Source organism: Durio zibethinus, chromosome 4 (assembly GCF_047325235.1).
Source record: "Durio zibethinus cultivar Kanyao isolate XHJ-2024 chromosome 4, ASM4732523v1, whole genome shotgun sequence".
Classification (NCBI taxonomy): domain Eukaryota; kingdom Viridiplantae; phylum Streptophyta; class Magnoliopsida; order Malvales; family Malvaceae; genus Durio; species Durio zibethinus.
The window spans coordinates 36,683,734-36,966,768 of record NC_143165.1 but is presented as its reverse complement, the minus strand read 5'-3'; the positions used below and the strand labels follow the sequence as shown (position 1 = coordinate 36,966,768).

Here is a 283,035-nt window from a genome sequence, read left to right as displayed (position 1 = left end):
ATGCAGAGAAGCTACAATATAGATGAGTAGATTGAAAAAAATACATATCAGAGATATTAGTTTAGAACCGTCCGTGGCACCTATTGATATTGGTGATGGAGTAAATCCTTTGGAGGAAAATGAACATACTATCGGATCTAACTCAATCACTTCTAACCCTTCAACTGATATTAGATCTGACAATACGGGAGGTCTAGGTTTAGACAGTATCCCGTCAATTGATTATGCTTTAAATTTGAATACATATATCATATACCTCATATTTACAAATCGATTATAATGATAAAAGTATTACCATTTTATAAATTTATTTTTTAATTTTTGCAGTTGATAACAATGGTCAACGGAAGAGCAGAGGTCAAACAACTTTGAAGGAATTATTTCACTACCTCTGAACGAACATATTGTAGTGTCTGTAAACTCTGATAGGCAACTAATTGGTGAAGTGGATCAACTGTTGGTTGAATTTTTAGGCATGCTTACCCGTAATGGAATGAAATTGCCTATTCATTATGAAACATGGCATAAAGTTTCAGCAAAAGTAAAGGTTGATGCTTTAAACTTTATTGAGGTATTAGTATAATTAATTATGAATAAAAAAATTCATTATTTTAAATTTGGTTTACTAATTAAACCTTTTCTTTTTTTGTATTATTATAATCAAGATTTGTACTTGAAATACTAACTTCATTTGTGCTTAAGTCATTAGGAAAGAAATGGAAAGATTATAAGTATAATTTAAAGAATAAGTATTTCGTTAAAAATACAACTGTAGAGGCGACGATGGAAAATCTACCTTATAATGTGATTAGGTGGCAATATGAACAATTAGTTAGATTTTGATTCTCAAGAAAAAGAGAAGTAATAATTTATAACTTTGTATAGTATAATGAAATAATGAAAGTGTTATATGTTTTAAGTTGGTAATATTTGTATTTCTACGATATACCCAATTATTTTTTATGGCAGGAATAAGAACATATTGGGATTGGTAGTACAAAGCAATAGAAATATAACCACATAAGTGGATCAAAAAGTTTTGCAAGAAAGCAAAAAAAAATAGTAAGTTTATGATTTTAAACTTATTCCAATGAATGAACTTTTTGTGTCGTTAAAAGGTAAATATGCAAATTAACAGTTATTGTATTATTTTAATAGTTTTGATAGTTTTAATACATGATATTAAACTTATCGAAAGTTTTAAACTTAGTTGAGACGGATAATATGTATGAAAAAGTTATTGTTTACGTCTATTTAGGTAAAATTACAAATTTTTTGTTATTGTTCTATTTAAAGAGTTTGGATGGCTTCAATACTTGATATTAAACTTGTCCAATTGATTAAACTTGGTTTCTACGGTTGATATGGGTGAAAAAGTTATCATTTATGTCTATTTGGAACTATTTTTTCCTTTCAAAGGCAAAAATACAAATTAAACTTTTGGATGGCTTTCAACAATTTAAATGACTTCAATCCATGATATTAAACTTGTCCAAATAATTGAATTTAGTTGCCATGATCAATATGTGTAAAAGGCCAAAATATTTTTATTGTTTGTGTCTGTTTAAGACTATTGTATTGTAAATGAGCTAAAATATAAATACATGATACTAAAATTATTCAAAAATTTTAAACTTGATTGACAAGCATGAATAAGTTACAGTTGATATGAATCCTATCAAATAACATACGTTTTTGTATAGGAGATTGAGATGGGTGATCAAATTGGACGTGTGAAACTTTTTCGCTTAACACACACAAAAAATACGGATCTTACATGAATGTTGAAACACAAGAAATTATGATAATTTGTAATATCTATTTTAACAAAAAGTAAATATTTACTATTTTTAACATATTATCAATTAATCATTAAACTTGATAATTATATATGACTAATTTACAGGAAAAAGCAAAAGAGAAAATGACTGCTAATATTGAAGTAGCATCTGATGGTTCTCTTAATATACAAGAATTAAAAATCGAATATTTATAGAAGTTGCTGAAAAAAAAAAAGAATGGACGAGTTTGAGGCCTTGGATTGGGTGTTTGGACCATCTACTTACTACGGATGTAGCTCTCAGTAATTTATATTCTCAGCAAGTCAATCTTCGTGAGATATTTCGATATTGAGAAAAGAGTTGCAAACTATACAACAATGGTTCTAGCAAATGAAAGTAGAAAGAGAAGAGGAGCGTGCCAAAATTGAGGAAGAACGTGCTAGAATGGAGCAAGAGCATGCAAAATTTTAACAGTTGCATGATCGATTCGATCATCTTATAAATTTTATACAACAACAATTTTCAAGAACTGATCTCGTAGTCTTCCAACTCAGGTATTATATTTAGTAAATATTTATATTTTTTAATATCAAAAAAGCTTACAATGAAGTGTTAAAAATTGTATGCTATTATTCAGTAGGTTCTTGAGTACGTTAGTGACTAAGGTGAAAAAATTCTTTCATCAATTGGTAGCCTTTAAAATGTATGCAGTCATCAATTTCATACATTTTAATTTTTATTTTGTTAATTTATTAAAAAAATTTGAATGTTATTATACTAATTATTAAACTTTATGTTAATTAGATGCATATTTGAACATGAATTAAGTTTATATTAATTTTTGTATCTGAATTTAAGCTCGTTTATGAAAATAATAATTATTAACATAAATTTTTTATTTTAAAAAAATACATTTCTTAATTTCGTGGTGTTTGTGTTGAATAATATCGCTAAATGAATAATTTAGTGACGTTTGTACTATAAAACGTCACTCAAAGTAGCAGTGCTTTTGCTAGTAAATGCGTTAAATTAGCGGCATTTTTCTTATACAAATGCCACTAAAGTAACAACGTTTTTTTAATAAAAATGTCAATTAATTAGTGGTATGTCAAAGATACAAATGTCGCTAATATAGCGGCATTTTTCTCATACAAACGCCACTAATGTAACAACATTTTATAAAAAAATGTCGTTATTTTTCGTAACACATGTATAGCCGATACTTTGATTGATATTTTTCGCAAACGTCACAAATTTTTTAGTGGCGTTTATAAACACCGCTAAACGTAAAAAAAAAAAATTTACTAAAAACTAAAATCCTTGTAGTGCTTCGATATTAATGAATATAAAAAATTTGCTTAATTAATTTGGAAATTTCTTTTACAAAGTTTGTAATAAATAACCCTTATGTTAAGGCTTTTTCATAGAGATGCCACACAATGGTTATTGGCACCCACAAGATAAGACTACATAAATTATTCAACGGGACATGCATTTTCAACTCCAAATTATTGTGTTTTCTGAATTTATTGAATTTATAATTGACATGATAGAAAGAACTTAATTAGAGGATATATAATTTTTCTTGTATTAGCAAGGCTAATGGACAAAATTGCCAAGGGCGGTTTTAGAAGAGGTTAGAACAAAGGCAAAACAGATGGGAACAGGTTTCTAACCCATTTGAAAACAGAATAAAGGGATGTGTTTAGAGGCTGAAAAGAAAGGGCATTTCAGTTCAACTGATCACATGAACAGCAAGATCGTTGGTCATCCCCACTATTAGCAACAGCCAAAATTGAGGTCCTCAATTTCGTGCTAAAGTTGCTTTCTAATAATTTGGCTAAGCCACACTACTATTCTATATTTGAAAGTTATTACGAAGAAAGTGGGATATATACATATATATATATAAATATAAATATAAATATAAATAAATATATATATATATATAAAGAGAGAAGAGAACGTATAAAAAAAGCTAGATTGACGTATGGAAATGTGGGCAAATTGCAACCTTAATTTTTCGTTTTTTAACATATCAAAATTCGTTGGGGTTTAAATTATATAATATATTAAGCTAATCATTTTCAAGATAAGAATTCAAGATTTTTTTGGATTAAGTAATAAAATAATTATTTAAAGAAAAAAACCTCATATTAATGTAAAATAATAGGTTTGGATATTGTTTTTTTTCTATGCCCTTGTTTTTTTGTCTGACATAATTTGAAATTATAACGTCAAGCCAAAGTACTAATTTCCAAGGACTGAATAACCTTTTTCTCACAAATTTTCTGAGATTTGAATATTTTCAAACATCACATGATAGGCCCAGTTGCTTCACCACCTTGTCTTCTACAGAGTAGAGAAAACTGATTGCATTTTGGTTCAAGGAGACCTAGTCAATACCCGTTTTGTTTTCATTTATTTTCTTTTCTTTTCTCTGTTGATTTTTTATTTTTTTTAATGATACTGTCAGTTACACTTGATTGATTCTATACTCTTTGTTTCTTGACAGCTTATTAAGGTTTTGCCACTAAAAAGAAAAAGGGAGAAAATTTTCTTCCATTTATCATATGTTACAAGTCTAGAAGATGAAGTTTTTAACACTATCAAGGATATATACCAAATTTGTTTGAGAATTAATGGATAACATGTGAATATGAAATAAATAAATCTGTACAATTTGTCTGAAATTTTTTTGGCTAAGATAAAACCCAATTTAAAAATCAACAATATATGTAAAAAAAAAAATCAAAATTAATATCTATAGAAAAAAATTCTAAATCCAATCAATAGATGATGAATAATGAAATTTTCTATCATAATTTTTAATTTTTTATATTAAATGGTTTAATCAATTACTCTATCAATTTTGATTGTTAATTTGATCATTTTCAATTAAAAAATTCACAAATTTCACTAGTCTTCTCGCTAACAAAAGAAGAAAAAAAAAGGTATACTGGGACTGATTCTGTTCTTATCGTACAATCAGATTAAGAGAGGTCAACCAGATAGAAAACCAGAGAGAGATTTGCCTTTACAAAGAACTAACAACAGGGTAATTGACTAAACCATTTTTGCAAGCTCCATTTCTTCTCCATTCAAGTCACCATGTTCTTGATCTCTTTTCTGGCAATGAAGAGGCTTGAAATTATAAAATTTAGCACATACCAAATAGTATATGAAATTCAGGACTTGCAAACCAGTGATCAACCAGTAAAAGTACTGCAATTTCCCCTTATTCAAATTCTTATTAGGTAGCCAGTGGGTATACTTGTGCACCAGCGTAACCAAAAGTGTGCTTGTATAGTTCCCAGTAGCTACTGCTGTCCAATACAAAGCAGTAGCTGTGCTCCTCATGCTCTCAGGTGCTTGGTCATAGAAAAATTCGAGGTGACCAATTGCCTTGAAAGCCTCAGCAATGCCATGAAGGCTATATTGTGGCACAAGCCAAAAAACTGAAATGGGAATTATAGATTTGGTGGTATCAATTAGCCCATTAGCTGATGCTACATCTTTTCGCTTCACCTCAATGAACCCAGCAACTAGAGTTGAGAGTATTGAAATGAATAGACCAATCCCCATCCGGTGCAAATAGGATATGCCCCGGTCAAGACCCGTGAATTTGCGTGCGATAGGAACGAGTAGCCGGTCGTAAAAAGCTATTGTAATGAGCATAGAGGATGTGGCAAAGATGGACATGGAAGCTGAGGGTATTTGGAAATTACCCTTTCCTAGGTGCTTGTCCATGGTATTGGCTTGCTGAATTGAGAACGTGTTTTGTTGGGCATCAGCCGTGGCAAATAGAATTCCAGCTGCTCCTATGGGTAACAATCTGATCACAGATTTTAACTCTTCAACTCTGTGAACAGTGTTAAGTCTCCATAAATTTGGTTTTTCGCATGATTTGAGCTTGTCGTCTTCAGTCACAATAGCTGCCTTGTCTAAAAATCTGCATTTTCATACAAATTAGTGAAAATATTGTAATTTAGCAAAAAAAGAAGTTGAAAAACTTCGTTTTTGTGAGAAAACTCACTTAAATTGTTCAGAATGAAGAAGCATTCCATCTTTGGAAAGTGAGGCATCAAGTTCTTGATTCGAATACAACAAGTTTGAATCAGAAATCGTAGTCTTTCTCTTCCTGAAAGCAGCTATGCTGACTTGCAAGACACGAGTGTACGGACTTCCAGCAGGAACAAGATGTCGGTAAAGTGAGTAACCAATTAAAAACACGATTATAGACAAAGCCATGGCAATGGTAGGAATTCCAAGGCCCCAGCCCCATCCAACGTTGTCTTGAATATAGACAAGCACTGTTGATGCAGATAAAATTGCTACTCCTAAAGCAAAGTAATACCAGTTAAAGTAGACCCATGTCTTTTTAGGTTGCTTAGGATCCTCCTCAATAAATTGATCCGCCCCAAATGCCACCACACATGGCCGGATTCCTCCGGATCCCAAAGCTGCCAATAGAAGAGATAGGTAGAGAACTGCCAATTGAATACCATTGGCTTCTACGCAGACTTGGTTCCCTTCACACTTGGGTGGCCTCAAATGTGGCAACGTGGCTGATAGCGTTAGGCTTATCATTCCCTGGTTATATAAACGTTTGAACAAAATTTAATTTTCAATTTGTAAATATGTTTGATGCAAAAGTGATAAAAAAGATGGAAAAGGAAAAGATTTCTTAACTAGAAGGTATATGGTTGATGCAAAAGTGATAGTCCAAAATCTTCCAACATATGAATCAGCGACAAAGGCTCCCAGCAATGGCGTCAAGCTAGAAGTTCCACTGAAGTTGGTGACTGTATTGGCAGCCTTTGTTAATGGCATATGAAGCTGAATTGTCAAGTAGTTAACCATGTTTTTGCTGAAACCCAGCATTGCAAACCTCTCGCACATATCATTTGCTACACCAACAAAATACAATTATATTACCAATTAATTAAGCATAAATTAAAATGCCACATTATCAACTATTCAGAAGCTTACCTAAGATGAAGGGCATTGTCTTAATCCCACCTTTTTTCTCATTGACATTATTAGCTCTGTTACTTTGCTCAAGATCAGCATTTTCGGTCTTTCCATGGCTGCTGCAATCTTGGTCTGCCTCTGCCTTATCACCACTCTTTGCATGGACTTCTGTCACCTGAAGCTCATCCATGTCAAGATTATTGATGAAACCGATAATTTTTCCATAGGTTAAATAGAAAGATAAGGAGGGAGATGCAATGTGACAGGTCAGGACAACAGAAAAATCTTGTCTCTTCCCATATTACTTTAACTACAATTGGGTTTTCTTTAAAGGTTACTTATTATACTGAGAGTTCCTTTCGGTGTGGGTGTTATATGGGATCTTCTTTATCCTTGGTTGGTAATCGGACTGAAATATAATTTCCATGTTTGACGTTTCTTCAATAATACAAAAGAAGTCAGGAAAAAAAGACATGAAAACATCGTATTTAACAATTTGGTAATAAAGAAGGCATTTACAAAGGGGAATCTGATCATAAAATTTATGAACAGACAAGAGTGCCAACATCAAATATGGGTTTTCTATTGTTACTTGTCACGTGTGTGAAAATTAGATCTATGCATCAATGCATAGTTTTTGTCAACAAGTAAAAAATATTAATGTTTGAAATAAAAATCAGGTATCGTATACACACGGATTTTGCTTATCAATCATAAAATATAAATACAAGACAAATTTTATATGTAGTTAAATACAAATGATTGGAGATGTATAAAAGTAGATTTGTCTACGAACTGAACCTTAGATAGGAAATTTTGAGTCCAAACCTAACCTATTTCGAGATATTAATAACTTTTTTATTTAATTTTAATTTAAAAATGATGCTATTTAATAGTTTTTAAAATTTGAGATCCTTGAATTCATGTATATGCAAACAAGGTTAGTTGTAGGGACAAGTCATATTTAATTAATATGGTTTAGGTCTGATGTACCAAATATGCAAATACTCAAATATGGTTTGGTAGCTAAAATAAGGGATTGAAATTAGTCATGGCAGATGAAAAGCTGCATTCAATTGATTGAATGAAAATTTAACCATCACTTGTTCAATAATGATGGAAACCAATTAATCATGCATGCAATTAAACGTTGGAAAAATGTACCAAACAAAAGTTTTTTATTAGACTCACTTTTGGTTCATTAAATTAAAATCGACTTGTTAGTTATTTATTACCTTGCAAATAAAAAAAAGTTAGTTATTTATTACTTTTATTTTTCTTTCTAAAACCTTTGTAAGTAATGAGTTTAAACTTTATTGCATTATTATGATCATTTTAATTTCTTTTTACTCAAGATTCCAAAGATCCATGTATGATATTAACTTTTCAAAAGAAACCAAACAAGTTGAAGTCCAAGATTTTTTTATTTTTTTTTTAAATGAAGAGCGAGAAACTAAAAAAAAATTTAGACCCAATTTACAAACCAAAGCAGACTCACATCAAAGTCACTTGTAACAGGTCATTTTGATAATGTTGAAACTCAGATAGCAAAATCCTACAAGTCTTAGGACTTAAAAGGAAATTATATAACGCTTTTCCTAGGTCAAATTCCTAATCTTATTTATACAAACCTGTTTAAATAGATTTGTCAGTGTAACAAAATTCAAACAAATAAAGCATTGTAAAACTATTGAACTCGATGGAGTTTGACTTTGTGTATGAGCAATTGAGCTTAATGTTAGATAACAGATCCAATTAGTTTTATATCGGATTTAAGTTTTAGTGCATTTTACATGTTAGAGTAAAGTCCCAAGTTTAAATTACCACAAACACTTTATTTTTGCACAATTAAACATTAGAATTTTCGGGCTTGATTTGAGTGTTAAACCACATGTCAGTTGGTACTGGTTCACTAGTGCAACCAGAAATGTGCTTGTATATTCCCCAGACGGAATCGATGTCAACAACAAAGCAGTAGTTGTGCTACATGAAAGCCTCGGCTATACCGTGGAGACTAAGCTGTGGCACAAGCCAAAAAACTGAGACGGGGATTTTAGATTTGGGGCTGTCTCAATTAGGCCATTAGCTAGGGCTGTTTCTTTTCGCTTCACTTCGATGAATCCAGCTACAAGATTTGCTAGTATTAAGATGAAAAAGCCTAAGGCCATCTAGTGCAAAAAGTTTATGCGCCCTGGTCAAGCCCTGTGACCTTGCGGCTTGCTGTAGTGAAAATGTTTTTTTGTTGCGCAGAGGATGTGGCAGAGAGAGTACCAGCTACCCAAATTGGTAACATTTTTAATATAGATTTTAATTCTTCAATTCTATATGAACGTTGTTCAGTCTCCGCAAATTCGTTTTCTAAGAAGATTTGACAGCATCTTCTTCAGCCACAATGGCAGGCTTGACCAGAAATCTGCATTTCGTACATAGATGAGTTAGAAACAGCTAAACTTCTAATCATATGAAATTAGGCCTGGTTAATTAACAACTTGGGCAAGTGGCATTATTTTATTGTTTTGGATGATGAAATAAGTAGTCTGTCAGAGGAAATCGAGGAATCCAGCTCCTCGTTCCCATACAAAAATTTAGGATCAGAAACCAAGGGAACCGTTCTCTTCCAAGGACCTGTAGCACACGAGTGTAACCAATAAAAAATTTAAAAAAAAAAGCAATTATGGACAAAGGCACGGCAATGGTAGGAATTTCGAGCCCCAACTCCATCCAACGTTGTCTTGAATATAGGCAAGTACAGTTGATGCTAATAAAATTAAGGCTCCCAATGCAAAGAAATACCAATTAAACTAGAACCAACTTTTTTAGGAAGCTGAGGATTTCGTCAACGAATTGATCCTCCCCAAACGCCGCCATGCGTGGCCCGATCCCGCCTGATCCTAAGGCTGCCAGTATAAGAGACAGGTAGAGAACAGCCAATTGATTGCCATTGGCTTCTTGGCCAACTTGGTTACCTTCACATGGTGGTGGCCTTAGCTGCGGCGGTGATCCTGACTCCTGCGAGTGTTAGGATTATCACTCCCTGCTCAGATTACAGAGAATATAATATTACTTAAAGCTTCCAAGTTACCTCAGTAAGATGAAACACTTGGTTAATTTTGACTATATGTTTTTATACAATTTTGCCAATTCTTATAATGCTACACTAAGTTTTAAATTTGATGCTTCTACTTCTGCAACTACACACAGAATTGAAAGCTATCAGCCTCTTCACAAATGAAAGAAACAAACAAGCACTCGAGGAAAGTCTGTTATATATACGGAAAATGCATAAAAAAAATATGTTATCAAGATCAATCCATCAAGTCTTTGAGATATTTGTGCCTCAATTCTCGTTTTTACTCGTTCTTATCAACCATTTTATGTAAAAAAATAGGTTATTAGACATTTGTGAGGAAATTATGTTGTATAAAAAGCCTATAAAATACTCGGTAGATTTGCTCAAGGGATAATAACTAACTCTTGCATTAACCGTAGAGGAGATCGGTTTCTTGGAATAAATCGAACCTCTATGAACATCTACATGAACCCCTTTTTCTATCGCTTCATTTTACTTTTTATTACTACTAATTTATGCTTACGTTCTTCTAATTTCGAATTTAGTTTTGCTTTAGATTTTTAACATTCCACTTCACCCTTTCTTTGGTTGTTCCCGACAATGACCATCAAAACTTGGTCTCCAGTTTTGTAGGTTTAACAAAACCTTGGACAAGTACCATGACTCGAGTTGGAATTGCGCTTGAAGAAACTGCGCACGCCTCTACCCTTGAATGAAGAGAACTACTCTCATTGACAAGATAAACAAACCGTATGAAACTTGGAAGCCAAATGATTGCATACAAATCTCTTCTATAGTATACACAAACTTAGGAACGAAGACTCTTCGTATACAACGTTATAAATTATAATGGTTCCTAAAAAGGAAAGAATCCCTTGTGTCTGCTGCACCAAACACTTCACATTACTTCATTAAGAAATAATAAAGTACGTAGAGTTGAAGACGGGAGGAAGATGAATAACAAAAGACTAAAAAAAAAAATTTTTTGAACTTTCCCTAGCCATTTTCTATACCAAATCAATCCTCAAAGTCATGCATATGATCTAAAAGGTAGTTGGCTGCCAGTTCCTCATTCTTGTTGCAGGCAAAGAACACTTGGAGCACAGTTGCTCGATCAAAGCCCATTGCTTCCAGCTGTTAAATATTGATAGTCAGCAATATAAAATATATCATTGTAGGCACAACACATCAAAGCAACAAACTTGACACAAAATAATCAACCCTGAAAACCTATCATCCAAAACGATTACCTGAAACAAAGATGTGATGCAGTTCAACAAAAACAAACAACAAGCATGTGTTCAAATATTTGGACTATGTTATTACAAAGAAAAAGGCCATAGAAGTGAACTATGATATTTCCACTGCAATGAAGAAGATGCACAATAAAACTAATAAATACAGGGAATAATGCACACATCCAAGTCAGCAGATGACTTACCCTTTCTATGGCTTCATGTTCCGCGGGTGTGACTTGTACAGCTTGTGGCATCGCCTCAGCTAATTCCCCCAATATGTTCCTATGACACAGAAGAAGGCGGATAGGCATTGATATACATGCATTGCACAATTAGGATGAAGAAATGAGCAACTGAAAATGACAAGACTCACCCCTCTCCACCTTCAGAAGGTTCATTGATCAGGCGAAGAAAGTCAGCCTGATGCTCTTGAATAAGCCTCATTAGATTAGGATTTTGTTTCCCCAACTCTTGAAGCATAGGCTGCAAAAATAAATAAACATAAACCGTTCAGAAAAGGTGGAAAGAAATGGAAAACAAAAAACACAATCAAACAGCAGAAAGATGGAATCAGAGACCAACCTGCAATATTTGTGGGTTGGCCTGCACCATCGCTCGCAAAGCTTGGAACTGAAACAGAGAAAAGGCAAAATGATTGTAGTTCTAGGTAGGAATTTACATGAAAGTCATACTCACGAGCCCATATACATCCATATGAAGAGAGAGAGACCTGTGGACTGTTGCGCAAGAAATCAAGATTGCCTGCCCTAGCACCAGCTGCACCCATGTTGGGAAGGCCCTGTATCAATAAAAGACTGATAAAGTCAATGGTTAAGTTTTCCATCATCTAATATATCAAATATTTACTGCAAAGCAGCTACCTGGGGAAAGAGGTCTAAAGGATTTGCATTGGGTCCACTTGAAGGAACAGGTGCTGTTTGTGCAGGCTGTTGTGGCTGTGCTAGAGGGTTAGTGGTCTGCCCAACGACAGGGGCACGGGCCACAGGTGGAGCTTCATCTTGCTCAGGGATACCCTAATATTTGTAATAAAATTTTACCAAAATGACAAGCAGCAGCTCAATAGTAGGAAACAAAATGAACGCTTGTTCAAATAAAAGAAAATTACGGTTTTTAAGTCATGTAAAGACTCAGGTAAATGAACTCAACAAATACACTGAAGATAATGTAATGCAGTAAGACAGGGACAAGAAATGCCTAATGGTGCAGTATAAGATGTCATTAAGAAACACTACATTAGACAAATCCATTCGTTTTCTTGATGTAAGGCATATGATTCAAGATTTTAAAAAAAAAAAATCATCAAAGTAAACTTCACAATTTCTACATTTAGCATCTTTTTGCTCCATAAACTGCACACTAAGCCACCAAGTTAGAAGGGACAAGCAAAATGGAAGGAAAGGAAGTATCTTTTGAGTGTATGGAAATTTAATCATCATCCACAGCAGGGAAAAAACCAGGTAGAAAGTTGAATTACATCTAATCATTAATGACAAGGAAGACAGGAAACCACTTACAGAATACAAATATTCAACAGCTCTCTCTGGGTTATTATAAGCAGCACGAAGAGCGCGGACAACGGTATCCCTATCCCAGGTCCCTCCACCCATATCAAGAATTTGCTGGATTGCACCCTCTAAGTTACTTCCTGCAACCAGATTAGATGCTGCTTGGCCATAAACATCAGTTTCTGACCTGCTTCCAAAGACATTGTTAAAAATATTACAAAAAGCAAAAAAAGGAAAAGCAGGACACTCCAATTGAAAGCAATTGAAGACAGATTAAATCAAAAGCATCCCTTCTATCCTTTAAATAAGAAGCCCAAATATCATTTAAATAAGAAGCCCAAAGTTACTATCTGAGAATTAAGTTACTCACGCAGTAGTAATTGAAGCAACAGGAGCAGATTCAGTGACAGGTGCAGTCCTGAAAAACAGTTAAAAAGCAATTAATCCATTGAGGCCATTATCTTCAGAAAAGTGTGGAATGGCTGGACTTACGTAGCTGAAGTTGCAACAGGCGCAGTAGAAGCTGGTGTTGAAGCTGGTGGTGGTGAACTTGCCTGAGGAGCCTACAAAGAAGACATTTTATCCACAATGAGGAAAGAATAAGAAAATATTTACATCCAAAAACACTAGCCAATCAATAACCTTTTTAGCATATGCACAGTTTTTCTGCAGTAACATGCACTAAATCACTGCATAGTATATAGTACAAAAAAAACAAAAAAAAAACATTTATAGTCATACTCAAAAAGAAGTTTGAAGATAAAAAATCACAATATGATTTGTGAGAGTTAATAGATGCGTTTCTGCACATTCACACATTTTTTGTAAAATTAATAACTCAAAAAGAAAATTGCTAGTTAAAGTTAAAACTCTTCTAGATGGTCAATGAAGAGAGAAAGGGGTAGTAGCCTTTAGCTTTCTTGTTCATATGTTATTGGAAGGGAAAAAGAGAAAACAACTGGGAAATTGAGTAACACAGATAAGAGGTTAACTAACTTGTAAACATTTAAAAGAGAGACCATGTTGGTAATAGACCAACTCAGACTCCAGCATTATGCATTATGATTATTGCTCAATAGTTTGAGAGTTAGATAGTAATTAGTAAGCATTTGGAGGCAGAATAACTCAGCTCAAACCTGTGCAATATCTGAAAAGCTAAAGTTTTAAAGCATTTTAATCACTACCTTTAACTTATTTATAGATATTTTTAGGCCACAAGTGACTTATTTACTGATTAAACATATATAAATTGCATTTGTTCAAGTTGCTTGCTCATCAGTCATCATAGCATTGAAGAAAAGAATGTTCACTGGGAGAAAACAGAATCCTAATGATTTTTCAAGTCATATAAATTGCATTTGTTCAAGTTGCTTGCTTATCAGTTGTCAAAGCATTGAAGAAAAGAACATCATCTTCTAGTAGAAAACAAAATCCGATGCTTTTTCATGTCATATGAAATGTAAATGTCTTTTCAGCAATGTAGCTTAAAAAGCACAGTGGTAGTAACTGCTCAAAAGCAATTATGCAGGTATATAAGTAACATTTAGAAAAAGGGTGACAAACCCAGTAAGAAAATTGACAAAACTATGTCCTTACTTTAGTTGTAGGAGCTGTTGAAGCAGTGGAACCCTCACCAGATGAACTCTTATTCTAGAATAAATTCAAGCAAAAAAGTGCATGATTAGTACCAAAAACTATGGTACAACAATAGTGAAAAGTAAAACGAGGATACAAATAGGTTAAAGGCCAACACATGACACCATGAAGTCATTTCTAGTTTAGTAACAAATAGAACATTTTGGAAGATGCTACTAAAGCAATGCAACAATCAGATTTCAAAAAATATGATGATACCACACTCTATCATAAGCCTCCTTAATTAAGATAACATTTGAGGGCAACAGACACATGAAAAAATATGTCCAATTAGGCATTAGCAATAACATGGATAAAGTCAGCATACTTTGGTCAGGAAGGTTAGGAGTTAGATGAATATTTACAAGCATTAGAGAGAAAGAGTAGGTAAGGGAGAGGGCGTTGAAAACTTAAGGATCTGGATATTGCAATTAATCTCACCTTGGTTAACATGATGACAATAAAGCTATTTTCAGTGACACTGTTCTCAGCCAGTGTCGTACCATCTTTAAGAACCTTCCCTTTATGGATAAGCATTTGTTGCGCAGCAGGATAAACATCTGCTCCTTGGACAGTTTCTATGTTCTTTTTTACATCAGCAACCTGGAAGAAAATTCACAGAATTAAGAGCAGAATTGCATGACACCAAAGTTAGGAAGCAAAAGGCAGCTAAACCAGGCATTTTATCCCAAAGACATTCATGCTCATGAATATCCTCACAAAAAACTAAAAAGCATAAAAACAAAAAAAAAAAGCAAGAATAAAGAAAATAATAATACTTGATTAAAAAATCAGAATACCAGCATCCTTCAAAACAACACAATTCATGATTATAGCTATCCTCAGAATGCAGAACTTTATTTTCATTCTGTCTCACATGGTAACCTATGCATAGATATTTTATTAAAAACAACCTCCATGCCTTCAATCTAGTGTTTATACTCACCAATGAAAGAACACTTCAAAAAATATGATATTAGCCCATATCAATTGTTCAAAGCTTGTGCATTATCCTCTTGAACCTTAAATATTGTATACTGCAACTACCGTTAACATAGCAATCTATACATTTGTATTTAAGTACACAAGTTAATCAAATACTCATGCAAAAATAAAGCTCGGAACAAAGAATCATCCACTGATTCCAGTAAATTACTATCACATTCCTTTCTTCCATCACTAAACATATTATTACGAACTACGTTTCATGTCGCTCCCGACAAGGAAGTGGATAAGTTACACGCAATTGTTAATTACCCCCCAGAAATTTCGATATAGGCATTCAATCTATTCAAGTATCATTCTTAAACTTAATTAAAGTAGCGAAATCAACATATTCAATCAATTAAAGACTGAAATTGAACAAATCATTCGTGATCTCCAATTTAAACTTCACGTATAGGCAGTCCTAGGTTAACCCTAATTAATTTTCAAAATTGGGGAAAACAAAAAAAGGCAAAGCAAAAAACCCTAGCAAAGAACACACAATCGACGAACGATAATATTCATATGATAAATCTGAAAAAAAAAACTAAAATAAATAAAATAAATGCAGAAAAAATAATTGAAAATTAAAAAAAAAGAGAGAGAAGCGAACCGCATCTTCGGGTTTGACTTCGATATCGAAGTGAGTGCCTTTGAGAGTTTTGACGAAAATCTTCATCTTCTGCCAATTCGATCTCTCACTCCTCTTTTTTTTTTTTTTTTCTTATTAAAATCCGCCGATCATATTTATATCTGAAGAGAGAGAAACGTTGGCAAGTAAGGAATATCTAGTAGAGTACTTCAACTTTGTAACCGATACGGACGCTGCTTTTTTGCTTTCGATTGGAGAAATGGATGGTATGATGTATGCCACGTGGATTAAATGAATCGAACGGTGTGAATATTTTCTTATCACTATCAGATAAGCACACAGAATCCTGTTCTTTTTGGCGATCAAGCTGTCGAGCTTGTCCGTGTAAAAATTTCGTCAATGCTTAAAGGAAAAGAAATAACAAAAAATCTTATAAAAATAATTGAAAATTATAAAATAGAGATGCATATGCATACTCTGTAAGGGAATACCCTACCAATAAAAATTAAGATTTTTTTTCAATTATTCTGCTCTTTTTTTTTTTTCTTTTGCAGAATAAAGTGTCAGGTGTTTAAGAATTAAGATAATTATTTAACACTAAAAAAAAAAAAGATAATTATGCAACAATCTGTAGGCCCAATAGACTATCAAAAAGTGAAGTGCAACCTAAGAGAAAATATGCAGGAAGTTGAGCTTACCACCTGTCTAGGCCCAATAGGTGATATTGGACCAAGTATGGCTAGAGCGATCCATGGCCATGAAACAACTTGAAACACGGCAATTGATGAAAACAATCACTTGTATTGCCAGAAATTAGTATATACAAAGAGTTATTATTATACTTAAAGAATGTTTGTAAGAGATAAAAATTACAAAGAAGGATGGCAGCAGAAGGGAATGGTTTCTAGCCTAAAAAAAGGGTGAAAATCAATTATAAAGCATTGCTATGTTGAAAATGGGATTGATTAGGCTAAAGACTGTCCCGATCTATATGGTTATTCTTATCAACATGGCCATATACACCACTAAGAGTAGATGGGCAACTAAGATATATTGGTCAAACCTTTTAAACCAACCAAACCACAATTCCAAACATGTCCCTCGACGATTTTTGTTAATAAGAGAGAATTAGAGCCATTTACTATTGCAAATTGATGTGGATTGTGGAGATTTAATATTGCAAGGATTAAGGCTTAATAAAGGTTGTAAGTGAGTTGCCTTGCATTTTCAGAGAGATGGTTGCACCATCTTGGTGATAATTTGAACAAAATACAGATTGTGGCTAAAAGCTCCATGTTTGATTTTAGCTGGTGGTCTGCTGACTCCCTTTACTTTCATGGATTTGTCTGTCTTGCAAAGAGTGTGGTAGAGAGCTTTAGTTAGGTATTTGGTTCTAGTTGTTTGTGCCTGAGATTTCGGCTTTCAGGAAGTTTGTGCCTGTATTATACGATAACTATTATCGCAACGCTCTTCCACCGGTTGGTATGTTAATGAAAGAAATGAAATTGCCAAGTAGTTGGGACTACATTGTTGTAGGTTGTAGCCCAAATTTGAGTAACAAACCAAGTAACGGGAGCAACTCCGACTATAGCTGCAAATGGATCGCTTGAATAATATTGAGGGCTATTGGAAGGTAATATAACAAATTATGAATTGGATCAAATGCCCCGAGTCTTTCACACCAGATCAACTAATCCTGAATGGATCAAGACTAGTTTAAGTCATACTAGAGCCCAACACTCGAAGAGTTTACCTATGTTATTTTTCTTTAATATTTATTTTCTCCACAAAATTAATATAATATATTTATGGCAAATTATAAACTGAGATTAATTATTATTACTATTATACAGTTTTTATTGAGAAATCTTATCGTGTAATATTAGCAATTTAATAAAATAATAATTGCTGCCAGATTTGGGCTCAATATCCTGAAGCTCGGAAGCCCCGCCCAATCTATTTCAGCCCATGAAAAACTCTCGATCACACCTCAAAGACGATAGGATCTGGTGTAACATAATCCTGATGGTACCTAACCAAACAAGTTGGGTCCTCCAAGCCTAAACTAGTTGCCTTACTGACATCCTTAGTTTGTTAACGATTCGCATCTTGGCAACTTACAGGGTCGCCACTCACCCAGTGTGGGTTAATGTCAGGCCTAAACTAAGGAAACCAAAGAGCAGTACTTAAAATATTCCCATTCTTATGTTTACAGAGTCAATTGTCTGCTTCTGTTCTTAAACTAAACAACATATACATTCGCAAGTAAAGAAAGAACAGATTCGTGCAAAAGAGTCACGGACATCTAATCCCATCCGCAAGGAAACCATTAACCAAATCGAATGTTATTTTGTTTAGGCTCATAAGGATCAGTCATTCCATCCAGGGATTCTCTGATTTTAAATTTCTACTACCTACTTCGTATCTTTTAACTTTTTTAATAAAAAAATAGAACTACAACAAACCAAAAAAGCAAAAGAATTTACAGATAGGCTATGCCTTGTGTTCCATTTGGAACAGAATTATATTTTCTTTCGATGGCTGTAATTTTTTTTAATTTTACGTTTGCAATTTTTACTCCGCCGAAAGAGTTTCCGGCCGCCATAACAAACCAGAAAACTCGGAGGAATCGTAATAAACATCGGGATACTCGAACAGCCCATCATACACAACGTTATCACCACTGTAATTATCTTCAATTCCAAACTCGAATGAGTCATAGTTAGGGATCTGATCCTCAAACCCCCACAACTCACCGATACCGGACGAGTCAGAGAAGACTCGCGGTAACTCAGCCACCTCGCTCCTTACCTCCTCACCACCAGTTGTAGTAACCGTAGGAGGAGGCAAACCAAGCTCATCGTCGGAGGCCTCCAAAAGGTAACCAAGATCCGGTTGAGACTCGCCGGAATCCGTAGCCAGTGCGACGACTGGCTCCGATGCCGACGCCGATATCTCATCTTCGAAACTCTTCATTACCGATGCGAGGTCTTGATTAATAGGCAAAGAATCAGAGTCATCCAGAAAATCTAATAAATCATCTCTGAGTCTCTTCACCTCGAACAAGTCCAGGTCCAACTCGGCCGATTCATCTCTAACTCGCTTCTTGCTGTTTAACTCTTCCATGAAAATGAAAATAATTTCACAAAAAAGAGCCAATCAATCGGTTTAGGATGTGCTTTTAGGGTTTGGATTTTTTTATCTCTCTCCCAAAAGGCTAGTTCATAGTGAGGAGAGAAGGCAGAGGACACGAGTTTATATAGTGAGACCAAAGTAGAGAGAGAAAGGTGCGTAATGATTAGACGCAGGCGCGTGGGGGAGCGAATCCTTAGGTCGCCACGGAGATCCTGTTCGTTTTTTTTTCCTTTATGGAGGGGCGGGGGGTTTACTTGTGAAAGGGAAACGTCTGTGGACCACTTTCCAATTTGGATTTTATAAATGGAATTTGAATTCCATGTTGAGGTCCGGTCAGATGGGACCCAGTAGCCTAGTCAATCACGGCCTTTGGCTTTTTCTGTTTGTGGTTGGCTTTTGTTGGTTGGCGTGGCTCGGCTGAATTCTCTCATCGCCGCTTGGGGACAAAACAGGATTTGTGCAATTGTTTAGCTTGGTGCGAAAAGTGGTGAAGAGCTTGGGAAGAGGGTATTTTGGTCAAGTTGGTTGGATGCTTTAAAATTGGATTATAACAGGTTTTTTTTCTTCTTTTTTAAGGGGGTGAGGGAGGGTGTCAAAGAGTAAAAAACTTACTTTTGGTGGGGATATGAGATTGACAATTAAAAGGTATATGTTGGATTTTGTCGAAGAAAAAGTTTATAGTTAATAGGTTTGGCCGTAATTGATTAAGTTTTAGGATATGCATATATAAAATTTAAGTTTGAATTTTTATGATATTTTTAGAAGTGATTGTAAGTTTTAAATTTTTTTAAAAATTCATAAATTTTATTTATGAATTGATGATTTATTTTATCTTCGAAAATAAAGTAATTTTTTACTTTTTAATTAAATTTATAAAAAAATTTCAAGGTTTTTTTAAAACTTTTTAAGTAGCATGTTTTTTTTTTTGGTTAATAGTGAATTATTTACAACTTAATCCAAGTTAACACAATCTCACATGAAAGCAAACAATAATTTTATGTATATATCTTCCGTTGTTAAAAAGTCCAACTTATTTTTTTTCAAAGAACTCGTCTAATTAAAGATTATCACTCTTTACTTTAGAAAAAAATATAAAAGAAAATATTTAATTTTACATCTTCATATAATTAAGAGTGAAATTAGTTTGAGTGAAATTAAAATTAATAATAACAATGAAAAAGTTACTATAACAATAAGATTGAGTACTGTAATTGTAGAATTAAAATCGATAATAAAATATATATTTGGATGTAAAAACAATAATGATAGTAAAATGAAGTATAGTAAAAAGAAAAATTATTATTATGGACATTATATTAAAATTGGTATATAATGAATTTTAGATTATTTTTTATTTATTAATAATTTATTTAATTATGTAATGCTTTTTTTATTTATGTATATATTTAATTTCTAGTTATTTATAAATTAATTTATTAATTATACAAATAATAAACTTTTGTATATTAAATATAATTAAAATTTATTAAATTTATTTCATATTAAATAATAATTTTAATAAACAAAATTTTATTAAAATTATTTTATAATAATACTTTTTATTTATTAACTATTTTATTTGTTTATTTATATTATTATTTTTATATTAAAAGTAATTATTACGTAATTATATGATTATTAATTGATTGATTATTATGTAATTATATAATTATATTTATTTATATAATACTATTTGAATATTTTTAAATAAAAATAAAAAAATAAAAACAAAACTAAGGTCAGTGATAAGGATATTTTTGTGACAACACTGTAGTGAGAAGGGTAAAAGGGAAAAAAAGTTTTGAAACATGGGCTAAAATGAAAAAAGTGGACGGCGATTGGAGAAGAGACTTCCACCGGACCCCTTGAGGTCTAGTGGCTCCCTGGAGCTTCAGTGTGATGGCCATGCTTAAGTCTCCCAGCATCTTATTATCCAGACGAGTTTTCGACGTAATTGAATACTCTAATCGTGCCTCACTGGAAGGAATCGCCGATCTAAATGGACTCCATAATCATTAAATTAAATGCATTGGTTTTACCTATCTCATTTTTCTCTTTATTTTTCATGGGTGATAGTTCTTTATACATATTTCCATCAATTATTTAATGCACATTTGATATTGTTGAAAATATTATGTTTGATCCCAACAAAAGTTGGTGAAGTTAGGATAATAATTGAATATTTCATTTTTCTGGTATAAATTCGATTCTAGCAATCGATTTTTTTTTTTTATAAAATTCAATTTAAATTTTTACTAAAATTTATGATATGTTTTGATATGTCATAGGATAACTTTTCTTATTTAAACTTTTAATTACTCGAAAAATACATCAATTTGAACATAATCATTGAATTTAATCATAATTGTAATATCATAAATTTGCAAAAGTAGGTAAGATCATCCAATTGCCACTATTTTTTTTTTATTGAACAAAGAATATAAATACGCTCTTGTTTTTTTTTTTTTTTCTATTAACAAACAGTGATGAACCTATTTATAAAATGAAGTTCTTAATCGTATTTGGCATTTTATCTCTACAAACAATACTAATCATAATTTCTCCATAATAAATTTTCACAATAATTTTTAAACCACAATTTTCCAAATCCTTGATTTTAATTGCAATGGCAAACTATACTTTATTAGCATAAGAGTTTTCTCATTCCTTTTTGTAGGTGAAGTGTAATTGTCTTTGTACCTTTTCGCAACTTTTTGTTGATTTTATCTTTTGTATTTTTATGACTAAAACAAAATATATTTGTCTCATATTGTAAATAAAATTAGAATGCTTCCAGATTATTCGACAGTTATGAAATTAATGTCAATGGACTAAATTTGTCATCATATATAGTATATAAGAAAAGTTTCTCTTGTGAAGAAAAATGAATTCGATCCCGTCACTTTCTCTATCTACTTAACAAGGAAACAAATATTAAACCCCACAACTAACTATCTTTGCTGCATACGTTTCATGTTTCCATAAACAACAATCAGTGAAAGATCGGTGAAACGAAGCCGTCCCCATAAGAAATTTCCCACCCCTTCCACGATGTAGGAGAAAAAGATACTTTTAAAAAAATTATAAAAAACTTATTATTTTCCAAATCATGTGAACCCTACCCTTCGGCACGGTCCACGCTCTACACGATTAAGCCACGTTAGCCAGCTTTAATTTTCCGCAAGCCGACACGCCTCCAGAAGCGACTAAGCAAAGCCCACAAACATAGATGCCCGTACAGAAATGTCCAGAGCCAGACTGCAACGTCAGCGTTTGCCGCTGATTTCACGGTCAAGTTGGCTGCCGTGTCAGCTGTTACTTGTTTTGAAGCCATCCTCGAAAAATCAAACCTTTCTTCCAACTTGCCCTTCCTTGCACGTTATTTCCACGTGTCATTTTTGAAATTTCCCCGTTATTTCATTTTCAGATTTATTAATTGAATTTAGATTAATTATTAAAAAATTAAAAATAAATACGGGGTATCTAGAAATATTGAAACGTTTGCCAAAGTGGGGGCCACGTGTTTTGCAGGTGGTGGGGATTCTCAAAAAGCAATCACACGATGATATCACGAAGGCAAAATATAAAAAAATTTAAAATAAAAATTCAATAATCGTCTCAATATTTTATTATAACTAGTCAAATTTTAAATTTTTATGTTAAATTAAAACTTTAAACATATAAAGCATTCTCCAAAGTGGGGTATACCCACTTAGTAATCGGCGCTGATTAAATCCACAAAACAACAAATGATGCAAATCCTACGGCCAAGTTTTTCACATAGGATAAAGAATTGTGATAGATAAATCAAGAATGAAAAGAAAAGCGATCGCACATTGGAAGAAGGATCCAACCAGTGGTTGCTATTAGGAAATTAAATGAGAATAAAGACGAATGTACGGTAGATATTTAGGTGGGTGTGTTGGCGGGAAGAATGAACGGTGGAGATGATGCTAAATAGGAAAAGATTTGTTTGATAGAACCGAGATCTTTTGGGCACTTTAACGTATAGATTGTCAGTACTTTTTTTTCTTTTTTTTTTATTTATTGTGCTGTTGGATTTGGTGTGTGTCAGGTCTGTCTCGTTTTTTTAATTTCTTTTTAATTTAATAATTTAATTTTGTTGTTTTCTTTGGTATGATCTGATCAGATCACATAATTTCTGCCCATTTAAACACAAAATCTATACCATCTCCTTAACCACAGAGTTTTTTTAATTAATCTAACTTAAGAGAACCTAATTTTTTTAATTAATCTAACTAAAGAGAACCTAATTAATTAAATTAATGATTTGCATGAAAATGTATTAATTTTATCATATTCATTTATAAGAACGAGTGTTTAATTTCATTGAAAATAATATCGGAAAGTTTGATGAAGTTTTAAATGCATAGGCCGTGCGCAAATTGAATTTTCAACCTAACTGAGCAGTCTTCTTTATTAAACCGTCAGTTGTTTAATGAGAATCCAGATTCCAAGTTCAGCTTTTTTCTTTCTTTTGTGTTTTGTTTTGACTGACTGCCATTTCTGTATAAAAATTCAACGAGACAGAGAAATTGCTCTGTCGTGTCCAGCAAGTTTTGGTTGTGGGCAGATCTGTGCATGGGGTTTCCATTAAATCAAACAAACTTTGGGTTAAACCTTTCGTCAAATCATAATAAAGAAAAAAACAATTAAATCCTCCTAACGTCCACATTTAAGGTTGTTGGATCATGATACTCAATTCTCAATCAACAAGATTAACTTACATAATCGATAAGTGAATACTGCCACATTATTATAAGCGAGAATTATCGTTCAAACTTCTCGTCATACAACAGTTTCACCTCCGTCGACAAAATATTCATCTAATTACCTCCCTTAATATTTTATCAAGACATCAGCATTTGATTTAAGAAATTTTGAATTTGAAAAAATATATTATCTTTAAAAAAATATGATATTTTAATTTTTTTTTTTATTTTTAAGATATCTCGTATTCAAACTTACTTATTTAATTAAAAAAAATTTATATATTAATTTTTAAATAATTATCATAAATTTTTTAATATATATGATAATAATTTTTTATTAATATTTATTAATAATAAATACTCAAATGATAAATAATACCTTTAATAATAAAACAAAATAAATATTTTATTTGATTACTATTTTTATTTATAAAATTTCAGCAATAAAAAAATATTTGAGATTATTTAAAGTGATTTTGATCGAAAAATACTTTAAATAATTTTTTTATTTTTTTAAATAAGATTATTTAATATATTTTTTATTCAAAAGTACATTAAATAAATATCATTTAAAAAATACAAAAAATTATTTAAGACATTTTTTATTTAATAACGTCTTAAATAATTTTTAATTTTTTTTATTGATGATACTTTAAGATTTTTGTTGTAAAAAACGTTTTAAATAATACTCTTTAATTTTTTGAAGGATATTATTTAAAGTATTTTTTTATAAAAAATACATGCCAAAAAAGTTTTAAATAATCTCTAATATATTTTTAAAGGGTATTATTTAATGTATTTTTTATAAAAAAAATCTTTAATATTTTTTAATATTTTTTTAAATGGATAAAAAATGATTTAAATAACCTATTTCATTACTTATAAGATTTAAAAAATAAAATATAAAAAAATAAGAGTAACTTAATTGGTTAGAGTATATGATTATTAATCATAAAATTGTAGGTTTAATATTTCCTTCTAGAGCTTTAATGTTTTTTTAAGATAAGTATTGAAGGTATTTTTTACTACCTTCATTGCTTATAAGATTTAATAAATAAAATATAAAAAAATTGAAGTAGCTTAGATAGTTAAAGTATATAGGTATTAATTATAAGATTATAGGTTTGACTATTCTTTTTAATATTTATTTTTTGAGATTACTTTTCTTTTTAGATTATTTAAGAAGTTTAATCATTTAAAAAAAATTAAAATGAGATTATTTAAATAATCTTTTAAAAAAATTGAACAGACTTATTTAAAGTATTTTTCATGTCAAACGTTATTAATTGTAATATAAAAAAAAATTTAGTAATAGAAATTCACAATTGATTTGTGATTACTTATAGATATACTTTTCAAAATAGTAACGACTATTTTATAATTTTTTAATTATATCAAATTTAAAAATAACACAATTTTTTATCTCAAAATTTTAGAATATTGTAAGAAGATGTGAGTTTTTTATTTCGAAACTTTAAAAAATATTGAGAATTTGTGACATTCCCTTGAAATCAAATTACTTTTAACCAAACATCATAATCAAATACTCAACCATAAAATTTCGAGAAAAAATGCATGAATTTTTTTAAATCAAACATTCTCTTAAAGTAAAATTAATTAACTTATAATTTATTTAAAATTATTAAATATAATTTATATTTATTTAAGAATATTAAATATAGTTCAAAATCATTCAGATGATCTTTCATCGAGTGTTACGCAAACTCACCATTAACTATTAATCGTTTTAATTATTTTACCTTTTTTCCTCTCATATGTAAAGTAAAAGGTATTTAAATACTATATGAATTAAGTATCCTTCATCTTGATTATTAACTTCTTCTTCACTAAATCTCTAAATACTTTTATCGACTTACGTCAAAATTTCGAAAAATTAATTCAAGAATTTCTTTCATCATGCTTTTTTACTGCAGATTTCCGCTTCCCTTCGCACAGCTTTCAGATTGTTTATTTCCAGCTAACACCAAAAAACACTATCAAGAAAGATTTTTCTTTTTTATACCTAAAATTTCTAAGGTTTTATTAAATAACAAGAGTTCATTGTAGTGTTAAATTAGAAGTTTAGTTTTTAACAAGAATTTATAAATAAAATAAAATCAAATAAACTATATTATAAGTTAAAAAATGTTAAATATTAATATTCTCAATTTGTAAGACAAATAAAAATAAAATAAAATCCACTTACATCATTATATCATCAATAGGAAAAACAAAAAGAAAAATAAATCAAAACAGTTTGACTTTGTTGTAGTCCCCGTGAAGATGCCTCTTAATAATAAAAGGATTAACAACAACAATAATATTTTCAATAAATTCGTTTTGCAATTGCTAAGTTTTACCAAATCCTAAGTATTATTTTTTTTTACTATTCCCGAAATCCAGGATTAATCAATTGATATAAAAAGGTTTACAACAACCAATTCTAGATGGTCTTGGTGGGTAGAGAAATCAAATTTCATTTTTTTTTTATAAATAATATTTAGAAATAAAATAAGAAATAATTTAATCAAAATTTATAAACCTGTTGTCCATCTCACACAAAACTTTTAGCACGGAATCTTAAACTCTAAGGGCAAGAGTACGTCTTGAAACAATTTCAACAAAATATATTGTAATATTTTTTGTCTTTAATTAACATTTCTTTATTTAATAGATGGATCTAGTCTGCTCCTCGTGTGGTTGACACGGCGTTTCCAGCTAAGTAAACAAATTTAGTTTTGGTATCGTTTTAATTTTTTATATAAGGAAAAAAAAACTAAAATTTATCTAATGTCACATGAAGGATAAAAACAAATCAACTCATAATTCATATATATCCCATGATTTTATATATTTTATTATGCATTTGTTTCAAAGCGAGATAACAAAATCACATGTTCGATCCACCCTCCTCATTTGCTTTTTATATCCAAAAAAAAGTTATAAAAAAAAAAAGTCAAAAATTCTAAACAAAAGGGTTAGCTTTGTAGGTACGATTCTCTTTAATTTTTTTTAGCTATTGATTTGTTAATTGCAAAAAAAAAAAAAAAGTAGTCATTACTAAAACACACTAATGATTCTCTCTAATTTTTTTGGGTGTGTTCCAGTTGGATTATCTCAACTGTTATTTGAGTTTAACTTGTTTCTTTGAACCATTTTAAAAGCACATATCTTAATTTAATTAAATCAATTTAATATTTTATTTTTTACAAAAAAAAAATCCCAATTGATTAAAAAAATTTCTATCAATTAACCTAATCCATGCTTATGATACTTTTTAGTCTTTCTTCATTATTGACGTGAGAGGCCGGGGATAGCTAAGCAGAATCTAACCTACAGTAGACAGCAGATTCGCCTAACTGATGGCAAACACATAAAAATTTGTAGGACAAAACTAGATTAGTTATTCGATTATACCACATAAAAAGATTTAGTAGTTGGTTAATCATAATAGCCTTTTGCACAATTTGATGATTTCAATGTATGTATAAAAACTTTATTAATATTATATTCAAAGCGAGTCTCCACCTTATAAATATTACTTAAATAAAAACTTTTACCTACCTAAATATATTTCTCTAAAATAGCAAGTTAGTAAATATTCAAACCTAAAATCTACGACTCATAAAAAACTAAAATTGAGATGCTTGGGTCTTTTTATTTTATTTAAACGCAATCGAGAATTGGAGATCAAATTCAAAGGTTTGAATAATTATAACAAAAATTTTCTTTTTTCTAAAAAATTTTTAACCCATTGAATAAGTAACTTGGACTAGGCATTGTTTTGTTTTTGACTACATAATCGGTTCGTTGATTGCATGAAACTCCAAATTTCTTTTTATTTTTATTTTTTAATATTAATCATTTCACATCAGCGGTACTGCACTGCCAAACACATCTTTTTTAAAAAAAAAAGGTGATCTCGTTCACATTGATTTATTCTACAAGGCTTCTTAGTTAAGCACTCGGAAAGTTAATGGCACTTTTTTTTTTTTTTTTTAATTTATGCAGCGTGTCTCGTTGCATCGTGATTTAATTACAAATTAAAGTAATTAACTCATTTTTGTATAATTAAAGTAATTAATTAAATTTATCAGCCAACACTAATTCAAATTTGGCTTAACCGTTAGTATCTTTTAGATGATGGAAATGTAGAGTTCAAACGTAATTTCTCAAATCAAACTTCTCAGAGAGAGAAAAAAAAAAAAAGATTAGACACCAAATCCAAAATTTGAACGCAAAAAATCCTTTGAAAATGCATGTTCAATTTTCTTTGTTCACAAACTTCGTATGTTGAATGCATAGGAAAATCTAAATTCCTTAATCTCAATAGCCCACTTGGAAAACAACTACTGCCAAAAGAAGCAACAAGAGAAAAACATATAGAACAAGTGATTTATTCTTTTGCATTAGAAAAGAAAAAGAAAGTAGTATTCCCCAAGGCACATTCATTAGCGGCATAGTCGTTAAGATGATAAGAGATTAATATTTAATTACAACTTCTCATGTAAATTTAAATCTTATTCATATAAAAAAAATATTTATATGAAATGTTTAATATAATTATTGAATTTAAAATTTTTTTAATATAATACATGTTATAATATAATACATGTTATAAATCTCATCTATGTTAATATCATCAGTTTCAAATAGTGACACATAATATAAAAATAATTTTTTAATTATTATATTAATTAATAAATTTATAATTCAAATACTACATTAAAATTTTTAAAATTCAATAAATATATTTAATATTTCATAATAAATTAAAAATTATTTATAATATTAATCCATTGCAATTCAAAGCTTTTGATTTTATCGTGTTTAACGTTCACTACAAGTTTCACAAAGGCATTAGGTGATATCACTTCATTGCTTGTAAAGTATTTATCCTTTCGTGTAAAATATTCCAATCCAAATTTGAGGGGAACAAATCTTCGTGGACTATTCTTTTCCGACATGATAACTTAAAACATTGACATTTACACAAAAAAGACATGTTCATTCAAGTGGGAAGACTAGTAAAGGGTCCATACATCATATTTTCTGCATGATATGCTTAGCTTTCAAGGAAACAGGCATCACTTCTAACTTGAAATAAAATAAAATAAAATAAAGAAAAATAAATACCAAATATAAGGTATTGAAATGGACCCATAAACTATGTTTCCCTTTCACTATTTTTTGAATCAATAAAATTCCTAACTCAAAAAGCAATTTCTACCGAATCTTCCTATACTTTTCTCTTTCACTAATTTTCCATTTAAGATGGCTAATGGCTTGACCCAAAGCTTTTCCAAGTCCAGAGGAAAATAGCTGCCCAACTGTATTTCAGATCATCGCGAAAATTCGTTTTAGACTTTTAATACAGCTACTTTTCTTGCCCTCCTAGGCTTGGGTTTTAGGTTCGTTTGCGAGAGAGACATGACGGGGCAGCACGGTGGCCTTCGGGGGTGCAGCTAATTAAGGCCGAAATCCCGCTTGCCTCAACGGCCGATGTTTCATTTTCGAGTTAATTACATTTTTTTTTCATATAAACTTTAAAAAGATTAATATTCAATTTACTATAAAAAATTATATATTAAACTTTTAAATAATATAGTATGTTAATCTAAAATCTTACTTTTAAACTACCTCCTTTATATAACATATAACCATTAGATTTTTATCATATGAATATTATTTGTTAAATAAAAAGTATCAAACATTTTATAAAATTTTGCATAAATTTTATATGAATATCACAAAATAATCAATAGTTAGTTTATTTTAGCTAAATGTTTAAATAAATAAAATACTTTTTTTAATTAACGTTCAAAAGGATGTTAATAATTTTGTGTGACAAATACTTAATTGAATAATTTTGATAAAATATCACTCACAGAAACTAATTAAATTAATGATATTAAAATTTGAATTAATATTTAATGTAATTGAAAAGTTTATGATGTAAATTATATAAAATTTTAAAATATCAATTTATATAACAAATCAATAATTAACTTTTTTATTTAATTATAATTTCCCTGTATTAGACGTTTTGTCAGGTTCCTATACATCATCGGGATATGAACTTTGAAGTGTGAATCATTGACTTAAAAAACTTTAGATCTTATCGATGGCAAAAATGGTTGAAGTCTGGCCTTTTCCCTCTTATGATTTTTCGTAAAAAACGTGTGAAATAGACTGATGTCTTATCAGAATTCAAAGAAGTTGACAAAGAATATAAATGTGAAACTAGAAGGTATAGGAAAAGAGGCATATGGCCTAACCCCAATCAAACTTCATACGATGGCCACCACCCACTAGCTGTAGAATAGACAAAAAAAAAAAGAGCAAAACCAAAAACTCATATTTATTGTATTATTATTAGAAGGATAAGCATGCCTGCCACGATCAAAGCACCAATTCTTTTGCTCCAACACTTTGAATCAGACAAAAGTTAGACAGCTTACGGCTTTGTCCTAACCAAAGCTAGCTCTAACTTTAATTCAACTTTGTCGGTAATGTTAATTAATTAATTAATTTAATTTGCCATTGTATGCTTGGTTTTGTCTTAACCTAAATATGATTGTTATGGGAAAACATTGCTTGGCTTTCCCAATTTTAATTTAGTTTATAAATATCCTTAGGTTTCTTCTTGTTTTCATGGGTTGCCTGCTGTCTTACGTATTTACATTATCATTTATCAAATTGTTTTTTGACAATAAGGCAAAATGGGCTTATGTCAAATGTGCTTAGTCAAAAGTTAGTGACTGATTTTCAAATTTGTTTAGCAGTTGGAAATTTCTGAGTAGATGTTTTGCTGGGCTGCTAAGGGGGCAAAATCATTTGAAGAAACAATTCTTGAAATTTTGGAATGAATCAGTAGTGCTGACAAGATTGCTTGTCCTTTTATCTTATAGGGACAAACTGGATCATTTGATTAACATGCTTCATGCTTCATGCTTTTTCAACGGTACAAATTAGGGTATTAGACGGCTGATTCGTCTCATAGTTTAGGGTTTTTATTTTTGTCAAAGAATTAAACTTCTAATAACTTTTTATTCAAAATATATGGAAATTGCAAAGTAATATTTCATGATTTTTATTCTTTTTTTTTTATTATTGATAACATCATACGATAAAATCCATAACATAATCTCAGTACCAGGTTTTGCTGCTCGATTATGATCGCAAATGCTCCACTTTGTAATAAATATAGAGCATATATAAGATTTTCGACGTATACAATTATATGTAATTTTTTTCATTTCATGAATTTTCATCTACATATCTTAACTGAATTTATATTTAAGATGATCGTAAACAAAATTTCTCACTATATATTCATAAAAAGGAAAGAGGAAATCAACTAACATGATGAGGGAAGACTGAAGATCAGAGCGGGGATCTGCCGGAGACAAGGCCAATTGGTGTGATTTGCCTTGCGTTACGTATACAAAGTTATCTCCAAACCAGATTATATAAAGTTATCTACACTATTGAATTTGAATTAGTTTGAAAATCAAATAATAAGTAGACTTTAGTTTGCTGAAGCTTGATTGTCTGCTGATTATGCTGATGAGATTATGTAGCTTGAGAACCTGGCATGAGTTGTTGACTTCTTTGAATGTTTCGTATCCTTTACGACAAACATATCCTACTCTCTAAATATAAATGGGGCGGCCCCAAAATACAAAACAAGAAAACCTTTAAGAAAATTTGGGCCAAAGCAAGAAAAAGTGTTTGATTTTAGGGCCTGAAGGACAACATCAATTTTTAGGCTTTTGTTTAATTATATGCCCATTTGACATGTTAAAACACAAAAGAAGAAAGCCTTTACAACAAAAGAAAATTTGGGCCGAAGCAAGAAATAAATGGGTTTGTTTTTAGGGCCTCAAGGACGACACAAATTTTTAGGCTTTTGTTTAATTGCATGCCCATTTGACATGTTCTTTCTGTTAAACAAGTAGCAAGGCTAAAACTAAAGGGCCAAACATGGGCTAGTTTAATTTCATTGCAAGTTATTTGGTGCTGGAAATTGGATTTCCAACCCACACTTGCATCATGATGAAACACAAGATTCCATCCATTTTTGTTTTTGTTTTTGTGGTGATAAATGAAGACTGGATGAATCAGTGGAATCTCTTTCAGCTTGTGCCGTTTTTTTTTTTTTTTTACTTTTATAGCCCGGTGAGTCTCTTACGTAAGTTGTTAACTTACCATGGATATCTCAAGAAGCATTTAGGTTTTGGAAGATGTTAAAGTATCTGACAGTCGGATTGTTTCTAAGCAAGAAACAAAGCGTACGTTCAAGAGCATTTGGTAAGATGTTTGGGATTGGGAGTGAGTAAAAAGCCAGCAAAACGTTCAACTGAATAATTGTAGAACTCCTCCTTATGTTCCTGCCAACCTAACTTACATAGATAACAATAAAAACAATGTTTCATTCATGCATCGTGGGTTTTCCCAATTTTAATGCTTCACTTAGTTCGACTATTATTTCTAATTACTATGATTTTCATTTTATATACTTTTTAACAATTTTATTGAAAATTTATTTCCTTACTTTGCACCTCATCCTCTTCTCCGATTCCATGGCAAAAAAACAGCTTTCGCATATATTTATAGAATATTCTTTTTCATTAGTATTGTTTTTTCATTTTTTGGGAAGGTGGCGGATGCGGTGTTGTAATGAGTTTGCGTCATGGAAATAACTTTAGAAACGCGGCGCAGCCACTACTGGAATTGGGAATCCCATTCCTTCTATTTCTTATTAGTAATAATTTTTTGCCCAAGTTAATTAGCAACCAACCAAGAGAATCTATCCAAATTTGATGTAAACCCGGAATAAAATAATCGTTCCACTCCAGTCCAGTAAACCAAACAATTGTTCGATGTTGAAGAGACTTGAAGCCAGCCCGCTGCAGGTGTACATTCCCTACTTAAATTAATTTCTTTGCTGCAAACATCGCAGTGTCATACTATCCGGCTTGATTACCTTTCTCCTAGCTAGACATTGCAAAGGAATTGGTGAAAATCTTTTGCTTCCAAAGCATGCAGGAAGCTTTTAATCATGCAACAACAGTAGGCAATAGTCTATTAATTTAGTGTTTCACTGTGGGGAGGCAGATAGTCCCTGAATTCTAATGATACAGAGCTGAGCAATCATGAAATTAGATTGCAAAAGTGAAGATGTTGGGAGAGAAATAGTAGCAATCAAAATGTATTAATGACTTTTAAAAAGTTCAATAAATAGCAAGAAAGGCAATACCATGATTTCTTCATAAATTAATTATAAATAGCATTAAAATTAGAAGACTGAAGAGGCCAAAATCATCCAACTTTTCAAAAAGAAAAATAATAATATAGCTAATATCTATGATATATCAGCAAGACTAAATGAATAATTAAAACGGGTCTGAACCCGTACCCGGATCAGCATTCAAGTCCAAACCCATATTCTCCTCCTCGTTCTTCTTCTTCTTCTTACAGCCGTTTACTTCAACGTTCGATCCCAAATTTAGCCACTCCGCCCTTTCCAGCTCAGTTAAGTTGGGCACGTCGCCCTTAACGTTACCCTTCCTGAAATAATTTATCGCCACGTGTATACGCCTGAGGATCGCGTAGAATTCCTCCACCTCCTCCTCAGTCACGGTCGTCTCCTTTCCGCTATCGTCCTCTCTCGACCTCTTCTGGGACCCTCCCAAAACGGCATCGTTCACCTCCGACTTTCGCTTCTCCCCCTCCATCTTTTTTCCGTTTCACACTCTCACCGTCCAGCTAAGAAGTCCTCACCCCCTTTCTCGGTTTTTCAGTTTGCCAAAACAGAAGGCAATATTAATTATATAGGGAAAGGGTGGATGTTGACCGCAACATGCTTGGAGAAGATTTTTATGACGTGGCGAGATCTGAATGGGGGTGATAGATTTTTTTTCAAGGGAGAGGCCGTGGGGGGACGTCATGGTAATAGGCCGGTGACATCAGGTGTGTGGCGACATGTGAGTACAGTTAAGCTTTGGAGACGTAAAAGGCCGGTGAAATTGATGAATTTTTTTATTAAAAATAAATAATTAAAAATTAAAGTTAAAATTAATAAATTTCATGATATAAATTAAACATGTAAAATTAAAATTTTTTAAATATATTTATTAAATAAATATTTTTAATAAAAATAATGATAAAATTTTTATTATTAAATAGATATCAATTAAATTTAAATTATAAATAATATTTTTATATATTATTAATTTTATTAAAATTTTTATTTACTCATTTTTTTAAAAACTTAATGATGTTATTTATGAAATTTTATATAAATTTTATTCTTTGGAAAGAGCGAGCCTAAAGGCGGTCCAAACAATGGCTTGGTGAGTCGTGCAATTAAGGACGGCAAAGCAAGGTTGGGAGTAAATTTGCATGAGAATATAGTTATATATATACTTAGAGAAGTTGAAAAGAAGATAAATTATATAAGGGTAAATTATTCTTTTAAGATAAAAGGAATTATACGATGTCCAATAAAGGCCAAAATCGGCGGTGCCTAAATTTGATGTTTGTTTTTGAATTTGAGAATACAAATTTAGAAACGACAAATGCGTGCCAAGGTGTAAAGGAGGAAGTTGAATGTTCTGCTTTTGCTAGATATTGTAAAAGCTTTTCCCATGCGTAACAATAATATATTCTTGTTGAAAAAAAAAAGAGCAAAAAGGAGGAACAACATTAATTATAGGGAAACTAAGAAGACGACCTTTACTAGGAATGTTAACCTTCCTCGGACTTCAAAATTTCAATCTTAAGAATATTTAAGTTCCTTCAAGATAGCGTCTATTTCACAAAGTATCATTAATGTGATCTTTTCCTAGGAATATGCTTTTGGCATTGTGTTCTGCGGGGCAAAATTCTATTGGTAATCTTGCATTAATCAAGTTTATTACGCTCTGTTGTACTTAACCCAATCAATGGGTTCGTGATCATTACTAGCTTGCACTGAAAATCACATGTACAAAAGGGCTTTACTAGTAAAAAATATGAGTTCAAGCATAGTTCAACTTAAAGCCCAAGAGGTGCACTTCAGGCTTAAGATACAACTCCTTCAATTGATATATGCAGCCCATATTAACTAGTGGGCAAGTCTGAAGATCCTAGTGCTCCATGTTTCCTTCTATAAATAGATGTAATAAGTGTTCAAAGTAGTATACAGTTCTAATATATATAACTAAAGTATTATAGTTGGTGTTTAATATTAAGGATCCTCACATGACGTCAAGCTGGTAATCTGATTTTTATAGAAACATGTCTTTATTGATCACGTGCAATAGTGAGTAATCTAAATGGGACCAAAAACTGAAAGTCCTGTTGGGAAACGAAGATGCTGAGGTTGCAATGGAACCAATTCGTAGCACACGGTTGCTCACAGCTGTGCCCTCCTCAACTGGGAGGATCCTTTCTGACGTAGATAAATGATCAAGTGTTGACCTAACCTGATGAATCATGACAATACTTTACGGATTCATTTTGAAGAACCGGGTGAGTTCTTGTCAGCTAGCCCAGTTTAACACTTTATTTCATCTATATTGGTACTGCCCACATTTCGAGGCCGCTGACGATTAAGATTCGAAAGGAAACCATGAAAAATCTATGAATTGTTTAGCGATATATGGTTCGTTTTTTACTTTCCTTCTTGTGGTGACAAGTGAATTGCAGTCACGTATTTGAGTCTTCAATAATCAGTGAATTCGAATCCCCTTGGATAAAATTATAGGAAAAATACATGAGATCAGTATTAGGTTTAGATGGCTTAATAAAAATACATGATCATTAAGGGAAATAATAAAAATAGTTTGCTCTGGCATGATAGTTGGCAGCGTCTTGGGTTTTTTTATGACTAAATATGATTCAAAGAAGTCAAATAATGAATTAAGCATTTCCTGGTAGTTAAATGCAAAACAATAATGGCATGCCATCAATTAGCATATTCCCTCAGGAGTCAGGACCGAGTCAAGAAACGCTGGAAGTTAAATGCAAAACAGTGGCATGCCAATCCATAGCTTGGAGCATTAGCATTAGGAAGGAGATGAAATAATCTGGCTACCATAAAATTACAAAGTAATCAGATATCAGGTTGAGATTGGCTCCATGGATATGGTTAAAAGCCATTGGCAATTATATTTGATTATATGGTTTTTATAAGTTTTACGTACCAAACCATTATTTCATTGCATGCCAAGTTGGTCAGTGGCCATACCTTCTACCTCTCTTGCGAATTTGGTAGCATTAATTTGGGAGCTCTTACATCTGTTTACAAAATACTTAGGACATTTTTCCTCATGGAAATGCAGGAGGAATTAGTGTGCATAATACGAAGAAGATTTTTGTCATCGACTAGTCCACCTTATCAGTACTGGAAATTCTTAACTAAGTAGTTTGCAACTCATGCAAAGTACGGATCGTTTTTTTATTTTATTTAAATATTAATAAAAATATAAATTAATATTATTTAATCATTTACATGTTTAAAATATATATATAATATAAATAATATAATTAAGATATCAAGTTATAATAAAAAATAGATTTTAGATAAAAAAATTAATAAAATTTAAAATGTACAATAAATAATATTGGAGAAAAAAAAATCTAAAAAAATAAAAGAGATATAAATCAAATTGAATTTCAATTTATCTCAATTTTTTATAAATAAAATGAGTGTTATAACTTTGATGAGGAGAAAATATAAAAAATTATGAACAATAAAAAGTAATAATTAACAGGCCATTTATATTATATAATATGATACCTTGTTATTTGGTTGCTATTAATTATCAAATTACTGCTCAATTTGTAGAAAAATGACATTGATATAAAGGTAAATATTTATAAAAAAAAAGTCTTTAATCCTTAGCTCTTATCTTAAATAATTGAATTTTTAGTTCTTCTTGCGAATCATCCAACAAAACACAAATCAATTGATTATTTTACAAACATATAAATGATATTGTTACAAATTATAATTTTTCTGAAACAAAAAAAATGATGGATGATTGTGACTACGAGTCAAACAATAAAATTTTTTTTTGACGCCTTTTATTGTTATTTTAGATAAGAGATGAAAACAATACAATGATAAAGAAATAAAAAAAATAAAACTTGTCTTTTAAATTCAAATTAATAAAAGATAAATCTAATTAATTTTAGTGGAGATATGTATTTAAAATTTATAATGCATATATATCTTAAACTTTGGCTAAATTTTAAAAAAAATCTAAATTTGATATTTTTGAATTCAAAATTTTCAAATTTTCATAGATTTTCGTTTTGAATTTAAATAATTTATTAAATGTAATATTTTATAAATCAATTTTAAAGGATAATATATCTATGAAAAATTTAAATTTAAAAAGATATATGTTTAGATTATTAAAAAATCTTAAAAAATAATATATCTAAATTAGATTTTATTACTAACAATTTAAAAATTATCTATTAAGATATATATTTTGGATAACTAAATAATATATAAGAAGTGATCATTCATTTAAATTTAAAAAGTTTTGGATAATTAAATAAAATTTTAAATCTATATTTTTTATAAATAGCCTAAAATTAAGAAATATTTTATGTGTTAGATAAATTTTAAAAATTTTCTTATGTGTTGAAAAAAATTTCTCCCATTTAAACATCAGATAAGCAATTTTTAACTCATGATTTTCTTGTTCGTAAGTTAGATCATCATCTAACCTTAATATAGTTTCCATACTATGAAGGTAGGATTTAAAGTTGTGTCACAATTAAGGATGTAATTCATTGACTTCGAATAGAAATGATATTAAATTTAAGTTCAAGCTCTATTTAAAATTTTAGATTTGAAACTTAGTTTGAATTCAATCGAATTTGATTTTTTAAATTTAAGTTCGACTCAAGATAAAAATTAAACTATTCAAACTCGTTCGATTAAACTCGATTAATATATAAAAATAAATTTGATTATTATGTTTGACAAAAACTTAATTATTTGTATTTGAATTTGAATTCGAGCTCGAGTTTGAGATATTTTATTAAATAAAAATAATTAAAATATATTAAAATATAAAAATTTAATTAAACTTACAAATTATTCCAATTATATATAAAAATATTTAAATTTTATGTTTGACAAAATTTTAATTATTTGTATTTAAATTCGAACTCGAATTCGAGTTTGAGATATTTTATTAAATAAAAATAATTAAAACATATTAAAATATAAAAATTTAATTAAGCTTATAGGTTACTCCAATTATGTATAAAAATATTTAAATTTAACTTAATTAATAAATTAAATTATTCAAATTTAACTAAATAATAACATAATCAAATTCAAATTTTATTCAAATGTAATTCGAATAACTCGAGAGTTTTAAATATCTTTTACAACCTAATCACAACTCACAATTGGTTATGGAATAACTGTTCATTCTCTTTTTTACTTGGCATTCTTAAAAGGGCTTCTTCCCCTTTCTTTTTCCATGACAAAGGTAGTAAAAGTTAAACTTTCGGGGTACTTGTTGGGACTTGGGAGTTTAAGCACTTAAGGTGCGGCTGAAGCCCCCAAGAATCAAAATAATTTAAGTCTGAGATCTTCCTGTTAAAATATTTGGTCACTCAGGATTTCTGAAAACTGAATCTGGAGCTGAACAAACTAGGATTCATGAATTGCATTGGATTCTAGCTGATCCAACTTCTGTTATCAATTATCTACTAGTACCTGATAAGAGATGATGATACAAATTTTCCGTACCAGAAAAAGAATGAGATAATACCCGAGGACGTGTCGAAGATACTAAAATCATCCCACTCATGCATATCCAATGGCTTCGCTTTCTTCGTTCAGTCTTTAAATAGTCCTTTTACTCTCTTTGCTTTACTCACTCATTCACTCTGCTTCTTTTAAGGAATGTTGTCCCTAAATTCATTCCTTTCATTGAGTTCCCTCTACTTCTTTCTTGTTTTAGTATCATGTTTCACCGGAGGGTATTCATCTTCCTCCTCTGTCCGCACTAAGATTGGCAAAGGCTACCGTTTGATCTCCATTGAAAAGATCCCTGATGGTGGCTTTCTGGGTCACCTTCAGGTTAAGCAAAAGAACAAAATTTATGGTCCTGATATTCCTCTCCTGCAACTCTATATCAAGTGAGTAAAAATCAGTAAAGTCCATTGTTAATGTTTGCTTGTTTTGCAAGTACATTCCTCTTAATGTTTGCTCTCTGTTAAACCAACTGTTTCTTAATCAAAATTTGTTCCTTTTCTTTTACAGGCATGAGACTCAAGACCGTTTGAGAGTACACATAACAGATGCCAAGAAGCAGAGATGGGAAGTTCCATACAATCTTTTACCAAGAGAGCAACCAGCTGCATCAAAACAAACTACTAGGAGAACAAGAAAGCACTCTATAACAGTCTCAGAGCTTGCTGGGTCTGAGCTCATATTCAGCTACACAACTGACCCTTTTAGCTTTGCAGTGAAAAGGAAATCAAATGGACAGACCCTTTTCAATTCCAGCTCGGGTGGCTCAGATTCATTTGGAGAAATGATGTTTAAAGACCAGTACTTGGAGATTTCCACTCAGTTGCCTAAAGATGCTTCACTGTATGGACTTGGGGAGAACACTCAACCGCATGGAATCAAGCTGTATCCAAATGACCCTTACACATTGTACACAACCGATAAGTCGCCTGCTAATCTAAACACTGGATTGTACGGGTCCCACCCTGTTTATATGGACTTAAGGAATGTGGGCGGTGAGCCTTTTGCACATGCTGTTCTCTTGTTGAACAGCAATGGCATGGATGTGTTTTACACAGGGAATTCATTAACGTATAAGATTATTGGTGGTGTTTTTGATTTTTATTTCTTTGCTGGACCCACCCCCCTTGCCGTTGTTGATCAATACACCTCTCTTATCGGCAGGCCTGCTCCCATGCCTTACTGGTCTCTAGGTATGCCTTCCATTCTCCCAGTTTTATTTTTCTTTCTTCTGTTTTTCTGGCATTGAGTTTATGCTTTGTTCTTCGCCCTGGGTATTGTCTTGGGTTTAATTTGTTACTAAATGGGATCCTTTAAGGAAATTGGCGGAATTAGATGCCTCTGCAGTCCTAGCTACAATGTGACAGAGGACTGAAGCTAAATCCAATTGAATTGACTAATAAAATATTTGTGATATGACTATATTCTTCATTTTTTTATTAAAAGGTTAGATTTTGGTGATAGATGTTGCATTAATAAACCATATGCTGCGTAATTTGGAATCATAATAGGCAATCTTACATTGTATGATTATATAGTAAATGATGTAATGAGGAGGGACAGGCAAGATCTAGGGAAATTAGTGCCATCTGATTGTGTCTTTTAGGGCAATGTAGGTTGCTGATACGATCTCTTAATCAGCTGGAGGCATGATTATATCTGCTATTTGTCTAATATATGGAGATATCAAAATGCTGTGATAATTACTTTTGTCTAATATATGGAAATATCAAAATGCTGTGATAATTACTTAGTAGCCCCTAACTTGATGCTAACCATAGATAGGTGCACCCTCTAGCATTTGTTACATATGGTTCAAAGCTTTGGTTAGACTCCTTAGCCTGTGAGGTATCTAAAATAAACTAGTGTGTGCTGCCCTTCATGTTAAATCACCTTTTGTGTCGGTAGATATATGATCAAAATTAAAAACTAGTACTTCTGCTCCTATTCCCTCAGCAAAGGCATCATGTATAACAGATCTAATTGCACAATAAATAGTTGCTTGGGCATGTCCTATGACACAGCTTACAAGTGATAAATATCTCATCATCCAATTGACTAATGTGTTCGCAAGTGATAAATATCTCATCATCGATTTGACTAATGTGATCGTACTTTTGCACTAGCATGTGCAGTTGCTGTCATGGATTGTAGGTAGCACGGTAACATATTTACTTGAGTTATGGGAAAATCCGTGCAGTTGTGTAATTTAGATGTCGCTAGAAATTTCCTGGATTTTTATACCATTACAATCTTTTTGCTGCAAAATTTCATCCCAATACTGATATGGGCCTGTTTCCTCATTTTTTGTGAAAAAATGGAACCATGTTAAAAAGAGGAGAGCAACAAAAACAATTGGTCATTAGATTTTCTTTTTCTTCTATTAAGTGAAGGTTGCACTATCAGTGGCTTTAGAGCTAGTCTGACTAACTCAAGTATTTTCTTCTGCTGTACTGATGCTAAATCTGTTCATTTAACAGGAGAGTGCTTGAATGTCTTCTTTTTTTTCTTTTCACATTTCTTTTTCAGTATCTTACCGTGAGCAGTTGAGATGAATATAATAAATTCATATTTTTGGTTTGTATAAATTTGGTGTACAGGGTTTCACCAATGTAAATGGGGTTACCATAATCTCTCTGTAGTTGAAGATGTCGTTGAGAACTACAAGAAAGCTAAGATCCCACTTGACGTGATCTGGAATGATGCTGATCATATGGACTACCATAAGGACTTCACCCTCAACCCCATCAACTTCCCTCGTCCAAAGCTTCTTGCATTCCTGGACAAAATACATAGCATAGGCATGAAATACATTGTCATTAATGATCCTGGAATTGGTGTTAATTCCAGTTATGGTGTATACCAAAGAGCCATTGCCAATGACGTATTTATCAAGCATGAAGGTGAGCCCTACTTGGCCCAAGTGTGGCCTGGAGCTGTTAATTTCCCAGACTTCCTCAACCCTAAAACTGTTGCATGGTGGGGTGATGAAATTCGACGCTTTCATGAACTTGTCCCTATTGATGGGCTTTGGATTGATATGAATGAAGCTGCAAATTTCTGCAGTGGGAAGTGCACGATTCCAAAAGGAAAGCAGTGTCCAAATGTGACTGGACCTGGTTGGATCTGTTGCTTGGACTGCAAGAACATAACAAAGACAAGATGGGATGATCCACCATACAACATAAATGCTTCAGGGTTGCAGGTACCACTAGGGTTCAAAACTATTGCAAGTAGCGCAGTTCACTACAATGGTGTTTTAGAGTATGATGCTCATAGTCTTTATGGCTTTTCTCAATCCATAGCAACTTACAAGGCTCTTTTAGGGCTTGAGGGCAAACGACCATTTATATTGTCACGCTCGACTTATGTTGGTTCAGGAAAATATGTTGCTCATTGGACAGGTGATACTAAGGCTATTTGGGAAGATTTGAAGTATTCAATAACTACTGTGCTGAATTTTGGTTTATTTGGGGTTCCAATGGTTGGTGCCGATATATGTGGCTTCTTTTCTGCTCCAACAGATCCAACGGAAGAGTTGTGTAACCGTTGGATTGAAGTAGGTGCGTTTTACCCTTTTGCTAGGAATCATGCAGATTACTTCTCGCCAAGACAGGAGCTGTATCAGTGGAAGTCTGTAATCAAATCTGCTCAAAATGCCCTAGGTATGAGGTATAAACTTCTTCCTTACCTCTATACCCTGAACTATTTGGCTCATAAGAGTGGAGCACCAATAGCCAGGCCACTTTTCTTCGCATTTCCTGCTTACAAGGAGTGCTATGGGCTGAGCACCCAATTCTTGGTTGGAAACAGTCTTATGGTGTCTCCAGTGCTTGAGCAGGGGAAAACAAAAGTTAAAGCACTCTTCCCCCCAGGTTCTTGGTATAATGTCTTTGATATGAAACAAACCATTGTTTCAAAGGGACAGTATTTTACGCTAGATGCACCTTTGCATGTGGTTAATGTATATTTGTATCAGAATACCATATTACCAATGCAGCAGGGTGGAATGATCTCCAAGGAAGCTAGAATGACACCATTCACTCTTATAGTGACTTTCCCTGCTGGGGCTAGCGAAGCACAAGCCAAAGGAAACCTTTATCTTGACAATGACGAACTTCCAGAAATGAAACTTGGAAACGGGTTTTCAACGTATGTAGAATTATATGCAACCGTGAACAAGGGATCTGTGAAGATTTGGTCTAAAGTTGAGGAGGGCAAGTTTGCTTTAGACAAAGGTTGGATAATTGAGAAGGTAACTGTGCTGGGATTGAGTGGAAGCGGAGACACGCCTGCTCTCGAAATTAATGGAAGTCCTGTAGGCCCTGCTGCTTTGAACATAGAATTGAGCTCCCTGGAACAGAAGCATCTGCAAGATCTTGAAGATGGACAAAGCAAGAAGAAGTTTTTGATGGTTGAGGTTACAGGTTTGGATTTACCTGTAGGAAAGAACTTCGCCATGTCTTGGAAAATGGGGTACAAGGATGACGCCTGATTAAATCTCCATTGCATGCTTAGAGGTTGTTCATTGACATTGTTGTTCAAAATTGAGGTTTCCTATATTATTTAGTGTGTTAATTTAAATTGCAGTTTCTTCCTTTCTCCGCTTTGAAGAGATCAACTCACTCTCCCCTTTGACTCCGACCACCCTCAATCCCAAAATTTTTTTGAAAAAATTCAATATTAATCAACTTAATATTTTACTTTTTTACTTCTTTTTATATGATCTTATACTTTCAAGTTAAACTCCTGGCAAAGAAAATAGCCCGTTAAGCCAAACCAAAATTCATGTATGAGTCCATTTAGTATAAAGATATCCACAACCTTTTTCAACCGATTAATTGGAACTGATTCTTGTTAAGAGATAATTAATCGGCCCCGTAATAATCCTTATCATCATCATTTCCACAGCCATCCTAATTATCTCTTATTATTATTAATTTATTATTATGCAGAAGTTTTTTTAAAAAATAAAACATTTTATAAGAATTAAAAATTTAAATTTTTATCTTTTAAAATATTAGTCTGCTAAATACTACCAAAATTAAAATATATAGTAGTAGAATTACTATTTTAATATGCTACAGATAAAACACAAGACAGCACTGAGATCTTTGTCCTACGTCGCCACCAACCGCAACTCCATACTTGCCCCAAAAAAAAAAAGTTTCTGTCCATTGGATATTTGTCATCACGTGACCTCACCCTTCCACTAGTGTGACAGTCTTAAATTAAATTCATGTTGATGATGGTGATGGTAACTCGCATGCATCATGCATGCATGTATGTTGACTGAAAACTTAAAAAAGGCGGGGGGAGGAGTGGTTCGGGGTTAGTTTATGGAGCAGGCCAAGTGAGAGATGAGTGGGCCGAGAGAGGGTAGCTTAGGTTTCCCGCCAAAGGAGCTGACGTGGAGCTAACCGCCTACTCTTTCCCGCCAAAACCGCTAAATTTTCGGTCTACTTCAAAACATCATCAATCGACGCGAATGGAGGACCAGCGTCGGCCAGATGATGATAAGGATTATTACGGGGCCTTTCTTCAATGCAATTTTAGGAGGTGTACTGTTCGCCTGCAATTGCAAGGAAAGTGCATATTTGCAGTAACTTTGTCTCCTTTCTCTACTTTTAAAATTTTTTTTTTCCGACACTTTTTTTTTTTATAGAATTGAAGGGCCGTTGCCGTCATGCCCAAAATGATCACGTGGATCTGAGGCCTTTGCCTATTACTTGACAATTTGTTTATTTATATAATATAAAAAAATAAAAATTTGTATTTTATTAACATAAAAAATACGAAATATTTGATATTAATAATAATATTTTATATTAATGATAAATAAATTATAATACATAATTTTTAAATAAATATAAAAATAAAAAATATACCTTTCAATTTTTGTACATGTCCATAGGTTAGCGAAATTTGCGTTAGATAATAAAGAACCTAGATGCTGGATAGATGAATGTCCATAGTTTTATAAAAACCTTTGTTACAAACGATTGTCTCAGTTTATGAAGAATGAAGTTTTAGCACGTGTTTTAAAAAAAATAATGAAATGAAGTGTAAGCAAATATTATTTGACAATCATCATAAAAATTCTCTTGTACCGAACAAAAATAGAAATAAATCTCTCAAAATTTTGATAATTAAGAAAAATAACAATTTGATTTGATTATGGAATAATCTCATTTTATTATATTGATTGCAAAAATACGGAGATTTTCTACAATAATCTAAAAAAAGGTCAAAAATGAAATTAAGAAAAAGAAAAAGTTAAAACGAACGAATCCTAGAATATAATTTGGGGAGAAAGACTCGTCACTTGTTTTGAGTGGCAACATTGTAAGTTACTAGAGTTCTAGACCCAAATATTACGAGAATCCAGCGATAGGCTAAGAGTCCTTCCCTATACGTCGCCGACTCGCGGCGCTTCGTTTACGATATAAAGCTGCGGATATCACACACTCTATCCCCAGCAGCTGACTTCCACCGTGTAATGAACGCGCTATGTTCCCGCCGAACCCAAGGCGACAAAGTTGAAGCCACCGTCGATTGGAGCGTCGAAACAATTGCGAGTGAATGTACGTTGAAAACCTCCTACCAATAAAAAATGACTTTGAGCAGTGAAACATAATATGCATGTCATGGAAATATAGGTGAAAAGGTCTGGTTATGCATGATGGATGTGCATGACAGCTCATTTTCATTTTCAACAATTTCCATAAATAAATATGATTTAAACTTTTTTTATTATTTATAAAATTCGCCTAAAAGAGAGATAGTGTTAGAGGGAGATAAATCAGAGCCGTAGATTTGTAATTCTTTATTATTATTTTTTTCTATTTTTTGACCTGCTATATGTAGCTGTTCTAAGACGAATGTTTTGGCTTTGGTTTCTCTGAGAAGGGGAGAAGGCAGAGTGCGTTATTTTGGTTCTCTGGTGGAGGCTCTTGTTGCGCTTTCGAAGAGTAAGGGAGAGTGACTAGTGGATTTATGTCGGCTGAGTTTGATTTGGCTTTGATTGGGGCTCAGTTGCAGCTCTGGCTTTCATCTTCTACAATTGTTTTTTCTCACTTGTCCACCACTGCTTTGTTGGCTGTTTCTTGTATGATTCTCTGCTACTCCAGGCAGCGACTGTGTCTTACGTTCCTTACTGTTTCGATGCGTTTGAGACCCCAAAGGTATGTCAACAAATAAACCCTGCCTTTTGATTTAAAACCCATGTTTTAGTTCTTTTTTTCATTTCTGTTTTTGATCTGAATCCGGTGTTTTTTGTGATTATTTTGGGTGTTTTTGGTATGTTGATATCCGTTTGTTTTTCATTTTATTTGCAGGACTTGTTCTGGAGTAGATTTTTTTGGGGGTTTTTACATAAAACAACGACTTTTCTATTTCTTCTTGTTTCTAATAGGGGCTCATACTTGATGTTGCTTTGATGGTCTAAGATTTTGTTTTCTTTTTTGTCCCTTGATTTTGTTTACATCTTTGTCCACAACTTTCCGGGTAGTTTAGAGGGGATTTTGGCGAGTTTTAACCAGTTTTGCTGCCAAAAATGCCAGAGCCTCGAAAACAATCCATGAATCTCAATAAATCCTGCACAAAGTCCAAGAAAATCCAACCAATCTTGAGTGAAGAAGAAACCCAAATGACTAGAAAAGTTCGTGTTATCCTTCATGATCCTTATGCTACTGATTCATCTTCAAGTGAAGATGAATCTGAGAGAACTGTTGCTAGAAAGGCCCCAAGGGGCAAGCGTGTTGTTCGTGAAATTAAAGTTCCTGTTTTTGGTTTGGCTCCTAAGTCAAACCCTCTTGAATCTGAGACATCTTCTCAAGACAGTAACTCTAAAACCCCTTCTCGTAGGAAAAACGTTTTGAGGAAAACCCTTGAAGGCAATGATCTGGTGGCTAAGGCCAAAAAACCTGTTGGTGTTCGTCGACGGAAATGGGGCAAATGGGCTGCTGAAATCAGGCACCCACTGAAGAAAACCAGGATTTGGTTGGGAACTTACGACACCCTTGAAGAAGCAGCCAAGGCTTATGATGCCAAAAAGCTCGAATTTGAGGCTTTGGCTGTTGCTGCCTCTGCTTCCTCTGATAAAACCAATGACATAGCATGTTCTGCTGCTTCTTCTAACAACAACTCTATTCCTTCTACATCTGAAGAGTCTGAGAGCCTTTTATCACATACTTGGTCATCATCAGTGCTTGAACCGGATTCTTCTGCATCTGTTTTTTCAGTCTCCAATAACAATGGTGATTGTGAGGATGCCAACAAAGAAGGGTTTGATGCAAACTTTGCCAATTTAACAATACCCGATTTCTGTTTCATTGATGATCCATTGCTGTCTGGTTCAGTTGGACTAGAACTTAACTTTGATGCAGAGCCTGCTGATTATCTGTTCGTCAATGATTTTGGGATGATGTTGAAGGACTATTGCAGCATTGAAGACCTCAGTATTTGTGGGATCGAAGCCGATGAGCCAAGTGAGCTACCTGATTGTGATTTCAGCATTGACGGCTTTCATTTTGGCGAAGAAGTAGCCTCCCTCAACATTGCCTGCTCATAAGTTTTGCAGTTAGGAATTAGTAGTATAAATATAATATTATAAAGCCTCATTATTTAAAGCTTTTGATTAATATCGAAGGTAGAACAGATCTCAGGGACTTTCCAAGTGACTTCTTGGGTTAGTGCTTTTTGTGAGTGGGTTTAATTTATTTGTTTGCTGAGTTAAAAGAGTAATGAGCCCTCTTCATCTGGGGGATGAAAAATCCTTTGGTTTTTCTTGTGCTACAGAGCCGTCCAAGGGATTCGGCTGTCTGAGAAAAGTGCCTTGATCTGTTGAAGAATTTTGATAGTCTTTTTCTTTTCTCATCCTCTGATATTTAAGATACTATATTTGGAATGAAATTTTATTTGACATAATTTGCATCAAAGTTGATTGATTGTTGTGCTTACTTTAGCTGAAGCAATTCGATTAATCGATTAGCCATAGACTTTGGTGAATCTGCCTGCTGAATAAGCGATTGACTAGTACTATATATTCTCAGGTCAATTCTATTATTTTCAAAAGAGGGGGGGGGGGGGGAGTGTTGGGGAATCTTCTGGTTGGAATTGAAAATTACATATACCTAATGCTTTGATTCCAAGGGAACGGCTGATTTTCGATCACTACTTTTCGTTTCTTATTCTCTTTTAAACGTAGGAATGGAAAGTATCGGAAGTACCAGTCGTGGAGGGGCAAAGCTGATTTTTTCCTTTATTGTTTTTTCTTTTCTTTGCCCTTTTGCCAAGCAAAGCATATTTGAAAATAGAGGCTGAAAATGATGTTATCTTACTCACTAGGACTCTACTTTTAGCCTTAGCCGGACCGCACTTTTTATCTTCCATGAAGCTTCTGAGTTTGGTGGACACGTCATCTATGTCTCTTTGTTATATTTATTCGATTTTGCCTAGACATATTGATAGTAACATCAATGTCTTGCTTTTGCCTACGCTTATTCGATCTTTTGTTTTTAAATTGGGATAAATGGGCAAAAGATAAAATCGAATTTTATTTGATTGCTTTTTCTTTAGTGCTACCACTTTCTGATATACTATGCACTAGTAGTACTAGTGCTTTATTTCAATAAAGAAAGGGAGAGAATTTGCATGATTTTTTTTTTAATGTGAATCATAATGTTTTTTTTTTATTTAAAATTTAATGTGCAAATCAATTGTAAATTTTAATTTTTTAAATTTTGTATAAAAAATGTAATTAACTTGACTTGAAAAACTACAAGGAGCTAAAAGATTGTTGTTAAAGAAAAGTCAAATCTTGACATCAGCAATATATTTGTTGCATATGTTTATTGGAGACCAGAATCTGATTGCGACGTGAACATGTTTTTGTGGGAGATTAATTATTTTGTGGAATTAATTTGATTTGATTTTGTCAGAAATAAGTCCCTTGTGTCCCACAGGCAAAGGTGGATTGGTTTTGCACAGATTGCTCTAGTTTCAAACTTCTTACACTAAAACAAAATCATATATGCATAAAAAAAAAAAGGATACCATACATTGAGTTTTCTTTTTTCAATATCTTAATATTAATAAATCATAAAAACCATACCTAATCATATCGGCTTTGTCAAAAAATCAGAGTCCAATTGTTTTTCTCAAAATAATAATAATAATAAATTCCATGATATTTACGAGAATCCGATGCTAATTTTTTGCTTCACATGCTTGGTCAACTAATGCGGCATAACATCTTTAAGAATTTTTATATTTTATCCCGAGGATAAAATTTTAACACAGATAAACAAAAGAAGATTTGATTCGAAATTAAATTTTTAAACGTTTTTAATCATTAAATTAAAAGCTTGAAAATAATATCATTAAGATTAATTAGTTAATTTAAGTGACTCTAATTGGGATTACTTTCTTTCTATTGGTTTAATGTAATATGGTTTTTCAATTTTCACCATTTAATTATTTCTTCCTTTTGTTTTTTGAATCTAATGGGGATTAATTATTTAATTAATCACCATTTTTTAAAGCTAAAATTGAGTTTATGGAGTCAGATTTAATACCAATAAAATCAACCGCGCCCTGTCAGGTAAGGTTAATTCACATCTCTCCTAAATTAATACTACAATTCCCGAGCTGGCAAATATGTTTCCAGCGCATTTTTTTCCTAATGGGATAACCATATTTATCTTGGTCAAGTTGAATATGTATTTGTCCCATTCCATATTACCATAGTTTAAGTCAAAAAAATTGTTGGGCTTTAATTCTATTAAGACTTAGGCCTGCCCCAGGATTAAAAGCAATGCCTGCTTTCAAACCCAAGCAACACCCTCCCAGCTGAACAATGGGACAGTCGGTGATGGGTCAAACACTCGCAAGCCCAAGAGCTTATGACTCGCTGAGAATTGAAAATGCGAAGCCCAAGCATGGATTCATTATTATTATCTCTATTTTTATAGAAAATATTCAAAAAGTTTTAACCTATTTGACATTTTTTTAAAATTTTTTTTCAGTTAGTTACAAGTTTCTTTTCTGTTCAAAAAGGTTTAGTTTTAGCAGAAACCGTATTTCAAACCAAATCTCATAAACTTCAACAGTTTTTCTGTTCTTTTCGACACCCTTTGCATTAATTATTTAGTCATGCATGCCAATGTAAAAATGTTTAAAATTGATTGGAATCAAGATTATAATATTGATTAAATTAAATGCAATGCTTGTTTGAGTATGCTAGTCAAATGAGACATGCTCTTTCCAATTTGGGTAAGTAACATGATGAAAGAAGTAGCTTAGATTTTTTTTTGATGGTACATAGTTGGAATTTTTAATATTTGGATTTTATTGTTGGATTACACATGTTTGTGAGAGTCGAAACTGTTGTTATCAATCTTACTTTTGGATTTCTCATGTGATTTTGATGCACTTTTGGAGTTTCTATTCTTTATGTGTTCTATTGTGCGCGCTCTAACTGTGATTGAATATTATTATTTATAGCCGTTTCATTATTTTTAATAATAATTTATCTTTGGCTTAGAGAAAAAAAAAACACTTGAAAATTAAACCAAAGTAACCGAAATTAAATAAGAAACCAAAAAATTCCATTTTCCAGAAAGTAAAAAACCATCACACAAGATGCAACCCCCTGTCATATTATCAATCCAAAGCAACATTCTGTCATTAAAAAGAAAACAACAAAATATTCCTCCCAATAGCCAAGGAAATGATTAAACCCAAAATAATATTAATTACTCTCTCCACTAGCATTATGTAAAGCTTACAATTTTGAAATGGCTTATGTGCCATATTATTATATTATTATTTATCAATTCCCTATGGATGGCTTTCGGTGGGCAATTCGGAGACTAACAAAAAGCAAATGATTGCCGAAGGCCAGCATGAGCCACTAACCCGAAAGAGAGAAGGGAGAGGATTGGTTGATGTAGTTAGAGAAAAGGAAGAGGATTGGTTAGGTTAGAGATATAAAGAGGAAGCAGAAGTGGTGTTTTTTTTTACCTTTATATCTCTAAAAAAATGATGAATAAATTTTTAGTTGATGTGGTGGATGATGTGGAAGATAACATATAGATCATGTTTTTTTTTTTTTTAATCAATAATTTGAATAAAATCTGCTAAAGTGATTAAATTTAATATATGTAATAAATTTAAGTGATTTTATTAAGATAAATTGAAAATCAGGGATCTAATTAAGATGATCAATTGTGAAATTTACTTGAGGAAAAAGTATAAAGTAAAGTTTAGGAGACTAATTGCAATTCATTCATATCTAGTTGGTTCACTTTAATTTGTTCTTTGCATACAAGAAAATAAGGTTAAAGTTGTGCAGTGGATAAACAAAAGTTAGACTTTGATCCTTCCGAGAATAAACCCAGTGTGAATTGCATTAATGTATGCCAATTTTTTTCCTTTTAATCTTCTAATTCTTATTTAATTCATTGAAAATTATTATGCACATGTCTAAATTTTCTAGAATTCTTAACCTTGAAGAATATATTCAGAATACATGCCATCTGAACTATGCAAAGGTTAATTGCTGTAGGGTACTATTAAACATTTAAAAGTAAAGCAAGCATGCAGGAGACTTCGCCATTTTTTGGCAAAGTATATATTTACTGAACTACAAGTAATTTTCGTGATATATCTTCCCAACATAAAGAAAAAACATCCACCAGAATCCAGTTCGTCCTAATTCATAACATTTTCTAGATTTTGTTAATTGAAAAAATACTAGATTAGTTTAGGGATGTAAATAGTTTTTTTAAAATTGAATTCATGACATTTCTATAGAAATTTTAAGTAATTGTTCTGATTAAAGAAGAAAAAGATTCCCATATTTCTAATCTTAATTAATTCAAAGCTGCAAATCTCTTCGGTACTTCTTTACATATATTTCTAACCATTCACTTGATTTACATATATTTTCAGATTACTACTTTTCTTAAACATTCCTTGATATACTTGCTTCCTCTTCGATGGCAATGAAGCTTTAAGTTTAAAATATGGTCCATTCTTTTGGCAGCATCACATTTCAATTTTCAACGAATTGATGAGTTTCAACTCATCGGTTGTTTTCCAATAGTGACCACCCCCCCCCCCAAAAAAAAAAAAAAAAAACTAAACCCTAACCAGCAATGGCACAATTAGGTATGGATGGCAAAAAGAATCCATGGTTTCTAGAAATGCAGTTAGTTGTACCATTGACATTAGATTAATTTAACGAAAGAAGGAAAAGAAGGTATATGGAGACGAATTCTGTAGAAAAACTGCTTTTATTCTTAAGTTTACTCGAGCAAAAAGGTATATGCATACCATCAAAAAAACTAGTATAGCAAGGAAGTTTTGCGGTGTCATAGCCAGTGATGTTCTTTTCTTTTTTGCCTCTAAAGTTAGGTATGGTCCTGGAGGGTTTTTCAAAGGTCCCTTCACAGCAAAATCCCCCTTTGAAAAAGGCTAAAACATTAAGTTTCATGGTCTCTAACCAATATTTAACAATTCCCTCATATGGAAATAAGCTAACTTAAAGATATAATTAGGTCAAGTCAAGTTGATACAACAAAAAACTAAAGTTTAAATTCAATTTGAATTTATTATTTGAAATTTGGATTGAATTCAATTGATTTTTAATTTATAAATTTGAACTCAATTTATATTAAAAATCGAGTTCACTTGATTAAGTTTTTTTTTAAATTAAAAATAAACTTAATTTTCATACTTGATTTTAAAGTCAATTATTTGTATTTAAATTTAAATTGATTACACGGCTTGTATTCCATTAATAATAATATCAATTATCAGAAGTACAAAAGGTTGAAACGAGCCAAGCCTTAATCTAATACACGAAATCTTTAACAAGAAACTCTGAAACCTTAAGGCAACAAACATGAAACTTCAAGGAGGGGCAGGCAAATTAAACCATCCTTATTCAATATAAAAACCAATGAGGGTGGGGTAATACAACCCAGTTTTCCATGCACATCACCTTCTTGGCTTAGACAGTTACCCAATTAGCAGCTCTATTTGCTTTTCTGCTTAGACCTTCAAACCACATATTCCGTGCCCAGCTTAGGTCGAGATAAAATAAATCTGACATACGTTTAATTGAGAGTAACTTGGGTACATAAATATAACAAAGGCCACTCTATCTATTGTTCATCTTAAAATTTAACATGGTATCAGAGGAGGCATTACCTCCTGTTCTTTAGCTCCATCTTGATAGGTCATTATCTCTACACATGATATTCATGTCATGTGATAAGTGCGTTGTCCTTACATGAGGGGGCATATTGAAAGAAAAAGTAAATCCCGCATCTGCCAAATTGGAGGTAACTTGCGCACATAAAAATAAAAAAAAAATTACTCCATCCATTATCATTTGGTTTTATGTTGAATGCCCATCTATTTGATTTTAGATTGAATGTACGTCTTAAAATTTAACAAGGTATAATTTGGCTAAAATTCCATGTGTTCTACTATCCATTCCTGTCATCGAGATTCTCTTTGTTTCTGTGTAGGGAATAAGAATTTTCTAGTTGGTGATTTTTATTGATAAATTGTATTATCCATAGAGTATTTTTGCTAGGAATTTTGGCATGTAAAGCTGTGATTCCTATCAGCAACATATATAGAATACATCCACATTCTACCATATCTTTTTTTTAAGCTATTGATCATAAGAATTAGTAACAATATTCCCTCTACTAACTCTCATCTGTTTGGTTACCCATCTAAGAATATCTCATCCTTAGTTCTATACATGCATGACTGACTTTCCCTACCCTCTACTTTAGCATCTTTCCTTCTCTTGATTAATGATGAGAGTTTTTTACCTCTGGAATCAAATTAAATATAAAAGAAAAAATTCTTTGCTTTACTTCGATATGTTGTTTTAAGCTGCAGGCCTTCGCGATGGAATTAATTAAGAAGGGGAGTGACAAGATAAAATTGAGAAGCAACATGGATAATAATGTTTCACTTTTCTATTATTTTCTCTTATATAATTATTGATTAGTACATGTCTATATTTCCTGTTCAAAAAGCTGAGTTTTATTTCATTTTAATTTTTAAAGGTAAAGGGGAATGACCTGAGTTGTGCTGCCTAATTAAAAGCTTGTGACGTGCGTTTGAGGGTGGATATCACCCTCACGAGTGAGAAAGTAGACTCTCCTTTTTTGGTCGTCGTTTTCCTTGATGTTCAGAGTACCAATATTTCCCTAGTTTTTGTGCATATCTCATGCATTCAAAACCTTATTTAATTAATTCCATCTCCAGTCACTTATATAATTTGTTGCAATACGTGTTGTGGCCCCGGGCTGCCTTTTACTTTTCTCTTCTGTGCCAAAATATCTTGTTCCACTCCTCATTCCTTTTCAATCGTTTAGCAAAAAGGTTTTGCTATAGCTTGCCCCAGGGATTATGAAAAGACCTTGAGAAGATGCGTGAAAAATGAACAGTTTTGTGGTGATCAACAACATTTTGCAGTCAACTAAAGATGTCAACTCTATTTTTGGTTTTGTAATATTAGGCCGAACAAACAAATCTCGTCATGGCTTATCAGTTTCCCCACCACATTTATATGATTTTTTTTTGGTTCTAGACGCTGTAATTAATTAATCACGTTCTCCTATTTCTCCAAAGAAAGACAAAATTCTGCATTTTTGTATTTCTGAAACCGATCTTGTTTCATGAATTCCTAAACTAGTCAAGCATGTGCATGGAATAAACTCATCAGAGTGGAGATTTTGATGAAAGCTTCTCAGGTATAACAACAATTGCAGGCAGTCAGATCATGAAAAACATGTTCAGGGAGACGTCAATATGTTTCTGCGGTGGTCATTATTCTGTCTTTTATGAACAGGGTCCTTCTGACATCATATTCATTAGGTAAGTCGTAAACAAGGGGAAAGCCCCGTGATCCTCATGGGTAATAATGATCACCACTTTGTCCGCTATTTGCAGCCTATAACAAACAGTATCTGGCAAGATTTAATTGGAAAATTGGGCCGTCACAACAAAAATTTGTGTAAAACGAGGATAAACAATTTGTCTAGGAGTAACTTTCTCCTAGTGTTAGAATTAGTGGTGGTGATGATCTCTCAAATTTTTGTCATAATCTGACGGGAATGTGTGAACGTTCTTAGTTATGATGCTTACAACTAACTGCAACTTGCATTTTCAAGCTAGTTTTGAATGATCAATCCTTAATATTTGTGAGATTGAAATGCTTCCTTTATCAGTGTGATTATAGCTATCAGCAAAGATTCTGCAGAAGAATGTGGCTTGACCCTTGAAGAGCTTTAAGTTTACTAATTTGACTGCCCATATGCTTGATCAGGTGAAGTGTTGTTGTTCTCTAGAGGAATTGCCAACTTGCCTGCCTGCCAAGGTAAAATGATATGTTTCGGCCGTGTTTTAACAATATGTTTCCATTGACTTCAAATTAATTAGGCACGAGTTTTTGCAGTCAGCTGGGTAGTCAATTAATAGTCGAAGTACAAATTTCTCAAATAAAGGTTTTAGGATCCCATGGCGTGAAAATCAGGACATGGTCACTGTTGAGTACATTTGAAGATACACGGACAGCTTCAATATATTTCTTTCAGGCGACGTCCGTATGGAAAACATTTATATTTTTTAAATTGAATTCCATTTGAGAAATTCGCGAATTTCGGTGGTCCCTTCCTATAACCATTTGTTCAGGGCAATTCGTGGGATTGGACGAAGAAAATTTGAGAGACAAAATTAGTGAAAAACGTAAGAGTTTTTTTAATTAGAGATGGGATGAATCAAACCTACCAAAACAAGGCATCTGTTAAATGATAAATGGGGTATTCCTCAAATCAAGACTAATCAGTTGAAGGGATAATAATATATATATATATATATATATATATATATCCCCCATAAAATTTACCATTTTTTTTATCCATTTTCAAAATTCAAATTACAGATTTATAAGATAATAAAATTGATACTATATAATTGTTCATGGAAACGTTTCTTCTAATCACAAGTGAAATTAGATAATTGAATCATTTTAACAGTATGAATTTGTGGTTTATATATAGCGATTTGGCTATTGAGGAAGGCAGTATTATATGTCACTCACCTCCAAAATGACTTTGATTTTTCATAATCGAATTCAATTCCAAGAATATATCTAGCAGTAAGAAAATAACTATGGCACGCACAAAATGAGTATAAATCTCATATGCCCATCATCAACTTATGATGTGAATAGCACTTAATATATAATACCGAGAGACAGATTGGTTATCTTTTTCTGCTATATATATATATATATATATATTTGTAAGGCCAAGAAAGAACTGTTTGATTTAGTATTTTGATTTAGACTACTCGACCAAATTGTACAAAAATTTTATCATATTTTCATATCTGTAAACATTATTACACAAAAAGAATTAAGGTTACTGTTAGAGCCGATAGAGATAGGGAGCCAATGATATCAAATTCTTTAATGTCAAGTAAATTGTTATAGCTTTCAACCCTTCCAACCAAGAACTCTGCCTCTAATTCTAAGGTCATAGATATATATAGCTTTAGAAGATCGCCGTCCGTGATCATACTACTAGCCAGGCTAAGTGGATGACGGTAGATATGTCCTTAAAAAAACTATAATTTGACTCACTTTCCGTCCTTTACCACCATTCCTTCGTGATTCACACTCTCTTCCCAAAAAAAGAAAAAAAACCCTTTGCTTCTTTAACCGGTCTTAATTTGCAACTGGGATTCCATCTTGGTGATCTTTGATTTATGTAGAAATTTGATTTGTAATTAATCGGACGGCCAGAGATGCATTTGTATAAAAGCCGCAATTCATCATCCGCTTGATAAACTCTTGGAACTGAAAAGTCAAAGCCCAAAGCTACAAGGATCGTGTTGCTACTCTTGTACGCAGATAAAAGAATCAATTCTTTATTTTAATCACATTTTAATTGACAATATTATAAAAGTGGAAGAAGAAACATGGAAAATAATAAAAATTTCAAAGAAAGTAAAATTAAAGACGTGCTCCTTTTCACATTGCTATTTTATTAAAGCAAACATACCAGGCATCAACGTCTTTACATTTAATATAAGCATATATTTTGAATTTGGAGAGTCGAAGAGAAGGGTACCTTGAGTTTCTGTTTTCTCTTTTACTTTGGGTTGAGAGGATTTGATACTTCTCTCCTAATCTTCTTCTCCTCCTTTTGGAGAATAATAGTCATCTTTAATCTTTTATTAGAACCTAGCAATCTTTAATAAAAAGAACCTAACCTTGTCTATCTCTTATCGGGTAGTCTTGAATGCATAAAAATGAAATTTGTTAGAAGAAGAAACTACAAAAGAAAATTCTTCTGTAGTAATACAAAAGGTTACATCATGGGGATCGATCAAAGTCTTTTTCTAAGGGGCCTAGGCCATTCTTTCCTCCAAGTTGTAACCAATGCCCTTCCTTCCCCACTCTTTAAATACCCCCCACCAGTCATCTCCTGCTTTGGTTATCAAAGTTTCTTCTCTAACCTGAGATCCAATACAACTTACCCAAGTTGAAAAGGCAGAGTGTGAAAGAGAAAGAACAATGGTGGGTCTTTTTTTTTTTTTTTTTCTCTTTTTATGTCCTCCTCTTACTCAATTACTAACTCCTGAGTTGTTACCACAGGAAGGAGGGAACCAGGACTCCAGATGGGAAGGATATAGGGATTGGAGGAATAGACCTGCTTTAAGAGGCCGACATGGTGGCACGCTTGCTGCCTCCTTTGTCTTGGGTTAGTAAACCTATCAGCCAAATTCCCTCCTTCTCCTTACTTTTCCTTTCTTGCTTTTCATTTTTGAGACAATTCAAGAGTCAGCCTCTTCTGTCTCTGATATGCTTTAATGACAAAATTCGTGTGTAGTTGTGGAAGTGCTGGAGAACCTGGCGTACTTGGCAAATGCCAGCAACCTGGTACTGTATCTGTCAAAGTACATGCACTTATCTCCATCCAAATCGGCAAACAATGTCACCAATTTCATGGGGACAGCCTTCCTTCTGGCTTTGCTTGGAGGCTTCTTATCTGACGCTTTCTTCACTACTTATCACATCTACCTGATAAGCGCACTCATCGAATTTCTGGTACCATTCACTCTATATTCTCTTTCTCTCTAACTCCATAAACATGTTTTTTTCCTTCAATATCTCAACCCTTTTTAGGGTTGTGAAAATTTTGTTTTATTGTTGCATTTGTTTCCCATTGTATTTCTTGAGAAAGCAAGGAATAGCCTTCGCATGAAAAATCTGAGTCTGGAAGCATTAAAGGTGCATGCCTCCTGAGACTTTGGTAAGTAGATCCAAGGAACACAGGCTGTCTAGGTGAAACTATCGAGGCCTTGTGATAAATGTCCATAAATTTCCCTCTTTCTTAGCAGATTCCAAAATGAATAAAACTCAACTATACTGTTTTGAAGAACAAAAAATAAAAAGGGTCTATTTCGACATTTCATTACGTAGTAGAATTTACAATAACAATGGGTTATGTTAGTTAGGCTTTGAAATGGTCATATTCCCTCAAAGAATTATCCATTTTTCTCTTTATAAAAACGAAGGGCATCGAATTTTATTTTATGTCCAATTAGGTTGTGAAAAGGAGCATAAATGATAGTAAAATTCAGACGTGGGGCAACTGGGTCCTCAAGTATGCCATTGTTGGGTCCCATGGATACGAGTCATGGCACGTATCCAATCAAAGCCAATACCTTGGGGCTCCCAGTCAGAGAGGGGAACTGTTTAAAATATTTGTACCGCGTGTTACGAGAAGAGAAACTTCCTTTTGTCAATTTCTCCAAGATAGTAACATCTATCTTGTCCAACATCTATCTTGTCTTGTTTCTTTAATGTCTTGTCTCTGTTGAAGCACGCGATAAAGCCCACATGACAGGTGGTAGGAGTTTAGCTCGACACGTGCCATACGAATGTCAAATCGTCGTACCATTGTGTGCTGGATGACACGTTAGTCCCGCGAGCTCGTATAGTCTACGTCTAAGATAATTTTGATCCACCAATGCCTGTATGGTAAGTGGGGGAAGAAGAAGATCTATGGTAAATCAAATTCTATCCTTTCGTTCTTCAAATGGGATTTCATCCGAAAGTATAAAAAATGAAAGAAACCATATAAAGGAATAGGTGCTCATTTTAGGCAGGTTCATGAACCACATTTGTCGCTACTGGCTACTACTTTGATGAAGTCTATTGAAGTGAAAACCATACCCACATGCATCATTCCGTTTTACAAAGCCAAGTAGCCAACGTCCCAACTTCTTTATAACGACATTTCATTGAAATTTCGGCAGTGCAGTCCAAAACCTTGGGTGTGACTTAACACGTACGAGGTAAGGGGCCCACTCTTTGTTGAGTTCTTGAACTTAATCGGATGATATTAAGTGACCCCAACATGTTGGACTGGACTTTTCCTTTTGGTTTTGGATGTGGAAATCAGTTCTCTTCCTATAGTAAGGCCTTCAAAGTTGAGTTTGGAGTTGGGTGTTTTATATGATTAATTCATACTTCACTTCGTGTTTTCTTTTTAATCCAATGACTAAGCTGCTAATAAAGAATTGCTTTATTTTCTATTGGGTATATAGAATTGCCCTTAAAAAGTCTTTTGTTATGTGTGAAAAATACTTGGAAAGCGGTTTACCTTGCTGAATAAGGAGTTGAATGGAAGCTTCAGGTCTTCATACGAAAGACTTGAATTCGAGCGTTACTTATCTTGGTGTCGGTACCCTCAAGGACTTACAGAGAAAAAAGAAATGCTTCAAAATGATTATCGAGAAAAGATTATTCAAATTAAGTGCTGGCATAGCCAACTTTAATGGTTTATTAATTATATTGCTAATTGTTCATGCCTAACCAATTCCGAACATCGAAACAGGGCTTGATCATTCTTACCATGCAAGCTCGGACACCTTCCCTAAAGCCTCCAGAATGCAGTCCATCCACCCCCTCCATTCCCTGCCAGGAAGTTGGTGGTGGGAAAGCAGCTATGCTGTTCATAGGCCTCTATCTTGTGGCACTTGGTGTCGGAGGGATAAAGGGGTCTTTACCAACACATGGCGCTGAGCAGTTTGACGGGGACTTTCCGCAGGGAAGGAAGCAAAGATCGACCTTCTTCAACTACTTTGTCTTCTGTCTCTCATTTGGCGCCCTTGTTGCTGTCACGTTCGTTGTTTGGGTTGAAGATAATAAGGGATGGCAGTGGGGTTTTGCCATCTCCACAATTGCAATATTATTGTCTATTCCAATCTTCCTGGTTGGCTCAACATTTTACAGGAACAAAATACCCTTTGGCAGCCCACTTACAACCATTTGCAGGGTAAATTTTGGGATGCTAATGCAACTTCATTCTAATAAGTACCGAGAGAGTCCTAAACTTTTAGGCACTCTACCTTGATTCCATTAATGAAAAGAAGAATTAAGTGTGTGTTTTAATTACTTGAACAGGTTTTGATTGCTGCAATGCTGAACAGTTGCATGAGCAGAAGTCCAGGCAATGCCATTGCAAACCTGGCTACAAGCCCTTCTTATCAAACTGAAATGAGCAAGGAAGCAGAAGAAGATGCCAAACAAAGTGAGCGGCCGGATCAAATCCCAACAGAAAGCCTCAAATTCCTAAACAGAGCGGTGGTGAACGAGCCAGCTCACCCAGCACTTGAATGTTCAGTGCAGCAAGTAGAGGAAGTCAAGATTGTGTTGAAAATCCTTCCCATATTTGCTTGCACCATTGTTCTTAACTGCTGCCTAGCTCAGCTCTCAACATTTTCTGTTGAACAAGCTGCAACCATGAACACTAAGCTTGGTTCATTGAAAATCCCACCAGCTTCCCTACCAGTTTTTCCTGTGGTTTTCATTATGATCCTAGCCCCAGTTTACGATCACTTCATTATCCCATTTGCTCGGAAAGTAACTAAAACCGAGATGGGCATCACTCACTTGCAACGAATCGGAATTGGTTTGTTTCTTTCCATAACAGCCATGGCAGTGGCAGCTCTTGTTGAAGTTAAGCGAAAGAGAGTGGCAACTGACTCAGGCCTACTTTACTCAACCAATCCATTACCCATTACATTTTTCTGGATTGCTTTGCAGTATTTATTCCTGGGGTCAGCAGATCTTTTCACCTTGGCAGGCTTACTAGAGTTTTTCTTCACTGAGGCGCCCTCGAGCATGAGATCGTTAGCTACATCTCTTTCCTGGGCTTCGCTTGCAATGGGGTATTACTTAAGCTCGGTAATTGTATCAATAGTAAACAATGTGACAGATAACTCAAGGCACAAGCCATGGCTCTCTGGTCATACGATAAATCGCTTTCATCTTGAGAGATTCTACTGGCTTATGTGCGTGCTTAGCGCATTGAATTTATTGCATTACCTTTTTTGGGCCATGCGCTACAAATACAGATCAGCAGGAGCTAGCAAAACGAAACAGCTGTACTTCTAATTTCTTTCGTAAAAATACTACCGTGAAGGACCAAATCTTCTTGCTGTACTATTTTGCTCAAGTAATTCGCCTGATCCAGTTAAATGTCACATTTTGAAAGAGAAATAATTCAGACACAACACACTGTGCCTAAAAGAAGTAAACTCAGCTCGATGCTATCAAATTGCCAATGACATAAAAGCCAGACTGAGTGCTTATCAGATATTGTTGACAACCCTAATAGGCTGTGTCCAAAACCCGCCGGGGGGGGGGGGGGGGGTCTTGGCTACTATATCAGATATTTTCGCTTTCCCTGTTGAACTTTGCTGCTCTTTGTTTAGCCTACTCTCGTTTGTTTTCTTCTTGGTTCTGTTAGCCTTTTATTTTGTCTTTAGCTTCCCTTTATATCAGCCTCGATTGTTCATGAAAAAATTCGGTTACCCCAAAAGTAGAATCAAAAAATTCGGTTACCCCAAAAGTAGAATCAAATAAAGTTCTGGAGACAAGTGGATGAAATGGTCTGCTTCTACCACGTATCTCTCAGTGTCTACTGTCAAGCGAATCTAAGTAAAAGTTAAAAAAAAAAGAAAGGCGGTTGAACATCTTACAATTCCCTATATGTGACTTTTGAATGATGAGATTACAGTGTCCTGTTCTAGTTTGATGATATGTAGCATGAAACCAAAGGAATGTTCAAGTAATTGTTGATGAAAAAGCTCAAGAAGAAATATAAAGTTGGACTGTTTGTAGTCAGCCCACTTCATGTTTTGTCGTGTAGTTGTTTTTCTGCAATTTTATGGCTGGGCCTCTGGCCGTTTCCCTTTTAATTTGTGAGCCCACCCCAATCACTAAAGAGGAGAAATCGAAACCTGGATCTCATCATTACTAAGGCTCTTTTATTTTGTTTAGTTTGGGGTCAGCTGCTGGAAACAACGGCCCAATAAGAGAGAGTGAGATTGCTAATAAAAACAAATTTCAATAATTTTTATTGCAAAAATAATAATAAAAACCAAAAGCATAAAGCATTAATGAAATAAAAAAATATTAACCCCAAAAAGGGACTAATAAAATGCAAATTCTTGTAAGCCGAATTATAATTCATTTATTGCTTAAAAAATGAAAAAAAAAATTTACGAATTTGGGCTGTTTAATACTTGAAGCTTATTAACCTAATTGTTCTATCAATGCTGTGGTATTTTCTTTTCCCTCAAAAATCATCATATAAGAAAAAATAAAAAGGAATATCTAAGCAAATTGTACATGAGATCAATCACATTGTGAAATCAATCAAAATCACATCACCTTCACCCAAACGGCTTGACTAGGAATCCCAGAGTGGACCACGAACAGCTTATAATAGCCTGGAGGTGCCACGTTGGCATTGGTGGGTCCATAACCAGCAACTTGTAATTAAACATCGTCATTGAACCACGCTCGCTGTATTCAAAACGGCCATGCGTTGGTTCATTCCGATTGAGTGCGTCGTAAACGACGGTGCTATCAGTGCCACGTACACCGAGCCCTGGTTGTAAAGCGACAGCGAAAAGGAAACCCCGAATCTCTGCCCGTGCGACACCGCATTCCCTGACTCCACTGATAAAACGGAAGGCCTTAACGAGTTGAATTTAGGATCCAAGTAATACGGGTTATAAGCCTCCAAACTCAGATCGGTCGGGTATATTCCTGTGAATACGTACCTAGAATGCGGACTGCTCCCACCCACTAATATCCTGCCATCTGGCAGAAGCAATCCTACGGAGTGGTACATTCTCGGGATCTTGGACGGAGACGAAACCGTAAATCTCCGAACTGGATCCTCGTTAACCGAGTAAAGAACCGGGTTGAGAACCGGATTTACAGCATTCTCCCAACCTGCAGTCCCGTTAGCCGCTCCATTGATAATGATCACATCACCCGTAGGTAAAAGTATCATGTCAGACATGACACGTGGAATGGGCATGAACTCCATGAGCCATTGCGGGTTTGGGTCGTTCACTCTCAGCCTGCCACATGTCCTCGACGCTTCTACAAAAACCTTTATCTTATCCCCTTCAAGAACGCCCCTGCCAGTGCACCGCCGCACACGAGCACCTCAACCGCCGGAGGCCCTGTCCAAGTCAACCTCAAAGGAAGCAAGACCGAAGAGCCAGTACTAGGATAGTTTCTCTTATCATCTCCTGGTATAAGAGGGAACTCTTTTAGAACAATGCTTCTGTTATAATCAAACAAAATTGATTTTCTGTTAGCGAAAATGAAAAGATTTCCGTCTGGTAACAAATGCAAGAAAGGGTAGAGATTGTTCGCTTCAGGGTCCCTAGTTTCCACCAAGAAACGAAGGTAAAAACTCTTGTTGTTAAGGAAGTTATTTTTAGGGTAAAACTCGTAGGTAAAAACCCTTCTACCGCCAAGAATGATGATTCTTCCGTCTGGTAAAACTTGGTTAGTAGCGCACCATCGACGGTTGATGAGGTGATTATGGGTGAGTTGGTACCAGTCACAGGAATAAGTGTCGCATGGTATGAACGTGTGGATCACGTGATCGCCTTCGTTGAATCCGCCAGTTTGGATAAGGTTACCGTTAGGATCGAGGGAACCGGAGGAGCACCACGTGTCAGTTACAACGTGGAGGGGACGGAAACAACGTCGTAGATGACAGAGTGGGCGGTGCAGTCGTTCTTAGGGCAGTAGCTGCCGGCAGGTAAAGAGAGGTTGGAAGGGCCGAAGTCAGTGCGGTCAAAGATGATAACTTTCTTGTTTGGTAAGAGTTGCACGTGCACGGCGGAGATGGCATCTACTCGGGTTCGATTAGAAAAAAATTCGAATTCGATTCGATTTGAACTCGAGATCGATTAGTTCGATTTATCGATAGAATCAAATTCGAGTATTTTTATATGTAATTCGAGTAACTCGAGTAACTCGCGAGCTTAATCGAGTTTTTATATTTAAATATATTTTTATTATTTTAATTAATAAAATATTTCGAATCCGAGTTCGAATTCGAGTATGAATAATCGAACTCTTATCGAATATACGAATCGAGCTTATTTTTATATATTAATTGAGCGAACTTGAGTAACTCAAATTCGATCACGAATCAAGCTCGAACTTAAAAAATAAAATTCGATCGAGTTAAAATCGAATATCGAGCCTCGAATTATGAGTTTAGCTTAAACTCGAACTTCTCTTTATTCAATTCGATTCGACTCGTTACACTAGGAGATGCCTATGCTTGATTGTAGAAGCTGCCAGTAACCCCCTGATACTTTAGACGAAGATGAAGTTGGGGTGACGAAAACTGATGGGTTAGCTTTAGTTAGATCCAAGAACAAGAAAAGAAAGCATAAAGAGAAGAAGATAATGAAAAAACATTGGTTCTCGAACATCATTAGGGAAATGACGACGGTGGTTCTGGAAGGGTTAGAGCTGGAACAGGATAGAGGATATCTAGGACTTAACTGGGAATTGGTTGGTGTAGAGGGTTTAATTCTTGTTGTTGTTTAAGTATGAAATTGGAACGAGAGATTGCGGCATGTGATGCTGAGTTTTTAAAAGGAAAGAATAAAAAGGAGCTGATGCATGCTGCTGTTAATGTTGGGTGGAGATTATATGAGATTCTGAAGCATGGGTGGGCTTGATTCATAGTGGGCAAGTGTGAGATCGATTGCAATGGTTGAGGAGTGTGGACTTTCTTGTCTTCAGAGAAAGACGCTTATGGTTTTTCCTTCGAAGAAAGCAAGATGCTAGCAGATTGAAAAGAAGGATAGAACAGCTCCTTGTGATAAGCATCAGCCTGTACCTTAAATATGTACTCGATTTACCTCCAAGTCAAGACTCAACTTTATCTATGCTACTTGAAATTGTGATTGTGATTAACAATTCTCATTTGAGAAGAATATAATCATTTGTAATTGTAATCACATATATATTTTTAATTTTATAATTGAAAAAATATAATTCACAATAATTAAGATTTTTTATCATAATTTTTGTTTCATTTGAAACTACATTTTTTTAATTAAATTGAGTATTTCACAATTACAATTAAACCAAAACTCTAATCTCAACATATTTTTATTATTTTTTGGATTCATATCACATTGTACGACTATTATTGAAGGACAACATTGCATATAGTCAAATATCAGATTATATATATTTTGAATATTTTTATATAAATTTTTTTAGTATATTCTCTTTACGAATAGAATTTTTATGTAAAATTGAAGAAAAATTACAAAGGTCGGGTGAAAAAAAATATATATATAAAAGAAAATTACAAGGATTGGGTTGCAAAGCGCCATTGTTTTATTGGGGTGGGCTCGAGCAATCGACTCTTTAGGCTAAACGCACATGGCTGAGGCACTTTCAAGTCTAACCAGGGCGGAAGCAAAAGCAGATCAAAAGGCAGAGGTAAGTATCTAGTTAAAAGGCAGAAACCGACCCAAGAACCGAAATGGAAATCAGACGGCCGAAAACCAGATCGAACAAACGATCTAGTTAAAAAGCCCCGTTAGGAAATTGGATCTCCCATTTCCCAGGCACCAAACAATTAAAATAACTATTAAGTAGGAAGAAGAAGAAGAAAAAACTCCACAGCCTTTGATCACCGATCAGGTAAACGATTCTCGATTTTCCTTTTCTCATCATCGCATTCCTTTGCTATGTCTGATCAAAAGCAAATTGTTCAATCACATTTTTGTTGTTGAATCTCATTATTTGCTTTTAATTTCATCTTGCTTTGGCCTTTGCCTGGTTAAAAAAATTCGTGATAATTTTAAGGAAATGAGGAATTTTATCTTGTTCACAGCTTAATCTTGTTTCCAAGATTTGTTTTAGTGATTTTACTTGGTTAGAATTATTATTTTTCTTTCCTTTTACTTGAACTTTCTTGCGAACTTAGAAAGATAAAATTCAAAATAATTTATCGACTTAAGGGCTAGGAATTCGGTTAAAGGAAAAACGGTGTCGTTTAGATTGCTTTTCATTTAACCTTCAAATTTGTTTCAGAAAAATTGAGCTGAGTGAGAAACATGATTGATTTTGAAAGAGAAACAAGCCTGAGGAGCTTGTGTTTTGATGGCATTCCTGTTTTATAATAAAATTTGTACTTCCGATTATCTCGAGTTATAAAGTATCATTGGTGTTTGAGAAAAATGATTGATTCTGACAGACAAACGAGCCCGAGAATGGCATTCTTGTGTTTATGTTAAAACTTGTACTTCATATACTCTAGTTGTAAAGTATCATCGATGTTTGAGAAACATGAAATCTGAAATAGAAATGACGCGCCTGTTTTGATGGCATTCTTGTTTTATAGTAAAACTTGTATTTCCTGTACATGAGTTGTAAAGCATCATTAGTGTTTGATTTTACAGAAGGTGATTTTGGTAGAAACAATGAATTTTCTGCTGCTGCGGTCCAATCAACAAGTAACGCCAGAACCACCTCCAGTACCAGAAGAGGTGGCGGAGTCAACTTATGTTTCTAAATCTGTGACAACTTTGGAAGGGCTTATGGTTGAAGATTCATTTCCAGAGTTTCCTACAGTTGAAACTCATGATGGAGAAACCAATGGATTTTTAGGCTCGAATGCTGGTCTTGTGGGTGATAAGAATGCTTCTATCCCTAAGAACCACACAGATGTTTCTGAAGAAGATGGATGGATCACTATTCCATATAGTAAGTGCACACTAAACCACTTAAGCTAACAAATCTACACATTTTTGTTTGGCAGTTCTTGATTCTTGTAGTTTTTTCTGACTCCACTTATGGCTTTAATGATTGGCTTTTACTCATTTTCTTTCTTTTATCTCATTTCCTTGTTCCTTTAAAAAAAAGTTAAATTTCTAAAAGTGTCCTTTTTTTGAGTGTATACCCCATGGTGTAAATTGAATCAATCTGCTTTTAACATCCAAACAATATTGATTGCTGATTTACAACATCTGAAGCTAGACTGAGTCTGGAAACTTAAATGCCCTAATGACTGAAATATAAAAGTTAAAAACCAATTTTGATGGTACAATAAGTTAATTTTTGATCATCTGATTGTTAATAAGGTAACATTTTGTTAGGTTATGGTTTCAACTATAGGATTCATTGGTATCCCAGAGAATTGTGCTTATGATGGCTTGTTACATTTCTTAAGGTTCAAAATGTTGGTGGAATTATATTAAGTATATTTTAACTTGATAAGAATTTCCTGATATGATTGAATGAATGATTATTTACAAATTGTATCTCTGTTAAGTTTGTATTTGGCGTGTGCTCTTGATCTACTTACCAAACTAACATGCAGTTTATTTGATATTCTTTGTTGTATATCTAATCTTGATATGCTATTGTAGAGGATCTCTCTGATGATTGGAATCATGCACCAGACATACGTTCCTTGCGTTCCCTGGATCGTTCTTTTGTTTTTCCTGGTACCATTGTCTTTTTTGAACCTCTTCTTCCAGATTTAGTATGCAGTTGATGTATTCATACAGGAGATATGTGTTTGTAACTTTAAACTTGATCCTGTTTTCTTTTCCAGGTGAACAAGTTCATATTCTAGCATGCTTATCAGCGTGTAATCAGGAAACAGAAATTATTACCCCATTTAAAGTTGCTGCAGTGATGAGTAAAAATGGAATGCGAAAGGGCACTGTGAAACAAAACGGAAATATGGAGGGTGAGACAAATTCAGTGCCTGGAGGAGGGGAAGTGAATCCTAATGGTGCCGTAATGGATCAGAATGGTGAAAACTTAGAGAAAGAGAAGATTGATCCAGCAAAGGATGTCTCTGCTAGTGAATCATTCCTTAGGATGGAAGATCACAGAAGACAGACTGAAGCACTATTGAAGAGGTTTAAGAACTCTCATTTCTTTGTCAGGATTGCAGAGTCAGGTGAGCCTTTATGGGTGAAAAAAGGTGCTTCCATGACAGTTCCTGAGTTGCCTGAGATGGATAGTCAACAGTGTGTTGCAAATAAAACCAAAAACACTGCCAAGAATATATCTAGCCTGAATGTAGTTATTGATAGAGGAAATTTTGATGCCAATGTTTCCGGTGGACTAGCTAGAGATACTGTTAAGTGTTGCTCTCTTTCCAATGGAGACATAGTGGTAAGCACCATAGAAGAACTACATTGTTAATGATATTTTTTTCCTATTTTCTTTGAATTTGGATAAATGCTGGAGACATATTTGCACTTAATTATTTGAGCCAACAGGTAGCAACTAGCAAGTTAATTGTATCTGTTTTACATGCAAATGATGTTATTGTAATAGCTGCTTGGTATGTTTGTTTGATTGTGCTGGATGTATTATGGTGAACCTAGTAAACATTCAGTTGTTGTAGTAATTACAGTGTGTATAAAATCGCTGACTTGCATAAGGATGACAAGCTGGGGGCAGGGACACAGACAAGGAATGCACTCTCTGCTACTGTCTCTGCCTCTTGCCTGAACCATCCCTTTCTGCTCCTGCCACCAATTAGACGCTAAACCGATGACCGACCCCTCATTGTCAAAGGCTGAAAGTATCCACCTCCTTATTCAAAACTGTCTCCATTTCCTGACAAGAAATATTTTAATTACAAAAAGCTACATTCATCTGACTTTCTGGGGAACTAAACAGAAATAATGTAAAATGAAAAGGGAGGAGAATAGAGAGATTTTGCCGCCAAGTTGTTGAAGATTGAAGATTGGGCATTTTGATAAGGAGATGGGGGTACTATTGATTAGTACCTTGATTTCGTGTAAGCTCCTTGCCTCGTCTTCCATGCATATTTGCAAGTGAGACCTTGCTGCTTGATATCAAGATTTGACTTGCTGGTGCAATTTCAGAAATGTGGTAAGGAGCATGCAGATGATTTTCATGGAGAAGAATGATCGGACTTTGTTTTTTGCAACTGCCAAAAGAATCCTAATTGATTAGTTATCGGCCAAGGGAACCAATCTGTAGTTAAAGATCTGAGTTATTGAATGGTATTGTGAGAAAGGTAGGTAACTTGGAGAAGTATAACAAGTAATTTCAGGTAGGAGAAGAATCTTTGATAACATTACTGGAAAGAGGAGAAGATGTAAAATGGTTTGTTCAGTTTAGGCCTATGTTTATCCACACTCAATATCTTGTTAGAAATCTAGGGCATTCAGCAAGGAAATTCCTACCATGTCATTTGGAGGCTTGCTTATGGTATCTTACTCTATCCAACCTAAAAGACATTGCTACTCATGTAAACTGAATTTGATGGAATGATATTTTCAATATGCTACATATTGCAACCGGACCACTGGCTTGCTCATGTTCCTAGGCATTTTTCAAAATTTACTGGAGAAAGCCTATTCAGATTTTGAACTGCTTTTGATTAACTGTTATCTTGCTCTGATTCTGCAATTGATTGCAGAAGATCGTGGATGCATTACTTCTCTTTAGTTTCATAATCGTTTGTTTTAATTGACATATTGACTTTACTATTATTTAGCTCCTTGCTAGGTGACTTATTGATTCAGGTACTGATTCTCATTCTATTTCTCTGTTTGGAAGGATGCAGGTATTTTTACAAGTGAATGTTGGTGTTGATTTTCTGAGAGATCCTGTCATTGAAATTCTTCAGTTTGAGAAATATCAGGATAGAAACCTTTCTTCTGAGAATCAGGACAACTTAGTTTATTCAAATCAAGACCAATGTGGAGAATTGTTGAAATGGTTGCTTCCTTTGGATAACACATTGCCTCCACCTTATACTTTATCTCCTCCTTCTCCTTCCTTAGGTTCTGGTTCTGGAATTGGTAGCATATCTCAGAGGTCAGCCTTTTCTGGCTCCCCTGGCTCTCAGCTCTTTTCTTTTAGTCATTTTAGAAGCTACTCCATGTCATCGCTTCCTCAAAATGTTGCACCTCCTCCTGGACCTGTTAAGGCCCAAAGTTCTAAACCATCATTTGACCTTGATGAGGTGGCTCATAACTCTTCTCAGAAGATTTTGAAGATTCAAAGAACAGGGATTGAAGAACTTTTATCTTTTCGGGGTGTGACACTAGAGCGAGAAAGATTTTCTGTCCGTTGTGGATTAGAGGGAATCCATATCCCAGGAAGAAGATGGAGGAGGAAACTTGAAATAATTCAACCTGTTGAGATCCATTCTTATGCTGCCGACTGTAATACAGATGACCTTGTTTGTGTTCAGATAAAGGTAAACCTTAATGTTCATCATTCCTGATAAATCATAAATACTTTCTCTCCACTCTCTATGGGCATAGTCACTAGGTTTTTTTTATTCACTTATGAAGTTATTTTGCAGAATGTTTCTCCAGCACATATACCAGATATTGTAGTATACATTGATGCTATAACAGTTGTTTTGGAAGAGGCTTCAAAAGGTGGACCTCCTGCTTCCCTACCAATTGCATGTATTGAAGCTGGAGACAACCATAGTTTGCCAAATCTAGCTCTCAGGTTGTTTTCACTTTAGGTTCCTTAATTTAATTCTAATTGTTCTTTGGCATTTTCATTTAAGCACGATGATTAAGGTATCCACCCTGAAAAAGAAAAATATATTCATCTTTTGTTGCTGTATCCTGCCATGCTTGCTTAGAGTGTATGCCTAATGTTGCTAGTTCATTTTTAATTTGCAACAAAACTGAAATTTTGCTGAATTTAAATGGTAAATTAGCAATAAACCTTGCATGCATGAGGACTGCCTTTGGAGGGTGTAAACATGTATTTGGCCATTATCTAATATCTTGAAGTGTGTTTAGAATTATGGTTTAGCTGAGTTGTATCTACCATCTTATGGTGCTGTAGAAGTGGGAAGAGTTGTCTATCCCCATGATCTTATTGATGGTTTCTGTTGCAGGAGGGGTGAAGAGCACTCTTTTATTTTAAAACCAGCTTCTTCTATGTGGAAGGACCTCAAAACTTATGGAGAAAAGTCTAAATCATCCGGTTTAGAACCCTCTTCTAAGACTGTCGATAGTAAGGCGAGTGCTTCAACTGTTAACCACCATGCAATTATGGTATCATGCCGTTGCAACTATACTGGTATGTACATTTCTCTTAGTTTACAGTATCATCTTGCAAATTTTGTGTTAACTACATGTTCTAACTAATAACATATCAATTTTTTATGTTACATGTAGAGTCAAGATTGTATTTCAAGCAGCCAACAAGTTGGAGACCACGTTTTTCAAGGGATCTTATGATCTCAGTTGCATCCGAAATTTCAGGACAATATTCTGGACCCAATAAAAGAGTCACCCAGCTTCCAGTTCAGGTTTTTATACAATTTGATTCCTTCTCTCTTTCTTGCTCATGCACTATCTAACTATGACAATTCTCATTCAACTGGTGTGATTATCAGGTCTTAACGCTTCAGGCTTCAAATTTGACACCTGAAGATCTAACTATGACAGTTCTTGCTCCAGCCTCCTTTACCTCACCGCCAACCGTAGTATCTTTGAATTCTTCTCCAACATCACCAATGAGCCCATTTGTTGGGTTTTCTGAGTTTTCAGGGAAAGAGAGTAGTGTGAGGCACATTAGTTCATTGCATTTACTGAGCTCAATGCCCATTACATCAGAGAATGAGAAACAGAATAGTGATGCTGGGGCTAGGTTTACTTCTTTCAATGAGCAGTTGACTCCAATAGCTGATTTCATTCCAACTTCTGGCTTGGGATGTAGTCATCTCTGGCTGCAGAGTAGAGTACCACTCGGGTAATGCATCACCTTTGTAAAATATTGTTTCAAATTGGGTATGTGCCAATGGTAACAATTCACATTGATTGCTTCAGATGTGTTCCTGCTCAATCTACGGCTACCATTAAGCTTGAGCTACTTCCACTGACTGATGGCATAATCACTCTTGACACTTTACAGATTGATGTTAAGGAGAAAGGTATCCATTGGTTCATTTTTCCGTTTTAGGATTTGTCTTGCCCGTATAACTGAACTATGTTAGAAGGAATGTATGGTTTATGCGTCTTTTATGGGATCTATGTATGATTCGATAGCTAGCCATGCATTGATTTTGAGCGCATGATATATCCATGTTTTACATTGAAAGCTAACCTCTGGCGAGTGGCACAAAAATGTATGCTTTTCTGGATCACATTGTATTTAACAGTCTCCTCTTACCAACCATTAAGGTAGTTTTGTAATTTATATGTACATTGTTTCTAGCACATTTTGAAGGTTTTGTTCATTTCTGTCTACTTCTGTATTCAGTAAAATGTTACACTTTTCTACTAGATATCATCAAATGTAATGCTTAAGGTCTATCCTGAAAGCTAAAATTTTTGTGGTAAATCTCTTTATGGTGCAACAGGTCTTACATATATCCCTGAGCACTCACTGAAGATAAATGCGACTTCTAGTGTCTCTACAGGGATTATTTAGGATGGATTGCGACTTGTGTTTCATACTTCATGTTATCTTTGGTCATCAAGGATTTCAAAGTGATGGTAATTTTGTCATCTAGTATAGTGACATATTCTGCAGAATTTTTGGTACCAAGGTAGATATCTTCCGGTGTTGAGCAGAAAAGGAATCTGTCTTGCTAATTCGTCAGAAAAATACAGCCACAAATCATTTCCTGTAAACTGCATTCTTGAGGATGGTATTTGTTATATACCCCTTTGATGGGGGAAATAAATGTTTTTTGTAGATGAATCTAGAGGTGTGAAAGTGTACCAGTTGGAAAGAAACCACAAGACCTGAGTGCTTTATAGATAATCAGGCCACACAAAACTGTGTTAGGATCCATAGACATCCATGTTACAGTTCCAAAATGGTGAATTTGTAATCCTTCGATATAATGACTGCTATAACTTATTTGAGACGGCAGCAACTCTTGGTTCATGAATAGCTCAAATGGCTGGAAGTTTGCAGATCAAAAAGAGGAATGATGGTACTTTTTACATTGAATTGTTTATAATGTATAAGAGATTAACTACGTTGTCTCTGTTCCGCGTCTGTCATTTTGATTACTGATCATAGAATTCGGACTCCAAACTTCTGTTTTCCACGGTTATGTTTTGCATTTTTCCTTTTTCCGTTCATATGATGGCAGGATTGCCGAGCTCTCGATCCAAGCTTGAAGCTGATACCAATGAGACGTCGAGTGTCAAGTGCGACGGGGCTTACGATTTAATCTTGGTTTGACAACTAAAACTGATAATTTTCTATTTCAGTTGGAAACTAGCGATCATAATAGCCTACAATGCGTAGAATATATAGTAAAAGGATAGATAAGATAGGTCCTAAAGAAAAATAAATACTTAGTTGAAAATTTTGACAAAAAATAAATGTTAGTTGTTAGATTCACCCGCCAACCTTGATGTTGCAATGCAGCTGCATTGTTGTTGCTGATATATATTCAAACTTCAAAGTCAAAAGGAAAAAGCAATTCCTTGAACATGCAAACCAACTCGTAGACTAATAAAATTTCCAGGTCTGGCTGGCTGGCTAGTGTACCTGGATTATTAAACTATTTCTATTAAATTAATGCTGGCGCATCCCCATTTCTTCATGGTAAAAGCTGACTCCGAAGCCATGGATTTATGCAATGATAAATGTCATAATCTTGAAGAGTTTGGCATTTTTTTTTAGAACTTTTTTAGCAAAAAATTCCTGTTTTAGGGGGATTAAGGATGAGGATGAGGATGGGGGCTCTAGAGCTTGAAGAAAGTTGTAGTGTCAAATCACAAGACTGGTTAATATCAAAATTAAAGGCTGAATGTGAATGCCAATTTGAAAGGGATTAACAAAGAAAATGTCAATAGTTGTTGAAACTTTCCCTCGAATGGATGTTTAGTTACACTCGAATCAGTACTTACTGATGAGTAAATTGTTAATAAATAAAGTATTTGGTGAAAACTGAAAAATGGATTAAAAACAAAACAAAAAAGAAAAAAAGAAAAAGAAAAGCATGAAATTTCAATAGGACGCGCGCGTTGGTCTCCGCCCACCGCAGTAGACACGTCACCATCCAAGTAGGTCCCATACCTTTTTCTATCTCTGCCCGTTCTACCCGCCCCTTAATTCTCATCTTTCCCAACGCACAAATCCTTCTAACCAGGTGCGGCTAACCTCTATCACACAGCCTCAGGGCACCTCCTGCCCCTTTTTTTCCGGGCAGCCCATATTTTGCTTTCTCTGTTCTTTGATTCGATTAAAAAACAAAAACAAAAAATAAAATAGAATAAAATGAGAGATGAGAATCAGTAAAAGAGCTGGAGAAGTGGTATTTCCCTTCCTTTTCTTTTTTCGCTTAAAAACTTTTGAACTATTCAGCTCAGCATTTCAGCTTGTGTGTAACAACTAAAACATTTTTTTTTTCTGAGAGAGTACATTTTCTAGCTTTCGACTGAGGTTTATTAATTCCATCTTCTAAAAAAGAAACCACTTTGTTTTCTCTTAGGCATTTCCTGACTCAATCAACATTCAACTTTTTGTTTTTTAATTTCTTTTTGCTGCTTAATTTTGATCTGGGTCTTTCCTCAACTGGGTTTCTCTTGTTTTAGCTTTGTCTTTCTTCTGTTTTTTGAATTGGGGTTTTGGTTATTAACATTACTAAATTTGGGTTGTTTTAGCTTTTCTGGGTTTTTGATGTTATGAGAAATTGTTAGGGTTAGAAGAAGAGAGAAGATGGGATTAGGCTCTGAGGATGGAAAGGTGAAGTCTTGGGATATGTGCAAATCAAAGGGAAGGAAGAAGAAGAAGAAAAACAGTGAAAAAGAAGATCTTGATGATGAAGCTGTGGCGGAAGAAACAGGGTGTTGGGTTAAATTAAGGTTTATTGGAAGCTGCATTTTTTCAAGATCCAAAGTTGACAGTTCTGTTAGTGGAACCAGTACCCATTATGGTAATTTTTATATTTTCTTGTTAAATGTTACCCCTTTCTTGTGATTTGCTGTTAAATTGAAGAATTTTTTTTAAATTTTTTTGGTTACCTGGTATTACTTCGAATCATGTTCTCTTTGGCATACTTTGCTGCATGAAATGGTATGTTTATTGTCATGATCATTTATTGATGTGAATGTTCTGTTGCAAGTATGTATGTAGCTTGGAGATGATAAAGGGGAAGCTAAGCCAAATGCTAACATTCTTTTTTTTTTTGGCTTGGTGCAGCCTGTAAGATGCTGCATTCAGCTTAAGGAGTAAAGATTCAAATTGTGTGTTTTCACTAATTATGATTGGGGTCAATTAGTAGATTTTAGCTATATATCTTTTCGGAAACTTTTTGAATCCAATGAGAGTTTAACCCCAACCTTGAGCTACTAAAATATTATGAAATGTGGACATGAGCTGAATTTAGGCTAAAACTTAATATAGGTTAACTTTTACTTTTCATTTCTGGTCTCCTGTCTCTATTTTTCTCTCAAAAGTTGTTAAAGTCCATTGTGTATTTGTTTGATTAATGGTAGAAATAATCCTCTTTAGCAGTTGGTAATTCCTACTCCATTTTAAATGATTTGGAGAAAGTTACAGATGAAGTGATGGATTAATGATGCCAGCAATGAGAAAGAGATATTGTGAAATTCGTGGAGAAACTCAAAAGACATTTTACATTGATATATACTCAAGAATGGATTATAGTATCACTATTCTAGCCATGCTTTAACTCATATGGAAAGGCAGAAGGTGTGGCAACTCAAGTTCCACGTTGCCAACCCCAATTTCCCCCCATGCACTACATTTTTCCTTGTGGAGACCCATATAAATTCATCTTGTAACATGTTAAATCTGTTCATTGATAAACAGATAGCAAATCTGCGAATGATACCAGTAGAGATCACCCGGCAGCTCCGGTTGTCTCATCTACAACCACTAGCAATGCAGAAAGTAGTTCATCTACTTCCAAACTCGAAGAGGAGCTTAAAGTTGCATCTCGGTTACGGAAGTTTACATTTAATGATCTAAAGTTGGCAACAAGGAACTTCAGACCAGAGAGTCTCCTTGGTGAAGGTGGTTTTGGTTGTGTCTTCAAGGGGTGGGTTGAAGAAAATGGAACTGCTCCAGTAAAACCCGGCACTGGGCTTACTGTTGCTGTTAAAACACTCAACCATGATGGCCTCCAGGGTCATAAAGAATGGCTGGTTTTCACCTTTCCTCAGCATTTCTACTTTACACATTATATCATATCAATTCTCACTTTTTCTATCTGTTTCCTTCTGAATGTTTAATCTTTGATTGATTCTTGGCTCATCAATGTGGCAGGCCGAAGTGAATTATCTTGGTGATCTCATCCATCCTAACTTGGTTAAACTTATTGGTTATTGCATTGAAGATGATCAGAGACTGCTAGTGTATGAGTTTATGCCTCGAGGAAGCTTGGAAAACCATCTCTTCAGAAGTATGCAGCTGCTATTCTGTCTTTAAGACCAATTGTGTATGAATGATTTTTTAGCTCAGAACATTCAGTTAAAGGCATAATGAATGTTCATCGACAACCTATACATGGTTGGATTTCAGTCACTTGCTATATATATAATTTCTATGGAAATTGTGTCAGAACAAATTCCGTCTCTTTCAAATATTGCTGCTTTTAGATTGGAGTTTCAAAAATAACAGATCTGCTGTCTACTCTAGAAAATGTTGATCTCTTAGATTGGAGTTGTATTATTGCTCACCCATGATAAATTATGTATTTATTATGGCGATATTCTCTGATTGTGGGTTTTAGGTTTTTAAACAACATTTTGTAACTCAGTTTGTTGTAAATTACGATTTATGTAGGATCCTTGCCTCTTCCATGGTCCATAAGGATGAAAATTGCACTAGGTGCTGCAAAAGGTCTGGCATTTCTTCATGAAGAGGCAGAAAGGCCAGTAATATATCGCGATTTCAAAACCTCTAATATCCTACTAGATGCAGTATGTGCAAAAAACTTCACCTCAATAAAATTTTCTGTTTAACAACCAAACAAAAAAAAAAAAAGAATTCTTGTCTAATATATTTTACATATTCTCATAACTTGACATTGCAGGACTATAATGCAAAGCTTTCTGATTTTGGACTTGCTAAAGATGGTCCTGAGGGAGATAAAACCCATGTTTCAACCCGTGTGATGGGAACATATGGCTATGCAGCCCCGGAATACGTAATGACTGGTAAGCTTTAATAGAAAGGAGATGCTTGTTTAATTTTGCCACTCTACCCCTCTCTTCCCTGTTTTATATCCCCTCAACTTTATCCTTGACAGTTAAAAGACATGCAAGGTAGCTTTTAGCTTTGTTTTTGCGCCTACTGCATGTTGTTTTCTTTGTTTTCAACAACATGCAGTATCTCTATTCTGGATGAGCAGGATTCTGTAGTTATCTCTGCTACTATATCTCTCAAAATGGAAGTTAAAAAGGGATTTCCACGACCTTTTTTAATTGATCTCTTGGGCAGATTTCTATTAGTTTTTACCCTTTCCTTTACCTATGACAAATGAGTGTTCCAATCTATGAAGCATGTTTCGATGCTTTCCAGCAAATGATATGACACACTTGGGCACATGCCAGACTCAGTAGTTGGTAGAGTGTAGGTTTTCTTCCTCCTTTTGCCTGGTTCTTGAATCTCTAATCATTATTGGGTTCTCTATATCTTGCATAACTTTCTAGGAGACACTGTTAAGTGCAGTAGTAAAAATTTAGAGGTTCCAAGTGTAACTTTGTGCATTCAAATCCTTCCCTTCTTGAGATAGGCTGTTAAAGAAACTTGGAAACTTTTTGCCAGAAGCAGATACCTCTTGCAATATCATGCTTTGGCTGATGAACACTGAACTATTTTGCAATGTAACTGCTGGTAGAATGCCTTGCATGCTCTTTAAATGGAATCATGGGCTGGAAGCGTTTTCATCCCTTTGAACTGGTATTCATATAGCAGGAGTCGGGTGGGTTGAGTTTATGATATTAGTTGATTATTTACTTTTCATGAAAAGTTGCTTAATTACCTGGCATGTAGGAAATTTTTTCACTGTTAACGTGAGTTCTTGCTATCCTTTTCTTTGATGACCTGTAAAATTTCCTTTCCTTTATGGCATTATCTTAATGCATCTTTTCGACCAGATCCAAATTTGGAGATGACAAGGAATGCTTGTCCCTGTGAAAGCATCGCATTATTTTCTTTTTCCTCCTCTTTGGGTCTAACCAAATGAACATAATTCTATCTTAGGACATCTTACATCAAGAAGTGATGTCTACAGTTTTGGTGTGGTTCTACTTGAAATGTTGACTGGTAGAAGATCCATGGACAAAAACAGACCTAACGGAGAACATAATCTTGTGGAATGGGCTCGGCCTCATCTAGGAGAGAGAAGAAGATTCTATAGATTGATCGATCCTAGGTTGGAAGGTCACTTTTCAATTAAAGGTGCTCAGAAAGCTGCACAGCTTGCTGCTCACTGTCTTAGCCGTGATCCAAAAGCTAGACCTTTGATGAGTGAGGTGGTGGAAGCCTTGAAGCCTCTACCGAACCTCAAGGACATGGCAAGCTCATCATATTATTTCCAGATAATGCAAGCGGAACGTTTAGGGTCCAGCCCAAATGCTAGAAATGGTTTCCGAACTCAAGCTGGATCACTTTCAAGGAATGGGCACAGGAGCCTTTCTATTCCAAACGGTTCCCATACTTCTCCCTATCACCATCACTATTCCTATCAATCACCAAAACCCAAGGGTAAACATTAATGTTGGGTAGTTAACTTGTTCTTTTCGCATCCTCTTCTCATCATTTATTTCTTTCTCCCCTTTTTTTTTCTCCGTATAGATGTATTCTGTGAAAGCATTTATTCTCAGACAATGGAAAAAAGCAGCAGAGAGACATGATTGCTTTATGTTGTGTTTAGGATGGTAGCCTAAATTCAGGATAGTTAGGGCAGGTGAAGCTTATGAAGCAAAATGCCATGTTAATCATCTGTTGCTTTAATCTATCTGGAAAAAAATATTAAAGATTAGCTTCTCTTCTGTCCTTGGAAAAAAATGGAAATATATTTACTGAGGAGTATACTACAAATAGTTGTGAAGGTCATTATTTTCTAATTATAATCAAAGAAAAAGTCTCTTAGTGGCCCAATATGCTTGTGAATTGTAATAATGGTGAGTTCCATTATCAATGACCCCATTCCCACGCACTCTAGCAATGTCCTTGTCCATGATTCTTCTTCTGAAGAATCATACCTAACGGGCTTTTGTCAGTTCTTACAATGTAAAAAGGTGAAGAGACAATAATAATAGAAAGGATAATCACGCTGCTTGCTGAATAATATAATGAAAATAATGAAATGGAGGAGAAAGGTAACGTGTCTGGCTAATATCCAACTAAATTCAGGCCGAACTGGCCTAATGTGAACGCCAACACTGGGAGTTGGGACCATAAGAAAAGCCCACTCCAATGACCAAGAAGTGGCTGTCCCGTCAATGACATGTCCAAATCTTGCAAGCACAAGGCACGTGAAACACATTGGGAGATTTTATAGGGGCTTGATGTTGGAGGAAACCGAGGGCCCATCTTTTCGCTTGCTGAGACGCTGAGCAACAACTATAATTTCCGCTGACTTTCTATAAATATGAACGACAAGGCGAAATATCTTTTATACTGAACTGACAACGAAAAAGAGACTTTTCGCCCCTTTATCCTATTATATCCCATTGTTTCGTCGCAGATTCTTCTTATATATCGTCGTCTTTCTTCGATATTGCTTAGTTTTACTTTTACTGTAACTATTACTCATAAAGCATTCGACTTCGTGTCTTGCGAGCAAAAGCACACCGTCTTTTCGCGAAATTTTTTTCTCTTCCAATTTCGAATTTGCTTCTCTCGATCTTGAATTTTCTTTTAGGTAAGCCTATGTCTTCTTTGATATTTTTGTTCTTTTAAGAGATGCAATTCTTGTAATTATAGCTGTAATTTTCTTCTTTTACTTTTTCTCTTTTTCGTTTCCTCTGTGATATCGCTGGCTTACTATTGTTTGCTTTGCTTCTGCAAAATCACGAAACAGCGGGGAAAATTAAGGTTTAATCTCTTTTTTTTTTTTCAGAATTGCTTGGAAGTTGACTTGGTTTTTGAGTTTTCTGGCAGTAACTGTAAACGAAATCACTTTTTCGTTATTTCAATATGGATTTGTTTTTGTCATATATTTTGACATAGTTGTCCTCTTGTTTTAGCCTGGTAGGCAGACCTGGCAACACGACACTAATGGCAGCATATGAAAATGATACGAATAATACAAGACACGGTTAAAAATTTTAGTAAAAAGATGTATTTGATGTTTTCATGTCAACAAGAATTATAACATATAATTTTCGTGTAAAATGTGACACGAATATATGAATTATCAGTATCTTACAGAATGCGCAAATTATCTACTTGTGGGCTTGTAGCCTTGTCCTATGGGATCTTCTTTGATTGTTTAAAAATTAAAGGTAGTAGGCTGTAGCTCTCACTTCTCATACCGCAGCTGTATTAAACAAATTAAGTTCACGAAACACAACTGTTGCTGACTATTTTTAGCATTTGAAAACGATTTGTTAATTGTTATGCTGTTATTTGTTGCTTGGCTTATCTGCATCCTTAGTTATAGTGATATTCAAACTGATTAGTTCAATGAAAGAGCTGAATTGTTTTTCCTTGATAGTTGTATATAAATTAGAGAACGCGTCACCTTCAAGGTAGAAAGTACAAAGAAAATTTCTTTCTTTTGTTCTTTTCTATTAAATTTTATCTTTTTGGACTTATTGATGCTCTTTGGAATATTAAAGCCTCAACTATAACCGGTAACAACTGTCTTAACATTGGTGTTAGTGATTTTTTATTATGTTGGACGTGAAAGGTTAGTATGTGTTTGCTGCCATGTCTTTGTTGAGTATTTAAAGGATATATTGGAATAGCTTATTCAGTTTTCTATGAATTGGACATCAAAATGTTTGTAAAAGAAAGACAGATTTGTTGTTTATTTTTTATATGAATTTAATGTATTAATTGAAGTCTGTGTATGTGTATTGATTTTGGAATAATTGATTTTGATCAGAAGATGGGGCAAGCTCTTGGGTGTATTTGAGTGGAGCAGTCAACTGTAGCTATAACAGAAACCTTTGGAAAGTTTGATGATGTGCTTGAGCCTGGTTGTCATTGTTTACCTTGGTGTCTTGGAAAACAGTTGGCTGGTATTCTCTCCTTGCGTGTGCAGCAACTGGATGTTCGATGTGAAACAAAAACCAAGGTTTGTTGCATAATTGACATCACATGTATTTTAAATTTTCATTTTCAATCCCAAGTAGATATTATTGTCAGATCACAGTATGTGTGTGTTGGATATAATGCTTCTCATGCGAAAAAAAAAAAAGGGGGAATGAGTCATTAGTAATGGAAGCTTAAATTTCATTCTTAAGAAAATATAATGAAGTCTGATAATGACATTCAGAACACCGAATTATTTTTCTTAGAATTACGTTCTTTTTTAAGTTCCTTTTTCCCATCTAATTTATACTTTTATTTATTTTCTGAGGGATTAAAACAAGAACAGTTATTATAAATTGATTTGAGAGCTGTTATTGTAAAAATTTGTGATAAAAAGTATTGGCTAAGGTTGATGCTATAGTTGGTTCTTTGCTCTTTTAAGTGGAAAGCGTGTGCTTTTCACTCTAGACCTCCATCAATTACTCCAGCTCATTCTGATATTTTATAATTTCTTCAGGATAATGTGTTTGTTAATGTGGTTGCTTCAATTCAGTACCGAGCCTTAGCAGATAAGGCTCAAGATGCTTTCTATAAGCTCAGCAATACCAGAGCCCAGATCCAATCCTATGTCTTTGATGGTATGTATGTTTTAACTTTACCATACTTCATGTAGAAACTTTAATCACGACTGCTCTGCTCATCTTCTTCTATGTTTAATATATGTTATCTGCTTATTTTAAGTTTATAAACAATTATTATAACCGACATGTTTGATAGAAATGCCTCCTCGATGCCATTGCTTTGTTGAGGAGTAGGATGCATTTATTGTTTGTTTAGTGTCAGGGGATTCATGAAATCTCTTCTAACTTAAAATATATATATATTATTGCAACTCATACCATCTATTTTACATCCTCTGTGAAATGATTTTGGATGAAATTAGCTTAACTACAGGATATCTATGATATGGTTTCATGGATTTTGGAGATTTGAATGTTTCCACCAATAACTTCATCATCAACCATTCTTCATTATCATGGGGCATCCTATGTTATATAAGATTTGATGATTATGAAGAATCCAGCTGATATTGCAGCTTGTGAAGTATTTCAATAAGGGTTTCCTCTCAAATTTTTAAACCTTTGATATGACTCTTCTCTTCAATTGTTTCAGGTCTAATCTGAACTTCATTATATTCCTCTCTATGTAGAGGATGAACTAATAGAATATTTTTTATCTAGTTATTCGGGCTAGTGTTCCTAAGTTGGAGGTGGACTCAGTATTTGAGCAGAAGAATGATATAGCGAAAGCAGTGGAAGAGGAACTTGAAAAGGTATCGCTGTGTCTACTTTGTTGGTTTAGGACTAACCAAGATTGTGCAGACTAAAACCTACCTGTTATTTTGGATCTTTAGGCCATGTCGCATTATGGGTTTGAGATAGTTCAGACTCTTATTGTGGATATTGAACCAGATGAGCATGTGAAGAGGGCAATGAATGAAATAAATGCAGGTATAATGCGAAACTTTATGAATTAGAATCTTGTATTTGTTTTTGCCGTTTTATTTGGCTCCTTTGCACTTAATTTATTGAAAATTTACCTTGTTAGTCAATGTCTGGTGTCCTAGCTAGCTTAAAATCTTCAGAAAGAGCCATCTGTGCCCCAGGTGAAGAAATTATGGTCCAACAGTTTAGCTTGTTTAACATAAATTTTGTCCATCAGTCTGATACATGTTTACTTGTAACAAATAGCTGCTAGGTTGAGGGTGGCTGCCAATGAGAAGGCTGAAGCAGAGAAGATATTGCAGATCAAGCAAGCAGAAGGAGATGCCGAGTCAAAGTATCTGGCTGGGCTTGGTATAGCTCGGCAGCGTCAGGCTATTGTAGATGGACTTAGGGACAGTGTGTTGGCCTTCTCTGTGAATGTACCTGGGACAACATCAAAGGATGTCATGGACATGGTTCTTGTAACACAATACTTTGACACAATGAAGGAGATCGGTGCCTTATCGAAATCCAACTCTGTTTTCATCCCACACGGGTCGGGTGCTGTGAGATACATCACTACTCAAATCAGGGATGGTCTTCTTCGGTCCAGAACCACTGAGTAGCCTCATGTCTTCCATCGCAGTTTGGACAACCCGGCTATCCTGCTTCGTCAACAAAACATCTGCCCGATGTAAACCCCCACCACCACCCAAAAAAAAAAAAAAAAACACCTTCCCCGGAATAGTATGGAAAGTATTTTTAGTGATTCTACTTTAATAACAAGCCTGGCAATCCAAGTTTGGCCAAACGTTTGTTACCCTTGATAATAGGTTGAGGCTCAAGATTTGAATCTTCTTTCTAAATCTTTAGACTTTTGTTGCCTGTATAAAAAGAATGGTAGTAGTGTAGTAGTATATGCTTTGTTTGTAAATAAGATGTTGAGCTTTGGTATTGTACCTAAGGAAGATGTAATTTTATAGAAGATTTTAAGGTGTGGTTTGTTGCTACCACTTGCACATGTAACTATTTATGCTATCCGGAGGGTTCGATTTGTGATGACATCTTCTGTTTTGTTTAATCCAATCGAAATGTATTACTAACCCAATCACCATTGGTATTTGGTATTAGCTAATTTGTTGTTTTTTTACTTCTTTGTATAGCATATCATTGATTTGTTAAATTTTATTATTAACCTCCATGACTCCTAAACAAGCTAACTTACTAGCAATCTCTATTGAATAAAAAGAAAATTAACTTTGAAAAGATGGATATAAAAAACATGAAGTTTGTTCAACAGAACTTTATGCCATTGGTAATTCAAGAAAACAAATTGCTAATTTTAGTTAAGCCAATCACAATTATTTTTACAATCCACGTCCATCAAATCCTTGTACATTATTTCTCTTCATGCCTCCACCAATCAAAATCAAGGCCTGCCTTCATTCACACAACAATAATAGCTTTGCCTATGGCTTGAGTGCCAAGGCCAACCCAACCTTAGCACTCTTTTCAATTGCTCTGGTGTCCACTTCTCCAGAGATTGTGAAGAGAGATTTTGGACGCCACTCATGCTGGATCAATGCACTTGCTCTGCCATAGTTGTTCATACAAGCCTTCACTGTGGTCAATGGGTCAAGAGCATGCTGCGTACCAATTGTGAGAGTGTTCTCATTACTTGAAAAGCTATGTGTCAGCTCCGCACCAACTGCTGTGTTAGTCAATGGGCTAACAATGTGGTAGTAGGAAGCGTTAAGACTGTCACCTTTATCATTCCTGTAATTATCAACAAAATAATGTCATCAAACCCAGGAGCACAACGAATAGAATAAAAGAATACATGCACAACGGAAGATAGAAAACCACTCAGGCAGATATTTCTTGGTAAATTTTCACACCACGAAGCCAATAGTTTAACTAATGAATGAACAGGATTACATAAAGCAATTCAATAGGAGTTCCATATCTGAGTATATTGAAATATAAGGGAATATGAAAATATGTAGACCTAAAAAGTTAACCCCAACTCTGCCGAAAGAACTACTTACAACGTCAGGGAAGCAATGAGGTCAGCATGGGTGAAATTCAACCCAGCATTCAATTTGGTAAAGTTCCCACTGGCAGTGTCAAATGAGAGATCAGTCCCAACAGAGAGACAATTGTTTCCAACCACACCAGAGAAATTAACAAGGGGATTTGCAGTCAATCCGATGCTAGTGCTTATGCCAGCATATTCATGCTGGTATTGCAGTTCCACCTGTTACAACAACAATAAAGACCTTGTCATGTCCTCATGAAACCTTTAAGTTTAACACAAGGGAAGAGCAAACATAGCTACAACTCATTACTTAAACCAGGATGCTGATAATTTTTGGTATTAGCAACAAAAAACTAATGACAGGAGTAAGAAAATCTCCATTACCTTGCCAGATCTTTGATCAGGGACAATGAAACTAAAGATAGTCTTCAATCCGGGTGCAGGTTCATCAATAGTGACAGTGGTGAAAAGCTACAAAAGTGAAAAACAAATTCCAAACATCACAATGAGATAGTATCTGAGGCTACACCTAATTCACATGTCAAGCAAAAACAAAGAAGGCTCAATGCCATGACTTTTAATGGGCAATACCACCCTGCACATCGATAAGGGACAAAAACCTCCATTATGTTTGTATTCATGAGAATGAATATGCATGCATGATGTAACAACTACATGAATATGATCTTAGAAATATAAACCCCTTAGTGAATTGAAGAAATTGTACACCTTACATTTGATTTAGTGTCGACTTTCACATCAGTTGTGATGTTCTTGTTCTTCAGCTGAGTGCTTACATCAGCCAATAGCAATTCACCTTTCTTAATCCCAGTTGATGTGATTGCCTGACATATATATCAAATTAAAGAAACTAAATAAAGAGGTAGCACATGAAAAAGGAAAAAATGAGCAAAAACCATAAATCTCATGATGAATCATAAAATCAGGCATAAAAATATTCATGCAAAAATATCCAACAAAAAAATCCAAAGAAACTCTATAAACATTATAATTTATAATTAGTCAAAATCAAATAAATTAAATTAAATTAATTGAAAATAAAAGAAATATATATATGCATTACCCTAGAACAGTTGATAAATTTCAAATGAGTTCATTTATACAAAATCAAATAAATTAAATTAATCCAAAATGAACAACAGAAGTTTCAGTAAAATCAGGTGAAAAAAGAAACAAAATTAAAATATCAAAATACTAAAAAGAAAAACTCACGATTCCATTAGAAGTGCAAGTAGTGACAATGAATTTGTGGTCGGCCTGGTAATCCTTGTAAAGAAGATCTGAATTCAAAAATAATAATAATAATAAAAAGCAGTTAAAATGAAAATGAAATGAAAATAACCTAGAAAATAATTGTAAAGTTTTACCTCTAGCCTTTTTTCCTATATCGGAGTACAGACCAGGGCCCTTCCCCATACTTCCTTTTTACCGAGAAAATGGAGAGGAAAATGAGAGAAACGAGGGCTGGTTTCGTCTACTGGCTTTTGTCTGTTTGTAATAGGTAGAGAAGAAAAAGAATAAATTGATAAGAAAAAAAAACTTAATTAATAAATAATTGGTGTTTGTGGACCGTTGATTTTCATTGCAAAAAAACATTAGCTGTTATTGATCGTTGATATCGACCGCAGCAGGGTTGTCGCGGCGTCCAGGAAGAAATTGGACACATGGATGTTTGGTAATGCCTGTTCTCTTTTACGGGTTTGAAAATTTGGATCAAATGAAGATTTCTAAAACAGAAATTTACTTTAGCCCAAGCCCATGCTTAATAAATTTTGGTGCATTATGGGCTCAAGCTTTTTCTTGAAAGTTGAAACTACCGTCACGTTCCTCGCTATTAACGGATCTACCACCAATCCATATGTCGGTGATGCGGTGGACATTGGATAGGGCCTAGCCGATTTTCCCATGAGATAGGGCTGAGTAATTTATTTAATTATTATTTAGTAAATTAGAGATTTTCAAATAAAAATTTCAAACTTTAATACTGTAAAGATGTTTCTTTTGAAAAACAACAAAATTATTTTTTTAAAATAAAGAAATGATAATTAGTCTAATATACTATCTTTTATCGTATATCAGTCGATTAAATTGATGATAATTTCATGAGAAAAACAATCTTATGGCCAACTTTTTTGTCAAAAGAGGAATTCAAAGGTTGGATTTGGATACGATTTTTTGAGATCCAAAAGAGAAAAAAACAAAGTTTGGTATTTTGTAGGGGGACAAGACAAGATGTTTCAAGTTCTTACTAAAAAGATATTATTATACGATCTTCCACACTTAAGCCATTGCCTGGGGAAGATATTAAGTGGTCCATACTCCAATATATGCTTTGAGAGGAATAAAAGCCTTTCGAGAGTTCTTTTTCTTTGGCCAAAAGGCCTTTTCAGAGTTGAATGAGAGATTTTTTTGGAATAAATTCATCAGACATTTTAAGAAAAAATCTGGAAAAAAAAAGTTCTTTAAATGTGTTATTATATCTAACGACGACACCTTATGCTATAAATTGTTTTGAATAGTAGTGCGAATAACTACTGAATTTGCATTCGTAAATTTCTTCAAAAGGAAAAAATTATAAAAGTTGAGATATAACTTAGTTAGTTTATATAATTATTTTAAAAAAATATTTAATAAATTTATAATGCATAATTTAATAAATTGTTTACGTGTATAAATAACAATTTTATATGATTTTAACTGTCAAGTTAGTAATTGCAAAAAGGCTATAGTTGCTCTACTTGTTTCTCTTTTCATAAACTTTTATTTTTATTTATAAAAACAAAATGTAATTACGTAAAAGGGATAACCATGAAAACCTGCTTTGTTTGAAACGTGGTCAAATCTGAAAATGTGGAGACAAAATTCACCTTCTTAGAAAGTTGGATATAATTTTATTATTTTCAACGATTCCTATGTAAAGAAAAAAAAGAAAAAGAAAGAAAAAAATAGTAAAAATAAAAAACAAAATCCAGAATCCAGAATCCGTTCGCGACGAACCATGGCGACCGTTGCCATAGATTCTCTTCTCCAAAACCCTAGGCTATCAGTTAGTCCCAAAGCTAAGGTGTTGCTACAGCCGTCTCGATCATTGAATTGTTCTCGAAATCGAAAGCTTCTCTTCTCCCGGGGCGCTTGTTTCTGTAGCTTCAAGCCTCGCCGGCAGATTCATGTCGTCAACGCCAGTTCCACTGATACAGCTCTCATTGACACCTTCGACACCTCTTCTTCCGATGACGTCTTGTACAAAGAGACGTTTCCTGTCAAGCGAATTGATAAGGTTTTTAATCTTCAGCTTCGTAAATATTTCGAATGCGTTGCTTGATATGTATTAAATATTTGAATTTTTTTTTATATAGCTTCGATTTTGCTTTTGGTTTCTGTTTGGTTACCTGGAAAAAGGAAACTAATTGATTTCAAGTTGATTTCTTTACTTGGATGCTTGGTTGCTGAGAAACTTTGTGGAGGAAAAGATGGATAATTTTCAAGTTTTTATGTTAGTTTTGTAAATTCGGTTGATCAGTAAGGCTTAATTTTATGTGCAGTTAATAATTTCTAGAAAATGTTCGATTTTCAACTAGAACAGAGCTGACTATTCTGTTTTACTATGAGTTTAACTGAAAATTTTGATTTGGATTAGGTTGCGGTTTGATTAGATGTTTTATTATTTTCTAGTGGTTATTAATTTCTTTGATTTGTAATGATAGGTGGAGGGAAAATTTTTCATCAGGTTAGATCAATCAAAGGATCAGCGGAATTGGCAGCTTACAATAGGATGTAGTCTTCCAGGAAAGTGGATTCTTCATTGGGGAGTTTCTTATGTTGGTGATAATGGCAGGTTTGTCTTGATCTCTTGGATATGTTTATAGATTATGAAGTTGAATATTATTTCCACGTCGCAAAGATATTACTTGGCTATGGACAACTTTAGTTATCTAAACGAAAAGGGTATTGGGAACTTCTTTCTCTCTGTACTAAAAAAAAAAAAAAATCATATTTCAAATTTTGCAGTGAATGGGATCAACCGCCTAAAGACATGAGACCTCCTGGTTCAATTCCCATTAAAGTATGTATTGACTTCTAATTTTTGTGTAGAAGGCTGCTTTTTCATTTTGAGCACAAATATATGGAGTAAGTGGAATCTTTTCAGGACTATGCGATTGAGACTCCCTTGAAGAAACTGTCTAAAGGAGATATGTTTCATGAAGTAAAGATTAAATTAATTCCCAGGAGTGGAATTGCAGCTATACATTTTGTCCTAAAGGTTTGTATTTTCAATATATTGAGAAAATGTTTTTATATTAGATATGCTAATCATTTAAGACATTAGCCAAACTTGTTGTTAGATTATCTTTCTTTTTCCGGTCTGATTTGCGGTATTATATGTTGCTGCAGGATGAAGAAACTGGAGCCTGGTATCAGCACAGAGGTAGAGATTTTAAGGTCCCTCTTGTGGATTACCTTGAGGATGATGGCAATATGATTGGACCGAAAAGGGGCTTTGGCATATGGGCAGGTTGCTGAAAGTGTTATATTCTGTTTTTGGATGACTTCAGCTTTTAATGCTATAAATCGGTTTCTGTTATTAAATTAAATTCATCGAGGATAACTTTTTCTGTTTATACCAAATTCTGTTGTGATAATGCATGCTGGTCACTACTGATGCAATATATTATAGAACATGAAATTCAGTGGTTGTATACTGATTATTAACTTGGATCGAAGGGAGGCAAGTCCTTAATTTACTGAAAAAGATGGAAGGGAGTAACATCAATAAAATCACTTCATTATTATCTACCTTGTGTTATTCCAGATGCGGGTTAGTAGTTTGCTCAATTTATTTCTTCATCCACATTTTCTATGTGGTCTGTGGTCTGTGGTCTGCGGTCTGTGCAATTGTGATTTCTGGTTAGTGTCTGAGAGGTTTAACTAAAACCTCTCAGGTATAATTAGAAGCCAATATAGAAGGATGATTGAAGTGGCCTACTTTCAGATAAGTTATAGTATTCCATCTGAGCCTAGTTTGTGGGTTGGGAATTGGGATGAAGTGTGTCAGGGTGGAACACAATTGACTATTTTTCTGACCATAGTTTTCCCTATTCTCTCCATTCTTATTTCAGTGAGATATTGATACATTTCTTTGGCTTCTCCTTATTCTAGGTGCCCTGGGGCAGTTAACTAACATGCTACTTAAAGCAGAAGCATCACCTGCTAATAGTCAAAAGAGCAGCAGTGAATCGAATGACTCTAAAAATCAGACTAGGCAGCGTGAAGGATTCTATGAAGAGCAGCCTATTGTGAAAGAAGTTTCTATTGGTAACTTAGTGAGTGTTGCTGTTAGGAAGTCTCCTGATACAACCAAAAATGTTCTGTATTTAGAAACTGATATACCTGGAGATGTTTTAGTTCACTGGGGTGTTTGCAGAGATGATAGTAAAACATGGGAAATTCCTGCTGCCCCATATCCACCGGAAACAGCTGTATTCAAGAACAAGGCTTTACGTACTTTATTGCAGGTTTGAATTGTAATTATATTCTCCTAGTGAGAACTTAAACATAGACTAAATTCCTATTGCACATAACTATATCTATTCTTGCTAACAATATGTTAAGTAAGCTTATGTATTCTTATTTAGATGTCGGCAAATAGTTTTTACTAGTTTCATGCATTTGCTTTGTTTTCATTTATTACTTCTTTTGATAAAATAAAGAATATAATTATATGTGATCCTCTTGATTGTATACTCTTATTAAGGTATCTGAAATTAAGGTTTTATTTTTTTTTTTTCACTTTTTTTACTTTATTTTGATTTAGATTTTTATTCTATTGTTCATTTGGTGTTCTTACATGAAAATCCCTTTTGCAGCCAAAAAGTATAGGACACGGATCAAGAGCATTATTCACTTTAGATGAAGAAATTGTTGGATTTCTTTTCGTCCTCAAGCTAGATGATAACACTTGGTTGAATTTTAAAGGAAATGACTTTTATATTCCCCTCACTGGTGCAAGTAGTGTTCCAGGTCAACATGGTGAATCTGACACTTCAAGCGAAGAAATTTCTAGTAAAGCATATACTGATGGTATCATCAATGAGATACGGAACTTGGTTAGTGGCATTAATTCTGAAAAGAGTCAGAAGACCAAAACAAAGGAAGCACAAGAAAGCATTCTTCAAGAAATTGAAAAACTAGCTGCTGAAGCCTATAGCATCTTCCGGAGCTCCATTCCAACCTTTTCAGAGGAAGTTGTTTTGGAAACTGAGGCACCAAAACCCTCTGTTAAAATACCCTCTGGAACAGGCACAGGTTTTGAAATATTGTGCCAAGGTTTCAACTGGGAATCTCATAAATCCGGTCGATGGTATATGGAACTCAAAGAAAAAGCTTTAGAAATATCTTCTCTTGGGTTTACTGTGATTTGGCTACCACCACCAACAGAGTCTGTGTCAGCTGAAGGGTATATGCCAACGGATTTGTATAATTTAAATTCCAGGTACATATTACAAGCTTGTAGTTTACATAACAAATCTTTGAGGGTCTACAGTTTGGTGCTTGGACTAGGTCATATAAGCTGGAACTTGTAAAGATGAACTTTCTACTTCTCTTAACAAATCCTTCTCTTTTTTTTTTTTTTTAAAATTATAATTGGGAATATTTATTCAGGAAAAAAGATGGGACTGTATGTTTTTTTATGTTTGCTTTAGTATGCGCATCTATGGTTGGTTACAACTATTAGATTTTGGACCTTCTCTTCTACATTTTGTTGTTTACTTAAATTTAACCACCTGTCATTATAAAATGAGACTTCAATTACTCTTATTTGTCTAAAAGATAGCATGCAAATGCTTATTGGACATCCAGAATTTTAAAAAGGCGATAATTATTTCTTTATCTGAAAATTTTCAGTATTACATTCTTCTCAAAGGGCCTAAGGCAAACTGTTGTGTGAATTTTCTTTATTTATCAGATATGGAACTATTGATGAGCTGAAGGAACTTGTAAAGAGCCTCCATGATGCCGGTTTGAAAGTTCTTGGTGATGTTGTATTGAATCACCGTTGTGCACACTTTCAAAATCAGAATGGTGTATGGAATATATTTGGTGGTCGCTTAAATTGGGATGACCGGGCAGTCGTTGGAGACGATCCTCATTTTCAGGTAATTTTGTTTTCTGTGGTTGTGAAAGCTTGAGAAACATAGGCCACTGTTAGAGGTGCAAGGGTAGCATAGTTTAAATTCATCTGTTATCGTATGACTGAGATGTTGCACAAGAGTATAGGTTATTTTTTCTTGTGGAAAATGATATAATTACGTGTGGCACTGCATTTCAATTGTATTAGTATGCAACAGGATATTAAGATGCAAATCATAGATTTTGTGCCAAAAGGTTGCTCCTAAATGTGTAAGGAACTTGTGCAGTTCACTTTAGGCCACTGAAATTTTAGGACATTATATAACCAGACTTCTGTGCTATTTTGTATTACTTGGATTTTATTTTATTTTTTTTCTGGCAGCAATATCAATAGCAAGACCAAGATAGCAATTGTATCTATATCCACTGCAACCAATTCTGAGTTAGAGTAATAGCAATGCTACTGGTGTTAGTTTTGTAGAATGAATAAATTTAGTTTCTGATTTACCATCTTGGTTTACATTTATGTGTGCTAAGGTAGATTTGTTGAAATTTGATTCTGACATCCATTTGCACATCCAAATTATCTGGATGAAATGAAGTTTAAATGTTGCATAATGAGCATGCTTAGGATGTATATATCTGAACTTGTCGGTTCAGGTGGTATCTGAGCAACTGGATCCTATATGGCTTACCTATAATTTTGGTTGAGATAGACCAAAACTTTTCAGCTTGCTTCATGCCTTCATTTATGCATGTTCTCAAGATTTTTGTTAGACATGAAGAATATTGTTTATTTTATGCTTAATGTGGTGCAATCTTTTTATTGAACTCTATGCTTATGTGCTATTGATGTTCTGGAATTTATAAACTCCTTGTTTCTATCATATAGGGCAGGGGCAACAAAAGTAGTGGAGATAATTTCCATGCTGCTCCAAACATTGATCATTCACAAGAGTTTGTGAGGAAGGACCTCAAAGAATGGCTAGTCTGGCTGAGGTTGAAACTTGCATGTCATTTCCTTCCACCATTTAACATGCATGAAAGGATTACAGGAACATGTTTTTTCTTAGTGCTTGATCCTGCTTTTGCCTTCTTTTCTCTCCCTGTCAAAAGTTCTTTGATATGCAAGGATGGATTCTGAAATTGGTTTGGAACTGTTGCCAAAGTTACCTTATATTGTGTCAAAATCTCGCTTCAACACCACTCAATTGAGAATATAAAATACAATATAGGCATAGTGAAATATTTATACAGTAGGAGGGTTCAACCAAAACAAATGACTATTTGTAAGTTGATTTGGATTGCATTTGCATCTTTTTCAGCAACTATCAGTTGAACTATGAATATTATCATATCTGATTGTTCGTATAATTTTTAGATGTTGGCAATAGGATGATTAGATAACCAAACTAGAAACACCTTGCATATGTAGTTTGAGATATTTGATTATTTTCAATTGTTTAATCTGGTGTAAAATATAATTGATCACTCAATATGTTAGATGTTATTAGGAACCATCCTCATGCTTTTTCTGCTGCAGTTATATTTCAATCACTATTTCCTTGGCTTTTCTTGTGGAAGTTTTCCATGAAATGTCCCCTATTTTGTACTGCAACTATTTTAACTTTCGTTTTCTTTGTTTTTGAACTTTCTGACAATTGGATTGGTGGTATCTTTTATTCCAAGGAAACTAAGCTGTATATAGCTTTAATAGTCTGGAATTATTGAACGAGTTATCTTGTGTTTCTTTCAAGCATATTTCTGACCTCATCATGTTCTGATCAGCTTTGTCTGTTTGCTTCTACATGATGTGGGAGATTTACTTCTTGTGAATTTCTCCAGAATACACACTCCAACTGCAGTAGTATGTTCATGTAAAATTTTTCTGGCATTTTGTGACATGTAGAGATGAAATTGGTTATGATGGATGGAGGCTGGATTTTGTTAGAGGATTTTGGGGTGGTTATGTCAAGGACTACTTGGATGCAAGTACACCTTACTTTGCTGTGGGTGAGTATTGGGATTCTCTCAGCTACACCTATGGTGAAATGGACCACAATCAAGATGCCCACAGACAGAGAATTATTGATTGGATCAATGCTACTAATGGAACTGCTGGTGCATTTGATGTCTCAACGAAAGGAATTCTTCATTCTGTAAGCATTCATCCAAATTTCTCCTATTAAGTGTTTTCATGAATACAATTTTAAGGAATTAAAATTTTTTTTTTCGTTGTCTCCCTCCCTCTGCCCACAAATTGAGAACCTATGTTGGTGTTTCTAGGTATATTTGACCTAGCTTTTGTGCCATCATTTAAACATTTAAGAGGTTGAAAAACTTATAGATAAATGATTTGCTCTTAAACTGGCCATTGCTCTTGGTCCTCTGTCATTGCATTGTTTCTATTAACTATAGTAGTAAGGCACAAGATATATTTACAGTATACTTATTTCACCCAGGCTCTGGAAAGATGTGAATATTGGCGATTATCGGATCAAAAAGGGAAGCCTCCTGGGGTTGTTGGATGGTGGCCATCTCGTGCTGTGACCTTTATAGAGAATCATGACACTGGTTCTACCCAGGTTTGAATATAACCTTGAGTCTTTCACTCTGCCACTTTTTCATTTTTTTTCTAAACTGAAGTAATCCAAAGAACAAAAATAATGCATGCAAAGTTAAGTATTTGTTAAAGTAACACTTTCTTGAAAACTAAGGCTTGATAATATTGTTGGAGTTCTCTCTTCCCTTTGTCTTCCTTTTTTCTCATCTATGAGAATGAATTTTCTTTTTTCGGTTTCAGTTAAATCTTTACCGAATTCTAAATATTTTATTGAAGATAGCAGTGTTCACATATGTATGCATGATGTTTCAAGAGATTGTCTTAGGAATTTCTTAGTAGGTAGTCCTAGATTCTTCTTTGTAAATCTGTATTACAAGAATTATATAATGTTGTTGTTTTAATGCTTTAAGCAAGTTACTTTTGTTTCTTTAAAATTTGAAGGTAAGTTAACTTTTAATTTTAAGTCAGGCTGAAGAAGTAGTAGATCTTAAGAGATGGTTGATTCTGAATGTATAGGATGTCATATATATCCACGGTAATTTTTTCTTGAAGAAGGCTGATTCATTATCCCTCAAAATAAAACTAGTTTTTTAGAGTAGCCAAAACTTCAAATAGAGGAAAAATATTCCTGTTTAGACCTTGTTATAATGCTACTTACATGGCTTGTTGTTGAATTTTTTTCTTTAATTATCCTTTAATCCTTTTTCACCCCACTACTGAAGGGTCATTGGAGGTTTCCAGGTGGAAAGGAACTGCAAGGATATGCTTATATCTTGACTCATCCAGGAACACCGGCTGTGTTCTATGATCACATTTTCTCTCATTATCGATCAGAAATTGCTGCTCTTATCTCTCTCAGAAACAGAAACAATATCCATTGCCGGAGTACAGTAAGTATAAAAACCTCTGCTTCATATGTGTGGACTACGGTTTATGTGGAAAGCTTTTCCAAAAAATTCTGTTCTTTTATACTTGAGAGCTAAGGCAATGTGTTAGGCATCTACATTATGAAGAGAAGGTTTTGGGGTAGTAAATATCAACATTATTTATTAGAAACCTTTGCAGGACTGATCTCAGTGCATCTACCTTGCTAATTGTATATGGTAGGTTAAAATTGTCAAGGCAGAGAGGGATGTATATGCAGCCATCATTGATGAAAAAGTTGCAATGAAGATTGGACCAGGTTATTATGAGCCTCCAGGTGGACCCCAAAGATGGTCCTCAGTCCTTGAGGGGAAGGATTACAAGGTCTGGGAAGCATGTTAAATGTAAACCAAGGGCATTATTTTATGTCGCCTACTGTATATATCCTATTGGTATGTCCACCTTGAAGCTCTCATTATATCTTAAATCAAGTTGAAAAATGTTGAATTTGTAATTGTCGCGGACAGCATGGGAGGCTGTAGCCCTCATCAATGTTCATGCCATTGTTGTATCATTTTCTACTTGAAATACATGGGGTACTTGACGAAGGGCAGGGCTACACCAGGTGATTATTGGAGCCAGTTAGCCAATGTCCAAGTGGGAAATATGGTTTAAGTTATAAAGCCTCCACTAGTCATGAGAATAATATTGGAAGGGCAATTTCTTATCTTCTGCAAAATCTGTTATATTTTGCAAGAAATCATTTTCTTGCAAATTGGGTATATTGTGATTATTTTATTATGAAATAAAATACTATTTATTCCTTTCCAAATTCCAGTTGCCTGTTTTCCTCAATTGGTAGTAATCAATGCTAACTTCGAAGCGATACGACTTATTACTGCAACTAACTTTTTTTAAACCTGCAACGCACGAGATTTTTTATTAAAATTTTTATAATTTTAAATTTATTTTTTAATTATTGATCTAATATATAATTATACATTTATAAATATTAAGTTACAATTAAATGATAATTTATATATAATATATTATAAATGATACTATTCATCTAAACTAAGTCTAAATTTTTGCCAATTTTCAAGAATTATAAAAATCTTTTCTTTTTCATAAAAAATATTTTTTTAATTTATTTGTTAAATACTAAAAATTTTGTTACAGTTTTTTTCTTGTTTGATAAAAAATAAAAAATTAATATTTAAATAGTTAAGATTAATAATTATTTTTATCATAATATTGATTGGGTGTATATATATATATATATATATATATATTTGATTGAATAATAAATCACAATTATTAATTTGATCATAATCATTTGCTTTTTATTAGTTTTTATTTTTGACATACTTCAAGTAATTATTACATAAATATATTAGGCTGATAATTATTTCTATATATGTCAACAAACTAAAGTTATTTTTTAGATAAAATGAAAACAGTGATTCTTTATGTTATACTTAAAAACTTTTTTTTATGTTTTTTAATCGTTTTAAACATAATTGATAGTATTTTTTGTGGGTCAGATATGGTAATGATCATCATTTTTTTCATACCATCAATTCTAGACAAATAAATTCAATAATAAAAAGTATAGCAAAAAAAAAATAGAGAATATAAATTTACATATTAATTTGTCAAAATTAAAGATATATAATAATAAGAGCAAATATGTTAATAAATTAATAAAGAATAAAAAACATTGAAGAAATGAATAAAACAAAAAAAATATAATAACAAAAGTTAATTATAATCAATCTAAGCAAAATTAAAAAAGGTTATGGACTAAGGAGAAACAAATAAATTAACCAAATATATAATATAAAAATATTTGAATTAGAACATTAATAAATCATTATATTTGTTTTCAAAGTAAAAACATATTTTTATCTAATTTTTTTATCAACATTCAAATGTCTCATATTTTTATATAAAGATGTAAGCTCTTATTACTTTAAAAATATATGCTTTATAGTCAATAATTTATTAATTTATCTAAAATTATTAAATTTAAATAATCTATTAAATAATTTTCAATCTTTTATAGATTTTGATTTTAATTTAAATAATTATATAAAAATATTAAATTTAAATAATTTATTAAATAAAATTATTTGACAGAAAATAAAATTTTATTAAGTATATATATTTTGAATTGTCATTAAATTAAAAAAAAAAAAGATAAATTATGATTTAATATATTTGAATTCAAATTTTATGTAAAAATTTTAATCTCAGATAGATTTTGATTTCAATTTAAAAAATTATCCAAAATATTCAATTTAAATAATTTATTAAAATTTTTATTTGATAAATAAAATAATATAAATATTATCACATATGTCATTAAAAGAAATTATCCACCTAAGCATTCACATAAGTAATTTTTATCATGTAATATTGTATGTTGTAATATAATATATATATTAGATTACACTCATGAAGATGATAAAACATTGTGATTAGAATACTTTAGACTATGGACATGCCTATCATAGAGTTGATAAACCTAGCTTATTTATGTATTAATTTAGTTAGACAAAATACTAATCCTACTAATTTGGTTTGACGAAGGTTGAAAAAAATTATGATAATCGACTGGATATATATATTTATGTATGTATGTATATATGTATGTATGTATGTCTATATGTATTTAGCCTTAACAAGCCTACACTACCTAGCAAATTAATTAAAATAAAGAAAAAAAAAATAGACATTTATAGAGTTGGCAGTCTTGAAAATAGAAAATAATTCACTTAATCATCAAATATTTATAATTAAGAGGGAATATTATAAGTACCTTAAGAACCTCCTTCTTAAGTTCTTCGCTTCTTAACCCAATGATTAAAGAGGTTTTATGAGGAAATAGAAGCTCTAGTTTTAAGCTAAGATTTCCTCTCCTTTCCGTAAGGGTCATATCTTTCCTTGAACAAAAAAAACAAACTTGCCTTCTTTAGTTCTTTACATTAACTAACAAGAAAGAGTAGATTAAGTTATTTATTTCTCCTCTCGATTTTGTTGATTGTTGACATAGAGGCAGAGGATGTCAACCGATCCCAGGTTTTGTTTTGTATCATAAATTAAATTGTACTCGTGTATGTGGAATGTAAAGATAATGGGATCATCAGTCAACTATGAATGAAACAAAGACTTGTAATCTATGAGGAAAGGACAATGGCTGAATGCCAAGTCTATCGACTGACAATGAATCCTTGTATTTGGCGACAAACCAGTGTCATGTTTAGTTTCTTTGTCATCATTGGAAAGCTTCTGCATCACTGTCCCGCACCTTTTCTACACGAAGATATGATAACATTTCAGTCTCCACATTCTCAAGGAGAGAGATTATAACATCATAACAAGTTCAGAGTCAATTTAATTTAGTGTTTCCTGTCACTGGAAACAGTAATGGAACACTGCCTAATACAATCATGAAGCAAGAAAAATATATAATTCCCCCACCCCATTTATGAATTTTATAATTTCATTCGGTAAACTATAATGACAGCAATGAAGCAGAAGAATACGACCAAGAAATACTATAAATTTATCTAAAATGGCCACCTTGGAGACTACCAGGTAAAAGAAGTCAGTTTAAAAGATATATTTGCATTCTGTAGAGTAAAAACTGTACTGTTTTCATTCCTAAATAGCTTCTTAGAATTTCCTATTTTCCGAATCATAATGGAGAGTTTGACTTCACCTAAGCTATCAGTTCACATAAGCTTCAAATCAAAAGCGAAAGTAGGACGCCATAGTCAAATCCAGCCAAAGGAAGATTAAGAAATAGAGACGCAACGCAACTGGTTCACGTGCTACAAATAACTTTTCTAATTTCTGTTGTTTCGTCTACTGTTCCAGCACAATCAGTGAGGAACAGGTTGCTCGCTTGCTTCTTCCAATTGAAGATCATAATTTGATGGCTTTATTTTTACCAAGGCATGTCCTTACATTGTGCCCTTTTTCTCGGCATAACCTGCAAGTGTATATTCTACTTCCCAAAGTCAAAATGTCTCTCACCCCTTTCACTCGAGAACATGTACGACGATTATGACCACTTTTGCCACAAATCTTGCAACGCCTTCTATGATTGCTCAACCTTGACATTGGACAAGTTCTTCTGTTATGGCCCTTTTCTCCACATATTCGACACTTGAACCGCTTATCTGTTGAACTATCTCTAATTTCAGGGCAGTAGTGTCTTCTATGCCCTTCCCGGCCACAATTCCTGCAGTAAAATTTAACTCCTGCATCACAATAAGAAAAAGAATAATTATGTTAGTAAAATCTTATAAGACAGGAGAAAATAAATCCTTGCTGCAATGGAGCTTTTAGTCTGCTCCAATGGTTTGCCTATAAAGCAATGAGGTTAGTCCTCAAGCTCCCTGTTACTGCCTAGTTGATGCAGGTAACAAACTAAACCCAAGGCAAGAGGAAAGAGCAACAGAGAAGTTTACTAAGCTCTTGAGATAACAAATCTACCATATGGCAATGCTGATATCTTCCATGTGCATAACCACTACATTGTTAAAACTGAATATGCAAGTAACAGCAAACAGAAATGAGGGCTATCACACTCGTTATAATTAATCTATAGTGTTGTGAAGAAGCCAATATTGTAGCATATGTTACAGCACAATGTTAAGAATCATCAGAATAACAAAACCAACATTGCTGCAATATCTGGAAAAGGTAGGTAAAAACAGTTCCAGATGAGCAATTTAGATCAAGGTAAAAGTTGACACTGGAGTTTTCCTCTTTTCTTTCATGTGATGGAATGTAGAATATATCAAAAGTTTAGAAGACAAAAACATAAAATATATTGAGAAAAGAAGGCTTATAATTCCAAGCATTAGTTCAAAATTCAAATCAGAAAGGCGTATGTTAACAACTGATAAAGCAGTAAAAGGTTAAATTATTTGTGCGGACAGGAAAGAAAGATAATTCTAACTTCACTAAAACATGTCAGCACTGAACTTTTAATGGAAAATGTGAGCAACCTTTCATAGAAATGCTCCGCTTACGACGGTTCTCTGGGTCACTAAAAAAAGCTTTCAAAGCTTCAGAAACACGCTTCCTTGCTGCAGCAGTTCCTTTTGCTTTCTGATTTATATATAATATTACTATCAAAACATTAGGTACATTTAATTACTTTTCTTCCAAGAAAAAGCACAAGTTCTAAGTGCGTAGAGAAAGTTGCAAGCATGTCAATGATTGATATATGCTTCTACAGCTTCAAATATAGCTTTATCACACTTTAGCCTTTTCCATACCATCATTTCTTTTCCTCCAACAAGAAAATAATGTTCATTACTGTGTGTCAGTTCCATTTGAACCAGTAGAACTCATTTATTACAAGATATATAAAAACACGGCATCCCCAAGAACTTATACTTAATATCTCAATATTTGGCATTGGCATGAAACTTGATAATCCATAGCTTCTGTTACTGCTTATCATTACCGAGCCATATGTATATAATACCACTAATCTCATTTCTGTTTGATGAAGCTATTATTCGTGTTCCTTGATAAAGATCTGATGCTGCAGAGCCATACAATTTAAGTAATACTAACCATAAGCAATTTGGTATTCCTTGGTTTGTTATTGGGAATCTGCTCTAGAGTAAAATGTCAAGCAATGAAAAAGGGCTTATGGAAGTCTACATTATCCATATTTGACAGTTTGCTCATCTATCATAATGTCCTGTCCTTGACATGAAAAAAATAGAAACATTGATGTTTTTCAACAAAAGAAAATTGGGAAAATGTATATAGTACAACCTCATTGTTTATGATGAAAGCAACCTCACTTCTCCCCCACAAAACAATTTTTCTATGTGACTAACTCCATATTTCAAAATTTCAAGTCTCCAGACTAGCAGAGAGTCATGCAAACTTCAAGTCACAAAGCTGAAAGCTCAAATTCAAACCTTAATGGCAGCCACCCTTTGAGCTTGAAGCATAGGATCACCATGGATGATCTTCATTCTTTTACTAAATAGTCCAGTTTTGGCATTGAGACTCTGCAATCATTCAACTAAACAAAGAAGATTAAATTCATGAATATGTAAAATTTTCTCCAACTTTAAGTATATTCAAAAGGAAAAATGTGAAACATATATGTGTATTTAAACCTAGCACCACCACTGAAAGCAATAAGAAGCTTTTCGAAGTTCACATAAGCATCTCAGATGATACCAGATGCGATTTTTTATTTTAAATTATAAATCATAAGATCCACTAACTGTAAAAGAACAAAAGCTAAAGGATACTTCACCCTTAGTACAAAAGATTAAACTAAGATAACGTCACCAAGGTAACTAAATTGTTATCAAGCTCCACTAGAGCATTCAAATAAACGTTTGAGGCATTGGATGATGGCAGCTTGAAAAGTTTATCTAGCCTATCTTCATAAGTACTGCTGGGATTTTATTTATAACAAATGCATCAATAGTTTCAATTATACGCCGTATAAAAAGTGGGCCTCCAATGTTTTGTATAAAATGATGCCAAGTAAGATTCAAGCATCCAACTAACTTTTAGTGATCGGCTGATCTTCAATCCAACTTCAGGAGATGGTGATTGGTAAACACGCTTTGATTTTTTCTTCACATCCAGATTTATATCTAGGTTGTCTACCTCATCATCCTCTTTTACTTTGAGTGGAGAACTGGACAAGAGGAATAAAGGAGAAGATGAAATTAGAGGAACAGCTTTATCTTAATGCACAATCAATAAACTTAGATATCTTATATACACAATGACGATCAAGAACATTTTCAAAACCTACAGTGCGGTATCTCAAGCAGAAGAATATACAAGGACCATTAAGCAACTCAGAAGAGATCATAAACAAATGCCATATGTAGATTTCCATCTACACTACAATTAAGTAAAAAGAATTCATGATGATCAAGGTAAAATTTCATGCATCAAGGCATAAATATGACGAACTTCATAAAATTGTAGGAAAATACAAAGGGTCAAATATGTATTCCCCCATGTCTAATATTTCTGTTTCAAGATTTTAAAATTTCAATAGAATAATAGCTTATTATTTAAAAAGGCATAACACTATATATAAATATATATATATATATATATGTACCCAGACTGTAGAAGCAGCCAGACTGCATCCTGAAGGATTACCTTGAGCAAGTTTTACTTTACAAAGTATATAAACATTTTTGCAAGACAAAGAATTGAATGATTATACTTGACATTATACAATATCCACCCTAGAAGGAAAGCAAGGAGAAAATGAATTTAAGGTAGGACATTCCAAGTTGTGAATTTGTGATCACATGAGAAAAGGCCAAAATGTCAATGTAAAAAGGCATTGGCAACAGGAATCGAGCAGAGAAAAATGACTTATGTGAACTGATTTTAGCATAAAAGAGAAAGCAGAATAATGAGCTTACATTGAACGAGCTTTCTCCCATGGTTGCTCATCAATCGACTCTTCCCATATCACACGATCTCCCAAGCACTGACAACAAGTCATTATACCCTGCCATTATGAGGAAACCTTAAGTGAATAGCTAGATACAATTTTCTTAGAATTGTCTGTATGTATGCCCTCAATTACTTTATAATAACTTACATTCATAAAACATAGAAATTTCAGAGAATGTCATGTTCCTATGTTCGTTCAAGGAGCAGTTATCAACTGCAAATGCAATGGCTGCTCTTCTCTGTGTTTATATTGATATACCATTATCAGTTTATCACTAAGTGTGCAACATGTACCTTTCCATTACATTGAGAACAGTCTGATCTTGATCTTTCAATTCCACACTCTGTACATGGAGTATAACCTCTTCCCCTGCAACTTGGACAAGGAAGCTCTCTGATGTACTGACCATTTGGGCCAAACCACGATCTTGGTTTCAGTGCCTCTGGAAGGGCATTGCTGACCAAATTCAGCAAGTTACTTGAGATGTCAGTTCTGTACAAACTTTATATAATCTAACATTGACAGTTAAGCTGAAAACAACTATGAAAGGAGCAAAATGAATAACCTTTTTATGCAAGCACCTTAACAACGACCAAGATTTCAGACCCTGTTAAATGCTAGGAACTATGTGAATCAATGATTCTTTATGTGGGGGAGATTGGCTGTGCGGTCAGCAATAGTTCAAAAAAGAAAAAACGCTGAACATGCTTACTACTAGAAGGCAGAATATGCATGTAAAACAGCAACTGAAAACATATAAAATCAAGCTTCTCAAAGCATCAAAACAGATCATAACTCTTGATTAAAGAAACACTACATAAACACAGAAAGCATGAGAGCAAAAGCGCTAAGACCTTGGTTTTGGATCAACAGAGAGTCCAAATAGCACCTCTGAAGGATCATAACCCAACTGTCACCACAGAGGCAAAAGAAAAAAAAACATTAGGAAAAAAAAAAAAACAAAAGAAAAAACCCACCAAAGAGCAAAGGCAAGTGAGCCAAGGGAAAAAAAAAAAAGAAGAGAGAATACTTCGCTTTGCTTAGGAAGTGAAGTTGAATCATCATTGGATGAAGAAGAAAACACGCAAGGTTTGAAGCTAATCTTCGTCCTGCAGTGGAGAATAACCAAGTAACGTGCGCTCTTGTGCCTCCATAGAGGAAGGAGAGGTCGAAAGAAGGGACAAAGCGAAGACATTTACATATGTAAAGTTCAGAGTAGAAAAAAAGAAAGACGAAGGAAATCTATCTATCAGTTAAACGACTTTGCAGACCGAGAAGAAGTGATGTTGAAGAAGACCGTGTGGTTAGCCAAAAGACATGAGGCCCAGCCTTTCGTTTGCTTTCCTATTCTGGATGTGTGGCCTAGGATAAGCCTTAAGCCCCCGACCTGACAACACGTTCAGTTTCCACGTATGTATTAAAATAAAAAAAAAAAAACACTCTTTTTAGCCCAAAAAAAAAAAAACTCTTTTCGTAAATTTTACCAAAAATAATTTATAAATTGATTATTACTACGATTGATTTAATATTTTAATAAATCACAAGCATATTGGGGAACAAAGAAAATCGAACAACCCAAAGGAGAGAAGAATGCTGCAACTCCAGTTCTTATCTTCTCCCCGACTCTCTGTCCAAACCTTAAACCCTGACTCCAACTCCAACACCAAGCTTTTTCCTCCTTTCTCTTTCTCATTCTCTTCACTCAAGTCCACCCAAACCCATGCCTTTAAGTTTAATCCCCTCTCTTTGACCCCAAAACCCTCCAACTTTTCTCTCAAATGCCGCCAATCTGAGTACTTCGACCAGAAACAGAGGTTTAATAACTCTTCTCCCACTTCATGGCCGCCACCTTTAGGTAAAGCTAAAGCTGCCAACTTTTATTATTTCTATAGAAAAGTTCTGTGGTAGCTTTTATCTGTGGTTTTTCAAATGTTGGAAGTGTTTTGTTTGATACCAGGGTTGCCGCCTAGGTTTTATGTGGGTCATTCAATTTACAAAGGGAAGGCTGTTCTTACTGTGGAGCCGAAGGCCCCTGAGTTTGTGCCTCTAGATGTATATTTCATTCAAAGTTTTGCTTTTTTCTTTCTTTTTCCAACTTATAAATTTGGAAGTTTTGATGCTTTTTCTTTATTTGCTTTGTGTTCTTTTCTTTTGGGGGCGGGTGTATTTGCTGTGCAGTCAGGGGCATTTAAACTATCCAGGGAAGGTTTTGTGCTGCTACAGTTTGCGCCAGCTGCTGGTGTTAGACAATATGATTGGAGCAGGAAGCAGGTAATCTTATGCTAAATTGGCTGTGAATTTAATGTTTTTGAGAAATTAACTGGTATAACTTTGGAGATGTTGGTGTTTTTAATCTTTAGAGAAATGACATGGTTCAAATATTAGGGTAGAACAAAGGATTGTTTCAAAATTTTGTTCTAAATTACCGAATCGTATTGATTCGGGTAATTTGCCTAATTCATATAACTATTTGATTTCCACCTAAAATTTTCTAGTGTTACATTTGATGTGTTTACTACGAGCCAAATGTAAAATCTTTATACTAGAGACATGATATACATCCATTGTTGATTTGCTTCTCTCCAGGTGTTCTCATTATCGGTGACCGAAATTGGAACTCTGATTAGCCTACGTGCAAGGGAATCATGTGAATTTTTCCATGATCCTTTTAAAGGAAAAAGGTACTATCCCCCTGAACCCCCCTTCACACACACCACTGTGTAGTGGACATTGGTCAGTGGCGATTGGTTGCTACAGTTGCTAATTGAACTCTTCCTGATGCATTCTGTATGTGCTGGCAACTGCTTTATCCCCAATGTTATTTCAGCTTTGTGGTTTCTCATATGTTCATATGATATATGAAAGCATATGTTTAAAGGATATAGATTGAGGATCAGTGACTCCATAAGGCAAGCAATAGATTTTTCCTTAAGAAGATTTTTCTTGAATTACAGCAAGTCATTCTTAAGAAATTGTAAAATCTAAAGGTAAAGCAATAGGATGACTTTAGAATTATAGCATACTTTTCTTTTTCTTTTTTTCTTTTTTTTCTGGATGCTTGGGATTGGATCCACTTCTAAGAATGAAGTATTTGAGAGATGAGAGACTAGAGAGTCACAATCCATTGTCAAATTGGCCAAAAAAATTGGTAGAACATATTTTTCTATTATCTACAAGTCAAAATACAGCCAAAAAGATGGTTCTTTTGGGATGAATGGTTCTTATACAGGATATTCTGGTGGTTTGTGAAGCAATGCTTTTAGTAAAATCAGGTTTTGTTGCTGAATGGGCTGGAAGCCTAGAAATGCTTCCAATTAGTTATTTCCATTAATCATGGAAATTTCATTACTTTTTATCGTGGTAGAAATTTTGCTACTTGCATTTTTCAAAGATCTAGGATCATTGGCATTATAGTTTGTAAAGTGAGCAACTATTGATAACTGTTTAGTTTAAAGATTGAGTTACTTCCTGTACTTTTTGACAGTAAGTTTAGTTTAAATTCTTCTTATATTAAAACATATTCTACAGTCTGATGTAATGTTTTTTTGTTGCCAAAATTTGTCTGGCAAAGTTGTCACTGTTGTTGTTAATTGAGATGAATTTTAATGACATTGATTTTACTATTTTGCAGTGAGGAAGGAAAGGTTAGGAAGGTCTTGAAGGTAGAGCCATTCCCTGATGGGTCTGGCCACTTTTTTAACCTTGGTAATGCACTATTCCCTTGAATCTTTTTCAGGAATTAAGAATATTATTTACTTTGTGATGGCATAATATCTGAATATAATGCAGCCACTTCTTTATTATTCCTATTTACTTGTGCAATGTTATCTTCTGAAGCCCAATTATACATTACTGGAAGATCCTTGTCAATTTGAGGTTTGGTGCATTTATCACCCTAGGAAATATGCATGTTTTCTAGTGTTGTTTGGTATAGATATGTCACATTGTCCTACATTGTTAGTAATGTGCTAGAGGAATTTGTGTCCATGCTGTTGTTGGTGGGTCAAATTTTCACGTTGGTTCTCATTTTGAAATATTATCTTCTAGCTAACACCCATTTAATGACTGTTTACGTTAAAGTTAGAAGGGGAAAGATTGACATATATTTATGCACTCCTCCTTTTTTCACTCTTTCCTGTCACACTGCATGTGATTATAATCAATCTGTGACATTGAGACCTAACATTTTCTCTGATTCAGTTTGTTTGTAATGGCTTTTGTTGAAGGTGTTCAAAACAAACTTCTAAACATGGATGAAAATATTTCTATTCCTATCACACGAGCAGAGTTCACTGTCCTCAACTCAGCATTCAGTGTATGATATGTCTCTCCTTTTTCTAATTTTCATTCTAGACTTTTTATATATGGTGTTCTGATGTATCACAAAATTATGACATCCTGAATCTTAATAGATGTATAGTTGACATCCCATACCCCAACATGCCTTTCCCCTTTCAATTTGTTTTTCATTTGGATAATCAAACTTTTGAAAAGCGGGTTGATGATTAAACATATTTGGGGCAGTTGAAGCTGATTTCCTATATCTGAACATAGTTGATTTCTCTGGTCTGTAAGTTGTTAGCATCATTAACTGTTTTCTAACATACTCGAATTTTTTTTATCTCTGCAGTTTATTTTGCCATATCTTTTAGGTTGGCATGCCTATGCGAATTCGATCAAACCAGATGAGACTAGTCATGGGAATAATGCAAATCCCCGATACGGAGGAGACTACGAGTGGAGCAGGTAGTTTGTATCAAAGATTGATCAAATTTTTCGTCGTAGGATGACCTTTTTGTCAACTATTCTGTGTTACAGCTAGCTTCGGGAAAATTTTCCACAAAGAATTTCTTCTGTGCCCTGTGCTTTCACAATGATGCTAGCAGTTTAAATTAGTTTGGGTGTTATATGGTTGAGCCATACAGTATTAGACTGCATTTGTTCGATTCCATAAATTTCATTGCCTCCCAATGGTGCATGGTTTTGGTGATGGCTATTTATCCTATATCTGCTAACTAGTCTTGTGACTTGTCTATGCATGGAGGTACATTTGACATTTTTTTTTTTTACCATAATTATATTTTACATGTATTAGATACAAAAAAAAAAAAAAAAAAAAAAAAACAAGCATGAATACACAAATTATCATATTTAAAAAATATAAAAGAAAAGAGAAAAAAATTCCTGCTTGGATTTGAAATATGTAATTGACCAGTAAAAGATAGATATATAGTGTATATTTTAACAAAAAGTAAACTTTTGGAGCGTTGTTACATCAAGAATTAGCCAAAACTTATAATATGAAAATAAAGAGATACCTATTACAGCAAAAATGATCCAATGATATTCACCAAGTTGGTACATTTATTAAGACTCAATGATTTAACTTATAAATGTTGATGAAGTCAATCTAATTAAAAGGAAGGGAAAAAATTCCTAGTTTCAACCACTTGAATCAGCATCCATTGACTTCACTTCTATGATAATCAACTTGATTTAGATTATTTGGAACCTTAATGACTACCCTAAGCCTTTTGAGGTTCAATAATTAATTCCTCCATTACACGATCCTACTCTTTTATTTATGAATTGTTGATCACTTAGATTTTGCAAGCCAAAAAAAGATTATAATATTTCTTGTTTTAGTTGGACTTTTGAGACAACAATGGTTATAAAATGCAACACGTTGGAATCAAATTAATATAAATTATTTCATACCCTACCTAATGAAGAGTAGGGTTGAATCAAAACTACGGTCTTTACTTTTCAATTTTTGAAATACCAAGATGGAAATAGTCTAGTTTTTTCAAATAAAGAATCTATCAAAGATGGTATGACTGACTATGAAAAAAATCTTTCAACACAAAATATTTGATCCAATATACAACAAAATCGATAATTTAAAACAAGATACGATGATACGATATAAATATGATACAAAATATGAATATGAAAGTAATATGGTTTAAAATTTTTGTGATAATTATATATAGGTTTAACAAAATAAAAATATATATTTTACATTTTCATATCGATACGAATTATAATATAGAATTTTTGTGTAAAATACGATAAAATACATAAATTTTAATATTTTATATAAAACGTATACACGAATCGTCAGATCAATGTACAACTAAAACTAAAATTTCTCTTTAAAATAAATAATAATAATAACTTAAATCGTCATTGATTAAAAAAAAAAACTTATATATGTTATCCCATAAAATTTTTTTCTCTATATATATAGTTGTTTTAGTATTTTTGTTTTTTGTCTTTTACGATGAAAGCAATACTAAATTACTAATAGAATAGTTAATCTAATTAATTAATCATCGATAGACCATTCATGATTAATTATTTAGTTATTTAAATTAATCCGACATTTAATCAATTATTATGAAGAGCTCAATATATATACTTCCGACACAAAATTCGACAATAATGTCATATGAAACGTCATTCTCAACTCTCTCAACCTTAATATACGATGTAGTTAATCACTTCCCACATAATATCTTCATATATATACAGACTGTCTAAATTATCATTTCCCAGATAATATCCTTGTGTAAAACATTTTAGTTGTTGGTATCATTCGTACGTACCCAATTGGGAACAAGTCCAATTTTTGACGATCTTTTCTTTTCTTTTCAATCTAATAATTATTTGACAGAGTAAATTTTGTATTAATATAAGATATTAATCTTATATTAAAAAAAAGTGTTGAAAATTGAACAATTCTTTTTATTATTATTATTTTTTTTGTGTTGAATAGTTGTTTTATTAGAACAACGTGGGGTAGGAAAAACAACGTAAAAAAAAAATAATATTGAAAATGAAAGGAAATTTGAGTTGCTTCTTGGATTGTATAAGAGAATTTGACATTTCTCAATGGGTAACAAATTAAAACACAGAAAGATAAGCACTCTGGTTTGAATTAGTTTTTTATTTTGTTTTTTCTGGTCAAAATCTGTATCCTGGAGGCTGTTTCTCTCCTTGTATAAGATGCCATGTTCTGACGTTTTTGGAGATTGAAAACTAGAGAAATCATTCAAGAAAAAAGTAATGGAGACCGATTTGGAGAACTCTGCTACTCTTGGAAATATTGTGTTTGAAGAGAAGATAAACAAATCTGGCAGCTCTGGTGAAGAGAGTCGTGCTTTTATACAAATCAACAAGGTGAGCTTCTAGCTATATATAACTATAAAAGTTTTTTTTTTTTTAATTTCGAAACAAGAATTGGTGAGGTTTCAAATTAAATATTTAAATTTTGATTGCTAAATCCATCAAAGATGTTTGGGTTTTTTAAGATAATGTGTAATGGTTTGAATTGTTTTATATGCAAAGGTAACAAAACTTTAAACTTGGCACTCAGGCAATACAAATTTAAATTGTTTTGACTTTTGAATGATCCAGGGAAATTCATAAATGGGCCATTAGTTTCATCTCAAACTGATGATCTGAAAGTTGATATCTGATCTCATTATTTTTTCTTAATTAACTACTTATTATTCATGCAAGAGGATTTATTGTATTGTATAGGGAGAAAACCAAAGCCATATCAAACAAGAAGAGGATAGCTCCAAGCTTCCTTCTCCTAACAAAAAGGATGTTCCAACCATATTAATCAAAGAGATAAAAAGAACCTGAGAACTTCATGATTAATAGAAACCACTACATCAGGATTGTTGATTAATTTAGTGAATTCTATTGAACATGAACATGTAAACTGCTCAGCCACTTCTACCTGCCTTTGAACTTCATTAATCGGGAAATTATTTGTTTCATTTTGTCTGACTGTCAGCAGGTAGCTAGCTAGGCTCATCATGCTTCTTTTTTTATTCCATATGACAACATATCTGAATTAACAAAGAGTACTGCATCTCTGATTGAATAAATTTGCATATTCCTAGTGCACATGAATGCATTACGCGTTTGTTCAACTAAAATGAAACAGGCCAAAGATGTTTGATCAAATGATTAAATCCCAAGCCATGTGGTAGACTTGAGCTACGTACATGCATTGGGTGGTCACCTATGAAAACGAATTCAACGTAATAGTACTTGTTAGTCCACATGGGCCACAATTGTACATTCAACTTATTAATTTGGACGTACAATTGCGTTGTAACTCTTTATTTGTGAAAGATTATATTATGAATTAATTAATTCAGAAGGTGCAATTTCTGTTTTCATGCAGGACCATCAAATTGAATCAGCCAAAGCCAAGATGGGAGAGGTTAAAGAAGAGAATGAAAGGTTAAAATTATTATTATCCCAAATTGTGAAGGATTACCAGTCTTTGCAAATGCGTTTCCTTGACATTCTTCAGCAAGAAGAAGCCAAGAAGTCCACCAAGGCGGCTCCAAGCCATCAAGAAAATGAAGAATCTGATATTATCTCACTTAGCCTGGGGAGAAATTCTGGTAGTGAGCCTAAGAAAGAAAAGAAAAATATCAGCAGCAACCTAGTCAGTAATGGCAAAGAAGATGAGAAACCGAATGGTAATGAAGGACTTACACTTGGTTTGGAATGCAAATTCGACCCACCTGGTTCAACTGAAGTTGAGAAGAACCCAAGCTCTGAAACTAGCTTAGGAAAACCGGAGGAAGAGGAACCAACTGAGGTATGTCAACCAAGTAAAATCCTCAAGACTGTGAGAAATAGAGATGAAGAAGATGCGTCAGAGCAAATGCAGTTGAAAAAAGCTAGGGTTTCTGTCAGAGCTAGATGTGACACCCCAACGGTACAGTTCGAACTTTCTTTAGCTGAATAGTAAAATTCTTATTTAAAGTGTGCCTTGATAGTAAAGCAGAAACTTTGATGCGTGAAAAAGATCATATTTTGTATATGCAGATGAACGACGGATGTCAATGGAGAAAATATGGACAGAAAATAGCAAAAGGAAATCCACGTCCTCGGGCATACTACCGTTGTACTGTAGCACCGACTTGTCCTGTGCGAAAACAGGTATATCTGCCTGCCTTAGTTGAAACCTGTCCCAAATAATTAATACTATCATTTAATTTGATTAGAAAACGTAAATCTGATCTGAGTATTAAGAATAATCTTGAAATGCTATAATATTGGAAGAAAAAGAAACCTAACCTTATGTTATACTACTGTTTATGACTGCATTAAAGCTACTTGACATGCACATATGGAGGACATTAGCAAAGGAAGTACCAATAACAACAAATTTATTCAAATTATCATAAGATAAAATTTCATCATTTATCTCAAGGGCAGTTGTTATGATATAATCATCAGCCTAAAAAATATGGATTTTCTTTTTGATTAATCAGTTTTTTAATTCTGCTTAATTATATTTGTTAAACGCCAGGTACAAAGATGTGCAGAGGACATGTCCATCTTGATCACAACCTATGAAGGGAACCATAATCATCCACTACCCCTAAGTGCTAAAGCCATGGCTTCCACCACTTCAGCAGCAGCTTCCGTGCTACAGTCTCAATCATCAAGCTCACAACCGGGCCTTGGCACCTCAGTTTCTGCCCCCAGTACTTCCACATCTTCTGCTGCTAACCTCCATGGCTTAAACTTCAACTTCGCCCAAAATTCAAGGCCATATCAATTCTATTTCCCTAACTCTTCAATCTCAACTTGCAATTCTCACCCGACTATCACTCTTGATCTTACTGCACCAGCCAACTACTCATATTTCAGTAGATTTTCTAATGTACCCAGATGCTCATCGACATGTCTCAACTTTTCTTCTTCACCTTCTTCTTCTTTAGAAGGCTTCAATCCACAAACATCTTGGAACACTAGCCACTTAACCTTTGGGGCATTTCCTAACCATAAAAATAGTTTCATTGGGTCATTGAATATTCTAGGAAGGCAACCACCTCAACAACACTTGTACCAATCTTGCATGCAAATGACCAACCCGACTCGTACTCATCAGCAGTCTTTATCAGAGACAATAACAGCTGCAACCAAGGCGATTACATCAAACCCTAACTTGATACGTTCTGCCTTAGCGGCTGCTCTCACTTCCTTCGTTGGAAATGGAGGTGGTGTGCCAAGAGGCAATCATAGTGGAAGTGAAGGGAAGTGGGGTGAGTCACTTCGTCAGAAAACAGCCCACCCAGCAGCTGTAGAGAATGAAGTAGGCTGTGCATCAAGCTACATAGGAAAATGTTCGTGCATGAATCCTCATCAGCAACAACCAAAGCAAGGAAGCTTACTACTGTTCCCAACTTCATTGCCATTTCTAACGTCCAAGAGTGCTTCAGATCCTCCTCCTCCAGATAACAGCAATCATATTAAGTGATGGGCTATTGGAAAACCTAATTTATGGTTCATTCAACACCGTTCCAGCGCTCACTGCTTCCTCCAAAACAACACAATCAGCCAAAGGAAAAAGAAAAACACCAATTCGACTTTTTAAGTAGGAGATAATACGTATTACTGTATTAATTTTGCTTGTAAAATTACAGGGATATGAAATTAGGCTTATTAAAGCTAGCTGAAGTAGGAAAACCTAAAGAAAAGGATATTATGGAAATTTCATAAACCTCTTATTTATTTTCCTCCCCATGGTTGAAAGAAGAAGCCTGAGAATATTATCCAAGAAAAAAAGGAAGGAATATAAGTTTGTTGCCATGAATCATGGCTGTTTTATTCTCAAATTCTGAGGTCTATTTTTATCTTCACAGAAAAAAAAAAGAATATTTTTTATGCAAAGAAAATATCCACTATTTGTTCTTACATATTCTCATCCAATGTCCGCTAAAAAAGGCATATCTACTTTATACTTTGAAATTGACCAAAAACATAAATAAATTGCGAGAGAAATCTACATTTCAAATTACATCTAAGATTCTCTCATTGAGCTTTGCAAATTAGTTAAATTTTTATGTGATATATAGATAAATTATGTTAAAAGCATTCTAATTTTTCTACTAAAAAAATTTAATTCCAATAAATATGAAATAAAAGATGCATTTAGATGTATAATTAGTTCGATTTTCATTGCATTGAATTTTAAAATTGGTACCTTATTCCATTCAAATGGACACAAACAAATTGAGCTTCTTTACAATATGTATATATTTACAAGCATGAGTTTTATATGGTTAAACCTAATATGATAGTGAAGTCCATGATTATTTTATCATGCAATTTGATTTTGTAAAAAGTTTTCCCTTTAAAAGTTGGTAATAAAATTTTTAACTAGTACTATTAAATAAAACTAGTATCTTATCAGTGCGTTATTGCGGGATTTGTTCTTTTCTATTATTTTTTTGTTATTTTTAACGTAAGTCTAAATTATAAAATGTGAGAAGTAAGAATGTACATGTACAAAATCTTGATCCTAATAAAAAAAATTTCAAAGACAAAATATGATGACAGAACCTATTCTATAATATGAAACACTCAATTTCAAAGATATACAAAATAGTATATCTAAAAAAATTCTATCACGACTCTAGCAGTACAATCAACAGCATGGAAACAGCTCATAACATTCTTGGATGAATGCTTATCTATAAAATATCAATAAATTTCTTAGGGTCAGAGGTCAAAATATCAATATAATCTAACTAAACCTTGTTGACAATATTACTGAATACTACCACTCTTATAGGCTACCAATCACATAAAGATTTTATGTAACTTTCTATTTCCAAAACACTCTCTCAAGAATAAAATTATCATTCAACATAAAAAAAAAATAATAATAATAAGGAAATTGCTTCAATTCAAAACCAAAGGTTCCATCTCACTAAAATATCATTAGTTAATCCTAAAAACTTTGACATACCAAATTAAAAATTAGAAAATTCCTTTCATCATGTTGTACACAAAAACAAAAATTCAATTATAAAAATATACAATAGTAAAAGAATAATATCTCATATTGAGCCTAGTTGTTTTTTGTTTTAATCATTTCTTTCCCAAATTCTTTTCCTTCCTTTTGGTAGAAAATCCAAAAGAAATAAGATTTTTACCTTCCTCAATTATAAAACACTCTTTTACATTAAAAGAATAAATTTGATGGCAAATGGAAAATGACGTAAAGAAAATATAGGAGGTGAATCGAAGTCAGTTGTATGCAAGTGAAAAAAATAAAAGATAAAAAATAAAAAAAGAGAAGTCATTTCCCACTAATTCCGTCAATTTTCTTTTCACATCAAGAGATTTTTTGAAATTTGTTGCATAAGACAAAAGAAATAAGAGAATAAAAAAGCAACAAATATTTGCCATGTGATTTACTTTAAAAATGAGTAAATTTTAAAGTATGAATTGATGCTTCAATGGTAAGAACATTCGTTCACAAAATAGCATATTTTTCGACCGCCCATGTGCATAAGCCAAACTTTTTCATTATGTCGACATCCAAAAGTTTAATATTTTAGTGCCTTTCACTATCATGAGAAAATGAACATTCTAGAAATTTTAATTAAATTATGTATCTTGTTCCTATTTTATATATAAAAAAAAAGAAAAATACACGTAGATATTTATGATGGCGTCGCTTAGTTTGCTACTTGGCAGCTAAGAGCCAACCTAAACAAAACAAGAAATATTAGAAATTTATTAAATATTAGAATTACCGGTGGAATTTTAAGGAAAAAAAAGAGAACTATATATAAACCCATCGTCGCCTTCAAGGATAGAAAAGAAAATATGGTAGAAAATAAACCAAAAGCAATAAATAAAGAAATCTTTCTCTGATAAAATTTTCCGTTTGTTTCCTGAGCAAATCTTGGGAGGAAATTTTTTGCTTTTTTTTTTTTTCTTTTGTTAACGTGATTCTGAAGTTTTCTTTTGGAGAATCCTAGTTAACTCGCCGCGTTTACTCAGAAAGTGAGATACTTTTTTTGTTTCCTTTATTTGTTGTTTGCAATTCCTTGGAGTAGGTTCATTTTTTGTCTGTTTCTTTAATTTTGATTCGATTTCTGTCTGGTAATTACTATATATCCAAGGGAATCGCCGGGTTTGATTGCTAGATATGTAAGCTTTAGGTTTTTGATCGTTGTTATGGATCTAGGGTTGTGGGAAATTTGGGGATTTGGGATTGATTTCTTCTGGTATTAATTAGATTTGTGTTTTTTGCTATTTTCATGGTGATTTTAACTTTTTATGGTTAGATTTTCTGATTTTTTTAATTACTTGATGTTAATTTGTTCTGATAATTCTAGAAATACTAGTTTAATTATTATATATTGTGACTTGTGATCTGCTGAATCAGAGTCCCTAACAAAATTTAAGTGCAAAAGTCTGCTTTATCTCACCTTTGGTCTTTCTCTATGTTGCTTTATGTGTAAGCAAATTATATTACCATGTTTTTATATATGAGGAGTATGCAAATTGATGTTTCTCAATGATTAGAACTTGAGATTCCATGTTGGAAGTGTTTAGTTCAAATCATGGGGATGTTCGGCAGAGTTTATGCTGTGGGAGAGAGTTGCCTTCTGTTGCAGCTCATGACTTAGTAGGTCTTTGCTTGTACCTCAAAGTAAAAGATTGAGGTTTGTATGTCAATCTGCATGTAAAGTTATAGAACAGATGTTCTAAACTTGTTTTAGTTGTAGAATTCTGGTTTTAATCTAATCTTTTTTATTTTTATGGTAAAGAACTCTGGTTTCTTCTATCGTTCATTGTGTGCATCTTCATATTGAATTTGGATCGGCCTCTGTGAAATTTGTAGGCGGTGAGGATGTCGACTCCAGCAAGGAAGAGACTGATGAGGGATTTTAAGAGGTTGCAACAAGATCCTCCTGCAGGAATTAGTGGTGCTCCTCAAGATAACAATATCATGCTCTGGAATGCTGTGATATTTGGGTATTCAACAAAATAAGGCTGGAGTGTATTTTCCTACTGTTTTTCTTGTTTTTTATATAAAGATTCGATTGAATTGTACTTACGACTTTACTTAATGGATTTGCAGCCCTGATGACACCCCATGGGATGGAGGTAAACTATATTCCAGTGCATATTTCAGTTTCAAGTATCAAGTTGTCTATTGTTGTTTGTTGGATTTGTTTGCTTGTCTCTTTCTGCCTCCTTAGAAGTTTGCTATGAAAACATATGTTGATATAACCTATCTAATTGGAAACAATTTCACAGTAATTCTTCAATCCCAAGATATTATCAATTTCCCATACATTAATTGGTTAAATGCTTCATCTACAGCTAGTTTTTTTTTCCTTTTTTATCTAGATTTTCTGAATGGTTTTTGGATGCTGAATTTGTTTTCTATAATGGGGTAAGTTTTGGCCTGAAAACAGAACAGAGCTTAGTGATTCCTATCAGCTAGTACTTCTTGCAAAACACTGAATGATAGGTTTGTTTGATAGGATTGGCATTGGCTGTGGTCCCTGACACTTATTTTTCATGTGAATAATGAAGCAGAAGATGTTAAACAATCTTGTCATGGAATAGAGCCTTGAGGAAATCTATAAAATTCAATAACCCTTAGATTTTTGTTAAGGATGTTCTTGTAAGGATGCCCATTTGACCTCTGTATTTCAACCTTCAAACCGGGACAGAGTGGTGTAAAAGGCTGATATACTTTGAGTATATGGATCCTTTACTTTCTATCATGTCTGTTAAATCTCTTAAATGGGAAAAAATGGTCATGCTTTTTTCTCCTTGAATTTTATTTGGTGATCATTTAAGCTATTTTTTTGGATTTTTTTCTTCATAGAATGTAGGTATACTGCTAAGAATTATAAATTCATCTCTGTTTTGATATTTTTTAGTCCTTCAGGTACGTTCAAACTGACACTTCAGTTTATGGAGGATTATCCAAACAAGCCACCAACAGTTCGTTTTGTATCTCGAATGTTCCATCCAAACAGTAAGCCTCAAGACAAATCCTATTCTTTAGCTACATCAGCATATTCAGTTTACATTTTCATTTACTCCTGCATGCCCTGCAGTTTTTAAATTTTTTATTACAGGCTTCAGTTTTTGACATATTTGTGTAAGATAAACTTATTCTTTCTTGCATGATAGGTGTAATATATAGGGTGAAACTATAGTGCTTATGTTTATTCAGTTTGGTCACCCGTTATGCTATGATCTTTCGATTGCTATACTTGTGAATGAGTAGACCTTTACTTGGAAATTGGATGCTTAGAGGAGGACTACATGTAGCATTTGTTTATGAATCTCCAAACATGAAAATGTTCAGTAAACACAGTGCCATCATTTGTTAGTTCTTTGTGTCATAGGCACCCTTTGGGCCAGAATGGAGCTGCACTCAGCTGTACATTCCGTATGAAATTCCAATTTATCCAAACATACTTGGAATTCCAAATTCCCACATCCATGCACACAACTGAAGCCTCTAAGCTGATGTTGCTGTAACAAATTTACTTGTTCAGTTTCAGTTTCTGGTTTTCTTCATTTGAAATCTATATTATATTTTATGGATAAAGTTTTATCTGTGTGCTCTGTATGTTTGTTTGGCAATAGTTTTATCTAATCTGGCCCTGATCCCTGTTTTTTCCGGCAATTTTTTTAGTTTATGCAGATGGAAGCATCTGTTTGGACATTCTACAAAATCAGTGGAGTCCGATTTATGATGTAGCAGCAATACTGACATCAATTCAGGTATTGTATAATTCTTCAGGCTTTGCGGTTATCTAAGGACCATTGAGTAGAATATAATTTAATTCCAATTCTAGTGTGTCATAGTTTGTGCTTCTAAACATACCTGCCACTTATTTTAAACTTCCATATGAAAGTTGTAGAAGCAGAAACATTGTTTGCCTTTGAAAAGCTCTAATGACAACCACCGGCTGGTTGTTATTGATCGGAAGATCTTTCATTATGATGACGATATTATCGAATATGTTTTTGTTAATCTGGAACATTGAACTTTAGATCCAGGTGGTAAGACAACTACTATTTGAACCTGTCAGTCATGCATGTGAAAGAATCAGATATATCATTTTAATGTCTTTTCATAAATCCCTTATGAGATTGCATAGCATTGACCTGGTGTGCGTGTGTATACATACACATGAAATTTAGGCCTTGGGCTAAACAATTGGAGGTAACCCTTCCCAATCTCAACTTGATAGTTGATACCCCTCTAAATTCATATTCCTTGGTTCTAACGCTAGATGGGCATCTTTTTGTGAAACTGTGTGGTATTGATGCATTTAACATGTATACAACTTAGTGTGCTTTTCTCTCTCTCTCTTGTTATAAGCAACTATTATTTTGTGTATGCAGTCATTGCTTTGTGATCCAAATCCAAATTCTCCTGCAAATTCGGAAGCTGCTCGGATGTTTAGTGAGAACAAGCGTGAATACAATAGGAGAGTACGTGAGATTGTCGAGCAGAGTTGGACTGCTGATTGATATCTCATGCTTTGGCTCCGTAGAAAGAACAAGCGTGAATAGCGTGAATACAATAGGAGTACGTGAGGTTGTCTAGCAGAGCTGGACTGCCGATTGATAGCTCATGGTTCGGTTCTATGGAATTTCAAAAATAGTCCAGTGGCCTGTCTAAATAACATTGACACTGAAAATGTGTTGCAAACTATTTTGACTTTATTACGTTTTTTGTTTTATGAGGACGGATGGTGCTCCTTTAATTGAAATGATTGTTCTAATCTTCCTGTGCTTCATTTGTTCAGAGATAGTTTAAGCTTTCTTTTTTGATGCAACGACCATTATTTTAAACTTGACATTTGCATGTGGAAACTTTATGAAGATGATTTACGAGAAAATCATGTGTTAATGCAAGCGGAAATGCTGACATTTATTTTTGCTACAGTTATAAAATTACGGTAGATGATAAACTATGGCTGTTGAAGGGGTGCGGCAAGGTTTCCGCTACTGGTCCATCCTTCCTGAACTTGAATTGAATATTGCAAGTTCCAAAGAACGTCATCTATTGAAGGGCGCTTGGATGAATCTTTGGACAGGCAATTGATGGCGAATTCAACTGTGGTTCTCATTGATTCATATGCAAAAGTGCCCCGTATTGAGGGATCTATCACCCCTCTTAACTTTGATGGCCCTTCTGCTAAGCTTTTTTCCAGCTGCAAGGAGAAAAGGGAAAATTAATGCAGTGTCTAGTGTTTTTATAACGGATTTGCCTAGACAATTGGAACATATTAACTACATACCTGAAGTTTAAGCTCATCCAATTCACTTGTGAATGTGGCCAGTTTACCAGTAATAACTTGAAGCAGAAGAATTCCCAGCTGATAAATGTCTTCATTCTCAGCATTTTCATCACTGCAGGAGTAGTTACAAGTTATAGCCTTGTGGCAATGAAAATTGAAGTGGACAAGGAAGGTGAAAGACGTTACCTATTAAGACGATTGGTGACGGGGCTCTCTGAACCCGTCTGCAATTTCATCAAGGAAAACGATAAAAATAAGAAAGAGAACCAGCATGTTAAATTCAGAAATAATGTGTATAAATGCATTCAAAGTAATTTAAATTTCCTTCTGTTTCCTATACCTTAAATGGCAAGGGGATGTTGTAATTGCTAATTTTGGCTGTAAGAGTCTCATCCAACAAAATATTATCAACCTTTAAATCGTTTCCGTAAATGCCAGGTGCAATTCCTGTGTGCAAGAATTGGATCCCCCTTGCAGCACCAATGGTGACGGCCATTCTCTGTGGCCATTTCAGTATTTCCTTTTTTCTCCAATCTGCCAAATAAATCAACAGTGAATTAAATTCTTCAATGATATAAGATTTGCTTTTGCCCTGTTGTGTAAATTATTTGTGGGGTTAGCTTTACCAGTAAGATAGTCCCGCAATGATCCGTTCGAAATATGTTCAAAGACAACGAACACAGTACTGGCTGTATTGGGATGATCCTGGTATGTAACAATACAGTGTCCCAGAACGCTAACCAAATGCCGATGCCTTAGCTTGGACAAAACTTCCATGCGTTGCATTAGGTTTCGAGGTAAATGCTTATGCTTTAGTTTCAGACATTTTACCACCACCACTGAGCCATCTACAAGCCAACCTTTATAGAGCTGCAAGCATCAGAGTAACCATTATTCAAGCTGAATATAACCATTTTTTTTTTCACATGACAAGCTTCATGGCTCAGGGGACTAATTATATTTAACACAAATGTTTTACCTGCCCTTGAGATCCTTCCCCCATAAAATTTGACGGGTCAAAGTTGTTGGTTGCATCTTCAATTTCCTCCAAGCTGAAAACACGATATCGAGGAAGCCCAATTGCAGCTGATCTCATTGTCTGAGGCACACGCCCTGTAGTGTAGCAAAGGAAGCAAATTTGGTAGGTAGAAATGATGATACAATTTGAAATCTTGCATAAATGGTTTTGAATAGTAGGGCTGGGAAAGGCACAAAGATAGTCTTACTTGAATCAGTAGCTGGTTTTGGAGAGCTACGAACAGACATTTTGTCTGCAATGGATCTTTCATAGTTTGCATCTTCAGTTCTTTCTGATCTTCTGACCATGACCAAAATTAACAATGCAATAGCTCCTACAAATCCCAGAACGCCTCCAATGATACCGAGTATTAGGCCTGCTTTGATTCCAGATTCCTGCTCCTTTCTTCTGACAGGAAGCTTAACAGCCAATGCTTCTTTGTTGCAAAATGAATACGGATGCTGGCGATTTGAATTTCCATCAGACAGACAATTCCATGAACTAATGACTGTTCTATTTCTCGAATTTGATCCTATGCATGAAGGGAGCTTTCCTATCAAAAGGTTATTTGAGATATCTACAAAGTTGAGGTTCTTACTACAGGATGTATTCAGTGCAAGGGCCCCGCTTAACTGGTTTTGGGCCAAATTAAGATACTGAATTGAAGGCAGGGAGAATAAAAAAGGTGGGACTGGTCCTACACATTTATTAGAAGAGATGTCCAGCTTCCGAAGCTGATAGAATTTCTTCAGTTCTAAAGGGATTTCAGATCTAAAAGAATTGTTGCTCAACATTATACTCACGAGATTCTGGCTTAATGAAGGAAATAATGGTCCAAGGTAGTTGCCACCCAAATTCAGCTCTTCAAGAAGTGACAAGCCTGTAAGATCTGGAACACTCCCATTGAACAGATTGTCAGCCAAAACAAGACTCGTTAGATTCTTGAACGATGCAATCTCCGTAGTCATCTCCCCGAAAATGAAATTTGAGCTTATGTTGAGAACTTCGAGTGAACGAAACCTGTTGATCTTAGCGGGCAAGGGACCCCATAACCCCAAGGATACCAGGGACAATACTTTCAAATTAGAAAACTTTGTCAGGACAGTGAACAATGCATCAATGGAGAACTTCTCAGACAAAGTCTGTTGAGAACCTGAAACATTCCCTAAGGTTGTCTTTGTGGTGAGAGCTGGAGAGCTCTTGTTTCCAACGATAGTTAATTTTGTTACTCGACTGTTCGTGCAGAGAATCTTTAGAGAGGGAGAATGAGGGAGATAACAGAAGTTGGTCCAGTTTGTCCATCCTTGAAGAACTTCAGGATATTCAAGAAGCCTTTGAACTTGGAAAAAAATCCGGGTTTCACTTGGAGGAAGCTGCTCTATTGAAACTGGAACAAGCATTAAAATTACAGAAAGCAATGAACAGAAACCAATCCTGAAAGTCTCCATTCCTCTCTTCTACTTAGTTAAACTCAAAAAAACAAAGAAAAAAACCTTAAAAGTAGTAGAAAACTTTTCTGGGAAAGGGAGAATCACATTAACTTCATGTATTCAGTCACATAATGCACATGCAACCTATTAGCATATAGCCCCAGAACCTCAATAAATGCAGTTTTCATCTAAAAAAGACAAATGTCTGATCTGGGTTTTGCTTACTACTTATTAAAGGTTAAATACAGATCCAAACTGATTGAATAAGAGCCATACAGTGTTGGATCAAGCTAGTAGTTGTTATTTTACTAACCTTAAATAGCTGGAAACAAAATTTCAGACAAAGTAGATGAAAGCTAATAATTAAGAAAGTGAAAGAACTTTTTTCAAATAACTTGAAGAAAATGAGAATCAAAGATCCAAGAAAGAGTGGGAATGTCAATATATATATATATATATATATATATATATATTTGTAATGAACTAGGCCCTGCCATGCAATTCAAATGAATCCTGATCCTAAGGTACGCGATCTACCATATTAAATTTTACATGGTAACATGAAAATTTTATGTATAGTACATTAGCAATACGATTTTATTCTTTTCCAAGACAAAATAATAAACTATTTTTTTCTTAATTTTAAAATTTATGATTTTTTTCAATAATAATATTTTCATTATATCAATTAATAAAAATTTCCAGTAAAATCCTTTTTGGAAATTTTTTAAAAATTAACTTTTCAAAAATAAATTTTTAATAAATTATATAATTTATTGAATTTTTATATCCGTTAAATTTTATAATTTACAGAATATGAATATTCAAAAATTTTTAAAAGATAATAATTAAATAATTTTACTCAAAAATATTTTTAAAAAATTTACGAAAAAAAAAAATCATTAAAACTCTTCATATTTTATAAGGGTCCTGTAGAATTATAAGAGAAAATGACGACAACGGCCCCCTTGGCCGTTGTTTCATGTCCGAAATGCCGTTTTGTCGGCGAGATGAAAAAAAAAAAAGGGGTAAAATTGTTGTCTTTTTGTCGAAGCCGGATACTCGGATTTTAATGATGCGTTGGTTCCACCTAATTGTTATTATCTTACTGTATAATTTTGGTGGATGGCATAGATGCTGTTTCCACCTTGGCTTAGCTGCCTTTGTTGATTATGTTATTTTGGCCCTTTTCATAGATAATGGAAGCCATAGCTTTCTCTCCACAAGTCGACAATAGGCACTAATTTAGCTATCTAATCAAGAATGTGACGAGCTTTTTCAAGAATTTGGTATTTTTTTTCTCAATTTAGCCTTTTTTTTATTTTTATTGAAATAATTTGAAGTTTAATTGTTTATTTATAATCATGCATTGTTATCCTTTATAGATAAATTATTTGTGATTTGTTAATATATAGTCCGCAAATTTTTTTATTTTGATTTCATTTTAGTTTCTGCTTTTTGAATTATTTTATTTAAATCCTATTTTTTTAAAATTATTCTATTTTAATTTTTTCATCAAATTGATTAGTTAAAATTAATGTAATATCTCGCATGAACATTTTCTTCCCATTTCAAGTCAATATTTTTCTTAACTGGTAAAAAACTGAAACAAAGATTAAAATGGAACCATTTAAAAAAAAAAATTAAAGATTTAAATGAAATAATTCAAAGTTAGAGGTTAAAGTGGAACAAAAATAAAAAAGTTAAGGACCATGATAAAATTTACCTTTATATATTGCGATGTATAAATAATAGTATAAAATTTTCATGTTACAATTCAAGATAAAATTTTTAATTGTAAGTCGACCTTAGAAAAAAGCAAAGTTAAACAGGGAACTTCATAAAAAGTATGTTGAGACATGATATGCTAATGTAGTAATGTGGTAGAGGAAGGCAGCTTTATATAGTAAGGATGCACATGGTATGCCTCGGAAATATGCATTTTGGCAATTTAAAAATGCTTAAAATAAAGTGAATCCTATCATCCATGTAGAAGAAAATATGGGAACAGAGATGATGATATGCAAGAACAGAGGATAGCCTTTTGTCATTTGAACTTACAGTATATATATATATATATATATATATATATATATATATATTATAGGAAAGTTATTCAACAACCTTCAAGAAAGGGATCCTGTCATCTCCGTTGGGTAAAAACTAAAAAGGCTAAAAGGCCAAAAGCATAAATGATTCCATCACTCCTGCCTGGTTTGAAACGTAGAGCTTTGACGCCACCAATGGCCGACCCATTAATGAGGGTTTGCTTCTGCCTCATTGCTGGCCAGAATATCCAACTTACTACAATACAAAAAAAAAAATAATTATATGGAATAGTTATTCCACGTTAATCAAATTTTTTACTCAAATCATATCAAATAATCAAGCATTATAAAAAAATCAAGTTTAAAATCTTCTGACCATGAAGCAACAATCCTTGTGCTCAATTCTTTGAAGAAGTGTCTAATTCGGTTTTTGTCATTGTAAAACACATTGGGCTGGGCTAAACTCTCCTTAATTGCTCCAATCTCACAAGGAGTCATTGGCCCAGAGTTATGTACAATATTCTTAAAAATCAGACGGCCCAGAAGTCCACTATTAATTACTTGGGTCAGTCCAAAATGATTTTTTTAATACGATCAAGTATTTTTTAAATTTTATCATTTTTTTAATACATTTAATTTTTTTTTTTCGAAATATTTTTTACGAGAACCGAACCACCCATCCGAGTTTAACAAGAAAATCATAACTATCTACTAAACCTTAGGAGTGATTGTTGATTAAAAATGCTTTTGTCTGTCTAATCTCTTTTATATGTTGGACAACTGTCCGCTTAATTACACTCCTTTCTTGTTTGATTTTACACTCAATTGACAACAATTAATCCGTTGAAAATTGTCATAAACTCTTAGTAACCATCATTAATAGTTTTAATTACTTTAGTCCATGAAAAAAATAATCCCATTAGTTATTAGTAACTATCATCGGCAGCCAACCTGACAGCAACCACCATGCATTTTTTAATTGATGTAAGTTTGCAGTCCTCTCTTGCATTCAAGGAATCTTAGAACTCTTGACAACGGCCCCACTACATGAGTAAGGTAAGTACATTTAATTTTGTTTGTTTTAATGCTTCAAAAGAATCTTTTAATTATACAGATTCGTATTTAATTTATAAAATATTATTTATTTTATTTACAAATTTTATAATTTTATTTTAAAAATAATTTTATAAATTTAAAATTTAAATTTATATACTATAATAGATTTTCAATGTAAAATTGAAGTGTCAACTTAATTTTTTTAATATCATTATTAAAAATAACATAAGAGACATGGTTTTTTTTTTGTCAGAGAGACATAAAGACTTTTAAACAAAAGAATGAGTTTATTTGGTGTAAAAAAATGCTTATTAAATGGATTTTTCATTAAATATAAGAATTTATGAAATTTAATATTAATTTAATAACCTTAAAAAACATTTAAAGATATTTGTTAACAAAATCATTAAATAAATAAATGTATAGTATTTAAAAAATTAATGACTAAACTAAGTGATGAATTTAAATACGAATTAGAACTTTTAAAATAAAAAAAAAAAACATTAAAGAATTGATGGAAAAAAGACAAAAAAATAAATAGGAAATTGAAGCAAATTGAGACAGGTCACCAGCAAAAGCAGAGCAGGGAAGGCAGCGGGACCATATTTATATCTCCATCGGGTCTTTTATGGGGACTTGAAAGGGGCCAACTTTGAGGGCCCAGCGAAAGCAGGCAGTTTGATTCTTTCCAATTCCCCCCACATTACCCAAATATTTACAATTTTTTTTTTTGTTTATTTTTCAAAATTTACTTTTGTAGGCATTTATTTAAGCTCACTCCCTAAACAGCAAACGAAAATAAAAGGAAAAAAAAAAAAACCTTCTCAAAGATTCTGTTCGAGGCATCCTGTTCGGTAATGATCTTTAATGCTACGTTTATTTTCTTCATTCTTAACATTACAGCTTCTTTTTCTCATCCTTTTAAGTTTGCAAAACAAAGACATAAAATTTGTTCTTCAGATCTCCTAATGTTTACTGTTTATTTTTTTTTTCCAGTAATGGCAACTTACTAGGGCTTAAAGTTTGCTGCATTTCCAGGTGAAAGCTTTTGATCCTTTTCTTTTTTTTTTTTTTTTTTTTTTTTTTACCTTATTCTGTTTTGCCGACACGGACCAGATCTCTGCTTGTTTTTCTTTTGTCTTGATTTTCCTTAACCTAAGTAGATGTGAACTTTGGTTGTTAATCTTTGTTTTTTTACTGTTGAGACTGTGAAGGAAATCTGAAAACGACAGTAAAATTTTCGAGCTTTGTTTCTAGTATTTTGTTTGTCTAGGTTTTACAGTTTCAGTTGGTGTCCTGTTCGATATCGATTTGTGTTTTTTATAAGATAGAATTTAGTCTTTTATCTTTTATGGTAGGTAGCAAGCTATTGATTATGTAGTGTACTAAAATTTTAACTGCCATTAATTGCAAGCTGTACTAAGATAGGACATTGGTTGATTTTTAAATGCTATGCTTTTACTTTTTTTTTTTATTTAATGCTTACATGTTATGCTAGAACCCGGATAATATTGAGGTTTTGCTCAGTTTTTTTTTTTTTTCCAGATTAAAAACTCGGGATTTTAATTATTTTTAGTTTTAACGGAGATGGGAAAATCCCCTGCAAAATGGATCAAGACCTTGCTTCTTGGGAAGAAATCTTCAAAGTCCAATTTGTCAAAAGGAAGGGAGAAGCTGGTAAGAAAGTAATGATTATCTTTAAATATTTAAATAGTTTTTGAAGGCTGGAAATGCTACATATTCTAATTCTTGTTCAATTATGTGCAGAATGCTGCAAATAAAGGAGAGGTATTGGTTTCTTCCAGGGTAACTGTGTCTGACCTATCATTGGATCCTCCATCAATCTCTGCACCTATTTTGGTGAGCAGTGCTAGGAATGTAGTGGATTCTGAGAAGGGTATAACCACCCAATTGCCAAATGATGGGGTCAATATTCCATGTTCAAAAGTGGATGGAAATGATGTTGCAGTTAGTAACTTTGGTAACCCAGAAGATCTTGATAGGATTAGGCTCGACCAAGCTGCTGCAAAGGCACAGGCTGCTTTCAGAGGTTATCTGGTAGCTTACTCTCTCTTAAGGTTACTGTTATACTTAAAGGTCATGAAGAGTAATGAAATGTTTAAGACATTTATTGCTATAGTATTCATTCCACTGTGTGAAAACTCTGCTGATTATTGTTGGCAGTAACGTAGCTTGTATGCACTTTCTCTATTCTGCTTATTTTGTTTGAGTTGGCATTTGGGTTGTAATGAAGGACCTCTCTTGCTCTGCATCATGCCTTGTGGTTTTGGTGATGATTGGTTGTATTTAAAGGTAAATTTATGTGAGGGTTCAATGAGATACAATTGTTTCCTACATTCTTTAACGGTATGATCTAGACCTTTCTTTTCATTGGTGGTAAAATATTTTATCAATTCTTCGTTCAAATGCTTGTGTATGTCAGACCGTACAAATGGCTGCTGGCTCTATATTTGATAGTTATTTCATACTTTCATTACTGTGTGTATGTATATATTTTAAAATTTAGCCCCTCGTTGTTGAAGAAAATAGCATAAGCAATGGCTGTTGAAGAAAATGGTATAGGCAGTGTAAGGAAGTGCAAAACTCTTTGGGGTGTTGATTACAGTAACTTGGGTTGTCTGGTACTCATTTGACTAAATGTAGCTTTTCCTATTAACACACGTATCATTTTCCTACAAGCATCTTCTTGTTGAGAGATATTTCGATTTGAAAATATTTGACTACATACTGATTTATATTACCATATGACTCCTAAACGGAAAGTTTGTAAGTATGGATTTGCATAAAGTGTAATAAAAGTACAGAATCTACTGTCTACTGTTTGCATGACCTTATAAAAGGATCATCATCCTCCCTAAAATAGTGCAGTTTTATTGATGACAATATTATATGTTCAAAGGCTCGCCGGGCATTTCGAACCCTTAAGGGCATTATAAGGCTGCAAGCACTTATTCGTGGTCACTTGGTTAGAAGACAAGCTGTTGCTACTTTATGCTCTACATGGGGAATTGTTAAGTTCCAGGCACTAGCTCGTGGTCAAAAGGTCAGATGTTCAGATATTGGCATTGAAGTGCAGGAAAAACATCAAAGACTGCTCCAGGTATTTTTCTTCTGGACCAGTGCATGATGGCTTGTCTTTTCTAGCTTTTCCGGAAAAAAAAAAAAAAAAAAAACTGGAAACGCAAGTTCTTTTATGCCCTAGTTATGTTTTTTGTTTATGTGAAAGTGCCTATGATAATAAAGGTATGTTTATGATTATATCAATATTAATATGGGAACTGGTATAGTATCCATGCGTTAATGTTAAAGGATTATTTTAGTTCGGGATGCTTATCTGAAAGTCAAAATATACCTCCTTTTTGTTTCATTCTGTGGCTTCCTGAGTAGCTAAGTGTACATAACATATCATGCTTCTAAGCTTGCTGTTATTTATTTATTTAAACAGAGCTCTAAAAGCTTGGATTCTTTCAGAGCAAGCATATCTTCTCAGGTGAAGAATTTGTCAAGTAATGCCTTTGTTCAGAAGGTATAGTGTTTTTCTAACTTTTGCTTTCTGATACTGCTATTGGATTCAGCTTAGTATCTACTTTTACTTTTGTGCTGATCGAAAGTCCATGATGTTTGGCCTTTAGGATATTTTTCATGCTCCTAAAAATTCTTGCTTGTGCCACCAAACTAGTTGTCTTAATTTTTTTTATATTTTGTTAAAACATTCTCTCAGAGGACTTAAATCTTAGGAAGCGTTTAATCGGTTTAGGAGGTGTGACTTGGTAATACACGTGTGCCATCTTTATAGAAGCCAAGGTTGCATTTCATTGCTGTTGTACATTGTGAAATGTTATAACATAAACAAAAGAGTCTTATTATGCCATGCTTAAACTTTAGAACTCTATCATGAGTGCTAAAATATTTCATATGAAAAATGTAATCCTTCTGTTGGCTCCTTTCTCTTTAATATGGAGTAACTGTCAGTGATAAATGTTTTTGATGTATGCCACTACTTAAGTACCTGTTCCTAGCTTATGGCATGTTGTTAATAGCAAGAATCATGATGTCTCAACTTATGCCGGTTTTGCTATGTACTTTTCACTGCTGTGCCAAACTGTATGTGTGATCATGCTTTTCCATAACTTTCAGATTCTGTTTTCATCACCTCCTGTACTACCTCTACGACTTCAGTATGGTCCAGAGGAGCCTAACTCATCCTGGCACTGGCTTCAACGCTGGACAAGGTCACATTTTTGGGAATCCCCTTCACAACCAATTAGGAGCCTGGCGTTGAAGTATCAGAAAAAGGGTGGTGAAAATGGACGAGGAAAAACAAAGCGAAGTGTTAGGAAACTGTCCAATGCAAAAGTTGAAAATGGGTCTAGTCGTCCTACTTCAGAGTATGAAAAACAAAAACGAGGTCCAAGGAGAGTTTCTGGCAACCCAGCAGATTCAGTTCGGGAGCATCCTCAAAATGAGCTTGAGAAGGTTAAACGCAATTTAAGAAAACTTTCTGGCTCTGCAAAGGAGTTTTCAGATAAGTCCGAGGTTGTTAATGAGAGAACAAAACAGACTCTAGAGAAAACTTCTAGTTCTGATGCTCCCGATGTTTCAGAGCAAGAATCTGCTGAGAAGATGAGAGATGTGACTGCAACACTATCAAAACTGTCAAATCTTGAGGCAGGTCCGAAAATTTCCTCCGAAGATGCTTCTCTTGATGAGTCTAATGTTTGTCCTGCAGTTGACTTGCCACCTGCAGAAAATAATGGTAAAATTGAGAACATGCCAGTAACAGAGGAGTTAACCTCTAAGGATGAGCAGGTCAGCAATGAGAACTCAAAAGCAAACCAAAGGAGAGCTTCTTTCCCTGCAAAAATTGATAATCAAGAAAATGATTTAAATACCACGCCTAAAGTGCCCAGTTATATGGCACCAACTGAATCTGCAAAAGCTAGACTTAAGGGTCAAGGCTCCTCAAGGTTTATCCGTGAGGTGGTTGAGAAAAATGGATTAAACAGGCGATATTCTCTGCCATCTTCAACCAATAGCAATCTAAGTTCACTGTCACCACGTGCTCAAAAACTGGGTCAAGTAGCTGGCAAAGGAGCTATCTGCAGTGACAAATCTCTATCATCCTCTAGAGATACTAGTGGTGAGCACGACTTAGCACTGGATGCTTTATGCCTTTCCATTTTTGTTTTTGTTTTGCCATATCAGTGTTATCTATGGATATCCGACTTAGCTATTCCCCATTCTTTCAGTAGAACATGGGAATTCATTCCCACCAATGTATGTACATTCACGTCTATATGTCTACTTAAGCATGCTCATATGTTGGTAGTTCTATGTAATATCGAGCATGCAAATTTCATTTTTAGTGTGGTATCTGAACCTGATGTTCATTTAGGGTCTTTGCTGATTATTTCTGCTTTATGAATCTTTCTTTCAAGTTGGGCTTTTAATTTCACTTAACTCTCCTGCTTGCCCAAGAATTAGGGTTGCTAGATTGTACAAAATCTAGTTGTTTGTTTCCTTCACCCTTGATTTCTGGTTTTTGTGTGAGTATCATGCCACCATTTGGTGTCTGATTTTATTTTTTTTTCTATTTTATTTTACTTAGCTTATCGTATCTGTATTTCTCATATTCACGTCAAGTAAGGTTCTCTCCCTCTATGCCTATTCTGCATGATGACTGTTCGTTATTGTTGGCTTGGTTCAGATAAGGTGGTCAGAGCTGAATGGAGGAGGTAATTTTGCACAAGAAAGCATTTTCATTGAAGTTCTCGTGGAGTTTAAGCGGATATGCAACCTAATTCAAGTTTTGTTATATGTTGTCACTTCTGATTTGTGGCTGTGGAACCAGGAGAATTAATCATCTAATCTTTTTTTCGCTTGGTGCATTTTTAAGTTTCGTTAGGACTTTCAGGAGTGTAGATCGGTAAATATTTATAGATGTTACAGTTGGTTATTTGGTCTCTTTTGGTTTTTTTGTGTTTGTATAATTCGTTAGCTCCCGTTTTCACCGATTTGTATCCTAGTTCAAACATGATAATCTCTTTCCATTTAATATCATGACGGAGACAGTGTGCTGATCTGCAAATGTAATGCTTTTCGATTTCGTAGATGTTAATGTTCCATCATATTGAGTTGATTCTGTAGGGTTTACTGTATGCCCAAACCTACTGGTTTGAACACTGTTAGTCTTATTACTCATTCTCGACTCAGTACATTAATAAATGTCTTGAGGTCAGAGGATGTTATAGCTCCTTGAATGTGATCTTAATCAAAAGATCACGAGATGGAACCTGAGTGCCAAGTATGGAGGCACTTGTGTTCCTTGTCTTGTTGAGGTTGGTGCTTGCTAGGAAAGGTAAAGCTTGACCTCATTTTGCTATAAATCTCCTCCACTTGGGGTAGAATTCCACATATTACGGGATGCTGTCAGTATTATTTGGGGTTTGTTGAAGAAGTTTGAATGAATTTGGTAATTTTATTTCATGGTACAGCCACAGGTTGAAAATTTTGTTGATAGTTCTTGCTTCCTACTGGCTTTGCCGAGGTCATCCCTTAGCCAATGCAAAATGCATTAAGTGAAATTCCTGGAGTCCAAGTGGGGTGAAACCTTGCCAGGCCAACTGTATATCCATTTCCCAGGTAAATGCATCCATAGCCGGCCGATATTCCACCGTACTGTAGCACCAGTGTTATATGTCCATAGTAAATTCCCTGTGTTGGCGTCGATGGCATATATGGGTCCATTAGGGGCTACGGACCCTGCGAAAAGGACGCCACTGGCCACTGTAACTGGCGCCTGGGCAGTGTCATTGCTGGGGTTTGCGGTGGACCATACAATTTCTCCTGTATTAGCATCCAAAGCTACTCATGCCCCTGCAGTTATTGTTTGGTTAGATGGTGTGAGCATGAAACTTTGGCGGTTGCTGTTAGCAATGTTGGTATAAATTCTTCTTCCATCTGTGGCTGCACCCCATTGTCCTCCTCCCTCACTGCCACCCGGTCCTGCGAGCTGACGACTGCAAATTTTAGTCACAAAAATGCGTGGTTTTCATGTGAATAGAATCGCTTTATTTTCCCTGTCTACTTTGCTGCAACTTTAATGATTTGCATCAGAAAGGCAAAAAGAACAGTTTCATACTTATATTAAACCAGACTATATCACCATTGTCACGGTCTAAAGCCCACGCAAACCCACTCTTTTGCACTGCAACAGCAACATCACGAAATGTGCCATTAGAAATTATACTTAGGAGCATTGGAGCTTCTCCAAAGTCCGCATCTAAATTAGGTCCCGGAGGACAGTCACGGTTGTTAGGAACTAGACAAGCAAAATAAAAAATGTCATAGCCCCCCAATTGCCTGGCCCATCTGATCCTTCCGGAATCGATGTCCAGGGCTACAATCGAGTTGCAGTTTATATCAGGGCCTATGCACTGATCAGGATGACTTGGTTTTGTCTGATTGTTTTGCTCTTCTTGACATTTTAGAACTTCAGCAGGAGCCGTGTAGAGGTTCCCAGTTGCCACATAAACTAATCTCCTGTTTATATCAATAGCAGGACTGCTTCCCCATACAGCTGCTCCTGCATAGCCTCCCAATCTTCCTCCATTATCTGGAAGCATATAGGTCTGCCATAAGATTGCCCCGGTTCGGAGGGCTAGCTTTACAACACTGCCTCTGAAAGTGCAGCATTGCCTGGTGGTAATCCCTCCTGTAGAGATGACATTCCTACATAGAACGCCCTGCAGGAAAATCAAATAAATAAATCTTTAACAAAAAAAAAGAAAAAACCCTGGAAGGATAGAATCTAAAGGTGACTAACCCCATGTAAACTGTTCCAGAACCAGTGATCAGATCCCGGGGACGCGGATCTAGTTTAGTAGACCAAACAAGTCTCCCTGTTGATCGGTCAACAGCAGTCACAACTGCTGGCCCGTATATCCCTACAATCAATAGGTCACCGTCGACTGTTGGGGTTGATCTTGACACCGTAACATTTACAACAACTCCAGTGCCAGTTAGTCCAGTTAACTCACTAAGATTCTGCTTCCATATCAGGGCACCATTGAATGCATTTACTGCATACGAATATCCATTCCATGATGGGAAATAGACTACTCCATTTGCAACTGCTGGAGTTGCTGATATGTCTTTGCCAGCAGAGAATGCCCATCTTAATGCCAAGTTCTTGACAGTTATTGGGTTGAGAAATACTTCTCCAGCAGCATAACTTCTGTTAGCTAAATCACCCCCATGATTTAGCCACTGAGAATCATATGGCAGAATCTTATGTTAGTAAATAAACTTTTGTTTCAGGGCCAAAGTCCAAAAGTAATGAGATAATGAATAAAGATGATATAAGAATAGAGTTTGAGAAAAATAATGAAGCTTACAGCAGCGTCTGTATAATCCATGGCTGCAAAAGAACACATAGCCACGAGAAGAATGACTATGATGCCATTATTTCTGGGAGTCTGGGTATAGAGCATGGCAAGGAAAAATTATACTATTATTGAAGGGATGGGAACGGACTTCTATCTATACATTTATTTCATTTCAGAGTGCTATATATGCTAGAAGTTTTGGATTGTTAGAACAAATATAGCATGTCAAGTTTCACATTTAAAAGTAAGCTATACCAGACTGAAGCGGGGATTATCAAGCGTTAAAGTGACTGATTTCCAGCTGCTTAGCTGGTAAACAGTCGAAATTGGTCAAAAGTTTGTTTGTGTTATGCGTGTCTCACGTTTCATATTGAAAATATACCTTTTCCCCTTAAGTATAAAGATCATCCATGGCATGATGCCCCCTTCTGCATGCCTTACGGGACCATATGAAAATGGGGAGCCTGCCAATATAAAGATTCTAGACTGATAATTTGGCTACAGTATTACGCCGTGTGGAGCCTAATTATCCTTATATAATATTATTAGTAAGGGTATTTTGGAAATTTTATCCATGTAATTTGATTGCCTTAATTATACTTATACATGTGGATAGCAGCCATTAGTTTGTAATTATCCTTCTTCATATTGAGTTTTGACATAACATTGGAATTGCAGTATCATTGAAGATACTGCTCAAATTATTTACGAAGCTGAAAAGATTTTTCATCTTAACTTTTGAATCTACATAAAGTACCATGAAAGGCAAAGTAAAGATTCTTCTGCATTTTTAATCAGTTCACTTTTTAATTTCCCCGTTTCAATTTAGCATGAGATATTCACTGACATATAGTGTTAAACAAACAGAAGATCAAGATCAAGTCTAATCCCTGATTGGATATTGTTTTCTCTTCAATCAACATTAGAAGAAAAGGATACTCCTTTAAATCCACTTCTTGATTGCTATGATCAAAGGAACATTAGGACAAACTGACAATCCTTTGGAAAGAACAAATGACAGCAAACATCAGTTTGAAGGGTCTAGCCAAGAACGTAGTAGAATTTATGTTGGTTCATCATAACTTAAAGTACTAAGTTCAATTTTTACGTAAGCATCAGCATCCATTGAGATTTTCTAGAAATGCTCGGAATGTAATAAATCTAAGGCGGCGTTCATTATTGTTGAATAGGAATGTCTTTTTCTTTTTTTTGTCGGATGGTTGATTGAATAGGGAATGTCTCATCCTTGACTGCTTTAGTTTTGCTGAGTTTCGTTACAGCTATACAACTGCGATTATATTGATGAAGAAACAGCAATAAACTGCCGTTCTGGTAGTCCCCGTGATCATCTCAGGGAAGTTCTTATTACTGGTGTATTAGAGCCACTCAAACTCAGCAAGTTCAGCAGGCGCAAGCTCGGAAGATGGTTGCACGTCTGACACTTGCAGCAGCAGCTCTGACCCCAGACTTAAAGACTGTAGCTCACAGAAGAGGCACCTGCTCAAAGGATTCAGATAAGACTTAGCTGATTCAACAATTGGACTTATTCAAATGGTTATGAATTCCTTTAGATAAATTCTTCGCTAGTAGTTGTAGCTCAATTTTAATCCTAGAATAAGATTAGCTCTTGTAAATAAAGATAATACCAAAACAATTAATAAATAAAATGAAGAAAAATATAAAAAATAATACCAAAACACCATAACTCAACTTTGTGGCTAGAGTAGAGCTCAGTTGCAGGCATGAAACTGGCTGAAAAAGTTTGGGAAATGGCTCGACTCAACTTAGGTGTGGATTGTTGGATTCCAAGATTGGTTACCGGAATTTGGGTAATTACACTAGAATTTTGTGCCCAATTGCTATCAAACTCTTGCTCCTACTTGTTCCTTTATTTTTTTTCCAACTGTTCTCTAATTGTTGTGTCATTTTGTTCTGTGATTTAAAAGTCTATTTATAGGCACAATAAGAAGAATTTCATATTGATTCCAACTCCAAAAATTAAAATTATCATGAAAAAAATTTATTTTTGAAAAGTTTAACTTCAAATTTAATCATGATAAAACTACATTATCACCAATCACTTCTTTTTAATTTATGGCCATTCATTCTTTTTTTTTAATTATTTTTTTAAACAACCAAATAAATATAAGAAAATATAATTAAAGATAAATAACAAATAAGCAAGATAAAATAAGTAATAAAATAAAAAAAGGATAAATAAATATATATATAAACAAAGTAAAAACATAATTTTGAAATTAGACTTGGATCAAATCTGAGCCTAATTGATTTGGGCCTTTGGCGTTGAAATTAAATCGAGCCCAATTGATTCAGACCCAAAACTAAATTGGATATCTACAGCTGCTCATTTTTTTCTCATTTTCTGTGCAATAGGATTTATGCAAAAACATAAACAACCTATTACGTCCAAGTGCAGATTATTCACCCCTCCTTGTTTTATCCTTTTTTTTGTTTTTATATACTTTTTATTTTTATTATTATTATTTTTTTACGTCAAGCTCCTTGAAAATAGAGGCATATAACTTTAAAAACAAAGATGACACCCAAAGGTTTTGATGATCATGCTTGAAAGTCTTATAGATCGCGTCTAAAAAACTAAGAGATTAGGTCCGGAGGTCTTACAAATCATTCTTAATATTGAAAAATACTTCTTTGAACAAATGCTCCATAACTTTAAAAAAAGTACCTAAAGGTTTTAAAAGATCATGCTTGGAGATCTTATAAATCTCAATTATAAAACAAATTTAACTTAAAAGACTTATGAATCTTGCTCAGAGGACTTGGTGATTATGCCTAAAGGACTTATAACAAATTCAGCTTAAAAGACTTACGAATCTTACCTGGAAGACTTGGTGATTATGCTCAGAAGACTTATAACAGATTTGGCTCATGTATATGTCAAAGCACAATAAGAAGAATTTCATATTTATTCCAACTCCAAAATTTAGTATTATCATGAAAAAAATAAAATTTACTTTTGAAAAGTTTAACTTCTAATTTAATCATAATAAAACAACATTATCACCAACCACTCTTTTTTAATTTATGGCTATTCATTCTTTTTTTCAATTATCTTTTTTTTTAAATAACTGGATAAATTTAAAAAAAATTAGATAAATATAAAAAAATATAATTAAAGATAAACAATAAATTAGCAAGATAAAATAAGTAATAAAATAAAATAAAAATGATAAATAAAAAAATATATAGATAAACAAAGTAAAAACGCAATTTTGAGAATTAGGCTTAGATCAATGTCATAACGGTTTTGGGACCGCCAAACGTAATGGGTTTTAAAATCGAGAAAAATAAAAACGAGTCACCATCAATTTTTTTTAGGGTGTGATTGACTACTCAAAAGTTTATCTTTTTAATAAAACTATAAAAACGGGTTTAAAGTTTATCAAAAAGATAAATTTTGGTTTACGAAAAAAAAATCAGGTTGGATCCGGGAGTCGATTACGTGTGGGGAGGGATTAGCACCCCCACAACGCCCATAAATTGGTACCATTTAATTATGTGCTATTTTTGGTATTGGATAAAAATGGTTTTGACTTTAAATTTAATACTAATTCGCTTCGTTTTAAAAAATATTTTTGCTAAAATTTTTATTTAGAATATTGAAAAAATCTTTAAGTTAAAGAATTATCTTAAAATTCTCCAACATCTAGGCAGAATTTAAAATAACTCTTTTCACTTAAGATTTAACACAACAATCCTTAAAATGAAATAACACTCTTTATAGAAAATTGTTGGTGACTCTCCAACATCCAGGCAGAGTACTAAGAATTTTTTCTTTTATAATGTTATTTTTATTTTATTTTATAATATCAAAAAAAAATTTAAATGTATTATTCTTTTTTATTATAAAATATTTTATTACCAAGTAATAAATAAAAATTAAAGACAGAATAATACAAATAATCTCTAATAATAACATGCTAACATATATATGCCAATGAATGTTATGTAGGATAAGATGTAATTTTAAAGTTGGATTATTAAATATAATGAGACCACCCCGACTCTCCAACATCTAGGCAAAACTTAGGTGCGACTATTTATATTTAAGATCCCAATTTACTATTATACTTTTTATTTATTAATCTTATTATTAAAGCAAATTAAGAACTTGTATGAAAAACTTAATGAAATAAAATTTCCTAAATACCCCATCATTTAGGTAGCATTCGGAAACAAATAATTTCAAATGGAATTTTTACACATGTCCTTAAGATTTTCAGAAGGTTTTGAATAAGGGTTTGAGTAGAGGTTTTGAATGTTTGGTTTTAAGGTTTACAGTATTTTAAGGCTTGAATTTTAGGATATGAAAGGTTTAGGGTTATGATTTAAGGGTTTGAATTTAAGGGATCGTTTTTAAGAAAATACGAACATCTTTAAAAATCTCCAACATCTAGGCGGATTTTCGAAGCAAGTTTGATTTTAATGACTTTTGAAAATTAATTTTAAAAAATCTTATATATTTCTTTTTATGAAAATTTATTAATAATAACTCCCCAACATCTAGGCGAAATTATTTTTTTAAGAAAATATTTTTTATCCCCCTCCAACATCTAGGTAGAAAAAATAATAATAATTATTCTATTATTATTATTATTATTTTAAGTATTTTTAATATATATATTTTAATCATTATCTTACTTATTTTCATTTTTATTATTATTAAAATAATTAAAAAACTTATCCTAACAAATTTAAGACTTATCATGCATAATATATAAAAAAAAACTTAAAATAACAAAAATAATGATATATAAAAAAATTAGAAAATTGAAAAAAAAATATTTTTACCTGAACTGGATTGATCAACGATCCGATCAACGACGATTTGGTTGGACCGAAAAAGGTTCGGTTCGACGCGCAATTCAGTTGAGCCGGTTGAGGCACGGTTCAAGCCTGTCTAGGGAGCTATTCGGGCCGATCTGATCAAACCGATTCAGGGTTGCTGAGGAACTGGGTTGGCAGGTCGGTTGCGCTAACCTCAGGTAGGGTCCAGGTCCACACACGGATCTCCCTTGCCCAATACGACGTCATTTTGGCCTTTAGGCCTTTATATATAACGAAAAAAAAAATTTTGTTCATTATTTTTCTGTTTAAAAAAAAACGAGGGGAGAGCTCCAGAGCTTTCGCCGTCCGGTCATCAGGCTGTCGTGCCGACCGTCGGTGATCGAAAAATTATTAAAATTCACCGTAATGCTCATCTCGACCTCCTGAGTTCAGATCCGAGATCTTTTTTGGGAGAACAAGCCCTAATCGACGTAGATCAGGGTTTGAACTTTTTTGAGTTTTTTGTTTCTTTTTTTTTTTTTGTAAAACGAAGACTGATATGATTTTTTTATTCTTGCAGGGAGCTTTGACGCTAAGGTTCCTCCCTACAGGAAATATTGTGTTGTTTTTTTTTTTTTTTTTACAGTATTTTTTTGTAACGTCACTCCCTCTTTTTTCTTCCTTTAACTGTTCGGTCAGGAGCTCTATTTATAAAGCTTCGACCATGCGTGGCATAGGTTTGATAGTGAGGGTAGTAAATAGGACATGGGTAGTAGGGTAAACGGGCAGTGATATGGGTGATTAGAGGGGTGTGATAAGGTGGTAGTGTATGGTGACAGTAGTGCCGGGGAATGGATCAATGCCATCCTTTTTTTTTATTTTTTTTGTTTTGTCCTTTTTTTTAAATAATTAATTAATTTTTAATTTTAATTAAACCAATTTTATTATTATTATTATTAAAATCATTATTATTATATATATATATATAAAATATACCGGACAAACCCGGTGTCTACAATCAAATCTTAGCCTAATTGATTTGGGCCTTTGACCCTGAAATTAAATCGGACCCAATTGATTTAAACTCCGGACTAAATTGAGTGTTTACAGCTATCTCTCTTTACGCATTTTTTGTGCAATAAGAATTGTGCAAAGACATGAACAACCTATTACGTCTTGGTCCAGATTATTCACCCATCTTTTTTGTTTGTTTTTATTATTATTATTTTTTACCTCAAGCTCCTCAAAAATAGAGGCACATAACTTTAAAAATAAGGATAACACCCAAAGGTCTTGATGATCATGCCTAGAAGTCTTATAGATTGAGTTTGAAGAACTACGAGATTAGGCTTGGAGGTCTTACAAATCATTTCTAATATTGAAAAATGCCTCTTTGAACAAAGGCTCCACAATTTTAAAAAAGGTACTCGAGGGTTTTAAAAGATCATACCCAGAGATCTTACAAATCTTAATTCTAAAACAAATTCTACTCGAAAAACTTATGAATTTTACTTGGAAGACTTGATGATTATGTTCGAAGGTCTTATAACAAATTCAACTCAGAAGACTTACGAATCTTGCCTGGAGGACTTGGTGATTATGTCCAAAGAACTTATAACAAATTAAGCTCATGCATATGTCCAAGCACAATAAGGAGAATTTTAAATTTATTCCAACTCTAAAAATTAAGATTATCAGGAAAAAAATAAAATTTATTTTTGAAAAGTTTAACTTCAAATTTAATCATGATAAAACTTCATTATCACCAGCCATTCATTTTTAATTTATGGCCATTCATTTTTTTTCAATTATCATTTTTTTAAATAACTAGATGAATTTTTAAAAATTAGATAAATATAAGAAAATATAATTAAAGATAAACAACAAATAAGAAAGATAAAATAAATAATAAAATAAAATAAAAAAGATAAATAAAAAATTTATAGATAAACAAAGTAAAAACATAATTTTGACAATTAGGCTTTGATCAAATTTGAGCCTAATTGATTTGGACATTGGCCTTGAAATTAAATCAAGCTTATTTGATTTAGATTTTAGACTAAATTGGGTGTCTATAACTGTCCTTTTTTGCACATTTTTTGTATAACAGGAATTGTGCAAAAATATAGACGGCTTATTACGTCCGAGCTCAGATTATTCACCCTTCTTTTTTATCTTTTTTTTGTTTTTATTATTTTTTTACGTCAAGCTTCTCGAAAATATAGGCACATAACTTTAAAAATAAGGACAACACTCAAAAGTTTTGATGATCATGCCTAGAGATCTTATAGATTGCGTATGAAGAACTAGGCGATTAGGCTCGGAGGTCTTACAAATCATTCGTAATATTGAAAAATACTTCTTTGAACAAAGGCTCCATAACTTTAGAAAAAATACTCAAAGGTTTTAAAAGATCATGCCCAAAGATATTACAAATCTCAATTTTAAAATAGATTCAGTTTAGAAGACTTATAAATCTTACTTAAAAGACCTGGTGATTATGCCCGAAGATCTAATAGCAGATTCAGCTTGAAAGGTTTATGAATTTTGCTCGAAGAACTTAATGATTATGCTCGAAAGACTTATAATAGATTCAACTCAGAATACTTATGAATCTTGCCTAGAGAACTTGATGATTATGCTTGAAAGACTTAAAAATTATGCCTAAAGGTATTTGAAAAAGCATTCGAAAGCTTATAGGATATACTCGGAGGTTTTAAAAAGTATTATCTAAAATTTTTGAAAATTGATACTCAAAAGTTTTAACAAATACTTGAGATAAAATCTTATTCAATCTCCACATCAAAGTTTTCTTTTTTACCAAATTTTAAGTTTAAACATTTTTCTCTTGTCTGTTAAAATATGCAATGAGTGCAACACTCGAAATGAATGTGATGATATAATGCATGAAATGCATGTAATGGATGCAATGCATAAAATCTATACCATATGTTCTGAATTATGATAATATGATTATAGAAACCCACATTTTCTTCTCTCTTTCCATGATATAACCTCTGGACTAGCTGGCATGTTCTTTTACAAACTAAAGCAAACATTTTCAAAATTTTCTAAATTCAAACCCCATCTTTCTCACTAACAATCTTTTACTTTTAGCGTTCACCTTGCCCTATAAATATTTCTTTCAACATGGTACTTATCTATTTCCCACAATTAGTATTGAGATTTAAATGAACATTTTGAACATTTCATAAAATTTTCACCAATAGTAATAGATGTTACCCCACTCTAATATCAATTTTTCACATGAGATCAAATCTTTTAAAAATTGGTGATTACTATTTAGAATGAATGTGATGAATTACAACTTGGTTTTCTAAAAGAATGCAATGGTTTGGCATATTATGATCTTAGTTATTAAAGAAAACTTGACCATTAAATAAGAAAGGGATTGTCAGTGTCTTTTTATTTAGGTTCACAAATGAATATGATCTTTTAAAGTACAATCTATTTTGGTACTCTTTTCAATTCTTGATATATAGTATTTTAATGAATGCCAAGACTAGTTATACTAGGCTCCAAGTTTTGGGAAATAAAGAAAAGGTTTAGATTTTAGAATAATTGTTAAAAATAGGGTTGATCAAAGTCTTTAATGCATCGAGGTTCATCAAAAAATACTTATTGCATCAATCAGTTTCATGAGTTACTTTCAAATTTTCACTATTGCTCTAAACTGCCTTTTCGGGTTTTCACCCTAAAGCCTTATTTTTTTTTTCATTCTTTTATGATTACTCCATCATGCATTTAAGCACGCAAAATTCATTTAAAACCAAATTGATAATTTTTTTGATGAGCAAACCTTTCAATTTAGGTATCCATACATGATCAAAATGAACTTTTCAAAAGACATAACGTGGGCTGGGGTTTAAGGTTTTGAAAGAAAAGAAAAACAAGCCCAAAATTTGTGTTTAAGGTTAATTGAACTAATGATCATTTCTTTCCCAAAGGACATTTTCCTTTCATCAAAATATGCATTTTTTTTCTTCATTTTTTCTTTTTTGTTTGCATGAATTCAAAAACTTTAAAACTCAACTTATTTCAAACTTGCCCCATAGCATAAAGCATTATTTGCTAGCCCCTTAACAAGATTAGATGCCCTCTTAATAAGATCTCCCATTTTTTGAACTTGCCCTTAAATTTGAAGGATGATTCTTGGTTTGGGTTCAAAAGAAAAAATTGATAGGCTTAAAACGGGTAGCAAAAGGATTTTTTTTCATGAAAAGAATTTGAGAAGATAGCCATTTCTCATTTCAAGTATGGATACTTCCATTGAAAAATAATTCTCAAGAGATAACTTTTTGTCTCATTGATTTTAGCTTCATTTAAATGTCTCACATGCATGATATCATAATCATATTTTTTTTTACTTTTTTTTACTCATATTCATAATGCATTTTTTCATTTTTTTACTCAAGTAATGCTTAATAGTCTTCTTTTTCATAATCCATTCGAATGTTCATCAATCAAAACAATAAAAAAAAAAGTTATTTAGGACATTAAGTAAGTTTAGCTTTTTCAGTAGATTTGTCCCAAGATGAAGTCAGAAGATCACTTGATGAAAGACTGACAAAGAGAAAAATGTTGCATAAATCAACATGCTGAACAACTTGAAAAAATATGGCTTGTGCGAATTTGGGATTTGGGTGGTGAAGAGTTTGAAATAGCCTTGATACTCATTAAATCATCGAAATTCAAAAGCTTAGGAAAGTGCATTAAAAGATTTACAAATTAAATAACCATCTAATTGCTCATAGCCCAAATGAAAATTAATGATTTTTTAGGTTCATCATAGTAAAGTGGAGTGAAGCTTTCATTGCTAAAGATTTTCAAGGTTCTTAATCATCCAATTAAAAAGAATGAAATGTTCAGGGTAATGACTCATGATGCTCATTCTTAACAGTAATCACTAAAATTTTTTGAGATTTTTCACATGTATTTGAAAAATTAATTATGTAATATTGAAAAAAATAAAAACTTATTACAAACTTTTAAAATTTTCCCACAATACATGTTCAAGACATCAATCTATGACAAAGCAAATTTTCATTACTTAAAAAGTGCTTGGGTCAAAGTGCCATTATGAATGAGACTTTCAATCTTCTCTTTTAACTACCTATATTTCTCAATTGAATGCTTAATTGCCCCCATATGATAATCACATTTACTGTTTGGATCATAACTCTTCGCTGATGGATTAAAAATTATTTTTAAAAGAACTGGGATGAGGTACTAGTACTTTACCAATAGAGATAAAAGATCATAAATCAAAATTAAAATTTTTTAAAAAATATTTCTTGATCTCTTTTTATTGTTTAATGATGGAATAGTAGATGAAAGATAAGGACTTGTATAAAGAATTCATTGTTGTGCTGGCTGGTGAAAGTAAGGATTCTAAAAAAAGTTATTTATGGCAGGATAACAAGGCTGGTAAATATGGTATTGGGTAAAGTCTTTAGCTTGTTCGCCTTTATAAATCACAGCTTGAACATTTCCTCTTTCCATTCTAAGTGCATTAACTTCCTTTATACTAGCTATATTATTCTCTTTAAATTTTTCATTTTTTATGACATTCTCTATTATCTATCCAGATATGACCATGTAACAAAATCCTTAGTTGTATTTTCAATTATCTTCTCATAATATGAAACTTTAAGAGTGTTGACAAATAGAATTGTAATTTTTTTTATTAGAGGTTGTTAAACTTGGGCAGCAACATCTCTTCACTTTTAAGCAGATTCTCTGAAGCCTCAACATTTTACTTTTTCATGCTTTGTAAAGACAACCGATCAGAAGCCAACTCTACAATATGCTTGTATTGGGTTACAAATGCCTTAATCAATTCTTTCCATAAAGTGAGGCGAGTTCTATCCAACTAAGCATATCACCTAATAGCGGACCTCGTAAGATTGTCTTGGAATCTATAAATCAAAAGCTTGTAATCACGAGCATAGGTAGACATCTTTTTGCAATACACAATGACATATGTCATTAGGCATTTAGTCCCATCATATTTTTTAAATTTAGGGACCTTGAACTTGGGCATAATAATAACATTTGGTACAGGCAAAGCTCAAATACGTCCATAGATCCATAAAAATTGATTTCTTTAATAGCTCGAAGCCTCTCTTTTATGAGATCTATATTCTTTTTAGAACTTAAATTTTTTACTGTTTCAAATGATCTTTTTTTCAATTATTTTGACTTTTCAAGATCATCAAGAATTAAAATTGGTGCAGCTCTTGATAGTATTCTGGGATAAGAGTATGCCCTAAAAAGTGGTGCTTACTGTGATTGTGCTCTTTGAGATTTTTGTATGCGAGCTTTTTCCACTTTTTTCAAATTTCCCAACATTTTTATTATCTGTGCTAGATCTTTTCTTATTTCATCTTGAGCTTTCTCCATTTTCTCAATTCAACTATGTTGTTCTAGCTCAATGAATAAATTATCTTGACAATCAAGCACTTGAACCTTTACTACCATAATTATCAAATTAGGATGATGTCTAACTATAAATGTGTGCAAACAAAAAAGATTTATATGAATGAATGGATACATTGAGTGTTATCACACATAATAAGAAAGAGAAAAAAGAAAAAAAAATCTTGAATTAAAAATTAAAAAATTGTTTTAACAAAATATCCAAAATATTCCTAAAAATCCTAAAATCTATTGCTTGGTCTTATATTTCAACTTTAAGATTATTGTACTACCATAAATAAATTCAACCATTATGATTAGGTAATGACCTCTCAACAATCTTGGGTTTTTCATCTTTCTTAAAACTCAATAAGCCAAATTTGAATAAACTTTGCACCTTGTGTTTGAAGGTAAGGTAATTTTCTATCGAATTATTTGTATTCCTATAGTGATAATCACACCAAGCTTCAGCATTATACTATTTAAGATAAAGAGATTCTAATGGTTTTAAAAGAACTAGTGCGATCAAAAGATTTTGAAAAATTTATGAGAATAGCTCATTGTATGTCACAAAGATTTGATCAATGATAGCTCTCTCTTTTTTCTTACTCAATGATTTCTTGGGTTAAGCCATAAGTGGACTTATAGGTGTAGTCTTGGAATAGAAATGGGTATATATGATTAAGGGTTCATTGGAAAATTTGATTGTTGAATAGGCTGATAAGCATTATTCATAACTAGGCCATAGTATGGGTTTGGGCCAATCTGTAAGGGTTGAATGTGATCAAGTTCTATTTATGGTGTCAAAAAAGATTGTTGAGGTTGAGGATAAGGATTTGGGAATAGGCTAATATGTGGGGTTGGCACGAAGTTAGAAAGCTTTATCTCTTTTTTGACTTGATCTTTTCTTAAACCATTGGATGCATTGGCACGACTTAGACCAGCATCGGTATTTTGAGAGACATTTTGATCTTGGCAAATTGGTTGCTTAATGTACACATGAATTGGTAAGGACTTTTGAGAATGGGTCACTTTAAGATTTTTAACCCCTTTCACTTACTTGGCAAGTTTGTTTTCACCTCTCGTAAGTCATGCCTCAATTTTTCTTGGATGAGTTCCAAGGCTTGGATCTGCACTTCTAATTGATCACTTATTTTTACTAAACTACTACCCCAGATAAAGTAAAATATTTCTATATTATGTAATATTATAATGGATGCATTACGTGAATGATGATGCTTCATAAATTAATGTGATGCATAAAATGAATGAAAATAGATAAACAAACAAGTAAAACAACTATGAACCTACATATGACTCTTATAAACAGAGAGTACCAAATAAGAACAAAGTAAGCATCCAATACGAAAAAAGAAAAAGATAAATAGGTTAATGCACAACTCATGTATAACAAAAGGTATACAACTTAATTTTGGATCATTTTTACAAAAAGGAAGAACATGGCTTTACCTATAGGTTAAGTCCATTATGACTTATTATATGTGGTTTGGGATTAACTCTACAAGTTCCCAAATTGTCCCTTACATCATTGTCTATCACAGACTAATAAGACAATCTCAATCCACACCCATCACAGGCTACCAACGAAAAAGATTCAATTTGAGTGAAAGTATTTCATTAACCATTGCAGATATTATTATCTCAGATAGCGTAAATACTTTACTCCCTCTTAAAAGGGATGGAGCTTGGGTATAAAGCTCATGTGATGCATATACATATGATAATGTGTGTGAAGAAACACATATATCTTTATTCAAAATTCTACCAAGTGAAAGAATAAAGTAAATGCCAACAAAGAATAATCAATAATTTAAGATCAACCAAACCAAAAGTTAGGATAATTTAAAATTAAATAATGGACTGACTCTCTATGTCCTCAGTGGAGTCGTCAAACTGTCATAACGTATAAATTCGTAAATTTATAGCTAGACATAACCTAAAAAGTCACCACCAATCTTTTTTAAGGTGTGATTAGCCACCTAATGAATCTATCATCTTAAGGATATCCTAAACTTAAGTAAGGATCCGTAAAAATATATGTTCTAGTATGAATTTCAAAACTAAATTTAGAAATTTAGTTATGTGTAAAGAAAGTTATAGCGCCCCCACAATACCCATCTTAATAATCATCTTGGTTCTAACAGTTTTTACTTTAATGTTTACATATTAGAAATAATTTTCAAGACTTCTCCATTGATCTGGCATAATCCTTAAAAATACTTTCTCACCTTAAGAGTATTAAAAAATCTCATTTGTTTTCTTAAAAATACTCTATTGTCGGAAATTAACTTAATCATTTTTTTTTTAATTTTTTATTGAAAAAATATATGATTTTTCCACCATTTGGGCCAAAATTAGAAATATTTCTTACCTAAAAATATCTTAGATAATCATTCATTTTGCAATTATTAAGAATTTTATCCTCAAAATTTATTTTATTTTTACAAGTTTCATTTCTAAATTTTTTACAATTTGGACCTAATTTAGAAATATCTTTCCTAAAATTTAGTCTCCATTTATTCATCATTTATCTTTTAAAAAAAATAATATAACAATTATTTTTTTGAAGTCTTATCTAAATACTTCTACTATTTTGGTTGAATTTTAAAAATAAATTACTTAGAAATCTTATGAAAATTCAACAATTTGTGATTTTTCTTAACATTTTATCTTTGGATAATCATCATATATTTTAACACCAAGATTTTTTAAAGTCATATTTTTAATTTTTAATTTTTAAAAAAAATAAAATTACTTTTATTGAAATTTCATATAAATTATTTCACCATTTAAGTTAAATTTAAAAAAATTCCTCACTTAGAGATTTCTTTAAAAATTTATCATTTGAAAATTTTAAGAATCTCATCATTGGAATAATTGTTAAGTCATTTCCAAGAATTTTATTAAATTTATTTATATTTTTTATTTAAATTTGAAAATAAATATTAATTATTGTTATTGAAATGTTATCTAAATTTTTCTTTCATTTGAGTCAAATTTAGAAAAAAAAAATTTCTCAACTAGAAATTTTCTAGAAATTAACCATTTGTAATTTTTAAAATTTATTATTGGATAATTATTATTTATTTTCAAAATCTTATTAAAATTTTATTTTATATTTGTTATAATTTAAAATTAACTCCTTTAACAATTTTTCTAAAATTAAAAAAAATCAAATGAAATATATCACAAATAAATAAATAATAATTAAATAAACAGAACTCATAAATAAATAAATAAATAAAATACAGAAAAGAAAAAGAAAACAATACCAAAACACCATGACTCGACTTGGTGGTTAAAGTAGAGCTCGGTTGCAAGCACGAAACTGGATAGAAAGGATTAGGAAACGGCTCGATGAATTTAGGTGTGGGTTGCCGGATTCTAAGATTGATCGCCAAAATCTTGGTAATTACGTCGAAATGTCGTGTTCAATTATTGTCAAACTCTTGCTCTTACTTTTTTCTTTATTTTTTTTCCAATTTCTCTCTAATTGTTATGTCTTTTTATTCTGTGATTTAAAGGTCTATTTATAAGGTACAATAAAGAGAATTTCATATTGATTCCAACTTTAAAAATTAGGATTATAAAAAAAATTTTATTTTTAAAAAGTTTAACTTCAAATTTAATCATGATAAAATTATATTATCACCGGTCACTCTTTTTTAATTTATGGCTATTCATTCTTTTTTTTTAATTATCTTTTTTTTAAAATAAACAAATAAATTTTAAAAAATTAGATAAATATAAAGAAATATAATTAAAGATAAATAACAAATAATCAAAATAAAATAAGTAATAAAATAAAAAAGATAAATAAACATATAAAGAGAGAAATAAAGTAAAAACACAATTTTGATCAAGTTTGGATCAAATTTGAGCTCAATTAATTTGAGCCTTTGCTCATGAAATTAAATCAGACCCAATCGATTTAGATCCCAAATTAAATTAGGTGTCTACGACCATATCCAAAAAATTGTTTACATAAATATATAATATTAGGTCTACTTTTAATCAAAAGAAAATGCAGTATTTCTAAACCATATCTTGATTGATATGACCAAAGTAACATTTCAGTTATTAGCAAACTGATGATCATTCTTTATAGAAACAAAGTTTTGGAGAAACAAACTAGGGAACATTCAATACTAACTACAAGCCCTAGCAAGCCTCTATTGGGTTCTTCTCTGAAATGATAAGAATGTATCAAATATAGAGGCATTCAGGTTTTGAACAAGTAATATCTCATTCTTGACTGTTTATTTTGGAATGCATTGCAGCTATGGCACTGCAATTATATTGATAGAGAAAGAGAAATAAACCGGCCTTCTGGCTGCCTTCATGATCATCTCAAGGAAGTTCTTATTACTGTAATCTGTAGAGTAACTTGAAGCTGAAGATCAATAGAATCACCTGGCAACATTGTCTTTCCAAATCATTGTCAGGCGCCAGCCAGAGCTCCCCCAAGCACTTCATTAGGTCAGGGACCTTACTACTATTAACGGTCGAAGAAGATCAGCCCCCAATGAAGTGATCAGGGGAACTCCAGAAGACAGCTGACTCTCTATTTCTTCTTTGTCGATAGATGTTTAGGAAATAGAAAGCCAGCCTACCTATTTATAGTGAAGGCTCTATGTGCATGTAATTCAGTAATTGTGGCCTTTTGGCCGGTTGGGGGGCGTTAGATATGAAACAAATTCCACACATGGGAAGTTTCTGAAATTGAATCTAGTCAGAATTGTGGGCATTGGGAACTAGAGATGCTGAGGTAGAGAATATTCTTGAGGTCAGTGGGCTTGAGCTCTCCCCACACCTTTTCTACACTTCTATCTTGCTTTCTCTTCTATCCTTCTCATAGTTCAAAAAGTGTTATACAAAGGTAAATCAGCAAAAGGATTCCTGAGATTGCCCTTAATCGACTTGGATATATGTGTCGTTAATAGTCCAAACTATCTTTAATTAGAAGTTGTCTATATGTATGTTTTTGAGATGACAATCAGAAAAGCTTCATTGTGAATACTAGATTTCAATTAATAGCCGCTCCGATTTTATGCGGGTGAAAATGCTGGATAGAGACTAAAAGTATGGACAGAATTTTATGTGACATTTGACCTCAAATTCCTTCCTAAGGATCCATCTGGCCTGTTATCGTGCCTAGATTCATTTTGCCTAGAGGAATTATCCTGGCACATATCTCCCACTTGAATCAAACCAAAAACCAGCAATACTGAGACTAATTGCAAGTCTCACGCAACATTTGAGGTGAGTCTGCAGATGTTTCCACGTGAAGCAAGCTGATATCTGTTTGAAGGTGCTCCTTCAAAACTAAGGGTAACTCCCAACTGAAGTTTTTTTTGCAGATAGTCCTGACATAATTTAATACTAGAAGGAAGAAGATTAGAACAAAACAAATTAGAGGAAAGCAATTATTTCAATTTTGGTAGAAACCACAGGCTAAAACACATAAAGAAATGGATTTGTCATCGGGTTGCTGTGTCAGAAACTAACTAGTCTTATATGTAGTTAAAATATAAATTACAGCACTGTAAAATGAATAACCACTGTTTAACAAGAATTCATTGAGTGCTTCTGTTCTCTTCATTGTAGACAATTATGGATGCAATATCTTCAATCTTCCATGGAATGTGAAAGTTGACTGAGAAAAACTTAACTACTGCTTTCCTTGGATCGGAAACAGCTCTAAAGCCAATGGAAAAAAGGTTAATTAGAATGCCAAAAATGTGCTTCTTTCTGCATTTATTTATAATGGTGATTCAAATGGCTTGCCGCTGCTAGATTTGATATGAGATAGCTAGCATTCAAGCAGCATGGTATGGGCATGTTAATCGAGATCGCAGTAACTGGTTTTTTGTTTGCGTGGTAAGTAAACAACCTAGCTACTTTAAATTGGCAGGAAATTATGCTTTTTTTATCAGTTCTATCATTAAGCATAATTTCATGGCTAGTTGGCAATCCTTTATAGGTATTCTAGTAAGGTTAGGCTATTGTCATAGAATCATTTCAGCTTTGCCTCTTGACAAGATGAAAGTAGAGACTGTTTCTTTCTTACTTCTCCAAAGAAAATGGGTGGAGATTTTATAGCCCTTTAATATAAAAAAGAAGGTTGGCATCTGGAGAATGAGGTTTCCTTGATGCACACAAAGCTTTTAAAAAAAGACCTTTCTTGCTAATCAGTTAAATTGCACCAGGGCAAGATCCAACACAAAAAGGAAGATTGGTTTAGATTAATCGTTCATATATTAGAGAAGGAGTTTTTTGTTGGACCAATATGATTGATAATGTTTAAAATAAAGAGTTGGGGTCTGACGGGAATTCCAGTACCAATGTGTATATCAGATAACTTTGTCATCTTCTTTTGTGCCAATTAGCTTTGTTTTTAACAGAATTCCTTGCTGTAGTATTTCAGATGAATCACATTTAGTTTTACTATTAGTATCAGCTAGCTGTCTTTCCTTTCAGAATATAAACAACAAATGACATTAGGAGTTCTTCCAAACATTGATAATCATCCATTAGTTTCAAAGTTCCTTAATAAAGTTCTTAAGCCTAACTCTAGAGATCATGCGATGAAAGATCACTTCAACTTTGTTTGGTTGCTTGGTAAGGTACTGCCAAATAATCACACTATTTACCCGGTCTGTGCTACATTTATTTCATTCACAAATATAGAAGTCTCTGGCAAATGAACCTAGACGCAACAATGGGATAAATGGGAGGTAAAGAAAACATGTGGTGTCACTTGCCTGTTGCTGTACATTCTTCCATCTTTTTCACTGAATCTCTTTTTCCAGCCCTTCCTTTTGGGCTTAATCCTAACCAGAATCAGGTGTATAAACCCAACCGGAACAGGATTTTTATGTGGGCCAGATGCTACTGGAGATTTCACTAAAATAAACAAACCTGACCGAACTTCTTATCTCCTCTCAATATCTCAAATCTGTAAAACGGATCTTATTTTTCAAGCTTATAACCTATAGCTACTTCTTAATGACTTAATCTTCAAAGTGCAGGAAATAACACAAATTAATGTTGCCAAGCATGAGGTATGGTCTGCTATACTTGAAAAAAGTTTTTTTCGTTCTGAAAAGTGAAAAGAAAAAGTTGAAAAGGATAGGCCTTATAGATGAAAGAGTTGGAGAAATCCAGAAATCTTTCTGTCCTCTAGCTACTCTTGTTTTATGCCCTTCATTTTCCCTCAAATATTGACCAGGTTCAATTCCAGCAGCATTAAAGCTGTGAATTTCACTCACTTCCAACAATAGATCACCCTTTCGAACTGTGTCATTGTCAATATCTAAGCTTAGTGAGCCTTGCCTATTTATACAGTGAACCTTCTGTGCATTAATATACCAAGAAACTGTAAGATGAGAAAGGGAATGTCAGCTGTTCCCTGGAGTTCCCCTGACCACTTCACTAGGGCTGTTTTAAGACCCTTACCGAGGAAAATTTTGCCCCACTGAAGTGTTTGGGGGAACTCTGGCTGATAGTTGACACTGGTTAGCAGGAAATATTGTTGAAGGCTAATTTCATGGATAGGCAGGCTTTTCTAGTAACATGTAAACTAGTTCATCCTTTTATGTTATTCAATGCTGTTTGATGAAACCATCTCTTCCACACTTGTTCATGTGACATAGTCAGGGGCTCTCTACTGTCTTCCCCTTCCCTTGTACCTTCCCCATCCACTGACAAGTACATTGGTAAACTGAAACATCATTTTTGGTTTCTATCTTGCTCATAGTGGTTTCTCTTGATTTTCCACTTTCAATTTTCATAGGCTTGCAGATACTCTAATGCCTTCAATCTCTCTTTTTCTTGCTGTATTTTTATTTTTATCTTGCATAATTATCATCTACTGCTCCAACATTGCCTGCATTGAGAATGTATATGGACCCAGGGGACTTGTGATTTTTCCTTTCCCCCTATTTTGGCTGCTTCCCTTTTCCTTTGGGTGGTATCTGCATCAATTTGGAGTCTACAAATGCTCTTTTTTGCTCATTTTCTCATTTCATATGACATCGGAGGTATCGTACACTGTTTTCTTTTGAGATCAGCATTTGCTTTTCTCTCTCTCAATGGCTGGGAAGAATGCACTTTAGACATTAACTCCATGAAAACATACATGCTAAAAGATTTTACTTTATTTCAAAGGAATGTTTAGAGCCTAATAAATAATTTATTATAAAGCATATGATGAATGAAAAAGATTTTTCCAGGTGACTTGTGAGCATTCAGCTTTGATACCAGATGGCAAAAGAAGGCACTTGAAGTAAAAAATGTATTATTTAGAGAAATACATGAGACTTTTGAGAGAATATCTTAATTTATTTTGTGTTAATGTGACGTGAAACTTCTTCAAATAGATTTAAAAGTAAAAGGATGATTTTCACTGTTAAGGATTTTGTTGTATGCTAAAGTTGCTTCTTGCCTTCTTGCTTGCTATAAAAAACAGGCCACAACTAAACTAAACAGTGCATTAGACATGCTATCATGGAACGGTGCATGCCTTCTTAAACACGTGGTTACTTTTTAGTCAAGTTGGCTCTCTTTTGGTAGCTTGGGTAAAAGCCTGTCCTTTGAGGGATATAAATTTCTGGCATCTTGCTTGCCCCCAAGATTCTAGTTGGCATTGGAGGAAACTCCTTAAATTGGGAAATTTAGGCAATAAGCTTTTGAAGCATAGAATTGGGGATGGGAAGAGAATACACTTCTTGTTTTACAACAGGTTTGAAACTGGTCCACTTATTGCCTATGGCAGAGGCATTCCATCACAGATTGCCATCGCTGAGAATGCAACTGTGGCTTCTGTTCTCTTCAATGAAGATTGGACAGTGGACTTGATCCCTCATCACCTCTCCAGACTTGAGGAATGTACATCAGGCTTTGACTGATCTTACAATTAATGCAGAAGAGGATGTTGTTGTCTGCATCAAGGTCTAGAAAGTTTGCACTTTCAGATACTTGGGTTTGGATCAAGGATAAACGTTTCAGTGGCTTGGCTTAACCTGGTCGGGAACTCCTCTTCTCTTCCAAAGCTTAGTTTTGTTACTTGGTTTGCTGTTTTTGATAGATTAAGTACCCTCTCTCGTATCAGAAGTTGGGGTATTCAACTGTCAAAAACTACTTGCTATTTCTGCAGTGCTGAGGATGAGAATCGAGATCATGTTTTCTTCTCCTGTAACCTCCTGGAGATTAGTTCTAGAAAGGTGTGGCATTGGTAGAAGGTTTCGAAGTTGGCAAGAAGAGCTTAGCTGGAGTATTGACCGTTCCAGGCGGGGAAAACTTCCCTGCTATTCTTCTGAGAGGTGTATGGACATCAAGCATTTATCATACATGGCATGCTAAGAATTTATAAAGTTTGGTAGTTATTAGGCATTGGTTTTAATTGTTTATCCAAATTTTTAAAAAATTCAGCAAGTCTTTCCATTAGATCCTTATGTCCTGTTTCTTTAGATAATGAAATACTGCTTATGAAAAAACAAAAACCTAAACAGTAAACTCTAAAAATAAATAAAAATTAGCTACTACTTGAAGCATAAAATAATTAAGACCAAATTACTAGCAAAATCTTTTTTGAAAGACATTCACAAATAATACAAGAATTCGAATTGGTTTGATGTTTATCTACGACAAGAAAGATAAAAAACGAAACCCCTAACTCTCAGTTGGCATCTCAAATCGACAAATAGGACAATAATGGCTCTGCTTCAACCATGTTTCGATGCAGATAGCATGAAAAGTATGAGAACAAGGCATCCGAGAAGCACCTGATCCAACCTTGATTTCCTCCAAACATATAACGCAATCTTCGCCTTTCACCTTCCTTTTCTTGATGTTTTCTTCACCCTTTTCACGTTCATCTCGATCTTCCACTCTAACCCTCTTCAGCATCTTCTTAACCGATGACTCCTTCGCTGGAACCATGCCATAGTTACTCTCTAATGCTGATTCCTCCAAAGCTCTTCTGACCAAAAACCTCTCGTTGTTTACGTGTTCTTCGACTGTTCCCCATAGCTCTAAACGTAAAGGCAAGACTTTACGTCCCATGTTGGACGCCAAGTTTCCGATTCTAAGTCCATGTCGGATAATCTCATCAATGACAATGTCAAAAGTAAGAGACTCTGGGTTGATACGAAGTCTTGTTAACATGGGACCAAGAATTTGCTTAGCCTGGTCTTGGTTTTTCAAAACATGGAGATCGAAACGAAGAGTTTCTTGGGAGAAGTTGTTGCTGTATTCGGTGAAGCGGCCAATTAAGCAATCATGGCGGACAATCAGGATATCGAGGGTGATTGTTACTTCAATTTGGACGAAACGAGGAGCTGGGTAATGGGGTTCTGGTATAGTATTGGGTTGAAAAACTTCGTGGTACAGGCCATTACAGCGGTAGGAAACCGAAGCCATTGGAGAAACTTGAAGAGAAAGTTTCTGTTTGAAACAATCAGAATCGTGATCGCAAGTTGCGAACTCACAATAGTATTTAAATGAGCAACGGCGGTGGAGTGAAATCCTATATCGAATTCGAATAGGGAAAATCCTATTCGTGAAAGGATTAGTATATCCTATTAGTAATAAATTTTAGTATATCTATGTGGACAGGAAAATTATGGGAGACAATTTTTTTAAAATAATTTTATAATAGTTATTGCCTTGGCTTGCTTTGGAGACAATTTTTTAAGATAATAATAATATATTTTCTTGTATGCTATAAATTTTAATATATATCAATATTGATTTATTGAAATTAAGGGATTAAAAAATGCTAACGCAATCAATTTTTTTAATAATTGGTTGTTTTAATTAGGAAATGTAATTAAAGTTAAAAACATAATAATTAAAATATATTATTTAATTAATAAAAAATAACTTATGTATAATAAATTTTGGAAACCACTTTCATATATTAAGTTTTGATCATTGAATTTTTCATGACAGCGTGTCAATGAAAATAAATTATTCATATATATATATATATGTATATATATCACAAATAAAAAAAAATTATATTTAAGCATCATTTAATATTGTTGTTAAAAATAATTTTTGCATTTAAAAATTATTTTGATTTCAAATGCAACGATAAACAACCAAAAAAATTTTTATTTTTAATTTAAAGATTTATTTTTTTAATTAGAGCAATAAAGTTTATCAAAAAAATGCTTTTATAGTGAAAAAAATATGTTTAGTAAAAAATCACTTTACTATTTTTATATTTATAATATTTTATTATTATTATATATTTTTAAATATTTTAATTACTCACAATATTTTTTAATAATAATATCAAAAACTTAAAATTTTTAAGCACAATTTTTTCACCACATTTTTTAAACCCAAACTTTTTCTAACCCAAATGCTAAACTAACTCTTAGTGAAAATTATTCTGCTGTAGATATATTACAAGCTGCATGCTTGCATGATACTGCAATATTACAATGAAATTAATGAAATTTTTTTAAAAATATTTATTAAATAATTTGTTAATACAATAAAAAATTATTTATTTTGATTGGATAAGAATTTAAATATTGATAAGATTAGTAATAAGTAATTACTATTTTGTTAGTTAGTTATGAATTTGATAAATGATAATTTTAAATTAGCTATTACCTCATAAATTTTAAAATTTGACTTCATCAAAGTACTTGCTAAAACCAAAATCGTAAACCAACCATAAAAATTTTTAAGTCATATTTTCAAAATTGATTGATTAAAATTTAATCCTGTAATGGATTACTCTCCATGTATAAATTTTGATATCATCAAATCGAATTATTAGATAAAAAATAAGATCTGATTAAAATTAAAAACATAACAGTTTCACTTTCTTGCCATTGTTTTAAATTTAAAATTGGAAAGTAAAAAGTAAAAAAGAAGTAAAAAAAAATTACTTAAGACAAATAAAAATAATTAATAAAATAATTAAAATAAAATTAATAACAAAAACTCTTCCAAAGCCACTTATCCTAGAATTAGGAGTTGATCTTCAATAAGAAACAAAAGAGAAAAAAAAAAAATGTAAAGCTCTTAACTCCCTCTATGCTAGCATCTCAAATCGGCAAATAGGGCAATAATGGCTCTGCTTCAGCCACTTTTCGATGCAATCGCCATGAAAAGTATGAGAACAAGGCATCCGAGAAACATCTGATCCGACCTTGAGTTCCTCTAAACATATCATGCAATCTTGGTCTCCAATTTCCATGCAAACCTTCTTCAGCATATTCTTAACCGATGATTCGTTAGCTGGAACCATGCCATAGTTTCTTGCTTGAAACTCTGATGCCCATTCTGTCAAAGCTCTTCTGATGGAATTAGCCCTTACATGTACCAGAAGTGTTCCCCATAACTCTGCACGTAAAGGCAAGACTTTACGCCCTCTGTTGGACGCCAAGTTTCCAAATGCAAGTCCACGTTCTATAATTTCATGGGCGAAATTGACAGAAAAACGAGAGATTGGGTTGACTCCGAGTCTTGTTAAAGCGGGACCAAGAGTTAGGTGAACCTGGTCGTGGTTTTTCAAAACGTCGAGATCGAAACGAAGAGTTTCTTGTTGTAAGATACGGTTGATGTTGAGGTCGCCGATTTGGTTGGTTATGCAATCATGGGGAACGAATGTGAGACGAATGCTGATGGTTAAGTCAACCTGGTCGAGACTAGGAGGTGGGTGGGTTTCTGGTATAGTCTGGGGTTGGAAAACACGGTGGCGTAGGTGACCATACTGGTAAAAAAAGGAAGCCATGAAACTTTTGGAGAGAAAGCTCTGAGACAATCACTAACAATCTGTATTGTAAGTTTCATCTGTCGTACTTATAGAAGGCAAAGGCGGCAGAGTCAAATCTTATACCTAATAGGAATAGTAAATCTTGTTTGTTTTAATACTTGTCAATATTAAATTATTGATGCAATTGAGTTATTAAAAGAATTAATGCAACAAATTTTTTTAAACATGGTTTTTTTTTTTTATTTAGGAAATTAAAATGATCATTATTTGTCTAGTTAAAAAATGCTTATATTTTCATTGAAAATTTTTTATACATACATAAATATAATATAGTTTTTTTAATAAAAATTTACATCTTAAGGGTTTAATTTATAAAACTAGTATTATATAAAAGGAAAAACGAAAATAGGAAAAAAAAGAACTATATTCTTTAAGCGTTTGTCACTGATGAATTCACAATTGGTTCAAATAGAGCAGGGCAAAGTCCAACGGTAAAAGCAAATATCTAAGGGAATTGGTTAATGTGCTGAGCTAGTGGTGGCAGTCTTCTTGAAATCAATTTTGTCAACCTTAACTTCACCATCGATGAGTTCATACACATATACCACTACACGCAAGCCATCTATGTCCATGAGCACAAAGCTTGGGTTCACATCGTATGTGAAGCTACTATATGCACCAGTGGCAGAGCCAGGATTTATGACAACACCACCCTCGTGCTTGTATGCTTTGAACTGATGGGTGTGTCCGGTCACAAGGATATCGACATCCAATTGCCTTTGTAGCATTGCTAGTGAATCCAAATCCCCCCACGGAATGACCTGTCGAAAGTAAAAAAGAAAACAAAAACAAAAAGAAATATTAATGATTGCCGACTGTTGTTATAATCATACGAAGATCTATTTACAACAAGTTGGAAAGACCGCTAAAAGCTTGTCATTAAACAAATTCAGAATAATCTCCTCTGGCCAACTGAGGATGTAACCTAGTTTAAAGCTTATTCCTTTTTCTCTTTTTGACAGGGAGATTGAAAGCAATGGGTGGAATTCTGCATCTAACATGGAGAAGGGTATCTAAAACTAGCTAGGAAAGGTTCCCACATCTCAGAATGCCCGTGGAGCAACTGGATCCAACCTTATATCTGCTGAGAGAGTACTTAGCTTATTGGTTAAGCATGTACACCAGACGTTATAAGGAAAACCGAGACAAGTCAATGACACAGTAAAATAGCTTCACACCCTAAGTTGCCCCTCAATCCCAAACATTAGTTTATTCTTGCATCAAACATGAAATAACATCAACAAAGGAACAATGAAAAGCTCTTCACATTTCATCCCATTATTATCGCTCCATAGATGGAAACTGATACAACCATATGATGATTACAAAAATGCTCAAGTGGATATAATATTATTGTCCACTTCATAAAAAAGAAGTAAAAAGTTAAAAACAAAAGAAATTCAATATGCTTGTAAATGTAAAAAGCTTGGAACCTAGATATATTCTCTGCTGCCACTACATATACAGCAAATCAGGATCTAACTTCATCATATATTACAGTACTCCCAAACCAAAAAAATAAATTGGGATGTCAAATTCTTTTACATCAAATGGAGGGTTAGTACAAACAAAAAATGAAAGTACAGACAGGGGATGAACATAAAACCTGGTGACCATGGCAAATCCCAAGCTTGAACTGACCAATTGTCAGTGTTTTGTTCTCTGGATAACGGGAATCTTCATCATATTCACCTCGAGTAACATGCAAATCAGGACAAAGACTCTTGAAGTAATCATGAATTTCCTGCTCATATAAAGCAAATACAATAATAATTTACTCAGTCTCAGGCACTTGCAAAAGAGGCCTTACAAGGAAAATATTAGAAACAAATCTACAATGCTAAATTGAATATTTGAGATTTTATAGATAAATGGCAGTTTCATCCTGAAAGCAGGCAGAATAAAAACGTCAATCCTCGTGCAAATGGGTTAAGTTGATGCCACATAAAAACGAAAAAATGTAAATCAGAGTTAATGAAATTATATTTGGTAGACTTCATGGAATTGCACAAAATATTTATGACATTGATAGATAATCTGCTTCCACTACTAAAGATTTTAACAGAATAAGTTTCCAGCCAAGGAACTATTCGAGGTGCTTTGTCCATTAATGCCTTCTTAGTTCTGTAATTAGACAAGGCCACTAGACTCTGGTGCTCATAATAAGCAATCTATCACATATCTATATAAGATAAAACTAAGGCTAAAACTATAAACTACAAACTGCATAGATGCACAGAAGGCCAACTGACGCAACACTTTGTAAAATTACAGTAGTTAATCTTAAATGTATCACTATCCCTATTACATCATCCGGCCTCAACATAGACATCATTTGGTAGTTCTCACAACATAAGGGCACTCAAGACGGCATAGTTATGTTCTTTCTCCTAATTTGTCTTTTGTGACACCACTGGTAATGTAATGGAGCCCAATAGCATAAACAAGAACAAAAATCTTTTCAAAAATAAATATAATAAGATAGAACAAAAGGGAATTCTTAACATCATTAACTGAAAAAAGAAAAGGCTAAAATAAAAAGTGGTAATATTACTTTGATACAGAGATTGCCAGTGCAAATGATGTGCTGAATCTTGCCAGGAACAAGCATGGACTTGAACTTTGGAGGCAGATCAGGTGCCCTGTGAGGAATATGAAGGTCCCCTATTGCTAACACCAAAACCATCCTTCTCTTACCAACCAAGTCAATAGCTTCCCTTAATTCAATTCTAAAAAAATCTTTCTTTTTCTCTCTCAATACTCAATCATCCTCAAAACCTGCGTAAACCCAGATCTTTTCTCAGCAATTTATTGATAAAACAAGACTACCCATAATAAGAAAAAAAAAAAAAAGAAAACTTGAAATTTTCACATGGCAACGATTAGCTTTTAAACCCAGAAAAGGAAAAAAAAAATAGTCCAATAAACTACAAATCCCAAGTCAATGAATAGGAACTATTGAAGAGATCATAAAGAAATTCTAAAGGAAGGATCTTTAATTACCGATTAACTGAAAACAAAACCAGACTGATTCCTTCCAGTTCGTCGCGTCAAGTCGATGTTGTCAAAATAAAAACCGGGAATGTTTGTGGAATTTTCTTCTTATTGGGGATGTTTGGAACTTCGTATAGTGGGTTGCCTTATCCCGAACAACTTTTTCCGTCTGGAAAGACAAGAATAAGTTTTTTATTATATTTCCGACACAAAATAATTAGGTAAGCTTATGTTGAGTAATAATTCGTTTTTTATATTAATCAAAGTTTATGATATATCAAGTGACTGTTTCTGACAGGATAGATATGATTGCTCTCATCTTTTAAAGCTTTGAAATTACCGCTAGCATTGTTTTATTGTTTTATTCAAAATTAAATCACTTCGAACATGTACTAATTGTACCACTAAGCTATGTTGCGTGGTTTACTTCACTAGGCCAGCTTTAACTAGGTGATTGTCTCTGCTATTTTCATTGTTCATTTACAGAACATCGATATATGTTATAGTCATGCTTCCAATGCCTTTCTTCAACCAAGGTTTCTAAGTTCAGCTTTCATCAGTTGGATAATAATGGGAAGTTGTTTTAGTAAGAAAACTCAAGACCCCAACAAACCCCAACCTCAACCAGCTCACCCACTGACAGGTTTGTCTCTCATTTCTAGTTCTATCGGTCAAATTTTCAATTTAAAAGTATTGTAGATTTGGACATGAATCTGTTTTCGCGTATTGTAAATATGTTTGGTGTTTCATATCTATAGGAGTTGGTGCCATTCAAAATTCTCGTTCCAAGAAGACCTCTACATCATCAGCTCCACAGCAGACTTAGTCAGGTCCTTCAAAATCTTCAAAAGGTTAATCGCTGCATCACAAATTTGCCATTGTTTTTTAAGAACTGTTTTAACCATGAATGATTCGCTCATGTCATTTTCATTCTTGATGCAGCAAAGCCTTGTAGGGATGAACAATATGGAGTCTCACGCCAGGAGAGAAACAGGCATGTTTCATCAAATTTACGTAAAGGTATAAAAACTACTGAATTCTACAATACCGTAAATAGATTTTCTTTTATAACGCAATCCTCTATTATATTTCCTTTGTAGAAAAGCATAGGAAGAACAAAAAGCATGGTTCTCCAACAACTCCAAGAGATTGGCCAGTTTCAAAGGTGAAAAAGGTTGGATGGCTTCCTGCTCGGAACATCAACCGCTTGTGTTACGGTGTCTTGAGGGCCTCCACCCAGAAATTCAGCAATCAGAACTTAATTGGCGAAGGCGGTTTTGGACTTGTGTATATAGGATATATAAGTCCATGCAGTATGAATGACGCAAAACCAGACACCGGCAAGGCCATTGCTGTCAAGACGCTTGGAAGAAGAGGGATACAGAGCGATTAAGAATGGCAGGTCTGGTTGGTTCTGACCTAATTATCTTCCTTCGTCAATTTCACATATCTGAGAATTATATATGTTCTGTTGAGTGCAGAATGAATCGGATTTTTAAGCACATTAAACCATCCAAATGCGGTGAAGCTTATGGTGTATTGGCATGAGAGAGATCATAGGATGTTGGTTTATGAGTATATGTGCAAGGGGAGCTTGGATGCCCATCTCTTAAGTGGTAAAGCTCAACACTGTACTTTCTGCGCCATAGACAAATACTTAAAACAGAAAAAAAAAATGCCGAGCTGTGCTGATACAATGATGGAAGTAACATTAACAAGCTGTGAATTGGCATACAGAAAACGATACAGAGCTAAACTGGAGTAGGAGAATCAAAATAGCCATTGGAGCAGCCAGGGCAGTACATTACCTTCACAACCGTGCGAGGCCAGTCATTCATCGTGACCTCAAAGGCTCCAGTGTCCTTGATGCTGTCAGTTTCTACCTTGACACTAATTTCGACACTTCTGATTTACACAAACACTAACATTTATCCTCAAAAGCTTACATTGATCCTCCCTGCACAAAGCATTCATTTTGTAAATATGAACAGCTATGAGGGTCACATTGCAGGATTTCAACCCAAAACTGTCAGACTTTGGACTGGCCAGGTACGGACCCCAAGACGACCAATCACATATTACTACGAGGGTCCTTGGCACGAAGGGATACTTCGCTCCGCAATACTTTACAACGGGTATGTATTTCATCTTATCATTCTAAGCCAGAAAAAGTTTTGTATATGGGAGAACAAATAGGTTTGACACCCTTTAATATGAGCAAAATTTTACGTACAATTGGTAGGGCATTTGACACTAAAAGCTTATGTATACAGTTTTGGAGTGCTACTACTAGAAATATTCTCTGGCTGTGTTGCGGTCAAGAAATATACGAATGGCCCGATGATGGATCTAGCTATATGAGCTAAACCACATCTAAGCAACCAAATGGAACTGCACAGTATCATCGAGAAGAAAATACCAAGGAACATCTAGATGGAAGAAGCTCATATATTTGCTTCAATCATCCGCCACTGCCTTAGCTCAGACCCCAAGGATCGACCTAAAATGGGTGAAATACTAGCAAATCTAGAGCAATTGCAGCAAGATATGTTACTATGCAATTTGAACACACTTGGATTGTCCAAGTACCATAGAAGGGGAGACATATTTTAACAAGTTACCAAGAAGTAACAGATGTCCTAGTTGAGTAGTCCTTTGTCCACCCCTTTGAAATTCTTTCGGTAAAATTAGTTTGTTTCATGAAAATAACCCAACTCATGATATTATATGCAGGCTAGGCACTTCTTCATATGAAAGAAAAACATATTCTACAATATGATAAACATTATGCATCAGGATTATAATTCATAAACGCATGGATAAAATGCTGGGATAAATCATAATTCATAAACAGTGATCATAATTCATAGAATGGAAAAAGGTTAAGATTAATATGCATTACTGAAATTAAGGTACTGATACACTAATGAGAGAAGCTGACTACCACAATGAGAAATTCTAATTCTCATGAAACAAAGGAGGTACTAATTTGTTATATGAAATGCAAAATTGCATTAAAAAAAACACGCTAAAAAATTACCTTTTATAAGCAATGAAATCGATATACAGACACATAGTAAATTTACAGATGAAATCAATGAACTCGTGGGGATTGCCTGTGAGCTGGTAATGGAGAAGCACTGGGTGTTAGATGCATAGGAGATCGATGCTGTCTCATTGGAGATTTCCGAACAGGAAGTGGAACTGAGTGCTGTTCTGATTGAGAGTGTTTCGATGCATTTTTAGGCGCTTCGAGCTGCTCCAGTGCTGCCAAAACTTCTGACATTCTAGGCCTGAGTTTAGCTTCACTACTTAGGCACTGTAAAGCAAGGGTAGCAGCTGTATAAGCACCTTTCTGGGGGTACTGGCCCCCCAACTTAGTGTCCATGATACGAAATAATTTTCTTTTGTCACCCAAGTATGGTTTTGCCCAGTCCACTAGATTCTGCTCCACACCAACTTTCATTTTATCAACAGCACGTCGTCCAGACAATAGTTCAAGCAGCACGACTCCAAAGCTGTATACATCACTCTTAGCCGTCAAGCGACCTGTTCAACAATGGAAGCTTCATTACATGTAACTTCTGACAAGATATTATATGGAAGCTTCATTTACTGGAGACCCAGAAAATGGTTACTTTGCCTAAGCATCCTACTTTTGGACTGAAGGCAGTGTTTATAAAAGACAGAACAGACAATAAGTTCCCTTCACTTTAGATACTTCCATGGCAACTAGAAAAATTATTAGATGATTGGTACTGCCAACTATCAGACTGTAACTTTTGTCATTCGGTACACTTTTTCCCACTAAAAAAGATGAAATATTGAAACCCAGAGGAGTAAGAAAGAGTCAAGAAAGAACGTCATCAGTAGTTGCAGACAAAAAAACGTGAATTTCCATGTTCAACCAGATAAGTTTCCTTGTCATTGATTTTGAAGCTTTCTTTCTTAAAGAACAATGTAAAGCAGATACCTTCTCAGTTTTATGGTAAGATTTAAATTTTTTCAGCAAACAAATATATCTGACAGAAAATTAAGATAACTAAGAATTTACCAGCAGGCTTTGAAAACAGCAAGCACTATTATGGATTTCACTAAATCTCGTACCTGTAGCAACATATTCAGGTGCTGCGTAGCCTTGAGTGCCCATGACCTGAGTTGACACATGAGTCCTATCACCAGTAGGCCCTGCCTTGGCCAATCCAAAATCAGAAAGTTTTGCATTGAATTCCTGCATCCAATGGATTATTACCATCAGCAACATATATAAAATTTATAAAACATACAATTTCAGACATAATATTGAAATGCACAAATTATTCTTTTTCTTTACTCAGCATACCGCATCCAGTAGAATATTAGAAGCTTTGAAATCGCGGTATATGACTTGGGATTTTAAATCATGAAGGAAAGAGAGCCCTCTAGCAGCACCTATGGCAACCTTAAGCCTCACTGCCCAAGAGAGTGGTTGTGGCCCTCCTGTAAAACAAGACATAGCATCAAAGGTTACAAAATGCTTAGTAGTTACACAATATCCAGATGTTCTATTTTTCTGTTGTTTAAGATACAATAGTACATGGGAAGTGTCCATCAGGACTCATCAATAGTTCTAGCCATGGCAACTGTATGTAGGTTTATGGGTTCAGAACAGGCATGCTGTCAAAGCCTTGAGTAAAAAAAAAATAAAAACTGGACAGGTATGAAGGAAATCATCCTCATTCTTAACTATTAAAGTTAAAAAGGAACCAGAACAAGCCAATCAACTTCACTCTATGTCATCCAGGTAAGACCAATATATGTAAAGCAGCTCGGTACTTCATTATCCTTGAAACTAAAATATGAGAGGAAAGGTTTCCAATTTTTTGTTTTCTTGGCAACTATTTGAAGGTAAGGATTAATTTCCAGAGAGCAACAACATATAAAACAATGGAATTGGATTCCAAAAACCTTCCTTATCAATTCATGGACACAATACTTTTAAAAAGATGATTCTCTGAAAAAATTCGTAGGATGTGATACTTACTTCTAAAAAGATGATTCTCTAGGCTTCCTTTAGGCATGAATTCATAGACCAAAAGTCGGTTCTCACCCTCTGAGCAATATCCAATCAACTTAACTAAATTTGGATGATGAAGTTGGCCAAGATAATCAAGTTCTGTCTGAAATCAACTAACTATCAGTAAATAGGACATACACACACACACACATACAAAGGAAAAGCAGAAGGAATAAAAAGATAAAGATTTTAAAGAAATGAAACCTACCAACCACTCTTTATGGCCTTGAAAACCTTCAGGTTTAAGCTTCTTGACCGCAACAACCATTCCTGATCCAGGCCTTGCAGCAGCTAATGTGTGTTCATCAATCCATCCCTTAAAAACATAACCAAAACCACCTTCACCAAGAAGACTGTCAGGACGAAAGTTTCTGGTAGCATTCTTCAACTCATTGAATGAGAAAGGTTTCAAATTGGGGGATGACAATATTTCTCCTTCGGTCCTTGGTGTTGGAAGACATCCAGTACTACTTGTATCACTGAATGGGATGGTCAAGCTTGAAGGAGCTGAAGAACGACTGGTTTTGCTGGAAATTCTTGAGCCCCCTGATGCTGGAAAGAGAAAAACAAGTTCCTAAGGTCCAGTTATTAATAGAGAACATAATACCATATCAAATGCAAGAGAAATTCAAACATAAAGTTATCTAACATCAATGGTCTTCCCATGACAGTGTTATGCATCCCGAAACCACCCAACTCAGTAGGTATTTTCATTTATGGAGCATGTAATAGGAGAATACACATTATTGTATTTCCATATAAAACTTTCCTTAATTTTTAGAAGCCAACTTCTTTTACATCTGGCTTATGATAGATGATAAAATAACTCAGGACTTAGATATAAATTTGTCCATCCTCACTACATGTTGAAGGTGAAATCGCAATTGACCTAAGTAAACCAAACAAATTCATTTCAATAGAGGTTTGCCACATATGTCCCTGTTTTAAAAACCTGCAACAATCATTAGGTAAAAAATCACAGATTATGCAAAAGTCATAGTACTCCAAGCAAGCACCTACAATTCTTGTGCCTACCATTGCATTTCCTTCACAACATAAATTTGTAGCATATCTTTTTCCTACAAGAACCCTTCGTATTCATGTCGACATGAACACTCTAAACATTGTAACACAACACAATTCGTCAAACTCAAGAAATTGAAGAATAGTATCAAGGATCTAGCTTTGACCACCGCTGTCTATACCTGGAAGGAGAACTAAAACCCAGGGACAAGACAAGAATATCATAAAGGATAAAGTAAATGAAATCATTAAGGATACGATTTCACAAGGAACAAAAAAAAATTTGAAAAAAACCCAGAAAAAGTCAAGCCCAGCATAAAAAGTTTCAACCTTTATAGCTAAAAAAATCCAAAAATCTTCAGAAAAAAACAATAATCCACCAAAAGAACAAGTACCATCAAAAGAAAATTTTAAAGGAAAGAAATGATTACCAGAAGTTGCTTGGGGGCTTTGGCTGGAATCGACTCTAGAAGAAGAAAATAAGCAGTTGCCCATCAGAGAGAAACAAATACTTCACCAAAAAAAAAAAAGAACCCAATTTTCTCTTTTCTTCTTTCTTTTCTTTTATAAGAGCTAACAATTCAACCAGTCATGGTAATTTCCGAGATTCTAAAAGAAGAAAGGAAACTGAAAAACGGCTCTCGTTGGATTGGAATTTGTTTCTCTTACGTGGAGCTTTGGTTTGGTTTGGTCGGTCAAGCTGCACAACTTTTGATAATGACAAGTTTTACATGGAAAAAGAACAATATTCTTAGCTGAAAATAAGGAGAAATTAGGAAAAAAACAATAAAGAAACAGAAGAAGAGACCAAAAGAAGGAAAGCTCAGAGAAGAAACTGCAGTTTGGTCTCTTGGTGAGGGAGAGAAAGACAAGATACAACAAACGTGTGGGGAGGGCCGCGGGGGACTTGGCCTCAGCTATGACGTGTGCGCCCCACAAAGGCAAATCGACTCGTTGCTTGCTTGCTGGCTTGGAGTTGGCTTGGTGTTTGGTGGTAACTGGCAAGCATGACTTCACTTCTTCAACGGCCTCCTTTTTTTCTTTTTTTTTAATCTTTGACAGAAATTCATTATTTTGTGAAATGACTGAATTCTCCCTTCTCGAACAAGTCAACCTCAAATGATGTCTCTCTCTATGTTTTTTTTTTAATTTATTTACTTTTCTTAATTATAGCAATCGAATGGATTTGTGCTTTTTTTTTATTACAATATCCTCTCATGGGATTTTTTTTATTTTTTATAAATAAAAATAAATATAATAATTTAAAATATAATATGATGATATAATATTAAAATATTATGAATAAAAAATATAAAATAATATAATTTAAAATTTTAATAAAAATTATAAATGAATTTAATAAAATAAATAAAATATTTTATATTTTTATATATAAGACATAATTTTTTATAAAATATTATATAAATATAAATTTTATAATATTTTATATTAATTATTTAATATAGATCAAGATAATATCGTTTTGGTGTGGACATATCAAATGAATGCATGTGGGTGGAACTTTTAATGGTCCAACACACATTTTGGTAAGTGTCGGTTAAATTTCAATTTCTTGATTAAATTTGTTGGAAACTTATATGACAAAAAAAAAAAAAAAAAAAAAAAAAACAAAAGAGAGTAAACGAAGGAGACTTTCCCATATAAAGGTGAATGTCCAACTTTCAATAATGTCCTTACATGATTTTATCTATAACTTATTAATCAAATCTAGCTACATTTTGGCTTCTATTTTAATCATTTTAGCTTTATTAAGTTCTCCTTTTCTAATATCCGACAACTTGCAAAGAAAATTTAGATAAGGTTAAAAGATATTTTAAATTTTAATTTAATTAATTTAGCAATATCTCTTAAAATTACATTTAATAAATTTTATTTTTAATTTTTAATTTTTTATCCGGAAATTACAAATTTTTTTTAAATAAAGTTAAAACTATACAAAATTATATATATATATAGAGAGAGAGAGAGAGAGAAAGATGAAACAAAACGTCAGGATTAGGTAAGCAAGTAACGTCAATTGACCAAAGAGGGCCAGGCCCGTCTTGTCTTTCACCACTGGAAACGAAACAAGGTTGGGAAAGGGCATCTAAATTCTGAAGGGTCATTCCGTGCATGTGGCCAATGTCCATATATAATTAATTTCATTACTATATTCATCAACTCAACTCATTTAGAATATTTCAATGCCATTTGACCAAAAATTCTTTTCCATGTGCAATCTCTATTCACATTTTGGACCTACCATTTCCATTTGGAATGGTTTCTAAGCTTCTAGCTAGGTATGAACTATGAACACGGGTTTATTAAACACTATATATATATATATATAAATTGAGAATTGGCAATGGACCCTTCCTAAAGCTAAAATTAATTTGCCGATAAAAGACATAAGATGACCAAAGTCATGGTGGCATGGACCTTGATTGTACTATGACTAATAAAAGCTTTGGTATATACAACACTCTGAGTTAAATTTATTCATAACTTGACTGATTCATGAGATTAATTCGGATTTAAATTAAAATCAGATAAAAAATTTTAAATCGATAAATATTGATCATTGAGTAGAGAATATATTTAATTATGTTTTTATGATACTTGCCATTAATACCTTTGAGTAAAAGTATTAAATATTTACTGTAGAATTTTATCTTTTCTTCTGTAAAATGTGGGGAAGGAAGGAAATCATGAGTGGTACGGTTCTGAGAATGTGGTGAGGATTGTTACTGCGTGTTGATTTTCAGTTACTTAATAGGAGTCGTGTGACATTTATAATCGCATATTAAAAAAATATATTAATATGATATAATATAAGTATAAAAATTTAAATTTATAAAATATTTTTATGAAATAAAATGATAAAATATTTGAATTAAAATAAATAATATTTTATAAATTAAATATAAATTTTCATAAAAATCATCGTAAATTTTTTAAATTAAAACTAATAATATTTTACAAATTAAATTCAAAGAGTTAGTCAAATCTATTAATTTTTGTCATTCTTTTCATTATTTGTATCAATTTGAAAAAAAAAATTATGTAATATAAAATATTTTACACTAAATCAACATTTTTAAATTAAAAAAAAAAAAAGTATTGCTTGGAGGCAAAGCAGCAGCAGCTGATTGGAGTTTGGACATAAACTTATCACAATTTTTAATTTCATGACTCATCTGATTTTTCCTTTTCCCCTTCTTTGGGCTTGATTTTCTACAAGTCTATATGTTTATCCTTATTACAAAGTCCTCCATTGTTGACAATTCTCTTTCTGTCGCGTATCTTCATTTTAATGAGATGAAAAGATTAACAAAACAAAAATAAAAAAATAAAAAATAAAATTTTTCATTACCATCGTCGCTAATCCATTGATCGACTGCAAGCAAAAGTCGAAAATAGTATTTTGTAAATTAGTAGTATCTGGTTCGTTCTCCCTTCCCCAATTTGGTTTCTTCCAATAGTAGGATGAAAAAAAATTTTAAAAATTTAAAATTAATTTAAAATTATAATATTTAATTCGATTTAAATTAATTTTTTTATTCAATTCAAATTAAATTTAAATATTAAATATATATTATATTTAAATCAAATTTTAAATTAAAAAATTAAATTAAACTGATAAAATTCAATATCATAAAAAAGTTAATCTGAATTAGAATTAAATTTTAAAATTTTAAAATATTATATAATATTAAAAAAAGGGAACCAATCTAATTCATTCCAATGTAATGCTAATGACTGTTTCACGTTTTGATATGATAACAAAGTCCCTTTCTTAAATCATTTTGGAAAGATTCTATTAAGAAGTTTCACAATCATTTACCGAATCAAAAAAACATGAGTTGACATTGTAACACTCCATCCCCTGGCCCCCCCTATATTCAGATAAATCATACTAGTATACCATCTCTTTGAATTTTCCCAAAAGAAATTCTCAAGGAAATGAAAATGAAATAACCAGAGAAAAAGCCTCATTCATTAAGAGAAAAAAATGGAAAAATGAAAAAGGAAAAAGAAGATATCATCAATATATCAAGTTCTTCCAAGAATGATGATATGAGTTTGCTTTATTTATCTTAATTTTTATAAAAAATTGAAAATAAAATATTAATTGCATAAATCAATGTGATCACTACCGATATTGACCTTATTATGGGTTTTAATAACAGCAATTCCTAGTCTCAAAAAGTTTAACACAAAGCCGTGTTGATGCTGCCAAGAAGGGGCCCAAGCGCCCCTCCCCTTTATCACGGCACAACCCCCATTAGTCCTAACACTTGTGACTTAACAGTTGTTTCAACGTGCAAGGGACGTCTGAAAAAACCTTGTCTACACTATATCCCCATGTCGTTTGAAAAAAACCTTGTCCACACTATATCCCCATGTCGTTTGAAAAAAACCTTGTCCACACTATATCCCCATGTTTCTATCTCTCATAAAAGTCCTTCTGTTTGTCCATAATTCTCATCCAGGTTTTTCCTTTCTGCTCAATCCTCGGCTTTGTTTCATTCAAAAGTCAATAGCACGTTGAGAAGTTTCTGATTAGTTGAGACAGGGAAGCTGAAATAGTAAAGGACCGTAGGTTGAGCTGCAATTATTCAGAAAATTGACAGAAGCCCAGTTGAAACTGCCTAGTGGGTACCCAGACAAGCTTGGCAGGACTATCAGTTTCTTCAGAAGAAATGCCACCGTCCATTATAAACAATGTGGCTTGTTTTTTCAACTCTAATTAGTATTTTGTTGTTCAAAAGATGAATTCAACATGTTTGTGATATCATTTTCTTTTTATTCAATGTAAACAGGGACGTTTTTCACTTTTCAGCATAAATTTTTTCTTCCATGTCTGAAGTCATGAACAAGAAACATGTATAAATGAGGACTGTCGAACTGGGAAAGTTACGGAATCCATGGGGTCCAGAAAGGGGCATCCGTCTAGCCCAGTTTGGACTTGGGGTTTGAATTGCAGCCACTAGTCTTGGAATGCTATTACTCTTTCAATCTATACTAGGCAATCCGAGAAAGACATGATAAAATTCTTAAATAAACCAAAAAGGAAAAACAACAGCAAAACCATATATCTAGATGCCTATTATGATGTCAAATATAAAAATCGCTTTATTTCAAAGATGCCCAAATTTTTTATAGAACTGAAAATACTGTGGAAATCTCATCTCATGAATGATCGGGTGAAATCATAGCAAATGGCAGAAGATGCTCATACAGGTGGGCATGGGTTCAGGTGATTGGGGTATATAAAAGTTTTTTAAAGAAATTCAAAAAGAAACGGAGGCCAAAGTAGCTGGCAAATGAGAAATATAGTGAGATTTCACAGCTGAAGAAGAACACTTTCTTCGTGCTCGATCTACATCATTTTCAGAAAAAGGTGGTGCCGTATCCAGATTCCAGCCTATGACCCAACAACAGCCATGTTGCGTAGCGTGATGGTCGTGCCTGGCAAGATCATGGGCCACATTTGTTCCCTTCACTGGCCAGGTCATGGATACAGCATTGTTGACGTAGTATTACTTCGTTGCATTTTCATTTAGGGGTTTAATGTGTTGGGATTTATATTTAAAACGAGTTGAATATCAATTTTTAAACATTGTTAAAAGGACCAAATAGATTAAGTCTTGAATTCAATTATAATAATATTTTTTTGTACTTTATATTTTGAATTGAAATTTTGAGAAAAACCGAATTGGGCTTGTGGATAATATATTAGCCCAAGCCTGATCCATAAGCATTCTCACTTGCTAGGTCCGTTCAACTGTTTTATTTATTCGATTCCTTCATTCCTTCAAGTCAATGGGCTTTCGAGGGTAGTGTTGGTTTTGGTTGGGTTTAAGGGTGTCGGAGGGTTTGAGCTCGAAAGGACGGTCGGTCCCCCGATTGGAGAACCAGCAAAAGTCCGCGTTTCAGTAACCAATCAAAGAACAGTCATTAAGTCACCCATCCAAAAATACACGTGGACAGCCATCCTCGGCTGGCTCTTCTTTACTCTTACATAACTTGTAATTCACTTTTTTTTTTTTTAATAACAAAAGAGAAGACGGTCCTGCTCTTGAGTCGGTCCTGCTCTTCGACCTCCTTTCTATTTTGGTTTAATCATCAAACGGCGTCGTAATGGAAGAACATGGTTCTGGACTCCGGCGAGTGTTGGTGTTAGCATTTTGCGTGGCCGGGATTTGGTCTGCCTATATTTACCAGGGCTTTCTTCAGGAAACTCTGTAAGCAATCTTATTTTATATTCTTTTTTTTGTTAAGTTTGATTTCTTTTGGACTTCTTCGATTAATTGTTGCTTCGTTTGATCTATAGTTGAAAGTTTCTGAATTATGCATCTGATTTTTAAAATTGCAACAAATTATTAGTAATTTCTTAGTTAATTTGAAAGTGGATTTAGATGCAAAGAAAAAAAGATTGTGTCTTAGTGAATATTTACCGTTGGTTTAGAAATTAGTTTTAAAAATGGCAGTTATTTGGCTTGAATTAGAATAATTTGCAGTTATAATAAGGTCAGCGATATCCCAAGCTTTGTTTGGTTCTAATCCTTTCCTCCGTTAATCTGCACTCCCCCGTATTGGAGTGCTCCCGACAAGAATTGAACCTGACAAATGAACTCCTTCCCTTACCAACTGGACTAGCCTCATGTGGATGTATAGTTGGTTTTTGTTTCCTAATCATATATATATATATATATATATATATATTATTTATTTAGGTCCACCAAGCGATTTGGTGCAGATGGGAAAAGATTTGAGCATCTTGCGTTCCTTAACTTGGCGCAAAATGTGGTGTGCTTAGTTTGGTCATACATAAGTAAGCTTCTCCATTCCCTCTACCATACTATTTATTTGATACAATTGACTATTTGTGTAACATTGACTGGCAAGGAGTAGGGGTAATAACTTGTTTGTTCTTGTGCCTCATATAAGTGATAAAGCTTTGGTCCAGTAGCAGCAATCGTGGTGCTCCCTGGTGGACTTATTGGAGTGCCGGAATCACAAATACAATTGGTCCAGCCATGGGTATAGAGGCTTTAAAATACATCAGTTACCCTGCTCAAGTATGTCCACAATCCTCCATTCTTTTATATATTTTCTCATTTTATCCCACCAATTTTAGTACCTTGAGGCTCTGGTTATTGACCATTTAGATGTAACCTGAATTGACAAATTGTTTAGATTTTAAGTTTATATGCTAGTGAAGTTGGACATGTAGCTGGAGTCTTTGATCCTAAATTCTTAATTAATGATGCCTTTTCTACTCTAGTTTTGTTAATTGGAAAAATGTTTTTATTATGCATAAAATTAAACTATTAACACTTGTTAATTTAATGCCATGAATATAGTTGGACCCAAATGTTTTCTGGTTCCTGATGGGGCTTTATTCCTTACTGTTATGGTTACTGTTGATTTTCCAGTGACAGCTAAGTTGATTGGTCTGAACATTTGCTGTTGTTCATCTTACTTGCAGGTGCTGGCAAAATCCTCAAAAATGATTCCAGGTAAGATAATACTTTATTTTCTGTAAACTCTTTTCCTCGTGGATCTTCCTTGATTGGTATAGCGTTGTTATCATGAAAGCATTAGTAATTTTTGAATTGCTAGTGTATTCCAGAATTCTGTATCATGATGTTTCAGGAATAACTAATAGTGTATTTTACCTTTATGCAGTCATGCTGATGGGTACTCTAGTTTATGGTATTCGATACACTTTTCCCGAGTATATCTGTACTTCCCTTGTGGCTGGAGGGGTATCTACATTTGCACTTATGAAGGTGAGAAATGTGTTATTTGTTAGGCTTTATAACAATGCTACTTCTGTTCTTGTGGATCTTAATTGCCATCTTCCTTCTTCAAAAGGCATATTGGAGGACTAAATGTCGTTAACCACACCCCCTATGAATTTCAATGCTGAGTCATATGTTGCTCTTGTGTCTGCTTTGATCTTATCCCAGACTAGCTCAAAAACAATTAGCAAGTTGGCCCATCCTAATGCACCGCTTGGATATGGGCTCTGTTTTTTGAACCTTGCATTTGATGGTTTTTCAAACGCCACTCAGGATTCAATAACTGCAAGGTATGTGGAAAACATTTTCCTACTTTAGTTTTGGTGCTTGGCTATTTTGATGGACTTATAATGCATGCATTGTGATAGGGTCACTGTTTTATCCCCTTATTCCTTTGTTAGTGTCAATGTATAGTCAAACAATCCAAGAAATATGCTTGTTAGTACAGTTTTTTGTTTGGTTGTTCAACTGAATAAGCTTTTCATAGTAAATTTAGGAACAAAAGCTTTGTAGTCTTTTTCCAATGGAGAAGTTTGGTTCATCTATTGCAAAATGTCATCATCTTTATGCAGAAATGGTAGCAACATTTGTGGATATTTTAGTTTGAAGGCTTTTTCTCTTTCTCTTTCTCTGCTCAGATGTCAGCTCGTATTTTTCTCTTAAAGCATTGTTGTTATTGTTTTCTTGAAATGTGCATCACTTTTTGGACAATAAACCTAGTATTTAGAAGATAATTTCAACAAAGAGGGAGAAAATTTGAGGCTTGCAGCAACTAGCTGACCTCAGGATATTATTTTCTCTGTAATCTTAAGGAATGACTTTTGTATGAGCAAGATTTATGAGAACAAAACAGACCAGCTTGCTGATACATCAAACTTCCGTTCCAAAATTTTCTTGCTATGACCTTTAAAATTCTTTATAAGTTGATCGAATGCCAGCATTGTAGATATTTTTGTTAGAACTGATTTTCTCTTGTTAATTCAAATTTGTATGACTCAAACCTTTTTGGTTTCCTTTGCATAGGTATCCAAAGACAAGTGCTTGGGGTATCATGCTGGGAATGAATCTATGGGGTACCATATACAACATAATTTACATGTTTGGCTGGCCACATGGTAGTGGCTTTGAGGCAGTCCAGTTTTGCAAGCAGCATCCAGAGGCTGCTTGGGATATTTTCCTCTATTGTCTCTGCGGTGCTGTTGGCCAGAATTTCATTTTCCTGACAATAAGTCAATTTGGCTCCTTGGCAAACACAACCATTACCACCACACGCAAGTTTGTCAGCATTGTGGTGTCTTCTCTGCTGAGTGGCAATCCACTGTCCACAAAGCAATGGGGTTGTGTACTCATGGTCTTCTCTGGGTTGTCATACCAAATCTACCTCAAGTGGAGGAAGTTGCAGAGGCTGCAGAAGAAGAGAAAGACCTGAAGGAGGCCTGTAACAGTTTTGAGCTTTATGCTTAACCATCCCCTTGGTATACTATCATTGCAGCCCTAAGGTTCAATGATCCCGAATTTAAGACAATGCTTAGAAATTGATGTAATTGAATAGATTTTCATTTGAGAAAAAGAATGATCTGTATCCGTAAGTGCTAAGTTTTAAGTGCCCTATTTCAAAAACCAAAATCTATGTAATTGCTTTTCCTGCTCACTTTTTTCCCCGTCCCAGTTGGATGTGAATGTGATCTTAACGAAAAGTAATACTTAGTTACAAAGGAAATTGGATAGAGAAGCGAGCCCCCTTCAAATGCCACGAGGTATCTCTTTTTCATTATTCCCATTAGCAAAAGCCTCTCTGCTTTATGGTAAAGTGCGGGCAAGAGAGGTAACTGTTGCATATGAATTGACCTATTCACTCTGCAATGATAACAGACTTTTCCACAGCGCGGTTCAGAGTGATATTTGGGCCAAAAGTTTGCATTATTTGCACGGATCTCCAGGTCAAAATATTTAAAACTTCACCTTCCATGGAGAAAGATTATGGCCAGTAAGTTCACTTTAATTTATATGAGGTTCCCTCCCCCTTCTTTTACCCTTTGCTTTTGCGTTTGTCATAATTACCCTTGTCCACCACTATATGATCTGCTACCTCCACCTACGGATGATCTTCCTCAATAACAGAGTTCCAACACTCTTCTTCTCTGCAACACTGTCCTCACTAACACAACTGAGATGAGATTGTTTTAGAAAGAAATAGAGAAGGGAAAGAAAGGGGGTGATTCATTTCCATGCTTGGTCAGACAAAATGGATGTTCTGCATTCTATGTAAGTATGCTGCTTTATATTCGTATTTTCTTAGGTTCCCTTCATTTTTCTCCTCTTTGAAGGAAAGAGAAAAAAACAGGGACATGATCTAGTTTCTGTAGGTAAGAGAACTTATGAAACTATTGGACTGAAAAGGCTTGCTGTCTCATGTGTTTTCTGGTATTTTTTCTGTTCATTTCAGTGCTCGATTTTCCCAAAGATTCTAAATGAGAGTATAGTGTAGCTCAGAATAATTCAAATTCCTGATTCCATTTACCTGCTGCATCATAGTTTTAGATGTCATAATGCATAAATTCAAATTAAGTTATATAAGAAAAGAGTAAAGAGCTTAATTCATACCAAAGCCAAAACACATTTTCACTCAAATCATATCGAGTTTCATTACATTAGAAATCAGGATAGAAAACCACAAAAAATTTTATTCCATACCTTATGCACACCCAACAACATCAAATACGAATCCTGTAAAGTGGTTAATCCTCCTTTGCTGTTTCCCTTTTTTTTCCCTTCTTGTTCCTTCCTCTGTTTCTTTTATAATATGTAGGCAAGTTGACAATGTATAATTACACTAAGGATTTTATATAGTAGGTTCTGTACAAAATTACAAATCAAGGACAAAAACTGGATCAGAAGGATGGAAGAAGAGTACCGGAAACTGCTCTGATGAGATGACAAACAAAAGAATGATACACACTAACAAGCACACACTGGTTTTAGTACGAGTATTAAGGTAGTACTCTCTAGTAGTACAAAATAGAGAATTGGAGGAGAAAAATTAATGGAACTCAGGACATCTTATTGATGTGTCTGAGAAGCTAGAATGCAACAAAACATTCTAAGCCAGGGAGCTAGGGCAGCAGATCATTAAATGCCTTTTCATAAAATTCCAGGCCAAGATGGCTGCAATCCTAGTGTGAAAAAATGGATGAAAACTCAACAAGAGCTATGTTGCTCAGGGGAATCAATGATGAGATATATAGACTATAGACCAATGTTGATTTCAGTATAAGAAATGATCAGAGGTTTGTTATAGACTATGGAGGAGGACTCGTTTACAAGTTGGTGGTTGAGAAAGATTGTTTCCTGGATTAGGAGAAGGGGACTCCATTCCAAGTGTCTTAAGTAGGAAGTTCCTTTCCTGAAAAAGAACAAAAACCTGGCAGTAAGTCTCATATTTAAGTTTGAGATAGTGCATATATGTGTGTATGCTCGCATTTCTATGTTAAATTAGAAAAAAGAAACAATGCAAGCAAAGTAACTGCAGAACTCTATTTTGAGCTTCACATGAACACATTTTTAGAGCGAAAGAATATAAGGAATTACCACTTGAGCATGAATAAAATTCTAATTCCATTTAGTAAAATCCTTTCCATTACTTAGAAAAACTACCATCGAGACTATTAGAAAAACTACCATCACGACTATATTTTCTAGCTGGATGTAGGAAAGTATGATTCAGTTAAAGTAACTTTTCTTTGACCATCAAGGAGCACTGTGATCAAAGCTCAATTAGGCAATGACCAGGACCCTACTCGGCTTCACTTAGTTTCATAACATTTGTCATAGAGCCAAGACAGGCTTAGCTCATTGTCTTGAGATGTTGACATCCAGGCAACAACTCAGAAATTTTGGGGAGTACCTGAAGGATATACTCATCTGACTATTAATTAAGTTTTAATGATTAGTTATTAATATTAATGGTAACTTGCACATACAGCATGGTCAATTGGTGGTTGCTTCCTTTGTTAAATGCATAAAACGTGGATAACTACAAATAATGAGAAATATTTATGAGCAGTAAACCATTGAAGAAGAAATGTGACAGTGCAGAGAGAGAGAGAGAGAGAGAGAGAGTTTTTCACAAGAAACAAAGCTCATATAGAGTTTGGTTTTTGAAAAGCATTTGCAGTCCTATTTATGCTCTTATCTACCATTTTTTTCATTCTTCACTCTGTAATCTACTTTTTTTTTTTTTGAATTTCTTTTTTAATATTTGGTATGGCATTTTCTGGAGGATATGTTATTCTCTGATTTGCCTGGCTCTTTTTTTTTCTTACCGATAGTGTTCTTTTCTGTCATAGCAGGAAGTTTAATTTGACCTGTTTAAAATTTGCCTTGCAAGTTTGTTAACCCAAAGTGCTAGACACTGTAAGCTCACAACTATACTATGTCTGAAGATGGAATTTAGGCCTGAAGAAAGATAATACAATTGCTACTACCTGCTAGTGCAAATTCTGTTATCTGCTACAGCTCCTACTTCTAGTAAATTGGATTTATTGTTGGTAGAACCAACGGTTCAAGATAACTTACACTTTCTGAAAATTTTGGGCTGGGAATTCCTGCTGCTAGAGAACTGAAAAGTGGGGTAACTTGGACCGGGGAACTGAACTCTGCACTTGATGAGGTAGAAGCAACTACAATGTTTGTTTGGTCATCACAAGTAGGGATTATCTCAACTGTTATATCATAAGATATTTCATCAGAAACATCATTTTTTCTTATTTATCCACTTTATAGTCATCAACAAGGTATTCTAGGCCTACCAGATATAGGATTTCATTACCATGATTTGTGTTTGCACTGCAAAGAGCCCTTTTCGCCTCTTCACTCCTGCAATTCTGCTCTCCAATATGACTCGACGGTATATCCTGGTGCAGTGCATCTATCTTAACTTCAGTTTCTTCTCCTTTCTCCCCATCCAGATGATGCATCAGTATTGACCCTGTACTGTATTCAGAACTCGCCGGAGATTCCTCATGCAGATCAGGTTGCCTAGACCATATTAATCATCAGTTAGTTTTAAGTAAGAAAGTAAGAAACCTTACAAAATCTAAATTTAAGTCAACTGATTTTTCTGTTACCTCCAAGATAGTCGACTTCCCTCATTACTACTCCTTAAATCCTCTAACAAGTCCTTGAAATCTTCAAGTTGGAAATCAATATCAGAGATTGTATATCTGAAGATGACATTTTCTTTACTCTGATTCAGAAAATCTTGGAGAACCTGAATATGACATAAGATGAAGATTAGGGACATTCAATGTATAGAATGGACTATTAGCCCCACAATATTTAAGATTTAGCACTTTACCAACTGTGAAGCAACTATGTATGGTATTGGATGTCGATAACACATAAACATATAGAAACTAAAAGTTATTTCTCACCTTCCAAGCATTTTCAAGACTCTGTTCTGTTTTGTCTGTGTTAACTTTCAATGCAAGTGAGCTCAGTAGCTCTGCTTGCTGCATCAAAGCAGTTATCTTTGGATCATCCTTATTGAGAAACGTTCCTTGAGTTCTATTGTTCTGAGCTGCTAATGAATAAAGGAGAAAGAGAATGTAAGTGTTATATTGTGAAGAAGTTTAAAGGAGAATAGAAAATAATAGATAACTGCATGCACAATTTTGGCTAAACTGCAAAGTGATTAGTGATCGTAAAATACTCTCTTCGCAGGTCTGATACTCTATTGTAAAATAAGCAAGAGAAACACAAGTGCCAATGTCAAGAATTTGTTGCTTGAGGTGATTTACCATCATTAAAGACATCCTTAACATTGTTGACTTGAGATTGCACCACCACATTGTCAACATGTTGGAGATTTTGACCCAAAACAGCAAATGGATGTCTTAGCTGCTGATTGATTATTGTTCCAGGTACTATATGTGCTCTATCTCCAAAGTTGCAATTTTCAGAGAGATCAGAGATGTGGGATCTCCTGAATTGGAAAAAGAAAAGACTTTAATTTGTAAAGTAACATAACTCTTGATCATTACTATATATATGCTTTTCTATGCTATGGCACCTCATTCTCTTAACAGGAGCAGTGCATTCAGTTGTTCCATCTGTACTGAACCCATTTTGGAGTAAAATTCTTTTGTTATTTGGGTTTATACATGAAGTAGTGATCTCTTTTGCTAAGGCTTCATACTTGGCTCTCTTCTTGCAGAGTGTAGAGAATCGATTTTTAACAGCATTATCCGTTCTGCATTAATAACATAATCAGTAAAAATTGAAAATCTACAACAGAAAATGAAGAAATGCATGTAGAAAAGAGAACCTTTTCCACAAAGCTTTTTTTTTTAATATATATATATAATATTTACCTGCCTGAAACCACCTTTGCTATTTCTGTCCATCTATTTCCAAATATTTTTTGAGCCTGCAGATCACCTTAAGTCATCAGCTCAGAATTCACATTCAACAATCTAGAATAGCACTTATCCAAACTGAAATTAAGAACTGTTGCTTGCCCCACTTTTGAAAGACAGAAACTGAGTCAATTAGTTTAAGGTCTGGCCTACCTCTAAATTTTCAACACCTGCTGTACCAGTAACATGCAATAGCCTGGTACAACTGATCGAAAGTAACATTTCCTCCAAACATATCACCAGAATATATGTTTTTGAAAAATTTTGAAGTTTCTATTGAAAGACAACCTGGCCCTATTTAACTTAAGCGGAAATATAGAATATAATTACCTCACATAAAAGCATATCTTCCTCAGGTGACCATCCTCCCTTCTTGAAATCAGAATTCAAGTAAGTGTACCATCTGTGTTTTTAATGTAACAAAGACATTAGATTAGATTAGATTAGATTAGATTAAACCAGTAGTAACAAAAAGTCCAAAAAGAATAAATGATCAAATGGATCAAAAATAGAAGATCATCGATAAACTTTTTGAAAGCAATAGCATGATTATGGTTTCACCAACCTTCTTCTGCACTGCCTTGTGGTTTTATCCTTGAATTTAGAGACAATGATTGCCCAGCTGCTCTCAAAGATTAAAAACACAAACATACCCCTTTCAATTTCATTCATCATTCAAAATAGCAAACACTCGTAATGAAAAGGAAAACAAAAAGAAACACTGAATAACAAAAGGGCTCACTTTTCAGTTCCATGTAAACTGATTTGTTCACGAAGTATATCATCTTCCTGCAACCCTCAGATAAAACAACAATAAGAACCCCAAAATGAAGAATCAATCAATCAATAAATAAATAAATAGAAAGAAGACCTCCTGAGTCCATGTCACTATGTGACGCTCCTTCTTCTTGGAATCTTCATTGCGACCTCCTCCACCATTCTTCTTTGTTTCCTGCATATCTTTTTTCTGCTTCCCTTCTCTCTAATATCTGTCTCTCTCAGTTTCTGGCTTTCCTTGACGCTCCTTCCCTTTTATTAAAACCCAAGTGGCATGCTAAAAAGCCAACCCCTTTTCAACCCTTTATAAAAAAAAAAAAATAATACACAAAAATCCCTGAAAATGGAAACCAACACTTCCACTTCCCTCTCTTTTATCTTTTTTACAACAAAGCTTACTGTTGGGTTCAAACGGAATCCATATTACTCTCAATAACTCTATGCTTTGTCCCTTCTACGCCATTCCTCGGATTCTAACTTTTTCTCTATGTTTGTACTTAGAGAATAGAATCACAAAGTCTCCACCACCACACCATTTAAATGCTACTAAAGCTTGGACTTTCTGATTCAAATTTACATGTATATACGTAGAACCGAAAAGGGTATATCTAAAATGGAAAAAAGATTAAAACTTTTGACGGGAAAAAAAGACAGAAATGAAGGTTTCTCTTTCAAAGAAAGAAACTTTATGAAATTACTTCCTTTGTCTTACAAGGATTTTGGAATTGGGATTTTATAGGATTTCTTTACTAATTTAAAAAAAAAATGGAAAATATTGTTAAAATATATTAATTTAAATCAACAGATTCTTGCTTTAGTGCGCGGGTATGAAGGAGAGTTTGAAAATATTAAAAAAGAAAAAAAATAAATCCATAAATAAATAAATAACGCTGAATTTCATGATGTTGTGTTTTTAATGAATGCCTTCGGAGACTAAGCCCACTGTGCTCCAAAAGCAAACCACATATATTTATTTTATTTTATTTTATCATTATTATTTCATTTCCATTTTTTTTTTCTGAATAATGATGATTTTAAAAGGAACGTGACGATCTTCGTGACCTAACGCACTCTTATTCACAGCTCATTTTTTTCCATTTAAATTCCTGTTTTTTTTTTTTTAATTTTGGAGGGTTAATTTTATTTTTCAAAATTGAAGTATTTTTTTGAGTTTTGGATAAATTTGATAAATCATGTATTTATATTTTATAAAATATTAAAATTTAAGTATTTATATTATATTTTATATAAAAATTATATGTTATAATTCATGTTAATATAAAAACACAAAATATATTTTTTTAATTTTATTAAATTCACATATAATTATTGTTAAAATATTAAATCGTGTTATTTTCGTATTTTATTTTTATATTTTATTCATATTATGCTTTAAATTGTTAGATTTAATTTTGGAGAAGGGCATTGATGGCATTTTCTTTGCTTTTTATTTAAATGGGTTAGTTGCTTTCATTCATTTTTGTCATTTCTCTTTTGTTTTGTTTATACATGTGAAGTATATAAATAATTCAGATTTTAGAGGGAAAAATCCAAAATCCAAAATGTAAATCAAAATAGGAAACTTCTATTTTGCTTATTGTCCTGGAACATTTAAAGAAAAACAACACAAAGATCTTTTGTCCTTTCGTGAAGAATTAGAGAATGATAATCTTCCAAATGGAATGTTGTTTTGCATGCATTTACCTTTGTCAATGGTAATATTTTAAATTAATTTGATATTAATTTAAAGAATATTATATATTGATTTAGCTAATTATTGGAATTAATTTAGTCATTATTTATATTTATGGTGCTTTTTATTTTGTAACATTTTACCGTGTATAAATAGGCTTTAAGCCTCATTGTAATACACAAATTATTACAATATAATTTTCATCATTTTCTTCTTTTTCATGGTATTAGAGTGATTTTATGGTTTATTCTGAATGTGAATCACTTTAAAATAATTAATATTTGCTTATTTTCATATTTGGTTTATTCTCATTTCTAACTTTATTTTTGCTTCCACGTTTTTTTTTTTTTTTTGGTTTCTCTTCTCATCTTCAATATTCATCTTTTATATCAATACTCATAAATTTCCAAATCTCCATTTCATTTTTTTTTTCAAAAGCTTAATAGCAGGTATTCAATGAGAAAATATACAACCAATTTTAATTTTTTTGATGAAAATAACTATAATAGGTAGACTACAGCTATGTATAGTTATTTAAAGAGAATGAATTATAGCTTGTTATTATTAGAGAATATAAAGCACCAGAAAGTAAAGAAAAAAAATCTGGTGATAAATTTACAGATCGACTAGAGGAATGAGAAAGTAAGAATCATGAAATTCTGACATGGTTCACTAACACCACTGTTTCTTCTATCAATATATATATTAGGTGATTTGAACTTACTAAAGATGCTTGCGATTTTCTTACCACATGGTACAGCTTTACTACCTTTACACATTAATATCATATTTTGATCATTTTATCTAACTTTCGTCAAGAACCAAGTCAATTGATTGATGATTTTCATTCTAAAATGCAACATTTATAGGACATGCTTAAAAATTTTGAGCCAAAATTTAAAGATGAAAGTTATGCCGGTAATTTTATTATTTATCAAAATCAAATTCGTCTTATTCAATTTCTAATGACATTTCAAGATGAATTTAAGAATATTAGGTTTTTACTTTTGCCCCGACATCCCTTACCAATTATGGATAATGCTCTTATAGAATTGATATATGAAAAAATCAGTTGGGAATAAGTCAGACTCATAGTGTTGATATTATTATTGCTGCTATTCTTTAGAAAAGTACTAGCTCTACTTTTCACAAGTCTTGTTCACGATGTAGGAGGACTAATCATCTTGTTCAGAAATGTAGAGTTAAATATCATTATAATGGTAGTCTAATTCATGATCCTTGCACTAATAAAACTGCTACGTCAACAACCATTAACCCAAACACTTTTGAGTCTTTTTTTGAAATCATTACAATCTCCACCACTGATCTTCAAACTTTGTTCAACCAAGTATTATCTTAATCTCATATTCCCGCCATGTCTGTTGTCACATCCAGTAATGCTTGCTTATTTGATACTACCTGTAGAAATCATATGACTACTAACATTTCTTTGTTCAAAAGCAAGATACCTATACCTAATAGTCCAATCATTAAAATAGCAAATGGATCTATCTTGAAAGCTAACCACATTAGTAATATTGAAACCTCAAAACTATATATATTTGACACTTACCTTATTCCTAATCTTGTTTTAAATTTACTTTTTGTTGGCCAACTTTATGACCTTAGTCTTAATTTGTATTTTTCATAATGATATGGTCATATTGTGCAGAATCCTCAAATAGGTCAGAAAGTTAGGATAAAGCGTAAGGTTGGAACACTGTTTAAACTTGAAATTTTGAAAAGTCCACAACATTTGCTTATTGATGCTATATCTCAAACAACCAACTCTTTAGTTTTTTTAGATTTATGGCATTCTAGGCTCGAACATGCATCTATTTCTCAAATAAAATCACTTACTTCCAGTGATGTCTTAGTTAATATTTCTCATAATATTTTTTATTGTTTGTCTTGTTAACTTGGAAAGCAAAGTATTTTACCTTTTAATAAAAGTGATTTTATTTCATCTGCTCATTTTGATTTAGTCTATTCTGATATTTGAGGTTCAGCTCTCACACAAACCTTAGAAGGTTCACGTTTTTTTGTTGTATTTATTGATAATTTCTCTCATTATACTTGGATATATTTATTCAAACAAAAAACTGAACTTTTATCTATTTTTTGTGAATTCAATAACATGATACAAACTCAATTTTCTAAAAAAATAAAAATTTTTAAGTCTGACAATGCTGCTGAATATACATAAATTGAGTTTCATAACTTATTAAAAGATGATGAAACTATTTCTCATAGGTCTTACCTATATACTTCATAATAAAAGGATCAAGCTGAAAGAAAACATTGTCATATTCTTGACACAGTTCATGCCCTTCTCATTACTTCTTTCTTTTTTAAACATTTTTGGGGTAAAGCTACTCTTACTGTTGTTTATACTATTAATCATGTTCTCACACTAGTATTAAGCATACAGTGTCTCTGTGAATGTTTATACAATAAGATACATGATTACCATTCACTCAAAGTTTTTGGATATGCTTGTTTTATTTTACTTTCTACTTATGAAAGGACTAAACTTGAGCCTAGAGCTAGATTGTGTTGTTTTTTAGGTTATGGCATAGAATACAAGGGTATAAATGTTATGATCTAGTGTCTAAATGTCTTCGCATCTCAAGACATATAGTTTTTTTGGAGTATAAAAAGTTCATTAGTGTGTCCTCGTTACATTCATTATGTTCTCTCTATGTATTTTTACAAATTCATCTTTTAATTTTTTTCAAATAAAAAGACTATTATAGGTACTTTTGACTCAAATAGTGATTCATCTTCTTTCACTCCTACTATGTCTGATCTAATTGAGGCTCATATTAATACAATTATCCCTTCACTATTCATACCGCCTCCACTTCATCGCTTTACCCAAGTAAGAGAAACCAACACTCAACTTCATATTTTTCACTATTATTATGCTTTAGTCACATTATATAAACCTCATAACTTTTGTGAAGCTATCTCTAATCCTATATGGTAGCAAGCAATGGCAGATGAGTTTTAGGTTTTTGAGAAAACTCATACTTGAAATATTATTGAATGACATTCTGATAAGTCAGTGATTGATTGTAAGTAAGTTTACAAGATCAATACTAGATTTGATGGATTAGTGAAATGTTATAAAGCTAGTCTTATTGCTTAAGGATTTACATAAGAATATGCCATTGACTATGAAAAAACTTGTTTCAATTGCACATCTTACTTTTATTCATTCACTATTAGCTGTTGCTATAGCTAGAAAGTGGTCAACCTTTCAAATGAATGTTAAAAATACCTTATTAAATGGTGATTTCACTAAAGAAACTATATGAAGTCACTTTCTGGTTCATCTGTACCTTTCAACATGCTCTACCATCTTTAACATGTTTTATATGGTCTTAAACAAATCCCTAGAGCTTGGTTCTCAAAATTTAGTACCACTATTATACAACTTAATTTTACATGTAGTAATCATGATTCTACCCTTTTTATTTGAACCACTGAAAATGGTACTATTTTTCTTTTACTTTATGTGGATGACATGATCATTAGGGTAATGATACAAATGGTATTTAACATCTGAAGACTTTTTTTCATTCTAAATTTGAGAGGAAAGATCTTGTTCATTTGAATTATTTTTTGGATCTTAAAGTCACTAGTGATTCTACTGGCTTACATTTGTCTCAAACAAAGTATGCTTCTGTTCTTATTGCTAGAACAAGTTTAACTGATATTAAGATTGCATCATTACCACTTGAAATGAATTTGAAGCTTTCTCCTTCTAATGGTACACCACTTTCAAACTCTTTTTTGTATCGAACTCTAGTGGGTAGTTTCATATACTTGACAATTACTTGTTTGAACATTGCTTATGCTGTTCATCTAGTTGTCAATTTTTATTTGCTCCTCGATATACTCATTTTGTTATTGTCATTCAAATCCTATGATATGTCAAGGGTACTATGTTCTATGGTTTGCATTTTCTTTTTTAGTTTCTCTTTGGACTTGCATTATTATTGTGATGCTGTTTGGGTAGGGGATCCTATTAATCGTCGTTCTACCACCGGCTACTATTTTTTTTTTCGATTCTTCTATTGATTTTTTGACGAAGTAAAAAATAAACTGTGATGTCTCGCTTTAGTACTGAAGTTGAATATTTAGCTTTTGCAGATGCCACATAAGAACTTTTATGGTTACGATGGCTACTTCAAGATATGGGTACTTCTCATCACTTTAGTACTATTATATTTTGTGATAATTAAAGTGTCATTCAAATAGCTCACAATGATATTTTTCATAAGTGTATTAAACATATTGAAATTGACTGTCACTTCTTTCGTCACCATTTGCTTGCTTAAGCTCTTCGACTTGTTCTTGTTACAAGTGCTAATCTAAAAGTATATATCTTCACCAAATCACATCTATCTGGTTAATTTCTTGTCTAAGTTTTCAAACTTAAGTTGGCTTTGATATTGTTATCTTGAGTTTGTGGGGGGGTATCAATGATATTCTAGTAATATTCTAGTAACATTCTAGATTGATGATATTATTGTAGTAATATTTCAGTAATACTCTAGATTGATTTGATATTGATTTAGAGAATATTAGATATTGATTTACCTAATTATAAGAATTGATTTAGTTATTATTTTTATTTATTATATTTTTTATTTTATAATATTTTATCTTTATATAAATAAGTTTTAAACCTCATTATAATACACAAGTCATTATAATAAATTTTTCATCATTTTCTTCTTTTTCAACCTTGAATCATGTATCATTTAATTAAAGAAGCAACTTGATTTGTATAATAAATAATAATGGCACAAAAATATAAGTTATTGAACTCTGTTGTAATTTTTTTAAAACATATTTATTATATAATCATGCAAACCTAAGTCTTTTATCTATTTTATAATCAACCACCCAAACTTGTTCCTCCGAAAATATTATTATTATACAAAAATTATTTGATATAATGATCCTTCAAAAAATCTATGAATTTTTTATCTGATATAACGAGAAAATAATTATTGATAAATAAAAATATAAATTAGAGTGAAATGATAAAGATTAATTATTGTCCAAAAATATTGCAAAATTTAAGTTTTCCCAAATTGTCATTTACTATTTTTGGTTTTTTTTTTTTTAAATATAATTGACATTTAATGCCTATGTTGATATTCTAACCACTATTAAATTAAAAAATATTTTAGACTTAATTATCTTGAGTTAGATTTTTCGAAATAACTAGTTTTAATATTTCAAAAGGTGGACCATTATATCATCATTGTAATGAATTTTTATCACCGAAATAATCTTGTTCCTTCGAGAACATTATTATTGAATTAATTTTTTTTAAAAAAAGATGTATTTATAAGTAAATTACTAGTAAAATGTTTAAATCATAGTTTTCAGTTTTCACTTGGTGGAATTTCATACTATATTAGAACATTATTAAAAATAGTTTTATGTTTCTTCATAGGAAGCTATAATATTTATTATTGTTATCACTATTTATAAAAATATTGCATAATATATACTACACATATTTTAGACATAGTTTCAATTTTATGTGATAATTTTAAATATAATATATGACATGACATGAAAAAAACATAAATGTTATATAGTTTAAAATTTAGTAAAATTTTTTTATAAGTTCAATAAAAATTTTAAAAAAATTTTGTGTTTAGTATGTCAACACGAATTTGACACGATAATTTTTATATTTTAAAATTGATATCACAAATAATATTTTAATTACAATAAAAAATTTAAATTTTAACAATCTCTAATATAATATTTGATTTATAAATTTATTAATTAATATGATACTTATTAATAACATGATTAATATAAACGATAATACGTGGTAAACCAATAGTTTTATAAATATTATATTAATTAATAAATTTATAATTTAAATATTATATTAAAAATTTTAAAATTTAAATATTATATTAAATATTTCATTATCATTTTAAAAATATTTATAACATTATTGTTATATTTTTTATATATTTAACATAAAAAAAATACAAAACAGATATACTAATCATCCTATTTAACCGACACTAATGTGAGCTAGCAAAACATGACTTCCACTTGAAAACACATGCACGAAACCATGCCAAAATCAAAGTCAATGAAGTGACCCAAACCTAACCATGTTCAACCCTATAAGTTAAAATTTGAACTTTATTAAATTTATTATAAAGTTGAAAAAAGAAATAAAGAAAACAACGTGTGGGCCTGATCTTGGCCAGCCGCCCACTCCCTTATTATTATTAAAATTAGAATCCACAAAATCGATAAACCAAACTTTCTTCGATGAATAATTCATATTTCACTTACTAACAAACCTAGCCCTCTTGTCGGAGTTCAAAGCCTATTGAAAATTCTACAAACTATAACAACTACTATTTGTTTTCGAGAGCCACGTGGACAAAGACATTGCATGACAAGTGGGTCGAAAAAGGGTGATGGGAGCCGGAATTTGGTAATTTATATATTTATATCTTATAAAATATTAAAATTTTATATATTTATATTATATTTTATATAAAAATTATATTTTATATTTTATATTAACATAAAAATATAAAATATATTTTTTAATTTTATTAAATGTATTTATACTTTTTATTAAAATTTTAAATTATATTATTTTAATATTTTTTATTTATATTATTTTTATATCATATAATGAAATTGTGAGATCTACTTAGAAGTGGCTGCAATTTCATTGGTCGTTTTATTGGCACATCTCTCACAAAACACAGATACATCATCAGCTGTCCTATTAGCACCTCATTATAATTTTCAAAAGGAGAAGGCAAAACTCCCTCCCATTATGCCTTAAACTTTGTCAGTTTTCAATCGGCGTTTGATTGGGAGTTGAAACACATCAAACTTTATTCATCTGTCTCGTCTTGGCTCGAACTTTATCTAATTTTCACTTTATAATTTCCCCTTGTTTGTTGTATAATTAAGAAGATATATAATTGTAAAATTCTTGGTGCATGATCGTAACCCTTGACAATTGGTTTTTCGTAAAACATAATTTTAGATCTATGCAGCCAGCAGTTTTCCAGGGTCCCAGAAAACGTGTTAAAAAAGTCCATGGATGAATTAAATAGGTAGAAAAGGAGAGAGATAGCGGCCATGGTTTTATGGGGATGGATTTGAGGAGGAAGAGGGCTGAGGGCCAACCTCAATCCCCACAAGATCACGCTTACAGATTTATTTGTCATCAACTTGGTGAGTAATTGATATTACTAGTATAGTAAAACTCGATCGGCCATAGGGGAATTATTGGTGGTCTCAAGATATTGGCGCAGCTAAAGGCAATTGGGGTCCCTAACGAAGAAGGCTGACTGATAAAATTTTCCATGGCCAACGCCTATGGCCATTGGCCAGCCTTGAAACGACTGTGTTCAAATAACTATAGTTGATTCCTCTAATAACATAAAACTAACAACATAAAAGAAATTAAAGAACTAGATTCATGACAGGATATAGTTAATATAGCATTGTTGATAATTAGTTTATAGGTGATCATCAAGTAAAGGTCGACAAGGGCAATACTATCTCCGAAATCATGCATTTCTATTTCTATTTAATTTCTAGGCAAATAGGGAGATACAAAAACATTAGCACACGATACATAGTTCAAGATGTAATGATAATTTCCACTAATCCTTGATGAAAATCTAAACAAAGATACAAACGAATGATGGGGTAGTGGAGCTTTGGTACAAGAGGCCCAAGTTCCCAAAGAGATTGATACTAGATGAGATGGGGCATTAATTGCTGCTCATTCTTTCTCTCTGCCTTTTCTTTTTCTTTTATTTTTTTCTTTAATAACAGGCAAAACATGGGCCTTTTATAGGCTCCCATTTCTCAACATAAAAGGAAACGTATGAATGATTCACTACTAAATATTCAATGAGCTTATGATAACATGTTTTTTGTTGCTTTGCTTTAGCCTCTTAATAATCTTAAGTAGTGCTTAGCTTTGGAAAAATTAAAGAAACATAAAGCTTTGATGCTTTAATTGTTTGAGTGGTGAACAATTTCAAAAGTTCTAATTCATAGCGTACATTGTTTGATAAATTTTGTTTACTTTGGGGCCATCTTGTCATTAATCAAATTTGGGTACATCTCCTAATGCCTCTTTTGCCTTATACATGGGCGAAAAAAGTTTCACTTTTACTTGCTATTTTTCTAATTGAAAGGGTCTATGATTGAAGCTATTAGAGATTAAGTTTTAATTATTAAAATTAAAAATTCAGAACTCCATTAATAATATAACCTTTTACCAAAACAATAATCAATCCATCTCTTTACTTATCTAAACAATGACAATGAGAAGTACTACTAGTCCAATTATTATGACTTCAAGTAAAGAATTTGGGGTTCTAAAGATTAAATTTTCATTATTTTATGCTATACTATGAATAGGTTAGAATATCAAATATTACTATATATATAGTACTATGAAAAGAAGAAGAAAAACCATTAATCTCATTTGGTTATATTTAGTTTTTTTTTTCTTTTTCCATTCTTTTTTCCCATCTTCTCTAGGTTATGATCATTCTTCCATTTTATACATGTCTGTTATACATTATATGATACACATCTGTTATACATGATGGAATCTATCAAATTGGTTTGATAAAAGTGCATTGAATATTAGCTTTGTTGGTCAAGATATTCTTCAACTTAATATGAAGCATTGGTTAAAATGTAACATAGTCAAGGCTACAATCTTGCTCTTTTTTATTTTTATTTTTTTTTCCCCTTCTTTTTCTTTTCTGTGAAATGACAAATCTTGTTCTTATTGAACCATATTTTTGAGTGGGAGAAAATATTCTTTGATCCCATGTAGGAAAAGGAAACAGTAGAGAGGAAATTAAAGGCCCCAAGCGTGGAACAAAAAGTGGAGCATATGCAGCACTATTTTTATCCATATTTAACTTTATGTGCATGTTGGGGCTCCCTTTGCTTGGGATTCCTACATTTTTGTGGGCACTTTTGTTTGATATATGAGCCACCTTTTCAACACTAGGCCGGATCTTCACTTCACTTCATGCCCTTTCTCCCCCTATCTTTTCTACAAAGCGCGCTTTTGTTAAAGGAAAAGGTTTTGGGAATCCTATGCCCTCTTCACCTCTCCTCCATGTATATTCCTATATCACTTGCTTCTTATGGCTGTAACCCCTTTTTCCCATGGCTAGATTCTTATATGTTATCATCACTCTTGCTTATTTTTCCCTTCGCGAACTTCTTACAAGGATCCGGCAAATCATAATTGATCACTCCAAATTTAGTTTCCAACCTTCAAAGTCTCGTTCGATGAAAACTTGTATTAGAATGACAACGAAGAAATTTTGAAATTTTAAGGTTTTATAGTCAAATTTATCGTTTACGAATTTCATTCAATTTTATATTGATTTGTTTGTTTGAATTGATTATAGATTTTGTCTGTCAAATATATATAATAAAGTATAGGTATAATCTTTTATTGAAAAGCAAAATGATATAATGGCAATGGGACTTTTGCAGCAAAACTATACCTGAATTAAGGGTGGTCAAAAATAGCATTTGACTTAATCATACAGAATACTCTGTGGAGTGTCACATGGAAATTAAATTAGCTGCCCAATAGGGGGCCTTCCTATTAATAATACAGTATATATATACTCTAGAATTCTCATTGCAATTTGAAGGGACAAATGTTTAGTCTCCCAATCATATAATAATCTTTGTACTGTTATATTCAGTAGTTGGTAACACCATAAGTGTTTATGTCTATATATTGGTTTTGTAACAGAAACCTGCAAAGTGGCATCTGGCAAAGGGGAATTGAAGATGAATTTACATTCTGTCATTCTGAGATGGGTCTCACTCTTTAGTTACTTTAAATAAAGATATATGTGTTTATAGAAGAGCTCACCTAACACAAGAGATGCAAAGATTGCAAAGTTTCAAGCCCCTACCCTATATCAAAACTATGACTTGACACCTCTTTCTGATTTCTGATCCCCCCCCTCAGTCCTCAAGCCAATATTCTTCTGCCTCCTTTGTTTCTGCTTTTTCTCCTGATGACTATATAAACAAATAGCAACTGAAAAAGAAGTTTGGGTGATGACTGCTTAAACTTGGTCAAAAGTATACTCCTCTCCCTTGATGAATTGATAACCCCAGCTTCACAGTTTCTCTCTTTTTTTTATATGCCTTGAGAATGAGAGGTTGGGCCATTTTCTTCCTTTTCTTTAACTCTGCCCGAGTGAAGTAGGGATCACTACATTGATAACCAAAAAGCATGGGGCTAGGCAACTATGTATAATATAACCAAAGTATGGCTAGTTGCAGCAATCAAAATCCTACCACTCCAACCATTTAACTTTCTCCATACACAGACTGAAAATTTTATTTTGTCATCATTATACTTTCTGTCACTATTAGTATTGTTAATGCATATATGATGTTGACAGGAAATAAATTAAGTTGGTTGATGGTCCTAATTTGCTTTTTTATTGTAGATAGCAGTAGTCTCCTCTATCAATGTTAAATTACAGATATTGAACATTTAAGATGTATTTCAAAGATTTAAAGACAAAGGATTATGATTTAATTACCCTCTAGTTTGATAATATGACAAAAATGAAAAAGAAATAGAAATTAAGAAAGATATTATCCCTTCCAAAAAATCTCATGATTGTGTTGAGAAACTTCTATGAAGCTCTCTTCCAAGCTTCAGTTTATCAAAGTCTGTCTCCTAAATGCTGTACATTTATACCCTCTAGCTCTAAAGCCTTCATTTGTACACTTGAAATTGTTAGTGAAATATTATATCAGAATAGAAATTTGAGTAGAATTTTAGTATTATATTAGGATGCTTGTACAGGCAAGCTTACCCTGTGAGTCTGGTGCTGGTCTCAATGGATGAGGAAAAATTAATTGTCCTTCTCTTACATGATTGCTTACTTGTTCATAGTGAACTTTTTTCACATTATCTGTCAGATTCTAATGAGTAAATCCCATTGGTTCCCTACCACATATATCATTGAAACAGCAAGGATGTTTTGATTGGGCTTTTCAAAGGTTTTTAACTGAAGTTCATGTCTGTCAAATAAGCTGTCAAATAAATTCACTTTCAAAGCCTTACGGGGACACCATTCACCACTCAATGACATAAACAAGTTGGGGGGGGGGAGCTTGTTTTGAAGGCCACATTTTCCTGCACTCACCTGCTTGATTTCAATATGAAGCTTAACTGGAATGGAGCCAGGGTCGAACCCCATGTGTCATTTGTCATGATAACTGTGTCCCTGGGCTCCTTTTTGTTTCACTGAGATGCATATGGGCCAGCATTGGTCTAATCAAGTCTAATCCTTAGACTACTTTGTTGCTCTCTTTAGATTCAAAACCAGTACACATATGGGCCTATCTACTCCTTTTCTCTTTGGGCTTTATACTTGTTCAACCCAAATCAAGTCAACACTTTGACCTTCTTGATTTAGCATATAATATATGCTATAAATTCAAGGTTAAGAAATTAATTATGGTAAGTTAAAGGTTTATTAGAAGTCCAAATAGAGTAGAGACATACACAAGGGAAGGAAGTCTCTCAATTGTGGCACAAAATGACCTTTTATTTGAAAAACAAAGGCCTAATTGTTGTTAAAAGAACCAAATAAATCACTGCATATTCCTGTGCCTCAATTGTTGTTGTTGTTATGACCCATCAACAATTGAGAAATACCACTAATCAATATTTTTCTTGTCACCATTCTCCTCTCATAAAAGTGAGATCCATCTTTAATTTGTATAGGATTCCTTCACATGGGGTTTCAAGTTCAACTTTGTTGGCAGGGCTGGTCAAGTTGAAGGTGGAAATTGGAGATTTTTGTCAAATTTTAATGAAGGGGACTGCAATAAAACACAGGATATCAACATAATTCTGTTGTTTTTGCACATGGTGGGTACAAGTATAACCCAAAATCAGCTAAAAAGAATAAACAAATGCCGGTTACTCTAATAATAACGTATTGGATGGGGGGATGCTGATCAAGATGGATGATCAACCATCCAACCCAATATTAGAAAAACAATTTTGCATTTTCAAAAACTACATTCCCATTGCAAGAAAATATTGAAAAGTTGTTGAAAACCATTTGATTATCCTTTCATTAGATGAAACATTGCAAAACCTCCAAGTCATATATATTGTTAATTCCAGTCTCTAACAAAGACAGCAATTCAATTGGCTATATGCTTCAAGATGGCCTATTGCTGGAAGCACAAGTTATACAGACAACTCTTGCAATCACTAATTCAAAGTGAGATTTTAATTCAGTGACAATCCTCAAAGTTTCTGATGGTCCTGAAGATGAAGATTCTTATAGACAATAAAGAGCATCTGAAATAATTATTCAGAATTATGCATGCTCAATTTCATGTCAAAGACCGATTTCCTCATTTTTTTTCTTCATTCAATCAACAGTGCAATGCAACAAATTTCAATTGCTGAAAAATGCTATGCAGCAAGGCTAACTAAAACTTGCAAATTTCAACTACACCTTTGCCTTTCCTTGACTCTATAAAGCAAGGAAGTTATCTGCAAGTGAACTACTGATGATGAAGGCAATAAATAAGGACCTGATGCAAAATGGGAATCTTTTCTAACCAGCGACATGAATTCTTTATGATTAATGTTACTACTTCTCATTGGGATTTTCCTTTTTCTTTTCTTTTTTTTTTTTTTTTGGCAAAAATTAAGAAATAGTAGTAGTATTTTGCCATCAGCTAGTGAAATGACTTGTAGCAAAGAACCCCAGAAATGTACACACATAATTAAAAGAAAATTAAAACAAATACATTTTTAGCTTCAACTTAAATTATCTTGGCAATAAAACTATAAATTAATGTAACACCAACATTCTATCAAAATCAAACAAAACACAAAAATTTACATATGACAAGAAAAAAGGAAACTTAACCTAAAACCCTTTGGGTCCAGTTTCCTTCAAAACAACAGGCTTCTCAGCCATAGAGATACAGTACTTTGCAATCTCTCTAAACCTAGCCACACTCCGAAGATCAGCCTTTGTTCCATCTTTCAAGGTAATGATAACATCACCCCACTCACCTATGAAACGTGGCACCACTTGGACATCCTTAATTACCTTGTAAGAGAAGTCACTCCTATCCTGACCCGTCAGCCCTGAAATAACCGTCACCCGCAGGTTGGTGAACCTGTACCTCAGGAAAAAGGCCCTTGAAACTGCGGCTAGAGTCAAAGGCAGCCACAGAAGAGTGAAACCCAGAAGTAGATTAGCTACAAGGTCACCGTAGTGGGCTCCACCATCAAAGAAGATGGTTTCTTCTTTGGGGTTTTTGGAGAAGGGTTTGGAGGGAGTGCTCGTAGTGGTAGGTTGGTTAGTTGGGGAAGAGACGTGGAGTTTGGTGGACTGTCTGTTGTTTTTGGATATGGATTTGAAGTGGAGGTTAGGTAAAGGAAGTTTGGAAGAGAGGTGGACGAACTGGTGGGTTTTGGAAGCGGAGGGGGTGTCGGTGGCGGTGGCGGTGGCGGTGGCCGCCGGTGAAAGAAGAGAGGTGGAGGCCATGAAGGTTTATCGATTTGAGATGGAGAGGGAAACGAGAGGTCGTTCAGTTTCAGTTGAGCCGTTGTCGGTCATGTATTGCCACGTGGCTTGTAGTTTTCATTTTCGTAATTTTATTTATTTTTCCTTAGATTATCACCATTCGCATTTTTTTTTCCCCTTTGGCTAATATCTTAAAATTTCATACAATTAATTTTCCTTTCTCTTGAAGATGAAAGGCGAAGTAGAGATGTTCACGTGTCAAGTTGAGTTGAGTTCGGTTCAAATTTATTTTTTATATTAATAATTTATATATTTGATCTAATTTGATCTAATTTAATATTTTGAATCTTAAGTTGTTTTTAATTTTATTCAAATTAAAAACATAAATTTTAAACTCATTCAGTAAATTTAATTTACATAATAAAAAATTTAAAAATTTATTTTGTAAAATATAAAATATAAAAATAAAAATTTACATATATATTTATATAATTATAATATTTTAATTATATATTATATTCGAATTTTAATTTTTTTTAAAATCTAACTTAAAATTTAAATAAGCTTCAAAATTATGTTCAATTCTATTTAATAAAATTTAAAATTTTAATTCAAATTCTCTTAAAATTTAGATGAATCTTTGGACTTGAATGAATAATTTGATCATTGAACAGGCCTTATCAGCGGATGAAAAAAAAAAGAAAAAAAATTGGGAACAAAAGAAAAGATTTTGATATTTATAGAAGATAATGGTTTTGGGCCAAATATTGGGCCATTAATAGTGAGAAACAAAGTAAGAAAAAGAAACTGGGCTGAACATTGCATCCACCACCAGCAGGTTGGATTATCGAGGCCTCATTGCAACTATAGGCTCTGGTTGGGTTGTGGGCAGGCTAGGTCGGCTTTTGCCCGGTGCAAATAAGCAAATGCATTTTGATTCTATGTTCATTTATTGTCCTTGTCCTGCCAATATAATAAATTTATAATTAACATTTTAATGGTGAAGAAATCCCTCATTGCTTCAACGTGAGTTCTCCCAAATACAAAAATGTGAAAAATCATTATCTAAACATGAGATCAAATGCATGAAACAAGAATTAATCGGTATCAACCTGGATTCTTTATTTTAAAAAAAAAAATTGTTTGTCGTGTATGAATTGAGCAATAGCTAGACAAAACTTTCCAAATCTAGTTGTTTCGATTGATAAACTCAAAAGTTGGTCCTTAAAATATTGTTTTTGGCCGTTGACAAAACCTAAATTCATGTTACAAAACATTATAGAAGAAAATAAAATCACTTACAAACATTAAGAAATGCAATAATTAATTAATTCATGATCATTTATGCTATTGCTGCTCACATGTTATCTTCAATCCTCTTCTTCTGTCCTTTCATGTTCTGATAGATCCTTGCTCAAAGGAATTAAACTAGCATGCACGTGGCCGCCAAACAAGCTCTATCTCAACTAGCAATTTCTTCATAATTTTGGCACTAAAACTTTTTAAAACCATGAATCCATGTTTCCATTCTAAAACTGTACTCGTCAAATGCCAAAGTTTCCAGCCATGTTGCCAGAATATTATCTTAAATCTCTTGCAGATGATCCCATAAAAACGTATAATTAAATAAATAATTTTTAAAATGCACTAATAAACAAGCATATAGCGGTGCTATTAATTTAATTACGTCTTTAATCTTGCAGACTTTGGTATATGGTAACTTAAATATCAAGATTTGCAGATTTTATCTCATATGTTTGTTTGTATCAAATTGGGTGGCTAATTATTTTCATTATTGATTATTTAATTTGTTTTAGTCTTAATCACTGATCTATATAGGAAAGAATCCTATGCAAATTTAGATGAAGCCTACCAAGGTGGTTTAATTCTTTTTTCATGTTTCCAATTCAATTCAAACCCTAGTTTGGTTCATTGTGTCCATTTCTTACACATTTTGCTGGCCAAGTCAATATGACTTGTAGATGATGCGTCCTATTCGATACTAAATTATAAAAATGAAGTAATATTCATAAACTAAAAGCAATGTCGACTATAATGTGAAATTTGATTTTATCCATGTATATGATAACGATGTTTAAAGTATAAACAAAATAATATATCTAAATCAAATCAAATCAAATAATGAAAGAGAATTTGTTTGTTCAAAAGACTCTTTCCAATAAACTGGGCTTAATTGAATTGAATCGTACTTGTAACTATGAATTTGAATTATAATGATTAACAAAGATGTGTGGTGCTTTATAATTGAATAGGGATCATAGGTTAGCTACCAGACGATGAGATAGTTAGGTGCCTAACTCATGTACAAGAATATATATATATATATATATGAATGAACATTATTGCTTTGGATCGACTGAGCAAAAGAACTGATGCAATTGACAATTACTTTGTATCTGTCATTGAAAACATGAAATGGACCAAAAATGAAAGATGGGTTTGACGAAGTGGAAGAGGAGGGAAAGAAAAAGAGATTGAGAAAAGAAGATTCATGAAAGTGGGGTAAAAAGAGTATTGGATGACAGTGGGTCACATGATTTTTTCCTTTTTTTTGCTGCAGTAATGTAGTCAGACTCTGCCTAGTGCGAAAATGTGGGTACATTGGCTTTTGATGCCATTCCTTGTTTGTCAGCACAAGATTGCCAACGTCTCCTTCACGAGAATGACCATTTCCAACTCTCCTTGTTTGCTTCTCCTCGTCATCTGTTTGTCATCTTCTCTCCTTGGAATGTGTGTTGGATTCTCCCTCTCTTTCTCTCTCTTATTTTCTTCAATTTTATAAAAGAAAAAAGGGATGGAATAGTTTATTAACTTCAAGTAGATTTTGTTCACCATTGGCGTTTACCCGTTAGTACTGAATGATGAAATCAGCAACAAATTCATTACCAGGGACTCTCTTCAATGAACTCAGCAAACAATTTTTTTCTTCAACAGTACAAAAGACATGATTCCAAAGCAAGAAAAAAAAAAGAATAATAAAATATGTAGCGAGAGAGAATCCCCTTTTTATGTTTTCATGGCCCATGCTAGCTACAGCTGCTGCAAACCAACTCGTCATCACCAGCAAATTACTTGGAATATAATTTAACTTGGAAATTCTTCTCGCATGATCCAACCTAGCAAACATCTCTCTCTAAGCCTAGGAAACCTGATATATAACCCTAAGACACATTTTATTCCTCTATAATCATCTCGTCAGCCCCTCCTGATGAAAAGTTTTTTTCACTTGATATCAAATTCTACTTTGTACACCATCTCTAGGTACCAAAACATTGGATATGATGATTGGTCGCCCTCTTGATTTCTAAAACTTTGTAACCGTGGAAATGGGGGAACTATTTCCAAATTTGGCACCTTGATTGATGAGTTCAAACTTGAAATTATCAATTGAAATGTTGTTGTTCAAGCCATGGCCAAAACCCGGTTTGATCCTCGATGGTGCAGAACATGTTGCTGAGGCTTTCTTCTTTAACCATTTGATCCATCTTTTGGCATTGAAGGTGATCAGGCCTTGACGATGCGTTTTGTAATAGTTGTGCAAGTGCAACACCTCCTCCTGTTGGCGGCCTAATGGATGTTGGAAAGAGGGTTCTGCTTGTTGGATGATGAGTAGATAAGGGGCTGTCAACTGCTGGTGTCCTAGAGATATCCAACTTGACATCTGAGCTGTTTTCACTTCTGTTACTGCAAGAACCTTCTGTTTCTTTATTGAGGTTGATAGATTCAGTTGGTTCTCTGCTTTTCAATGCCATTATCTGCACCCACAAAATTAAGTTATCCAATCAAAGATGAAGCATGTTACACTAAATAACTAAATATTCCCTAGTTACTGTCAATTTTAAGAGGTTGAATTGAGAATTTGATACTACTATAATCTTCCAAACAAAATAATAAGATCATTGTCCACCCAAAAGAAAAAACTATCCCAGAATTTATATTAACTTGTAAGAGAGATCTCTCATTCATTGTCATGATTATCCTGAACTTCAAACTATGATTAATTAACCCATCCGAAAGTAAACATGTGACTTAAAAGAGGTTTGGCATTCAAAACCATTGGCTCTAGAAAGTACCCCGGAGAAATAAAGTTCTGAAAATCATGATTGATGATTCCATAGAAAGTCAATAAAGCATGAATAATAGAGTAGAAGAAGAAGATAACAATATTCAAACTAAATCATTCAAGACATACTCGATTAAGGCAACAGAAACTTTAAAGTTTTTCTTAGCATAAAACAAAGACTTGATACATCAGAAAAATACCGGAAAGGAAAAGCAAAGCTTTTGGTTAAGATTACCTCTGCATGAAGCTTTTGGTTCTGATCTTGAAGTGCATCATTATCTGCTTTGATTGCTTCGTACTGTCTCTTAAGGAGATCATAGTCTTTCTCTAGTTGTTTGGTTTTCCACCTAGCTCTTCTGTTTTGAAACCAAATAGCAATCTGCCTTGGTTGCAAACCAAGAGCTCTAGCCAGCTGCATTTTTCTCTCAGGTTCAAGCTTGTTACCCAGCTCAAAGCTCTTCTCTAGAGTCTTTACCTGTTCCATGTTAAGCCTCCTCTTCTTTTCTCCTGCCTGTGAACCATCATCTGATAAATCATCCTCCCCATTTGCTTCTTCACACACATCTATCCCTGAAAATGACATTGATCTCTTCCCTAGAAATGATGCAACACCTATGGCCCAAAAAAAAAAAAAGAAATCAAACTCTATCATAGATTAGATAAAGTGATAAACCAGTAAGATCAGATGAAAGAATAAAGACATGGAGTACCATGAAAGTTTTGGGGTGTGCATGAAGGAAGCATTTGATTGATGGAATCTGGGGGTTGATGATCTTCCTCATGAGGAGTTTGGAGCATGAAATTTGCTGGGAAAAAAGACATCCCATTGCAAGACATGACCCAGAAGGCAGGTTTTAATAAGCTTCCAATAATAGTATTAAGAAAACTCTATTTTCATAATCTGATGACTGTCATGAATGATTGTTCAAGGAAAGAAGGATATGCAGCAGATCCTCGGAGTAGACACAGATCAGTTTATTGTAAGAAAAGCAAAAGAGAGGTTTGAACATATATCAGACGAAAGGGAAAACTAGAATTTCTTGAATTGGAAGGTGATGCTGAGATTTGTGGAAAATGGATAGCTTATATACCTTATCAACTTCTAGGAAGAAACTATTTTTTCTTTTATACTATTTATATATATCTATCTATTTCTCGGAGAAGGAGAGAGAGATGAAAGATGACTCCATAGTTTCACTTGGTCTCTTTATATGAGGAGGGATTTATTTCATTAAAAAAGGGTTTTTCCTTTTAAATTTGATTAACAATAAATAAAATTTCATGAAATTTTGTTTAAATAATTGTTGATACACCCATTTGCATGTTCAGGACAAAAGTGAGAAAATAAAAAGAAGGGCACAGCTAGAAAATAAAGTTGGGAAAAAAAATGGAAAAGGCTTACTAACTAAACCTGGTAATGTAGTAAATATGAAAACATTTCCATGGAGTGAGTCGAATCCAAGTTCAATAATTTGAGGGTCATTTTCATTGTATTAGTCTTTTTCCACACTTGAGAGACAAATGGTGGTGTTTTCTCAATAAAGACAGTTGTCTTTAGACATAAATAAAATTTTCAGGATGGGAAGCAAGCCACTTTTCGAGAAGCTTGATTCCATAGCTGGAAGGATATATAGACAATGGTGTGTATTTCATATTTTAATATTCCCCTATAGTGTGAAGTGGGTGACTTTGATAGGGAAAAAACAATACTACTACTATTTCCTAAAGAAAATCTGATTTTTTTTGTTTAAACAAATACAAAAACCAGAGTGTTCAGATGGGTGAAAGGGAGTTTAGGGTTTCTTAGAAAAATAAACTTTGTGATGTATGTGATATTTTATGTTTACTTAAGAGAAAAGAGAAATGAGTTGGATTTGGATGTATCTTTTGTTTAGGGTCTAAAGGGTTATACATTTGAGGCCTGAAGCTGAGAGAGAGAGAAGGGGCAGGAATCTAGGGATGGGTCCAACGAGGGGGACAGGGGCTGCTACCTAACCCACCAACATGTATCGTGCATTAGGAGAACCAAGCCTCTTTCCCATCCATTATCCTTTAATCAGTTACAGTCCTCTGTGCCTGTGCAATTGGCTCTGAATTGGAGTGTATGTATTTGAAATTGAAAGAAAAAAGGAGAGAGGAGAGGGGTTTGAAAAGCCCAAGCAAAACTCTTGTTGTTTGCAACCCTACAAGAGCTGGTCTTTTTTGTCTTTGAGCCCCGTCTGTCCATCTCTATCCCACTGCTCCTCTCTCTTCTGCCACACCCCCCAATATCCCATGCACTCACCCATTTCATGTCCTATCCTCGTCTTCTCAGTTCGGCGCATGATTCTTCTATTTCAAAAAATAGACTTTGAATCCGCTTTCCCAAATTAAACAAAAAAAAAATCCCATAAATCCATGCTAAAGCAAGATTCTGCAATGATCAGTACCAAATCTGAACTTCCAAACTTAACCAACTTACACAGGTTATCTGATTAGACATAGATGCTTCCATGATCATTTTTTGTTTCATGAGGGGGTTGGATTTGGATTAGAAGGCAGGTTCTTCCCTTTCAGAAACCAACTTTTGCATCCATATCTGCTGGCCTATTTCTTTTTACCCTCATCAACTTTCATATAGACTAATAATCGAGAGTAGTGTGTGTGTGTGTGTGTGTGTGTGTGTGTGTATATATATATATATTTATATATTCGTAAGCTACCAAAAAAAGCCAATTATATATGTTTTTTTTCATACCATCACAAGATTGTCCCGCCTTCTTCAAAAATTATATGACTATAGCTGCTTGAATGTTCTCTTTGATCCTTTTTTTTTAACCTTATTGCACTGTGGACATACATTTGAAGAAACTGTTTAGTGTTAATAGTTTTGCTTTCTTTGGCTTGCTTTAGCTTTTATTTATGGCTCCTATCACGATCATGAACTATTCACCTCATCTCTCTCTTGAACCAAAAAAATATATGAATGTTCATGTTGTTAGCATAAGAAAACATGTGTAATTCTCTTAAGAGCTTAAATTGAATTTGTTTTGAATTAAGATGTTTGCATTAGATGATGAAATTACATATGATCTTGACTAATGCTTTATAAGAAAAGAGAGAAACCTTTATACCATAAGTTACTCAAAACAAGGATTAAAGTGTTGAACTTGAGACATGACTTAAATATTTGAAGAATCTAACATGTTTATACAAGAAACAGAAGTGCTTAAACATATGAATAAGGAAGTAGAAAAAAAATTTGTTTCTGTAACTGTTTATTTACCAAAGTTTGTAAAAAGGTCAATGAAAGGGGTGACAAAAGTAGATATTAAAAGTTAGGAAACACCCTTACAGTGAATCCCTCCTTTGACCACAGTACCACACCAATAATGAGTTATGAACAGAAAAGTAAAAAAAAAAAAAAAATTGTGCTTCTGCAAGGTCCAACAGCCCACAATTTTTTACCTCTTCTAACACAAACCAGAATCTATCAGTGCTACAGATAAATACTACGGCAAATCTTTACTAGCTGAGGACCTAAAAAAATCTGGCCCTGAATGTAGCATTGTAATTTTCTGACTTGTTAATTGCAGAAAGATGTAAAGATCTCAAGTAATAACCTGTAAGCGGACTTGCACAAAATTACCTCCTGGATGGAGAATAATATTGAAGCATTGGCATTCTATTCAGAGGGTGACCCGTGAATCTACTCAAGTTTTCATTGTTTTTTATTTCTGTTTAAATTGTTCAATCCCTTTCTTCCTTTGATTGTTTGTCACAGAAAGGAAAGAAAAATGGACAGATATATAGAAACCATTAAGGGAATTAAGTACCCAACATATGGCCCCAAAAGAGTTAAAAATCATCACAAACGTACAACTCCCACAAAATTCATAGATGAGGCAACTGGCTGGCAATTTTCTGTTTAGTCTTTCAAGTGATTTTGAAATTTGAAGGTTCGAATTGAGGGTTTGATCTTGACGTTGAGTAAAAAAAGCTAATGTCATCACTGATCACACCAGGATCCACTTCCTTCTTTTTCTGTAAACATTGCTCCCACACTATAGTACGCATGTAAAAAACATCCCTTGATCCCTAGTAATATCATATTCAATAGTAATTACAATTGCCAAATTAAGTGCCAACTATATATATTAATATATATGCACCTTGATTAAATCTAAATGATAAATGGTTATTAAGGTGAAGATATTAAAACCTCAAGCATGTAAGCTGATTTATTCACTTTATTATATCCCTAACATTAATTACTTTCATAGATATAAGGGTTTGAAAATACAAAAGCAAAAGAGGTTAGGCCATGGATTTGGTGATGCAAATAGAAATAGATTGCATGCATGGGAGGAGAAGATCAGAAACAAGTAATGGGTTTTTGTTATGGTTTTTGTACCCTAGACAGTGTTTTGATTGGAAAAATGATTAGCTGCTTTATTCTAGAGCTAGGGATGTATCTAAAGGAAGGGAATGGGGAATGGCAAAGGACCCACCAATCTGCATATCGGTGATGGTGGAAGCCATTGGGGGTCCTTCTAAAATACTAGTGCTTTAAAAAATTTTTGGGCAAAGACAAAGCTACTCCCACTGCCTTCACATGACTTTATTAGTTGGAAGCTGGGGTGGATCCATGTTCTCAAACCTGTTATCCCCCATTTCTTTTTTTTTTTTTTCCTATAACTTGCTACAACTATTAATAATTAATAAAATTTAAAAATTATATATAGTTAGGGGAAAAAATTCTGTAAAGTTTAGAAAAATAAATAAAACAGAAGAGCTGAACCTACAACTCCACATGCCATCTTTCTTGCTTCTGTTATGGGGGAGTTGGTTCAGCTTGCAATCTCATCCCATGTGCTAGTCTTTGCTTGACGTCACCTGCCCTCTCTGTTTTGCTTTTTTTGGGTGATTTTATTTCATAATATTTTTTCCTCAAAACTTTTGGACCAAAGGGGAATATATATATATATATATATATATATATATATGCGATTTGATTGTGATTTGTGAACCACTGGTCCGTTTATTATTATTATTATTATTATTATTATTATTATTATTATTCGTCTTTGGCCATGCTTAACTTTTTGTCATGAGAGATGGCCCATCGTAGCAACCGTTCATTCAAATGCATTCTTCTCGGATTCGCCTCAAATCAGAACATTATGTTATATCAGGAAAGAATCAAACACTAGCACAAATTTAAGGAAACGAGAAAATATATTTCAAAAACCAGAAATAAAATTGTTGTAATAGCTATAATAGCTCGAAGAATCAGGATAATTAGGTCAACCCTTTTATCTTTTTAATATAATATATATATATTTGGTTTTTCCATTATATTTTCAAAATTTAGTGCATTGACATTATTACATTTTCTTATTTTTATAATACAATCAATGTTATTATTATTATTTTTTATAATGCAATCTATATGGTTTTTTCATAGTTTGACCCAATTTCTCTTTAATTTAAACGATTTTAAAGACTTAATTGAATATAAAATTTTATTTTTGAAATATTTCTTATCGAATTTTGGTTGAGAAGAAAAAAAAAAAAGCACACTATCCCTTATTTTCATGGTTTATTTTAGTGCTTATTGTATAATGAAATTGCATAGTGAGGATTGAAGGAGCAGGATCTTTTAAAACAAAAGACAAGAATTGGAAATTAAGAATTGACCCACCAACTATTCTAATGTCATCACCGGCTGCTTCTTTAATTTTGACAAGAAAAGCATATATTTATATATGACTTCTAACATCCCATTATAATAATTTCATGTTATTTTAGCTTGGAAAGAAGCATATGCATTCGATTCTTAATCGATAATTGATTTTTTTTTGTTTAATATCTCAGGCAAAGAATACTTCCCTTGATATGAAATCTAGTATTCACCGAAGTTAATTCTAAGCTAAAATCAATCAATATCGTTGAAACGTAGTATTCACAGGCTGAAATGATACGTATCTGCTAGACATAATATGAAAATTCGATACTCTAAAATAAATCAAAAAACTTGAATGTATCATGTCTGATACATACCATATTCAATATTCAACCCGAATCTAAGTAACATGGGTAATCGCTAATAAACATGCACAACCCCAAATCTGTTTGGGAATGATGCATAAAAAGAGCATATACACACAATGTCAAGGCACAATCATCCTATATCAAGCTCTAATAAGTAATTCAGACTGAAAAATAGTTCAACCATTTAAAAGAAGATAGTACAAGAGTAGTATGGTTGATCATATATTCTTTCTTACAATTACAAGGAAATTTTATGTATGTGTATCCTCAGAACCGAAGGTGTTAACTGTTAAGGCCAGTGAGATATCTAAAGACAATAAAGAAAAGTAATTACAAGGAATCAGTTGAGAAGTGCACCAAACATTGTCTAAGGACGTGTCTAGAAACCGTGTCAGACTTAACTGGCAGTCAGGAAGAAGACATTCCACCTTCACAGAATCAAGCGAAAGCCTCACATCATCACATGCCATCCAGAAATGCCAAGCCAAAATAGCTGCTGTATGCTGCCCACTTAGACAGAGAGGAGACTTAAATCTAATCTACGAATCAAGCAAAAGGATGCTAATTAAAGACACTAATCATCTTGTGCACGTATGTTCTTTTCAATATAATAATTGGCAATTTACACTCTGCATTAAGTACATGTATCCATGAAATGGGGAAAAAATGAATGAATTTGGATATGTAATACGTATATCTTTTAATATGAAAATTATACGTACACATGATGGTAGAACCATCCTCTGAAAGCAACTGACAGCATTTCCATGGTTGCCAAGCATCATATATACAGTGGCTGTCACCTTATTAAGGCCATTTTGGTCATTAGGCAAAATGGAAACCAGATGACTCGAAGGAACTTGACAGATCAGGCAGCCTAAGAGTTGCAATAAACCCCGCAGCCGGAGCACAGGAGGAAGCCAAAATAAAGGCTGGTATATTTCCTCCACCAAATAGAGCATCCCACGGACCCGCACCGAGAGATACAATCATCTGAAGAAACCAACAATACATTAAAAATCAGCTTTAACTAAATTTGACTAAATTAACAATCAACATTTTATTTTATGTCTAAAAGTTAACCAAAATTCAAACTTTTTTTAAATACAAGGCACCCAAAATACTTAGATAGTTGGAGCTCAAATTAGGTAGGCCGTATGAGCTATGAAAGGAACAACCAATCTTCTGACGTAGTAAGAAACCTTCTGAAATAATAGAAAATAAATTAAATATGACAACATATCACATTTTGTACTTGTGGAATAACAATTGCAAGGTTCAAAACTCCAATTGCCAATCCTGCACAAAGACACAAATTGTTACAATTTTTCCGAATTTAGCAACTGTATAAAGCAGAACCATACACTACAGAAGATAATTAAGATATAAACCTTGGCCACCGCCAGAATCAGCAGTCAACTCCGCTGTAACAGAAAATGGAACACTATAGGTAATCTGCAAGTACAAAACAAATTAGGTGCAAAAATAAGAACTTTTTGTAAACAAAAACTAAAGGATATAGAAATTTGCTGCAAGTCATTTGATACATACAGCTAGAGGAAATCCAAGAAGAGCAAATACAACTAAGGCTGCAATCCTGATTGATGTATTTCCTCCAATTACATGTTCGATCCCTTAAGAATATTCTCTGACAGATATCAAACTAATGATAGCTGTGACAGCCATACAGGCAAACACCGCATAGTTGCTCATTGCCCAAACAAGTCTTGATCCCATCCGTTGACACATTGGTTCAATGAAGAAAGAACGAATGCCCAGAACAATCTACACCAAAAATTACCAGAAATAAAACAACTATTGAAATGAATAAAAAAGAAATCTAATCACCTACAGCCCTCAAGTAGAAGGAATAATATCATTACATTAACTTCAACTGATGGAGAGAAAAAAGAAATCCAAGAAAGACTAGCAATTAGTGCTCAATTTTGAGTTCTTACAGAATTTAATAGCAAACCAAATGCACCTTCTCCACACCTTGTTCATATAATTGTATTTCAGAAGCATTCCTTTTGGATCTCCGTGATATACTTCTCTTCCCATCCAATCCGTATCAAATAGAAAGAAGGGGAACCAAGAAAACTGCAAATAATACCCAAATATAAATGAAAACAAAATAATAAATGATTGCATCCCTTTCTCTTCCTTTTTTATATCTCATGGCGAGAAGGGAATGTGAAATTGTAGCCAACCATTAAATAAAAATGTTAACAATCCTCAAATGTCTACTATCAGCCTATAGATAATTGGCTCAAGGCCAATTTCAAGGAATCAAAGTGTAGAGAACAAAATGGTAAGACTTACCCAACTGAGAGGCATAACAATAAGCACTGAGTGCATTGCAGGCGGTGAATGCCTTAAACTGGTCAATAAGTTGACCAGTACATCTCTAGGACCATCACTGAAAACTTCAATTTGAACATTTATATCTTTTGAGTTAGCATGCTTGGAGTTTGACACTTGTTCATATCCATTTTCAGCATTATTCCTATTAGCATCGGCCACAAAGGACACATCAGCTTTTGATTTTGAGTGTTGAAAGCCATTTTGTGTGGAATCATTCAACAAAGGAGCGGAATCTGATTAACGAGTTGGCTGATTTGCTGGCCACGGAAGTGGAACCTCCTTAGCAAAACATATGGTCACAACAGCACAAAAAAAGAGAAAGACCTGTGCAAATGCCAAACAATTTTTTAAACATAGACAGGATGACATCTAATAAAGTGTTAGAAAACACATGCAACTACAAAATGCACAAAATTAGCATTCGAACAGAGGAACTAGCTACTGAAAAGGCACTCAAAGTTTAAAGAAGCTATACTACGAGTCTCCATTGTTAATCTCAGACATTAGCAGAAATAACTATTTGTAGGGCAACTCATGAGAATATATGGCCCAACAACAAAGAAAATCATTTTCATAGCTCATGGAATCAGCAGGATAATAATAGATGCAACTAACATAAACAAGTAAATGGCTTTTCAGATCAACAATTTCAATCAAAATTTTAGTAAATGTCATGCTCATTTTAATACACTTTATCTAAAGAATCACTAAATCTAAAGAATCACTAAGTATGTCAAAGTGACGTACCATAGTTCAAGCCATAAAATGACAAATCAAATATATTGAAGGAACATTTAGGAGAAGAATTTCAATTTTAACATCCTAGAAAGCTTTATGTGTGAAAGTTCAATGGATAATACTACTTACTACAGCAACAAGAAATGCTGCTTTAAGATTGGCACACGCTTCACAGCAAGCTCTACTTTTCATGAAAGGAAACCATCTGTGTCAAGATAATTGTAGGAATAAATTAATATCTAATGCAATAAACAATGAAACAAATAACTGTGTCTGTCCGTTATTGTATGTTTCATCACAATAAAAACACGTGAAAATTTTTCACCTGTGCCAACTCCCAGTAGCACCAGCTGAAAATCCCAAGATGTTTCCAACAGCCATCCCTAAGCAAAAGATAGCGTTTGCAGAATTGTGTTGATCAGGACCTAAAACATAGCCATCCAACATCTTGTCATGCACAGGATCGAAACGTGTGGTATTATAGGACCTCGTAAATGAGAGGCACTATACCTAAGCATCACAATGTAATGCATAGACTAGAAATATTTCTATTTTTTTAAGAAAGAAGGGAGTTCACCTGATAGATCAGCCAAAAGGGCACGAGCTGGTCCCTAAAAAGGTAAAAATTTTTACTATTAGCTCACAATCATACACAATGGAAAACTGGTAACAAAGAAATAATTACCATGGAAGACATACCTGCACCGTATTGTTAGCAAGATCCAATATCCAGAACCCAATAACAAAGACAAAGGCTGCTCTTGGTCGTGTACCTTTAAATGTACTGCATTGCGTATATTAGGTGAATCTCTTTTGTTTGGTGTGTGCGTGGAAGGGGTACAAGAGAAGAGAAGGAACCAAAAGCAGAAAAGGAAACCTGCAATGCTCCTTTGTATCGCCTAATATGTATCCAATGTCTGCAGAAAACCCGATTATTATCACCTAAATAACAAAACTAGTTTAGCAGAAATAAAACATAGAAAACATAGTATATAAGAAAGAATTATTTAACAGGTAACAAATTTCTTCGAAGCTTACAGCAACAGAGATCATGAGCGATCCAGCAAGGATAAAAGGCCGTCTCCTTCCATATTTCGAAGTGCATCTATCACTCCAAATACCAACACAAGGTTGAACCTAAGATCAAAATGCAAGCAATTCAATAAATCACAAATACGGATAGGCATTATTTCTCTGATTTATTTCAACTATAGTCATTTACATCTGTTAAGCGCCACCACATCCATAGCCAAGAGGCATTCAATTACAAAGGTAGCCTGCCTCCTAATTTGTGCACACGCACACGGAGAGAGAAAGAGAGAGAGAACAGATCCACTGCCTACAGTGGGATAAAAGGACCACAAGATCCCTAGGGTAAGAAGGGAGAAAATGAAATTTTGAATAAAGAAAGATTTACTATTATGCAATCATACATTCCAGGTAACCCCCATCCTCCCCCTTCATGCCTAGGATACATCAAAGCCACCCCAAACCCTTTTGTGAATAATAACTAAATTCAGTTCAAAATGCAGCACAATCTGTTATATCTGATTTATCAAGTCACCACGTTAAAAATCAAGGTACAACCATAAGGATTCCATAAAAATGAAATGGACAATAATATAAAATTATGTAACATGGTTCCCATCACCTACCACAAGACCTGTTATTGGACCGCAGAGCCAAATAAATGAAGAAAAAGCATGCTCTATTCCAATTGTCTGCATGAATCAGCCAAATATACGCAGTCAAAAAAAAGGGAAAGCATCATAAGCTCAAGAGAAGCTCAGAGCAGTAGAAAAGAAACCATGGCTGAGGCTAATAAAATAAATAAATGAAGCGATATTCTTGCATGAGCATGATTTTGACAAAAGATTTTGAGAATTATATTATGATCCAAAAATGTGCTTCAAAAAATGGCCATCATATTCTTCTCTCTCTCTCTCTCACGCATGCCAATAATCAACATGCAAAAAAATCAGCTATCTAGTTGATAGTAAATATTACCCTCCCTATTTCTAAAACTTAATTTATCATTTTTCTTTTTTCAACTTCTGAAAGGGCCATCTTGTTTGATATTGGTAAAGATGCTAAGTATTTCTACAAATTATTAGAAGAATTTTTAGAAAAGGATAACAAAGAATAACTTGTCTCTCAACACCATGATCTCTCTTTTCCAACTAGCAAATACACTCAAAATTCTTTCTAAAATCCATGAGATAAACTAAATTAATGATTAAACAACAATGGAAAAGTGTTGAGGTGCCTAATTTCTAACTAATTAAGGAATGCCAACAAAAGTACACTGTGCTAATCTTTTTTTTTTTCTATTTCTTAAAAATAATTTTAAAAAAGCACAAAAAATGAGCCAAAAAAGTCATCCAATAATAAAACTAATCGTAATTCAAAAACATTGCATCGAATTCAAATTTCACAAAATTCATATTCAAAAATATAATTTTTCTGTTAAATTTTATTTAAACTAACATATAATACAAGTATGGAAAAAAAAAAGCATTGGAAAGACCTGAATGTATGGAGTCGAGCGATAGTTGCAAAGCCCAACCAAATTGAACCCCAGCGGCGACCGTACAACTAAGAACCAGAGTTAGCAATCTACAATCCTTAGATTTGACGTGGACCGGCGATGATAAGTTAGAGTTTTCGTTGGGAGACAAGGGTGAAGTTGAAGGAGAGTCAGTAGACAAATTTAGATCGATCCGATTATGAGGCCCGTTGATCATTTCAACCTCCAATTTCCCTTTTAATTTCTTGTACGAAACCCTGATCGACACTGAGTCACTCATTCCGGCCATGCCCCCTTTTGACTCGGTTGCCGGTTATCGTCAACGAGTTAACTCAATTAAAACTTCACATTAAAACTCTTAAATATAAAATGAAAATGAAAATCTTCTCTTTTTTGTGTTTTGACTTTTTCTGGTGCTTCGACTAGTGATTGAGACGTTTCGGTTGTGAGAACAAAAGTTGACGATCATGGAAAAATCCGTTAAAGAAGGAGTTGAATCGGTGGCGTTGTTTAAGGTGGGAAAAAGAATGGGTCCATCAGGACCGTTTGTTTAAGGGAACAGGAAACGGCCACCGACAAGGGAATGCCGTAGTCACATCCACGGAGCAGAGACTTTGTACAAAAATAACGAAAGATTGACGGACACGTGGAAAAAGAACTCTGGCTCACGAATGCTTTTTCTTGTAGCTTGAGTAAGAACTTGGAATATTCCCTCGTCCTAATTCTGAAGGATCTGCTGTCATGTACCAATGCTCGCGTCAGGCAACTGAAAAATTGACGGAAAATTCAAGGAGAATGCAAGAATCGGTTCACGACTAATCACGCGCAAAAAAAAAAATTTTGATTGATTTTTGACATAATTAAGGGAAAATATGAAGCTGATTGGATGAGAGATGGAGATTTTGACTTTGACAGAAGAGCGTGAAACGGGAATAACACCTGGACAGAGGAAACCAAGTGGACCGGGTTTACTGGACTGGACTAGAGATAGAAGAAACCGGTTTTTTTATTAGTCTAATGCCTTTCAGTTAACCAGAAGCAGCCCACATTGTTTTTGGGCTTTACTACAGCCTACATTATGGTTTTTGATTGCTTGATTTCTGCTATTATTTTTTATCCATTATTTTTTAATAAATTAACCATTTTACCTTTTTTTTTTACAAAGATAAATAAAAGACTGACATTTTTAAACCCAAAAAAATTGCTTCTTTTACTTTTTTTTTTTTTTTGAAGATTTTAATAAAAATCCCTAAAACAAAAAAGAATACAAACACAACTTGCTTAGTCTCACCAACTACTGTGTTTGGAGACAAAACTGATCCATCAATGTTGTTTGCTATCCAAATTGCGCAGAGGAAACCAGCCAAAATTAATTGTTTCGAATCGTACAGCTATAATGTTATCCCAAATCTTTACCTGTCTTCGTTCGTTTAGGTTAAACTGTTATTGTAAAGTTTTAATTATACAAACGAAGTTAAAAGGTTAACATATATTTCATTCTTTAATTAAATAATTATTGTCTAAATATATCTTAAAAAATATGTGTTATCCTCTTAATTTTATTTGTGTAACTAAAATTTTACATTTATAATGTATCAAATAATAAGGCTTTATATTATAATTACATACATGAACTTAATTTAAATCTAATTAAATATACACATGATCATAGATGCAAAATTATATATATATATATATATATTGATATGAATAGCATATCAAAGTCCTCAAAGTTTGGATATTTCAATAAGTATACTAAGAATATAAAGAGTCTCTAGAATGCATAAAAATAAATAACCCTAAAAGCTTTAGTAAATAAAGCTAGTTTTATTTGCTAGCCCTCCACAATAAGACGCTAAAATCATAATTTTCTCAATTTTTATTAATTCATCTCGACCGCTCTAATCTAATTGGCTGCAATCGGCATAAAATGACAGCAAAAGCAACAAATTGACAGCTTCGCAATAGACTCAAACCAATATTTTGTTTTAATTTTTCATGACTTTAATTTGTTTAATTTTTTATAAAAAATTTATAATTTAAAAATAAAAAAATTACAAATAATAAAATTTGATCTTATATATTAAATATTATTTTTTAAAAAATAATTATGTGAGCAAAATCGATATTGAGTATCAAGAATTTGGGGGTTCAAACCATCCAAATGAAACCCATCTCAAAAAATCGATGATGCTACAATCAAGATAGAATATTCTTTTCTTTTTTTTTTTTCAAAAACAGAACACGTCTTTAATTTTAAAATGAATTATTTCGAGTTAACGCGAAATTTCGTGTGAACACGCGCACACCCAAACAGTGAAGATGGAATTGGTGTACGGTAAATCACGTGTCAGCGATTGTCATCAGCTTTCGAAGTTGACATTCTGGCTCCACTCCCTAAATCTAAATCCCTCTCTCTTTTTTCTTTAGTCTTAATCAAGTTCATTAACAGAAAGCTGATTGAAGTACATAAGAAAACAGTCATGGCTAGCATGCTTCTTCTATACTTTGAAAATTTTGCCATATTCATGAGAAGCGTCACCATCAATAAACCAAGATAATCTTAAAATATATATAGTATTTTTGTTTTATGATATTGGAGTAGTGACCCTTGTTTCAACATTACTACTAGTGATGGTCACCAAAACCTAGATATGGAAAGCTGGTAAGTAATACTTAATATAGTGAAACAAAGGGTGAGAAACTGAGAATGAGAAAGGCTGATTATTGCATAAGTAAACTCCTGATAATGGCTGCTTGGTCGCTATCGGTGTCCATCGAAGCTAATAGCTGGGATACCCGGTCGCTTAGGTCGTCCACCTCTCTGTGTAAGCTTCTGATGTAGTTGCAAGTCTCCTGTAAGACCTTGGAAGCTGATACCTGAAGAGAAATTAGATTAATTAAACAACATGACTTTTTAAGAATAATTATGGGATTTTTTTAATGCTTTTTAAAGAACATCAAATTAAATTGTTTAGGTGATGCATTTGAGTGTGATGGCTAAACATGATGCATGCTAAAAGGGAACAGATTGAGTCCCACACCTTCAACTTGATGCTAGATGCACCACATGAAAATAAATGAGGCTGTGAATATGACTTATCTACAAAAGCGAACGAAGTCCACACAAAAGAAAAGAAGAATTTTTTTTTTTTTAATTTCCAGTAGAGAGAGAGAGAGAGAGAGAGGGTGGGAAGTTTGGAGGAAGGAGAGAAATGTAAAAAGACCACTGCTTGGTACCTTGTCTGAGCGCCTTCCGCGAAGCTCAGGGATAAGCTGTTGCAACTTAGAAACAAGGTCGGTGATCTGATCATCTGTGATCCTGGAAACACCTGACTGCCTGGAACTTGATCTTCTGCTTGACATTGTGCTAAAAAAACTACTAGCTAGTAGTAGTATACTTGTCAGAAAACAAATGAAGGCTTAAGGATAAAGAGAGAGAGAGAGAGGGTGGGAAAACAAAGTGATGGTTTGTGTCAGAGAAAAGAAAAACCTAAGAAAAATGGGGATTGGGAGGAACAAGTGTTAAAAGACACAAGTTAGGGACAGAGCTAGAAAGATAAGGTAACCAAGAGAAGAGCAAGAAATCAAGGTAGAGAATGATGAAGTGATGCTTGGGAGTGAACAAGAGACACTTGCATGGAAGAAACCAGTGGCCTATTCTGCTTATTAAATAGGGTTCTGATTCTAAGCGGATTTTTCCCCATTTTTTCCTTATTTTAATTATTGCTTGTGCGAGAACGCGCGTGCCTGTGCATGAAGAAAAGAAAAAGAAAAGAGAGAATGAAAAAAAGACCAAAGGGAGAGAGATATGCCATACTGTCCTTCCCTGGGTGTCCACAAACAGGGATTAGCAGGCAAGTGGGTTAAGGGTAAATGTGCTCGATAATCACCCAACTACGCGGGCCTCCCTTCTGTCAGTTTAGCACGCAAGCCCACGTTATCTTATTACTTCCTGTCATTGAATTATATACCTATAAATATCACTCTATATATATATATATATATATATATACGATGCATTATTATAAATTTTATATATTATCAATAAATAAAATAATATTATTTTATTAATAAATTAAATTAAATGATATTAATTTATTAACGAATAAATTTTATAAAAAATATTTATTTTATATATTTATTTTAAAAATTAATATTTATTTATTAATAAAATAATATCAATTGATAATATATAAAATTTATATATTAATCATATATTAAATATAAACTCTATATATATATTCAGTGTTCGTACAGAAACAAAAACCCAACGCTCTCTCCCCGTTCCCCTTCTTTATTTTATCTGATCTGTTCATTACGACAAGCATAGCCAGAGGGAGAGAAAGGTATAACTATAGCTATAGCTATGGAATAGAATGAGTACTTGAATCAGTCTTCATAGTTCGGATCTGAAAGTCGCAAACATGAGCAAATTGGGAGGTAGGAAGGGCGACATTGTTGACCAGTCAGATTTTATCACATCTCCGCATCCCCATAATCTCTTCCATAATTTTGGTCACGACATGGCACGTGTTGTCTCGTATCCTCTGCTTTACGCACTTAACCCGATTCCTTGACAACATTTTTTGTATTTCAATATCATTTTTTAATATTATATTTAATATTATATTTATAAAAAATATATATTTATTGGGGATAAAGCAAGATTGGGAGCGGTTAGAACACAACTTTTTTGGCATACAGAATCTGGCTTCAAAGTTTCCTAGCTTTTGCTTATTTAGGGCATGGTCATTACCTCACTTAGATTTAATATATAGTATATGTTGATAGTGTATTTTAGTAGTAAAAAAGAGGGTTTTTCATATCCACACGTGATATCATATGTTGCACCTTTTTCCGGCTAGATTCCTGCATGTAGAAGTTAGATTTGTGGACAGAGTCGTCGGCACCCTGCATGATCATGTGCCATGAAACATGATGATCTCCTAGCAACGACAAGCAACTTAATTGCATCTAAATTCTAATGGTTTAGGAACTATCAAAGCTTGATTACCAGCATAATCTCGAGAGTTAACAACAATGATAATCAACAATTATCGTACCTTCCTCAAGGGGAGCGGGGGATTAATATAGTCAATTGTTTTGGAAACGATATCACATGATCTCCCATGTGACCTCTAAACTTCACGCATGTTACAACACAGTGACGGTCTCAAGGAAAAGCTATAGCTACGTACACGACACAATTACATATTTGCAAACTGTTTCTGTAAGCGAATATCAAAAAGATCACTGATCACTTACTTGGTTTACTCAATCATTGCAAGAAGGTGGTCCTTCCCATTTAGCTGTAATCGTTCTTTTTTTTTTTTGCTGGTTGGGGTGTAGTTGTAGTTCGCCATGTGAATTCATTTAAAAATCCAACACTCTCTAAAAGTCTTAATTAAATACGAGAAAGATTTCTACGAAAATTTTTAAGTTTATGATTTTTTTTATTAAAAAAGATTAAATAGAAATTAAAATCGAAAAATAAAACTAATGAATTGAAAGAATTCAATGAAAAGATCAATAATATGTAAAAATTATATATATTAAATTTATCATTTGTAATTCAAATTTTGGTGAGTATTTATTTAATAGTAAAAATAATGTTAAAATTTTTATTGAAAATAATTATCTAAAAAATATATATTAAATTTTACTTTTAAAAAATTACACGCTTAATCTATATAATAAATATTTTTATTATCGGTTTTGACTTTTGATTTTAATTTTTATTGAATCATTTTTAATAAAAACTTTCATTTAAGGAACTTCACCTTGAATACTATTGAGCAAACATAATCGGCGTACAACTAGGCAACCATTGAGGAATTAGGAATGACACTCCGCAAACCAAATCTTCTTGCTCAAATAGTTTAAGGACTGCTTGTTGTATTGAATTCCAATACATTGTTACCAAATTTGATTAGGTACGTAGCGAAAGCGATCGATCACCTGGCCCCAAAAATTAATTTCCATCATTAATTAATGGCAAGGCTTCTTGAGAAATATGGTTTCAGCTCATTAAATATAACTACTAAACATGCAATCCATACGTTAAAGAACAAAATCAACATCTTTCTTGTATAATACATTAATTGAGGAAATTGCAAGGAAGGAGATGTTTCTTCACATGCATGTTTTTAATGTTAATTTTAAGTCAAGTCATGCATGGAAGACTTTATTTATTGGTTGATTGATTGATTTATTTATTTATTTATTGCAAACTGACATTAAAAAAAAAATGTATTAAAGAAAAACCCACAATTTCGATGTGCCACATGACCTCAGATTTTTCACTTTAAGTCTGTCATATCAACATTTTATAAATTAGGTAATTTGGTGAGTAGGAATTGTTGAAAATACAAGTACAATATTCTCTTCTGCCAGTTAACAATGAATTATATTTTTAGTTTATTAGAGATTCTTGAGAGATCTTTCAAGTGATAATAGTAAACTATCATCAGGGTTGGAACGTGATTCCTCATCGAGATCTCCAAGAGCAGTTAATTGGCTCTCAGACTCCATGATTGTACGTGTAAGCATGGCATCAGTGAGAAGGAGAGAGCTGTAAACTGTACGACCCATCTTCCATGGTTATAATTACAATATCTTTAAATATATATAAATATTCAACTTAATACCTGTTATGATCAGTCCAATTGCCCATGTTACACAATCTTTTGAACCTTGTTGGATGACCATTGACCAAAACATATGCTCCATGGAAAAACAAAGCGCCTGCAGAAAGAAAAAATCGAACTTCATATATACATGATAATTAATTTTCTCATGACCAAATTAATTTTTTTTCATTTGAGTCAAGTCCTTGCATGGTCATAAGAGGCATTCGACCATTGAATTACTGGCCTTGGCCAACCTTACTATGTTTGGCATCAAGGACTTTAGAGAAGTACAAAAAAAATCACTTTCACATGCATTTTCTTTGCTTTCCTACCAAATATAAACTATTTAACCTTAATTTTTATTAAAAAAAAATCGAACCCAATTCTCTTTTAGTAGGGTTTACACCTTTTTCAGGTCCGGCGATTTTCCTGGAAATTACCGATATGTTGAAAATTTGAAATTAATGTAGATAGTTATACATAATATGATTAAGCAAAAGATGTACAACATTCATGTACTCAAGGGACCTGGAATTTGAACAGCAGTGTTAAGCAAGAGCTGATGAATGAGCTGTTTCTCACAATCTCGTAGCTCTAGCAATCTTAAACCGGTTGCTAGAACAAAGCGAAATTAAGTTTCAGATGATTATTACAAAGTAATTAAATTTGATATTCGATTCATGGAATGAGAGTAATAATAATGGCAGAGCCTGCATGTGACAATTTTATATAGGATGGCCAACGTTGTCGATTAGAAGCATGGCAAGCCACGAGACTGGCCATTTCAGACCAATGGGTGACCAATTGATGTAGTTCAACCCCCAGACAACGCAGCCTCAGTTTTTTACATGTTTATTTCCTGGTCCTTATGCAATGTTGCCAATCACCACAAAATTTGCCTGTAGAGAAAAGGCTTGCATCAATAATATAACGTGGACTAAAAAGTTTTAGATTATGATATAATATAATATTATCCTTGGAATTTTGTTATTTTTAAGGTCTACTATGATATAAATAATTGAAAATGTGAGAGTGGTATAATGAAATTAATATTTATATATCTATATTTTAAAGCAATGTTTTTAATAGTGAGATCAATGTATTTTTAGCTTTGTTTTAATTTAATTTTTTTGTAAGACGATCTTAAAGATATATTCTCTTTCATCAATTAATACATTTAATATTTTATTTTCGAAATACTTATCGTAAAGTACTGATGACAAATTCGAAATACTGAAGTTAAGAAAAAATAAAACAGAGAAAAATATTGTTGTATTTTGTTTTTTTTTTTTTTCCATGGCATTGCAACTTTGACCAGTAACATTACAATAGCCCATGATGTATTTGGACCGATATGGATAACCAGACATTAAAATGTGAATGTTTCTGCTCCATATTCATGTGACTGTTCCTATGTTGTCTCATAATTAATAGTCAATCCCCTTAAAATTGACCCAAGCCGAAGAAGGAAGAAGCAAAGCCTAAATCACCATGATGAAACTAAGCTTTGTGGTCCAAATTGATCTGCCGAAATCAAACCTCGTGCCACTGTCTTTGCAATTCAACCATGTGGGACATTTCCCTCTGCCTTGTTTGAGGCATCAATCTTGAATCCTTTAAGTACCGATGCATCCTAAGACAGCGGCAACCTTTGAAGTCGTCGACACTGCTTTCAGATGGGACTTAACTCACCCTTTCAAGTTTCAACTCTGGAATGATGATATTATGGTGGGAAAATTATCCCCATGTTTTCGGACCATGTGATTTTATTTGCCTCTTGCACCCTCAGTTGTTTTTTATATGACAAGACAGTAACCTGAAGCCTGTTCATGTTTAATTGGTGACCTTTGTTTTATACGAAACACCATCTGCTTTGGATTTTATAGCATTTTTGCTTTAGCAAAGTTCATCAGCTGATAACAATGTTGAAATGAAACCTAAAAAAAAAAAAAGATCAAAAATGAAAATTGAAAGAGAAACCCAATGAATTAGGATGAATAATGGGAGTGAATGCATGTTCCTGGCAGCACATGTAATGTTTTTCAGTGAATTAATTGAAGGAGTTTTTTAAAAAAATGTTTTTTCAGCTTGTTGTGCTGATAGAAATGTGGCACAAATGAAAGTGCAGAGAGCCGACGGAAACGGTTACTAGATGCACAGTCAAGTCGCTGTCTCAAAATTATAGCTTAGTCAATCATACATGTGATTATAATCTGAATCCCTATTGTTGTAGGCCCATCTATTTATCAAAAGTCAATGCTGCTCTTAACATAGTACATTGGATCACTAAAAAATTTCAACAATGGTTTCTTACTGTTCATATTTTGATCTTTTCTTTGCCTCTAATGGTACTTGAGTAATGTTGGTGACAGCAAAATTCAAATGTAAAGCTCTAATCAAACCCAAACATTTAGTACAATGATTAACACATGCTTTCCACCCTTGAGAAGATGAAAGAAACAAATGTGAAAATAAACCTTGCTCTGAACATGGATTGTCAACCCATTAGTAGGTCTGCATTGATTTATGTCACCGTCTTATCTGGTGAGAGGGGTCTCTCCTCTCAACATGTAGAAATAGAGCAAGACGTAAAATGGTAACTTAGTTGTGAAGGAAGGTTCTGGTCTGAGCAAGACATTAAATGGTTTAGCAAAAGATTAGGTTTCAATCTTATATATGCAATAACACAAGACACAGAATATTATTTTTTTAATACCCATCAAATGTCAATGAAGTTACTGCCACTAAATTCAGTTTATGACTCAAACCAATCTCAAGAGTAGTGACAGCCAGGGTAACTTATGCTTCTTCTTTTTTTATTTCCTACCAAACAGAACCTTAAGGAAGACATATTTTGTATCAAGAACAACATATGCATGTAAGGACTTTAGATTTCCAGGATCCTCCAATCTGAACAAATTGGATGGAGGGCACTCAAAACTTTTTTACTTGATGGCTTCTCTTTCAGCTGAGAAGTCCTTCACAAAAGTTTACAGATTTGGTTGCTATGATTCATTTCTAGAACTTGACCTACATATTTTGAAATTTTCCCAAATATCCATTAATTGGATTTACACATCCGGGATAATACAACAAACAGCCCTCTTTGGTTTCAAACATTTATGGATGGATTTCAATCACAAACAGTAACCCATCATAGGGTTGTTATTTATTGGAGCCAGATAGTGACAGAATTTCACTCGGTCAACAACCATATTATCACAAAGCAAATCATCCGCACAAGATCAAGAAATTAAGGTCAAGACTCAAGACACACTTTCCCTCTTTTATCGTGTTTCTTTCTGAACGGGTAGGTACAAAGTATAGAACGTTTGTTGGTTACCATTTTTCTACCAGAAATCATATCAGCAATGCTGTTCTCTGACTTTATACAACAGCAAGAAGGTCTTTGCAACCTATGTGAATCATAGCCTTCTCATTTTCCAATCCAGCTGTTGCTTAGAAATTCAGGGGAAGCATTTCATTCGCTGCAATGGCACAGGATTAGTCCAAGCTTACCAAGAGAAAACCAAATGGTATCAATTTAGATACAGATTAATCAGGAATTCTAATCACCTGTCTTTCAATTTCTACAGCAGATGCAGCAATCCTTCGCTTCAGGATACCTCTCTCCTTTTCACAGTCCTCCAACTCAGTATCTTAAATCAATTAGAATAACAGCAAGACATACAATGTGTAATAACATAATTTCAATATTACTGCCATTCCCATTTTCATGTGAAAATTAAGCAGAAAGAATATTATGAGTAGGCTATGAGTAGCAACATTTTCCATTGGCATGTGGTATTGTTGTCAATTAGTTATAAATAATAATTTTAATAATCCTGCTCTCCAAAAGTCATGGATGATGCTATTCACCTTTAGAAATTATTACACAGACCACAATATCTGACAAGAAGAGTGAGTCTTGGTGCAAAAGCAAGGTTACCCCATTGTGACATAGAGGTCACAAGCCTCTAAAAGTGAGGTAAGACTGAGTATATCTAGAAATCGCTGATCCAATAAAGTGGGAGCCTCATGCACTGCACCAACCCTTTTATAAAATTTCTGATCAGATAACGCAACCCTAGATTATCAGGTGAGACTCCTAAAATTTTGCACTGAAGGTGGTGTAATGTGACATAGCTATATGTAAAAAGTACTGCTCTATGTACAACAGCCCCCCACCCACCCACCCCCCCAAAAAAAAGGCCACAAACACATAATACTACTCTTATAATCAAATGAAAAAAAAATATTATTCATGCCCAGAGCATTTAGGTGAAAGGTATCTAAAATGACAGGGTAACAACATTGTATACCAACAAATAGCAATTGTCATCCCTGCATACTAATAACCACACCATATATCAATACTACATCTTATCAGAAACTTTACGTTATATATGATAAATTGCTCAGTTAAGGAACAAATTAAAGGACAAAGAAAAAAAAGTCATGCCATGTAAGCTAGTTGATTGGCTTGGTCCATGAACTAAAATTTACTTCTAGAAACCACTTAGTCGAGTTCCAAAATGAATGTTTCACATGTTAGATGCACTGAATCAACTAGGTTAAGCAATTTCCTGTCTTAGGATTCTTCTAGCTGTAGCTAGGAAAACATAGCTTTTAAGATCCCAAAGGACTACTACTTTGAATGTAACATTAAAATGCATCATGTGTAGCTCCAAATCTTTGAATGGAGTAATAGTTCTTGTAAGAAGGTGAAAAGGAAAACTATTCTGAATGTCTGTGTGCGTTTAAATTCTCTACAGATGAGGTGTAAAACCCATCATTTTGGACCATCCAATTATACCAGTCAGGTCCCTAGCACTTGTCCAAGGACTTTCAAGATTGCTTAAACCAGAAAACACCAATACGCCATCAAACCTTTTTCAATCTTCTCGTTAGCCTTCATCCTCCACTGAACCATATTGATGTCATCAAGAATTTCTCTCTTTACTCATCACAGATCATCCAAAATTGTGTGCCTCACTATTCCAAAAAGTTGTTTTATTAGATCAAGAACATGTTCTATTTCTTACATTCATCAAATTGCTATACTTCTCCATTTCTTTGGAACCAATCACACAAATTAGCGACCAAATATGGGCTTTCCATAAGTACACTGTAATTGATTTTTCTTTAGCTGATAAAAGGATCAATGGGTGTATAAATAGTGGGTTGTTTGAAGATCCCATAATGGTTTATCTTATGATACTAGGATATGTTTTTGTAAACTGAAGATGCTTGGTTCCTTTCCTGGTGCAGGGTAGTAGATGGTGTAAATGATAGGTTTCATACCTCATCCAAAAATATACTGGGGAAAAAACGGACTGAGTTCAGTGATTTTGTTGTACATTAAGTGCTGGTGGTATCAAGAAAACAAAGAACATCACTACATGCAGTCATTATGTGTCCTTTTTGCCTAATAGGCTAATATTTTGACAATGCTGTACTAAACAATTACTAATTTCACATCTTTGAATAACTCCGGGATAACTATATCATATAACCTGCTTGACAATCTCCTGACATGCTCAAGTAGTCAAATTTTTTAAGGCAATATAGTGATCAAAATTTGTCTAGGGAATAGTTTATGTGACTGTAAAGAATACATGCAAGGAAATGTTGAAGCAATGACTAAAAATATAAATGCATCCTTGTCCATCCTTGACTTCAATATAGGAAATGCAGGTTTTCGAGAACAAAATGTCATAAGAGGCTGCTTAATTCTCACCATAATAGTAGGATGACAGCATTGTGATGTGCTCCACAGGCTGGAAGAAGTAAATAGACATAAATTAGTGTTCACTGTAAAGAAAGAAATGGCATCAATTAAAGTCAGTCACCAATTGAAATAACCATTGCTTGTACTCTAAATACCTATATCAGACTGATCGGATAAAGGCTTACAGCAAAAGTCAGACTTTTAGATATAATTTATGGGGATATGTCTGTGCCTGCCTTCAGCTGTATGAGTGTTAAATAAGAAGATGATAACTAACCTCTTAACTAGCTACATCAAGATGTATACATCAAATGGTGGAAGTCGTATGATTATATATGAGTGCAAGTACGTGATATACAACTGTATCTTGCATGACTTAGCAACTCCCCTCTTGGTTTGTCTTTTTATTTTCCCTCTTTTTACAGGTAGGATGGATTATTTGAAAAATAAAATAAAAGAGGTAAATCCCCTCTTCACGAAAATGAATGAAATGATGCCATAAAGGAATAAAAATTACCTGCTCCTAAGGGAAACTGAACGGCCTTCAGAAATTTTAACCGTTAAGCAAGGACATATATTATGATGTTAAAGATGGTAAGAGATGCATCCACCAAAACAACAGTTCTCAGAGGTAAAAGGCATCCTAAACCTTCTTTGCATTACAAAGAAAAACAGAAAAAGTATCACATTATACCATTACAAAGATCCCCTCTCTACGTGTAGGAAGTTCCTCAAGCTTTCTCAAAGTCTCATCACCTTTAATGACTTTACCAAATATAGCATACTGAAATGATAAACAGAAGCAATTATGTAGGCTATCTTGTCATATAAGATTCTGACATAATCATTACAATCATTTGCAATGATACTCAGCAAGTATGACTAGAATAATACCTGCCCATCAAGATGAGGGGCATCTCCAAGAAGTATTGAAAATGAGGATTGCGCACTATCTGGATCAGAATATCTGCAACAAAGTAACATGGTGTCCTATAAATACATAAAAAATTTAACAAGCAGAGAAAGTACAGAAAAACACGGCTAGAAAAGTTCAATACAAATAGCAAGTTACTCTATGGTCCTAACACAAGGTACAGGAGTTTTATGTGAAATATGAGAATAGTAATGATCACACAAACAACTTCTGGAACATGGTTCATAATTCAGGGTGGAAATCTCTTGCCCAAGAAACAAATTTGGGGTGGAAATCCCAAGAAGATTTCTAACCATTATTATTTTCTATTAATGTAAAAGATGGTCACTTCGTTTCCCCATGAAATAATTTACAATCATAAGTTTATCAACAGAACAGCTGAGATCGTACCAAGTCTCATTAATAAAATATTAAGCCAAAGAACCAATAAAACAAAATATACTTTTGTAAATTTCAACATGCAGTTGGTCACTTGTTCCAAATCCCACTAAGAAAAAAACTAAAGTTTCCAGTAATATGGAAATTTAATGATCAAGCTGATCAATACCAACAGTCATTCATTATTCATCCAATAAATGAGGAACAAAGGGAGAGCAGCACATGAAAAAAAAAGGAACCAGCAATTACGAAATCTTCCTATTTATGTTCTTTCCTAACAAGAAATAACATGTATATGTAAAAAGAAACAAAAATATGTCATCATTAATCCTTTTCATGTTGCAATTAATATGACCAAACTGAGAAATCTGAAGCAACAAATTTTGCATAAAATTAAATTAAACATGAACTAACAAAATAATAAGGTGTTTTACCTCCCCATCGAAGAACACCTCTCACATGTTTTACATCACTAAATTCACCGACAATTGTCTTTCCAGCTTCCCTTCTTTGCTCCTCATTCATGGGAGCTGATCTTCCACCTGCAACATCTGCCACTTGGACAACAAAGCCCCTATCAACCTGCAACAAATTTAAAAAAAAAAAAATTATTCTTACCCACATCACAAAATCACATTCATAGACTAAATTAGCAGACAGAATCCATGCTTTTTTTGAGTTCCACCACTTACCCTGAAGAAGTGATTGGTGTTATAGCAACCAAGACGCACAAGCTTAAAAATGTGATCAACAGTTTTGGGTGCAACACTTGGAAAGAATCCAAATTCAATGTCTCCATAATTTGTCTGCATTGCAACAAACAATGCTATAGAAAACATTATACAAACTCATAGAATTATAAACCCTTTAGCTACTAGCATTAGCAACAAGAAAAAAATCTCATTCATTCCATAATTCACTATATAACATATGGTAAAACAAGTCAAAGTGACGGAAAATTTAAAAAAAAAAAAACCATATTGACTCAAGTCCCAGAGCCCCAAAAGAAAAACATTTAGATCTTACTGAAATTGAATGGCAGAAGTAACAGTGGAGTTAAACAAAAAAGATATAAGTGAAAGTGAAAGTGAAGTCAAAAGACAAAAGACAGAACCTGGAAAACAACACGAGCAGAGCTTAGCTGGGGCTCTTCAGACAAAGCTCCAACATTAGTAATTACAACACTAAACACACCCAACACAAGATCTTCATCTGTTCTTTTCCCTTCAGATTTTTTTGTCAACTCCCAAAATCTCCTACTTCAGCCGTATTTCCAACTACCCAACGTCCTTGGTCCTATGTATTTTCATTGTATTGGGTCGTGTCCGAGGCTGATGGACAAATGGCCCATAGCTTAGCCTTTGATCAGCAAAGCCTTTCTCATGGTAAATGGGCCCAATCTAGAAAAGATATAAGAGAATTCATATGTCAATGAAGAGTACAATGAAATTTAATATCCAAAAATAAAGAATTGCTTAGAAAGCATATTTAATTTAAAGAAATGATCATCATAACATTAACGTTTTTAATATATAAAATGCTGATTATTAATTGGCTTATAGTGCATGGCCCATGCTTTAAGTTCCTTTTTGGGACCATGTTGTTCATTAATTCTAATCATCTTTATTGACCAATAACAAATTCACATCAATATAACTTAGACTTCACCTAATGATTATTATCTATTCAATGAATCAAGAGTTTGTTTTATATTTTTTTTGGGATAAAATTCAGACTTAACCTAATAGTTGTTCCATATTTAAAAAAATAAATAAATAAAGATACAAAGATAATTTCATCAATTTATATTGATGATTAAAGTATTTTTCTAGTAAAACTAGCTTTAAAGTTCACAATTTTAATTAAGAAAGTTGGCAAACATGCATGTTCTTCATATTATAATACATTGGATTTTCAATACTTAGTCTCACTAATTAATGCATGCTTTAGGTTGGGGGTAACCCTTCAAAAATTTTGAAGGAAAGGGAAAAAAAACTAGCTGGCTCTTTAAGATATGGGACACACACACCAACCACTGGCCAATCACCCATGATTGAGTTATAGAAACTGAGAGTTCCTTAACTAGTTACAAAAGTTGGTTATGATCAGTTGCCCTATATTATATTACAAATAATGGATATATATATATATATATGTATATATCAAGATTACGGGTATTTATAATTTGATTTTAATTAAACTAACCGACGAAATCGATTTAATTTGTTTAATCATTTGGTTATCGAAATAATTTTAATCAATTAACGAAAATAATTTTAAAAAAATTTTGATTGTTGATTAATTAGGTTCGAAAATTGAATTAACTAAAATTTTAACCGAAATGTAATAAAATTTAAATATAAAATGAAAAATATATGAAATAAATTATTTTATTTTACAAATTGTTAAAGTTTTTAATATAATACACTAATATATGAATATTTTGTTGGATAATTTTATTTAATTTATTTAAAATATGAGATATTAAGATTTTAAAATATAATTTAATTTAAATATATTTATTATTCGATTAATTAAAAAAATTAATGGAATCAACAAAAGAAATTTCGATAAATTAATTTTTGAAATTAATAATTTTAATTCGATTAACGAAAATAAAATAATATAATTTGATTTTAAATCATTTTTAAATTTAACTAAACAGTCCAAATAATCACCTTTACACTTTCTAATTAAGTTTTGCAAACTTTCTGAAGCTTCAACAGGCAACTCACGAAAACGTAGCTGCGTGCAATTTCATATTGATAAGAAAGAGTAGTGTACAGTTGAGCAACAATCATGGATCATTGATTTCTTGTGGCTGAGATTCTATGAAAGAACAGCTAGATAGACAAGGTTTGAAACTTCCCATGACGACACATCGCTTCACGAAGAAGATTAGAAGCAAGATTTCTTTCTAGACAACAAAATGACGGGTGCAAATTGGAAAGCAAAGGTAGCATTTATTCCATTTCATTTCATTGCAACAGCTATATGTCAAACCCTGTAATTGAAATATGCATACATGCATGCAAGCCCCGATTCGACGTCAATCAAATATGAAGAGTTCGTGTTCTTTTCCTTACAGAACCAGATTCCCCGAAGGGAATTTCTTGGTCCCCAGACCAAGAAAAAATCAATTTATGTTAATGTTTTAATCTCATTCATGTTCACAGTGGACCTGAACATGGCTAAGTACTGCTAACAATAGTAAACCCTGCGAAGGTTTATAGCTTATCCCTTGATTGTTTTTGCACAATGCTTTATTGTTGGGCTATCAACATCTAAAGTCAAAATATGTTTACAATAATGTTATTTACATTAAATGCATATATATTTCTAGAAGGGAGAAAATGAAGAAATTAAGAACATGGATGCCCTCAAAAGAAAGAAAAAGTTATTCAACTCTCTATCATATTAATGGTTCATTTTAAAGTTCAATAGAAGAGTTTTCTTTTATATATTTAAGGCCGTCAAGATTTGAATATCATTGAAATTAAAAAGTTAATCCTCTATCAATAAATCATATAACTATTGGCCGATTAAAAGATTTTTATTACATCAAAAAATTTGGTATGGTTTTATTATTTATTATTTGCTTATTTATATTCAAGACATACTCATTTCCTTGCAACCTTTTTTAAACTTTATGTTCAGAATTGTCCAAACTGTAAGCAAATTAGCTGAGTTAGCTACCCATAGAAAGTGACAAATGCTAGACAATATTGAAGTTGGAAGCAAAGGGAATGAAGTAAAGTCAAAGTTTCAAAAATTTTGTTTGGGAAATGTTAAATCTGTGTTTCAAGAAAATTAATGTTGTTCCTCAGGCTTTGTCTGCTTGGAATTTTTAGCAATTACAAACGATTATTTCTAATTCCAGATAACAGTTTGATTCCTCTCATTGTAAAAGTTGGAGTTCTGAAAGAAAAGGAAGAAATTGCCCAATAAACAAATAAAAATAGTGAATGTGTGATTTATGGGATAGATGAGAATCACTTCATTCTACATAATAATTCAAGAACAAAAAATTACAACTGCAAAGAATTTGCACACAACCTAGTATCCATGGTGTGCTCCTAAAAACCGCCAAAAACTCTAAAAAATCTCGAAATCTCAAAAACCCTAAAAAACCCAAAAAAATTAGCCTATATTCACATTGGAACAAAAGAATTCAAGTCATATAACTAATAGCCTTGTATAGCTGTATGTAAGCTATTAAAAATAAATAGATGAGAAAGGAAACCTAAAGGCAATGCATGACAAGTGAACCTATAAGATGATTGATTGGAAATTAACAAAAAATTGATTCAATCGATAAGTTCGAGTCATTTTCGTATAAATAGTTCTAAGTTTGAATCTTAATTAAGATTTTATTGACATTAATGTCAAATACACCATTCCTATTAGATATAATATATTGTTTTTTAAGGGAGGTTGAATAATTTATTTATTTTAAATTTTATGTAAAAGAATCATATAATTGTGGGAAATTACAAAAAAAAAATGCAGAAGAAAAAGTGGGTCCCGTCCCCAACTAATCAATCCATCCATTGGCAAACTACCCTAAATAAACTAAGAAAAAATAAAGGAAAAATAAACGAATTTCCATTGACAAGTGCCCCATACATGAACATTCAATATTCTTTCATAGAAACAAGCCATCGAAAGAATATTAATACAAGAAACCATTCTTACAATAACATGAACCAAATCCAACTCACACACCTAAAGATTCTTCCCCACTTTATATATATATATATATATATATATATATATATATATATATATTACTATTACTATTACTATTACTATTACTATTACAAAGCAAATGCCATGATTAAGAGAGGCCACTCATTTTAGGCTGCAAGATTGGAATAATCAATCCTCTCACTTCTTTTAGCATTTTTTTTTTTGGGGGGGGGGGGGGGGGGGGGAGGTGCTTAGGAAATGTCAATTCTAATTTGATTTAACCAATGTTCCAAGTTATGTGTCATTAATAGGAAGAAAAGCATATAATCCTTTGGCTTTTTTACAAGTGATGAAAGCTAGGCAAATGCCATGCTAAGATTGAAAATTCGAAAGATGCTTTTATAAAAAATATATATATATACATTTTTTTTAATTTAAAATTAATTTAATTAGTTCATACAATTATTTTTAAATTTAATTTACATTTTAAAATAGCAAAGTTGTTGTCGTGGACATAATTGTTTTTAGATTGGGTACTTTTATTCTCGTTTAATTTTTAATTTTTTTCTTTAACAAAGTCGGATTGCTTTGGTTATGCAAAATACACGGATTTCTTGTTCCCGTCTTTATTATGAATGAAGACGACATAAGGTCAAGATTAATTATCATCTGGCATAGAAGGAAGAAGGTGTTTGCATATCAAAAATCAAAAGAAAAATTAAAAAAAAAAAAAAATCCTCTTAAGCTTTAAGAGATGGGTTCATTTGAAGGTGACGTTTGCCTAACAATGTGTTTTCCTTGGGATAATATTCTTTCTTCAGGGAATGGAATGGAAAGGGGAGGGCACAAGAAATACGTCTCTCCTTTGCTGACCTTTCCACTTGGCTTTTTGTGCTTATTGACTTTAATTGCTCCAATCAAATTGTCCCCTTCCTTCCACCTTGTTATATTATCTCCTCCAACTCTCCCACTCCCCTGTGACTTCCTCATCAAACCCAAACTTCAAGTCCAAGATATACATATGTGTACGTTTAACTCTCCCAATTTTGTCATAATTTTCATTTTGTTTTTTCTTTTGGATTTTCAAACCCACAAGCTATCCAATTTTCAGATGAAATTGATCCCTTCAATTGATTGATAATTTGTGTATCATTATATGTTGAACGTACAACATTGATATAAAAAAAAATAACAGTTATTTCTAATTATGTTTACGTTAACTTAGGATAATTAAAAATTAGAGTTTTTGAGGGAAAAGAAGGGATGTTCAATTTCCTTTTCTTTTCTCTCCTTTATTAAAATGTAAATGATAAACCAAATAAAGGAAAAGTTTTCTTATTTCCCTTGCTTTCTTTTCCTTTTCCTCACCTTCCCTCAATCCAAATATAATGTTAAATACAATTAAATATAATATAAGATAATTATCATCATATTCTATTTATTATCTTGTGCACTAAATATGATCTAAATGTACTAGATTGATATAAAAAATTCATCTTTAAAATTATTAGGTAAAAAAATTAAATTCAGATAAATTTTCAAACACATTTGATTGTATTAAAAAAATAACAGTTAATTATTTCTAATTATGTTAAAATGTCAAGCATGCATGAATAATTGCCACATCACAACTAACTTCACTGCTAATTGCCAAAGAAATTGGCCTCTTTTCCCATTCTTAATATTATTATCTCTATTAATAGAAAAAGATCAATGAAAATAAAAGAGCAAGATGGAGAGCTAATTAATTACAAATTATAATAAAAGAAAAGTGGTGAGGAAACATTCTTTTAAGGCTCTTTTAAAATCTATGCTTTTTTTTTCCTTTTTAAGATCAATAACCTAAAACCCAAGTTATAAAATTAATGATAAAGAGAATCTTTTTGTTATTTTAATTGATGTGGGTGCATTGGTTTTAATCCCACTTTATGGTATTGGAATGGGACCTTTGCCAGATAAACCCTAAACTAATATGCAATTTATGTCATGTAAACTACCATACATGTCACATGGGTAGTAGCCCCCCATCCTTCCCCAAATTTCACTTCTCTTACACTCCAAAACAAGGAACAATACCCACCAACTATGACCTAAGGGGGGAGAGGAGAAAAAAAAAATTAGGGCAAAAGAAAAAGAAAACACCTTAGTTGTAAGAAAGTGACATTTTCCTTCGTTTACATTATTTGTTTGTTTATAGTAATCATCCCCTCCCACCAGTTGTCATTGTTCATCCCTCTTCCCCTTCAATAATTATTCATTAAAATATTCAAAAAATCTTTAAATTTAATCACTTTATTTAAATAAATTTTTATATTTTTATTACATTCATATAAACTATTATGCTTTTATTTGTATCCAAATAAATTTTTATTTCAAACTAACCATTGTAATTTTTTTAATTCACTTTAATCATATAAAAATTAACTTTTTATATAAGTAAAGATTTTACTTCTAGCATTTGTGATTGAGAAATTAATGTCTTATGTGCATTATGTATTATGTTAAAATTTTATTTAAATATAAATTAAAATTTAACAATTTATTTATAACAATTTAAAAATTAATAATTTATTTAAACACAAATTAAAATTTAAAACTTATTTAGATATAATAAAAATAGAAAATTCAAAAACTTTTTTTAATATTTTAGTCATAATTATTATCTCTTAGTTGCCTTTGCATTTGCTTCTTACTCACCTCCCATCATCCCCACACCCACATATGAAACTTATAAATACAAAATTTCAAGCTCATCGTACCCCAAAACATTAGAAAAGTTAGTACTATAAGAAGAGATATTATATGTGTGACAAATCGGACAAATTACGCCCACAATTCTTTTCATAACTAGATTACGCATTAACTATTGCCATGACTCCTTTTAATTATTGTATGTTTTATTACCATATCATCCTTTAAAAATGTAAAACAAAATAAAATAAAATAAATACGAATAATATTTAATTGAAATATATTTTAAATTTTTCATTTAATTTTTAAAAATTATTACTTAAAAATCGAGCCCATAATTTTCACAATTTTTAGAATAAAATTTGAAGTCAATGGAGTGGATTTTTTTGGGCTTAAAATCAAAGTTAAGTGTGTGGGTGTGTTTAATGAGTCGCAATTAGCTAGTAATTTAGCACCTTTCTCACCGTCCAATAATGCTTCACATGAACACATGTCTTCAGACAAGTGAACAACACGTGGCAACGAAAGATTGGATTGAAGGGTTGCCTCGGTTCATGAATTAGTGCACGCCAGAATCTTTTTTGTGGGTTTTGGAGAGGATAGTGGGAGTTGTTTGGCTTTGAAGTTCTTTTTTTTTTTTTTTTTAATTGTGTATTCTACATATTTATATTTTCATTATGATTTTTTAAAGCCTTTAAACATGATGTTTGCACGTGGCCATGTTTTACAATTTTTACTTTTATTTTTTATTTAAATAAAAATTTTTATTAAATTTAATTTTTGCTATGAAGTCCTCTCCTTTATGTGCTATTTGAAAATTCCACCCCACTTTTTACCCCTTTTAACCTCTTTGCCATCTTTTTCAAGTGAAAACTTTCCCAAGCAAGGTTAATGTAACTCTCCCATCCAATTGTGTTCCATCCTATATTATCCTTAGATAGTTACTTTAATCATTCCAATGGTATCAACTTTGTGATAGACCGTTGAAAATGGCCCAAATTTTGAAGATTTTTTTTGTACTTAAAATTATTAAAGATTAATTTTTATCACTAGAATTAAGAGTATAATATTTTACTGGAACACTAATATTTGTTAATTTTGACAATTACCAAGACTAAGTAAAAGAAGATCAAATAAGTTTCATATCTTATTGTAGTTTGCCTTTTTTTTTTTTATTATTCGAATTGATTTTTTAGTGCTGGGGCATGATCATGATCTTATTGACAAGTTATTCAAACTAGAATACTAATTCATATATGTTTGGTATCCAAATTAAATTCATGAATAATTATAAAATTTGGGTCAAAAACATTTAAAAAAAAAACCGAAAATCAAATTTGAAATTCTAGTTTTACCAACAATAATGTAGAAGAAAAACCATTTGATTAATAAATTTAACTATTGTCAATTAGGTTCTTATTATAGTGATAAATCAAAAGGCACTAACGCTAGGGTGTTGATTCAATAATTATAAAGGAATAAAACATAAATAAATCTTCAAATTTTACTCAAAATGAAAATAAATCTTCTATCTTTTATTTTATGAAATTAAAATTATTAACTTTTAATTCAACAAATATTAGTTAAAAATTTAAAATTTAATTTAATTAATTCATATAATTATTTTTAAAATATAATATTTAACATATTAAAAATTTAAAATTTAACAACTACAATAGTTTCTTTTATACCCAAATTACAACTTATTTTATAAAAAACAAATATCAACCAAATCATTAAATTTTTTTATTAATCAACCCCATGCAAGACCCAACCTTATTTTATTACCCTTGATCATGCTCTACCTAGTTTTACTACAAAAAATCAAAACTTATACTATATAATTATAATTATAATATAATAATAATTATTAAAGTGATTATAATGATAAAGAGACGAATCATCATCATCATTATCGTTTTACACTAAAATATGTTCAAGTTGGAAGCATATGCCGGCACAGACGGACATTCTCCCATATATACTTTTCTTATATTTTCTTCCCATAGCCAAGTGTTGGTGGCGGCCCTTCATTAAAAAGAAAACAAAAGTGCAGGGGCTGTATTTTATTTTTACACTCAAAATAAAAACGTTATCATCCACTTAGAGCGTCCCATGTGCGCCGACACGTGGCCCGTTTTTCTAGATCGATGTCTTTGCCTTTCAATGGTCGCGCGCTTACCCCAAAAAAAATCTATCATCGGCACGTGTGTACACGTGTGTGTGCGTGTTTTAGCTTTTTTTAGTTTTTACTCTTTCCTTTCTTCAGTCACGTGCGCCGCACGAGCCACTCGTTGGTTTCCTTCGACGGTCCTCCTCGACGACGCCGTCAAAGTCATACACGCAAAAACACAACGGTCCAAAATTCGGAAACTAATGGCTAATCTTATAAAAATTAAAATATATATAAACCCGAAGCCACCCCTCATTAAATCTGAATTCCATGGCTAAAATAGTCATTTCGTTCTCTGCCGATGACATTGCCCACAATTAGAAGGAACAAAATTCTCACCCTTGCCATTTATATCAACCAAAATTATTAAAATATTTGACGGGCGGGGAAAAAGTTAAAAAAAAAAAGAAAATATTAACAAAAAGGTCAAAACTCGTGATCCAGCGGGTGATTTTGAGCCGTTTAATGTGAACGGTGAGCGAGGAAAAAAGTCGGTGTGGGACCACTCAAAACCAACCTTGACGGTTTAGAGCCACATCGACCACCAACGAGCTGACTCAGAAACGAATACAGCTAGATTTTGCTTTACCTTTTTTTAAATAAATAAATTTATTTCTTGGCTTTTTTTATTTTTTTTAATATTAATAAAATTATTATATATTTTTTTCTTGTTTGGTGATTGGCGTGGGATGAGACTGAATGAGGATAGTGGTCACTTTCATTATCTGATGGAGTATTTGACACAGCCAACATCCATCTTATTCATCAATCTGATTTTAAAAGGAAGATAAATTAAATTAATCAAATTAATTGAAACGTGATTAAAATTGACCTCGTCTCATCACATCATCAACATTACCCCCCCCCCCAAGCCAGCTGGGCCGTGTTTCAAAACGCGGAGCTCCATAATTCCAAATTACATTGTTGCTCCTTTAAAATGTCGGGATGCTTTGATTTGGCAAGGGGTTGTTTGGGTAAGCGAAAGTCCTTTCTGTTTTTGAATAGCTAAGAGGCGCATTCTTTAATCAAATATAAACAGCGTTACTCAGGACCAAAGAAGGAGTCAAATTGATTATTATCAGATTTGACCAAACACAAGCAGTAGATTTTTTTGGCCTTTGTTCAATTGACTGCTGTTGGAATGTTTTTATGATTTGATCAAATTCTTTGTTTTTTTTTTTTTTTCATTTTATGCAAATAGACCAAAATTTTTTTATAGATCTCCGTAGATCTCAACATGTATTAAAAAAATATTTGAATTGAAGTATTAAAATTATTAATTATTTGTTTCAATTGAGAGAATATAAAGGTGAAAAAATTAAAAAATTAATTCAATATTATAATATTGAATGCTATTCGAATTATTTTTTTATATTTAATTTAGATCAAATTTAAAATTTATATATATATATATTAAATTTTGATTGAATTTTGAATCAAGATATTAAAATTTTAAAAAATTAAATTGAATTGAATTATACATTTTTATTAATTTTTTATATTCTAAAAATTTTTATAAAATAAACTAATTTTTTTATACATAAATTTATTTAAATATATGTAAAATTTTATTAAAATAATATATAAAAATAAAAAAATCAATTTTAAAAATCAATTAACTAAATTAAATGGAATTGATAAAATTTATTTATAATCAAATTAAATTATAATATTACATATTACTTAAAAAATTAAACTAAATTTAATTTGATTTAAAATATTATCTCCCTAGGAGAAGGATTAGAGAAAATTTAAAAATTTGTTTGATTCGGAAAATAAAGAAAAGTGGCCGAAGGGGGGGGTGGGAGTGATAATTATTTTTGAAGGTTTTTGTAGGCAGGAAAGTGCGAAGCGACCCCTATCCCTAACCTACAAATTATAGTATGTATAATTAAAAGTTGAAATGATTATTGAGAATCTTGGCACAGCGAAAGTTGTTGAAAATATGATCTTATTAATTAATTAATTGAGATTTTTCCTTTTTTTTTTTTTTTCTCTCTCTCTCTTCCCAATAGGGAAGCAAAGAAGAAAGTATGCCAAACGCGACTGCCAGCTTTGCCAGGCATGCTGCTCAGTGCCAGGTGATTAATTGTCATTTTATTGTCACACGTTTAAGGGTCTTTTATTTATGTATATGATAAAATTAATTTAAATAAAAAATTAAAAAAATAATAATAAAATTAATTATTATATCAAATATATATACCTAATGACGGTCCATTATTATCAACTTATTTAATTCTTTTGGATTCGAAAGATAATTTGAGAGTTATAAGTCCACATACATCAATATCAATCCAATCAAGTTGTCTAACCCTATCATGCCGGACCCAAGAAAAAATATATGTACCGTATAATAGTTTGAAAATTCAACTATTGAATAGTAAATAATGTATATCAATAATTTAGTTTTGTCGTCAACATTTTCTATTTTTGGATATATATATAATTCGTATTTGATAATATAAATAAATAATATTTTATGTATATTATAATAAAAAATTTAAGAATAAAACTTTAATATATTATTTTCAAATTATTTCAAGCTTCTACTAAGATAAAATCACAATTTAAAAATAATGAAAGAAATTTTAGGTTTTAATTTTTATTTATAGCTTTTTTTTTCACTTAATGAACTATAATTTAGCAAATTGAGCAGTCAAATCAGGAAAGTCAGTGATAATTATGATTATGGTTCGGATTATGATAATGGATAATGTTAATGTGTAATTGACTAGTCAATTGGATAATTACTTAATTAGTCTTAACCTTTAATATTTTTCCCAAAAATGATTGCACTTAACGCCCCTGGTTCCTGTACCGCAGGGAATCAAAACTCCACTAACGGAAGCTGGCAAGGAAGAGGAAATTGACCAGCCGATTATTCGGGCGTTATAACAGTAGAAGACATTGGGATAACGGAGTCTTCTTTCTCTCTCAAAAACTTAAAAAATGAAGTAAAAGAGAGGGACAGTTTTTATTCTATCGCGATATCGCACTAGTCAACACGTGTCTCAACCGGCGCTTCCGGTGACCGGTTGTTTACTCTATTTCGTGGACCCCACAACCACCACCGCCACGCCACGCCACGCCACGCCCCTCTACCCTTGTCCGCACCACCACCTCCCTCCCAGTATATATGTTTTTAATTACACTCCAAAAACAAACAAAACTCAAACAAAAAAAATATTATTTTAATTTTAATTTCATAAAACTTTTTTTTTTTTTTTGGGAGAGAGAAGGGGGAGGGGGAGTCTTAAAGATTTTGCTGGCAAGCCAAAAACCAAAGCTCCCTCCGATTTGCAGAGAGAATCCAAAGGACAAACAGGCAGCCTATAGAGAAACAGAATACCCAAAAAAGGAAAAAATTAAACGAAGAAACAACGAGAACGCGAAGAACAGAAACAGCAAATCCAAAGGAACCAACAAAAACGAAAGAAAAAAAAAGAGAGACAAACAGTGTCTTAATTTTTGACAGAAAAAAAAAAACCAATTCCAATTCCAATTCTTCTTAGTTATCCAATCAGTAAGTCTCTCTCAACATTATTATTATCATTAGAAACCTTCTCTTTCTCTGTCACTTCTTTCCACTTTATGTTTTAAGTTTTTAATCAGTTTGTGTTTCTGCTGATTAGTGAAATGAGATAAATGAAATGATAAACAGATCTAGCAGTTCATTTTTTTGGGTTCGTGTTTATGTTCATTGAAATTCTGAGATCTGGTACTTATTTCTCCTCAGCTCGTTTGATCGTGAATTCTCTTTTTCTTTTATTTTTTATTTTTTATTTTTATTTATTTTTTCATAATCAATACAGGCCAGAGAAAAGAATTGCCTCTGAAAATTCGTTTTTTTTTCTCAGTAAAACTCAAATTGGATCGTCGTTTTATTGGATTCAGATTTCTGTTTGGTTTTATTTAGATTTCAGTTTATTTTATCGTTTTGAATACAATAATTGAAACTGTTGGTGATTTTTGTTTCTTGAATAGGTTGAATGTGTTATTAATCTTGACTGCGTTTTGAAATTTCCCATTGTTAATTTGGGATTTTTGCCAGTTTGAAATCGGAAGGGGGGGCAAAAGAGTCATGGTGGAGAACCGACCCTGCGAGTCGTGTTTGGTGTTTGCAAGCTCTTGTCAACAAGAAACCAAGTCGGGTTACAAGTACAATGGGAAGCGTCCACTGGAATTCGCCGAATCCGATGGTTGTTGTCGAGAAACCAAGTTGTCTAAGCAATCTTCCGATGATTCCTCCAGCGACGATAACGATACTAATACTTCTTCCCCACAAGAGTCACGTGACCTCCTTCTGCCTGATTCACGTGATCAATCCGACGATGATAGTAAGCAATCTGATTCTTCTTCGGATTTGGATTCTTCACTTATGCAGTGCTACCCCATTGGACTAAGCAAAACAGATCTGAATAACCAATCAGATGATGACAGCCTGTCGGATTCTATGGAGGAATCACCGGAGGAACGGTCTGAGGAAGACGATGATGATAATGATGATAACGGCTTTTTGGATTCTCCCGAGGAGGAGGAGGAGAGGGAGGAAGGGGATGGATACCAGAGACATGCTGGTGATGATGATGATAATAACTTTTTAGATTCTCCTGAGGAGGAGGAGGAGGAGGAGGAGGAGAGGGAGGAAGGGAATGGATACAGGAGGCATGCTGGTGATGATGATGATGATAACAACGGCTTTTTGGATTCTCCTGAGGAGGAGGAGAGGGAGGAAGTGAATGGATACAGGAGGCATGTTGGTGATGATGATGTTAATGATTTTTTGGATGATGACGGCTTTTTGGATTTTCCTGAGGAGGAGGGGGAGGAAGGAAATGGATACCGGAGACATGCTGGTGATGATGATGATACCGGCTTTTCGGATTCTCTTGAGGAGGAGGAGGAGGAGGGGGAGGAAGGGGATGGATACTGGAGACATGCTGGTGATTCCTCGTCAGATTTGGATGAGCTAATCCAACCAATTGGGAGAGACAACTCCATCAGTTGTCTAATTAAGTGCTCAAGGTCTGATTATCGTTCCATTGCCTGTTTGAACCGGAGTTTTCGTTCCCTAATTAGGAGTGGAGAGATCTATAAGTTGAGGAGGCAGAATAGTGTGATTGAACATTGGGTTTACTTTTCTCGTCAACTCCTTCAATGGGAGGCATTTGATCCAATTCGAGATAGGTGGATGAATTTGCCAAGTATGCCTCCCAATGAATGTTTCATTTTTTCTGATAAGGAATCCTTGGCTGTGGGAACTGAGTTGCTTGTATTTGGGAAGGAGGTGACTTCTCAGGTGATATATAGATATAGTATTTTGACGAACTCATGGACTTCTGGGACCAGTATGAATGTTCCGAGGTGTTTGTTTGGATCAGCTAGTCTTGGAGAGATTGCAATTTTAGCTGGTGGTTGTGATTCTTGTGGTAATATCCTGAGCTCTGCAGAAATGTACAATTCTGAGACTCAGAAATGGGAGACTCTCCCAAGCATGAATAAGCCGAGGAAGATGTGTAGTGGGGTATTTATGGATAAGAAATTCTATGTAATTGGGGGAATCAGAGGAGTGGGGAATGATGCACAGGTTCTCACTTGTGGTGAGGAGTATGATTTAGAGACAAGAAAGTGGACTGAAATCCCTAACATGGCTCCTGGAACGAGTGGATTATTCAGTCAGCCTGCGGTGCCGGCAGCTGGAGCACCCCCTCTGGTTGCAGTAGTAAATAATCAATTGTATGCTGCTGATCATGCTGACATGGAGGTAAAGAAGTATGATAAGGAGAGCAAATCATGGTTGGCTATTGGAAGATTGCCTGATAGAGCAGTTTCAATGAATGGTTGGGGTCTTGCATTCAGAGCATGTGGAGATCGCCTTATAGTGATTGGTGGACCTGGGGCTTTGGGTGAAGGTTTTATAGAGGTCAATTCATGGGTTCCAAGCGAAGGGCCTCCAGAATGGAACTTGCTTGCCAGAAGGCGATCGGGTAACTTTGTGTATAATTGTGCTGTGATGGGATGCTAAGAGATGGGTTTTGGTGGCATCATGTGCAGTGGAATGGTGCCGCACTGCCACTGGGGTTTACATGATTGGTTTCTCCTTCAACACAGAATTCTGATTTCTTGCTAATGGTAATTTCCCCTTATTTTTTATATCTTTTCCCTTTTGGATGGGGGATGATGGGGAAGAGTTTCAGATTTTACTCAAGATTCAATAGAATGTTTTATTGATAGGACATCTTGAGTTTTTATTTCCTTTTTCAAACTTCATTCAAAATTGCTTCCATTAAATTTGTGTCTTCCCCCGTTTTCAGTGACATGAGAACTTGCAAAGGATGGCGTCTTGTAGCACAGGAATAGATTTAATAATTTGAAGTACCAACACATTGGTAGGTTGCTATTAGAGTTTGTTGAAGCTTTTTTAAGAACACAGAACTAGTCATATGGGTTTCTTCATCCTTAGTTTTCTTGGAATTGTCTTTAATGGAGGAAATAAGTTCTGGAGGTTGTTAGCTTGGATGTTGGCTGATGTACTGATTACATTGATCATTGCAATTGATGGGCTTACTTATTCCCAGATTTTTTTCTTATGTACACTTTGGAATCATTTATTGTTTCTAATTGCTCTATTTGCAATAGTCCCCAATTCATAAGTTGTTTTATTTTCCCCATACCTTCCCATAATTAGCCTGATATATTGAATGGTGTTGATGACTCTTATTCCTTTCAACTGTTTCACAAGCATGGAATTTTTACAAGTTGTAAACGTAGGTTTCTTTTTCACTTGGACAAGTTGATAAATAGAATTACATTCATATAATTATGATTTGCCATGGTATAATTACTAATTGAAAACTTGTTCATTCTTCAATTTAACTGTTCAGTCCTGTTTATATGTTTCTTTTCTTAAGGCAATACTGAATATAAAAGTGCAAGCTAGGTGGATGGTTTTTCTTGCTTCTTAAACTTGTAAGAATGATATTGTGTAATAAATCAGATTTGAAATAGTAAATTGTCCTTTTAAATATCATTCTGCATATAAAGTTGAAAGCATCAGCCAGTCAACCTGATGTTGTTAATGATAAATATTGATATTTGCTTAGGGTTGGACAATTTCAGTATTCTATTTCAGTGGATGCTACCAGCCTTGTTCTTCGTAAATATACCGTTAGCATGGCGACAATCTATTGTATGAAACATCTCTATGGAGTTAAGAGCATGCTCTGCAATGACAGAAAATCTCAGTGTTCATGGCTTTAGGAAGACCGCATGTGTCAAAGAATATGTCATAAAGCGTCTCATAGTATCAAGGTTTTCAGCAAATATCAAGGTTTCACTTGGTGTTGTGAACCTACAAAGAAGTAAACCAGCAATAATAGCATTAGATACAGTATGATAACTGATCAACTGCAAATTTGACATTTCTCCCATGATATTCTTTTTGGGAGTGGCTGCAAAGGAAGTATTTTTTAGATGCTAGGTTTCCAAAAAACTATTTTATTTATCTATAAAGCAATATATATGTATCTATTCAAGGGAATCGCGAAACATTGTTCTTCCTTTACATAGAGAGTCTCATAGGATCTAACTCTTGGCTTTTGTGTGGTTGATACTAGATATAGGAGGTCATTATAATTGTCTGGGCTTACAGGATGACATACTTAGTCTCTCTGTATGCATGTGTTTGTGTGCTTTCTTTTTTTCTGCTCTATACTTGGGAATATGGCGTATCTTATCTATGTTAGTTTACTTTGAAAACGAGTTTTTTTTTTTTACTGTGCATATATGTTTGGATATGTCTTTGAAACCAGAGAACTTAGCTGAGGAAAATTTTGCAATGCCTGCTATCCTGTTTGGCCTGTGTTTTTGTAACAGTTCCCTTTACCATTTTTTTTCCTGCTGTATATAATCCAATTCACACTCCGATTTCAATCAGTCCCGCGAAATTCTATTAAATTCTCTTTCTCCTGTTGCTGTTTTCTGTGTGCTGACACATACTAAAATCAGTTGGTGGTCCTGTATCTTTAGTTATAATTTTTCTGTACAATTTTATAGTCCTCTTGTCATCTTTATCATTGGGGACTTTTTGTGTTGTGCCTCAATAGTGTAGGGTTTTCTTTCTTTATTAGTTGGGAAGAATAAAAAAAATCAAATATTATATTCTAAAAAGATTACCAATTATTTATATCTATGGAATAGGAAGTATATGGACGTTGAATCGTCCATTTAATTATGAATATAGTGAGGCCATGTAACTACAGGGATTATTAAGCAAATAATCTGTGTCCATTTATTAAAATCAAGCTGCTGCACAATAGGGACAATGTAGAGAAGTTTGGTAAGCAGGAAAAACCACACCCCCTTCTGCAAAATAAGTTACTATTGAGAATGAGCTTATCTGCTTCTGTCTGTATGCTTCAACCCATAGTGGTTTTGAATTTACTCTTTCTAGTCTTTTTCATTTGCTAGAATTTAAACTAGCCACTGAGTATCTGGAAATATAGAGTTGAGAGAGCTTCGTTTTTTTTCATTTGATTAGCTCATATGGAAGAGGAAAGTGCTGCATGTGCGGCCTTAGGCTCCCGGCACGTGACACTTGCATCTGGTTTGCCTTGCTCTGTTCAGTGATGCACCCCTTTTTATTTGGAGCTTTGGTGATGCTTGTGATTCTTAATTTCCATTTTATGGTTTTTTGTCTTGTGAATATTCTAAAACCAAATTTCTGCTTCAGTTTTTAGAAATCTGTAGGTATTAATTTTTGTCCCCAGTAGCAGCATTTGTCAATCAGTTGCCAGAATGAACTTATTTTGCAGTCTACCCATCCTTTTTTTTTTTTTTTTTTGAGTTTTTAACTGTGCTGTTAGTCTATTACTAAAGGCCCTTGGTTTATGCTGGCAAGTCTGACCCCCTGGAACTTGCCCTGGACCATGTGGGCTTCAGAATCTTTGATTGGCTCATCATCATGAAGCCATTGGCCTGCCTCTCAAGGTTCAGGCACTTAGGCCTACCAATATCATTTTTTAAGGGAAAGCAGGTAAATCTTGCTGTACTTCTGATATGAGCATATAAAATGTGAATAAATTCAACAAATATTCAGCTACGCACGTGTTTGAATTGATTGTACAATGCTCTGCTTAAATCCCAATGAAGTAATTTTGTTTCTCAGACTAAACTCCATAGAGAACCCCTTAAAACCTAGTCATCAGTTACTGTCCTTTGGTTGTGTTATGGTATGGAAGAATGTTTGTACTCTTTTAAGACAGTGAATAAGTGTCTTCAATGCATGTAAATGCAATGACAGATAGCCGAAAACAATGTGTTTGGTGGTATTTATTTTGGACAATCTCAATTTTTTTTTTTTTTTTAAATGCAAAGTGCGTGTATTTTTCCCAAGTGAGTGGTCCTGGGTTTCTCTCACTCTACTCCAAAAAGCTCACTGAGAAATCAAATTTATAGCTACTTTTTGCAAGTAATAATGGTTTTGCTACTTCTTGTTGCCAATGCTGTAAATTTCAGAGAGGACATGGATTTATGGGCTGTAAAAACTAAAACCCAGCTCAGATTTTCTTATGTTTTTCACTGCAACTCCATTGATTGGAAAGAATTACCTGTTACCTTTGGGTTCACAAATTGGGTTTAGGCTGGGAAACAAGTACTATCTTTTTCAACTACAAAATCCAATCCATATTTACTAGGGGCTCGTATCAAATCCAGGGCTGAAAACAGTGAATCCTGCTATCTTTTCAAGATTAGAAAGAAAATCCCACCCCATTTTCTTGACTTTGAAAAAAAATAAATTTAATGATTCATGTATTAATATCATATAAAATATTAAAATTTATATATTAATATTTTATTTTATATAAAATTTATATGTTATAATTTATATCGATATAAAAAAATAAAATATATTTTTTAATTTTATTAAATTTATAAATTATTATTATTAATTTTTTAAATTATATTATTTTTATATTTTTATTTATATTATATTTATATCATATTATCATCGTAATACTATATCATAATTTGCTTTTAAAAAAAAAAAAACAGTAAATGGAGTTTTTTTATGCTTTTTTTTTTCTATGAAATTTCCCTCTTATAAACCCCACAACTTTCATTTTCAAGCCTTCATATCTAAATTTTCTTTGCTCTAGGCTTTGGCATAGGGCTGGCTGGAACTAATGGCTGTAATCAAAATGTTTGTCCTTTAAACAAATAAGAATGACAATTGGGAAAGCTGCCAATGGACCAGAGCTATGAGAGTTCGAAAGGGTGAGTTTCCCAAAGAACACATGAGTGTCCTTTCTTCAAGGATTCTGTTAGAATTAATTGCTACACCCACGGTTGGTGGGGCAATTGTCCAACATATAGGACAGTTTAAGTGCTTAAAAAATTCTGTAGCCGACACTTATTGTAGTCGTTAATTCTATAGAATTATCCAAGATATTTTCAAATTATACATTTGCTTTTAAAATAATATATTAAATTATCAATTAGGATTGAATTTTTGTGAAAATTTTAATTAATGCATCAAATTGATGTAAAAAATATAATTTTAAAATCGCTCAAACAAAATTAGATATAAGCAAAAAAAAAAAAATTTCGAATCACAATAAATAATTAAATTTGTCCATTTTTTTAATATTCAAGTTAATTAGATTATTAAAACATTTTTGTCCAATGCATGAATCTCATATTGTCTAAGCATATGTATACCCCTAGCTATAATAATATTATATTGAATGAGAAAATTGGCAATTTTAAAAAGAAAATTTTTACCATTCTAGTTCTTCCAAGTTCTACATCTACCCGAGAATTTTCATACTTTCTTTTGGAATTTTTCTTTTATTTGTAGCAAACTTTGAAATTGAGCAAGCTTTAAAAAGTAGTTTTATTTATTCTTTTATGCAATTGATCATCTACTCTATCAACCAATATCTGTCTCCATCAACTTTTGTGTGCTATTACTTGATCAAATTCTTGACCAAATTCTATAATGATAAGAACAATTAGGAGCCTATGTATAAATTGTATACTCCTTCAAATCCCTAATCTAAAGATTATATTTATTTATACGTGGTATCCACTATCTCTTACATATATTCTAAAACACGTAAAATAATAATTTTTCGAGTTTGAATTACAAATTTAAATGTAACAGTTTAGACATTTGATTTGTTAATAAAATATTAAAATTTTAATTTTAGGTTAATTATTATCAATTTTAAATATATATATATATATATATAAAATCAAATCAAACCCAGGTGTCAAATTATATCTCAATTCATATCTCCTAAGAATCTAAAACTGCCAAATTGCTCTTCGTTCATTAGTTTGGAGCATGTCTTTTGAATCAACACACCATTGATATCAAAATTGACCCTTCAAAAAGCCTTGGGTTTTTATTTATTTTAATTTTTTTTAAAGAGCAAATGTCTGTTTGCTTAGTGCATTTTTTTTTTTTTCTGGTGGCCCCAAGGCAAGCCCCAAGCCAGCATATAAAGTGAAAACATTAGTGGCAATTAGTGGGGGATTGAAATTCCTTTTGATGCCTTAATAATAATGGATATGAATTATGTCCATCCTCCACTAATTTGCAACAACAAAAAAGAAAGGTGGGTTTCATTTCTTTGTCTCCCTCAAAACCATCACTCTATCAAGGAACATTATTGAAATTTCACCCAACTATAATACAACATGATTCAATATATATATATATTTTTTAAAGTGGGTTTTAGATATGTTTATATAATTGCAGCTTAATCAAATCTTTGAATCAAATTTCTTTCTTTAAATTTGATCCCCAACTTTGGAAACAACATATACTATAGACTTTTATTAAAAAATATATAGGCACCGGCTTCCCATAGTCGGGATTAAATCTAACAATTATTTTATTAGTGTTATATAAAATATTGATAATTTATGTATTTATATCATATTTTATATAAAAATTACATATTATAATTATAAAAATATAAAATAAATATTTTGTATTTTATTAATTTTATATATAAATTTTACTAAAATTTTATATCGTATTCCATTTTTTTTTTATTGAAAGGAAGACATATCCCTTACAAAAAAAATTTTGAAAAAATTAAGATTTTTATGTTCTTATAAAATCTTCTTAGTCACTAAACCAAAATTTTTATTATTTTTATTTTATTTAATTATATCATTTTTAAATTATTAAATCTAACTAAAATTCTTGTATCTATGATTTTTCATTGCGATGGAAAGCGCATATTGATTCTGCCTTTCAATTTTTATCCATTGGTTTTTGTTTTCTCTCTAATTTTTTATGTTTTATGTCTTCGGGTAATGCTTATGAATTAAAAATATATATTTAAAGCTTTCCATTTATTTAAAAAAACATTTTTAAAACCGATTGAAAAGAGATATAAAAAAAAAAAAGTTCGAATTTAATGAAGTTGACTGGAATGATAGAGTCTGCTAATGGAAGAAAATTAAAATATTCGATTATAATATGAGGCAACAAAGTACCTTTGATTGATCGTGAGCAAAAGATTAAGGCGGCAGTTATGTTCATAATTTTTTTTTTTTAAATTTCCAAAGAGGGGAGGATTCTTAGATGATATATGCTTTATATAATTGAATTTGAATACGTTAATTATTAATTTTTTTTTATATAAGATATGTCTCAATCTGAAATAAAAAATGAGATGCAAGTATTAAGTTTAAATTTTAAATTTATTAAATATTATTTTTAAAAATATTTATATAAATTAATTAAATTAAATATTAAATTTAAATAAAATTATTACTTCATCATGCCTTCTTTAATGTTTAAATTTAATTATATTTAAATTTAATAAAATTTTAAAAATATATTTTATATTTTTATATCAATATAAATTATAACATATAATATTTATATAAAATATAATATAAATATATATAAATTTTAATATTTTATATTATACGAATACGCAAATCTCTTCCAACTTAACCATTAAGTTGTTTGTACATTGGCGTGAGCTTTGCTCCAAAGCTTTGAATGAGAAGATTGAATAATTTTTGTCATTCAAGAACAATTTTTATGGTCACATCAAATGACGTGTCTAAACTTTTTTCTTTGTTTGGCTTATTGGGTTGGGTTGATTTGAAACCGATAATACATTTGATGATAGAAATTAATCTGTGCTTGGATGTTACTTTCATTGATTTTATAATGTCAGGTGGTAGAGTCCATACCATTTTAGATAAGCAAAGAAAATAATAAAAAAAAGAAATTTGTAAAATTTTTTTATTAAAAATATTAAATATAAATTAAAATTAAAAATTAAAATCGATAAATTAATTAAATGTGTAAAATTTTAAAAATATTGATATATTTTTTAAATAAAAATTTTGATATAATTTTTATTATTAAATAAATATTTATCAAATTTAAATTATACACAATATTTTTAATAATTTTTTTATATATTATTAATTTTTACATTAAATTTTATCAATATATCAATTTAAATTTTTATTAAATCATTTTTTAAAAATAAATTTCATTTAAAAAATTTTATCTACTTGTTTATTTAAGATTACATTATTCTTATGATTATTATTAATTTTTTCTTCCAAATGAATTTGAGATAGTAGATGTGTGGACCTGTCATCTAACAATGCTAGTGCAAATGACATCATCCCAAAAGATTGAACATTTGAAAGGAAATTTTGTCGTTTAATTTGTCAGGAAATTTAAACATAGGCTAAAAATTTGCTTAGTTTCATACTTTTTCTTCAGTCCACTTGATTCTCTTCTTTATCATCCCTCATTAAAAAAAAAATTTATTTGAACCATTATTTCAACACGATTTTGAGTTGGACCCTCTTTCCTTAGGCATGTCCTTCGTGATCATATATTTTTACATAAATAGTCCAACACATATTTACTTTTTACCAAAAAAGAAAACATAATTTTAAAATTTAAATATTATCATAAAAAAATGAAACAATTAAATTAAATTTTAAAATTTTCATTTAATGCTTTTTCAAGAACAACAAATTATTTCAATTGATTACCCCAGGTTGATTATGACATATAAGCATCCTAGAAAAAAAAAATCAGACGTGAAGCTTAGCTAATCAAAAATCGATGTTTAAGGTATTTAAAGATTCAACTGTCGCCGGTAATGATCCCTTAATTGAATCATTCATTAAGCCAAACAAACATAAATATAACCCAAAAGCAAATGCAACCAAACCAGATAGTATGGTCCGTCTGCCCAGTAGTTGAGGCACATAACATAATGGAACCTTACAGCACAAAATATAGATTTTATTTAATTTTTCATTGCCTTTCGGCATGGCTTCAAGCTAAGTTTTTTTGTAAATTTTAATTATTAGATTTGATAATTTAAAATATGATATGATAATAATATTATATAAAAATAAAATATAAAAAATAATATAATTTAAAATTATAATAATTATTATATATTTAATAAAATAAAAAATTGTATTTTATATTTTTATATTAATATAAATTATAATATATAATTTTATATAAAAAAATATGAATATATAAATTTTAATATTCAAATCTATTAATCATGGTAGCGGCGACAGCTCAAACATTACAGGCACAGTGTGGTACAAATTGTTTGCAGCCCTATAATTAAATGGCCAAGCATAGGTCCATGTTGCCTGGAAGATCAAGCACTTAAAAATTAGATCCTCAGAGCCACGTGCATGGCACTTTCAAGGCATCCAACCCCTACACCAAGCTAGCTCCCACCACACCACACTCCCCGGGCCTCCTAACCCACATGGACCTCTGTTTCATGACGTTAGGCAAATTAGCACATGGGGTTGAGTGTGTTTCTTAATTTCGAGAATGGGTATTTTGTAATATATATTATAAAAAAAATTAGAATTATGAGATTATTTATTTTCAAGATCAAGGTAAGTTGTTAATTTATAAAAAAATTTATAAAATTTATAATATTTTTTTTACTTATAAATTATTTATTAACAAAAAATCATAAAAATTTAAACTTGAATGCTTCGTATTTAAATCTTAAACACTTATATTAATTTTTATTGACGGTGTTTTGTAATATACTTTGTCTTGTGAAATAAAACCTTACTCTTCATGAAAATGATTGATTGATCCTTTGGGCCCTTGAAAATATTGCTTAAGAAATTTGTTTTTTTTCTTTCTTTTGGCCATGGCTGAAGATATTTTATTTGAAAATGTGCAGAGTCATTGTTTTTCTTATCAAACAAAGAAAATGATAATAAAAAAGTAATTTTTCCTTTCACACTCTTTCTTTTCTTTCTCTTTCCTTCGTTCCAAACACAATGTAAATTACACAATTACGTCTCTCTCACTAACAAGGTTCTTAAATAAAACAAGTTTTTATGGAACTTGACGATGATCGTTCACAAGTTTTCCTTTTTTCAGTCAAATCCACATGTTTAATAATAATACCAAGAGATTTGGCAAGATCCAGCATAATCAAGACACTGCAACTTCCACAGCGGGGATGATGTGTTTCCATTTCTTAATAATATTTTATTGCAACTTCCAAGTTGGGTACTTCTAAAAAATTGAATCCCTTTTAAGAACCCTAATTCTTAATAAAATAAAACATTGCCAAAGAGATTAGGGTTCTTGATTTGTACAAAAAAATAAGCAACAAATAAAAAAAAACCTTTATATATACAAAGAATTCTTTAATTTTTAATTCGTACATGGGATCTGTATCCTTCCTCTAACAAAAATATTCAAAGTTAAAATTTTTTAAAACTTTTTAACAGGTAATTAATTAATTTTTATTGTTAACATCAACAACAACAACACATGTGATTTAGATCTCAAAACTCCATGATCAATAATGGGTTTTTCCTTTTTTGCCTTTTTAAAAAGTTCATTTGCAGTCAAGCATGAACTTTCCCTTTGATTAATTACTCTAACACTTTGATTAAAAGAAAAGAAAAAAGTGAGAAAATTTTTGTTTGATTAGTCTATATTAAAAGTAAACAAACACTTCGTTCAAAGTCATTCTCTTTTTGTAATATTAAAAGGGAAAATTAATTAGTTCGATTAGTTTTTTTCTTCTTGATTTACACGACATTATATATATTTGTTCTTGACAGAAATTTATCTAAAATTACACTTCTTACTTTTTTTGCCCTTTTTTTGCTTGATGTATAATCCAAAAAAAAATACAGAAAAAATAAAAAAGAGGGCATAAAGAAAACCCAAATAAGCCTTAGAGTAAAACACTAATATTTTTTAATTTGAAAATATAGTAAAACATTAATTAAAAGCAAAAAAAAAAAATCATACAAAGCAACTTAATCCAAATAATTATTCATAAAAACATAGTTTGAACTAAAGTTGGATTAATTCCTTGCCACCAATAGAAATGAAATAAAGAAAAAGAAGTTATCCATATATGGATATACCCAATCCTTTTCCCATTTATTCTCTTCTAAACCTCGTTTTTTTTCCCTCTTACTATATCGATATTTTTTTATACACTTTTCATACTTCAAGATATCATAAGCGATTGGATAACTTTTTTTTTTTAATTTAATAATTTAAAATATAATATAATATAATATAAAAATGATACAAACAAAAAATATAAAAATAATATGACTTAAAATTTTATAAAAATTATAAATAAGTTTAATAAAATTAAAAATTTATATTTTATATTTTTATGTTGATATGAATTATAACACGTATTTTTTATATAAAATACAATAAAAATATAATAAATTATCAAATCTACTCTTATTGTTGTTTAGTAAAATTCAAAGTCATTGAAAAAGCTAATTTGATTTTAAGATTGGCCTTAGCCTCTCGTAAGGGATAAAAGTCAATGGTCCTATAATATTAAATTTTTTTAATTGTCATTTAAAATTGGATGGCTTACTTTTAACGTTAAAAATGTTAGATGATTAATGTTCACAACATCTCATAGTGTATGCTATATCATTGAATCCACTCATGTTCTCGGATAAACAAAATTCAGTTAACGGATGCTTATAGATACTCATTAAAGATAATTAAAATACTATTTTAAAAAGGATTTTGTAGTTAATTAATTACATTTTTTAAAAATCATTTTAACCGATGTCAGTCATTAATTAATATTTTCCGAAAGAATGAATGCATCTGAACATTTAGTTCAATAAAATGCATGCATCCACTTAGTTAAAAAATTGATTATATTTTTTTTAATTAAAGAAAAAAGAATTATAGTTTGAATTTAAAATCATAAGTGGAAATTTTTTTTTTTTTTTTGGTTTGTGTATGTGTTAATGATAAGTTTTTGAAATAAGAAATAAACACACAAAGGATCCTATTGCATGTACAATCCTTCTAAACTCCACATCCATTAAAAGATAAAGTGGCTATGAGCTATATATCACCAATTGTCGTGGACAACCTCAAGTCCCCATCATCTATACCCTAAAATTGACAAATCCAAACCGCTCTACAATCCCCCAGTCTTATGTTATTGCGTGACGCTATCTCTTACCAGTCTATCTAAATCAAATTTTGATTTAATGATTGTTATTATTTAGAAAGTTAAAAGTTTAAAATCTGATTTTTTTTCTTGTTCACATGTATTTAAAAGAAAATTGTTGAGTCCATGATTAATTGATTGCAATTATACATATATAAATATTTAAAAAATTAAATCTAAACATTTGACATGAAAATATCATAGAGAGCTGGTTAATTTGTTAACATTGATGATAAAAAATCCGAATTCAAACATAAGTAATCTCTCGTTATGTTAAACAAATTATATATTTGCTTTATAATCTAAAAATTAAATAATTTTATCAATTTAAAATATAATATAATGATATGATATAAATATGATATAAAAATAATATATAAAAATGATATGATTTAAAATTTTAAAAATATTTATATATAAATTTAATAAATAAAAAATATATATTTTATATTTTTATATCGATATAAATTATTTTATAAAATTTTTATATAAAATATAATATAAATATATATATCAATATTTTATATTATATGAATTCATAAATCATTAAATATAATTTTATCTAATAAAACCAACCAAAAGTTTGGGTATAAAAAAAATTCCACTTTTGCAAAATTTTCATTGAAATGTGTATTATGATGGTTTGCAACATACATGTGAGAGGCTATGTTCATGTTTCATATGGATTGGAGTTGGAAGCAAAAATGCTTGCTTTTGCACATGAACTTAATAACTTTCCAACCAAATAATCAAAATCTTATCTGTTAGATTATGTATATGACTTCTGAAATGACAGAAACACCCTAAACTCCCTCTGCATCTGAGTATCACCTACAGCCAGTAAATGGGATTTGGTGGCATATGAGTGGCCACTTAGCCCATGAAATCAAACACTTTCCCATTTTTGTCATTTTGCATGGCCTTTTTTACCCTTTTATTTACTATTTTTAAATTATTCAAACATTATTTTTTTTAATTTGATGATAATGAATGATATTTTAAATAAAAATAATTTAATTAATCTGACAAATATTTATGGAACACCGGTGAATTTTTCTTAAAAATTTTCGTCTGCCGGTTGGTTCCCAGATGAATCTCATCAGATTCAAGAATGATATACACTGATCACCATCCACATTGATGTGCACTTACAAACCAATCTACACCGTCCGATCTCAATCAAAGGTCAGAATTCTTTCAGCCGATTGTGACAACGATTCTGGCGCAGGTACACCTTACTCTTATGTGCTAATTAACACCCACCTCAATCAATCAATTGAATGTTTAGAAAATTAATTTAAATTTGTTTTATCTAATAATTTAATAATTTAAATTCAAAATAATTGTGACCCCATCTGAATAATTCTAGTGTCATATTTGAACGATCAAACTCAAAATGTTTTCAAAAATTTTCAATTTCAAAATGACCCAAACTAAGTGATGTAATCTATCACCTCCTCGTTCAATTTTTATTTTTTAAAAATTATAACTGTTAAATTTAAATTTTAAATTTATTATATATATATCATCAAAAAAAAGTTATGCACAAATAATTTCAAATTTTGTTTTTTAAAAAATATTATATATACTTAATTAAAGTTTTTTTTTAATTTTAATTTTATTTAAAATAATTTGTTACGAACAATTTTGATATTTGTTATATTTTTTTTCATTGTAAATCTAACGTAACATTAGAATAATAAACTTGCAATCTAAATATATTATTTTATAAAAAATAAAGTGAATATATATATATTTTTTTGACTTTTTAATCAAGCATGAATATTGATATTTTTTTATTATTTTTAATTATTTAGAATTAAAAAAAAAAAAAAAGAAAAACGAAAAAAGCGGGACCATCAAACTGAAGAAAAAAAAACTTTTAAATGAGATCCGCCCCACTTGTGTAAACTATGCTTCATTATACAGACACAATACAACTCTCTCTCTCTCTCTCTCTCTCTCTCATTGGCTTTTGTCTTTATCTTTGAGCTTTCATTTTCATCCCTTTTTTTTTTCTGGGTGCTTCATTTTCATATCTTTCTTTTCAGGCTAATGTTTACCTTGACCATCAACCTTTGATTTTCCCTGGGGAACCACAAAAAGTAAATCCAACGGTTTAGAATAAAGGTAGACCAATTCATGAAAGCCAATAGTAGCCTCTGGATTATTTGCATTTTTCATTTCTTTTTACCAACCATCTCTCTCTTATACTTACTCAGTAAGAGTAGTATTTTATTTCTATTAAATATTCCTGCTTTGATTTTTCATTCATTTTGACCCGAACTCTACTTTCCTTTCCCATCTATATAATCCTTCGACCCTCCCTCTCTCTCATCATCCTAATATCTTTTGCGTAACGCTGTCTGTCTTGTGTTTCTCAAGCTTTACTTGTTTCTTTTTCTCTTTTGCTTTCTCTTCGAGGAGTGTTTCCTTCCCCTTTACTGCTATGTCTGCAACTGCAATGGCTGAGCAGACGCCTTCAAAGCGTCAAAGGGAAGAAACCCAGAGTTCAGATGAAGACCATGTTGAAGAAACAAAACGCCATAAGTCATACAACCACATACTCTCTTTGCTTGAGGCAGATGAGGATGAGCCAAACCATGACTTATCTTCTCTCATCTCAAGTTTACAACAGGAGCTCTCGTCTGACTCTGTTTTAGATGACCCTCTTTCTTGCCCAACAACCACCTTAGAAGCGGACAGAGAAAACCCTACTACAACAACAACGATAATAGCTGATGCAACCAACACCAGCACAGTCTTGGAAGACTACACCTCAGCAACTTCTTCCTTGAAAGATGAGGATAATCAGGATGATAAAGAGCGAGTTATAAGGCATTTGCTTGAAGCTTCTGATGATGAGCTTGGGATCCCAAATAGATCAGAAGATGGTGTGGGGGTTGAAGTTGTTGGGTTTGAAGAAGGATTTAACAATGGTGGAAATGGGTTTGCTTTATGTGATGGGTTATGGGAACTAGAAGATGAGGCTGCTAATTACTATACTTTATTGCAGTCTGAACTCTTCATGTAGTGAGGATAAAAATAGGACGCAGAAAGAAATGGTAGGGGTAAAAAGTAGAGAAAAGGGAAAAAAATGGGGTGTGGGAGGAAAATTTAAAAAATGAAGGCGGGTTTTTGGGTTAATTCGTTTTGAAACCTCCCTCTGTTTGAAAATATCAAAACCTTCCCTCCGTTTCTTTGTTCTTTAAAAAATTAAATTGTAGAAAAAAAGATGATTGATTCATATTTTGACCCAAAATTTTTAATCCAATGTCGATATTGCTATGGGCATCCCAACATGGACCTCTTAAAACCTAAGAACCCCCCAACTTGCTTTCATGATTCTTGACTGCAACGCCTTTAACAGTTGAATTGAAAAAGAAGAAAATAAACTTAAAGAATAGAAAGAAAAAGAAAAACATAAAAAGTACACTTAAAGCATTTACCTCTACTTCTCATCTTATTAGCTCTTTTCACTTCGAACGGTAAAAAGAGCTTTTTACATGGGACGTTAATTTCATAGTCTAGGGATGGAAACAATTTCATAAATTACTCACGGAAAATAATTATAACAATTAAAAAATGATATAATTTAAAATTTTATAAAAATATATATAAATTAATAAAAATAAAAATAGTTTTATTCAATATATTAAATTTATCCAATAATTTTTATATTTATAAAATATCTGACCCCAAACAAACGTTAACAAAGATATGAAATAGTTTACAGCCCTGCGTATTTTCATTGGATACCCTTTCATTTTTTATTCTCGGTTGAATGATCTGACTCACTCACTCGCTAACCTAAGACGTGGGCCCACGCTCCAAGGTAAAGGTAAACATTTATCAGATCCGGATGGGAACTAAGTCCTCTCTGATTGGAGGTGATTGGGTAGTTGTAACAGTCACTCTTTTCAACATTAAATTTTTTTAAAAAATAGAAATAAAATACGAAAAACTAATTAATTATTGGTCCGTGACATCGCGTGAAGCATGATGGATGATGATAAGAAATGGCGAGGCGTATGCATGAAGATTCAAAAATAATAATTAAATAAAAAAAGAGTGCAACTGGGAAGGACAAGGTGGGGCCACATGGGACAGAGAAAAAAACTCTTCTTGTCGCTGTTTTGTACAGTGATGGGACCCTTTTAGAAAAGATGGGGACCCACCACTGATGTGAGATGCTGATGGGGCTATGCATTGTTTGCCATGTCTTTTAGATAAAATCAAATAATGATGACGGATGGCATTTGGCATGGGATGTGCAAATCATGAACAGTTATATCATCATGGATGATAATAGATGGGGACAGGTGCGGTGTGTGATGATTTGAAGATCATGCGAATGAGATGCCCGCCAGCTTTGATTTTTTTTTTTCTTTTATTTCTTTTTGCCCTTTGAAAGAAGGGAAAATTACAATTAAAAGAAAAAATAATGGAAGGGAGAATTACAGTTGAAGGCGTCTTTCTTTGGATATTTTCATACTTTTGCTTCGTGAAGAAGCAATTTTCCATAAACCAACAAGAAAGATAACATATTCCTTCATGTACAACTAAAATTACAAAATTTTATTTCAATTTTGGAGGAAGAAGTTTTAAATTTTGACTTTTTAATCTGAAAATATAATATAATTATCGATGATTAAATATAGGGATTTGATTTTAAATTTATTAAATATTATTTTTTATGAATAATTGCATAATATTTTTAAGTTACGAATTAAAAAAATTCAAGCTTTTTTATAAGTGATGATGAAATAAATGTTAAATGTGAACATTTATTTATTTATTTTTTCAAGTTTGCATTTTGACAACTTTGGAGGGGCCGTGCCGTATCCGATATGATCATTCTTGTGGCTTAAAAAGCTACTGAATTAGACAATTTCTGGTTAATTTGGAGTCCTCTTTGTTGATATTTCTTAGGAGTTGAAGTGAAGTGAACGATTGTGTGCGTGATTTTCACGTCTCAACTCAAAGTGGAAAATTACAAGACCAGCAATAGCATGGTTTCATATTTCAAAATTAAAAATAAATGACATTATCCAAACTCTAGGTCTTCATTGAGGCAGTAAATTCAACAAATCAGGTATTTCAACGTTGATTTTAACAAAATTTTAAGTAAAATTAACTCCAAACTGCTAAAGTTTCGAATTTTCTACGATTTGAATGCCAATTCATAAATATTGGAGGAGTCAAACATTAATAAGTTTTAATTTCAAATCTCAATTATCTCCATTTCTTTGTCTATGACAACGAAAGAAAACTAATTTTATTCCACTTCTGAAGGAGTTGCTCCATAGAATTATTCAAAATATCTATAATTTAAAATTTGATATTTAATTCAATTATATGATACATTTAAAACAATATTTAGTATCAATGAAATTTTATTTTAATGGCAAAAGAAAAATCTTAAAATCCTAAAATTTTAAATTTAAGTCTCATTGTACTTGATTTGGTTTATCTAATTATAATTTAATTTGTAGATTAATTTATAAGTTTATATTTGATATATTATTAATATATAAATTTTATACACTATCAATAAATCAAATAATGATAATTTATTAATAAAATCAAATTGATGATAATATTTTAGTAATAACTAAATTTTTAAAAAAATTTTAATTTGTTATTTTAAATATTAATATTTACTCACAAATAAAATATCGTTATTTGATTCATTGATAATATATTAAATATAAAATTTTAATTTATTTTTTAATTATTTAATAATTTTTTTATAATTAACGTGATTTTTTTTTTTTTTGGATTAGGGAGGACATAACCTTTACAAAAAAGAAAAGAAAAGAAAAGTTTTTTATGTTTTCATAAAATTTTCTTAGTCATTAAATAAAAAAGTAAAAGACTATTACCGTAATATTTGATTATAATTATAACTTACATTTATAATTTAATAGTTATAATTTTTATTATTTATTTTCAATCAACGATCTGTTTTATTAAAAAAAAAAAAAATTGCAATTGGAGTTGTCAATTTTAATAGAGTAAATGGGTACGGCTATAGCAATTATGTCAACCGTTTTTGAGAGTATGAACCAAGAATCAAGGCAGCTGCACCACAAACTGGGCATCTAACCAAAAAAATACTTGTTGGTGGACAAAACACACAAAATATCCCCCCATGGCTTTATTATTATGCATTCCTTCCCATCACTTCGGTCAATTTAAGGTTGTTCTTTCCCCGCCCCTCAACTACACCACTTTGAATTTGTGCTACTTTACCCTTTTTTTTTTTTCTTTTTTTTTAATTTCCATTTCAAATTCTTTTCATATTGTGATCACACAAACATATACGGCATATCACTTTTTTTTTCTTGTCAATTGTAATATCATGATCAAAGATATCTTCTAATTTTGTTGACTAATTCTTTTTTTCAAATAATCTCAAAAACATAATTCGATATTTCAAATTTTTATTTTCATAAGAAATACTTCATAATATCTCCCTGAAAGGCATAAATTATGTGAAGATTCGTCTCAAATTTATTAGGTATTATTTGCTTTAAATAAAAAATTTTGTAATTTTATCTTAAAAAATATATCACAAGTTTTAATTTAAGTTTCAATTTATATATTATAGCAAAATTTTAAAATATTTTAATATAAAATTAAAGTGTTATAAATTTTTTATTAAAACCTGATGTTTTTGTTAAGTTTAACATAAAATACACATAAAATCATATAATCATACATACAGAACCAAAATTATTTCAAATATTAGAGTTTTGATGTGATCAACTTATGATATGTTATTTGTTTTAATTTAAAATTTTTTTAATTTTATTTTATAAAAATTATTTTATATGTTTAAATTTAAATATCAATTTATATATTATAAAAATTTTTAAAATATTTTATTACGATATTAGAATATCTCAAATTAACCCAAAAATTTTTAAGATTTATCAAGGTTGGGTGGCATTAGTCATTAGGGCAAAGTACATTTTTTAGGTGATGAATGATTGAAGCGTGCCATTATCATTAAATAATTAAAAAAATGGGGGCAATTGGCCCAAGCAAAGCAACTATGACGGATAAAACACCGGGGAAAGAAAGTGGTCGGTTGGGGTGTCCAAATCAGATTCCCAAAAACCACAGAAAAGAACCGAAGTACGTGTACGACATTGCCATTTAAGAGATCTGGAGCTTTTTCTATACAGCCTGGCTTTGATAGTTATTTGTCCTTTTTTTTTTTTTTTTTCCTTTGCTTTCTACAACATGAAATTGTTGTTGGGCCTTTGGCTCCAGCACATCTGCACATGTACAAAATATCCCAAAATGAATACAAAAAAACCCCACCAATGGCAGTTAGTTGCATTTTCATTTGCATGGACCCTCTCTCTCTCTCTCTCTCTCTCTCTCTCTCTCTCTCTATCTGATCTTCTTTTCTTCAAATTATGGCTGTTTTTTTAGTTGGTTTCTTAAGATATTTTTAAACATTTGAATCTGAATTAGATGCAATCAATTCTTTTTATTTTTTCTAGAAAAGTTCAGAAGAAGGGTGATTAACTCATATCTAAAATTAAAATAAATCATCAACTTAATTAAAAATTACGGATTTATTAAAATTTTATATGTGAATTTTTTGGATTTACAAATGACCTATCCATAAGAAACTGTGAAAAAACTCGAATCCTGATATTTATATCAAAATCTCATCCCTTATCACTTTTGCCAACTTTCCTTGCCATGAATTCCTCTTTTTTTTTTTGGTTTAATCAAGCACTTTCATTTGATTAGTATGCTTTGAGTTAGGAATTGATCAAATTGACACCGACAAGTCATTTGGATGTTACGACTATAACAATGAATAAATCAAAAGATGTCAATTAACATAGGCAATATATGGTGGCTAAATGTTTTCTTATTGACACGTCTCTTCTAAAAAAGGTAAAAATTTCTGATCATCCTTTGCAAGCCAAAGATTTTTCATGAGGGGCCAAAAATGATTTCAGGAAAAGAAATATTTGTATTAGCAACTTGATAACACAAGCTTTGAGCCAAAGATATTTTCAACACCACGACAAATGTTGTCAATGATTGAGGAAAAAAGAGGGAGAGATCAACAAGAACTTGATGGCAATCTTTGCCATAGTTGATTAAAAATGAAAAACCAGTCCTTTTGGTTTGGAAAAGACATAAAAAAAATCAGTGTGATAAGCTGTTGGGGGTCAGTCCATTTCTATCTCTGCATGAAACATGAGCGTCGGTGTGGAAAAGATGTCAATATTGCTTAGCTAAAGGGGTTGTAAACTTGGTTGATAAGATTTATACTGGAAACTGAAAGTTTGTCACCTTTTCTTCAACTATATTTCTTGATCTTTTACATAAGCAATTGGTTGTTCAATGCTACACAATCATTGAAGAAAAATAAGAGGGGAGAAAAGGGTCAGAATATAAACTCTTTGGATCATTCAAGGAAAATGGTGCTGTCTTTTTTTCTTTTCTTCCATTGTTTGATTTCATGCCATTCATTGCACCATAAATTCAGAGGTCAAAAACAATGTCTTGAGCACTCTTTGAAGTGAAATATGTCTCCCAAAATCTTGTCACTCATCAACATGATCTGAAATAAATCACCATCTTTCATATAATTTTGTTTTCCAAAAGCCAAAGAATTTAGGAATTTCCAGCATAAAAACAGTACCAGAATCCCTTTACTGACATGGAAAAGAAATGGAATTTGCTACTCTATTTCTGTCAAAGAAGGAAGGAATGAAACTCTAAAAATATTCCTCCTTATCGTTTACCAAGCCTATATAAAATTTTCAACCCTTGAGATTCCTTATAAAAGAAAACTGGATATCTTTCATATTGCATAGCAACAACTGTGATCATTATTGGGGAGCTTTACTGTTGATTTGAAGTTTTACCAGTTGGTTGGCACCATAAATTAATTCCTATTGGTTCTTTTTACAACATTTAGCAAAGACAAATTTTGGTGAGGAATTCCATTTCTTACACTGAAAAATTTCAATGCAAACTCAAATATGGAGTTTTTTATCTGTTTGCCAGAGTCCTTTAATACAAAGCTGGGTTGGCCCAAAAGGAAAGCTCTGGCTTTCTGCATAAAATTTGGGCTAGTGTGCACCAATCTCTACAGCTTGGGTAGGTTGCAAGCTGCAAAGAACTGACCATTGAGTTGTTTGAAAATAGCTTGCAATTGTATATATTTTTTTGGCCACAGGTTTGAATGGATATTTGCTATACTTTATGGTATTGTTATATGAGATCAGTTACAAATTGGAAGCAATCTGGCCCCCTTGAACTTGAAGGGTTAACCCCAGAAAGATTCAAAGACCATTGCATATTCTTCGATGCTGGTTGTAACAGATTGCTGGATCAATTAAGCATCTTCAAGTTCAATGTGAAATTACTTATGCGACATGAGATTTTGTAATTGAGCTCCAAGAGCCAAGATGATGTACGTGTGAAGTGAACCCAGCCTCCTGCAAGTACCAAGTTTAACTGATGAATACAAAAACAGGGTGTTGAAAAGATTTTGCACAGTTCAAACCCACCGTGAATAAAATAAAGAAACAAGTTAACAAACCATAACAAATTAACAATCCAAAAGCTGTCTGCCAAGGAGCCCTGACCCTGGCTCATGAACTTAGCCAATGTTATTCAAACCCTCAAAATTTGGCCCCAATCTATCAACCATCATTTCTGTATTAAAATCATGCAAACAGACTTCTGAAATCTCTCAAATCCAAGGCTGCATCATCAAAGCTGGCCTTGACCGTGACCCTTTCATTTTAAGTAAGCTTGTTCTGGCTTCTTCACTGCAAGACGTAAAATATGCAGCCTCCATTTTCAAGCAAATTCAAGACCCAAATCTCTTCATGTACAATTCTATCCTTAGAGGCTACTCAATTAGCAATGACCCGAAACAAGCTTTTAGTATTTTCAATAACTTGAGAGCCAAAAACGGGATTTTGCTAGACCAGTTCTCTTTCATTACAATTCTTAAAGCCTGTAGCCGTGAATTGGCAATCTTTAATGGTCAAACGATTCATGGCCTAGCTTTGAGATCTGGGCATTTGTTTTTCATCAATGTTAAGAATACCCTTTTGTATGTTTACAGTGTTTGTGGAAGAATTTTTTATGCCCATAAATTGTTTGATGAAAATCCTGATATCAACGATGTGGTTTCCTGGAACAGTTTGATGGGTGGGTACCTTCATGTTTCAAAGCCCAATATTGTCATAACTTTGTTCAGACAAATGCGTTGGAGTTGTTTGACAATGACTGTTACTACATTTTTGACTGTTTTGTCTGCTATTGGTGAAGTAGGTGATTCACTTGGAGGAGAGTCACTGCACGGGCATTGCCTGAAAGTTGGATTTTGTTTTGATTCACATCTGGTGTCTGCTTTGATTGATATGTATGCGAAAACTGGGAATGTTTGTTTAGGGCGTAGGGCTTTCGATGAGGTTGTTGCAAAGGATGTTATATTGTGGAATTGCATGATTAGTAAGTATGCAGAAAGTGGCCTGCTTGAAGAATCTTTAGCTTTACTACGGCTCATGAAAGTTAAGCAAGTAAAGCCTAATTCGAATACATTGGTAGGATTGCTGTCAGCTTGTGCTGCCTCTGAAGCTATAACTCTAGGACAGTGCATCGGTAGTTATGTGGAAGAGGAAGGTTTACCGCTGGATGTGATTATTGGGACAGCTCTTGTTGATATGTATGCTAAATGTGGGGTTTTAGACAAGGCTATTGATGTTTTTGAGAGGATGGAGAGCAAAGATGTAAAATCATGGACAGCGATGATTTCAGGTTATGGAATTCATGGTTTGGCGCGAGATGCCATTAGACTATTCTATCGAATGGAGGAAGAAGGCTTTAGGCCTAATGAAGTCACTTTCTTAACAGTTTTGAGTGCTTGCAGTCATGGAGGGTTGGTCACAGAGGGGATGAATTGTTTTGACGGGATGATCAAAGAATATGGTATTTTACCGAAGATTGAACACTATGGATGTATCATTGATCTTTTTGGTCGTGCTGGATTGCTAGAAGAAGCACATAATTTTATCAAAAGGTTGCCCATTAAAGGTGACGCTACTGCATGGCGAGCATTGCTTTCAGCTTGCCGAGTCTATGGGAATGTTGAATTGGGGGAACGTGTGAAGGGTGTATTGGCTGGATTTGATAATGAACAACATCCCACGGATTCAATCCTTCTTTCTAGTACTTATGCTATTGCAGGAATGTTGCCATATCAGACAAGAATGCAGGCAATGGAAAAAGATTTGTTTAAAGACGCTGGAACTAGACCAGCTGGAAAGAAGGAAGATAAGATGATTAAGGAAGCTGGATGCAGCACAATTGAGATGGATAGTGAGGGGTTTGAACTTAATTGCCAACAGACCTGACACAATTAACCTGGATGAACCAGTTAGCCTTAAATGTTTCTTTATTTCTTTCTAGACGAAACAAGGATATTGAATTAAGTGAATTGCTGGAAAATGCAGCTTCTTTTGGCAGTCCTCCATATTAATTTCGTGGATTCCAAAATGAGGGTGCAAGTGAATGTGTATGGCCTCTGAGAAAATCTACAGTTTCCAGGAGATAGGAAGAGGGCTACGTAAAATGGCAATGCCAGTACCCACCCATTCTTCTTCAAGAGAAACCAATGGTGTTGAAGCTTCATAACTGATATGCATTTTTGGATATCATGCCCTTCACACACATTAGCTCCATTTTCAGCCCACCACTTTTCTGCTTGTTCTTCTGTGAATTTTTTGCGACTGTAAAAGAGCATAAAATCCTTAAGTACAATTTGAGTCAAAATTTCCTTTCTCAAGCTATTCAAGTTCTTGTTATGTATAAATGCACAGAGACTTGAATACACTACACTCTTCATGCGAGTAGCTTCTTTTTGCTAGAAAACTTAAGAACAGATGACAGACGGAATGAAGTAACATTTTTTACAACATTTTTTGCAGAGTGCTTGACGTTCTTAGGCAGTAATATAAATGAATCTACCAAGCCAAAAGCTGAAAATTCAAGAACCCATTGACGTTTTGAGGCTTAAACATCAAAGCAAACTCTTTGACACTTACGAAAAAGGCAAAGCAAATGGCTATCATTCTAATAAAAACAATTAAGAGCTGTATGCATCAAGCCAGCTTGCTTTTGCTACTTACCATTCAAGGACTCTGGCAAATGTAAGTTCAAAAACTGTAATAATAGAGTAGAGGGCCCAATATGTCAGCGATTGTTGTTGATTGTTTCTAGACCTCGTCTCAGTAGCCTTAATTGGAGCGCATCTACAAAAAGTGACAATCTTTGAAAGTGTTAAAACAGATACCGATAATGTTAAGGTTGTACTTAATTTGTTCAAAGAAGGATAATCCCACTTATAGAGGATAAACAAGAGAGACTAAAGGCCTGCAATCCAGGAAAAAAAAAATCTCACTTTTAAAAGAAGACAAGAAGCAAAATGACAGAATCTTTGTTAAGTGACAGAAGCATTAAGTTTAAGGGAAAGGTGGTAAAAAGAGGCATACAAAGCAAGAACACATCAAAGTTCTTGGCAACAACTTGAAGGACGTTCTGGGAACCCATCAGTCAGCCCTTGTTTTTGCTTACGATGCATGATCTTAGTCCTTAGCAACAGCCGTAGATTTTGGGGTACCAAGACAACTTGAATAACATGTGTTTCTACTTTGATGGTCCAAACAATTCAAATGTTTTGTGGTATCTTATCACATCATTGCAAAAGGTTTAGAACATGGGGCATGATTCTTTTGAACTTGTCCGACATATTTTTCATATTTACAAATTTGTAGGATATGTTTCATAGGAAGGAGGAAAAAAAATCATAGAAGGAATATCGAAAATAATTTCATCCAATTATTGAGTTATGCAATTGAGTATAAACATTTCATACATAGCTCAATTATTGGAATCGGAAAAACGTTTTACATATGTTTGATATTTCAGCTATATATGATTTTTGAAAGAGTTAATTTGTAAACTGTTGAAGAATATTGTTTGATTGATGATGATTGTAATTTTCATTTTATGTTAGAGGAAATTCTTACAAAGAAGAAAATAATCGGAATATATATGAGAAATCATCACATTCATTAATGGAGTTCTCAAATTTTACAAATCGTTGAAAAAAGCGATTGATGCCGATTCCAGTTTTGATTGATATTTGTAGTAAAATTGGGCCTTTGAGGAGGCTTTTTCATGTAGGAAAACGTTGCATCACCGGTGGATTTCGATTATTTAAAAATTTTTTTAATTGGATTTTAGGTTGGATAATAATAAAAGAATTTTTAGGGTTGAATTTTAGGTAAATCTGTTTGGATCCGACCTTATATATATTTATAAAAAATTATTTTTAATTATTTATTTAATTTTATATTTATATATATTTTTTATATTGATTTAAATTTATATTTATATTAAAAAATAATATTTTATTAATTTTTAATTGAATCAATCGTGTACGATTTTATATAATATCAGATCGAATCAAATTTAAGTATAAAATAATTTAAAAAAATCAAATCTAATAAGATATAATAAATATAAAATCGAGTGAGTAAATAAAAACTTATTTCTATCCAACCTGACCTGTTTCCATCTAGTTGCATTTGAGTTTTATACTGTTAATATTTATTGTATCATGTTACCTTTTTTTTCTTCGGTTTAGCAGAACCAGCTCAGCAGAAAATTTCTGTTGAATGGTCTGGAAATAGAAACTGATCAGCCATGCATGATCATAACATTGAATTTAAGGTCTAGGCCCACTTTAACATTTGGATTAGACTAGCTTTAAGCACTAACGAAGAGTCATGGCCATTGAACTTGATTTTGATTCCTGCTGTTAGATCATGCACATATGACTCAGAAAAAGGTACGGAAGAGAGAGTGTCACGTTGCATTTAATGCTCTACAATGGTACTGGTTTAAAAAATAGTAACAGAGAAAACATACTATTATATGACTAAAGCAATTGATCAGGGCCATGTGGTGATCTGCTGATAGGGATGCTTATCGATAAAGTGATATATTTTTAATTTTAATTTTTAATTATATGTAATTTTAAATATAAAAAAATTAATCAAAGTCACAAAATTAATGATGAAAAGAAATTTTCACCGTTTCATTATGTTGTTTTGAAATTGAATCTGACTCTTACCTACCATTCAAATAAAGCCTAGTAAATACCATTGATCGATCAAAAGGTTTTTACTATTGATCGATCAAAAGGTGGCCACCACTTGATTAATTAACAGCATGTGGAAAGTCATGACATAGCACTTTGAAAATGTGTTATATCAGCATCCTTCTCGCTCTCTCTCTCACTTTATAATTCAGCATTAATGTTGAAACATGAAGAGCAATCGATCATGTACAAGTCCTACCTGATCAGTATTGCGGAGTGTGTGATTAATGAAAAACATGAACCAATCTTTTTCTTCTTATAGAGTACGAAGTAGGTAGCTGATGACACTACCCAATGTTTATTAGTATTACTGATATATCCTAAACAGTAGTCATCAGACCTTGTTATTTCATAAGCTTACATCTGCTCTTAAAAGCCCCATCTGATACTTTTTCTTGGAATGGAAACTCTTGCAAGTCTAGAATTAATTAATCCCTTATAGCTTTTGCATACCAACAACATGCAATTTGAGTTGAAATCATGTGACTGGTATTTAGCTTGTTAGTTTGCGTAGAGAGGGCAGTGATTAAGTGTGACTACCTTATTTGGAAAATCTATCAGCCACTCTTTTTGAGAATGCCTGAACCTGCATGGAAATTGAAATGTTGTCCAAAAGAAAAGGTTTCCCAATTCAGAAAACCTTGTTCAACTCAAAGAGAATCACCATTGCAGCAATGCTGCCCTTGGAAATATAAGTAGAGAAAAAGAAGAAATAGCTGATGATCTTATAATTCACCACTTACAGAAAAAGAAACAGCCAATGATCTTAAATGCCTAGAAGACTTGAATTACCTGCTATGCAGTGACCGGTTAAAAGGGTTATAAGAGAGAAATCCATCAAAATCAGAATGACCCACAGCTTGATGAAAGGTTCAGAGATGAATAAATACATGGTGACAGGTAGGGACAATAATAAACCAACCAATCAGTCTCTATATCACCAGAAAACTTCCTTATATGAAGAAGAGGCGGATTGATCCTCTTGTTAGTTAGTGATATTGCTTACTGTTTTTAGTGACCTGCATACCCACAAGGGGGACTCACCAGTCACCACCTGAAAGAGAGAGAGAAAGTAAACCTCAAAGGCTCAATGTGATCACCTGTGGGCTCCCTCTCTATTCTTGCAAATTGACTGAACTTTTTGCTGATCATCTAATGGCATCATGAATCACAAATGCCCGTGGCAGCTTCAAATAATGCAGAATTAGGGAAGCAATACGTGGATTGTGGAGATCAGATCAGTCCAAATGGTGAACAGTAAGTAATGCACTAAAACCCTGAAACCCCCAATCGCTATTCTCACCATTTTAGTGAAGGATTAAAGCTTTAATGTTAACAGGGAGAGAGAGAGAGAGCTATGATGAGTTTGTTACACCTAACCTGATATCAATCGCAAAGTTGTAATGAAACTAATTAGCTAGGCAGTACATCGCATGCGTATCTAGCCTCTTTCCCTTGAACATAAAGATTAATTTTTTATTTAATGTTGAAGATTTTAACAATTTATCATTGATATCAAACTATTAATAGTGCTAATATAGTTATAATATTCATATCAAACCCTAATTAATTAGTTTCTCATTACTCAGTACTCACACCAAATCGAATATCACACTCAATTTCATAGCATTCAAACTTTCAGCCGTTTTGCAAATTGAACAATATATGTACTATAAAAATAAGAGAAAAAAGAATAAAGCATGATCAAGCCATACACTTGTAATTTTGAGCTAAAGGCATGGCGAGACTCTATCTAGTTGAATCATGCCTATCTTCTCCACCATGGTGTTGATGTGATCCACTGGCTGAAGACTCCGAGACACTGGTGCCTGGAATCGGCCTATATGAATTTAGTGCGGTGAGGACGCCTAAATGGCTGTCGGTAACTAAACCACCGGCACCAATTCCTGAACCCAATTGTTGTCCAGGCAGGAGAGCCATTGGAGTTGCAAAATTCATAAAATGCACCCCACTAGACATATTACCTCTATAAAGATTAGTATTACTAGCTGAAGGAAATGTCCACAAAGGATCCCCAGTGCCACTCCCGCTGACCACCTGGTTGCTAGGATTTGTCACCATCCAAAATGTTGTCGGAATCGGATTATGGCTCGCCGGAATTGAACCTGTACTTGATTGTATCAAGGAACTCCCCACTTGATTTTGTGACAATTCTTGTTGCTCAGGCCTTCTCTTCTTCCCTATGCTAGTATCAGCCGCCACCTGCGTGACATCCAAACTAGCGTCCCGATACTCTTGCTTAGCTTGCAAGAAAGCGTTCACACTACTACTACTTGGAAAGTTTAATGAATCCTCTGACGGTAAAGCAACCCCAGGAAATAAAATCCTCCGTTGTTGCTGAGATGAGTCGTCAAGCACAGTCCTTTCCCAATCACTTCTTATCCTCAATTGTTGCGTAGAAAAGTTCGGATTGAAATAAGTATTCCTCAAGTGGGAAGCCGATATGCTGGAACCTGAACTCCTGAGTGAAATATTAAGGGACGTAAAATTTGCAGGAATAGTACCTGTCCCCGTGGCAGCAATAACTGCAGGCTCAGCCTGTTGAAGCAGCCATTCAATGGTTTCACCATCTGATTTGTGACCAAGCTCTCTTGTTAACTGGAAAACCCTAGCAGCACATGTGGCAGGCATGCGGATGCGGCGGCCTCGGCCATCCACCTTGGTGTGTCTGTCCTTGGAAGAAGACCTCTTAGCAGGGGGTTTCTTGGGAGGTTCCAAGCTTGTTTTGGAGCTTGTCTCCGCGTTGCTGGTGTTGGAACAAGGTTGTTCTTGTTCTTGTTCCTTCTTCTCTAAAAGCTGTAAAGGGAAGTTTGGCCTGCGGATCCCATTTTCAGTTTCACCATCCATGATCATGCGTGGGATTATACGTCTTTTTTCCTCTTTCCAACCCACTCCCTCCCTTTTTTTTTCCTACTAGTACATAATTTGTAGGTGACCCTCAATTCAGTGACTTGGTGGCCTAGTGGGTCTCTCTTTTCTCTTTCTATCACTTTTTCTTGCAATATTTTTTGTAGCTTCGAATTCCCTTCAGATGGTGAAGCTGGCAGCTGAGTTGTTTTCTTTGCTTTTCTCTCAGCAGAGAAAGAGAAAGGATAAGGGAAGAGGGCAAGCTTTAAGCAACAAATACAATGAGTGAGAATTATAAGGGTGGGCTAAGAAAAGCAATGATTCTTTTGGGGTTGGAAATATTTTCTTTCATTGAGGATGTGTTTGTAATTTTCTATTTTCTAAATTTTTTTTACATGCATATCTAATTTTTGTTACAAAATAAATAAATAAATAAAAATTAAAAAAAAAACCCTAAACTTCTTTATTGTGGTTGGACAGTCCCTTGATTAAGACTCCACGTGCGGTGCTGTTCATCATTCAATCTATAAAAGACAGTGGTGGCCTGCGTTGGGGCCCCATCCCCTCAAGTCAAAAAAACTGAATGAAATGAAAGAAAGAAGATATCTTTCTCTCATTAAAACCAAACAAAAGAAAAACAAAGCAAAAAAAAAAAAAAAAAGATATATAATCAAGTGGCTCCCATCCCATTCTTACAATCATTGCCCTTTTTCACCTTTTGCCCTTAATTTTTTTTTTAAATATGCTTTTGCCACAATCAATTCCATTGTCTAGGTTTAAGATGAGGATTATACTTCTCGTTTTGATGCATATAAAGTGTTTTTAATCCATGAAAGCGTATTCTTATTTATTTTATTCAATTAAATTTCAAGACTTTTGCTCTATGATATAATATAATGATGTCTTTTTAGAAGTTTTTTGGGATTCTCTTTTATGTATGCAAGATTTTTATGTGATAATGAAACCTAAAAAACTAATTATCATATAGTAGATGAAAGTGATAGTTGTATATTAATATATGTTGGGTAGTATCTCATCAAGTGAAAAATGGAATTAAATGGTTTCTTAAATTTATGTTATTTTGATCGGTGAAAAGAAATTTTTATCGTGTCATTAAATCATTTTATTATTAAATTTTATTGGTCATTTAAATAAAATATTATTATTTTTTTTCATTTTTTAAAATTTTTTCTTTTCATAAATTAATTTTCTCTTAATCAACAAGTTTGTCAAAATGGATAATTTTTTTGCTAATAAATTAGATGATTAAACTTGTGCTTGAACTGCTTTCTTTCTCAATGGCTTTATCTTGAAAAAATCTATGTCCATTAATTTGCTGCTGGCTATCAAACATTCATAAACAAGATTTTGATAAGGGTACTCATTTGACCCCAATTTCAAAACGACACGATAACATAATAAAAATCTCTCTCACAATGACATGATGATATAATAAAATTTTCTTTTTCATTGTCTATTCAAATGTCATCGTAATTGAAGAAATCCCAAACAATATCTAGTTCAGTCACAAAATTCTTCTAATCAATTTTTTTAGTTTCAAAAGAAGGATAACTGATGCACTAATCTTTCAGTAGATTTCTGAGTCAATAGCCAACACTTTTGAGGTCCATCTTGGTACATGTGAGCCATACACAGTCTATAAGACATGTGGTCCTTTTAAATTTTCTTTAAAAAGTTCATATTCCCAAAATTTTCCTTTTTTTTTTTTTAAATTTTGCCATAAAAGGCTTTCCAACTCAATATTTTTTTGTAGAAGAGACCTATTTAGTAAGACCAATAGTCCTAATCTTAGGACCAACTGACTTACCCATAAGGAATACATATGTTGTTCATGAAGGTGAAAATATATACCTTTCAAAACCTTTTCTATATACAGCTATATTATGATTTTGATATATATATATTTTATATTTGGGTTTACATTTACAAGATCAATTTAATTTTGTAGCCTAGTTATATCCTTTTCAAATTTTAATGCTTTATATATATATATTTGGAATAAAATGTAATTTGACCCTTAAACTATATTATTTTTAATAATTTAGTACTTATAAAAATAAATTCACGATTAATACCCAAACTTTATTTATGTCCAATATTTTACATCATTGACTACATCGTTAGTAAAAATACTAACAAGATAAATATTAACCGATAAAAATACTAACGTGATAACTATATATGACATTTTTAATTAGAATTGGGAGAGTGTTATGTGTTTTGTTCCTTAAAAATATATACATTTATATATTTATATATATATATATATATATATTTCCAGTGAACAGACCTTAGTTTAGTTCTTTGTCCATTCTGGGTATATTTTTGAGTACATATGCCACACAAGTGAAATATATAATATATACATATAACTAATAAGAATGAAAAGAAACACCCACCATGAGCCACCAGCCACCGGCCATCAGCCATGAGAGAGAGGGAAAAAAAGAGAGCATAGCACGTCTAACCCATGTGCCTAACAGGCCAAAATGTAGCTTAAAAGGGAACAAAAACAAGCACGTTGCCAAAATGTAGCAACTTTCAAATATATATTTCAACAACCAACATACCTAACTAATAATCATTTTCCCTAAACAGCACCAATCGCAGCTTTGATCTCGATAATGACCCTTCCTAAGATTGTCGCCAACCTTGAATTAAGTTTGATTTGTACTAAAACTTGTGATATAATTAGATCCAGTGCCACCACTTTGTCATGTCATTCTTGCACCGTAGCATACATATTAAAAAATATGTACCTTTTTCACCGCCTTCTTGTCTCAATTTCACAGCACAAACCTACATTTAACGATATTTTTATAAAAGAGATCGCAATTTAAGGTAAGATGAAAATGTTACATAAGTATCCTGATTTGATAATTATATGAGCTTATTGAATTAAACTGTAGATTCATTTTACAAAACAAATTATTCTTGATATGAAGTTAACCAATAATTTCAAAGTTGTCTCCGATGAGGTACCATTAATAATGCCAACGACATAATCACGTTCCCTCTAGAACTCTGAACATAAATATGTGGGAATTACAATTACTTTTGTGTCTGAAGTTGAATAATCTGCAACTTTTATCAGGAAAACCATCGGTTCCTATATGCTGTCACTACATTTGGTACTATAAAGGTAAACAAGCAACTTTAACATTAACAGGTAATTTTGATCTAAGCAACTTTAACATTAATTTCATGAACTAATAATAATGGGATTTGGACCACAGCAATCAGATTTACTATTTCATGGTACAGTAGTTGGGAAAAAAATTCAATAACAAAATAACATTGGTTTGCACCGAATCATTTAATTCAATGATTGATATGCTTGATCTTTCTATTCGAAGAGTAGAGTTCGAATTTTCTTTCTTTGGACAAAAGAAAAAGGAAAGAAAAAGAATCGATCCCTTCTGGTCCAGAGGTACTACATATCTATAAGGCAATGAAAGGGCACCAGGTCTCTTTGAAGTGATGTAGCCCCCATTGGATTTAAATCGTAATGGTTTGCATTAGAAAATCACGTGCATCTTGCCATCTTTTGCCGGTGATGCTGATGGCTTACCCTCCATTTGTGCTAATTATTCAAACAAATTTGTCGGAATGTTGGCGATTACTGAGCTAGAAATAAGTCTTTTTCCTCCTGTTTCTGGTCAAGCTGGCCGCTGGCTTTGAAAGTTACAAATTTTCTATCCAAATCATATAGCATTTTACCCATTAATTATTCTAACCTATACCTTTACACTTGAGAATGTACATAATCAACATATAGCTTCCTAGTGTATTTCTATTTATTGACTAAGTTACATAACATAAGATATTATTTTTATCTTATCTTTTTTTTTTTTACTTGACCAATTTTTAATGTTTGCCCCATTATCCAATTAAAAAATCTTAGGCAAGTCCAATGAATCCAATCATTAAAATCTGGCTAAATTTTTATATATGAATTTTAAAATATTTTCCCATTCTTTAACAATATAAGATGGAAAAAAATTTAAATTTATTACTTTATTTTCTGTGGTGGATCAAATTGATTAGTTATCTTTGATCGAATGCAGTTTTGATATTGCACTTATTAATTTGATTAAAAATATCAAAATTAAAATATTTTTAAAATGTTCTTTTAATTTTTTCATAATATCAAAATTAAATTCCTAATATTTTTAGTTAGCAAACATGTGATCTATTAATAATATATTAAAATCTTAATCAAATCTAACATTCTCAAATGCAAAATATATATAATAATAAAATTACTTACACTTATTCAAATAGTAAATTTGAATTATCATCCTAAATATATTAAATGGTGAATTTAAATTTTATTAAAAAAAATTGTTCACTTTAAAGCAGAGAAAGATCACTTTGTATATAGCAAAAGCATGTTAAACAAGAAGAAAAAAAAAATCTACCATATGTATAGCTTAAGAAAGCTTTCCCTTAGCTACATTGCCTTCAATGATTAGAAGAATATAAGGAAGATTAGGGTTTCATAAGAAAAAGAAAAGTAGAAGGGAATGACAGGTTGGAATGCACAAAAAAATTTTTTTCCTAAAAGAGAATTGACAGATTAACAAAGGGATAATATTGTCAACTGCTCTATTCTGAAAAAGCTGACAAAAACCAATGAGAAAATCCAAATCACTTTCCGTAGCCTGCCAGCTCTAAAAAGATCAAAATTTAATTTAAAATTTTTATGGCTCCCTTTAGGCCTTGCTTTCTTTGTTGGTAGTGACCTTGCCTCGTAGTCATTTTTGCTTTTATAAAATCTGTCTGCCCTTAACTCCGAATCTCCTTTGAGCCACTATTCTTCTTTTTACTGCCATTATTATACATACTGATTAAAGGCTTGTTTCTATCTTCTTTCCTTTGATTCACAGCTACAGGAGTGAAAGAAATTGAAAAAATTAAAAAATTAAAAATTAATTGAAATTATAATGTTAGATTGATTCATATTAGAAATTTTTTATTTGATTTGGATTAAGTTGTGATATTATATATATATATATATATATTAAAGTTAGATCGAATTTTGAATCAATATGTAAAAATTGAAAAAAATTTGAACTTAATAGAATAATATATTTTTATTAATTTTTATATATATTTAAAATTTTTATAAAATAAAAATAATTATTATATATAAATCTATTTTAAATATATCAAAAATCTATTAAAATAATATATAAAAAATTAAATTTTAAAAATTGATAAACCGAATTGAATCAATTGAATTTGATTAAGATTAGATCAATTTTCAGAGAAAATCGATTTAGATTCGGATTTAATTTTTAAAATTTATAATATTACACATTATCTAAAAAATCGAAGCAAATTCAATTTAATTTGAACCATTATCACCCTGCATAATTGCATGCTTAATATTCTCTAAAGTGCTTGTGTGCTTAGCTTCAAAGCCCTTTGGTGATCATATGCCACATAAAATGTTAGGTTTGTAATTCAAATTCAAATGCTTAAAAATAAAAATTTTAGCTTAACCACTTGTAAAGACTTTACGGGTTTATGCTAAGTCAACAAGTTTAAACATGGAGTTTATTTTTATTGAAAATTTGGAGAAAAAAGAACATTATTAAAAACCTTATGTTAGTTTTGTTATTAAAGGGTAAAACCAATTTAAGGGTTAAAGATAATTTTAAATTTTAATGTATGTATTGTGTAAACAGAATCCTAAAAATGATGGAAACCCAAATTCAAAACAACCTTTTTTCTTGATGAAACGCCTGCTAAATTGACACTAGAGATTTGAAGTCCACAAAGGCAATTGACAAGTCAACCTAGCTATAATAGACAAAACTAGAGAAATCAAGCTTTCATATTTGACAAAATCAACGCAATTAAAATGTTAGGCCAACCTTAAGACCCCGTCGGTAGTGTCGGCTTCCAAAAAAAAAAAAAAAATCATCAAATTTTGATAGTGTAAGATTAGTCAGTTAAAGTGTGCTGATTCTTGAGGATTTCAAAAAGAAAAATCTAAAGAAATCCCAAGTTGGAAATTCTAGGGTTTGCTGTATTAACGTAAACGTGACAAAGATTTCATTGGACAGAATTGAATGAATTCCCTATCGGGGGGGAGTCTTTTTCTTTGACGTGCATTGCTGCCTGCTGACCATGGCATTCTCCAAATCACCACCTCATTGTTGATTTGCATTTGGAAAAATATCAATCGACCACTCCCCAAGACCATTTCACATTTACGTGGATCAACATGTTTTTGCTTTTTTGAAGGTTGAACTTAAAATCTCATATTATTAATAAGTCATTTTACATTATTAAATTTGATAATTTAAAATATGATAGTGAGATGACATGAATATAATATTAAAAAATATATAAATATGATATGATTTAAGATTTTAATAATAATAATATATGGATTTAATAAAACAAAAAAATTATATTTTCATATCGATATAAATTATAATACTTAATTTTATGTAAAATACAATTTATATACATGAATTTTAATTTTTTATAAGATACAAATATATGAATCATTAAATTTACATCATATTCCATCGAAGGACATATTTTACATTATAATATAAGTAACTCATAACAATATCAGCTGGATTCCTCTATAAATTTTATCTAACAAATGGTTATATATATATATATATATATATGCGATGGTGAGTATGTTAAATTATTATATCAATCAACTACGTAATATATCGTTTTGAAAATTAAAAGTAATGAATAAAATTTTCAATTAAAAAAAATTTCAAAAGAACTTTTATATCTCAATGTTGATGCAAACAATTCAATTAGAATCTTTTGAAAGCATTTTTCTAAAACATCTCATTAAAGACAGAGGGAAAAATTAAGAGGGGTTCAATAATAAACACAAATGGGTTAAAATTTATTTTTCCTCCTCCTTTCCCACTCTCTACATAGATTGCTATATTACTTTTAGTAATATAATTAGTAGTATATTTTGTAAAAGAGATTGTAGTTGAAAAATACAAAAAAAAAAATTATAAATATTAAAATTTAAATTTCAAATATGTTAAATGTTATTTTTTAAATATGGATGTATGAATTAACTTGACAAAGTCTCAAATTCTTAATATCACTTTTTTTGGATAATATGAATAGAGGTATTCTCAAATTTTATCTAGATTTAATTTTTTTTTTTTGAAAAATATAAAACTACACTTTATTATATTGATATGATTAATTCAAGATTTTATTTTTGAAATACTTCATATAAGAATAGAAACTTGATAGAAGAAACCCATTTCTTTATTAATTGAACTAATCCTTAATGATAACAGTTAAAATAACTTTTTGTCAAGTGATTGAGGTATTACTATTATTAAATTATAAAAGAAAAAATATATTAAAATACTAAAAAAAATCTTTCAATTATTTCATTTTTTAAAAATAAATTCTTATATTTTTATTATATTCAAATAATTTTTTATTTTTTATTTATATTTTAAATAAAAGTTTATTTTAAATAAAAAATTAATTTATGTTAAAAATTTATTTAAATACATATTAAAAATTAAATGTTTATTTAGATCCAATTGAATGTAAAAAATTTATTTAAATACAACAAAAAATAAAAAGGCTATGAGTTATTATTATTTTAACTAAAAAAATTTGGGTTTTTTGGTGAAGAGTGGGGACCCATGCGCCAGATCAGTTAATGAAATGTCCCTCTCCAGTCTCTCTGGCAAAATTGGTGGGTGGGCTGACACTGACACGTCATTCTCGACAGTTGGAATCTTCTTACTCTGAAAGGATGACGTTATCCACATTCAACTTTACCACGTGGCATTCTTCTGTGGCACCATTTATCCTAACTCTTTCCTCCAAAATCTCTGGGCTGACTTGACAACTTTAACGACAAAAACAAATAAATTTCACCTAATTTTCCCCTTTTTAAAATCCAAACGAGAAAAAATTTTAATTTTGGAAATGAGATTTTAAATGCATCGTATTAATATAAAAAATATCATTATATTTTTTTATAAAAATTAAATTCAAACAAACTTTAAATGATACTTGTGATTGTATTAAAAAAAAATTGAGTTTAGACTTTATATTAAAAGAGAAAATAAAAGAGAGAGTAAATTTGAGCAGGAGGGACACATCAGGCATGACATTTAGCCAATGGTTGGTTTTGTGATTTCGGTTACATTACGTCTCGTCTGGAATGGGCTGGCTTGTTAGACTGCTTGCCTCAGTGCTAACTAGATTTTTTTCACAATCGTTAGAAAATGGCCAACTCTATCATTCTTTTTACCCATACATTTTTATATTGTGAAATATTGAAGACAAACGAACATAAGTGGTAATTCATTGAGATTCCAGCGTTATAGAGTGATTGATACTCGTTGATTAAATTTGATAATTTAAAATATAATACAATAATATAATATAAAAATAATAAAAAATGATATAATTTAAAATTTTAATAATAATTATATATATAAATTTAATAAAACAAATAAAATAAAAAATATATATTTTATATTTTATATTGACATAAATTATAACACATAATTTTTATATAAAATATAATATAAATATATAAATTTTTATATTTTACATAATATGCATACACAAATAGTAAAATATACAATCGATTCAATTTAATTAGTAGATACCAATTCAATAAGTAAGTGATGACACACTTGAAAAACTTTTGGCCTTCCAAAGATACCATTCAAAGATTTCCGAATGTTCTATCAACAAATCCTTCATCTAAAAGCCACGAGCAAAGCCGTAGCTTGCATATGACTGACTGGCAATGGAAATCACAGCCCAAGATTAACAAATGTTCTAATATAATTAACATGATAAACATGAACAAATGTTTTACAATTTTTAAAGAGACAGTGAAAGGCTGCTCAGCGTGAACATCTACATTGTTTGAGAAAGGGAGGATGAAAATCCCGTAGATTTTACCTACACTTTAACTCATCTCAAACGCTAGGACTTAAGAGGCTCCAGTCATTCACTTTGAAGTTTGTAACAGCTGGTTTAAAGGCTTCAACTATCGGCATAAATCCAGTTTGCGTAGCAGGAATAGCTAATCCTGCACCAACCGTATTGGTGCTTTCGCTCGAAGGACTGCAATCGTAATAGATAAATAGCAAGTGTTACAGGAAGCTGACATAATTAATTCCAAAGTCAACTGGGCAATCAAATGACAAAATTCCTAGTTATTGCTTTCAGTCAAATCACTTGCCAACAAGTTAAAGCTTAACATTTTCGCTTTCAGAATGTCTTAAGGACCATGAAATGATGTCTTTTCCTTTTGCTATAGAAAAAGAACAGCCGTGTAGCTTGGACACTTTATCACAATGGGCTCATATGCATTACTAGAACATCTGTCCCAACCTCCTTAAGACGTATGTTTGCAAGGTAGACCTGCATGGATATTCATCAAGAACCCAGCTAGCAATTTATAACAACAGAATAAAAACAGTGAAAACTGAAATTACAAAAAAAAAAAAAAATTTACCTTGATAATATTTTGTGCTTCTCTTCCTTGCTGTCCCTTAGAAATAGCCTATGCATAAATAACAAAATTAATGATAGATGGTATTAAAAGATATGAGAGAAAGATGGGGGAAAAAATTTAAGTGAGAATTTACAACCAGATCACTTGCCAACAAGTTAAAGCTTAACATTTTCGCTTTCAGAATGTCTTATGGACCATGAAATGATTGTCTTTTTCTTTTGCTATAGAAAAAGAACAGCCGTGTAGCTTGGACACTTACTTTATCACAATGGGCACATATGCATTACTAGAACATCTGTCCCAACCTCCTTAAGACATATGTTTGCAAGGTAGACCTGCATGGATATTCATCAAGAACCCAGTTAGCAATTTATAAAAACAGAATAAAAACAATGAAAACTGAAATTACAAAAAAAAAAAAAAAAACCTTGATAATATTTTGTGCTTCTCTTCCTTGCCGTCCCTTAGAAACAGCCTATGCATAAATAAAAAATTAATGATAGATGGTATTAAAAACTTATGACAGAAAGATGGGCGGCAAAATTTAAGTGAGAATTTACAACCAAGAGACATATTACTGTCCCAGCCAGTCTACATTTGCACCCTAAGAACAATAAAGCAAAACTTTATGTTCTGCTCTAACCAAGGGGAATCGCGGCTGATCTAGGGGCAGATCAATCAGACTGAAAAGCTCATGACATTGAAGATTAAAGAACAAGCACACCTGATATAGACCATTCATACCCTCATTTCAAATTAACTCAATAAAACAAGTTCAGACAAATGGCAAACCAACAGCGCTTTGAACTTGCTAAAATTATCTAATCTTACAATCTCAGTCAAAATATTATGCCATTTCATTTACAGAACAGAAAGAATGATCACAACAAGCAGTAAGACTACTTAAAGGTACTAAGTATCAGATATGCATCTCCTTCCTTTTAACTTAAAAACTAACTATAGATCCATAGGAAAACATGAGCCACAGCTGAAATCATAAAATGGGTCCAAGAAGGAGGCTTAAAAGAACAAATTTCCAAACTCGATTTTAGCTTTTACCCCAAGAATATACATACATATACTAATGCATACAAAGAAGAAACACAAAATTAGTTTTTACCTCAATAAGCCTCGTACTTGAATTGTCTTTCAAAGGAAAAATCATAAATTGGTATTGTCAAGAGAAAAGTCCAACATAGATAAAATAACAGTAAACATAAGGTATACAATCTGACATCATCAGGCAGAAGATAAAGTTTACTGTACCTAGCGTGTAAAATAAGATGATAGAATGCTAATTTTAAGAAACATTGAGACTCAAGGAAGAGCACAACATGATCACATAATGTTTGGTAAAGCAGGGATCTGTAGGCAGCAGAGAACTGAAAGTTCAAACTATTAAGAATGAAAATCTAGTCGCATGCCTTCTATATGACTCATACCATTTGGCCAACTGCAACTGTAACAATAGCTGGAATGTTTCTGTAACACAATCCAGGGGCCTCAACCACTGCTTACTGCTCAAGCAGCTCAAACATATAGCGAAAAAGAAAATGTTATACTTACAAGTTACAACCATATCAAGTCTCAAACAATTGCCAAGTGCAGAAACCATGTTCTGGAAGTCTTCAACATCAATGGGACCTAGGTAAATAAAAAGACAATCATGCCAATGCATAAAGAACTGTAATCCTAGTCATGAAAATCCTGTAGAGCTCATGGTAATATAATAAACCAACACATTCTATCTTTCATAATATAAGATTAAAGCTTCTTCAATTTAATATTCTCAAAGGATAAGCCACGCGCAGCTGAAAAAATCAGGATAAACGTAAAACCCACTATACTAGCAAATACATTAAGGAAGCTAATTCAAACAGATAATAATTACTCAATCCTTTCAATATAAAGACAACTACCATAAAATTGATACAATGCCATAAAAAAAATGAAGAATTGAAGATTACCATGAAACCTTCACCATCTTGTTCAATAGCAAGGTCTTTAAGAAACCAGACAGCACCCCCATCATCTGCAATTTCATGCTTGTAATCTAATAACTCTAAGATCAAGCTCTCATCACGCGCAGGATCCACGAATACCTCCTTTAAATTCCAAAAAAGAAATTAAATAAACAAAAAATTCAAAAATAAAGAGTACCCAAATTTTGTACAAGGCGCGGTTTTTGTAAGGTGAATATGAAGAGTTTATTTTGGGAATGAGCGTTTAAGTTACGCCATCTCTGCTTTGGATTTAAGATAAATGGTAGGGGTAGAAGGAGGAATTTGAATTAGAACGGCTAGGCTTTGGAAGAACGACGTCGCTTTCTGGGTGATATAAATTGGGGAATAAAAAGCGGATATCGGAAGCTTGCATCTGAACAATTTATCAGAGCCAGGTTTCGATCCTGGGACCTGTGGGTTATGGGCCCACCACGCTTCCGCTGCGCCACTCTGATGTTGTTGTTTGAATTGTGTAAATTACTTTAAATATGTTATTATTTAATTATAAATAATAATCCAAATTTTTAAAAAAAGTTTTATTATAATTTCATACTACAAAGTACGTATACTTTTATTACTTATATTTTAAATTTTGGAATGGAAATGTTATATACACATAATAACTGCACAGAATTTACACACATATAAAAATTTGACAATATAAGAACAAAATTGATGAAAAATAATTTGTATAAAATTGATGTACATGAAATATTTGCATGTAACATGATGTTTTAATTGATTAATTGTTACTTA

At 32.7% G+C, this 283,035-nt stretch overlaps 29 protein-coding genes, 1 long non-coding RNA gene and 6 pseudogenes across 64 annotated transcripts; 16 read left to right on the top strand and 20 right to left on the bottom strand.

The window, feature by feature from the left end:
* Positions 1-4,722: 4,722 nt before the first annotated feature.
* Positions 4,723-7,509, bottom strand: LOC111287860 (protein NRT1/ PTR FAMILY 3.1-like). Its single transcript, XM_022878534.2, has 4 exons — positions 6,774-7,509; positions 6,474-6,691; positions 5,818-6,374; positions 4,723-5,733 (listed from the first exon to the last, which is right to left on the bottom strand). Exons 1-4 carry the CDS (start codon positions 6,943-6,945, stop codon positions 4,848-4,850), a joined length of 1,833 nt encoding a protein of 610 aa, XP_022734269.2. The 5' UTR covers positions 6,946-7,509; the 3' UTR covers positions 4,723-4,847.
* Positions 7,510-9,624: 2,115 nt separating this feature from the next.
* LOC111287119 (ubiquitin receptor RAD23c-like) lies at positions 9,625-16,006 on the bottom strand. 3 transcript variants are annotated; one of them, XM_089760168.1, is made up of 12 exons: positions 15,822-15,979; positions 14,666-14,827; positions 14,186-14,239; positions 13,082-13,152; positions 12,960-13,007; positions 12,599-12,776; positions 11,945-12,097; positions 11,794-11,862; positions 11,646-11,693; positions 11,437-11,546; positions 11,267-11,345; positions 9,625-9,789 (listed from the first exon to the last, which is right to left on the bottom strand). In XM_089760168.1, exons 1-12 carry the CDS (start codon positions 15,885-15,887, stop codon positions 9,724-9,726), a joined length of 1,104 nt encoding a protein of 367 aa, XP_089616294.1. In that variant the 5' UTR covers positions 15,888-15,979; the 3' UTR covers positions 9,625-9,723. The 3 variants fall into 3 exon arrangements, with proteins under 3 accessions (XP_089616294.1, XP_022733101.1, XP_022733102.1); XM_022877366.2 differs by lacking the exon at positions 9,625-9,789 and adding an exon at positions 10,579-10,959 and having other exon boundaries at positions 15,822-16,006; XM_022877367.2 differs by lacking the exons at positions 9,625-9,789; positions 14,186-14,239 and adding an exon at positions 10,579-10,959.
* A 2,075-nt stretch (positions 16,007-18,081) lies between these two features.
* Positions 18,082-19,040, bottom strand: LOC111288422 (uncharacterized). Its single transcript, XM_022879305.2, has one exon. The coding sequence runs from the start codon at positions 18,924-18,926 to the stop codon at positions 18,375-18,377; it is 552 nt and encodes a 183-aa protein (XP_022735040.1). The 5' UTR covers positions 18,927-19,040; the 3' UTR covers positions 18,082-18,374.
* A 13,895-nt stretch (positions 19,041-32,935) lies between these two features.
* On the bottom strand, positions 32,936-33,482 carry LOC111288643 (protein NIM1-INTERACTING 2-like). The gene has a single exon (XM_022879610.2). It carries the CDS (start codon positions 33,406-33,408, stop codon positions 33,067-33,069), a length of 342 nt encoding a protein of 113 aa, XP_022735345.1. The 5' UTR covers positions 33,409-33,482; the 3' UTR covers positions 32,936-33,066.
* Positions 33,483-38,485: 5,003 nt separating this feature from the next.
* On the top strand, positions 38,486-43,080 carry LOC111288000 (alpha-xylosidase 1-like). Its single transcript, XM_022878737.2, has 3 exons — positions 38,486-38,827; positions 38,952-39,634; positions 41,042-43,080. Exons 1-3 carry the CDS (start codon positions 38,592-38,594, stop codon positions 42,934-42,936), a joined length of 2,814 nt encoding a protein of 937 aa, XP_022734472.2. The 5' UTR covers positions 38,486-38,591; the 3' UTR covers positions 42,937-43,080.
* A 1,742-nt stretch (positions 43,081-44,822) lies between these two features.
* LOC111288594 (ethylene-responsive transcription factor ERF118-like) lies at positions 44,823-47,380 on the top strand. The gene is made up of 3 exons (XM_022879539.2): positions 44,823-45,025; positions 45,351-45,625; positions 45,779-47,380. Exon 3 carries the CDS (start codon positions 45,997-45,999, stop codon positions 47,011-47,013), a length of 1,017 nt encoding a protein of 338 aa, XP_022735274.1. The 5' UTR covers positions 44,823-45,025; positions 45,351-45,625; positions 45,779-45,996; the 3' UTR covers positions 47,014-47,380.
* A 9,542-nt stretch (positions 47,381-56,922) lies between these two features.
* Positions 56,923-60,991, top strand: LOC111288532 (protein NRT1/ PTR FAMILY 4.6-like). Of its 2 annotated transcripts, XM_022879456.2 has the most exons (5): positions 56,926-57,057; positions 57,136-57,241; positions 57,371-57,588; positions 59,384-59,824; positions 59,953-60,991. In XM_022879456.2, exons 1-5 carry the CDS (start codon positions 57,055-57,057, stop codon positions 60,943-60,945), a joined length of 1,761 nt encoding a protein of 586 aa, XP_022735191.2. In that variant the 5' UTR covers positions 56,926-57,054; the 3' UTR covers positions 60,946-60,991. The 2 variants fall into 2 exon arrangements, with proteins under 2 accessions (XP_089616293.1, XP_022735191.2); XM_089760167.1 differs by having other exon boundaries at positions 56,923-57,241.
* A 1,000-nt stretch (positions 60,992-61,991) lies between these two features.
* LOC111288533 (aldehyde oxidase GLOX-like) lies at positions 61,992-64,709 on the bottom strand (annotated as a pseudogene).
* A 582-nt stretch (positions 64,710-65,291) lies between these two features.
* Positions 65,292-72,926, top strand: LOC111287295 (uncharacterized). The gene is made up of 11 exons (XM_022877735.2): positions 65,292-65,538; positions 66,300-66,603; positions 67,269-67,346; positions 67,457-68,028; positions 69,458-70,096; positions 70,205-70,359; positions 70,760-70,944; positions 71,043-71,176; positions 71,264-71,619; positions 71,697-71,800; positions 72,230-72,926. The coding sequence occupies exons 2-11, from the start codon at positions 66,321-66,323 to the stop codon at positions 72,298-72,300; spliced, it is 2,577 nt and encodes an 858-aa protein (XP_022733470.1). The 5' UTR covers positions 65,292-65,538; positions 66,300-66,320; the 3' UTR covers positions 72,301-72,926.
* A 1,092-nt stretch (positions 72,927-74,018) lies between these two features.
* Positions 74,019-81,050, top strand: LOC111287864 (serine/threonine-protein kinase PBL34-like). 3 transcript variants are annotated; one of them, XM_089760159.1, is made up of 7 exons: positions 74,019-74,146; positions 74,532-74,767; positions 75,667-76,001; positions 76,123-76,258; positions 76,642-76,778; positions 76,892-77,015; positions 80,918-81,050. In XM_089760159.1, the coding sequence occupies exons 2-7, from the start codon at positions 74,551-74,553 to the stop codon at positions 80,992-80,994; spliced, it is 1,026 nt and encodes a 341-aa protein (XP_089616285.1). In that variant the 5' UTR covers positions 74,019-74,146; positions 74,532-74,550; the 3' UTR covers positions 80,995-81,050. The 3 variants fall into 3 exon arrangements, with proteins under 3 accessions (XP_089616285.1, XP_022734273.1, XP_089616284.1); XM_022878538.2 differs by lacking the exon at positions 80,918-81,050 and adding an exon at positions 78,064-78,854 and having other exon boundaries at positions 74,117-74,146; XM_089760158.1 differs by lacking the exons at positions 74,019-74,146; positions 80,918-81,050 and adding an exon at positions 77,958-78,081 and having other exon boundaries at positions 74,166-74,767.
* On the top strand, positions 80,944-83,700 carry LOC111289078 (hypersensitive-induced response protein-like protein 1). Of its 6 annotated transcripts, none has more exons than XM_089760161.1 (5): positions 80,944-81,109; positions 81,584-81,704; positions 82,308-82,399; positions 82,481-82,577; positions 82,818-83,700. In XM_089760161.1, the coding sequence occupies exons 4-5, from the start codon at positions 82,484-82,486 to the stop codon at positions 83,174-83,176; spliced, it is 453 nt and encodes a 150-aa protein (XP_089616287.1). In that variant the 5' UTR covers positions 80,944-81,109; positions 81,584-81,704; positions 82,308-82,399; positions 82,481-82,483; the 3' UTR covers positions 83,177-83,700. The 6 variants fall into 6 exon arrangements, with proteins under 6 accessions (XP_089616287.1, XP_089616290.1, XP_089616291.1 ...); XM_089760165.1 differs by lacking the exon at positions 81,584-81,704 and adding an exon at positions 82,010-82,184 and having other exon boundaries at positions 80,969-81,109; XM_089760166.1 differs by lacking the exon at positions 81,584-81,704 and adding an exon at positions 82,675-82,732 and having other exon boundaries at positions 80,969-81,109; positions 82,010-82,399.
* A 138-nt stretch (positions 83,701-83,838) lies between these two features.
* Positions 83,839-86,168, bottom strand: LOC111287865 (mitochondrial outer membrane protein porin of 36 kDa). 2 transcript variants are annotated; one of them, XM_022878540.2, is made up of 6 exons: positions 85,977-86,168; positions 85,822-85,889; positions 85,323-85,433; positions 84,973-85,059; positions 84,599-84,807; positions 83,839-84,326 (listed from the first exon to the last, which is right to left on the bottom strand). In XM_022878540.2, exons 1-6 carry the CDS (start codon positions 86,023-86,025, stop codon positions 84,020-84,022), a joined length of 831 nt encoding a protein of 276 aa, XP_022734275.1. In that variant the 5' UTR covers positions 86,026-86,168; the 3' UTR covers positions 83,839-84,019. The 2 variants fall into 2 exon arrangements, with proteins under 2 accessions (XP_022734275.1, XP_089616286.1); XM_089760160.1 differs by having other exon boundaries at positions 85,822-86,120.
* Positions 86,169-87,437: 1,269 nt separating this feature from the next.
* On the top strand, positions 87,438-95,996 carry LOC111287216 (alpha-amylase 3, chloroplastic). Of its 2 annotated transcripts, none has more exons than XM_022877573.2 (13): positions 87,438-87,886; positions 88,314-88,444; positions 88,618-88,672; positions 88,757-88,870; positions 89,002-89,122; positions 89,767-90,122; positions 90,474-91,099; positions 91,574-91,763; positions 92,630-92,736; positions 93,647-93,896; positions 94,200-94,322; positions 95,023-95,190; positions 95,408-95,996. In XM_022877573.2, exons 1-13 carry the CDS (start codon positions 87,608-87,610, stop codon positions 95,564-95,566), a joined length of 2,679 nt encoding a protein of 892 aa, XP_022733308.2. In that variant the 5' UTR covers positions 87,438-87,607; the 3' UTR covers positions 95,567-95,996. The 2 variants fall into 2 exon arrangements, with proteins under 2 accessions (XP_022733308.2, XP_089616283.1); XM_089760157.1 differs by having other exon boundaries at positions 87,447-87,886; positions 95,366-95,506.
* A 2,769-nt stretch (positions 95,997-98,765) lies between these two features.
* LOC111288493 (zinc knuckle (CCHC-type) family protein) lies at positions 98,766-104,043 on the bottom strand. 2 transcript variants are annotated; one of them, XM_022879398.2, is made up of 8 exons: positions 103,675-104,043; positions 103,499-103,554; positions 102,938-103,100; positions 102,610-102,698; positions 101,726-101,858; positions 101,119-101,211; positions 100,186-100,288; positions 98,766-99,432 (listed from the first exon to the last, which is right to left on the bottom strand). In XM_022879398.2, exons 1-8 carry the CDS (start codon positions 103,837-103,839, stop codon positions 99,095-99,097), a joined length of 1,140 nt encoding a protein of 379 aa, XP_022735133.2. In that variant the 5' UTR covers positions 103,840-104,043; the 3' UTR covers positions 98,766-99,094. The 2 variants fall into 2 exon arrangements, with proteins under 2 accessions (XP_022735133.2, XP_089616282.1); XM_089760156.1 differs by lacking the exon at positions 100,186-100,288 and having other exon boundaries at positions 99,145-99,432.
* A 127-nt stretch (positions 104,044-104,170) lies between these two features.
* Positions 104,171-107,649, top strand: LOC111287432 (single-stranded DNA-binding protein WHY1, chloroplastic-like). 2 transcript variants are annotated; one of them, XM_022878007.2, is made up of 8 exons: positions 104,171-104,499; positions 104,602-104,696; positions 104,823-104,915; positions 105,231-105,325; positions 106,276-106,349; positions 106,871-106,959; positions 107,275-107,390; positions 107,463-107,649. In XM_022878007.2, exons 1-8 carry the CDS (start codon positions 104,235-104,237, stop codon positions 107,464-107,466), a joined length of 831 nt encoding a protein of 276 aa, XP_022733742.2. In that variant the 5' UTR covers positions 104,171-104,234; the 3' UTR covers positions 107,467-107,649. The 2 variants fall into 2 exon arrangements, with proteins under 2 accessions (XP_022733742.2, XP_022733741.2); XM_022878006.2 differs by having other exon boundaries at positions 107,275-107,649.
* A 3,190-nt stretch (positions 107,650-110,839) lies between these two features.
* Positions 110,840-113,277, top strand: LOC111288232 (WRKY transcription factor 72A-like). The gene is made up of 3 exons (XM_022879035.2): positions 110,840-111,393; positions 111,504-111,617; positions 111,991-113,277. The coding sequence occupies exons 1-3, from the start codon at positions 110,842-110,844 to the stop codon at positions 112,942-112,944; spliced, it is 1,620 nt and encodes a 539-aa protein (XP_022734770.2). The 5' UTR covers positions 110,840-110,841; the 3' UTR covers positions 112,945-113,277.
* A 2,015-nt stretch (positions 113,278-115,292) lies between these two features.
* On the top strand, positions 115,293-119,248 carry LOC111287214 (ubiquitin-conjugating enzyme E2 2-like). 2 transcript variants are annotated; one of them, XM_022877572.2, is made up of 6 exons: positions 115,293-115,484; positions 116,329-116,462; positions 116,569-116,594; positions 117,391-117,480; positions 118,150-118,238; positions 118,866-119,248. In XM_022877572.2, exons 2-6 carry the CDS (start codon positions 116,338-116,340, stop codon positions 118,992-118,994), a joined length of 459 nt encoding a protein of 152 aa, XP_022733307.1. In that variant the 5' UTR covers positions 115,293-115,484; positions 116,329-116,337; the 3' UTR covers positions 118,995-119,248. The 2 variants fall into 2 exon arrangements, with proteins under 2 accessions (XP_022733307.1, XP_089616281.1); XM_089760155.1 differs by having other exon boundaries at positions 116,255-116,462.
* A 67-nt stretch (positions 119,249-119,315) lies between these two features.
* On the bottom strand, positions 119,316-122,652 carry LOC111287213 (putative LRR receptor-like serine/threonine-protein kinase At1g14390). Its single transcript, XM_022877570.2, has 7 exons — positions 120,994-122,652; positions 120,747-120,880; positions 120,394-120,637; positions 120,108-120,301; positions 119,954-119,991; positions 119,768-119,879; positions 119,316-119,680 (listed from the first exon to the last, which is right to left on the bottom strand). Exons 1-7 carry the CDS (start codon positions 122,231-122,233, stop codon positions 119,438-119,440), a joined length of 2,205 nt encoding a protein of 734 aa, XP_022733305.2. The 5' UTR covers positions 122,234-122,652; the 3' UTR covers positions 119,316-119,437.
* A 3,310-nt stretch (positions 122,653-125,962) lies between these two features.
* Positions 125,963-131,452, top strand: LOC111288245 (protein IQ-DOMAIN 29-like). 2 transcript variants are annotated; one of them, XM_022879050.2, is made up of 8 exons: positions 125,963-126,173; positions 126,316-126,357; positions 126,865-126,996; positions 127,087-127,377; positions 128,240-128,440; positions 128,786-128,866; positions 129,478-130,480; positions 131,048-131,452. In XM_022879050.2, the coding sequence occupies exons 3-8, from the start codon at positions 126,907-126,909 to the stop codon at positions 131,077-131,079; spliced, it is 1,698 nt and encodes a 565-aa protein (XP_022734785.2). In that variant the 5' UTR covers positions 125,963-126,173; positions 126,316-126,357; positions 126,865-126,906; the 3' UTR covers positions 131,080-131,452. The 2 variants fall into 2 exon arrangements, with proteins under 2 accessions (XP_022734785.2, XP_022734786.2); XM_022879051.2 differs by having other exon boundaries at positions 125,988-126,173; positions 126,896-126,996.
* A 20,552-nt stretch (positions 131,453-152,004) lies between these two features.
* Positions 152,005-156,757, bottom strand: LOC111289076 (uncharacterized). Its single transcript, XM_089760279.1, has 2 exons — positions 156,751-156,757; positions 152,005-155,575 (listed from the first exon to the last, which is right to left on the bottom strand). The coding sequence occupies exons 1-2, from the start codon at positions 156,755-156,757 to the stop codon at positions 154,668-154,670; spliced, it is 915 nt and encodes a 304-aa protein (XP_089616405.1). The 3' UTR covers positions 152,005-154,667.
* Positions 156,758-156,929: 172 nt separating this feature from the next.
* Positions 156,930-158,004, bottom strand: LOC111289075 (uncharacterized). The gene has a single exon (XM_089760154.1). The coding sequence runs from the start codon at positions 157,750-157,752 to the stop codon at positions 157,051-157,053; it is 702 nt and encodes a 233-aa protein (XP_089616280.1). The 5' UTR covers positions 157,753-158,004; the 3' UTR covers positions 156,930-157,050.
* Positions 158,005-158,140: 136 nt separating this feature from the next.
* LOC111288384 (vacuolar protein sorting-associated protein 29) lies at positions 158,141-160,957 on the bottom strand. Its single transcript, XM_022879265.2, has 4 exons — positions 160,798-160,957; positions 160,349-160,572; positions 159,401-159,538; positions 158,141-158,555 (listed from the first exon to the last, which is right to left on the bottom strand). The coding sequence occupies exons 2-4, from the start codon at positions 160,478-160,480 to the stop codon at positions 158,253-158,255; spliced, it is 573 nt and encodes a 190-aa protein (XP_022735000.2). The 5' UTR covers positions 160,481-160,572; positions 160,798-160,957; the 3' UTR covers positions 158,141-158,252.
* Positions 160,958-162,366: 1,409 nt separating this feature from the next.
* On the bottom strand, positions 162,367-167,403 carry LOC111288382 (putative serine/threonine-protein kinase PBL3). Of its 4 annotated transcripts, XR_016341859.1 has the most exons (8): positions 167,299-167,403; positions 166,053-166,396; positions 165,812-165,947; positions 165,131-165,267; positions 164,896-165,019; positions 163,829-164,337; positions 162,597-162,745; positions 162,367-162,426 (listed from the first exon to the last, which is right to left on the bottom strand). XR_016341859.1 is itself a non-coding variant. In XM_089760153.1 (6 exons), the coding sequence occupies exons 2-6, from the start codon at positions 166,110-166,112 to the stop codon at positions 163,883-163,885; spliced, it is 912 nt and encodes a 303-aa protein (XP_089616279.1). In that variant the 5' UTR covers positions 166,113-166,418; positions 167,299-167,403; the 3' UTR covers positions 163,656-163,882. The 4 variants fall into 4 exon arrangements, 2 of the variants coding, with proteins under 2 accessions (XP_089616279.1, XP_022734999.1); XR_016341858.1 differs by having other exon boundaries at positions 162,367-162,745; XM_089760153.1 differs by lacking the exons at positions 162,367-162,426; positions 162,597-162,745 and having other exon boundaries at positions 163,656-164,337; positions 166,053-166,418.
* Positions 162,782-163,401, top strand: LOC111288383 (putative serine/threonine-protein kinase PBL9; annotated as a pseudogene).
* Positions 167,404-172,912: 5,509 nt separating the features above from the next.
* Positions 172,913-176,329, top strand: LOC111287194 (UDP-galactose/UDP-glucose transporter 3-like). The gene is made up of 7 exons (XM_022877530.2): positions 172,913-173,115; positions 173,608-173,705; positions 173,822-173,952; positions 174,363-174,393; positions 174,563-174,666; positions 174,847-174,968; positions 175,702-176,329. Exons 1-7 carry the CDS (start codon positions 173,012-173,014, stop codon positions 176,105-176,107), a joined length of 996 nt encoding a protein of 331 aa, XP_022733265.2. The 5' UTR covers positions 172,913-173,011; the 3' UTR covers positions 176,108-176,329.
* Positions 176,330-177,275: 946 nt separating this feature from the next.
* On the bottom strand, positions 177,276-182,576 carry LOC111287193 (transcription factor MYB124-like). Of its 3 annotated transcripts, none has more exons than XM_022877525.2 (12): positions 181,966-182,576; positions 181,837-181,883; positions 181,660-181,716; positions 181,425-181,497; positions 181,050-181,105; positions 180,749-180,928; positions 180,477-180,661; positions 180,111-180,259; positions 179,805-179,947; positions 179,507-179,715; positions 179,254-179,399; positions 177,276-178,081 (listed from the first exon to the last, which is right to left on the bottom strand). In XM_022877525.2, the coding sequence occupies exons 1-12, from the start codon at positions 182,050-182,052 to the stop codon at positions 177,971-177,973; spliced, it is 1,443 nt and encodes a 480-aa protein (XP_022733260.2). In that variant the 5' UTR covers positions 182,053-182,576; the 3' UTR covers positions 177,276-177,970. The 3 variants fall into 3 exon arrangements, with proteins under 3 accessions (XP_022733260.2, XP_022733262.2, XP_089616277.1); XM_022877527.2 differs by having other exon boundaries at positions 180,111-180,256; positions 181,966-182,426; XM_089760151.1 differs by having other exon boundaries at positions 177,913-178,081; positions 179,254-179,440; positions 179,584-179,715; positions 180,111-180,256; positions 181,966-182,184.
* Positions 182,577-196,384: 13,808 nt separating this feature from the next.
* On the bottom strand, positions 196,385-197,433 carry LOC111288187 (uncharacterized). The gene has a single exon (XM_022878964.2). The coding sequence runs from the start codon at positions 197,190-197,192 to the stop codon at positions 196,566-196,568; it is 627 nt and encodes a 208-aa protein (XP_022734699.2). The 5' UTR covers positions 197,193-197,433; the 3' UTR covers positions 196,385-196,565.
* A 2,656-nt stretch (positions 197,434-200,089) lies between these two features.
* Positions 200,090-202,237, bottom strand: LOC111287495 (homeobox-leucine zipper protein ATHB-13-like). The gene is made up of 3 exons (XM_022878100.2): positions 201,966-202,237; positions 201,491-201,867; positions 200,090-200,947 (listed from the first exon to the last, which is right to left on the bottom strand). Exons 1-3 carry the CDS (start codon positions 202,090-202,092, stop codon positions 200,576-200,578), a joined length of 876 nt encoding a protein of 291 aa, XP_022733835.1. The 5' UTR covers positions 202,093-202,237; the 3' UTR covers positions 200,090-200,575.
* Positions 202,238-207,443: 5,206 nt separating this feature from the next.
* On the bottom strand, positions 207,444-213,341 carry LOC111287382 (sucrose transport protein SUC3-like; annotated as a pseudogene). Its single transcript, XR_016341857.1, has 14 exons — positions 212,918-213,341; positions 212,046-212,111; positions 211,429-211,527; positions 211,268-211,332; positions 211,090-211,174; positions 210,968-211,001; positions 210,716-210,815; positions 210,520-210,595; positions 209,611-209,976; positions 209,247-209,388; positions 208,840-209,073; positions 208,680-208,743; positions 208,544-208,587; positions 207,444-208,281 (listed from the first exon to the last, which is right to left on the bottom strand). The product of XR_016341857.1 is annotated as a sucrose transport protein SUC3-like (transcript).
* A 1,816-nt stretch (positions 213,342-215,157) lies between these two features.
* LOC111288056 (transcription factor PRE6-like) lies at positions 215,158-216,332 on the bottom strand. Its single transcript, XM_022878809.2, has 2 exons — positions 216,158-216,332; positions 215,158-215,797 (listed from the first exon to the last, which is right to left on the bottom strand). Exons 1-2 carry the CDS (start codon positions 216,281-216,283, stop codon positions 215,642-215,644), a joined length of 282 nt encoding a protein of 93 aa, XP_022734544.1. The 5' UTR covers positions 216,284-216,332; the 3' UTR covers positions 215,158-215,641.
* Positions 216,333-222,680: 6,348 nt separating this feature from the next.
* On the bottom strand, positions 222,681-229,743 carry LOC111288137 (peptidyl-prolyl cis-trans isomerase CYP23-like; annotated as a pseudogene). Its single transcript, XR_016341856.1, has 9 exons — positions 229,271-229,743; positions 227,707-227,992; positions 227,285-227,398; positions 227,030-227,174; positions 226,175-226,251; positions 225,975-226,064; positions 225,290-225,329; positions 223,126-223,208; positions 222,681-223,037 (listed from the first exon to the last, which is right to left on the bottom strand). The product of XR_016341856.1 is annotated as a peptidyl-prolyl cis-trans isomerase CYP23-like (transcript).
* A 9,562-nt stretch (positions 229,744-239,305) lies between these two features.
* On the top strand, positions 239,306-244,706 carry LOC111286995 (F-box/kelch-repeat protein At1g26930 pseudogene; annotated as a pseudogene). Of its 9 annotated transcripts, none has more exons than XR_016341854.1 (3): positions 239,306-239,671; positions 240,200-242,280; positions 244,688-244,706. The product of XR_016341854.1 is annotated as an F-box/kelch-repeat protein At1g26930 pseudogene, transcript variant X8 (transcript). The 9 variants fall into 9 exon arrangements; XR_016341855.1 differs by lacking the exon at positions 244,688-244,706 and adding an exon at positions 243,268-244,020; XR_016341851.1 differs by lacking the exon at positions 244,688-244,706 and adding an exon at positions 243,252-244,020.
* Positions 244,707-255,643: 10,937 nt separating this feature from the next.
* On the top strand, positions 255,644-256,908 carry LOC149519399 (uncharacterized). Its single transcript, XM_089760149.1, has one exon. It carries the CDS (start codon positions 256,111-256,113, stop codon positions 256,693-256,695), a length of 585 nt encoding a protein of 194 aa, XP_089616275.1. The 5' UTR covers positions 255,644-256,110; the 3' UTR covers positions 256,696-256,908.
* Positions 256,909-260,667: 3,759 nt separating this feature from the next.
* LOC111287565 (Pentatricopeptide repeat (PPR) superfamily protein) lies at positions 260,668-265,507 on the top strand. Its single transcript, XM_022878192.2, has one exon. The coding sequence runs from the start codon at positions 263,315-263,317 to the stop codon at positions 265,070-265,072; it is 1,758 nt and encodes a 585-aa protein (XP_022733927.2). The 5' UTR covers positions 260,668-263,314; the 3' UTR covers positions 265,073-265,507.
* Positions 265,508-269,474: 3,967 nt separating this feature from the next.
* LOC111288620 (transcription factor TCP15 pseudogene) lies at positions 269,475-271,028 on the bottom strand (annotated as a pseudogene). Its single transcript, XR_016341846.1, has one exon. The product of XR_016341846.1 is annotated as a transcription factor TCP15 pseudogene (transcript).
* Positions 271,029-279,579: 8,551 nt separating this feature from the next.
* Positions 279,580-282,530, bottom strand: LOC111288556 (uncharacterized). Of its 2 annotated transcripts, XR_016341845.1 has the most exons (7): positions 282,244-282,529; positions 281,843-281,920; positions 280,704-280,751; positions 280,536-280,611; positions 280,277-280,324; positions 280,001-280,182; positions 279,580-279,882 (listed from the first exon to the last, which is right to left on the bottom strand). It is a non-coding gene; the product is annotated as an uncharacterized LOC111288556 (long non-coding RNA). The 2 variants fall into 2 exon arrangements; XR_016341844.1 differs by having other exon boundaries at positions 279,580-280,182; positions 282,244-282,530.
* Between the last annotated feature and the right edge of the window lie 505 nt (positions 282,531-283,035).

Bases quoted from the DNA above. Each gene is read 5' to 3' on its own strand.
- LOC111287860 (XM_022878534.2), bottom strand. From the start codon at position 6,945: ATGGATGAGCTTCAGGTGACAGAAGTCCATGCAAAGAGTGGTGATAAG. The intron at 6,375-6,473 runs GTTAAGAAATCT...TTATATAACCAG, and splicing joins CATCAACCATATACCTTCTA to GGAATGATAAGCCTAACGCT. The intron at 5,734-5,817 runs GTGAGTTTTCTC...ATGAAAATGCAG, and splicing joins CTTCATTCTGAACAATTTAA to ATTTTTAGACAAGGCAGCTA.
- LOC111287119 (XM_022877366.2), bottom strand. From the start codon at position 15,887: ATGAAGATTTTCGTCAAAACTCTCAAAGGCACTCACTTCGATATCGAA. The intron at 12,777-12,959 runs GTGAGTAACTTA...CTTTGGAAGCAG, and splicing joins GTTGCTTCAATTACTACTGC to GTCAGAAACTGATGTTTATG. The intron at 11,346-11,436 runs GTGAGTCTTGTC...TCTGTGTCATAG, and splicing joins CCTTCTGAAGGTGGAGAGGG to GAACATATTGGGGGAATTAG.
- LOC111288422 (XM_022879305.2), bottom strand. From the start codon at position 18,926: ATGGAAGAGTTAAACAGCAAGAAGCGAGTTAGAGATGAATCGGCCGAG.
- LOC111288643 (XM_022879610.2), bottom strand. From the start codon at position 33,408: ATGGAGGGGGAGAAGCGAAAGTCGGAGGTGAACGATGCCGTTTTGGGA.
- LOC111288000 (XM_022878737.2), top strand. From the start codon at position 38,592: ATGTTGTCCCTAAATTCATTCCTTTCATTGAGTTCCCTCTACTTCTTT. The intron at 38,828-38,951 runs GTGAGTAAAAAT...TTTCTTTTACAG, and splicing joins CTCCTGCAACTCTATATCAA to GCATGAGACTCAAGACCGTT. The intron at 39,635-41,041 runs GTATGCCTTCCA...TTTGGTGTACAG, and splicing joins CATGCCTTACTGGTCTCTAG to GGTTTCACCAATGTAAATGG.
- LOC111288594 (XM_022879539.2), top strand. From the start codon at position 45,997: ATGCCAGAGCCTCGAAAACAATCCATGAATCTCAATAAATCCTGCACA.
- LOC111288532 (XM_089760167.1), top strand. From the start codon at position 57,055: ATGGTGGGTCTTTTTTTTTTTTTTTTTCTCTTTTTATGTCCTCCTCTT. The intron at 57,242-57,370 runs GTTAGTAAACCT...ATTCGTGTGTAG, and splicing joins TGCTGCCTCCTTTGTCTTGG to TTGTGGAAGTGCTGGAGAAC. The intron at 59,825-59,952 runs GTAAATTTTGGG...TTACTTGAACAG, and splicing joins CACTTACAACCATTTGCAGG to GTTTTGATTGCTGCAATGCT.
- LOC111287295 (XM_022877735.2), top strand. From the start codon at position 66,321: ATGAATTTTCTGCTGCTGCGGTCCAATCAACAAGTAACGCCAGAACCA. The intron at 68,029-69,457 runs GTAAGCACCATA...GGAAGGATGCAG, and splicing joins TTTCCAATGGAGACATAGTG to GTATTTTTACAAGTGAATGT. The intron at 71,620-71,696 runs GTAATGCATCAC...TGATTGCTTCAG, and splicing joins CAGAGTAGAGTACCACTCGG to ATGTGTTCCTGCTCAATCTA.
- LOC111287864 (XM_022878538.2), top strand. From the start codon at position 74,551: ATGGGATTAGGCTCTGAGGATGGAAAGGTGAAGTCTTGGGATATGTGC. The intron at 74,768-75,666 runs GTAATTTTTATA...ATTGATAAACAG, and splicing joins TGGAACCAGTACCCATTATG to ATAGCAAATCTGCGAATGAT. The intron at 76,779-76,891 runs GTATGTGCAAAA...TTGACATTGCAG, and splicing joins CTAATATCCTACTAGATGCA to GACTATAATGCAAAGCTTTC.
- LOC111289078 (XM_089760161.1), top strand. From the start codon at position 82,484: ATGTCGCATTATGGGTTTGAGATAGTTCAGACTCTTATTGTGGATATT. The intron at 82,578-82,817 runs GTATAATGCGAA...TGTAACAAATAG, and splicing joins AATGAATGAAATAAATGCAG to CTGCTAGGTTGAGGGTGGCT.
- LOC111287865 (XM_089760160.1), bottom strand. From the start codon at position 86,025: ATGGGGAAGGGCCCTGGTCTGTACTCCGATATAGGAAAAAAGGCTAGA. The intron at 85,434-85,821 runs GTGAGTTTTTCT...TATATATGTCAG, and splicing joins CTTGCACTTCTAATGGAATC to GCAATCACATCAACTGGGAT. The intron at 84,808-84,972 runs GTAATGGAGATT...TTGTTGTAACAG, and splicing joins CTGATCAAAGATCTGGCAAG to GTGGAACTGCAATACCAGCA.
- LOC111287216 (XM_022877573.2), top strand. From the start codon at position 87,608: ATGGCGACCGTTGCCATAGATTCTCTTCTCCAAAACCCTAGGCTATCA. The intron at 88,871-89,001 runs GTTTGTATTTTC...ATGTTGCTGCAG, and splicing joins CTATACATTTTGTCCTAAAG to GATGAAGAAACTGGAGCCTG. The intron at 91,764-92,629 runs GTAATTTTGTTT...TCTATCATATAG, and splicing joins GAGACGATCCTCATTTTCAG to GGCAGGGGCAACAAAAGTAG.
- LOC111288493 (XM_022879398.2), bottom strand. From the start codon at position 103,839: ATGTCTTCGCTTTGTCCCTTCTTTCGACCTCTCCTTCCTCTATGGAGG. The intron at 102,699-102,937 runs GTACATGTTGCA...TCATAATGGCAG, and splicing joins GTTCTCAATGTAATGGAAAG to GGTATAATGACTTGTTGTCA. The intron at 99,433-100,185 runs GTTGCTCACATT...ATTGTGATGCAG, and splicing joins GCGGAGCATTTCTATGAAAG to GAGTTAAATTTTACTGCAGG.
- LOC111287432 (XM_022878007.2), top strand. From the start codon at position 104,235: ATGCTGCAACTCCAGTTCTTATCTTCTCCCCGACTCTCTGTCCAAACC. The intron at 104,500-104,601 runs GTAAAGCTAAAG...GTTTGATACCAG, and splicing joins TTCATGGCCGCCACCTTTAG to GGTTGCCGCCTAGGTTTTAT. The intron at 104,916-105,230 runs GTAATCTTATGC...GCTTCTCTCCAG, and splicing joins ATGATTGGAGCAGGAAGCAG to GTGTTCTCATTATCGGTGAC.
- LOC111288232 (XM_022879035.2), top strand. From the start codon at position 110,842: ATGCAGGACCATCAAATTGAATCAGCCAAAGCCAAGATGGGAGAGGTT. The intron at 111,394-111,503 runs GTACAGTTCGAA...TTGTATATGCAG, and splicing joins CTAGATGTGACACCCCAACG to ATGAACGACGGATGTCAATG. The intron at 111,618-111,990 runs GTATATCTGCCT...GTTAAACGCCAG, and splicing joins CTTGTCCTGTGCGAAAACAG to GTACAAAGATGTGCAGAGGA.
- LOC111287214 (XM_022877572.2), top strand. From the start codon at position 116,338: ATGTCGACTCCAGCAAGGAAGAGACTGATGAGGGATTTTAAGAGGTTG. The intron at 116,463-116,568 runs GTATTCAACAAA...ATGGATTTGCAG, and splicing joins TGGAATGCTGTGATATTTGG to CCCTGATGACACCCCATGGG. The intron at 118,239-118,865 runs GTATTGTATAAT...TTGTGTATGCAG, and splicing joins CAATACTGACATCAATTCAG to TCATTGCTTTGTGATCCAAA.
- LOC111287213 (XM_022877570.2), bottom strand. From the start codon at position 122,233: ATGGAGACTTTCAGGATTGGTTTCTGTTCATTGCTTTCTGTAATTTTA. The intron at 120,302-120,393 runs GTAAAGCTAACC...TTTATTTGGCAG, and splicing joins ATTGCGGGACTATCTTACTG to ATTGGAGAAAAAAGGAAATA. The intron at 119,880-119,953 runs GTAACGTCTTTC...CTACTCCTGCAG, and splicing joins GTCACCAATCGTCTTAATAG to TGATGAAAATGCTGAGAATG.
- LOC111288245 (XM_022879050.2), top strand. From the start codon at position 126,907: ATGGGAAAATCCCCTGCAAAATGGATCAAGACCTTGCTTCTTGGGAAG. The intron at 127,378-128,239 runs GTAGCTTACTCT...ATATGTTCAAAG, and splicing joins CTGCTTTCAGAGGTTATCTG to GCTCGCCGGGCATTTCGAAC. The intron at 130,481-131,047 runs GTGAGCACGACT...GGCTTGGTTCAG, and splicing joins ATCCTCTAGAGATACTAGTG to ATAAGGTGGTCAGAGCTGAA.
- LOC111289075 (XM_089760154.1), bottom strand. From the start codon at position 157,752: ATGGCTTCCTTTTTTTACCAGTATGGTCACCTACGCCACCGTGTTTTC.
- LOC111288384 (XM_022879265.2), bottom strand. From the start codon at position 160,480: ATGGTTTTGGTGTTAGCAATAGGGGACCTTCATATTCCTCACAGGGCA. The intron at 159,539-160,348 runs GTAATATTACCA...TTATATGAGCAG, and splicing joins CTGGCAATCTCTGTATCAAA to GAAATTCATGATTACTTCAA. The intron at 158,556-159,400 runs GTTTTATGTTCA...TACTTTCGACAG, and splicing joins GGATTTGCCATGGTCACCAG to GTCATTCCGTGGGGGGATTT.
- LOC111288382 (XM_022879264.2), bottom strand. From the start codon at position 167,362: ATGGGCAACTGCTTATTTTCTTCTTCTAGAGTCGATTCCAGCCAAAGC. The intron at 166,397-167,298 runs GTAATCATTTCT...TTCTCTTTCCAG, and splicing joins AAGCCCCCAAGCAACTTCTG to CATCAGGGGGCTCAAGAATT. The intron at 165,948-166,052 runs GTAGGTTTCATT...AGTTGATTTCAG, and splicing joins AAGGCCATAAAGAGTGGTTG to ACAGAACTTGATTATCTTGG.
- LOC111287194 (XM_022877530.2), top strand. From the start codon at position 173,012: ATGGAAGAACATGGTTCTGGACTCCGGCGAGTGTTGGTGTTAGCATTT. The intron at 173,116-173,607 runs GTAAGCAATCTT...TTATTTATTTAG, and splicing joins GGCTTTCTTCAGGAAACTCT to GTCCACCAAGCGATTTGGTG. The intron at 174,969-175,701 runs GTATGTGGAAAA...TCCTTTGCATAG, and splicing joins CAGGATTCAATAACTGCAAG to GTATCCAAAGACAAGTGCTT.
- LOC111287193 (XM_022877525.2), bottom strand. From the start codon at position 182,052: ATGCAGGAAACAAAGAAGAATGGTGGAGGAGGTCGCAATGAAGATTCC. The intron at 181,717-181,836 runs GTGAGCCCTTTT...CTTTGAGAGCAG, and splicing joins AGTTTACATGGAACTGAAAA to CTGGGCAATCATTGTCTCTA. The intron at 180,662-180,748 runs GTGCCATAGCAT...TTTCCAATTCAG, and splicing joins GCTCCTGTTAAGAGAATGAG to GAGATCCCACATCTCTGATC.
- LOC111288187 (XM_022878964.2), bottom strand. From the start codon at position 197,192: ATGGCCTCCACCTCTCTTCTTTCACCGGCGGCCACCGCCACCGCCACC.
- LOC111287495 (XM_022878100.2), bottom strand. From the start codon at position 202,092: ATGTCTTGCAATGGGATGTCTTTTTTCCCAGCAAATTTCATGCTCCAA. The intron at 201,868-201,965 runs GTACTCCATGTC...TTTGGGCCATAG, and splicing joins CACACCCCAAAACTTTCATG to GTGTTGCATCATTTCTAGGG. The intron at 200,948-201,490 runs GTAATCTTAACC...TTGTGGGTGCAG, and splicing joins ACCAAAAGCTTCATGCAGAG to ATAATGGCATTGAAAAGCAG.
- LOC111288056 (XM_022878809.2), bottom strand. From the start codon at position 216,283: ATGTCAAGCAGAAGATCAAGTTCCAGGCAGTCAGGTGTTTCCAGGATC. The intron at 215,798-216,157 runs GTACCAAGCAGT...ATTTCTCTTCAG, and splicing joins GCGGAAGGCGCTCAGACAAG to GTATCAGCTTCCAAGGTCTT.
- LOC149519399 (XM_089760149.1), top strand. From the start codon at position 256,111: ATGTCTGCAACTGCAATGGCTGAGCAGACGCCTTCAAAGCGTCAAAGG.
- LOC111287565 (XM_022878192.2), top strand. From the start codon at position 263,315: ATGTTATTCAAACCCTCAAAATTTGGCCCCAATCTATCAACCATCATT.